This window comes from Capricornis sumatraensis, chromosome 7 (assembly GCF_032405125.1).
Source record: "Capricornis sumatraensis isolate serow.1 chromosome 7, serow.2, whole genome shotgun sequence".
Classification (NCBI taxonomy): Eukaryota; Metazoa; Chordata; class Mammalia; order Artiodactyla; family Bovidae; genus Capricornis; species Capricornis sumatraensis.
In genome coordinates, this window is record NC_091075.1 from 103,852,810 (window position 1) to 104,104,164 (window position 251,355).

At 38.7% G+C, this 251,355-nt stretch overlaps 2 protein-coding genes, 1 non-coding gene and 1 pseudogene across 7 annotated transcripts; all 4 read left to right on the plus strand.

Annotated features, from left to right (window-relative positions):
• The first annotated feature begins 11,167 nt into the window (after positions 1-11,167).
• Positions 11,168-234,695, plus strand: PTPN13 (protein tyrosine phosphatase non-receptor type 13). Of its 5 annotated transcripts, XM_068975016.1 has the most exons (48): positions 11,168-11,248; positions 63,061-63,205; positions 85,670-85,848; positions 95,616-95,681; positions 98,577-98,762; positions 103,894-103,981; positions 116,062-116,628; positions 131,698-131,793; positions 132,971-133,064; positions 140,577-140,796; positions 144,682-144,756; positions 144,877-145,051; positions 146,439-146,592; positions 146,856-146,994; positions 147,739-147,891; positions 151,444-151,626; positions 154,572-154,734; positions 159,318-159,735; positions 159,871-159,968; positions 161,593-161,649; positions 175,655-175,744; positions 176,270-176,377; positions 176,764-176,895; positions 177,918-178,381; positions 179,448-179,579; positions 180,823-180,916; positions 181,740-181,825; positions 183,231-183,384; positions 184,776-184,990; positions 185,096-185,194; positions 186,529-186,893; positions 187,680-187,863; positions 189,338-189,496; positions 190,472-190,643; positions 190,746-190,956; positions 193,289-193,359; positions 198,198-198,259; positions 211,239-211,332; positions 212,007-212,144; positions 212,241-212,329; positions 220,944-220,999; positions 224,602-224,705; positions 226,234-226,382; positions 227,018-227,108; positions 229,048-229,385; positions 231,271-231,486; positions 232,442-232,504; positions 234,600-234,695. In XM_068975016.1, exons 1-48 carry the CDS (start codon positions 11,168-11,170, stop codon positions 234,693-234,695), a joined length of 7,569 nt encoding a protein of 2,522 aa, XP_068831117.1. The 5 variants fall into 5 exon arrangements, with proteins under 5 accessions (XP_068831117.1, XP_068831118.1, XP_068831119.1 ...); XM_068975017.1 differs by lacking the exon at positions 11,168-11,248 and having other exon boundaries at positions 63,091-63,205; positions 179,448-179,594; positions 229,048-229,389; positions 231,275-231,486; XM_068975018.1 differs by lacking the exon at positions 11,168-11,248 and having other exon boundaries at positions 63,091-63,205; positions 229,048-229,389; positions 231,275-231,486.
• LOC138082223 (failed axon connections homolog pseudogene) lies at positions 55,748-56,350 on the plus strand (annotated as a pseudogene).
• On the plus strand, positions 196,809-197,600 carry LOC138081909 (small ribosomal subunit protein eS4, X isoform-like). The gene has a single exon (XM_068975022.1). The coding sequence runs from the start codon at positions 196,809-196,811 to the stop codon at positions 197,598-197,600; it is 792 nt and encodes a 263-aa protein (XP_068831123.1).
• LOC138082493 (U6 spliceosomal RNA) lies at positions 228,259-228,365 on the plus strand. Its single transcript, XR_011145120.1, has one exon. It is a non-coding gene; the product is annotated as a U6 spliceosomal RNA (small nuclear RNA).
• Positions 234,696-251,355: the final 16,660 nt, after the last annotated feature.

Below are 251,355 nucleotides of genomic sequence, written 5' to 3' on the forward strand. Positions count from 1 at the left end.
ATGGCATCACTGACTCAATGGACATGAGTTTGGGTGGGCTCCGGGAGTTGGTGTTGGACAGGAAGGCCTGGTGTGCTGCAGCTCATGGGGTCGCAAAGAGTCGGAACAACTGAGCAACTGAACAGAACTGAATTGTTTTGAGAGAGTAAAAAGTCTCTTTTCCCCCCACCCGCCAACACTATACATGGAATATTAATATCTCTGCTATTTGCCCTTTCCCCTTTCCCCCTCTCCCTCCCTCAATAGAGTGACAAGAATAAATGTATCAATCGACAATCAACAAAGATTAATATTTTCTGAATACTTCTGGTGTATAAGATACTGTGCTAAGCACTATACCAGGATTTTTCAAAATAAAATAGAAGCACTATTAAATGACCTTCACTTAGTCAAACCACGAGATTAACTAATGTTCTCCATTCCCTCTATAAGACACACAGGCTGATACCCACTGTCTTTGAATGTTTACTAATGAGCCAAATCATGGTATGTGAACATTTATCCTTCCTCCAGCTGAGTTAAAACAACCAAAGGCCATTCACTCATTCCCTTCACAGTATCTGAGTGCCTACTATGTGAAAGGCACTGTTGTAGGAGCTACGGACATAGCAATGAATAAAACAGACAAAAATCCTACTTTAATGAAGCTTACATAAAAATCAATTGTTTTAGTTTTCCAAACTCTTAATGTAAGTTATTCTTGCTAATGTAACTAGGTAATTTAATTTTTATATACTTAAGTGTAAAAGACATTTTCCTATTGAAAATAAAGTTGAAATTTTAAAGCAGTTAAAATGGTTCATTTTATGTTATGTATATATTTTGCCATAATTTTTAAAAAATGAAGTTGAGTGCTACAGAAAGACAAATTGTTGCCACAAATTACCAGAAGCAAAAAAACTGGAATATACTATACAAATATAGAAGTACTCTAAAGTCATATTACTGTGTTAGTATCCTTTAGGTTCCATATTTCCTTTAACATAAAACAAAACAGAAAATTGTAGCTTTTGATTCTGATTTGGAAAGAGTTTATGTAAAAAAGACAACCTGGAACTCATGGTCAGAATCAAAGCAGCAGACTCCTGGTCAGAATCAAAGATTGGCCCAGCATCAAAAGATTTGCTAATGAACGTATAATGACAGCTTTTTTTCGTAAAAGTAAAGCGCTTAAATTATATATGTATAATATTTTTTTTACATTTTCCTACTCTAAGTTTGTAGATGAATTAAAGGACTGCACAGCTTCAACTCTCTAAGATAAACTTCCTCTCTTCGTGTGGTTGTCAACTGTGGCGGGTTCAGTGTTTCTCCCACTACATGATATTCTAAGTCAGGAGAGGGCCCTAAACTGGTAACCAGTTTCCATAAATTAGATCATTTTCCTCTTACATTTTCTCTTAAACATTACAGAAGAGAATGCAAAAATCAAGGCAATCAACTTTTGAGGAATTTCTTACAAAGTGATGCTTTGTTTCATTAAACATTCTGATTCCACCTTACAAAGCCTTTAATGATCAACTTTCCTGCACAGCAGCACACTCTCATCAGACTTTAGTTTATGTTCTTTAAGACAGAGCATAAACTAGAAAGCTTAACTTCTGATTTGGTTTCCATTTCTGGGAACACTTTAAAACAAAAAAAAAAAAATCAAGATTAACAGTCATGAACCCTAAGGCAAGTCCTTTAGGTCAGATTTAGATGACAGCATATTCATATTAAATTACCTTGTGTGTGTTCAGACGTGGCCAAGTTTCAAAAAGCAGAAGGGCTATGCTTATTTGCCATACTCCCTTCAACCAAAGTGAAGAGGTGGTTCCAAAACTTGCCAGGACAAGTAGCAGAAATGAGTCAGAGAGGACTGGCCCTGGTGAAACCTGTGAATTAGGCAGTTTGACTTCAGCGCCACACCCCTTGAGTACTATATACTTCTCTGCCCCTCCCTTGGTATCGGCAGCCCTGAGGGTCACCCTCACACCGCATACCTCTTCCCCACCAAATTCCTCTCTCACCAGTTCCACTTCTACTCACGCTGAAACCAGCTTCCCCTCATTCCTCTTTCTCCTTCACTAATTAAAATTTACCTCCCCAGTATCTCTCACCCTCAGGGTTTAAAGTGACAGCTACCTAATCTGATAAATCAATCACACAGATGCCCGAAAAGAGAAAGTTGGAAGGGAAAGCAAATTTAACTTCACACTTCTAAAGTTAACACCTTGCAGTTTAACTCATTAGTGACTAAAAGTGAGAATTACCAGCTGAGGCATTCAGGGGAGAGAAATATTCTGAGTCAGGTGGAACACCTGGCAAGTCAAGTAGGAGGAAGTGAATGCTTTTAGCCTAACATGGTACCAGCCTTCATCCGAGTGGCTAATAAGTTGTGGTCAAGTTTGGGAGCCAAGGTTTCCCTGGTAGCTCAGTTGGTAAAGAATCTGCTGGTAAAGAGACCCTGGTTCGATTCCTGGGTCAGGAAGATCCCCTGGAGAAGGGATAGGCTACCTACTCCAGTATTCTTGGGCTTCCCTTGTGGCTCAGATGGTAAAGAATCCACCTGCAATGCCGGAGATCTGGGTTCAGTCCCTCAGTTGGGAAGATCCCCTGGAGGAGGGGCATGGCAACTCACTCCAATATTCTTGCCTGGAGAATCCCCACGGACAGAGAAGCCTGGCATGCTATGGTCCACAGGGTTGCAAACAGCTGGACACGACTGAGCTACTAACTACACAGTAGTGTGTAGTCAGTAGTCTAGTAGTGTGGTAGACTCTTTGTGACCCCATGGACTGCCGCTCGCCAGGCCTCCCTGTCCACTGCCAACTCCCAGAGCTTACTCAAACTCATGTCCGTCAAGTCGGTGATGTCATATAACCATCTCCTCCTCTGTTATTCCCTTCTCCTCCTGCCTTCAGTGTTTCCCAGCATCAGGGTCTTTTCCAATGAGTCAGTTCTTCACATCAGGTGCTCAAAATATTGGAGCTTCAGCTTCAGCATCAGTCCTTCCAATGAATATTCAGGACTGATTTCCTTTAGGATTGACTGGTTGGATCTCCTTGCAGTCCAAGGGACCCTCAAGAGTCTACTTCAACACCACACAGTTCAAAAGCATCAATTCTTTGGCACTCAGCTTTCTTTATGGTCCAACTCTCACATCCACACACGACTACTGGAAAAACCATAGCTTTGACTAGACAAACCTCTGTCAGCAAAGTGATGCCTCTGTTTTTAAATATGCTATCTAGGTTGGTTATAGTTTTTCTTCCAAGGAGCAAGCATCTTTTAATTTTATGGCTGCGGTCACCACCTGCAGTGATTTTGGAGCCCAAGAAAATAAAGTCTCTCACTGTTTTCATTGTTTATCTATTTCCCATGAAGTGATGGGACCGGATGCCATGATCTTCGTTTTTTGAATGTTGAGTTTTAAGCCAGCTTTTTCACTCTCCTCTTTCACTTTCATCAAGAGGCTCTCTAGATCCTCTTTGCTTTCTACCAAAAGGGTGGTGTCATCTGCATATCTGAGGCTACTGATATTTCTCCTAGCAATCTTGATTCCAGCTACAACTAAACAGTACAGGGGGAAATTAGAAAAGAGCCAAGAATCTGGTTGGCAAAAAAAGCAGAAGTTACAGGAGCACCACAGTTAAATTTTTCTGACAATCTTTCATAGAACTACCTGACCCTGGCACCTAATAAATACTTTCAAAAGTTTCTCTTCAGAATGAAAGAGATTATTAATAATTTCTGTCTCATTAAGCTCAACACTAATTGCAAATATCTGTACAGTTTTGGTTGTTGCTGTTATTTAGTTTTTTAAAACAGTGCTATAAAGTTTACAAACAGCTTTCATACATGTATTTCATTTACTTCATGTATTTCATTTACTTGCACACTGAAAGAACATTACAGGCTAGTACTCAATGGACACGGGTTTGAGCAAATTCTGGGAGATAGTGAAGGACAGGGAAGCCTGGCATGCTGCAGTTCATGGGGTTGTAAATAGTCAGACGTGAACCCAGCAACTGAACAACATGTGGAACATATCAGCTATTCTTATTTCCTTCACTTTCTAGAGGAGGAAAGTCATGCTCAAAGGAGTCTGGTAACTTGCCAACATTTGTACTCGAGTCTTCTGAGTGCAAATGTTGTGCTCTTCATTGTACTGAGCTACCAGGCTGCCTCCCAATGCTTGGAGTTACCTTTGCCATTGCTGTCACGTAACTCCTCATCCTAGGGGAATTCTCACATTTTACAGAGAGTTCAGCTACCACCAAAAGAAAACAACCTGCTTATTCAATGGAGCTGAGGGTAATTGTAGTCCTATCTGGTTTCCATCACTGCATTTTCTCGCTAGCTAATTCTTGGTTCACTTGGAAGTGTTAGTACTGCCTCACAAAGTCTTCCTTAAACACTGTCAGAGTCTGTGCTCCGATTACCTGCTCGTGTTTTGGTGGATTACTTATCTCCCTTCTGCTTCTCCCCTGAGCAAAGTTCCCATCGCAGTCCTTACTTTGTAAGCAAGAAAGGATAATATGTTCCTGGGCTTAAAGCGGGAAAAAACACTAACATAGTTGGTACAAGTCAGAATACAAATATTTCATATTGAGATGAACACAAGAAGTCAGCTGGGAAAACATTGCTATTTACAAATTTCGATTAACTTAGAATTCATTTCAACCTTTAAAAGGTGATATTTTAAAATCATTGGCATTTAAAGCACCCAATCGCAACATTTTGGAGGGATATATATACTTTTTTTCTGAATTTGTTGAAATGTTTATTAGACACTTTCCCTATAAAAATAAACAAAACACACATTCTTGGAATACAGTCTCAAGGAGACTGTTATGGGGTGATCCCTGGGTCCCACAGAAAATATTTCTTAGGATGGTCCTCAAGTAATTAACATTCTGAGGCTCACAGACCATGTTGTCCTTGTTCAGTTGTTAAGTTGTGTCTGACCCTTTGTGACCCCATGGACTACAGCATGCCAGGCAACCCTGTTCTTCACTATTTCCCTGAGTTTGCCCAGATTCATGTCCACTGAGTTGGTGATGCTATGTAAGAATCTCATCCTCTGTTGCCCCTTCTTCTCCTGCCCTCAATCCTCAACTGCAAGGCCTTTTCCAGTGAGTCAGTTCTTTGCATCAGGTGGCCAAAGTTTTAGAGCTTCCGCTTCAGCATCAGTCCTTCCAATGAACATTCAGGGTTGGACCATATGGGAACCCAGTTAAATTTGTGTTATGGCCAGCTATGTAATTTCTTTATTGTTAGTAGTGATAAACTATGTTGACCTTTTTGTTTATAAGTTTTAATAGAAACTAGCAAAAGAGAAAGAGATTTTCTTTGATCTTTTAGAGAAAAATCAGGTATGCTAGCCTCTGAATTAGTACTGTCCTATAGGACTTTGGGAATCGGTGATGGACAGGGAAGCCTGGTGTGCTGCAGTCCATGGGGTTGCAAAGAGTCGGACATGACTGTGCGACTCAACTGAACAGGACTTTTTGCCATGATCGAAATGTTCCGTGTCTCTACTGCTCTGTATCTGTGCTACACTTGAAACACCCCTAGTTTGACTGAGGAACTGAATTTTCAATTTAATTAAAATTTACAAAAAGTTTTTTTCATGATGAAAACTTTTAAGATCTACTCTTAGCAACTTTAGTGCCTTTGCCATACATTATATACCCATGAATTTATACATCCCCATGACTTATTTTATAGTGGGCAATTTGCCTTTTTTAACCCCTTTGGCCTTCTACACAAAAGTAAACAATCTTGTGAAGATTTTAAATTAAAACTTTTCAGAAATGCAATGTTTCCTGGATTTCTAATTCTTATAGAAACCATTGGTAACTATAAATATCGCCATATATCAATACATAGATATATGTACTTTTGAACAGAAATAAGATCATTCTGTATGGCCACTTGATTTTGTCACCAGGTAATATACCTGAGTAACCATAGTTAACTTAATCATTCCACCATTATGGACATTTATCTTGTTTTTAAATTTTCTGCCTATCAACAATACTGCAAAGAATATTCTTTTTTTTTTCTTTTTGTGACACAGCATGTGGGATCTTCACTCCCTCCCTGACCAAGGATCAAACACATGACTCCTGCATTGGAAGCCTGAAATCTGAACCACTGAGCCACCAGGTAGGTCCCACAAAGAGATCACATCTCTGGTCATGGGTATACATATTTTTATAGGATAAATTTCAAAAAAATAAGTAAAAGGATATAAACATCATAAATTATGAAAGACACCACAATTGCACTCCCAAATGGAATAACTCAATTTATAATCCTATCAACAATGATGAGACAATATCTATTTCACGTGTTTTCACCGACACCAGATATTACATCTTTAAAAATATTTTTCCAATTCAATAGCTACAAATATATCATTTTTAGTTTTACTTCTCTATACAGTTGTTTTATTTTTAAATATATATTGCTTTTTAAAATTTCTTTTGTAAATTTCCTATTTGTAGCATTTTTATTACTCTATAGAAGCTTTACATGGTTATATAGTAAAATTTACAAATTCTTTTAAGGTTTTGGGGGACAAATGGGTAGTTATTGCTACCACCAAAATAAATTCCATATGGATCAAAGAATAAACTGTGAAGGCTATAAAAGTTCTAGAAGAAAATATGGGATAATATTTTTGGTAACAGAAAATAGACTGGCTTGTAGACATACAAAAAGTGCTCATAAGAGAATTGAAAGTACAGATGTAATGTGATAGCATTTTGTATCTATTAGATTGGCAAAGTTCAAAAAAGTTTAATGATGAGGATGTAAAGAAACAGAATGCACTCTCAAAATTTCCATCTGTATTAGAATGACTGTAACTTGTATCACTTCTTGGCTTTGTCCATCAAAACGTAAAATGTTACTCTAACTCATCTTTTATTGCTTCTGAAAGTTTTTCTATTAGTCCTTAGAGTTTGCATATAATTTGCAAACAAATGACAATCCTAACATTTTCAGTGTTTAATTTCTTGTTTCTATTTCACAACAGTGGATAAAGAATCCACCTGCACTGTAGGAGACACAGAAGACTCAGATTAGATCCCCAGGCCAGGAAGATTACCTGGAGGGAGAAAATGGCAATTCACTCCAATATTCTTGCTTGAAAAACCCCGTGGACTGAAGAGCTTGGTGGATTATAGTCCAAAGGGTCGGAAAGAGTCATTCACAACTGAGTGACTAAGTACATGCCATATCTAATTTCATTGGCTATCATTTCCTTACATGGACTGATGGTGGGCATTCTTGGCCTTGCTCCTGACTCCAGCAGGAATTAACATAGTGGTTCATTATTCAGCAAGTTTCTGAGTTTGATGTAAAATATACATTCTTCAAAACTGTTTATTAAGGAACGATGCTGGATTTTACAAAATCCTTTTCAGTATCAATTAAAGCACACAGTTTCTCTCCTTTGACTTAATATATAAATAAGTTTTCTATTACAGAATCATTCTTATATACTTGGCATAATTCTTAACTTCGGCATACATTCGTAATATAGTTCTAGTTGTACTGTTAATATTGTACTTTAATTTTACATTATATCCAAAAAGGAGATTAAACTATAGATTTCTCTTTTGTGTACTCTATCAGGTTCTGGTATCACAGTCATTTATTTTAAAACCAGCCTTTCAGCTTATATAAAACGCAAGGATCACTGAGAAAAAGCCTGGAGGGCAACCACCTGAAAAGGCCTTAATGCACACACACACACACACACACACACACACACACACACACACACACACACACAAACTCACAACACTTTAGTTTTTCTAACTACTTTTGTGAAAATTTCCAAACCATCCTCTTTATACCTTCTTTCTGACATGAATGCATAAGTTACTCCAAGTATTATGGATATTGCTTTTCTTTCTAATAAATGCAGGAACTTTTCTTTCAGTGGCAAAACAGAGGCAGATGTTCCATGAAAGCTTTTATTCTCACAAAATGACCTCTCCCACTCTACCTTCCCAACCCATACTTAAACCAGAACATTTAAAACCTCCTATTTCGGAAAATGAGGGAAGGGCTAGGCAATTGCTGCAAGCCTTCATTTCTGTCTCTAGGCCAGCTGGCCTGATCTCATTGTTATTTACTTTCACCACTCTATTCCTGCTGTTGCATTTTGGTTTTACATTTTTCCTTCAGATAAATGTCTTTTCTCATCTTTGCTTCCTTCATCCCACTCCCTACCCTTCCAATTTAAATTCTTTTCCTCCTTAATCTGACTAATCCAGCCCATTCTACATACCACAGACTTGCTCTCATTGACTACTGTACTGCACTCAGTGTTTGGCTGCACATTCTGGCCCTAATCTCAAATTGTTTCAAGAATGCTAGTTTTCTTTCTTAGGCTTCGCATTTATCTCCTTGAGGGCAGGGTCCTTATCTTAAAATTCTGCTGCGCATTTTATTGTTTTAGTGCTGTAAGTAATCACACTCAGCTCACATTTGCAAGGCATAGTCGACTGAATACATCCATCACAGCTATTCATTTAGTAAATGAGATAATGAAAACGCAAGTACTCGCCAAAGGTAAATCATTATTATTAATTCCCTCATTCATCATACATGTACAGCAGCCTCAGGGGCTAAGGAGCCTAAAGCTTGCAGCTCTTATTTTGCTTCAGATCTCTCCATTTTGGAACCAGACAAGAAGTTCAGATTCATCTAGAGCTTAACACGGGGGGGTCCAAGAATAACTTAACCTTCAGGTCCCGCTGTACCAGGTTTACCTTATACTTCTGAGAGTAAACCCAAACGTTTGAAACTCAAATGATGAGATATCCTTTGCTCATGAATTCAGTAAGACTTCCTGGTTAAATTGTGGACACCCCAATTTTTTAGCTTTCAGGAGGGTCACAGCGGCTAGGACATACTTTTACCAAGCTGTAATATGTAGTTCTATAGAAAAATGGATGTCTTTATTTTATTGCATTATGCCAAACTTTTTACTTCATTTTTTTTAACTTTAGGATTATCCGAACTTCAGAAGGAAAATAACAAGATTTTACATACTTTATTTTTATTTTTCAAAAAGATGAGAATGGGAGTTTTCCTGAAGGCATCTGGCGTTGACCAAGTGTTCCACAGCATCTCTGAAGATCACTTTACAACTGTGGGAAAACTCACCGGGCTGTTTTCGTCGACCCCGCCATTTCCAAGTTGCAATATTGCTGCAGGGAACTGGCACAGCCCCGCTCTTTCTCGCATTCTTCTCCTCACCCTTTCAAAACCCCAATCCGCCCGGTGAGAATATGGAAACAAGGCTGGAGACAGGAGAAGTCAAAGTGGGGGGGGAGGGGTTTATTTAGATTCGCAGAGGAAGAGCAGGGCATTTTTCCGTTCTCACTCGCATTCCCCAGGGCCATAAAGTTCTGTTTCCGAAGTTGGAAGTGTGGGGGCGGTCGGCGGCATTTTCAACTTGGTCTGAAATTAGGAGTCCACCCCGGAGGAGCTAGTAACTTTTCCTGCGGGGCCATCAACTTGAGCTTCTGGCAAGCCAGAAGTTCGCGAAAAGCCAGGCCTAAGGCACCGGTTGTCATAGGAACCTGGGCGCCGGTCTCCCCGGCGACCTCGTCTCTAGGGAGGGGGCGGGGCTGAGGAGCCGTCGGGCCAATGAGGTCGAGGGGACGGCGGGGTCGGAGATCCGCGGGGCTCCAGAAGTCCGAAGAGGGTTGATTGACAGGGGCTGGGGCGGAGCCGGGCGAGCGCCAGAGGTGGAGCCCGAGAGGAGCCGGGAGCTCCGGCAGCCGCGGCGCGGCGAGGGTGACACACCGGGATTACCGCCCCGAGAGACCGTCGTGGCGGGCGAGCAGCGCTCCTCGGCTTCCCGGTCTGCCTCAGGCGTGTCTCGGCAGCGCTCGGAGCCGGCGGCCGGAGTTGAGCGGCCCCGCTCCGGAGGGTTTGGAGAAGCCCTTGGAGGCGCGCGGGGCAGCCGAGGGTGCGCTAGCGCTCCAGGGTCTGGCGGTCGGCCGGGGTCGCCGCCGGACAGCGTTTCGGAGGCGTGGAGGAGGAGGAGATGCTGCTTCTCTTCTCCCTCTCCCCAGGCTCCTTCTCCAGCTTCTTCGGCCCACGCCCGCAGCCTCTTGGGGGAGAGGAGGTGGTGGCTCTCGGCGCCCGCGGCGGCTGCCCGCGGCCCGCCTGGACGCCGCGTCCCCGCTGCCCTTGCTCCGCGCGCCAGTAGCCGGACCGGGTCTCGGGACGAGCGGGTAAGGACGTGCGCTGTCCTGGGCGCTGGGCTGGAGGGGCGCAAAGTGCCAAACAAAGTGTGCCGCGCTCTCTATTCCTTCCTCTCTCTGTTTTTTTTTTTTTTTTTTTTTTTTGGGTTCAGCCTCTCAAAATCAACCTCTCTATGGCCCAGGTGGAAGGAACTTTTCTTTGGTGGTGTGTTAGGGTGGGGGTGGGGTGGCGGGGTGGGTAGGAAGGATGAGATGCTGTCTGATTGTGAATTAGGTAGATCCGCCTTCTCGGCGGAGGAAAGTCGGATCCTTAGGAATTAAACCCCAGAGGGGATGAGTACAGAGATTGTGGGGCAATCGAGAGTGACCTTACCCGCATCGTGCTACGCCAGCTCTGTGCGTGCTGTGGAAGGGCTCCCGGAGTCTGTTTCTCATTTCTGTAAATGATTGTGGACATGGTGTGGTTAGAGGCCGCCCAGAAGAATGTGTATATGTGAGGGTTCGAAGAAGAGGGGGTGGGGTGGTGGGGAACAGAGTGCAGAGGGACGGACACTGCCTGATGCAAGCTCTTTTATTGCTCTTCTCCGCGTTCTGGAGTTAACCACCCCTCTCCCCGCCCCCGCCTTTGCTCATTGCAAGATGCTGTAGTACCGAAAGCGGGGAAGCTAAAGTTTGGTAGAGGCAAGGAAGTTTTCACGAAGTTTAATTTCCCTGTATGGTTAAGTATATTGGAGAAGGATGAACTGGGAGAAATATTACCACTAAAATAGATTTACAGCAATACAGTTTTCGTTGGCCTTGCCCAGAGATGATAGACTCCTCCACGCACTGGGGCAGCTCATCTGTTCGACAGCCTGTGTCATTTTCGTTTAATTGTATCTTTGAAACAACAAACGCGGTGACTTCATAGGGAGCTTCCTGGAGCTGAGTTTACCTGTCAGAAAATGGGGCAATCGGGTTTGTTTTCAAGGCGGGGACCTAAACAAAATGTAGGACACCTGATCTGTGGGTTGACTGGCGCGCAGGTAACTAATTAAAATGATTTTAGAATTTAGATCTACAGAGGTTACTAAAGGATTGGGGGGACAGGAGGAGGAAAGAAGTTGTTGTGTTTTGAAACAAGCCTTGGTATTTTCCCAAATTCTTGATGACTGGGTTGGCAGGATCAACGTGAAAACTTGCTTCATGCTCATTGCTCGCTTGTGTTGTGCTATGTTACAGATTATTTTTTGTGTTGTTATCATCAGCATCAGTAAGTTCTTGTATGTATTGATTCAGTAAATTCGTACAGAAGCCAATGGACTGCTTTACGGTCCAGTTTTAGGTTTAGTTTACCTTTTTCATAATAACTTTGTGTTCTAACTTTGATGTTCTAGCGGCTTTGTGGGAGTATGTGTCGGGGAGATGGCAGAATGGAAGCAGGAATTAAATAGAAAAAACATCTAGGTTAGTTATTAAGAAAAGGAACTAATTTGTAGTGTGTTTCACTTTTACAAGAACTTATTTTTTAGCTCTTATGTAGTTTGTCTTGGATTAACATTTGTTCCACCAAAACTTGTACTTGCATGAGAAGCTCACTTATTTTTAGGAAAGTGATTACCAGCATTTTAAAATATTTATAGATAGCTTTTCATGTCACAAGTAACACACATACACAAACCATAAAAACCAGTGTCAATTGCAAGGATGGACTTAGATACTATGATGGGATCAAAAGTTTTAAAACCTACATTATTTTTTCTGGAGGCATGCCTCAAATGAAAAGTGAATGTGAAAATTAGCTAATCAGTTGTTTTTAGTAAATGATAGATATCAGTCTTGAATGGAATTTTTGTTTTGTTTTGTTTTTTAATTAAGAAGAACAGGTCAAATCCTTGCTTTATTCTACTTTAGTAGGTCAAGGATGGGATGAGGAACATTGTAACTTCTTCCGTATCAGTTGAGTATGTATTTTTTCAGCTCATCTTATTGCCCAGGCCAGACTTCCTAGCGAAGGGATTACTGGGGATAAGCCCCTGCTGCTGCTTCCTTTTTTATTATTTTTGGACAAGAGTTTATAATTTTCAAATAAACTACAAAACACTTTTGTGGTGCAACTAAATTGTAATTAATACCAATTGAACTCGAAAGGAAACACTGTTATACCTCAAGCCTGTGCATCTAGGAGTTATCTCCTGTCAACATTTTCTTATTTTGGAATATGCTTTGGGAGAAGTCTGTGCCATGAATTAGAAGAGTGAGTTGAAGGTTTTCTTCTGTCAGGCCTCTGATGTAACCAAGTGTGACTCATTTGAGTTGATGTCTCTTTGCAAGGCTGGGGCCTGAAAAAGGAGAAAGGATATCTGGTCTCAGGACTGAAAAGTTAGTGCTGATGGGGAAGGGTGAGGGTCTCTTGCGCTCTTTCACATTTTTTCCACTGACAGCTTTTCTTAATTTGAAACTTAAGAACAACCCAGGAACTGCATTTAAAAAGCTTTTAATGAGCAAATTATTATAGAACATTAAATGGTCGAAGTTAAATTAAAAGTTACATAGTGTAAATTTGTTTGTTGTTGCCCAGGAAATCCCATGACAGACTCACTTGTAGGTACCTCACATCAAAACTGTGGTCTGTAATTAACAGACTTAAAGGAGGAACTTAAAGGTTGCAGGGGGAAGGATGGGGGAAGGGGTGATTAGGGAGTTTGGGATGGACATGTACACGTGCTATATTTAAAATGGATAACCAACATGGTTCTACTGTGTAACACAGGGAATTCTGCTCAATGTTGTGTGGCAGCCTGGATAGGTGGGGAGTTTGGGAGAGAATGGATACATGTATTTGTATGGCTGAGTCCCTTTGCTTTCCACCTGAAACTACCACAACATGGTTAATTGGCTGTACTCCAATACAAAATAAAAAGTTAAAAGAAAAAAAAAAAACTGGTCTGTAAACTGCTCTATGAGGAAGAGTTCCAGTAATCCTGTGAGTCTAGGGGGCAAAATGAAAACCCCTGTCTTATTCCTGTTTAGTGTCATGCCCTGTGACTACGCAGCCTGTATGGAGGCTGGATGACAGTAGCTAATAGCTTGTGAGGCAGTACGAGACCAGTTGTTTAACTTCTTAAGGCCGAAGGACAGCAACTCTTGTATGGTCTAGTGCAGAGGCTGGTGGAGAGTTGAACCACAGATGCACATGTTTTTTTCCCCAGGGTTTGCTTAAGAAATACAGGAACTGGTCTAAGCACCTGTTTAAGGATGTTTGCCTTAGCCTGTGCTCCACCACTGAATCCTGCTTTTTCTTTATTTTTCTTTCTTTGATTCCAGTATGAGACTTTATTGAAACAGACTTCCTCAGAGAGAATTCTGCTGTAGTGTAAAGAATGTGGACTTTACTGTTTGAGAAACATGTGTCCAAATCCTTAGGAACATCTTTATTTTCCACATCTGTAATTTAATAATACCTACCTCTCATAGTATTTTGAGAATGAAATTAATAATAATATATAAAGGTGGCAAGTACAAATTGACAGTAGTTTATTTCCTCCATTTTTAATCTCTTTTACATATTTGAAAACATTCAGTAATAGCAAAACTTATGATGTACACCCAAATTGTTCCTGAATGTTTAGAACATGTAACTCACCGTAGTCCTCAGGGTGAGCTTGAATCTGGGTTGCTGAAAGGTCCTCTTGGCTACCAGCAAATAAACGTCTTTGGTTGTATACTGCATCTGTGCTTAATAAACAGTTTCTTATTTTCTTTTTAGTTTAGTGATTCTCTGGCTGCCTGATAGAATCACCTGGGTGGCTTTTAAAAATCTTAATGCCCAGGACTCAATTCAGACCAATTAAACGAGAATCTTTGGGGTTAAGACCCAGACATACATATTTTTGGAAGCTCCCTAAGAAATTACAATGTGGAGCCAACTTGTGAACCAATATTCTAGTCCTCTCTAGAAGGTTAGCATAGAAAATTCGATTCTCACAAATGTAGCACCAATATTGTTATATTATGTACTTTCCTCTACATAAATCACAAGAATTTAAAGAAAATAAACTTGCATCTTCTGTGACTGTACCCATCTACAGGCTTTTTACTATTTGAATCAGAATGTAAGGTATAAATACTTCCCGCCTGTTCCTTGAAGCTGTGCATGTTGTTAAATTTAAATTAATTTAATTAGGTATCATTTAAAGTTCAGTTCCTTATTTCACTGAAGAATTTTTTTAAACCATTTTATTGAGGTATAGTTGACTTACAATGTTGTGTTTAGTTTCTGCTGTCTAGCAGAGTGACTCAGTTGTATATATATTTTCCATTTTTTTCCCATTATGGTTTATCACGAATACAAAGTATCATTCCTTGTTGTTTATCCATCCTATAATAGTTTGCATCTGCTAATCCTAAACTCCCTCCCCTCACTAACCAAATTTTAAGGACTCAGTAGCTACTTTTGGCTCAGTAGCCGCTGTATTGAACAGCTCGGCTATGGAACATTTCTGTCATCACAGAAAGTTCTGTATTACCTAGAGATTTTAAAATTTATATTCCAGTTTCTCCTTTGAAATGAGATGTATAGAGTCATTTCTGTCAGATTTATAATTGAAAGTATATATAGTATTATTTTTGATAGTTTTTTAAGGAGAAATACCACATTTTTGATGCTTATATTTCGTCTTTCTTAGGTTTCTTGTGCCTAGTTGTGAGGTTTTCTTTCTCCAAGTTAACTGAGAGGAGGAACTTGAGTGTCCTTATGTTTGTCATTTATATCAGTATGCTCCGAATCTAAACAGATTCAGGAAACAGAGAAATTCATCAATTCAGACTAAGTGCTGGAATTTGACTCAAGGTTTTTCTTTCTGGAGGAGGCTCTTTTTTTTTCTTTTGCAAATGAAGTCTGTTTGTTGTCATATGATATGATTGAATTTTCCAACAGAAAATCATCTTTAGTTTTAACATGAACATGCACCAGAGACTTTTTCTTCCCACAAGAAAGCATCCCCTTTAACAAAAACGAGGTTCCTAAGCAGTTTGAGATGTTTGAAAGCTAACACTACGTCATCAGTTTCAGTGGTATTTGTCACTTGTTAATTACTGAGGCGCAACTTAGAGGAAACTGCGCTCCTAGTTCATCTCAGCTGCACACCGCCCCGCCTCCCCCCCCCCCACCCCCCCGCACTGTAAAAAAAACCAAAAGTCAGTTTTCCTTATTGGCTTGGGGTTTTAGACACTTTTTCTAGAAAAATGTAATTTCTAAAATAAGCATTTAAACTATTAAGGGATTATTTATTTTAGGTCTTTGTGTAGTCAGATACCTCTCTGGAATATATAGTGTTGAAGTGAAGAAATAATCAGTATTTTGACCCAGGAGTTTCCCTTATCATAATATTTTGAATGATAAATTTATTCCCTCAGAGTCTTTCATATTCTTGACTTTGAGGTATAATTTCATAGGATTATTTGAATGCAGTATTGATTAAAGTCATTTTTCACAGAGTCTATTTTGATTTTACTCTCATGGCTAGTTTCTAGAAGTGAAGGAATGAACTTCAGACAATGATTCAGATGTAACGTATATCAATTTTCTAGCTACTGTATGAAAATTTACAGAAGCTAAAATGTATCCTTGTAGCTGTACTTCATGAAAGCTGAAATAGATGTTTTATTTAAAAAAAACTGATCAGCTATACTTGAGTTTAAAAAAATAAAAACATTTTAGATTAAAAAACTGATAAAAATTTTAAAATATATAATAAATATAATTTAGGAGTGCTTGATTATCAAATGTAAACTGTCTAAAACTGTTCTGTGGTTATATACCATTCAGTTGAGTTCAGTCAGAGCTTTGAAATTCTGGCAGTGCTTTGAGGTATATAAAAATAAATAATAAGTAGGATATGTTATTACTTAATACATGGCAGTATTGCTATTTCAGTTATAATTCAAGTCAACACATACTTCAGTGTTCATTGTTACATAATTCTTACAAAGAAATCTAGACTGTATTGTTTTCCATTATTAAAATTTAATGGAAATTTTCAGTTTTTAAATAAAAGAAAATATATTAATGTGATCACATATACTTATGTAACTAAAGACAAAGCAGAGCTATATTTTTTAAAAAAATAATTCATCTAAATCTTTCTGTTTGTGCTTAAAGACTTTGTCTAAATTCAAAGGTATTTTAAGGCTGTATTGAGGTCCTGAGGTTTAACTTAAAAATAGATGATATTGTTCCACCTAAAGGGATTTTAAAGAATCACTGTTGATGGACCAAGCCAGTTGAGTGTTTCCTAACAGCAACAGTGATGAATCTGGAGTAATAACCTTATTGTGATGACCTGCTCCCTTTTTAGTTCTATATTCAGCAAGTGTACATTGAGTACAGTAAGTGTACACGACATAAAGTTCAGTAAGTGCCTCTGCCAGGCACTCTGCTAGCCACTGGTGATACACAGAGATCACATTTCAAGGCAGCAGATAAGTGGAATAGTCTGTGCCCACATATATTTGATCATCTGCGATCACGGCAAGTAAACCAGCCTGTTGACAGGATATATTGACACAGAAGAGTTGTGAAGATAAAAATGATATGTGCAAACCATACAAACATCTGCAGTCTTAGCTGCAGTTGGGCGCGGTGTTGACCATCCCGCTTTGACTTAGAAAGAGTATAGCACAGAATTTCGAGCCACGGACGCTGGAGCCAAGCTGCCTGGAGTTTAGTTGCTGACTCTGATATACAGGCTCTATGGCCTTGTGCAAATTTTTGCTTTTTTTCCGTCTACAAAATAAGGATTATAGCTAAGCCTCTTTTATAGGTTTGTGGTAAGGATTAAATGATTAATTCATTGAAACATGTAAAGCAACAAAGCAGTACCTAATACATGTCGTTGTTCAGTCACTAAGTCATGTCCGGCTCGGCACCCTCATGGCCTGCAGCGCAGCAGGCTCCATGGGGTTCTCAGCTAATGCATATGGGTATTTAATAAATATTAGATTATTATTTTTGATATACATACATTTTACTTATAAGTGTTTTTTTAAAACACTGGGTAAAGGTAATACATGAACTTAAATGTGTTTTTTTGTTTCAGTGTTCATGGCCCTGCTTGTTCCTTGGGTTACGTGTTTCCGTTTCTTCCGCTCACTACTTGGACTTGATATATGTTATCTGTGCCTAAGTTTCACACGCTTCATGGAACTTGTGAAAATAAATGTCATTCTCTTCAAACTACTCTTTTTTTTGCCATGCCTTGTAGCTTGTGAGATCTTAGTTTCTTGACCAGGGATTGAACTTGGGCCGTGCAAGTGAAAGCACAGAGTCGTAATCATGGATCACCATGGAAGTCTGTAAACTACTCACTTTTAGAATCCTACATCTCCTGTTTTGGAGTTACTTTTTAGATCATGTGACATGTGGCATATGTCTTCTTTGAGAACGGATTTGATTCAGTTAAATAATACATTCATATTCTAGTAAGGTGAATGATTAAGGAGGATTTACTAATTTCAATTAAATTGGAAAATGATTGTAAAGTAAATGGAGCAATTTTTAAAATGAGACTGTAAACATGATTAGAAAGGAGAGTCCCAGAAATGTCTCTGATAATACTGTGTTTGAAGCCAAAGGTATCTATCCTCCCAAAGTGTCTATTTTGAAAGTTAACACTCTCAAGATATGTAAACTGTTCAGTCACGCAAACAGAGATATTGCTGCAGTCCGTGGAGTCACAAAGAGTTGGACACAACTTAGTGACTGAACAACATGTTGTTATGCTCTTAGGAGTAAGCATTTTGTAACATAATGTAAAATTCTTGAGTAAGTATTACTGGACATTTATCCTGTTACTGTGTGCACTTTTAGACCCTTTAATATTCTAATGTACCTTATGAATCTCCAAGATAATAACATATACAGTTATCCCTTACTGTTCTCCAGGGGATTGATTCCAGGACCCATAGGAATATAAAAGCTGTGACTAGTCAAGTCCCTTGTGTAAAATGGCATAGTATTTGCATATTACCTATGCAAATCCTCCCACATACTCTAAATCATCTCTAAATTACTTATCATATCTAATACAATGTAAGTACTGTGTAAATCATTGTAAATACTATATAAATCTTATGTGAATGGTTGCCAGCATGCAGCAAATTCAAATTTTGCTTTCTGGAACTTTCTGAAATGTTTTTCCCCCCAAATATTTTCCATCTGAGGTTGGTTGAATCTGTGGTTGTGGAACCTGTGGTTACAGATGGTCAACTGTTTATCATTTTCATTTCTTTGACAATTTAACTGCAGAATTTGTAATGCATCTCTTGTAACAGGGGAATTGATTTGGGAAATATTCTGTGTGCTTGCCCTATCCAAAACCACTGCAATGAATTGTTTTGCTTCTTCTAATTAGAAATTGCATTGGGTTGCTAGTACAGAACCCTGGCATAACAGGGCCTAAAGAAGATTGGGATTTTTTTTTTTCTGTAACATAAAATCTTGGCATAGTACTCCAGAGCTGCCGGATAACTGTTTCAAGAAATAGCAATGAACCCAGACATCTTTTTTTCCTTCTCTACCTCCTTATAACATGGCTTTCATCCTCACGATGCCCTCTTGGTGACAAAATGGCTGCTAGCATTCTATTAAAAATGTTGTCCTTCTAGTTAGACAAAATATGGAAGAAATGGAGAAAATGGCAAAAATAACAAAAGATGAGCGTGCCTGCCAGCTGAGTCAGATCTTTTCAAAAACTTTTCTTGAATTCCTTACCCAATGCTATACATCACGGGATGCTGGGAATTGTTTTTTGCTGGGCACTTGGCTGTCCCCAACCTGACAACTGAAGAGAGTAGATATTGGGGATTCAATTATTGTTTTCTTCAGATTTCCTGACACCTGATCTCCATTTGTTTCCAGCTTAATGGTATTTGGTTGTAGTAGGTATGGATAAATTATAGGTCCTATGCTAGGTTTTGGGGTGAATACTGGACTTGGTTTTACTGACTTATCACTTGATAGCTAACATATCTATTATGTTAATTAAAGTGCCTTGACCTAGAAAATAATTAAAAACTGGATTTACTGTCTGTGGAGGCTAGTTCACAGAGATTGTTTAGTATTTTATACTTTGTGTGGTTTGATACTTAATTCCTTGTAATAAATATGAATCATTCACACAATTTTCATTATTTAACCTACCATTGAAATATTAAACTGAGTTACTGATAACCTTTAACAGGACAAAATTAATATATTTATGTTCATTCTCAAATGTTTAGCTTTTGTGAAAACTAAATCTAGGCTGTGTCATAATTTGCTGTTCACATTCAAACAAGTTTGGAAGCATAGTATAGTGGAAAGAGCACAGATTTTAAATTTACGTAGTCCTTGGTATGTATTTTAGATCTTTTAGTAATTAGAGTCATTTTGGATAAGTGATTTATCCAATCTCTTTGATATATAAAATGGAAATAATATCTACCTCAGGAAGTTCCATGAGTTTTATTCCTGAGTCATTACATATATAAATTGGTTGGGCACAGCCCATTGATTCAGTTAATAAGAATTCTTTACCTTTCACCACACTTTTCATCTGTATATATTGGACAAAATAGCAAACTAGGAAATATGATTCATTATATGGAGAAAAAAGCATGGCTTATCTCTTTATCCATGCAGGTTTTAGCCTCAGAAGTATGTTTTGATTAGGTCACTGACTATGCTTTGGTTATCAGATGTATTCCGAGTAAGATCTTTTTAGACATAGTAACTACACATTGGTCACTTTAAAGCTAAAATGATTGACATCTTAAGGGAAATAAAATGGGCAAACCTGCCATGTCCCCTTGAATATGTGAAAACTATGAAAACTGGCAGAAAAAATACCCACAGAATTATTTGACGATAGTTAAAATAGCAGCAATTTAAAATGTTTTACAAGTAATGTAAATTTTTGTTGTAATGGTCTTTTGTTTCTTAACTAAACTAATTATACAGCTGTAAAGCATTTGACTGACTACTCTGTGTTTGGAATTATTTTTGGTGTATTGAGGAATGGGCTTCCCTAGTGGCTTAGTGGTAAATAATCTCCCTGCCAGTGCAGGAGACACAGGTTTGATTCCTGGATTTGGAAGAACCCCTGGAAAAGAAAGTGGCAACCCACTTCAGTATTCTTGCCTGGAAAATACCATGGACAGAGGAGCCTGGTGGGCTACAGTCTCAAAAGAGTCAGCCATGACTTAGCGACTTAAACAACAACAGCATTGAGAAATACTAAAAAAGGAAAGGAAAATGGCTCCTACCAAAAAAATTAAAATCCAGGTTAAAAAAAAAAAAACAAATAATAAAGATAGGAAACCATTATATTACAAAACGATCAATACAGTACAAGTTTTAAGAAAGTGTGGCTCAGTCAAAGGATTCACTTGGGTAGAGATTGATCTGTTTTGGAGACACTGTTATTATCTGGGAGCAAGCATGGTGTATCATTTGTTGTTGTTAAGTTGCTAAGTCATGTCCGACTCTTGTGACCGCATGGACTGTAGCCCACCAGGCTCCTCTGTCCATGAAATTCTCCAGGCAAGAATACTGGAGTGAATTGCCATTTCCTCTTCCAAGGGATCTTCCTGACCTACTCACTAGATAATTTTAATAGTGAAAATCATTTGTAACTTTCAGTTTAAGGTTAGAAGTAATGATCTTATTAAGGTACGATCATTAAGAATAGTTTATGACCCACTCTCCACTCCATTCTTAGTGCATTTAAAAATTGTCCTTTGGTTTGGTTGACAGCTGTGTTTACAGAGCCCCAAACTCTTGGTGACTGCTAACAAAGTTTCTTTTCTTCTCCTTTGAATTGACTCTTTCAGTAGGCTTGCATGCCTTGTATGTGGTGCTGTAGAAGGGAGATAAGAGAAGTCCAAAATTTCTAAATTTTAGTTTACCATACAGTTTTAAAATTCGTTTGCAATATAAATTGATTGACATTTGCTTTATTTGGAGAAGTGAAATTTATATTCTGGAGTTCTTTGAAACATAAAATCTCTATTCACCCTTTCCCTTAACTGTTTTCACAGCTTTTTTTTTCCCCCCACTTAAGAATTTCATAGCATTCTCATGCAAATAGTTAGATGATCATATAGTTTTTCACTCAGTGAAAAGTTTTGTTGCTCCACAAGCTTTAATTACAGTAGCAGGTAAAGTGTGTTTTATTAATTTTAGGTATCTTATTTTTCAGAGTAGGCAAAACATGCATATTGAACAAGATTGAAAAGTACAAACATTAAAAAGTCAGTCATCTTTCTAGTCCTGTCTCCAGGTCCCCTCTTGGGGTGCTTTGCTGTAACCTTCATTTTTAGTAATGTCATCAGAGCCAGGAGGAAACATTATATACCAAACTAATAGTTTAGTTTTCCTTAATGGGAAGCTTTATGTGTACCCTCTGAGTATGCTAAAAAGTTCTGTGCTTTTGAAAATAATTTATAGAAAGTCTTCCTTTTTTATATATTTAATGGTTCACTTTTATTTTTTTTATTTTCTCCCTGCCCCCAATTACCTCATTAGTCAAACATGTCTCACATTTTTGACCTGTTCATCTCCATTCTTTTGTTACCAGTTAGAAATCTATTAGTAGTAAAAGCGAAGTTGAATGTTTTACCATTAATATACTGTTTTGTTTGTTAAGTTGGACATTTTCTTCTAACTGAGGTTGATAAATATTTGGTACAGCTGAAGTTGGATTGTTTTGCCGTTGAAGGGCAACTTAAATGTATTTTGGTTCTTTTATGGAGTATTGAGTTACAAAGAAACCCTAGTATATAGAAATGTTTGGTATATAGAAATTCACTTACTCTTCTGGTTTTCTTGAGTAATGCATGAAAACCGAAGACTATATATGGACCGTATATGGACTTTTACTTTATACTAGAAGTTCAAATTTATTACCTGCTTAGACTGCATTGGTAGAAAAAGTAAGAGCATACTTTTCTGATAACATTGTTATCGCTCTTTGTAATTATGCTGTCTTTTATGTGTACCTTTTGAAACATAGGCAAAAGATAGGGTAGATTGTAGTTTCTAAACGCAAGCTGTATCTGAATTATCTTATGAGTTGGTTAAAATAAGCATTTTGGGATTTAAAACGTACTCACTCCACATACAGCTTTCCTAAAATTGGTAGAAAATAAATATGCTTTTTATTGTATCTTTTTAGGAATCCTAACTTCCCCCTTTGAAAAAAAACATTTTCACCATGCTTTTATACATTTGTTTTATAAGTTAAAAAATATAAGTTAATTTGTTGGGATAATGTTATACATACCCTTCAGTAGGTATCACTAGCCTCCATACCTGTAGGGACAAGAAAGGTCAGAGATAGTTGAGGGGGGGAGGAAGACAGTAATGAATGATAGATATTGTGATGAACGAAAGGGCTCAGACTGTAGCTAACGTGGACGTCTGCTCCCCACCTGGAGTCCTGCCCCATCTCCTTTTCTCCCAAGATTTTTATATGACAGTTCTCTAATTTGTGAAATTTTCCAATTTATAAATACTGGCACAATTTCACACTTTGGAAAATATGGTCTGGGCCATTGCTGTCCAGGAGAAACCTAAGTCTGCAGGCCAAATAAAGCCCATGGGCTACGGTATGCCCCCTGTGCCCTAGATTCTTTTAACAACCTTACACTTGTATGAACTTGCCATATTTTGTTTTGACATTTATTAAGGGATAATAATGATAATGCTTCCAGCTGTCTGCCTTGATTAATATTTCACTTTAGCATATTAGTTATATAAACATTGGATTTTTGCGTAAGAAGAAAGAATAAGACTGTTTTCTAAAATGCGTCAAGGACAATGTCTGTGTAAATGTATCAGAGACTTGGTTCTATGATGTTTCTTAGAAAAATTTAGTTCTCAATCTCTTTCTTTCTCAAAGTCTGTCCTTCTTCCTTTTGCCTGCCTGCACATCCAGTATCTTCGTGCTCTTCCCATGAATGTTCTTTTCATTTGCAAGAATTATGAAAGAAATCCTTCGTATAGAAACTCTGCAGAATGAAAATCATTCTCTGACTGACTTAAGCTGCACAAACTTCTAGACATTCTTCACTATAGCATTAAAATTCCATAGCCTTAGTACTATTTCTTTCAAATGTGCTTTTTAAACAGAAGAATGACTGCCTTTAAGGCAGGCAGTGAAAAGACTCACACAGAGGCAATCTAGGGGGGCAGGCTCGTAACCATGAAAGGTTTGACCCCAAGCCATCAGGAGGGATGGTTGAACTGAGATGCCGTTTACAGTGGCTCAGTACAGAGAAACGAGCATAATAAAGCAGCAAGACTTCCGCTTCTAGCCAAGATGCAGTAACAGGGACAAGATTCTGTCCACACCAGCTAAAAAACGAAGAAAATGTTGGAGACAACTGTTTTTAAGCCACTGGATGCCAGGCAGTGAAAGACAGTGATATCCACGAGAGAGAGAACTAAGGTGAACCTTCGGATTGCTCAGGTTACTAACTTGAGAGAGTTTCTAGGCTGTGGTGCAGGGTGGGAAACCAGGTGGAAAATGGTGTACACCCTGAATTCAGCACTTACTGCTGAAAGTCTGGGGAGACTAAGGCAACCAGAGTTAACAGGACAGCATAGTAAGGTGAGAACAGAGCAGAGAGAACCCCAGAAGGGTTCCTGCAGAGGGGCCTCTTTGAGTGCCCAGCTGAGTACTCTAAACACATGCATGTGAGGAAACTGACGGACTGTAGAGGAGCCACACAGAAGGAAGAAAAGGAGCAGTGCTTGTGGGTGCTGGCGGGGCTGGGAATAGTGCCTGTTCCCACAGACCAGACTGGAAGGCCTCAGGGTTCATAGGGTGTTAGATAGGGTACACAGAAGAACGCACCCCACCAAACGAGCCCTAGACCTGCATTCTCTGGGCCAGACTAACACATCTTAAAAGTTAGACCTGAAAGGATCAAATTTACAAGTTTTCAAGTAATTTAACTTCATCCCTAAGTAAGACTCAAGAATATGTCTAAATACATTCAGTATCCAGCAAGATGAAATTCACAATATTTGGCATTCAATCAAAAATTTCCAGGCTTGTAAAGAAGCAGGAAAATATGACCTGTAATGACAAAGTAAATAGATTAGACTGCACACAGAGGTTAGAATTGACCCAGAGGTTAGAATAGCAGAAAAGTACATTAAAGTAGTTTTTATAACTGTATTCCATATGTGCAAAAGTTAGTAGGAACACACTGAACTTCTCAATATGAAAACTAGAATGTCTGAGATGAAAAATACAGGGATGGGATTAATGGCAGATTAAACATTAACAACCTAGATAGCATATTGAAAAGCAGAGACATTACTTTGCCAACAAAGGTCCGTCTAGTTAAGGCTATGATTTTTCCAGTGGTCATGTATGGATGTGAGAGTTGGACTATGAAGAAAGCTGAGCGCCAAAGAATTGATGCTTTTGAACTGTGGTGTTGGAGAAGACTCTTGAGAGTCCCTTGGACTGCAAGGAGATCCAACCAGTCCATTCTAAAGGAGGCCAGCCCTGGGTGTTCTTTGGAAGGAATGATGCTAAAGCTGAAACTCCAGTACTTTGGCCACCTCATGTGAAGAGATAACTCATTGGAAAAGACTCTGATGCTGGGAGGGATTGGGGGCAGGAGGAGAAGGGGACGACAGAGGATGAGATGGCTGGATGGCATCACTGACTTGATGGACATGAGTTTGAGTGAACTCCGGGATTTGGTGATGGACAGGGAGGCCTGGTGTGCTGCGATTCATGGGGTCGCAAAGAGTCGGACACAATTGAGTGACTGAACTGAACTGAACTGAAACATTACAGAAGAAAAGATTAGTAAACTTGAAGACAAAACCAGTATAAAAATCATTCGAAGTGAAACACAAAAAGGAAAATAGTTTTTAAATTAACAGAGCATCAATTGTGAGAAAACTTGAGGTGGGCTAATATACATGAAATATGAGTCCCTAAAGGAGAGAAGGCCATGATGAAAAAGACACTTGAATAACTTATGGCTGAAACTTCCAAATTTGATGAAAGCTATACACATGCAGGTTCAGAATCTTAATGAACCCCAAGCATAAGGAACATGAAGAAAATTGCACCAAGGCACATCATATTCAAACTGTTCAAAACATGAGAAAGAGGCAGTGTTAAAAGCAGCCAGAGAAGCAAAGAGGAATAAGGATAAGTGTTGACAATATATTTCTTGTTAGAGACAATGCAGAGAGGAAGACAGGTGTAGCAGTGTCTTTAAAGTATCGAAAGAAACTGTCAACCTAGAATTCTCTCCTCAATGAAAATCTTTGAAAATTGAGGTTAAATAAAGACTTTTTTCGGAGATAAAATAGCTGAAAGAATTCATCACCAGCAGATCAAAGAATGAAGTTCCCCAGGCAGAGGGCAAGTGATACCAAATGGATAAAAAATAAAATACTAACGACACTGGTAAATATATATGATATTTTTCCTGTTATTTAAATATGTTTTAAAGGTAATCTATAAAAGGCTGAGAAAAGTAGATTCATAGGCCCATTCTGTATAAGAATCCCCAAATGCAAAAATGAAATAATAATGGCTAACATATTTTGGCCACTTACTATGGGCAAGAAGTTTTATATCATTTTTCATTTAATCCATCTGACAGTCCTTTAACTAAGTCCCATTGTTGTTACCTTGAGGAAAGTAGCTTGTTAGGAGGCTGAAATAACTTGTCCAGGATCACACAACTGTTAAATGAATGAGCAGGAACTTAAATTCATTCTGACTCTAAAGCCTAGATGCTTCACCGTTTTCCTACACTGCCTTCCCAGGGAAGGAGCAAAGAGTAGAGAACATGTGATCACAGGTCAAAGAGGATGAGGAAGGAGTTAAGGAGGAAGGAATAAAGAGGCGGGAGTTTGGCAGATTTCATCAATTCTTTATGTATGAATCACCGATTATTTCTAGTTAGATGGTCAAGGCTACTGAAGGTGGCATTTTTCTTAAATTTTATTTATTGATTCATGTGGCTGCATCAGGTCTTAGTTGCAGCAGGCAGGCTCTTCATTGTGACCCGCAGGCTTCTCTCTAGCTGGCAGGCAGGCTCAGTAGTTGTGTGCTGGACTAGTTGCTCCACAGCATGTAGGATCTTAGTTCCCTGAGCAGGGATTGAACCTGGGTCCCCTGCACTGACAGGTGAATTCTTAACCACTGGACCACCAGGGAAGCCCTAAGGTGGCACTTTTAACTCTAATATTTTTTTAATGTAAGATTTACACAGATGTAGGAGCCAGTGAGTTCAGATGTCTTGTTTTTAGCTTCACATAGTTCAGAATGTGCCCTCTGGAGTTACGGAAGGGAGGGGATGAACCTCCCTGTTCAGGCAGCCAGCTCTTGCATCACTTCAAGTAGCTCTCACCAGTTGGCTGGGGTACAGGCCCAAGTTATTTAAATAAATTTTCTCTTTCATTTTTAAATAACAGTTGTAGTATTTTAACACTTTACTTGCAAGGTCAGCTAGCCAGAAGAAAAACTAATTTGATTTGTGCTAGTAATAACAGTGATTAGGTCACAGGGGAATGGTTTAAAAATGCCTATGGATAAAGATTGGTACTTTTTAATGTGCTTTTACTATGTGTAGTAAACTTTTTTAAAAAGAGGTAATTTATTTTAAACAAAATAACAATGTAGTATGGAGTATGGCTGTAGTATGGAGGTTGCAGTATGAGATTTCCCTGGTGGCTCAGACAGTAAGGAATCTGCCTGCTATGTGGGAGACCTGGGTTCAATCCCTGGGTTGGGATGATCCCCTGGAGAAGGGAATGGCTATCCACTCCAGTATTCTTGCCTGGAGAATTTCATGAACAGAGGAGCCTAGCCAGCTGTAGTCCATGGGGTCTCAAAGAGTTGGACATGACTGAGCAACTAACATTTTCACTTTTTTCAACATGGAAGTTAAATACATGTAAAAGTAAAATGCATGGGTTTGGCCCACAGGTTGAGAGTGGGACAATGAAAGACAGTTGACCCTGGAAGAACACAAGTTTAAACAGCATAGGTCTACTTATATGCAGATTTTTTCCAGCAATGTTATAGCGCTGTGTGATCTGTGGTTGGTTGAGTCTGTGGGTATGGGGGAACCACATATATGAAAGGTTGACTGTAAGTTATACACTGATTTTCAACTGCATGGAAGATCAGTGCCCCTAACCCCTGTGTTGTTTGAGGGTCTGTATACATTGTGACTTCTTATGAAATGGTATAATATCATGTGAAGATAGACTGGGATAAGTCAAAGATGTGTACTATAAACTATATAGCAGAGATTAAAATGACAAAAAGTTATAGCTAAAAGCTAGCAAAAGAGATAAAATGGAATCATGAAAACTGTTGTTAATCCAAAAGCAAGAAAAGAAAAAAAAGGTGAGAGGGAAAACAGACGGGACACATTTTTTAAAAATAGCAAAATAATAAATCCAACTATATTAATCACATTGAATGTAAATAGTTAAAACACCCCAGTTAAAAGGCAGAGCTTGTCATATTGCTACAATCTGGTCTTGATTTTTAAATCCAATCTTAACTGATTAAAGGATGGGAATTCCCTGAGGGGTCAGTGGTTAGGGCTTGGCACATTCACTGCTGTGGCCTGGGTTCAGTCCCTAGTCAGGGAACTAAGATCCTGTAAGTTGTGCAGTGTAGCAAAAAATAAATAAATAAAAGGATGGAAAGATATACCATGTTAATACTGATTAAAAGAAAATTGGCTATATTAATATCAGACAGAGTACTTCTCAGGACAAAGAATGTTACCAGGTTGAAAAAAATACCATTTCATAATGACAACAGGATCCATTCATTAAGAAAATATAACAGTTCTAAACGTTTATGCACCTAATAACAGAACTTCCAAATACTCAAAGCAAAATCAGAACAAGTGAAAATTGACAAACCCACAACGGTAGCTACAGATCAATATGTCTCTTTCAGAAGCTGACAAAATTAGTACAGATATACCTTGGAGATATTGTGGGCCCAATTTCAGAGCACCACAATAAAGTGAACCACACAATTTTTTTTGGTTTTCCAAACGTTATGTTTACACTAACTGTAGTCTACTAAAAGCAATAGGATTATATCTTTAAAAACAATGCACTTATCTTAATTAAAAAATAATGAACTTACTTGATACAGGATTGCCCAAAAGTTTCAATTTGTAAAAATTCAAAATCTGAAGTATAATAAGTAAAACAAGGCTCAATAAAGTGAGGTGTGCCTGTAGAACATCAGTAAAATACAGAAGACTCTAACAACATAATCAACTAGCTTAACTTTTATAGAGCACACCACCCAAGAACAGGAGAACCAACACATTCTTTTCAAGTGCACATAGAATAATCACCAAGATGGTTCGTATTCTGGGTCACAAAACAAGTTTTAATGCATTTAAATTTATTCAGGTCATAAAATGTCTGGGAAATTCTCAAGAAGTTGAAAACTAACACACTTCTAGATAATCCATGGCTCAAAGAGGAAATGAGAAAGCATATTATTTGGGATAAAAACGATGACACAGTATATAACAATCCATGGCATGTAAGCTCCTAAAGCAAAACTTGGGGGAAATTTTATAGCATTCAATACCAACCACAGAAAAGAAAATATGTCTCACACCAGGTTTCTCAGAAAAAGAAGCAAAGTAATAAATAGGAGTACACTAAGTAGAAAAAAGGAAAGTATGAAGGTGAGAGGAAAAATCAAACAAAACAGAAAGGAAAAAAAGGATTGAAAATCAGTGAAACTTAAAGTTGGTTCTTCGAAAAAAACCAGTTAAATGTATAAACTTCTAGCCAGACTGATCAGGAAAAAGAGAAGACACTAACTACTGATGTAAGGAATGAGAGAGGTGACATTGCAACAGATTCTGCACTTAATGAAAGAATAATAAATGAATATTATTGATGATTTTATGCCAGAAAATTCAACAACTTGAAAGGGACAATGAAATCTACTGAAATATAGGCCCTCTCAAACCTTATTATTGGATAGGCCCAGAAGTTCTTTCAGGTAAAAAAAAAAAAAAATGACCACGATACATTTCTTTTGTGCTTTCCTGGAGAAATTAAAATTTAAAACCTCCCAAGAGTAATGTCTTCAGATAACTCTATTTTACTTTTACCTAAGCAGTTCTTTAGAAAGCTTGGAATAGTACTTACATGGATTTTTTCCCTTACAAATGATGATTTATTTAAAAATGCTAAACATAAGGTGGGGGTTTTCCAGGTGGCTCAGTGGGTAAAGAATCCACCTTCAGTGCAGCAGACGCTGGTTCAATCCCTGGCTTGGGAAGCTCCCCTGGAGGAGGAAATGACAACCCACTCCAGTATCCTTGCCTGGTGAATCCCGTGGACAGAGGAACCTGGCTGACTACAGTCCACAGGGTCACAAAGAGTCAGACACGACTGAAGTGGCTGAGCACACATGCAGACATAAGGTAGAAGGTTCAAAGTTTTGTTCAGTGGCTCAGTCATGCATTTTATAAGGTTCGTGGGGTGGTTTTGTTTTTTCAGCCTGCTGTTCATCTGAATATTATCTCGAATCCTGAAGGCTTATACTCCAGTATTTACCATAAATATAGCTGCCACAATTCCAGATATTGCCTGTAGATACATCACTGGCTGATGTGTTGGGCGTTCCCACGATCAACCCAAGTTCCATACTGTGTTCGGATAGCTCACAGGACTCCACAGAATAGATTGATCACAGCAAAAGGGTGCAAAGCAAAATCCACAAAGGGGAAAAAGGCAATGAGACAAAGCCTGAAGGAAACCAGGGGCAAACTTCTAAGAGTCCGCCCTCTCCCAAGGGAATCACACAGGATCCATTAGTTTTAAGAGTTGCTTATTGTTGCAATATTGCAAATTTCTTTTCACACACGAGTCTTTGTCTACACTATTATATGGTTGATTTTCCAAATTGATACTCTTTTTCGAAAAGGGTCACCTTATTTACCATAAGAACTTTCATCTTTTCTCAGTGAAGTTATTCTTTTTTGGTTTGACATTTATGAATTTCCTTCATGTTTGACAGAATGCTTCTGCCATGGTCAATTAAATAGTCAATTCAAGTGAAAAACCAGTTGGAATTATCGGATAAATGTAATCAGTTTGGGATTTTACAGTGGAACAAAAGTCATCATAACTCATTTCCTAATATGACGGTTGTAGTATGTTGTTAGGTGCTCAGGCGTGTCCAACTCTTTGTGAACCCGTGGACTGTAGGCCTCCAGGCTCCTCTGTCTATGGGATTTTCCAGGCAAGAATCCTGGAGTGGGTTGCCATTCCCTTCTCTGGGGTATCTTCCCTACCCAGGGATTGAACTCAAGTTTCCTGCATTGCAGGTACTGTCTGAGCCACCATTCCTGACCATGTGCTATGTTGGCCATGGATTGAAACAGAACAGTCCTTTAATGAAGAAGGAAATTCCAATAAGGGATTGTTGATTTTGGAAATGCCTCTGACAATAGACTGCTAAAATGTAGGTGTAGGTTTAAGAAAGTTGAAACGTTCTTCATAAACAGACTTTAAAATTATTCACTTTTAAATGAAGAAAGAAATCTGTTAGGAATATAATTGCACTGCTTACTTAAGACTTAATTACTTGTGGAAGTAAGAGATTGTCATCCAGTTTCTTATTCACTAACAAGTTCGAATATCCTACTGAACTACATGTTAATGCTAACATATATTTTAGTTGTTGTTCAGTCTCCAAGTTGTGTCTAGCTCTTTGCAACCCCATGGACTGCAGCCCGCCAGGCTTCCCTATCCTTCACTATCTCCCAGAGTTTGCTCAAACTAAAGTTCATTGAGTCAGTGATGCCATCCAACTCACTCATCCTCTGTCACCTGCTTTTCCTTCTGTCCTCAATCTTTCCCAGCATCAGGGTCTTTTCCAATGAGTTGGCTCTTTGCATCAGGTGGTCAAAGTATTGGAACTTCAGCTTCAGTATCAGTCCTTCCAATGAATATTCAGGGTTGATTTCCTTTAAGGTTGATTGGTTTGATCTCCTTGCTGTCCAAAGGACTGGTCCACATGAAAAAACATTTTTCAATATCAGTTAATGACATGATTAATAATAAAAGTTATTAAACTTACCTAAATAGGAGAAATTCTAAAACCAGAATGGCCAATATTTACTTTAAAAAAGTAAATAAAACTCAGTTCCTCTTGTGCACTGGCCACATTTCAAGGGCTCAGTGGTCACGTGTGGCAGTTGACTTTATCATACTGGAAAGCACAAATGTAAGATATAGCCATCACAGAAAGTTCTGCTGGACAGCACTGTGCTAAACAAAATAGAGGAACCAATAGAGGTCTTGAAACTTAACAGATATAGTCAAGATATATTTTGAAAGTAGGGCTAATAGGATTTTCTAACTGATTGGATATGGGATATGAGGGAAAGATGGAAGTCAGGTGACTCCAAAGATTGTGGCCTGAGTAATTGGCTCAGTTCCATTTCAAAATGGGAATGCGGGAGGAGAGGTTTAGTAGATGAAATTCAGTTTTTGATTTGATAAATAACATGGCTGTATAAGAGTCGGACATGACTGAGTGACTGAACTGAACTGATACCTATTAGAGAGAGTGTAAGATGAAGATCGTGGAATTTGGCAACATGGACATTAATGCCCTTAAAATTTCTTTTCAAAATACTTCTTTATTCTTTGCCCTGTGATAATTAAGTCTGTGTACTTTTCCTAAAATGAGAATACAATCGTTTGTGTGTAAATTACATCCAGTTTAAGACGGTTGAACATATTTATCAACTTAATATCTTAAGTCTCAGCTTAAATGATAGTAAAGAAATTAAAATGTTAAAGGGCTTCCTAGGCGGTGCTAGTGATAAAGAACCCGCCTACTAATGGAGGAGATGTAAGAGACATGGGTTCCATCCCTGGATCGGGAAGATTCCCTGGAGGAGGGCACAGCAACCTACTCCAGTGTTCTTGCCTGGAGAATCCCATGGACAGAGGAACCTGGCGGGCTGCAGTCCATATGGCCAGCTACAGTCCATAGGGTCCCAAAGAGCTGGACATGACTAAAGCAACTAAGCACATATGCACAATAAAGAGAACAGATGAAGGGGCATCTGTTTCTAGAAAAAGTTAAAATTTTAAAAAATGATCCTTGGAGCAAAGGCACCTGAGGAAGCAAAGTAGAAGAAATCAAGCTCAGAAAATGAGCAGGATAGAAAAGTGAAAGTGAAAGTCGCTCAGTCGTGTCCGACTCTTTGCGACCCCACGGACTGTACAGTCCGTGGAATTCTCCAGGCCAGAATACTGGAGTGGGTAGCCTTTCCCTTCTCCAGGAGATCTTCCCAACCCAGGGATCAAACCAATGTCTTCTACATTGTGGGCAGATTCTTCACCAGCTGAGCCACAAGGGAAGCCCAAGAATACTAGAGTGGGTAGCCCATCCCTTCTCCAGGGATCTTCCCGACCCAGGAATTGAACCAGGGTCTCCTGCATTGCAGGTGGATTCTTTACCAGCTGAGCTATGTAGATAGAAATATAGAAAAGGGTAGACCCATTTTTTTCCCAGTGAACCCTGGAGATACCTAGGCTCAGAAACATTAGGCATGAAGGGGGAAGCAGAAGTACAATGTGTGATAGAAACAACGATGGGAACTGAAAGATTTAATATGTATTATTAGTGCTTCAGGTTATGTAATTCTGTTATTATTTGAATCAATGAAGATTCAAAGTGTACATAGTATATCATTTTTTTCTGCCTAGAGTTTCCAAAGCATTAAATGAAAATTCAAGATGCCCCATTGCCTTGACCATGCACTCCTTCTATGCTGAACCCCTATTTTACTTTAATTTTGAGGAGGGAAACCCAGATACATGTCTTACATAATTAGGAGGGAGTGGCGGGAATTCCAGTGTGACATTAAATATGGAGGAGCCGCTTTCAGGTTCTTCCTCTCCCATTTCTTTACCTTTGCCTTGGACACAAGGGGTAATTAGGAAGAATTACCTCTTACCTACACGATAAGGCCAATTCAGTTCCAGTGAAGTTCACCATCTCTCTCTTTTGTGAGCCTCAATTCAGTTCTTTCTGTAATTCCCAGAAGGGGAACTGCTCTGCCTGGATTTGGACCCACTAAAGAGGGTAGAGCTATGCATTGATTTACGGGAAAGCATCTTGTAAAAACTCTGTTATATAGGGAAACATAAAATGTGTATAAATAGCTATTTTGTGATATAATTGTAATATTGAATTTAACTGAGGTATAGTTTATGTTTCATATGTCAGCAATGTTGACTGTTTAGACAGGAGGTTCTGAAGTTTAGTTATGAGTCATGAAATCTGGAGAAAGAGGTTCTAGAATGTTTTTGCTCTGTTCTCCTACACAGATAACCCATAAGTGTTAATGAGCCCATTAACTGTACCATCTAAGTCGTCAATTTTTCCTCAAGAACAGAATTTGTTTAAGCTTGTGTTTCCTGTGCTTTATTCATTTGAGTACTATCATCGTAATCTTTGTCATATCCTAATGCTCTTTACTTAATATTTTTAAATATCTCATTTTTATGTTTGAATTTGTTTAAAAAACAAAATCTTAAATCTGTATTATTTTCTTAAATGGGAAACCAGTAAAATGTCCTGCCAATAGAGACTAAGTGGAAAAGTCAATATCATTTTGAAACCTGAAAACATAATAATGTCATTAAATACAAGCTATAATAGAGTGGCCTGCCTGTGCAGCAATGCTCCATGCTTAGGACATGTCTGTATTTGTTGAAAGGGGAGATTAGCAAATAAAACAAACTACCTAGTGCTAAACTGGAACTTTCTCCATGACCTAATCAGGAACATTGAAAGAGAATTTAAAACAGAGCCTTGATGAGGGTGAAAGAGTAAAGTGAAAAAGCTGGCTTGAAACTCAACATTTAATAAAACTAAGATCATGGCAGCTGGTCCCATCATTTCATAGTAAATAAAAGAGGAGAAAGTGGAAACAATGACAGATTTTCTTTTCTTGGGCTCCAAAATCACTGCGGACAGTGACTGCAGCTAAAAGACACTTGCTGCTTAGAAGAAAAGCTATGACAAATGTAGACAGCATGTTAAAAAGCAGATACATCACTTTGCTGACAAAGGTCTGTGTAGTCAAAGCTCTGGTTCTTCCAGTAGTCACTTACGGATATGAGAGTCGGACCATAAAGAAGGTGGAGTGCTGAAGAATTGATGCTTTTGAATTGTGTTGGAGAAGACTCTTGAGAGGCCTTGGACTGCAAGGAAATCAAACCAGTCTATCCTAAAGGAAGTCAATCCTGAATACTCATTGGAAGGACTGATGCTGAAGCTGAAGCTGGTGGTGGTTTAGTCACTAAGTCGTGTCTGACTCTTGCGACCCCATGGGGTGTAGTCTGCCAGGCACCTCTGTCCATGGGGATTCTCCAGGCAGGAGTACTGGAGTGGGTTGCCATTTCCTTCTCTAGGGGATCCTTCCAACCCAGGAATCGAACCCAGGTCTCCTGCACTGCCAGCAGACTTTTACCAACTGAGCTATGAGGGAAGCCCTTTTAGGGAAAGTGGTGGTAGGTGAAGCTGAAGCTAGATGCTGGGAAAGATTGAAGGCCAAAGGAGAAAGAGGGTGGCAGAGGATGAGATGATTAGATAGCACTGCAGACTCAATTGATGTGAATTTGAGCAAACTCCAGAAAACTGTGGAGGACAGAAGAGCCTGGTGTGCTACAGTCCATGAAATCCCAGAGGTCTGAACGTGACTTAGCAGGTAATTCTAGTGGTAAGAATCTGCCTGCCAATGCAGGAGACAGAAGGGATGTGGATTCAATCCCTACGTCAGGAAGATGCCCTGGAGAACAGCATAGCTACCCACTCCAGTGTTCTTGCCTGGAGAATCCCATGGACAGAGGAGCCTGGTGGGCAGCGGTACATAGGGTCACAGAGTCAGACATGACTGAAGTGACTTAGCGTGTGTAGCGACTGGACAACAAGAACAACTTACTTGCTGTGAAATTCAGTTTTCTAAAATTTAGCTGCAGACATCCTCTCACCACTAGCATTACTCTTAGAAGAGCTCTGCTTCATCCAAATGTAATAATCAGATATTAGAAAAGATGTTTAGGGATATGTTGATAGAAATGTGATATCGTGACAGAAGTTGAATCTTGGGTTTCTTCCTATTGCCGTCTTTCCACTCCTCCTAAGAAATGAAAGCCCTTAGGATATGGAAGGCTTCCAGAATTGTCTCTTTTCCTTATCTGAATTTTAAGGGAGTTTCAGCATGTTTACTTACCCCAAACAGCAAGTATTGCCTTTTTTCCTCTTTTAAGTTAAAATTTTCCTTGTATTAGATATTTGAAAGATCAAAGAACTTGAATTTTCTTTCTTCATCTGTAGGGTAAGCCCATCTCAGGCTAGTGGCTAGTATACTTGTAAATGCAGCATACATTCTCCTTTATGAAATTTCCATCCTTGAACTGCCAGAAAGACTGAAAAATCCAGCTCATTTTCTGGTATTTCTTTCAATGGAATCTCTCTCTAATCTAACTTTTGATACTAATGAGTCATGACCCAGATAATCATGATGATGTGATCACTAATCTAAAGCCAGACATCTTGGAATGTGAAAGTGGGCTTTAGAAAGCATCACTACGAACAAAGCTAGTGGAGGTGATGGAATTCCAGTTGAGCTGTTTCAAATCCTGAAAGATGATGCTGTGAAAGTGCTGCACTCAATATGCCAGCAAATTTGGAAAACTCAGCAGTGGCCACAGGACTGGAAAAGGTCAGTTTTCATTCCAATCCCAAAGAAAAGCAATACCAAAGAATGCTCAAACTACCACACAGTTGCACTCATCTCATATGCTAGTAAAGTAACGCTCAAAATTCTCCAAGCCAGGCTTCAGCAGTATGTGAACCGTGAACTCCCTGATGTTCAAGCTGGTTTTAGAAAAGGCAGAGGAACCAGAGATCAAATTGCCAACATCCTCTGGATCATGGAAAAAGCAAGAGAGTTCCAGAAAAACATCTATTTCTGCATCATTGACTATGCCAAAGCCTTTGACTGTGTGGATCACAATAAACTGTGGAAAATTCTGAAAGAGATAGGAATACCAGACCACCTGACCTGCCTCTTGAGAAATCTGTATGCAGGTCAGGAAGCAACAGTTAGAACTGGACATGGAACAACAGACTGGTTCCAAATAGGAAAAGGAGTACGTCAAGGCTGTATATTGTCACCCTGCTTATTTAACTTATATGCAGAGTACATCATGAGAAACGCTGGACTGGAAGAAGCACAAGCTGGAATCAAGATTGCCAGGAGAAATATCAATAACCTCAGATATGCAGATGACACCACCCTTATGGCAGAAAGTGAAGAGGGGCTAAAAAGCCTCTTGATGAAAGTGAAAGAGGAGAGTGAAAAAGTTGGCTTAAAGCTCAACATTCAGAAAACGAAGATCATGGCATCTGGTCCCATCACTCCATGGGAAATAGATGGGGAAACAGTAGAAACAGTGTCAGACTTTATTTTTTGGAGCTCCAGAATCACTGCAGATGGTGACTGTAGCCATGAAATTAAAAGACGCTTCCTCCTTGGAAGAAAAGTTATGACCAACCTAGATAGTATATTCAAAAGCAGAGACATTACTTTGCCGACTAAGGTCCGTCTAGTCAAGGCTATGGTTTTTCCTGTGGTCATGTATGGATGTGAGAGTTGGACTGTGAAGGAGGCTGAACGCCAAAGAATTGATGCTTTTGAACTGTGGTGTTGGAGAAGAGTCTTGAGAGTCCCTTGGACTGCAAGGAGATCCAACCAGTCCATTCTGAAGCAGATCAGCCCTGGGATTTCTTTGGAAGGAATGATGCTAAAGCTGAAGCTCCAGTACTTTGTCCGCCTCATGTGAAGAGTTGACTCATTGGAAAAGACTGATGCTGGGAGGGATTGGGGGCAAGAGGAGAAGGGGACGACAGAGGATGAGATGTCTGGATGGTGTCACTGACTTGATGGCTGTGAGTCTGAGTGAACTCCGGGAGATGGTGATGAACAGGGAGGCCTGGCGTTCTGCGATTCATGGGGTTGCAAAGCATCAGACACGACTGAGCGACTGAACTGAACTGAACATTTATTAAGCAATTATTATGTGCCAGGCATATGTTCAAAGACTGTTACATATGTTAACTTGGCAACCCCCATTTTCAGATGAAATCATAGCACTTGAGTTCACATCCCAACTCCACAATTTACTGGCTGTATGATCTTCGGCAGTTTATTTAATCTCTGGTCCTCATATGTAATATGGAATAGTCATAGTATCTACCTCACAGAATTGTTGCAACAACAGTAATTTCCTATGCTACCGAACAGAATTGTTAAAGGGCTAAATGTCTCTTGCTTAATATACTCAGTCTGTCCATTCACTCATTTCAGAAGCCAAATCTTTACTGGTTTGATTTTTGTTTTGTTTTTCAGTTTTTGTGATATTTTGGTTTTTGGGGTGGGGTGTTGTGGGTTTTTTTGTTTTTGTTTTTGTTTTTGCATTAGAGAAAAAAACTTGTAAAGTTTGTACAACAGGACAAACAGGATTAAAGATTATTCTCTTTCCTGTTTTTGGAGATACTGAAAAAAGTTTCCTTATTGGCCATTTTGACAGTTTCCTTATTCTGTAGAGTTATAAGTAGAAAGAACCAAAATTTAGTGATTGTTATGAGTATACAATACTCATAATTCTTATCAGTATAATAAAAATTCTTATGAATATGTAATATTTGAGATTTGAGGTGGCATATGTATTTTTCTTTTAAACAGTGTCAGTAATTTAGTGTGTGGTCTTAGATAAACCATTTCATAAAACGTACTCTTTTACCTCTCTGGTATGCATTAGCCGTCCTTGTGTAGTTACTTTCCTCTATAACTTTTATAGCTATATGCTTTTCTGTTTACTTATTGCCTCCCTCTTCTAGTATTAATATTCTAACTCCATGGGACTTGATGTTTTTGTTTGCTGTTCACTGCTGTTTCTTCAGTGTCTAAAAGAATGTCTGGCTTACAGAGGGAACTCAATAAATATTTGTTGATTTAATGAATAAAAATAGAGCACCTACCAATGAAGAGCACATAATAGTTTTAACAATTATTTAAATGAATGAATGAATGAATGGTTAAATAATCTAGTTGGTGGATCATCTCATTCTCTCCTAATATATTTGACTCTCTTCTAGCTTTTTTTATTTTTTTTTATTGAGGTTTGTTGATATACAATATTTTACAAGGTTCAGGTATACAACCGTAGTGGTTCACAATTTCCAAAAGTTGTATTCCAAACTAGTGGCTCTAGTCCTCTGTGTTGTACAGTATACCCTTGTAGCATAGTTATTTTATACATAGTAGCTTGTACCTCTTAATCTCCTACCCTTGTCATGCCCCCTCCCGTTTCCTTTGCCCCACTGGTAGCCATGAGTTTATTCTCTGTATCTGTATGTCTGTTTCTTTTTTGTGGTATTCACTAGTGTATTGAGAAGCTGACTTCTGACTCCAGGGACAATCATGAAAGAGACACCTAGGGACCTTCTTCACATTATGATGGGATGTGTGATCCTGTACTCAGAGACTGCAACTCCAGCAGTCCCTTTGTTTTGGTTTGCTAGTTTTCTACACTGAAAGGGTAGACTTAAAATAGCCCTTTGTCATTAGTTAGTTAAAGAGCCTCTAATTGCTAGAAATCAAGGACTAACTTGGAAGGAAGTACTCAACTGGCTGATCTTTGCTTCATTCGGAAAGCCTGACACCGATTGCTCCTCTTTTAAAATTGTTTAATTTCAGGATGATCATAGGAGTTATTGGAACTGTGAGTTAAAGCTTTGTCTGAAGATGTTTAGTGCAATGATTCTTTAATATTACTGCATATGAGAATTAGCAGGGGAGTTACAGATTTCTGAAACACCCTGAAAGAAAGTCACTTTTTACAGTATGTAAGCAAATGCACATGTGTACCAGGCATTTTGAAACAAGTCACAGGGAGTGCATCACTCAGCCCAGGAGGCCCTTAGGCAAGAAGTCTTCCTCATGACTTTCCTCTGTCTGCTCACATGCTACTTTCCGTTTGACTTCAGTGGACCTGATGAAACATCTAAACGGTGATCAGTTCCTTTGTGACCTTGCCTACTACTCACGCACCTTCTCTTGTATCTTCAGCCTCTTGACTGGTTCTTTCCCTCAACATATACACAGGGTCCCTTATAATTTAAAGTCAGAGCAAACATCCATCCTGACCTTCAAATTTATCATCCTAACTTTACTCCTGTCACCAACCAAGTTTCTAGAAATGTGACTACATTTAAAATCCAGCATCAATTGCTTCCTATCCTACTGGACTAAAACTTCTTAGGATAAAATTACTGATGACATCCAGAGAGCCAAATACGTATGTTCTCACATTGCATGACTTTCCTATGTGGTTTGAGAAGGACAATGCTGAAGGGCAGTTATTAATGCTGCATACTAGGTACTGAGCCGTATGTTTCTCATTTAACTCTTGCCAATGTCCCTTAAGATAGGAATTGTTTATAAGTTGCTTTAAGAAGAAAGTTGATCTTATTTACAAAGCAGAACGAGAGACAGAGACCTTGAGAATCAATGTATGGATTCCAACGGGGAAAGGGAGGGGAGGAATTGGGAGATTGGGATTGACATATATGTACTGTTGATACTGTATATAAAGTAGATAACTAATGAGAACCTACTGTATAGCACAGGAAACTCTACTGAATGCTCTGTGGTGACCTAAATGGGAAGGAAATCCCCAAAAGAGGAGACATATGTATACACATAGCTGATTTACTTTGCTGTAAAAGCAGAGACATTACTTTGCCAACAAAGGTCCATCTAGTCAAGGCTATGGTTTTTCCAGTGGTCATGTATGGATGCGAGAGTTGGACTGTGAAGAAAGCTGAGTGCCAAAGAATTGATGCTTTTGAACTGTGGTGTTGGAGAAGACTCTTGAGAGTCCCTTGGACTGCAAGGAGATCCAACCAGTACATTCTGAAGGAGATAAGTTCTGGGTGTTCATTGGAAGGACTGGTGCTGAAGCTGAAACTCCAATACTTTGGCCACCTGATGCAAAGAGTTGAGTCATTGGAAAAGACTCTGATGCTGGGAGGGATTGAGGGCAGGAGAAGAAGGGGACGACAGAGGATGAGATGGCTGGATGGCATCACTGACTCGATGGACATGAGTTTGGCTGAACTCCAGGAGTTGGTGATGGACAGGGAGGCCTGGCGTGCTGCAGTTCATAGGGTCGCAAAGAGTTGGACACGACTGAGTGACTGAACTGAACTGACAGTAGAAAATAACACAACATTACAAAGCAACTATAGTTCAATAAAAATTAACTTAAAAAAAAAACTGAGCCTAAAAATAATTAATTTGTGGAAAGTTACAGAACCAGTGATCTGAATCCAGACAACATGGCATAAAACCTCACATTCTTAACCTTGCGTTCTGCCGATCTCCTGTTTGAAACTCCTCTTCCATCCTCCCTAACATAATCATCTTATGATTTTCTTATTTCTCTGGCTGTATCTTTTACAGGTACGTTTGCAAGCTCTTTGCCCTCCTATAATTTTTAAATGCTAGTGCCTTCCAGGTCTCTGTACTTGCCTCTTTTTCTTCTTAATAAGTCCCTTTTCCTGGGTGACTTTATCCAAACTCATGATTTTGTCTCATTTACATACTAACCATTTCCCAGTCTATAGTTCAAGACCTCTGTTGGTTCCCTTCTCTAATTAAAACGATCCTTTGAGAATTCAAATTTTGTCACTTTACACCTCACCCCTGATATTTGCTGTTGCCTCTTCATAGGTTGCAGTATAAAATTCAAGCTGCTTAGCCGAGCCACAAAACGCCTTCCGTGATCTGGCTCCTGCTCACTGCTGTTGCCTCCCCATTACAGAATTTGAACACCACCCCTGTTTCTTATCTGTTTTCAGGATTACAGGGTGTTCCTTTGCCTGGAAGACCTTAACACTAATTCTTCTATCTTCTTCATCTGCCTTCCTCAACTTTATGAGACTTGAAAGATTAATTTGAGAGAGACTGAGAATGAATAACCAGCAGTTCTTAGTGAGGAGACAAAGGTGAAAGAGAGAAAAAAAAACGTCAAAGAAGAGAGACTTGAAGCCTGCTAGCTAGAGGAATAGTGCTAGGCTTAATCTGCTTGGAATAATGAGATTGGCTGATTTGGAGGAAAAGATAATTTTATCTTAGGGTTTTTTTTGCCACTCCATTTGCAGGATCTCAGTTCCCTGACCAGGGATTGAACCTGGTCCATGGCAGTGGAAGAATAACTACCAGGTCACCAGGGGACTCCCTAAATATATTGAATTTGATACAAGAGTACCCAGGCCAAAAAAAAGTGTAGTACGTAGTTAAATTTAAAAATCTAGAACTTGGAACAGGGCTTTCTCAAGGCTGGAGATAGATTTAGGAATAATCTGCCCTGAGGTGATTAGGTAAAGTCTTGGCAGCAGATGCATTCTTCAATAAAAACTGGATCTAGAGAACGCTTCTAGCTTTATGAGAATAGATGGAGATTATATGAGTTAAAATTAATTTTGATGTTGGCATTGATTAGTGTTAAAAGAGATGGTGTGATCTGAAATTAAACTCAGAATTTTGACAAGTGACTTGTAGAGGGGAGTACATTATTCTAGGTTATTCTAACCTGTAGTACATTAGTATTCAATTTGAATAATTTACCCAAAATGATTTTACCATTATTTGTCTATAAACATGAATTCCTTTACCTTCTCCTGTGAAAAAGGCTCCATTGTATTTGCATATTAGTGATTCTTTTTTATGACAGTTGCACAAGAGCACTGTATGGTTAATTAAAATAAAAGTTAAATATGGAAACTATGTCTTGAGAAACACATCTTTATGGAGTTAGTTGGCTTGCCACAAAATAAAGGAATACCCTACCTTATGGGATTGGGTTGATAAGTTTTTTTAAGTCATGTTATTATTTCAGGTATAAGCAATAGTCTCATTTAGTTGTCACAATGATATTAGATAAAATAAAAATGGCATAATAAACAGCAATACTCAATATGAGTATCTCTTGTGTCACTGCTTAGTATTTTAGATTTGGTTTTTAGATTTATTGAATTTATTGTTTTAGGTACTTAGATGTTTTATACCACATTTCAATTTTTAAAATGTTTCAAAATGGAAATTGGTAATGTCAAAATCACTTTTAGGATGGAGCAGTTTGAATAGAATTTTGACTGTCTCCAAACATCAAGTTGAAATTACTTTTGTAATTACTGGAGCGTGCGTAGGTTTGTTGTGCTTCATCTGTGACTTGTGCAATTATTTGGGCTTACTCTTGATTTATTTTTATCTAGAGTCAAAATTGATTTGTCCACATTAATACAGAATGACATCTACTGCCTTATTTCATGCTGTAGTATAAATTTACCCCCCGATTTTTAGATTCAGTAGATTTGGATATATTTGTAAGAAACGTCAGGAGGAGAAGACAAACATCACTTTCTCCTTCAGTATTCAACTTTTAGTGTTGAGGTGGTTTGGGTTTTTCCATAAGATCGTAAGGGAAAACCCAAAAGAACTTTTTGGCCAACCCATTATTTGCCAGTTAGGTAGAGTTTGTTGTCTTCTGCCTTCTAACACCTCTAATAGCTGACTTCTTGCTCCTCATTTAGATTGTAACTGTGGAAGTATTGCCTGATCTTGAGAATGCTAACTAGTGGAAAATCAGGAAAATAGAGCAAAAGCCTCTTTAATAAACTGGCACTATTTGTTTTGCTTATATTAGTCATTCACTTGTGAGTCGGTGAGCTTTGGTCCACTTTTCTGGATCACCTAACATTATATCCCAAACAGTGTATGATAAAGGCACCTCAGTGCACATTGCTTTGTTAATTAAAGCATGAAGTAACAGGTTTGTATAAACCTTGATGTCTAGAAAGACAAGCTTAATTTACTCAGCATGTTCCCTCTCTTATGAGATCCACTTTAATGGTCTGAAAGCATTATCCTGAAAACTTTAGTAGAAGTATAATAACAGGACTTACTTTTTTATATTTTCTTCAAAATCTGTAACCTGGTTGTATTTGTTTTTTATTGTTTCTATTGTATAACAAATTACCATAGAGTTAGTAGCTTCAAACAACACATTTATTATAATCTGATTTTATTTATCTTTGGCTGTCTTAGGTCTTCATTGCTATGAGGACTTTTCTCTAGTTTCAGTGAGCAGGAGCTCCTGTCTTGTGGAACATGAGCTCTAGGCGCACAGGCTTCAGTATTTACAGCATGTAAGCTCAGTAGTTGTGGTGCAGGGGCCTAGTTGCTCTGAGTCATGTGGGATCTTCCAAGATCAAGGATCAAACCCATGTCTTCTGCATGGACAAGCATATTCTTTACCACTGAGCCACCAGGGAAGCCCCAGACGACACATTTTATTATCTTAAGTTCCTGTGGGTCAGGAACTCAGGTGCAGGCTAACTGGGTGCCCTGCTCAGGGTCACACCAGGCTGGAATATCAACTGAGGCTTGGAGGTCTTCTTCTGAGCTCTCTAGTTATTTGGTAGGACTCAATTCCCTGCAGCTAAATTCACCATTTTCTTGCTGGGTGTCAGCTGAGGTGTGCTTTCGGCTCAGCGGTCTAACCACCGACTCCTTGCCACGTGGTCCCCTCCTTAGGCAGTTGCAGTTGACAGCATGATGGCTTCATCAGGGTGAGCAAGGGAAAGCTCCCTGTCTTTCCTTTCCAGTTTGCTGCAACAGAGTCTTCTATATCAGGAGTCCCCAACCTCTGCAATCTAATGCCTGATGATCTGAGGTGGACCTGATGTTATAATAATAGAAATAAAGTGCACAATAAATGTAATATGCTCAAATCATCCCAGAACAACCCTGTCCGTGGAAAAATTGTCTTCCCGGAAACTGGTCCCCGATGCCACAAAGGTTGGGGACCACTGTTCTATATCACAGCCGATATTTATTGGTCCCATCCAAATGCAAGGGATGATTTTATACACTAAGATATATGCCAGGGTATACCAAGGGGACAGGAATTTAGGGAGCTATATCAGAATTCTACTTAACATAGTTTTGCCTCTGAACCCATATACTCACTCATAAGCAAAATACACCCCCTCCCCTGGTTCCCAGAGTTCTCATCCTATTAAAACATCAGCTCCAAGTCCAAAGGCTCATCTGAATCATCTACATTAGGTATAGATGAGGCTCTTGTGTGTCCCTTATCCCGTGAACCTGTAAAACTATAAAACTAAAGAGACTGTTCCAAACATTCCCAGCATAAAATGGTGGGACACACCTGGGATAACTATTGCAGACATTCTGGTCCAGAAGGGAGACGGCAGGATGGAAAGTCAAAAAGGAGTCTCTGTCCATCACTGTCCCACTGTCCATAACAGTTCTGAGATTCACGTGGGCAGATTGGCTTTTTATTGTTGTTGTTGGGCTTCAAAGCCTGGGAACAATCCTTCAAGGCAGTCAGCTCTGCCCTCTGAGTCGCAGTTCTGCCTTCTGGATCAGTCTTCCTTTTTCTAGGATGGTAGTGTATATTTGCTGAGTGATTTCTTGCAACCAGCCTTTGTCCTGGCAGGAGAACTGAGGTTGCATCCAACAGCCTCCTTTCGTTTTATATTCTTTCTTTTAGTCCAGCCCGGCAGTGTTTATGCTGAAACCATTTTCTCAGGAACTTTGGGTTTCCTGTGGATTTCACAGGGATTCACTACATTAGACAGAAGTTACACCTGTGAATTTTTATTTTTTTCTCTTCAAAATAATCCTTTTTCTGTCTTTGCCTCCTCCTGAGATGGCTAAGGGAAAACTCTAAAGCTTACCAGAGACCCTTAAAATCTTGACAGGGTCCTCTCTCTGACTGAATCTGCTGACCTTTTGACCTTTCTGAAATTTTAGCAGAAGGTCATTTTTTGTCTGTTGTAGTTTTGGCAACCATTTCTGGTTTTTGGCATCTTTTGCTATCGGGAAAGGCTAGGTACTTTCAGAGTTATGTAGTCCTGATTGCTTTCTCTTTAATAGGACTTTCCTCTATTTCTCTCTCTCTCTTTTTGCATTTTACTGTAAAGAGCAAGAGTAAACCGGACAGCATATTTAACACTTCTCTTGGAAATCTCCTTCGTATCGTATGTCCAGTTTTGCCACTTGGAAGTTCTGCTTTCCACAATGTCGTAAGATTTCTGCCACTATGTAATAAGGATTCCCCTTCTTCCAGTTTCCAATAACGTGTTCCTTGTTTCTTTCTGAGCCCTCACCAACAATATTCAGGTTGAAGTCCAGTCATCTATTAAAAATCTGTTTGAGGCAAATTAGGCTTTCTCAAAATTCTTCCAGCTTCTGCTCACTACAGTTCCAAAGCTTCTGCTCCGTTTTCAGTCACTGTTTTGTAGAGGAATCCCAGGGTCCCCTGGTAACTCAGATGGTAAAGAATCTGCCTGCCACACAGGAGACCTGGGTAGGGAAGATCCTCTGGAGAAGGGAATGGCTACCCACTCCAGTATTCTTGCCTGGAGAATCCCATGGACAGAAGAGCCTGGTGGGCTACAGTCCATAGGGCTGCAGAGTTGGACACAACTAAGCGACCAACACTTTCATTCATAGTGGAATCCCACTTTCAGTTGCTACGAATTTAGCTCACATTTATTACCTTGCACTTCTTGTTTGTCAGGATTCTGGGTACACATGATCCTGTTCCCTTTTCCAGGATTTCACCAGACTGAAATCAGAGTGTCAGCTTGGGAATATGGTATCATCTGAGACTCAGTCCCATGACACATTCACTGGTTGGTGGTAGAATTCAGTTTCTTGTGGTCATAGGACCATTCTCTTGCTGGTTGTTGGTTGGAGTATCCCATCAGCTCCGGGAGGCCACTCCCAGCTCCTGGTCCTGTACCTCCCCATAGGCGATTCTCAACATGAAAGGAACGTTGAGGACAATCTCTCAATTCTGCCTACAACATTAATTTGTTTAATAGAGTATGAAAAGCAAACAGGAATTTTTTTTTCATGGACTTTCGTGCCTTATCGTATTTGTTTCCTTTATTGGCTGTTTATCCTGAGGCATTTAAGTCTACGTTTCTTTTTTCTAAGAATTATTTACTTATGGTGGCTGTGCTGGGTCTTTGCCATTGCTCAGGCTTTTTGCTAGTGGCAGAGAGCAGGCCTCTCATCGCTGTGACTTCTCTTGTTGCAGACCACCGGCTCTAGGTGCTCGGGCTTCAGCAGCAGCTCCTGGGCTCAGTGCTTGCGGCTCCTGGGCTCTAGAGCACCCCTCAGTAGTTGTGATGCATGCGCTTAGTTGCTCTTGGCATGTGGGATCTTCCATCAGGGATGGAACCCTCGTCTCCTGCATTGGCAGGCAGATTCTTTACCTCCGAGCCACCAGGGAAGCCCCAAAGTCTACATTTCTTGAAGACCACCAACCAGGTATTCTAAAGCAGTGATCATAAGGAAAGTCAGTGGGTGGAGAGGAGAGGTAATGCAGAAAAGCTGAGCTTCGAAACTAAAGTTCTGCCGTTACATTGTTTTCTGTTGGTACGTTCCAGTTGGTGAGGGATAATATAACACATGTGAAACTACAGATTTTCCCCTCAATTTACTTTTCTCCTCAATTTAAATGATCCAGAGAGAGAAAAGAGTTCTGGAATTTTTCTTTTGGTGTTTTGAAGCTGTCCTTTAAAAAACAGGGAATAGGCATATATGATTTCTATCTAGATAAGTAGTTGACTTGAGCCAGAGGCCCAGAAAGGCAATTTAGACTTGGGTTTGTTTTAGTTTCTCTTCTCTCACTGGAAAAGTATAATGGAAAAGTTGATAAATATTAAGCTTTCCTCTAACGTCAATAAAAATGTTGACGCATGCTATTTTCTACCTTGAGGCAACGTCCAATTAAAACTTCACTGACTTTTATCTCTTTTTCTCCTTAAAATCTCAACTCTTTCTTAGTCTTTTTCTAATTACAGTGGGCAGTAACATTTTTCTCTACTACTCAATCTGTACATACGCCCTAATGGAAGATAAATATTCTATTGTTTTTTTTATTTTAATTAGGGAGATTAGTTGTAAGTCTTTAAGAGATCTAGCTGTGCCTTTATTGTTACTACTTTGTGTACATCTGGCTTGGTATTGACCTTTTTTTTTTTTGGATTGACAGAAGGTGGAAATAATTTCACATTATTTCAAATGGCCTATAATTTTCATAATTATACTTTCAGGTCTAAATGCTTTAGGAAATTAGAAGTTGAGAGAAAAACAAGAGCTTGCTATCTTGAATAAAGGTTTTTACAAAATTATTGTGTTATCAAGCCACATATTCTAGCTTGAATAATCTAAGCTACACAGCATCTTAGATATGCTTCGGCTGTTTAAGGAGAGAAAATCTTAGATTTAGCCTAGCCGTGGATTCTTATTTCTTTGTCTAATAGATTTTATTTTAATGGGAGAAATTAACTTTAAGATTCCTTCCCCAGGGGATCTTCCCAACCCAGGGATCGAACCCGGATCTTCTGCATTGCATGCGGATTCTTTACCATCTGAGCCACCAGGGCTTCCTAACTTTTAGAATAGCGGTCCCCAAACATTTTGGCACTAGGGACCTGTTTTATGGAAGACAGTTGTGAGGGAGAGGGTGGTAAGGCAAGTGATGGGAAGTGGCAGATGAAGCTTCACTTTCTGGCCTGCCAGTCACCTCCTGCTGTGTGACCCGATTCCTAATTTGCCCCGGACCTGTTTTAGAAAAAAAAAAATTTTTTTTTTCTTTTTAAAGCATATGTTGCTTGTTGTCGGGGCTTGGTTTCTTCTGGGGAAAAAAATGCAGTTAGCTTCCCAGGACAAAGAAAAGGAATGCTGTCCTGGCTTTGGTCGGGTTTAGCTAGCTTTCTCTTTTTAACAGCTTTATTGAGGCATAACTGACATATAATAGACTATACGTATTGTGTACAGTTTGCTGAGTTTTTGACTTATGTGTGCACCTACCTGTGAACCATCATGAGGGTAGGGAATGTATCTATTATCCCCAAATGTTTTCTCACGCTTGCTTTCTCCCACCTGCCTCTTCATGGCGCAATGCCATCCTTAGGCAACTGAGCTATTTGTCATAACTATAGTTGTCACTTTCTGTAGTTTTGTACAAATGTAATTATAAAGCACATACTCTCTCTGTTTTTTTTCCTTGATCTAGCTTCCTTTACTCAGTATAATTATTTTGAGATTTATGGTGTGGCATGTATCAATACTAGTTCATTCCTTTTGTTGCTGATTAATATTCCATTGTGAGAATATTCTATGATCAGTTTATCCGTTCACTTGTCGACAGTTGCTTGTTTCCAGTTTTGGGCTGTTACAAATAAAGCTCTTATGAACATTTGTATATAAGTCTTTTTATTTATTTAAGAAATTGAATGTTTTATTTAAGATGAATTTGAGGATTATAACCTGGGAAGAGCATCTCGGAAAGTTTTGAGAACTGTTCCCTTTGTGTAGATAAAAGCTTTCGTTTCTTTGGGGTAAATACTTAGGAGTGGAATGGCTACATCCTATAGTAAGTAGGCTTATATTAAACTTTTAATGAAACTGTTAGTTTCCCCAAAGGTACCATTTTACATTCGGACTAGTTGTGTGTGAGTCCCGGTTTCTCCACATCCTTGGCTACACTGAATATGGTCATTTGTTTTCATTTTAGTCATTCAGATAGCTATGTGGCAGTATCTCGTTGTTTTAATTTCATTTTCCTAATGACTATTGAAGTGGAGCATCTTTTTATGCTCATTTGCCATCCATGTATTTTCTTTCTTCAGTGAAACACCTGTTCAAGTCTTTCGTGAATTTGATGTAAAAAATTTGAATTGTTTGTTTTCCTATTGTATTGTGATAGTTTATATATTCTGGGTTATAAATCTTTTTATCAATTATGTGATCTGTAAATGTTTCCTTTAATTTGTGACTTTTCTTTTTATTCTTTGATCAATTATTTTCAAAGAGCAGAAGTTTTAATTTTGATGAAGTCTTAACATTTTTAACATTTTTTTTTAACTCAGCATGTACACGCTGCTGTTTTTATTTTTTATTTATGTATTTTTGGCTGAGTTGGGTCTTCGTTGCTACACAATGGCTTTCTCTGGCTGTGGAGAGCAAGAGCTACTCTACCTGTTGGCGCATGGGCTTCTCACTGGAGTTCTCTTTTCTTGTGCAGCACAGGCTCCAGGTGCATGGGCTTCAGGAGTTGCAGGGTGTCGATTAGGGATTGAACCCCTGTCTCCTGCACTGGCAGGCAGACTCTTCTTATCCACTGTGCTACCAGGGAAGTTCAAACACGTAACCATTTTTAAGGGTCATTTTGATGTTGTATCTAAGAAAAATTTGTCTGATCCAGAATCGCAATGATTTTTCTGCTAACTTAAAAAAAATACATACTGTATATAGCAAAGCTTATTGAAAATTATTTTTAAATGAATATTCTCATTAAGTTACAGATTCTAAAACCTAGTTGTTAAGTTTCTAAGGTCAGTTATTTTATTTTACTTGTAGAAAAGATTAGTAGTCACTTTTAGGGGACCTTTTGATTGAGTATATAATCCTATTTTCAAACTTAGTTAAAATGCCTCAATTGTTTTAAACTGTATTCATACAGGTAAAAATTGGCTTCTAGAGACTTCCCTGGTGGTTCAGCTTCCACTGCAGAGGGCATGGATTAAATCCCTGAAACATTTATTTAAAATTCTTTGACTTTTAAAAGTATTTCAGTTGTATGACTGACCACCACTACCCCCGCCCACCCGCTCCTCCCCCCGCCGCTGCAAAATTCTTCCTGAGTACTTAAAGAAGTCTCTAATGAATGGAAACTTGTAAATATGCTAAGATTTAAGTTCTTTTCTGTTCCAGTGGTATTTGTGATATTTTATATAAGCCTAAAGCTGAAACTCCAGTACTTTGGCCACCTCATGCGAAGAGTTGACTCATTGGAAAAGACTGATGCTGGGAGGGATTGGGGGCAGGAGGAGAAGGGGACAACCGAGGATGAGATGGCTGGATGGCATCACTGACTCGATGGACGTGAGTCTGAACTCCGGGAGTTGGTGATGAACAGGGAGGCCTGGCGTGCTGCGATTCATGGGGTCACAAAGAGCTGGACACGACTGAGCAACTGAACTGAACTGATAATAAGCCTGAAATCATTTTCTCAGTTACATTATTTAAATTGGAATCACAAGCAAATCTGTTATTCTGACCTATTTTTCTTAAACATTATAAACAGCTAAAATACCAAATATGTACAAATACTAATATATGGGCTTTCTGCTCTTAAAATTTTATGAAATTCATTGTAAATTTTCCTGAATTAAAGATGTTTGTAACTTTGGGGATTGCTTCCTCAACTCACTGTGATTTCTTAATGACCTTAGCTAGTCCTTAGACACAACGATGTGTGTCTCTGTGCTCCAAACTAGTGGCACGTCTTTGTTTCGTAGTTGGCTTTGTTCTTGAGACAGGTGCTCTTACAGTCGTGTTTCTTTTTTTCTTCCCCCAAACTTTATTTATTTATTTATTTTTTGGGATACCATCCTAACTTTAATAACACATAAAAGTACTACTACTTTTAATTTTGTATTGGAGTATAGCCAATTAACAATGTTGTGGTAGTTTCAGGTGGACAGCAAAGGGACTCAACCATACATATACATGTATCCATTCTCCCCCAAACCCTCCTCCCATCCAGGCTGCCACATAACTGTTGAGGAAAGTTCCATGTGCTATAAAATAGGTCTTTGTTGGTTATCTATTTTAAATATAGCAGTGTGTACATGACTTCCCAGAGTCCCTAACTATCCCTTCCCCCCAGCAACCATAACTTCGTTTCCTAAGTTTGTGAGTCTCTTTCTGTTTTTAAGTAAGTTCATTTGTATAATTTCTTTTTAGACTCTCCATATAAAGGATGTCATATGGTATTTCTCCTTCTCTGTCTGACTTACTTCACTCAGTATGACACTCTCTAGGTCCATCCATGTGGCTGCAAATGGCATTGTTCCCTTCTTTTTAATGGTTGAGTAATATTCCACTATATGTATATGTACCATATCTTCTTTATCCGTCCTCTGTTGATGGACATTTAGGTTGCTTCCATGTCCTGGCTATTGTAAACAGTGCTGCAGTGATCATTGGGGTGCAAGTATCCTTCCAGATTATGTTCTTCTCTGGATGTATGCCCAGGAGTGGAGTTGCAGGGTCATACGGTAGCTCTATTTTTAGCTTTTTAAAGAACCTCTATACTGTTCTCCAGCAGTCCACTCACAGTGTTCTTGCCTGGAGAATCCCAGGGATGGGGGAGCCTGGTGGGCTGCCGTCTATGGGGTCGCACAGAGTCAGACACGACTGAAGCTTCTTAGCAGCAGCATGCTGTTCTCCATAGTGGCTGTACTAATTTACATTCTCATCAACAGTGTGGGAGGGGCTCCCTTCTCTCCACACCACTCCAGCATTTATTACTTGTCAATTTCCCTCATGGCTCAGCTGGTAAAGAATCCGCCTCCGATTTGGGAGACCTAGGTTCAGTCCCTGGGTTGGGAAGATCCCCTGAAGAAGGGAATGGCTACCCACTCCGGTATTCTGGCCTGGAGAATTCCATGGAATGTATAGCCCATGGGGTCACAAAAAGCTGGACGTGACTGAGACTTTCACTTTCGTTTCATTCTGATTGTTGTGAGGTGATATCTCATTGTCGTTTTGATTTGCCTTTCTCTAATAACTTGTGATGTGGAACAGCTTTTCATGTGCTACTGGCCATCTGTATATCCTCTTTGGAGAAATGTTTATTCAGATCTTCTGCCCATTTTTTGAGTCATTGTTTGTTTTGGTATTATTGTTTGTGGGTACCCACCTGATGGGTATGGGATTTGATTTTATAATGATTGCACCCCTCCTACCGGTGGGTTCCTGTGTCCTCCTTTTGATGGTTGTTCGACAGCTAGTTGCAATTTTGGTGCTCTTGCAGGAGATGAGCACACATCCTTCTCCTCTGGCGTCTGAGTGGGTTGTTTGTTTGATGCTATTAAGTGTCATAAACTGCTTGTGAATTTCAGAAACAAATCCCTTAATCAGTCACATCATTTGAAAATATTTTCTCCCAATCTGTAGGTTGTCTTTTCATTTTGTTTATTGTTTCTTTTGCTGTACAAAACCTTTTGAGTTTAAATAGGTCCCGTTTGTTCATATTTGCTTTTATTTCCATTATTCTGGGATATGGATTGAAAAAGATGTTACTGTGATTTAATGTCATACAGTGTTATACCCATGTTTTCCTCTAGGAATTTTATAGTGTCTGGTCTCACAGTTAGGTCTTTAATCCATTTTGAGCTTATTTCTGTGTATGGAGTTAAGAAATGGTCTAATTTCATTTTATTTTACTTGTGGCTATCTACTTTGCCCAGCACAGTTTGTTGAAGAGACTGTCTTTCCAACATCGAGTAGTCTTGCCTCCTTTGTCATAGATTAATTGACTGTAGGTGCTTGGGCTTACGGAGAAGGTGATGGCACCCCACTCCAGTACTCTTGCCTGGAAAATCTCATGGACAGAGGAGCCTGGTAGGCTGCAGTCCATGGGGTCGTGAAGAGTCGGACACGACTGAGCGTCTTCACTTTCACTTTTCACTTTCATGCATTGGAGAAGGAAATGGCAACCCACTCCAGTGTTCTTGCCTGGAGAATCCCAGGAACGGGGGAGCCTGGTGGGCTGCCGTCTATGGGGTCGCACAGAGTTGGACACGACTGAAGCGACTTAGCAGCAGCAGCAGCTTGGGCTTATTTCTGGATTTTCTATCCAGTTTCATTGATCTATATTTTTATTTTGTTTTTGTGCTAGTACCGTACTGTTTTGATGACTGGCTTTGTAGTACAGTCTGAAGTTAGGGAGCCTGATTCCTCCAGCTCTGTTATTCTTTGTGGAGATTGCTTTGGCTATTCAGTGTCTTTTGTGTCTCTGTATAAGTGTTGAGATTTTTTTGTTCTAGTTCTGTGAAAAATGTCATTGGTAATTTGATAGGGATTGCATTGAATCTGTAGATTGCCTTGGGTAGTATAGTCATTTTGACCGTATTGATTCATTCAATCCACGAACATGGTATATCTTTCCATCTGTTTATGTCTTCTTCAATTTCTTTCATCATCATCTTATAGTTTTTAGAGTACAAGTCTTTTGTCTTCTTTGGTAAGTTTATTCTTAGGTATTTTACTCTTTTTTAAAAATTTTATTTATTTTTATTTTATTTTACTCTTTTTAATGCAGTGATAAATAGGATTGCTTCTTGAATTTCTCTTTCTGATCTTTCATTGTTAGTGTATAGAAATGCAACAGATTTCTGTGTATTAACTTTACAAAATTCACTGATGAGTTCTAGTAGTTTTCTGGTAGCATCTTTAGTATCTTCTGTGTATAGTATCATGTCATCTGCAGTGGCAATTTAACTTCTTTTCCAATTTGGGTTCTCATTACTTCTTTTTCTTCTCTGATTCCCTGTAGCTAGGACTTCCAAAACTATGTTGAATAAAACTGGTAAGAGTGGGCATTCTAGTCTTGTTCCTGATCTTAGAGGGAATGCTTTCAGCTTTCCACCATTGGTATGACCTAGTTGTAGGTTTGTCATATATGGCCTTTATTATGTTGAGGTATGTACCCTCTATGTACACTTTCTGTAGAGTTTTTTATCATAAATGGGTGTCAAATTTTGTCAAAAGATTTTCCTGCATCTATTGAGATGATCATATGGTTTTTATTCTTCAATTTGTTGATGTGGTGTATCATACTGATTGATTTGCAGATGTTGAAGAATCCTTGCATCCCTGGGATGAATCCTGCTTGATCATGGCATATGAGCTTTTTAGTGTATCATTGGATACAAATTGCTAATATTTTGTTGAGGATTTTTGCATCTATGTTCATCAGTGATATTGGCCTGTAATTTTCTTCTTTTGTGGTATCTTTCTCTGGTTTTGATATCAGGGTGATGGTGGCCTCATAAAATGAGTTTAGAAGTTTTCCTTCCTCTGCAACTTTCTGAAAGTTTCAGAATAAGTGTTAACTCTTCTCTAAATGTTTGATAAAATTCACCTGTGAAGCCATCAGGTCCTGGACTTTGTTTGTTGGAAGGTTTTTGATCATGATTTCAATTTCAGTGCTTGTGATTGGTCTGTTCATATTTTTTATTTCTTCCTGGTTCAATATGGAGACTGTCCCTTTCTAAGAATTTGTCCATTTCTTCCAGGTTGGCTGTTTTACTGGCATATAGTTGTTCATAGTAGTCTCTTATGATCCTTGGTGTTTCTGTGTAGTCAGTTGTAGCTTCTTCTTTTTCATTTCTAATTTTACTGATTTGGGTCCTCTCCCTTTTTTTCTTGCAGGTTTATCAATTTTATCTTTTCAAAGAACCATCTTTTAGTTTCATTGGTCTTTGTGCATGTTTTCTTGGTCTCTATTTCATTTATTTCTGTTCTCATCTTAATGATTTCCTTTCTTCTACTGACTGCCCAAGTTTTGTTTGTTCTTCTTTCTCTAGTTGTTTTAGGTGTGAGGTTAGGTTGTTTACTTGAGATTTTTCTTGTTTCTTGAGGTAAGATTGTATTGCTATAAACTTCCCTCTTAGAACTGCTTTTGCTGCATCCTGTAAGTTTTGGACTGTTGAGCTTTTGTTTTCATTTGTCTCTAGGTAATGTACTCATAGTTCTGTTTCTTTAGAATCTATTTAAATGGTCCAAGTTCATTAGTCAATCATCAGACAAGCTGTCATATCACTTGAGTGGATTCAAGTCAACCTGTTTACTGTTTAGTTCTTTTTGGAATCACTTTTATATGTTTCCTATTTGCTGAGTGCCACAAATCCTTCAGAATTAAAATGACATCATTAGAATCTTTGTGTGACTTTATCTGACTCTGTGGGCACAGTATTAAGGTCATGACAATAATACCTATGTTAACCAAAAACATAAAGCTCAACATTCAGAAAACAAAGATCATGGCATCCGGTCCCATCACTTCGTGGGAAGTAGATGCGGAAACAGTGGAAACAGTGTCAGACTTCATTTTTTTGGGCTCTAAAATCACTGCAGATGGTGATTGCAGCCATGAAATTAAAAGACACTTACTGGACATCACGCGGCCTTCTCCCGGCGCCGACACAAAGAGCGGCGCGGAGAGGCCGCTGCTGGGGGAGCCGGTGGCCGCCGCTGCCGCCCAGGGCCCCTGGGCCCCGCCGGCCAGGCCCGCCGCCCGCGGCCCACGCCCTTCCTCCTGTGCCGCCGCCGCCGCCTCGGTCACCGCTGCCCGCGCCGCCCGCGCCCCCAGCGTCCCGCTGAGCCCGCGCCCGGCCGCGCCAGCCCCTTTCCATGCGGGCGGCGCGGGCCCTGGGAGGGGCGCCCACAGCCAGCTGCGCAGCATGCACTGGGGGGTTGGCTTTGCCTCATCCAGGCCGTGCGTGGTGGATCTGAGCTGGAACCAGAGCGTCTCCTTCTTTGGCTGGTGGGCCGGGTCCGAGGAGCCCTTCTCCTTTTATGGGGACATCATCGCTTTCCCTTTGCAGGATTACGGTGGGATCATGGCAGGGCAGGGCTCCGATCCCTGGTGGAAGAAAACCCTTTACTTGACCGGGGGAGCTTTGCTGGCCGCAGCTGCGTATCTGCTCCACGAACTCCTGGTCATTAGGAAACAGCAAGAGATTGACTCCAAAGATGCTATTATTTTGCATCAGTTTGCAAGACCTAACAATGGTGTCCCCAGTTTATCTCCTTTCTGTTTGAAAATGGAAACTTATTTAAGGATGGCTGACTTACCCTATCAGAATTATTTCGGTGGAAAACTCTCTGCTCAAGGGAAAATGCCTTGGATTGAATATAATCATGAAAAAGTTTCCAGGACAGAATTCATAATTGACTTTCTGGAAGAGAAACTTGGAGTGAATTTAAACAAAAACCTTGGTCCTCATGAAAGAGCCATCTCCAGGGCAGTGACTAAGATGGTGGAGGAGCATTTCTACTGGTGACAAGAAGTACATCATGGGGCCCAAGCTCTCCACCCTCGATGCTACTGTCTTTGGACGCTTGGCCCAGGCGATGTGGACCTTACCTGGGACGAGACCTGAACGGCTGATTAAAGGTGAGCTGATCAATCTCGCTATGTACTGTGAGAGGATAAGGAGAAAATTCTGGCCTGAGTGGCACCATGATGATGACAACACCGTCTATGAGTCAGAGGAGAGCAGTGACGGCAGCAAAACACATACGCCCCTGCTGGACTTCAGCTTTTACTCAAGGACAGAGACCTTTGAAGACGAGGGAGCAGAGAACAGTTTTTCCAGAACCCCAGACACAGAGTTCACTGGACACTCGCTCTTTGACTCTGACGTGGACATGGATGACTACACAGACCATGAACAGTGCAAGTGACGGCCAGCCTCACTGACCCTCCTGTTGGAGCTGCCACTCCCTGGGGCCAGTCCAGTTTCCCAGGCAGAAATCCATCGAGCTGGGAGGAGATCTTCGTGCTTGGCACAGTTCTCACAAGCTAACTGGAGTAGAGTAGCCTTATTTCTCTTTTGTACAAACAAGACTCAGAACCATTCCTATGGCTCCATTTAAAGCAAAGAGGCAAAAAAATTAAAAAGTCAGCATGGTTCCTGAAATCCATTTTTGTTTTCATTAGAAAACTAACATTGTGTGGTAGAGCAGTGCAAGAGCGGGTTGTCCACAGACTGCTTATATGTTGATCCCCTGCAACCCGAGGGCTTAGGTGTGAGTTGGATCCTTGAACATCCTTCATCCAGTAGGATTCAAAGTCATGAGTGATGTCATCAGAAGGAATGCAGGAGATAAATGTTCTTTGGTGGCCACTTGTATTTTCTGTGTGTATATTGTATGTTGAAATATAAGTCAAATAAAATCCATAGATATTCAAAAAAAAATTAATAAAAGACACTTACTGCTTGGAAGAAAAGTTATGACCAACCTAGATAGCATATCGAAAAGCAGAGATATTACTTTGCCAACAAAGGTCCGTCTAGTCAAGGCTATGTTTTTTCCAGTGGTCACATCCAGTGTATGGATGTGAGATTTGGACTGTGAAGAAAGCTGAGAGCCAAGTTATTGATGCTTTTGAACTTTGGTGTTGGAGAAGACTCTTGAGAGTCCCTTGGACTGCAAGGAGATCCAACCAGTCCATCCTAAAGGAGATCAGTCCTGGGTGTTCATTGGAAGGACTGATGCTGAAGCTGAAACTCCAGTACTTTGGCTACCTCATGCGAAGAACTGACTCATTTGAAAAGAGCCTGATGCTGGGAGGGATTGGGGGCAGGAGGAGAAGGGGACAACAGAGGATGAGATGGCTGGATGGCATCACCTACTCGATGGACGTGAGTTTGAGTGAACTCTGGGAGTTGGTGATGGACAGGGAGGCCTGGCGTGCTGCAATTCATGGGGTTGCAAAGAGTCAGACACGACTGAGCGACTGAACTAACCAAAAAACATAATGATGATTCTGATTATTTATTTGATAGTCCTTCCAACAATGTGGTTCTCATGTAACCTACCACTTTCAAGGAAATAAAAGTGGATTTTATGCTTATGTATATTGTAAAGCGAGACCTTTTTGATAGTAAAATAATGCCAGTCATTTATGTGCACCCCAAGTTATCTCATAATGTGTCCAAAGGAAACAATTAAAGTAATAAACTCTTTAGAATGTTCATAACTTTTTCCCTCTTAAGATTTATTTATTTTTTCTCTACTTCCTTTTGTTGCATCCCTCTTCTACTTCTGCATCTCTTTCATTCCCTTTATTCTCTTTCCTTTCAGACTTACTGATCTGGAGAGCTATAGTAAAGGTGAATAAAAATAACAGAGAAATGATGATGATATTTAGTTGCCAGACTTGGTGCTGGTACACAATTTATAATCTATAGTTATGTGTTATTTGCTTGAATTTTAGAAAACCACTTTAACATTATGTTATCTTGAGACTGAATGATTAGAGGGTTGAGGCAGTTTTTTAAAACAGTAAACCTCTTTTCTAGCAAAGTTAATACATTTAAAGTGTCTAATCTCTTGTGTTAGCTAGATGATATTACGTGTAAAGACATATATTCCTTCTATGTTTCAGTGGACTAATAAATTCCAACCAGAGATATATACAGATCTTACACTAAAAAGGCAAAATTTTAAAAATTTAAAGAGGATTAATAACATATAAATCAGGCCTGACTGAATCAAGCAATAAAGGTGTAATTTTTGTAGACAGAAAAAATTCTGTTGTCTGGTAGTTACTTTTAATTTTTCTTATTCTTATTTATGGGAAGATTTTAACAACCAATTTCTTTATACCTAGAATAGTTAAATTCATACAGTCAGAAAGTACATTGGTTGATGCTGGGATTTGGGAGAGGGAGTTAGAAGGGAGAATGAGGAGTTACTGTTTAATGGGGACAGAGTTCAGTTTAGGAAGGTGAAAAATGAGGAGATGGGTGTTGTCAGAGTTGCACAACAATGTGAATGTACCTGGTGCCCCTGAACTGTATAGTTAAATATGATTAAAATAGTATGTTTTATATTAGAAGACTTTTTACCACAATAAAAAATATTTTTAAAAAACCTATCTCGAAGCTTCCCAGGTGGCTCCACGGTAAGAATCCACCTGCCAGTGCAGGGGGCACAGGTTCCATCCCTGGGTGGGGAAGATCCCCTGGAGAAGAGAATGGCACCCCACTCCAGTATTTGTGCCTGGGAAATCCCGTGGACAGAGGAGCCTGGCAGGCTACTATCCATGGGGCACAAAGAGTTGGACCCAACGTTGTGACTAACCAACAAAAACCATATCTTAATATTTAATATGGTGTGTGTCGGAGAAGGCAATGGCACCCCACTCCAGCACTCTTGCTTGGAAAATCCCATGGACAGAGGAGCCTGGTAGGCTGCAGTCCCTGGGGTCGCTAGGAGTCGGACACGACTGAGCAACTTCACTTTCACTTTTCACTTTCACACATTGGAGAAGGAAATGGCAACCCACTCCAGTGTTCTTGCCTGGAGAATCCCAGGGACGGGGGAGCCTAGTGGGCTGCTGTCTCTGGGGTTGCACAGAGTCGGACACGACAGAAGCGACTTAGCAGCAGTAAGCAGCAGCAGCAGCAGCATGGTGTGTGTGAGAATATAGCATTTGCTTTACAATAGGTAATCATAAGCATCTTATTTTGCCCCTCACTTTTCTTTCTTTCTGCCTTCCCTGCTTCTTTCCCTCCCTCCTTCCTGTCTTTCTCTCTTTCTCCTTTACCTTCGAGAGGGGAAGTTATTCTTTTGCCTTTATATGAAACTCAAGTTCATGCTTCTCTGTTCATCCTTTGAGAATAATAACTGCAATCACATATGTTGAAAATGTAATATTTCTTTAACTAAAAGCTCAAAGAAAGAAAGTGTTAGTTGCTCAGTCGTCTCCGACTCTTTGCGACCCCGTGGTCTGTAGCCTGCCAGGCTCCTCTGTCCATGGGATTCTCCAGGCAAGAGTACTGGAGTGGGGTGCCATGCCCTTCTTCAATAATTAGGGCTTGCCTGGTGGTTCCCAGACGGTAAAGCATCTGGCTGCAATGTGGAAGACTCAGGTTTGATCCCTGGGTCAGGAAGATCCCCTGGAGAAACGAAGACCTGGTGCAGCCAAAAGCAAATTTAATTAAGTAATTACTTACAAAGCTGTTAAAAAAAATTCTACCTGGAGTACCGCCTGAGGTTCCCAGAGTACTGACCAGAAGGAGGAGGAAATGAGGAAGCATTAGAAAAGGAAGTGAGGGGAGAGGGAGTAGAGGAAGAGGAAGAAGAATTGGGTATTGGCTAGAAGGAAAATCTTTCTCTCGTTTTCCGGTTTTCTCTAGCTTATGTCCAGCAGGGGCTACTCTCCAGTTCCTGCTCATAGCAGTGACTTCTCTTGTGGAGCACAGACTTTTAGGTGCGTGGACGTCAGTAGTTGCGGCACATGGGCTCCGTAGTTGCAGGTTGCGGGCTCCCAGGCTCAGTTGCTCCACAGCATGTGGAATCTTCCTGGACCAGGAATCAAACCTGTGTCCCCTGCATTGGCAGGCGGATTCTTTACCACTGAGCCACCAGGGAAAGTCCATTTTTTTTTAATAGCTTTATTGAGATATAATTGACACACCGTAGAATTCACCTTTTTAAAATATATCTTCAGAGTTCTGCAACCATTGCCACAGTCCAAAGTTGGGGACATTTTCATCATCTGGATTAGATCTCATTAACTCCGAGCTTTGTGTTCTGCTCCTCGCCCCTCTTCCCCTCTCCCACTCAGCTAATATCCGAGTTAATAGAGCTTGCCTCCTCCGCCAGCTGTCTCGTGTGCCCTGTCCTCCCTCTCACTGCTGTCTTAACCTAAGCCTTCAGATTCCTGAAGTATCAAGCTCAAGTCTATGGTGTCCTCCCTACCTCCAGAGAACACATACCAAACATCCAAAGGCTCCTTCCCACCGCCTCCCACTGGAAGAGGCATGAGAATCAGTACAGCTGTCTTCAAAGAAGTTCTCTTTATGCAATTTTCTCCCTACTGTTTATACCCTGTGTGTAGGTTTTAGAGCTATCTAACTGGTTCTCATTCACATTGCTTTGGAACTTTGCTACAGACTAGTCTTTCTCACAAGTCACGTTGGTATCTGATGGCTAATAGTATCTTCTGTTGACATTTCCAATTTAATATAGTGTTTTATGTAGAAGATTATTCAGATACCTTTTAGAAAGGAATGAAGCTTCTATTTTTTTTAATTCAATAACTGTGCCATTACTGTGCTATTATATAATAAAGTACATGAGAAACTTCAAGAGTTGGAGGGTAGGGGATCTGAATAAATGATCCTTTCTTGTTCAAACTGGATAAAAGCCCTGTGACTTTTTCAAAGCATTATCTTACATTTTCCCTCCAACCACCACATTGCTCATTTAAGTAGACGCCCCTCAAGGCAGACTCTAAGAATTAAATGCTATAATAAACAAGTGAAAAGGAAAGTAATGGGACAAAGCTGGCCTCCTGTATAGAACTGTAGTTGATGTTTTTCCATCTGGGTTAAAGTATCATAAATGTAAATTAAAAGAAAATATTAGGTTTTCTTGATAGCTGAGTAAGCAAAGTCAACTTTTATCAGAAAAAGATGTTTATTTTTAAAACATCTCTTAAAGTTTAATGAAGGATATAGCTACAGAAAATAAGTATTTAACATTTTCTACTCCTTCTAGTTTCTTTTCCAAACCCACTGCTTCTGCCTATCAATAGATATACATTATTCTTAATTTAGTTTGGTTAGTGTAGAAATCTCAGTGTTCATTACAAAGAGCAATTTTCTTTTCAAGGAAGGTTAATTTAGGAAAACGTATAAAGGAAGATTTTGACTAGCTGCATTTCCCTCTTCCAAAGTGAAAAAAGGATTATTGAGCCCCGTGGAAAATCTTGCTTCATCAATATATTGCCTACACATTGAATGCTTTAAAAAAAATTGAAAATGTCACAACAGAGGCACCTTTCTGATTTTCTGTTACTTCAGCTTCTATAGTGTTTTAGATTACAAAGCATGATTACGAGCATAGCTTCTTTCCTTGCTACAGTCACCTCAAAATGGCATTATTGTTACTGTTTTGTTATTATTCCCATGTCACATATGGAAAACTGAATTTAGATGTAAAATGACTTTGCCAGGGGCAAATGGTAAGTTGGCAGCAAAAGCTGAGTCTAGAAATATTTAAGTTTATTTAGTGCAAAATTATAGTATATTTTTAGAAATATAGAACTCAGTGAATGGAGAAAAATGTGTCTGTCTTATTTCTAACTTTTTCCACCATGATCATTGGGTCTCCTTTCTAGTCTTTTTACCTGGGATGAATAGAATGAAACCTGAACTCCATCTGGTTGCTTTGAAATAATCGTGTGTACTTTTGGTGTCTCTGGTACTTTGAGTCTCTCTTCTCCCATGGAGTAGTCACCACTGTCACCAAATCAGGCTTGGTCTGCTTGCCACATGACAGGCTCATAAATCAGGAGAGGAGAAATAGCAACTTTATTCAGGAAGCCAAGTGTCTGAAAAGATGGCAAACTGGTGTCCTCCAGTACCATCTTATCAGGGTCTGGTTGCCAGTTTCTTTTATAAGAGGGGGGAGGAGGTGAGAAAGTAAAATTAGAAAGCCATAATTCTTGCAAAATATCTCCTGGGTTGGCCAGCATCAGAGAGGAGATGTGTTCATTTCTTTTCTGCAGCCTTTCACAGGTGGGCAGGGTCAGAATGTCTTTCTGTGAACTGAACAAAGGCACTTTAGTTTAACATTCAGTCAGAGGGGCAGGGGTCCTCGAGGCAGGCCATTGTGTATGCTTTTAGCTATAGACAGCATCCTTCTAGTGATTATAGTAACAAACATAACAAAAAGCAAAGGTTAAAGTAAAGAAACAGATCCAACATGGAGTCAGATTTTGTTCTTCCCTGTTACACCACTATGGCCATTCTCCAGGTCTGTCTCTGAAGTTGACCATATTGGGCTAGGGCATATGGTGGTTTTGAGAGGTCTTTTCCTCTAAGTCCTTTCTGTCTACTACTTGAAGCTGTAGGACTATGTAGTATAGATATTGAAGGCCATATTGAGAACTTAGATGGACAGAGATTTCATAGACTCATTACCGATGGAGAACTTTCACTACTGCAAATGCAGTAAAGTGGCTGATGTGTAGACCATCTGTTACCTTTGTTTCGTAGGTAATATGCACGTGTCACTAGCTGAGGCCCTGGAAGTTCGGGGTGGGCCACTGCAGGAGGAAGAAATATGGGCTGTATTAAATCAAAGTGCCGAAAGCCTCCAAGAACTATTCAGAAAAGGTAAGTGTGTGTGTGTGTGTGTGTGTGTGTGTGTGTGTGTGTGTGGTGGGAGGGGTGGGTGGGGTGGTTGGGGAGGGTCGCAGAAAAGCAGCTACTGTGGCAGACTAGAAAGCAGTGCTTGCTTTTATCTCTCTTAGGATTGAAACAGCTCAGATCTTCTCTGCTTTCACTGGAACATCTTATGTATGCTAAGCACTGAAAATATCATAGTGTTTAAAACTGAAAATCTTGCCTATCTCTCTAGAACTTACAGTCCAGTGTGGAAAATACCTGTTAATAAAATACTTCTATAAGCAAACGTAAAAAATGCAATCATGACAAGGACTACCAGGGAGGGAAATCAGTTGACTCTGAGAGCCCATAGTAGGAGGTTTTGACCTGGTAAAGAGGAAGCAAAAGAAGACTTCCCTGTATAAGTCACCCCTGAGCTTAGACCTGAAAAAAGAAAAGTTAACCAGGTAAGAGGGAGGAAAAATATTCCTGGCAGAAAGAATTTTATGTGCATCCCCAGAATAATGAAAATTGAATAACTAGTGTGATGCTGCCTGATGAGGTGGTTACCTGGTGCAAGTGGTTATGTGACAGTTTGAAACTAGAAAGTTTACAGAGTGAGTCACCCTTTATTTGTTCAAAACCATTTGATATTGTGCTGAAAAGCTCCACACAAAGATGGTGTTTGCCATTCACACCTTATGTCCAACTCTACTTTAGAATAGTAAAGAAACCAAACTTCATCTAAAGAAAGAATTAAACTTTAAAATTGATTTTAATTAATTAATCTGAAGTCAAATGGTTCTATGAAGACCTACAAGACCTTTTAGAATTAACACCAAAAAATAGATGTTCTTTTCATTATGTGGGACTGGAATACAAAAGTAGGAAGTCAAGAGATACCTGGAGTAACAGGCAACTTTGGCCTTGGATATAAAATGAAGTGGGGCAAAGGCTAACAGAATTTTGCCAGGAGAACACACTGGTCATAGTAAACACCCTCTTCCAACAGCACAAGTGACGACTCTACACATGGACATCACCAGATGGTCAATACCCAAATCAGATTGATTATATTCTTTGCAGCTTAAGATGGAAAAACTCTATACAGTCAGCAGAAACAAGCCTGGGAGTTGACTGTGGCTCAGATCATGAACTCCTTATTGCAAAATTCAGACTTAAATTGAAGGAAACGGAAAATCACTAGGCCATTCACGTATGACCTAAATGAAATCCCTTACATTATACAGTGGAAGTGATAAATAAATTCAAGAGATTAGATCTGATAGAGTGCCTGAAGAACTATGGATGGAGGTTCATAACACTGTACAGGAGATGGTGATCAAAACCATACCCAAGAAAAGGAAATGCAGAAAGGCAAAATGGTTGTCTGAGTAAGCCTTACAAACAGCTGAGAAAAGAAGAAAAGCAAAAGATAAAGGAAAAAAGTAAAGATTTACCCATCTGAGTGCAGAGTTCCAAAGAATAGCAAGGAGAGATAAGAAAGCCTTCCTAAGTGATCAGTACAAATAAATAGAGGAAAACAATAGAATGGGAAAGACTAGAGATCTCTTCAAGAAAATTAGAGATACCAACCAGTACTCTTGCCTGGAAAATCCCATGGATGGAGGAGCCTGGTGGGCTGCAGTCCATGGGGTCGCTAAGTCGGACACGACTGAGCGACTTCACTTTCACCTTTCGTTTTCATGCATTGGAGAAAGAAATGGAAACCCACTCCAGTGTTCTTGCCTGGAGAATCCCAGGGACGGGGGAGCCTGGTGGGCTGCCATCTATGGGGTCACACAGAGTTGAACACGACTGAAGTGACTTAGCAATAGCAAAAAAGGGAACATTTCATGCAAAGATGGGAACAATAAAGGACAGAAATGGTATGGACCTAACAGAAACAGAAGATATTAAGAAGAGAATACACAGAACTATATGAAAAAGATCTCAATGAGCCAGATAACCAATATGGTGTGATTACTCACCTGGAACTAGACATCCTGGAATGCAAAGTCAAGCAGGCCTTAGGAAGCATCACTGCGAACAAAGCTAGTGGAGATGATGGAATTCCAGCTAAGCTCTTTCAAATCCTAAAAGATAATGCTGTGAAAGTGCTGCACTCAATATGCCAGCAAATTTGGTGAACTCAGCAGTGGCCACAGGACTGGAAAAAGTCAGCTTTCATTCCAATCCCAAAGAAAGGCAATGCCAAAGAATGTTCAGACTACTGCACTCATCTCACAGGCTAGCAAAGTAATGCTCAAAATTCTCCAAGCTAGGCTTCAGCAGTGCATGAACTGAGAACTTCCAGATGTTCAAGCTGGATTTAGAAAAGGCAAAGGAACCAGAGATCAAGTTGCCAACATCCATTGGATCATAGAAAAAGCAAGTGCATTCCAAAAAAAACATCTACTTCTGCTTCATTGACTATGCCATACCCTTTTTTGTGGACCACAACAAACTGTGGAAAATTTTTAAAGAGATGGGACTACCAGACCACTTTACCTGCCTCCTGAGAAATCTGTATGCAGGTCAAGAAGCAACAGTTAGAACTGGACACGGAACAACAAACTAGGTGCAAATTGAGAAAGAAGTATGTCAACGCTGTATGTTGTCACCTTGCTTATTTAACTTACATGCAGAGTACATCATGTGAAATGCCAGGCTGGATGAAGCATAAGCTGGAATCAAGATTGCCGGAATCTCAGATATGCAGATAGCACCACGCTTATGGCAGAAAGCGAAGAAGAACTAAAGAGCCTCTTGATGAAAGTGAAAGAGAAGAGTGAAAAAGCTGGCTTAAAGCTCCACATTCAGAAAATGAAGATCATGGCATCTGGTCCCATCACTTCATGGCAAATAGATGGGGAAACAATGAAAACAACAAAAGGACTTTTTTTCTTGGGCTCTAAAATCACTGCAGATAATGATTGCAGCCATGAAATTAAAAGACACTTGCTCCTTGAAAGAAAAGTTATGACTAACCTAGACAGCATATTAAAAAGCAGAGATATTACTTTGCCAACAAAGGTGTATATAGTAAAGCTATGGTTTTTCCAGTAGTCATGTATGGATGTGAGTATTGGGCCATAAGGAAGGTTGAGTGCCGAAGAATTGATGCTTTTGAACTGTGGTGTTGCAGAAGACTCTTGAGAGTCCCTTGGACTACAAGGAGATCTAACCAATCAGTCCTAAAGGAAATCAGTCCTGAATATTCATTGGAAGGACTGATACTGAAGCTGAAGCTCCAATACTTTGGCTACCTGATGCGAAGAGCTGACTCAATGGAAAAGACCCTGATCTGGGAAAAATTCAGGGCAGGAGGAGAAAAGGGTGATAGAGAATGAAATGGTTGGATGGCATACCAACTTGACAGACATGAGTATGAGCAAGCTCCAGGGGATAGTGTAGGACAGGGAAGCTTGGCGTCCTGCGGTCCGTGGGGTCGCAAAGAGTCAGACACGATTGAGGGACTGAACAACAACAGCAATTAATTAAGCACAATAATTGTAACAGAAATAGGGGAGGATTTGAGGATAGTCAAAGTTCTCGAAGTGGATTCCTGGATGGGTAACACCCGTGTCACCTGAAGCCTTGTTAGATATGCAGATACTTAGGCTCACCCTAGACCCACTGAGAAGGAAATGGCAACCCACTCCAGTATTCTTGCCTGGAAAACTCCATGGACTGAGAAGACTGGTAGGCTACAGTCCATGGGGTCGCAAAGAGTTGGAAACGGCTGTGCTATTTCACTTTCACTTTCAGACCCCCCACTGAACAGGAAATCCTCTGGATGGAGCCCAGCCTTTTGTGTTTTAGCAAATCTTTAGGGCTCTTCTGATGCATGTTAAAGTTTGAGAGCCATTATATAGTTGAATTGCTGAAGACCAGGAGCCATGAGAACCTTCTGAAAGGTCTAGAGGTTAGGTGGCTGCTGACTAAGTAAGGAAAGTCAGAAGCCCAGGGAAAGAGTGAGGGTAGATGGTGATGCTCTGGTTTTGCTGCTGTCGTTTTCCAATCCAGAGGCAGGAACTTAAAACAAGGTTAGGACCCATCCCATTTTTCTATCCCCTGGAGTAGGAAATGGCAACTCACTCCAGTATTCTTGCCTGGAAAATTCAATGGGTAGACAAAGGAGCTTGGCAGGTTACAGTCCATGGGGTTTCAAAGAGTCAGACACAGCTGAGCGACTAAGCACAGAAGCATGATTCTTTTATAACCTAGATATTTGACAATCTTTGATTAGAGTTAGGATTCATTTAAAGGAAATTTATTCCTTTTATCTAACACGACTTAGAACCTAGTTCAGTGGACCTTGTTTGCTTCATTTGAATTTTTCAGAGAATTTTCAGAAAAGTTTTGGCCCTCTGGAGTACAGAGCAGGTAGCCGTGCTGCAGAGGTGTTGTTGAAGGAAGGTATTACTCAGCTAATTACCAACAGTCCATTAATGTTGAAAAATCATCTCCTACTTGTGAGGTATTGTTTGGAAGATTCCAATAAGTAGAAGGTGTGGCTTGCCCTTAAGGGATACGCATCAAATAGCCAGGTGCCTGTGGAAAGTTTACTACTTCAAAACAGTGTGCCAGATGTGTGATAGAGACAGGAAGTACTAGGGATGTTCAGAGGAGGGAGAAATAATGCCTTTTTTCATTATGCTAATGGGGAGATCACTGCCCTGCCCATGACTCATTGAATATAAAGCATCTCGCACACTGTGAGTACCTAAGGGTTTCCTTCTTTCAAATTTTGTAACATTAATAGAGATTGAAACTTCCCCAGTGGCTCAGACAGTAAAGAATCTGCCTCCACTGCAGGAGATCTGGGTTCAACCCCTGGATTGGGAAGATCCCCTGGAGGAGGGAATGGCTACCCGCTCCAGTATTCTTGCCTCGAGAATCCCATGGACAGAGGAGCCTGGCGGGCTACTGTCCTTAGGTTGCAAAGAGTCAGACACGACTGAGTGACTAATACTTGCACTTACAGTAGAGATCAAACATCTGAATATTAAGTCCTTGTCACTGAGATGCAGTTATTGCATAACATGTTGACCCATTACAGTAAAGAGATTTATTGGATGTGTTCATAAAATTAATTGTGAGGCAGCTATATCTTAAACACTGCCCAGTGGGATCTGGTTATCATAAAGCCTTCCGTTCAACTCACAGAATAACATCAGTGATACAGAGAAATTGAATTTGTGTTCTTTGGCACTCTGGAGATTACCAACTCTTAAGATTGCTAGTTGGAATTTTCTATTTATTTGGAGGAAACTCATGCTTATTTGATTTAGTTTATCTGAAATCTAAGGGTTTCCTAAATGGCTCTGTAGTTAAGAATCCACTTGCAATATAGGAGACATGGGTTCGATCCCTGGGTTGGAAAGATCTGGAGTTGGAAATGGCAACCCACTCCAACATTCTTGCCTTGGAAATCCCGTGAACAGAGGAGCCTGACAGGCTACAGTCCATGGGGTCTCAAAGAGTTGGACAAGGCTGAGCGACTGAGCACAGCACATCTCTGGTTTTTCATTCCTTTTATTTGATAGCATGCTGTCTTTTTTCCCCTTTTTTCTTTTCAGCAGTATCTTTTTGCCACAAGTTCTTCTCCTTTTGTTTTAACAAACTGAAATAAAAATAACTATTTTGTTTGCTTATTTTATGGATGAATGGTGTTTATCTTGGTAGACACACTTATGAATAATACTGGGAACATTATGGTGAACAAAGCAGGTAAAATACAGTGGTCTCCAAGAAATTTGTTTTTTTATAATGTATTTTCCTCTCTAGATTTCCTTTGTCCTTTTGTGTCTGTTATATAATCTCTTAATTCTTATGGAATTTTTTTCCCCTTTATTTTCTTGAACTTGTGTGTTGCTACTGTGTCTTTTTCAGTGCAAATTGACATTCCTATTAGTATAAATAATGGCTGAAAATAAGCATTTCTAATGGGGGATTATTGAACAGAAGGTCAAGAAAATTATTTCTTCATGTTTTTGAGACTCCTAGTAATTTGAGTCCTTTTTAAAAACAAAATTGTTTGGCAAATATTTATAGAATAATGATATCTAAGCATGACCTTGTTGAGAGATATATTCAAATGTGATTCCACACATTTTGATGATGGTGATGATGATAAGTGGTTTTTTTGTTATAAGTTCCTTAGTGTTACTGTCTTATGAATCTTAAAACAAGATCAGTGTGATTACTTCTTAGAGTTTTTTGAGATTTTTGTCACAGCCTTGCCACGTGGTCTATTTTTGTAATATCCTGTAGGATATTTGTGAGAATTTGAAAAGAATGTGTTTTTTCTATTTCTAAGGTATAACTTAAGCTTATTAGATGTTTGTGCTTTAAATTTTTTTCCTATATCCTTATTGTTCTTAGGGAAAGTTTAAACTTTTAACTATAAGGAAGTTTTTGTCTGTCTTCTTCATGTTTCTGTGCTATTTTATGACACATATAATGGCTAATGACTAATTTAAATGGACTGGATCTTTTTTCACTGTAAAATAAGCTTCCCCCTCTCCCATTTTAACTACTCATCACCTAAAATCCTATTCCTCTGCTCTTAATATTGTCACCTGTGCTTCCTTGCCATTTACCTAGTATGTTTTTTAATCCTTCCTTAATTTTTAAATAATTTGTATTGTAACTTAGATATCATTTGTAAATAATAAGATAGCTGAATTTTACCTTTTTGCCTCACTAATTTCTTTAATTAGGAAATTAAATGTGGCCATTGAAATAAAAGTTCTGGAGGAATTTCATAATCAGAGGTCTACTTGTATCATGACTTCTCATTATATATATCTTTCTCAGTTCATCTTATTAACTGATTGGGAAAGCATATATCTGAAAATGTATACATACTTAAGATTTTAGCTTTTACATCATGAATGAACTCATGCAGGGGCTCATGATAATTAAGTTCTGGATAAATTTTTTTTTAATGCTGTTCTCACATGCATTCTGGATAATCTTTAGAAATGAAATTATTGCTGTGTTGAAAGTTTTAGCTTACAGTTACAAATTCTGGTAAAGGTGACTTTATCCTTTTTTCTTTTATGAATCATCCATTCAGTGTCATTATCTAAGAAATCTTTGTCCAACTCAGAGTCACAGTTACTGTCTCCTAGGCTTTCTTTGGGCTTCCCTGGTGGCTCAGTGGTAAATAACTCATTTGCCAATGCAGGAGGCACGGGTTTGATCCCTGGGTCAGGAAGATCCCTTGAGGAAGGAAATGGCAACCCCCCCCAGGTATAGCCTGGGAAATCCCATGGACAGAGGAGCCTGGAGGGCTGCAAGTCCATGGGGTCACAATAGAGTCAGACACAACTTAGCAATTAAACAACAACATGCTTTCTTCTAGAACATTTATACCTCTAAGAATCAAAATTTTTTTCTGCATGTACTGAAACATATGGCTTTGATTCTTTAGTGTGTAATATAGAAATAGAAGCAAAAATAAGCAAAAGGGACCTAATCAAATACTCATAAGCTTTTGCAAAACAAGGAAAGCAATAAATAAAAGTAAAAAGACAATCTTTGGACTGCGAGAAAATATTTGCAAATGATGTGACTGACAAGAGCTTAATTTCCAAAATATACAAACAGCTTATACAACCTAATTAAAAAATGGCCAACCTCAATAGACATGCCTCCAAAAAAGACATTCAGTTCAGTTCTATTTAGTCGCCTCCTGAACATACCATATGATATCACTTATATATGGAACCTAAAATATGGCACAGACTTGTCTATGAAACAGAAACAGATCCACAAACATAGAGAACAGACTTGTCGTTACCAGAGAGGAGGAGGGTGGTGGAGGGGTTGGATGGGGAGTTTGGGACTAGCAGATGCAAACTGTTGTATATAGAATGGATACAAAATAAGGTCTTACTGTGTAGCACAGGGAACTATATTCAATATCTTGTAATAAACCATAATGGAAAAGAATGTATACGTATATATATAATAGTGAATCACTTTGTTATACCCCAAAAACTAACATAACATTGTAAATCAACTATATTTCCGTAAAAAATAGATAAAAGTACTCTAAATTTGAAATTTAATCCCTCAGTTATGTTAGCCACATTTAAGTTCTTAAAAGCCATTTGTAGTTGTGTGTGCATGCTCAGTTGCTCACTCATGTCTGACTCTTTGCAACCCTATGGACTGTAGCCCACCAGGTTTCTCTGTCTATGGGATTTTTCCAGCAAGAATGATGAAATTGTTTCCTCCTCAACCCAGAGTTCAAATCCACCTCTCCTGCATTGCGAGTGAATTCTTTACCACTGAGCCCACAGGGCTTCCACTGAGCCACCTGGGAGACCCAGGTTTGATCCCTGTGTTAGAAAGATCCCCTGGAGAAGGCAGTGGCAACCCACTCTGGTATTCTTGTGTGGGAAATTCCATGGACAGAGGAACCTGATGGGCTATAGTCCATGGGGTTGCAAAAGAGTTGAAGATGACTTAGTGACTGAACAACAGCAGCAGTGATGTGTGGCTATCAGTTCAGTTCAGTTGCTCAGTCAGGTACTCCTCTTTGCGACCCTGTGGCTAGTGGCTACTAAAATATGCAGTTAGAATTTAATGTCCTTCTAAACTGAGGTTCAAGAAAAGGGACTTCTCTAGTGGTCCAGTGCTTGAGAGTCAAGTCGGGGAACTCACGTGGCGTGAGTCCATGTGCCACGACTACTGAGCCCTTGCACCATAGCTAAGACCCAATGCAGCCAAATAAATAAATATTTTTTTAAAACAGAAAAATGTTTCTCTTTTTTGTCCACATTTTCAGACAAAAACTCAAGTGTATTTACCATCAACAAACCCTCACTGAGCAAATTGCTAAAAGGTGTATTTCAGGATGTAAGAAATTTAATTCAGAAGGAAGAAGGAATGAAAGCAAATTAGTCAACTTGATAATAAATCTAAATAAACATTGGCCATATGAAACATTTATAATGATGTCAAATTTAACATTATAAATAAAATAGTAAGACTTAGACTTGGATAGATGGTAGGAGTAAAACAACTTACAGGTTTGATTCTATTTATGAGAATGATTGGTTTCTTGACCTTAAAGTTTGTAATGGTAATCACAAAACAAAAATAGAGAAAATGTGGAACTTCCAATCTGGTGGAATCAAAGGAGAGTAAGTAACTCAATTCATGAAAAGGGAGACAAAGTACTGAGCTTCAAATTGACTTACTGGTTGGTTTGTTTCTTTAAGCCTTTATAAGGAATATGGAAAATTTTGTGGATTAAAAGCTTTTGAGTAAATCTTTATATAGTCTCTGCAGCTTTTAAAAGACCAAAGCCTAACTTGTCTCTCTGTATTACATTCCTAGTTATTTACAATCATAATTTTCTTGATTAACAGGGTTTACTAGTTGTCTTTGACGTGCTATGTCTTGTCCTGCCTTCATAAAGCCAGAATGAACAGGTTCTTCAAGTTAAATGTGTTTGAACCAGATACAATTACCCCATATATGTTCCCTGGAAACAAACTATAAAACCTGAAATTAATTTAGTATCTAACATTCTTAAAATGAATAATGTGGGTTAACAAGTGTATAAGGCCCTTGTAGTAAACCATCCCTCCTCCACAACTATTGTCAATATACTATGTTTTGATTTTAAATTCTTTTGGCTCTAGATGTGAAAAACAGGCCATTTTATAAGCTTAAAGAATCATACATTTAGAGATGAAATCAGCTACAGGTCATGCTCTCTAGCCCCTTCTTTGCTGACAAATATATATTTACTATATATATTTTTAAATTTAATACAGGAATTTTTCCAGTCAGGTATAGTTGGCAGCATTATTCTTAATTGTACTGTCTAATGAATTTTATAAATGTTCATAGTTGTATAACCACAGCCTCGATTGTTTCTAGCACCCCAGAAGGTTTCTCCTGCTTCCTCTTAATCAATTCTTGGTTACCAAGAGTAATCATGATTATGACATAAATAAGTTTTTAAAAATCTAATTTTAAGCATCCTATAAATAGAATCATGCAATGTGAACTCTTGTGTGTCTGACTTCTTTCACTCAACATTTTGACAGAGATTTTTCCACATTATCTACTAAACTTTTCAAGGAAAACATTTTACAATTCTCACATTTCTTTTCTCAAATATAGAAATTAGGGGGTTTTATGCTTGTATCATTTAGTGACAAGTAAAGATTTTTCTGTGCTGGGGTGATGTGTACCAGTTATGATTAACATTTTTATAAGAGATTCTAATATTTCTTTTTGAAAAATAGATGTTTGCCATTTAAATAAGCCTCCTCCCTCCTTTTCCCTTTGAGAAGGAAAATTTCTTTCAAATAGGAGGGTGATCATCTAAAGAGCCACAGAGAATAGCATTAGTGAGCATAAAATATTTTTGATAAGTAGCTACAGATCATGTTTATATGGAATCATGTCACCGTAAATAAAGCCAGTTCCTCTCTGGAACACTATATATTTCCTTCCACTGCAGGCTGAAAATATACAGTAATCTTCATTGACCTTTTCATCTCGTTCTTCAAAAATAAATGACAGTCACCCTTGGAATTGTTGGTTTTCCAGTCCTTTTATAAATTCCAGGTCCTTCAAACCTAAAGAGAAGTTGCTGAGTTCATCTTTTAAATTTTGTGTTCTTTTTCTCTCCTGGCTTTATGCAAATAGCAAGGGTGGAGGATCTTTAACCTGAAACTTTGTATTGGCTGGAAACCCCAAAACATCTACTGGGTAAAAGGCCTTTACTATATAACTTACATCTATTTGCTAATTTCTTCAGTTCTAGTTTATTTTGTTGGGCAGAACACGCTGCAGCAGTTGTGTGATCGACAAAGGCTGTCGTGAAGTTTTTAGGTGGCCGCACAAACACCAGTGCTTTAAGCAGCTTAGCACTTAATTCCAAGGTTGCATAGACAAAATTGTTAAACTCACAATGAAAGTCAAGTTTTTAAATAGATTTTCCCATTCAGGATTAACATTTTTACAACTGTGGAATGGAATATTCAAATAAGATATGACTTGTGCATTTTAAGAAAAAAACCACCTTCAAGCAAATGTGTCTCTTGGAAGTCCACAGCCTAAAATAACATAAGAAACAGTTTTGCTCTCAAAGCTTAAACTCTCCTTGGGGAAATAAAAATTGGTATTAATCCCAGGATCTTTTCCATGTACTGGTTGTGTGCTTAATACCACATTGACATTTCAGACAGGGTAGAAGAGATCAAAGTGGCTCACCCCAAGGCTTGAACAGATACAACGTAGATATTCATTGGCTGTAAGCAAGTATCAGAAAAGAAGCAAAGTGCATCGGAAGTTCATTTGTAGTTTGCTTTCCTTTGGGAACAAGATAGAAAAAAGTCAAAGATAATTTTATTAGCTGCATAAGGCAATTTATTTCTAAGTTCTCAATCAATGACATCCTCAGTTCCGTGCCATTTATTCTGCTTCCTCCTTATAAATAGAGAAGAGCTATTTAAGTCTCACTTCTAGTCTAAAATTATTTCTGATAGTCATTCTGCCTTTCTAAATCAAAGTGACTTTATTATAATTTGATAAAAATAGTTACTTGTAAAACTTTCTGGCTTACCATATCTCTTATTAAATGCCTCATTTGTGGCTTTATAAGTTAAAAAGAAATTTGAGCATTAAGGAAGGATATAAAGTCATACATATTCTATCTCATGATATCCTTAGTAATAGTTAATTGACATAGAAATGGAGCCATGTGCAAGGTCAAGTTGCAACTTACTTGAGCTATGGTACCATTTTATTGACTCTAATAAGGGCATTGATTCTTATTTGTCTGTTTGGTAGATTGATGTGCCCATCTGAATCCCCAGGAAGCTTTTGGAAAGTACTGTGTAGAATCCTGTACCCAGTCTCCAGAATTCACACAAAAATCCTGTGTTTTAGGAGAGAGAAGGCCTCTGTGCTTTCTCAGTTACCCCAAAGCCATCAAAATCAGAGACTTTGTGAATATTTGTCAAAAAAGCTGACATTTCCTTTCCTCACACTTGAAAATGTAACTGCAAGTAATAAAGATTGGAGAATAAAAAGAAAATGCAGAGATAAAGTTCTTGATGTTCAAAAGTTGAAAGAAAACTTTTCTTTATAATAGTCAAAATAATATTTATTTTTGTGATCTGCAAAATGTAAATTGTTAAGTTGTTGTCCGAGAGCAGGGCAGAACTATGTTTTTAAGACGTGGACTTGTGGTCTAGAGTTAGCATTGTAAACAAATTCATATTAAGTATTGCAATTACCTTATCATAATGTCATTATACTTGATTTTTTTGGAAATTTATATTTCCTATTAGGCCTCTTATATTCTAGAAGAAGTGTGTGAAACAGTTACAAAAGCATAATGTTCAGTATTTTGGCATATAATATAATTTGAGGTGTGCAGTTTTTATTAATGAAGATAAAGAAGATTGGTGAGAAAGGTGAATGCTGAAGAAAAATGAGAGAGGGAAAAGTTAATATGTTAAAGGAACAATGTGGGCTGTTTCTTCAGAATATGATAAGAATGCAATGGAAAAATGTTTCTGCAGCTGTTTCCTTAATGCTGATCAGGTGGCCAAGGAGATTTGCTGAAAAGAAGGACAAATCCTTTGATACTTGCTGCCTTCTATTCATATTGTTCATTTAAGCCCTATTGCTTTTAATAGTCATAACCAATTTAGTTTTACTAATATAGATTATATGTATATCTTATATATATATGTGTATGTGGTGTTCTTCATTCACTGAGTTGTGTCCAACTCTTTGCGACCCCATGGACTGCAGCACACCAGGCTCCTCAGTCTTCCGCTATCTCCTCGAATTTGTTCAAATTCATGTCCATGGAGTCAGTAATGCCATCCAACCATCTCATCTTCTGCCCCTCCTTCTCCTTTTGCCCTCAGTCTTTCCCAGCATCAAGGTCTTTTCCAATGAGTCAACTCCACATCAGATGGTCAAAGTAATCACAAAAGTAATTTTATATATACATATATATATGTCTTTTTTTTAAATTTGGAATATAGTTAATTTAGTGTTATGTTGGTTTTTGGTGTACAGCAGAGTATTTTGGTTACACACATACATATGTTCATTATCTTTTTAAGATCCTTTCCTCATATAGGTATCTCAGAATATTTAATAGTGCTCAGTATTCTGGCCTGGAGAATTCCATGGACTGTATAGTCCATGGCGTTACAAAGAGTCAGACGCACTGAGCAGTTTTCACTTTCACTTTTCCTGTGCTATAGAGTAGATTCTTGTACTATCTGTCTTTCATATAGTAGTATGTTTGTGTGTTCATCCCAGGCTTCTGATTTATCTGCCCCCCCCCCCACCACCACCACCCATGTGTCCCCTTTGGTGACCATAAGTTTATTTTGGATATCTCTGTTTCTGTTTCTTCTTTAAACAAATTAGATTTCACATATGAATGATATCATATGAGATTTTGTCCTTCTCTGTCTGACTTACTTCACTTAGTGTGGCAGTCTCTGGGTTCATCCTTACTGCTGCAAATGGCATTATTTCATTCTTTTTTATGGCCAAGTAATATTCCACTGTGTGTGTGTACCACATCTTCTTTATCCACTTCTCTGTTGATGGGCATTTAGATTGCTTCCATGCCCTGGCTATTGTAAATAGTGCTGCGGTGAGCATCAGGGTATATACATCCTTTCAAATTACAGTTTTCTCTGGATATATGCCCAGAAGTGAAATTACTGGGTCATATGGTGAAACTCCAGTACTTTGGCGACCAGATGCAAAGAGCTGATTCATTTGAAAAGACCCTGATGGTGGGAAAGATCGAAGGCGGGAGGAGAAGGGGACGACAGAGGATGAGATGGTTGGAAGGCATCACTGACTCAATGGACATGAGTTTGAGCCAACTCTGGGAGTTGGTGATGGACAGGGAGGCCTGGAGTGCTGCAGTCCATGGGGATGCAAAGAGTCAGACATGACTGAGCAACTGAACTGAGCTGATAATAACTGTATTTCTAGTTTTTAAAGGAACTTCCATATTGTTCTCCACAGTGGCTCTACCAATTTACATTCCCTCCAACATTGTAGGAGGGATCCATTTTCTCTACATCCTCTCCAGCATTTATTGCTTTGTTATGATGTAGGTTTTGTTATGATGACCATTCTGACTGGTGTGAGGTGATAACCTCATTGCAGTTTTGATTTTCATTTCTGTAATAACTAGTGATGTTAAGCATCTTTTCATGTATTTGTTGGCCATCTGAATGTTGTCTTTGGAGAAATGTCTATTTAGGCCTTCCATGCATTTTTTGATTGGGTTGCTTGTTTTTTTTTTTTTGACCTAGAACTACACGGGCTGTTTGTATATTTTGGAAATTAATCCCTTGTCTGTTGCTTCATTTGCAAATATTTTCTCCCATTCTGAGGGTTGCCTGTTTTCTGTTTTGTTTATGGTTTCATTTGATGTGCAGAATCTTTTAAGTTTAATTAGATCCCATTTGCTTATTTTTGTTTTTTTTTCCCCATCACTTTAGGAAGTGGCTCAAAAAAGATACTGCTGCAATTTATGTCAGAGTGTTCTGCCTGTTTTCGTCTTACAGTTTTACAGTATCCAGCCTTACATTTATGTCTTTGATCCATTTTAAGTTTATTTTTGTGTGCATGGTGTTATAGAGTGTTCTGATTTCATTCTTTTTCATGTAATTACCCACTTATTGAATAGACTGTTTTTTTCTCTATTGTGTATTTTTGCCTCCTTTGTTATAGGTTAATTGACTATAGGTGCATGAGTTAATTTCTGGGCTTTCTATTCTGTTTCATTGATCTGCACTTTTGTTTATGTGCCAGTACCATAATGTTTGGATTGCTGTAGCTTTGTAGTATAGTCTTAAGTCAAGGAGTCTGATTCCTCCAGCTCTGTTTTTGTTTCTCAGGGTTGCTTTGGCTCTTTGGGGTCTTTTATGTTTCCATATAAATTTTAGAATTTTTTGTTCTCATTGTGTCATTGGTAATTTGATGGGAATTACATTGAATCTGTAGATTGCCTTGGATACTATAACCATTTTGACAATATTGATTCTTCCAATCCAAGAACAAGGTATATTCTTCCATCTGTGTTGTCTCCAATTTCTTTTATCAGCACCTTATAGTTTTTATGAGTCTTTTGTCTCTTTAGGGAGGTTTATTCCTAGGTATTTTATTCTTTTTGATGCAGTGGTAAATGGGATTATGTATTTAATTTCTTTTTCTTATCTTCTGATGTGAATATATAAGAATATGAGAGATTTGTGTATATTTTGTATCCTGAAACATTGTTGAATTTATTGATGAGCTCTGGTAGTTTTCTGGAACTATGTTTAGGTTTTTCTATGTATAATGTCATGTCATCTGCAAACAATAACAGTTTTACTTCTTTTCCAATTTGTATTCCTTTTATTTCTTTTTCTTGTTTGATTACTGTGGCTAGGACTTCCAAAGCTATGTTGAATAAAAGTGATGACAATGGGCATCTTTGCCTTGTTCCTAATCTTAAAGGAAAATTTCTCAACAGCTTTTCACTGTTGAAAATGATATAAGCTGTGGGTTTGTCATATGTGGCCTTTATTATATTGAGGTTCGTGCATGCAAAGTTACTTCTGCTGCTGCTGCTGCTAAGTCGCTTCAGTCGTGTCCGACTCTGTGCGACCCCATAGATGGCAGCCCACCAGGCTCCCCTGTCCCTGGGATTCTTCAAGCAAGAACACTGGAGTAGGGTGCCATTGGTCAGTTGTGTCCAACTCTTTGTGACTGGAGTGGGGTGCCGTTGGTCAGTTGTGTCCAACTCTTTGTGATCCTGTGGACCGTAGCCTCCCAGGCTCCTTTGTCCATGGGATTCTCCAGGCAAGAATACTCGAGTGGGTCCCATTTCCTTCTCCAACTTTGTTGAGGTGTGTTTCCTCTTCCCTGGTGGCTCAGATGGTAAAGCATCTGTCTAAAATGTGGGAGACCCGCGTTCAATACCTGGGTTGGGACGATCCCCTGGAGAAGGAAATGGCAACCCACTCCAGTACTATTGCCTGGAAAATCCCATGGACAGAGGAGCCTGGTAGGCTACAGTCCATGGGGTTGCAAAGAATCGGACACGACTGAGCGACTCCACTCCACTTAAGTTTCCTCTATTCCCACTTTCTGGATATATTTTATCTTAAGTGAGTATTGAATTTTGTTAAAAACTTTCTGTATCTGTTGAGATGATCATATGGTTTTTTATTCTTCAGTTTGTTAATGTATTACACTGATTGAGTCACAGATATTGAAGAATCTTTGCATACCTGGAGTTAATTGTATTTGATCATGGTGTACAGTTTTTTTAACATGTTGTTGGATTTGGTTTGCTAGTATTTTGTTGAATATTTTTGCATCTATGTTCATCAGTGATACTGGCCTGTAGTTTTCTTTTTGGTGGTATCTTTTTCTGATTTAGGTAACAGGGTGACAGTGGCCTCATAGAATCAGCTTGGGAAGTCTTCCTCTGCAATTTTTTTGGAAGAGTTTCAGAGGTGTAGATGTTAACTCTTCTTGAAATGTTAATAGAATTTGCCTGTGACATTCTCTTGTCCTGGACTTTGGCTTGTTGGAAGTATTCTAATTACTGTTTCAATTTCAGTACTTGTATTGGTCTGTTCATTTTCTATTTCTTGCTGGTTCAGTCTTAGAAAGTTGTCTCTCTCTAAGAATTTGTCCATTTCTTTTTGGTTGTCCACTTTATTGGACTAGTTGTTTATGATCCTTTGTATTTCTGTGGTATCAGTTGCAAGTTCTTTTTCATACCTAATTTTATTTATTTGAATCCTCTCCCCTGTCCTTCTTTTTTTTTTTTTTTTTGGTTCCAGTGAATCTTAAATGATTTAATCACAAAGCTTAACTATTAGTGAAAGTGAAATTGCTAAGTCGTGTCCGACTCTTTGCGACCCCATGGACTGTAGCCCACCAGGCTTCTCCATCCATGGGATTTTCCAGGCAAGAATACTGGAGTGGGTTACCATTTCCTTCTCCAGGAGATCTTCCTGACCCAGGGATTGAACCCGGCTCTCCCACATTGTAGGCAGACACTTTTTAACTGTCTAAGCCACCAGGAAAGTCCTAAAGTATAGAGGATTTATTCTAAACTATGTATTTTTCTGTTTGTGCATTGTTACACCAGATCATTAACTTAACACTGTGTGTCTTTTTTTAATGCACATGTGAGCTGAGTTTATGAGTGAATTCTGTATGATAGAATGACTTCCTCAGATCCTTCAGAGTTTGAAACAGTGGACTCTGCATAGATTTTTGCCAAGTACTGTAATAGAACATGTGTGTGTGCTCCGTTGCTCAGTCATGTCTGACTCTGTGACCCCACGGACTGTAGCCTGCCAAGTTCCTCTGTCCATGGAATTTTTCAGGCAAGAATACTGGGATGGGTTGCCATTGGATCTTCCAGAGTCAAGGATCATACCTGCATCTCTTGTGTCCCCTGCATTGGCAGAGGACTTCTTTACCACCGAGCAACCCAGGAAGCTCATAATATGTGCTTAAATAGACCAGAGGATTTTTCAGGTCAAAATGATTTCATTGTTATTCTGAGTTTTTAGATGATTTCCTGATACTTTCAGTTCTGTTGCCTTATCATATTTGTTACCCAGTTACGATCATTTCTCTAATTTTATACTGTAATTGGAGGGCCAAAAAATGAAATGAAGTGGACAATCTAAAGGAAATGAGAAGATCCCTCAGTGCAGGGAAAATGTGTAGATATGTCTTAGTTGAAAGGCACATCAGAAAGAAGTGCTAAGATGTTTCTTTGCATATCAGATTTCTGCTTATTTCTAAGTTTGCCTCTAACTGCATAATGTTTTGAGTAAGCAGCTTTTTCTGAGGAATGTTGGTGAAAGCCTTTAAATAGAATCGTTTGAGTACTGAAATCGGTTCACATCAAGGTTTACTCTTTCATAACAACAGCATTCTTGAGGACAGTCATCACACAACTAAAACATTAGGGAACACCAAATTACAAGCTTCTGGAATTCTGTTTTTAAATGTTCTTTTGTTAGCATTCTTTGAGGGATTTTGAATACATTTGCCTTAAATTCTTTCTCTCTTAGTTAGACAAGGAGGGTGAATTAGACAGATTTTAGCCAGGACTCTTAAGTTTCCTCACATGAAGGTTTGCATAACCCTTTAAATTATTAAAAAATATATTTTGTGGTTTGTTTTCTAAAGAACGTGGTGCTTAAATGTTGTGTGTGTGTTTTGGGAATTTGACAACAGTGTAGTTTGTTGTCATAGCTGCTTTAACTTTATTACCAGACATTTAAAAATTGAACTTGAGAACAGTGATAATATTTGTGTCATTTCTTTGTATGTATTTTTTGACAAGTAAAAATATGACCCACCTTGGTAATTGTGTTTCTCACTGCTCTCTACCATTCCTCTGCTCCAGGTTCTTGCTGTTCCTTGTACAAATTTAATAATTTCCTGACCACATACTTTTGCCTTGGCTGCCTCTTTTTGGAATCTCCCCCTTCAGTTCAGTTCAGTCGCTCAGTCGTGTCCGACTCTTTGCGACCCCATGAATCGCAGTACGCCAGGCCTCCCTGTCCATCACCATCTCCCGGAGTTCACTCAGACTCATGTCCATCGAGTCTGTGATGCCATCCAGCCATCCCATCTTCGGTTGTCCCCTTCTACTGCCCCCAATCCCTCCCATCGTACACATTTTAAAGGCACATACAAAAAAAAATTAATTCTCTCTTCATTGTTACTGAAGTAATTTCCTCTAAATCCTCTTTTATATTCTTTTTTCCCTTTTAGATACCTTATACTTACAGTCTTATTTTTATTTTTTTAATACCTTTTATTTTTCCAATAATACTATGGACTCTGTCAGCAATGGACGTGAATTCGAGCAAACTCCAGAAGATAGTGGAGGACAGAGGAACCTGGCATGCTGCAGTCTATGGGATTGCAGTGTCGGACACAACTTAGTGACTAAACAACAACAACTGTGAGCAAATGACTTGAAGTTTCGTGAATATTATGTTTAGATATAAAAAGTGAAAGTGAAGTTGCTCAGTCATGTCCGACTGTTTGCGATCCCGTGGACTGTAGCCTACCAGGCTCCTCCATCCATGGGATTCTCCAAGCAAGAATACTGGAGTGGGTTGGCATTTCCTTCTCCAGGGGATCTTCCCGACCCAGGGATCGAACCCGAGTCTCCTGCACTGCAGACAGACATTTTACCCTCTTAGCCATTTAGATATATGTACTACTTAAAATAATGGTATACTTTAGATGTTCAGTAAAAACTAAAAAAAATCTATTGTTTAAAGCAAAAATTGAAAGATACATTTCTTCTCAGTGTAGTTTTTTTGACCTTCATTGCACTGATAAGTGAATAAACAAACCTGTTAATTTCAAAGCTATAAGCAATTGTAGATAACTTTTACCTGCAGCAATTTCTGTTGTGTGCCACCCTGTAAAGAAGAGGGTAGAGGCAGTCTTGCCTGGGGCAGGGAGGAAGAGTGTGGTGGAGGTTTATGGACTGTGACCTGCTAGTCTTCTCTCCACATGGAATTTCCCAGGCAGGAACACTGGAGTGGGTTGCCACACCCTCCTCCAGGTGGTCCTCCTGACCCAGGGATCGAACCCACGTCTCTTGCAGTGCAGGCACTCTCCTACATTGTAGGTAGATTCTTTTACCACTGAGCCACCAGAGGTCTGAGTGGATACCAACACCAAGAATGGTGGGATAGGACAGAGCATTTAGACTTCAGGATGGCACTCCTCCTTCTGTATTAGCTGTGATCCCTAATAATTTATAAATTCAAATGGCAGTAAGTATACCGGAAATCATAATTCTGTCCCCAGATAAGGCTGACAGGAACTAGGCATGAGAGTTGGAATTTCAACTTCCTCTCTTAGGTTCAGGATTGGATGCTGGGCCGCTTGATAGAAAGACTATTAAATAAACAATTAAAATGGTGTAGTGGAGCTTGACAGTGATGCACAAAAGAATTGTAAGAGAGAGATTGCGATGCCATACTTGTGTGGATGCCCCAGAAAAGAACAGCAAGCTGGAAGGAAAGCCTGAGAAGGAGCAGTTGGTATTAATGTTGGAGTAGCCCAAGGCGCAATCCTTGGTCTTGATTTCTTTTCGATCTTAAAACTGACTTTTTGTTCATCTCATCCAGTTACAGGGTTTTCAATACCATCTCTTAGGGCAATGACTCCCAAAATATATCTCCAGTTCAGATCTTTCTCCTAGACTTGAGATCCAACTGCCTTCTTGACACCTCCATTTGAATATGTAACAGATATCTTCAACTTAATAGGTCCCAAAGCAAAGTTGAATTCCTACCACTGTCTGCCAGCCCTGCCTCAGCAACCTATGCTATTCCTATAGTCTCCTCACTCTCAGTTGATGACACACCATCCTTCCTGTTACTGAGACCAAAATCTTGGAGTCATTCTGATTCTCCTCTTTCTCACTCCACATCCAGTCTGTCAAGAAATTCTTATTGTAAGTGTCTCTGAAATACACTCACGTTCTAACAGGTTCTCACTACCACTGTGGCTCCAGGCCATCATCATCTTGTACCAGGTATCAGTGCATTGCCTTCAGAATTGTTCTGGTGTTTGTTCCATTTGGGCTTTCCTGGTGGCTTCCCTGGTAAGGAATCAGCTTGCAGTGTGGGAGACCCAGGTTCGATCCCTGGATCAGGAAGATCCCCTGGAGAAGGGAATGGCCTTTAGTTGCTAATTTGAAAGAATTGATCATAGGCTATTTTATTATGTCTGTGACACACATGAAATCTCAATATTATGAATAGCAAGGTTTGGCAAAGAAAATATTGTTCGACCTGATTTGAGTTCTTCTCTGACTGAATTTTGTGATATTTGTGCATGAGATACCCAAGAAGAAGCTTTAAAAAGAAAGTGTATAAAGTGGCTGAAAAGTAACAGTATACCTAGGCTTAACAGCTATGATGATTCATTGAAACTTATTTTGCCGTGAGGATTGTGAGTCTTGTTCTTAGCAACCTGAGGTGTGGTTGAGTTGGAATACGAGGACCACTGATCTGTAACTGGGCTTCAGGGCAGCACAAGGTACACTGACTGAATAAAGATGCATTCAAACACTTTTCTCTTCCTTGGCACAATTATTAAAGATGTTTCAAATTCATAAGAATGCAGGAGAGGGTATAGTTGCCTTTTTAACCTTCAAAGGAGGAATGAATTTTAATAGTTTAGTTTTTTATCAACATAAGTCAAATTCTGATGTTAGAATCTTGACCGCAGGTAGAGGTTTAAAAGTCAAAAAAGATCAATGATTCTCTTCTAATAGAAGTTGATTTTAGGAAAATATACTTACTGTATATTTGATAAGCTATTCCATAGACTTCTGTCAGTTTCTTATGATTTGAGTTAGATAGCAATATAACCCATTAAGATCAAATAATAATGTCACTGTTTGTCAGAGGCCTTTTGTGACTTTCCTGTAGAGATTTCTTGAGTCTGTAACTCAGTTTCATTTAGCAGTTACCTTAAAACCTATATTAATTTCCTTTTGAAATGTGAGGTCAAAATAAAATTCCCTCTAATAAGTCTGTTTTTTATTGAGCCTAATGTATATAGTTTTACTTTTAAAGGAAGCCTGCTAAAATTAAAATCTAAGGATTTTTTAAAAACCACTCTAAACTGAACTCTTAGGTGCCAATATAAACAAACATCTAAACAAAACAAAATTAATGACCTCATTGATCCCATGTGGTAGCATAGAAGCTATCTGAAATTCTACTGAAATGGTGAACAAATGGAAACTAGACAAATATACATATTGATGCAGAAAAAGAGATTTTCATTTTAGCTGGAAACTTTTACTATTTCTAAATCTGATGAACTCTCAAGGGAATTAGTTTCTGTCCGTTTCAGGAATCTGTGCTATAAATCAGGGACTCAACCTGGGATCCATAAATGGGCTCTAAGGAGATCCATGAACACCTTTTGCTTATAGGGTTTTATATTTATGGGCAGTTTCCTTGAAAGGGTTTCTTGATCATAGTTTTCACCAAATCCTCAGAGGAATCCGTGATCCCTTCCCCTACCACCAACATGTAAGGACTATTGATTCTTATTCATATCTCTGTATCACTGTGATGGAGTATTGAAACCAAGTTCAATCTTGTGACTAACAATGAACGTTCTCTAGTTTCTTAGATCTGCCATCTAGTCTAAGTTTGAAAGACTAAGCCAGATCCAGATCCATGGTGATTGATAATGCTAACAGTAGTAGATGCATGAAACCTTGTCTCTTTTTATGGCATGTTGATTTAGTTTATGTAACTGCATGTTATCTGTGACTATGCTCGGATATTCATTTAAGTGATCTATAATTGCTTAATTTTAAACACCTGTCTTTTTTTTTTCTTTTCATTCTGTGCGGTTACAAAGCAGTAAGCATAGCTGACCCTGCTGCTCTTGGCTTCATCATTTCTCCATGGTCTCTGCTGCTACTGCCGTCTGGCAGTGTGTCATTTACAGACGAAAATATTTCCAATCAGGATCTTCGTGCATTCACTGCACCAGAGGTTCTTCAGAGTCAGTCACTCACTTCTCTCTCCGATGTTGAAAAGGTAACATTAAGTCTTTTTTTTCTTTTTGGCTTGATTTTGTTTTGGTGAGTGTAAGAAAAGTAGACACTGGGCTACCCTACTTCAACCCTCTGAAAAACACTCATTGAATTCTAAATAATCATGAAATCACTTATATATGGAATCTAAAAAATACAACAAACTAGTGAATAAAACAAAAAGGAAACAGACTCACAGATACAGAGAATAAACTAGTGATTACCAGTGGGGAAGGATAAGAAAAGGGGAGAGGAATAAGAGGTACAAACTATTAGGTATAGAACAAGCTATAAAGGTATACCGTACAACATGGGGAATATAGCCAAATATTTTATAGTAACTATAGATGGAGCATAACCTTGAAAAACTGTGAATCACTGTATTGTACATCTATAACTTATATCATATGGTGTAGTATTATACTATAAGTGAAAGTCGCTCAGTCGTGTCTGACTCTTTGTGACCCCATGGACTATACAATCCATGGAATTCTCTAGACCAGGATACTGGAATGGGTAGCCTTCTCCAGGGGATCTTCCCACCCGAGGGATCAAACTTAGATCTCCCGTGTTGCAGGCAGATTCTTTACCAGATGAGCCACCAGGGAAGCCCAAGAATACTGGAGTGGGCAGTCTCTCCCTTCTGCAGGGGATCTTCCTGACCCAGGAATTGAACCGGGGTCTCCTGCATTGCAGGCGAGTTCTTTACCAGTTGAGCTACCAGGAAACCCCCCTGCTATTACAGTATGCTTCAACTAAAAAACAAAAGACTGTGTATTCCAAGAAGTTCATATTTATTTTAAGAATTCAAAGTAGTTTTATCAAAATGTATAGGTCTAAGGAAAAAAAACATGAAAAAAATGTGAGCCTTTATTAATTCAAGGTTTAAAATACTTATTAAAAGCCTGCTATGTATAAAACACTGTGCTTGTGAGGAAGATACAAAAATAACTAGAAGATAGATCCTGATCAATGTATATAGAACAATAAGGTAAATACAAGTAAATGCTGTATAGAGGGATAGAGTTTAGAAGAGGAACAATTTTCTGTTTAAAATGGTATGGCAGAGAAGGTTTTGTGTTGGTGTATGAAGAGTGACTAGAATTTAGAAGTCCATCCTAAAGAAAATCAGTCCTGAATATTCTTTGGAAGGACTGATGCTGAAGCCAAAACTCCAGTGCTTTGGCCACCTGATGTGAAGAACTGACTCATTTGAAAAGACCCTGATTCTGGGAAAGATTGAAGGTGGGAGGAGAAGGGGACGACAGAGGATGAGATGGCCGGATGGCATCACCAACTCAATGGACATGAGTTTGCATAAACTCCAGGAGTTGGTGATGGACAGGGAGGCCTGGAGTGCTGCAGTCCATGGGGTCGCAAAGAGTTGGACATGACTGAGCGACTGAACTGAGAATTTAGAAAATTGAAAATAGGTAGGAATGGGGATTCCACTCAGGGTTGCTGTGCTGTGCTATGCTGAGAGTCAGGGATTGTGCCCTCTGATGGGGAGAGTTTGGTCAGACGGGTTAGGCTGGAGCATCCCCTACGTGGAGGGCTGTGGTTAAAGGGAGACAAGAGGTCAGAATGAAGAAGACAGTGAATACTAGAAACTTAAACTTTCTTCTGGGATATATCTTTAGGAGAGTGATGTGATTTGTTACCTCCAAGTTTGATGCAAGTGGACAAATGAGATGAAAAACTATGTAGGAATCTAACTAGGGCATTTTAATAATCGAGGGAAAGAACTAAAAATTGTATAAGGCCTTGGGCATATAAAGGTGGGGATGATGGGGTTACAGTGGAAACAAAGCTGAAAGAGTTTCACAGTTGATTTGATGAAACAATGAAGAAGGAAAAGTTTATGATAGGAATATCCAGTCTGAGGATAGCAGTGCCATTGATATTTGAAGATCTAATTTCGTTGTCAAGGCTCTGAAAAGAAATTTTGGAATAAATATGTATATTTTGTGTAGCAAGCTGTGATAATTTTTATTCATTTTTGGCCATACCACGTGGCTTGTGAGATCTTAGTTCCCTGACTAGGGATTGAACCAAGGCCCTTGGCAATGAAGGCACAGTGTCCAAACCACTGGAGCACCAGGGAATTCCCAAGCTGTGATAACATAGATAGGGAACTTTGGAGAATTCAGGATTGGCTATAGATATCATTTCTCATATATCAGTGCATGTAAATGCAAAAACTAACCTAATAATTTCCCAGTAGTAAAATTGTTAAATCAGAGTATGTGCATTTAAAACTTTGACATGTAGTTGACCCTTGAACAACTCTGATTTGAACTGCACGGACCCCCTCATGTGAATATTCTTCCCAATAGTAAATACTCCAGTACTACACGATCCTCAGTTGGTTGAATCTGCAGATGCAGAACCACTGATACAGAAACCAAGCCTGCCTCTTCCACAGACTTTCTAATGTGAGAAAGATATCTTGAATTGATCCACTGATTATATATCTGAAATAAGACTGACCAGAATTGGTAGAAAATCTAGTTTTATCTACCTTTTATATTCCAAGAGCTGCTTAAGAATTTGGATGGTACATGCAAAGCAACCAGTGAATAGAAACCATAGCTATGAAGTGAAGGTAATGCTTAAGGCATTAACCGTAAGAAATTTCCCATTATGTGCAAGGAGGTATTTGCAAAGGACTTTGTTTAATACACAGGATGTACAGTGTTGGTAGTTTTATATCATGAAGGTGTTTATACTGGTAGTGTTTTATTAAACTGGATAGCATATGTGTAGCTAAGTATATTTAAATAGTGTGCATTCATTCTGTATACTCTGTGATTCCTTTAATAATAAGATTTTTAAAGATAGAAGTTAACTGGAATATTGGAGATAGGCATGATGTGTGTGTAAATTATTTAACCCTTGAGATTTCTGAATCTTAACTGAGCTTCAGAATATCTAAAAAGCAATGAAATGTACTAAGTTTTACGTGTCTGAGCACGTTAGGGGCAGCGTGTCCTTCAAACTGGGTTATCAGTCTCTCAGACGGGTCTGGTGACCTAAGGAAAACTAAGAATCTCTGCAGTAGAGTCACAAGTGTCTTAAGTTTTAAAAACTGCTGCTGAATTATAAGTAAGTTTTCTCTAGTTAAGAAAAAATTTTGCACAAGTGTTTATGAATTCTTCCTGCAAGGTATTTAAAATCCACAATTGAAAAACTGCTTAATAGGTGATGAGTGCTTTTCTGACTTGCTAAGGGCTTTCCCAGTTTGCCCTGTGATGTCAGAATACCCAGACAGTAAACTTCCCATGTATTTAGGTACAACTGTTAGATCCTGAGTTTGGGAAAGTGATTGAAGCCTCCCTATTATTTGGCTAGGTGTTCAGAATCAAGTGTTGGGGATGTGATAGGCATTGTCCCATTCCTACAAAGTTGCCAACTATATTCTGACATCTTGAGAAAGAGGATGGTAAAGGCATTTCATAGTTTGCTGAGTTAAGGATATACCATTTTTAACTTGTTCTCAACAAATGCTTGCTATTGATAGTATATGATTTTTAAAAAATATATGATACTTAAAGCCTAGCTTATGAATAATAATGAATACTTAGTAAGATCTTGACCCATGAAAATGTTTCCTTCATTCAATGAAACTTGTTTTGTAAACTGCTTATTCAGTTATATGAAAAAAAGTTTACCTTACCACGAGCTGTATAAATAGACACTTTGCATTTATTTGCCCTAAAATTTTACTTTTCCAGATAGCATGCCCCTTTATTTAAATAACTAGACAAGTTTATGTAGGTCACACGAAGCTTTTTGATTCTCTGGTTTTCCCTTCAGTGAGTAATTGTTTACTTCCTGCTTGCTTGGCACATGGTTAATTTGGCAATTCTTTTGAAATCATTTTCTTAGGACTAGTCCATGGGATTTTCCAAGCGATAGTACTGGAGTGGATTGCCATTTCCTTCTCCAGTGGATCTTCCTGACCCAGGGATCAAACCCAGGTCTCCCACGTTGTAGACAGATGCTTTACCATCTGAGCCACCAGGGAACGTTAGGACTAGAACCTGAATCAAATTCTCGTTTTGTTTTCTCTTCAAGATTATTGGACATGCACCGGGAATTCGAACTATATCCCTGGTGAAATAAAGGGATCTTAGGTTAAGTGTTTATTTTCACTAACTTACAATGTAAGTATCAGTAATTGTGGTTCCTACCAGACAGTAAAGAATCCACCTGCAATGCAGGGACGCAGGAGACCTAGGTTGGATCCTGGGGTTGGGAAAATCCCCTGGAGAAGGGAATAGCTGCCCACTTCAGTATTTTTGCCTGGAGAATTACATGGACAGAGGAGCCTGGCGGGCTACAGTCCATGGGGTTGCAAAGAGTCAGACACAACTGAGCTACTCACACTTTCACCATATCTATACTTCTTAAAATCAAGAGTCATCTTTAGAAGGATAATATGAGGAAACAGCAGAAACCTCAAATGAACTTGTTTTAAAGACCAAATGCCTTTAACCACACTACATTATTCTACATTTATTCTACATTAATTCTTACTAATCCACCCTTTCTCCCCTCCATTTGTTCCCATTTATCTGTAAATTTGAATGTATAGTTATTACAGGCATTTGAAGAAACTCCAGGGCTGTCTAGTTCTAGAGTCCAACATTTAATGACAAAATTAAATTACAAATTTAAATGCTAGGGTTGTAGATATGTCATCTCGCACCCACTAGACTGACTGACCACTATTAAGAGAACAAAAAATAGCACGTGTTGGTGAGGATACAGAGAAGCTGGGACTTTCATTTACGTTTCTGGGACTGTATATGGTATAGTCATTATGAAAAACAGCATGGCAGCTCCTCGGAAAAGTTAAAGCTAGAACTACTGTGTGATCCAGCATCTCCCTTTGGGTGTGTGTCCAAAAGAACTCGAAGCAAGGTGTAACTGGCAGGTATGGCATAGAACAGTGGTTCTCACATTTTATCCTGCATCAGAATTACCAGAAGGACTTGATAAAACACAGACTGCAGGGCTTACCTCCAGGATCTCTAATTCAGTAGGTCTGGGGCAGGGTCTGAGAACTTGCTTTTCTCCCAGGTTCCCAGGGGATGCTGATGCTGCTGGTTGGGGAATAACTCTTTGAGAATCACTGGTATAGAGCGGAAAGCTAAATACGATTGTTAAATGCTTAGAACAGTCCCCAGCAGAGAGTAAGCACCCACCGAGTATTATCAGTTACTATTATGTGGTGTCCTAGGTTCTGGGATAAAATGACGGATAGGACAAAGTCGTTTCATTCACAGAGTTCATATTCCAGCCCATTATAACTGTAAAGACAAAAAGCATATTTCTCTTTCCCATGGATTATATTGGCTCTTTCAACTCTGCATGTGTGTGTGTGTGTGTGTTTTAATGTCACATTTTCTTGTATCTTTATCTGACTCCTGCCTTTCCACAAGTCCACTTAATTGCCTAGATCTCTCAAGTCATCTTCCCAAGTCCAGCCATTCTACCCTCTCCTCTTCCGCCCTATTGCCAGGGCTATGGTAGGGTCCCCATTTCTTTTCTCTTGAACTTTTATCATAATCTTCTAACTTATTTCTGCTTCTTGACTATTTGCCCAACTGCTGTCAGAGTAACCCCTCTGATCATGTCTTTTTTTTTTTTCCTTCAAAAACCTTCTGCTTTTTTAACCCAGTTAAGTACAGATTCCTTTGCAAAACCTAGGAAACCTCTCCAGAGTTTGATTCCAACCATATTTCAACTCCTCTCTTTCATATGCAAAAGTTGTAGTCAGTGATTATTAAAGAGATTCTATGCTTTGTGGCTTCCCTCTTTTGTATAACAGTGCCCTTCCCCATTTCTGCAAACGCACATCCTAAGTACCAACCATTCTTTCAATGACCGTCTCTTGAGGACTTAGATATTCAATCCTATATTAGGCCATAGGTTTACAGAGATACTGAATAAAAAATAGCCTTTGCCCTCAAAGGGCAAGTAGTAATGTAAGTATCAGTAATGGAGAGACAGACAAAAAGCAATTAATAATAACAATAATGAAAATACAAGGCTAGTAGGTCTGTACGAAACATTAAGAGAACATGGAAAGGGGACACATACCCTGTATTCAAGGCTCAGCTTAAACTGGCCCTGCTTCAAATTTCTTCCCTAATCAGAAGTAATCTTGTCTTTTTTTGGATTTCGCTAAGAGTCGGATATGACTGAGCGACTTCACTTTCACTTTTCACTTTCATGCCTTGGAGAAGGCAATGGCAACCCACTCCAGTGTTCTTGCCTGGGGAATCCTAAGGACCGGGGAGCCTGGTGGGCTGCCATCTATGGAGTCACACAGAGTCGGACACAACCGAAGTGACTTAGCAGCAGCGGTACAAATTTACCACTTCTTTGTTTGATTCATGCATATATATTCTCTCTCTCTCTCTCTCTCTCTCTATGTATATATATATGTATATATCATATTTGGATACTTATTAAGCAGGAGTCTCCAGAGAAACCAGATCAGTAGGGTGTGTGTGTGTAAAGAGAGAGTTATTAGCTCATGTGATCATGGATACTGACAAGTCCCAAGATCTGTAAGATGAGCTGGCAAGCTGGGGACCAGGAGAGCAACACTGCAGTTCTGGTCTGAGAACCAGGAGAACCAAGGGTGTAGTTCCACTCTGCAGGCCAGAAGGCTCGGGGCCCAGGAAGAGTTGATATTTTGGATCGTGTCCAAAGGCAATAAAAAGTTGATGTCCTAGTTTGAAGGCAGTCAGGCAGAAAGAATTCTTTCTTACCTGGGGGTGAGTAAACCATTTTGTTCTATACAGGCCTTCCAGTGATTGGATGAGGACAACCCGTATTGGGGAGAGCAATCTGTCTTGCCCACTTTACCTATTTAAATGGCACTTTCATCCAAAATGCTCTCCCAGAAATACCCAGAATAGGGTTTAATCAAATATCTAGGCATCCAGTCAAATTGACACATAAAATTAACCATTATAGTGTGTGTGTGTGTGTATATATATATATATACATATATATGATCAGCAAATGTATTGTTTATAATCTATTTTTTAAATGTTATTAATCTTATATAGTCTTATATGTTATTAACGTAATTCAGTTCACATACTGACAAGTAAATATAATAAAGGACCTTAAAGTACTACCAGTATCTCAAAGAACCACAAATCAGAGTTAATATATTAAGAGACATATATTTGAGTATGCAGTTCATCATTTTTGCTAAAAGTATGAAAAATGTTTTTCACGTATGAGGCTCTTTGAAAAGGTGTTCCCATATGAGGTTCCTTGAATTCTAAACAGAAATGTGATACAAATAGTCTGCAACATGGTGCCTTGAACTTCATGCACATTTAATTGAATTCACCAGGCATGTATTGAATATCTACTATGTACAAGTTGTGTCAGTTGCTAAGAGGGATATTTAGATGTATAAAAAATGAGGCTCCCTCCAGGAGGACAAACAAGCAAGCATCCTAACTATGTTGCAGGTAGTATTAGTTAACTGTTTCATTAGAGATATAAATGAAATGAAAACTGTATTATATAAGAGAGAATGCTTTATACTGTTGGAGAAGATTTATATAACGTTTGTAATAGATAATAGCATCTTTGGGCTATCAATAATGGGTAGAACTTTTATTGACAGATAAAGAAAGAAATTCCTGGTAGGAGGAACTGTTCAAAACAAGCTGGGAAAGAGAAAGATTGGTTTGCCAGCAGAGAATTATCTTTTAGTTTTGAAGTGTCTAGGTGTGATAGAGAAAGGAGGGAGAAGAGAAGGAAGACTGAAAAATCTGTTTGGGAAATGGAGATGGAGGCAAGTCAGAGTGAGCCTTGTGTATCATAAAGAATTTGGAATTTTGAACATTAGGAGCCATGAAAATATTTAAAAAGAGGAACAAACTTTTTCTAATCTGTAATTTAAATGCTGTGAGATTCTAAGGATATCCAGTTTTATATGGATTTATCTCATGTATATCTAAAGAGGTTTGAGACAGTTTGTATAATTAAAAATAGAGAGGATAAAATGACAGCAAAATGGAAAAAAAGAAGACACTGAAAATGATATTGCAGTAAGATGGCTGCAAACAAAATGTTTGTGGTAAGATTATTCAGTACTGAGAGAGCCAGCTGAAAGTTTAGCTTTGAATCTCTTAACAGGAGAGCTGGAAAATGATTACTTAGAAGGATTAACTGTCAATTCTTTAGGTTGATAATCTTGCTTCCTGTTTCACCAGGGGAAAAAAAGTAGAAGTAATCAGGAGACTTCTCCCAAGATCCCATGACCAGATTACCCACATAAATTTTCATATTCTTTGCTTCCCTGCTTCCTAAGAACTGTCTGTGCTCCTCTGGAAGCCAACTCCTTCATCTGTGCATTAGCCTCCACTTCCTCCTGCTTACTCATCAGTGCTCTCCCAGCTGTCTCCTCTCTCCTGCAATTCCAGTTTTCCCTGTTCTATCCATATATCAGCATAAAAATATGTTGTCATTTTTCCAATCTTTAAGAAGCAACAGACAATGAAAAAGGAACCTTTTCTGATCCAGCTTTTTTTTCCATGTGCTACTACCCCATCCATTCTTGGTAAGAAAAGTGCTAATCAAACTGTAATGAGATTTTTTTTCTCTTTTCAGTTCAGCAAACAGCTTCATAACACATTCTATGGATAAGGCTAGTGGAAAGGAAGTCTCATATGTTGCTGTAGAAATGCAAAAGGATAAAACGTTGTGGGGGGAAATCAGACAAAAATGTATCAAAACTACAGATGATTTGCTCTTTTATTCATGATGTAAGAGTCAATTTAAGAGGAATATTTGCATGTACAAAATGACATATCCAAAATTGTTTGCTAAAACTTTATTTATGATAGCAAATTTTAGGAAATTTCTAATTGCTGATTAGTAACAGATCAGTTAAGTAAACAATACAGTAACCACAAAATATAGTTCTATGCAGCAGTGAAAAGAGTTAAGAGATTCAAAGCTAAAGAGACTCAGTGCCATCTCTAAACATGCATAACCTGTCTTGTTAAATTAAAACTGCAAGGTGTCGAGTAATGTTTTTAAAATTTCTGACCTTTTGTAAAAGAAATGGAAAGTCAGACTGTTTATTCATATTCTCTTGAGTTTGCATAAAGAAACTTTAAATAAGAAATGGAGGAGAATGGATACATGTAAGGTATGGCTGAGTTCCTTAGCTGTTCACATGAAACCATCACAGCATGTTAATTGGTTAACCTCAATACAAAATAAAAAGTTTAGAGTTAAAAAAAAAAAGGACTACTCATAGCAGACAGACTGAGGAGTTGGAAAATGAAATCTGTTCTGATCATTTCCAGTCTTATTTTCTGTTTTAAGCTCTCACATACATTTTTAATTTAAATTTATTTATTTTTAATTGGAGGATAATTGCTTTACAATACTGTGTTGGTTTCTGCCATACATTAGCATGAATCAGCCATAGGTCCCCTCTCTCTTGAACCTCCCTCCCACCTCCTACCCCATCCCACCCCTAGAGGTTGTCACAGAGCACCAGATTTGAGCTCCCTGCGTCATACAGCAAATTCCCACTAACTCTCTGTTTTACATATGGTAATGTAAGCTCTCACATTCTTTTATGCAAAATATGAAATGATGGTTTTCTCAAATCATGTGTTATGTATTCTTGGGAGCAAAAAGTGATAAATATATAGTACTTGCTAGATCAACTTTTTACCATAAAATGATTTTTTTTTTTTTTAATTCTATTCCTAGATCCATATTTATTCTCTCGGAATGACATTGTATTGGGGAGCTGATCATGAAGTACCTCAGAGCCAAGTGAGTCAAGCCATCACATTTGTACAACATTATACTTTTTAAGAAGTTCTTCTGTATATTTCTACAGTGTGTTGTCAGGCACACCAGCATTTCTATACTGGTTGTTCACGTTAATAATGTCTTCTCTCAGAATGAAATGATAAAGTACTAAAGAAATTATTTTTCTGAGAATGTTCTTAGAAATACAGACGTCATTAGAGGACGGTATGGCAACCCACTTCAGTTTTCTTGCCTGGAGAATCCACATGGACAGTGGAGCCTGGCGGGCTACAGTCCATGGCGTTGGACACAACTGAGTGACTAAGCACAAATACACAGCTGTGTTTCAACAACTCAGTGAAATATAGTAGCCTCTTCAAAATTAGAGCAAGAGAAATAGAAGTCCCCTTCATTTCTTCTAATTTAATGACTGATAAAGGGGAGTTGTCAATGTCTTTGATGATTCATTCTTGAATAGAGAGTGATAGCCTTTTCTGATACAAAAACCATAGGAATAGTAGTAGCTCTAACTACATATCAGAACTTCAAAATCATACCTCACGACCCCTGCAGCAGCAGACACAGATAGTAAAGTAATACTTTCTGGGGTCTTAGGCCCTGATGACCATGGGGCTGCTTCTGGTCTTTATTTTCTAAGATAACTGATTGCCTGAAGATACAATACATAATAGTAAATGTAACTGAAATTTTTTAAATAGCTATATTTCATCAAAGATATGGGCATATAGAATTGTTTTATTTTAGGCATTTAGAACTCAAAACAAAAATAACTAGGTGTGTCTTTTTATAATCAAATTAAGAAGCAGTAAGTATTTTAGGCTTTTATTCTAAAATTCAGACCTCTTAAGGTCCATGAAAGATGAATGCTAGTCTTCACCTTCTTTTGGTTTTCATTTTACATCATGAAAAATACTGTGTATTTACTTTCTCTCATTTCAATTCTATAAATATAAATAAGAAAGTTAAATTATTACTGGAAATAATAGTGTCATATTTTATGCAACCTAACTTACATGTAAAATGTGATCATATCCTATAATTTAACACTTTCTGTCTCTGGTAACTGAAAATAAAGTCAATATTTATCATGTGTAAATTGGAAGGGAAGTATATATAAACTTTTACCTCTATTTTACTATCAGATATCATTAATTGTTTTGGAGAAATATTTAATGTTAATTCAAAAGTATTTATTAAGCACATACTTTATGACAGACACTGTCCCAGACACCAGGAAAATAATGTCCCATGCCTGTGGAGTCCTGTCATGGGTATGGACAACCAAATAACCAGTTACAATGCAATGTGATAAATGCTGTGTTAAGAGGAATGAAATTGCCTGTAGTGCAGGAGACCCAAGTTCCATCCCTGATTTGGGACGATCCCCTGGAGAAGAGAATGGCTACCCACTCCAGTATTCTTGCCTGGAGAATCCCATGGACAGAGGAGCCTGGCGGGCTACAGTTCATGGGGTCACAAAAAGTTGGACACGACTGAGCAACTGACACGCACACGTGGGAAACCAGATGTGGAGCCTCTAACTAGACTTGGAGGGCTAGGATAGGTTTATTAAAGGAAGCTGTTGCTAAGCTGAGCTCTAAATGGTGATGTATAATATCCATAACGGATGAGAAGTAGAAAGAAAGGGTTACAGGGAAAGCATATGTTAAAACCAAAGCAGATGTACTATTTCAGACTCCAGTCAGCAATGCTCTTCTTACCACTACTTCGTATTATCAGTGTTTTTATTTTTAACCATGCTACTGAGTGTGCAGTGACTTATCTTTGTGGTTTTATGTTGCATTTCTTGGTATGGTCTTTGGACATTTAGATATAATAGTCTATAAATTATGTCAAGTAATTTTAAAAAATTTTCACATTCCGGCTTCTGTTTCACCAGCAAAATGAGAACTTATATTAAAATGACCTTGAGTCATTGCAATATTTGAAATCTCTTCTAGGTTATCATGAGAGTATAAAATTATATTTATTATTACTTTTTATGAAATATTAGGAAATTGTTTATTCCTCCCCAGATAGTGTGTGCATATGTGTTTGTGGGTTTTCCCATGGGGCTCAGTGATAAAGAATCTGCCTGCTGAGTTAGGAGAGGCTAGTTCGGTCCCTGGGTCGGAAAGATCCCCTGGAGGAGGAAACGGCAACCACTCAAATATTCTTGCCTGGAAAATCCCGTGGACAGAGGAGCCTGGTAGGCCACAGTCCAAAGGATCACAGAGTCAGACATGACTGAGCCACTGAGCACACACGTGTTTGTATGTGGGTGTGGGTGTGTGTGAAATGAAACATGTATGAAGTGAAATGTTTATATATATGTATAAGCGAAGTGAAAGTGAAGTTGCCCAGTTGTGTCTGACTCTTCACGACCCCATGGACTGTAGTCTATCAGGCTCCTCCATCCGTGGAATTTTCCAGGAAAGAGTACTGGAGTGGGTTGCCATTTCCTTCTCCAGAGGATCTTCCCAATCCAGGGATCAAACTTGGGTCTCCCGCATTGTAGACAGACACTTTACCATCTGAGTCACCAGGGAAGCCCATATATATGTACATAAGCAGTACTGCTTACCAAAACTCTTGGTTAATCAAAACATTCCATTTCTTAAGCATACAAAAAACCCCAGGTTTTTTTTTTTTTTTTAATAATAACTCCTATTCTTAGGAGATATATGTTAACCATCCTCCACTAATACAATTTTTATGTTATAAAAAGATAAAATGCAGTCAAACATTTATGCTACTACATAAGGAATTCACTTCCTCCAAGTATTTGAAGCGTATTTATTTGGTACGGTTCCTGTGACTCTAGAAATGGTTTGTCTCCCATTCGTTCGATTTACCCTCACTGATCAACATGACCTTTTCTTTCTTTGTCTTCAGCCTATCAAGCTTGGAGACCATCTCAACAGTATACTGCTTGGAATGTGCGAGGATGTGATTTATGCGCGGGTTTCTGTTCGGACTGTCCTGGACGCTTGCAGTGCCCACATTAGGAATAGCAATTGTGCGCCTTCATTTTCCTACGTGAAGCAGTTGGTAAAACTGGTTCTGGGAAATCTTTCTGGGGTAAGCCACAGCTCCAGCTGGTACATATAGTCATACTTTAGTAGCATTTCACAAGATTTTCTTTAAATATGGATAGTGTTTCTCCATGAAGACTAGAACAGGAGACTGAATTTCTTTCAAACGTTAGTTGTTTATTTGAAACAGTACTTAAAATAGAAGCCCACGGCAATAATTTAGTCTTCTAGATTTTATGAGAATTCGTCTTTTTAAATTTTTTTAATAAAAAATTTTTTTTAATTGGAGGATAATTGCTTTACAATGTTGTATGGATTTCTGTAGTACAACAGCGCAAATCAGTCATAACTATATATGTATTTATATAGTTACAGGGAGGGAACATATATGTATTCCCTCTCTCTTGAGCCTCCCTCGCACACACACCACTAACCTAGCCCACCCCTCTAGTTCATCACAGAGCACTAGGCTGGGTTCCCTGTGTTATGTAACTATAATACTAGCTATCTGTTTTACACATGGTGGTGTATATAGTGCCAGTGCTCTTTCTCAATTGCTCCCACCCTGTCCTTCCCCCGTGGTGTCCGTAAGTCCGTTCTCTACGTCTGTGCCTTTATTCCTGCCCCGCAAATAGTTTCATCAGTACCATTTTTCTAGATTCTGTATATGTATGTTAATATACAGTATTTGTTTTTCTCTTTCTGTCTTTCTCCACTCTCTGTTACACGCTATAGGTTCATCCACCCTAGTTCAACTGATTCACGTTTGTTCCTTTTTATGGCTGAGTAATATCCCATTGGATAATGTACCGTAACTTCTTTAAGCATTCATCTGTTGATGGACATCTAATTTGCTTCCATGTTCTGGTTATTGTGAATAGTGCTGCAGTGAACACTAGGGTTCATGTGTCTTTTTGAACAGTCTTTTTTGAGAACTTTATTCTAGCAAGTAGTATAGAATCACAGCATGTTATGTCTTCTTGCCTCTTTTCTTTCTTTTTTTCCTATGGAGCTTTCAGTAAGTGAGTCTGTCTACTGTGAAAGCCATATGGACATGCAGCATGGGTCTGAGAGCCATTGACATGCATTTTCAATTGCTTTAGACCTCTTTCTTGCCCGCTTAGTCTGGACCTCTTAAGTATTTCTACACCCTCCCCACCGTATTTGGACACTGGCTTCTGGTGTGTGAGGGGGAAACATGCTTGCATTCCGACCAGATTAGTCCAAAACTGGGACTACCTTTATTTTCTCGCTTCTCTTAGATATGAAGAACCCCAAGACTAACAGTCTGTATATCTAATAATCCCTCCACTGTATTTTCTCAAGCTGTATTCTATCCTATTTGCCATAGATTGGCCATCCTTTGTTGTTGTTGTTTAAGGAAATTCTTTTCTGTCTCTTTTTAAAATAATTTTTGTTTATTTATATATTTATTTTTGGCTGTGATGGCTCTTTGTTGCTGTGCAGGCTTTTCCCTAGTTGTGGCAAGCAGCAGCTACTCTCTAATTGTGGTGCACTGGCTGCTCATCGCGACGGCTTCCCTTGCTGCTGAGCGCGGGCTCTAGGACATGTCGGTTTCAGTAGCTGTGGCTCAGGGGCTCAGTAGTTGCAGCTCCCGGGCTCTCGAGTTCTGGCTCAGTAGCTGTGGCTCAGGGATTTAGTTGTTCCACGGCATGTGGATCAGGGATCAAACCCATGTCCCCTGCATTGTCAGGTGGCTTCTTGACCACTGGGCCATCAGGGAAGCCTTCTTTTGGTTTTTGGTGTTTGGTCTAGATTTGGTCTTCGTCTGCTCTTGCCCCTTACGTTATGGTTCCCTGAGTTCCTCTCTTTTATGTGACTTTGGATAGACTCGTCACTGTCATGCAATGTTCTTGCTGGCTTCCTCTTAATTTCTCATCCCTAGGGGTTTAGTTCTGCTAACCTTAACTAAGATGTTGTATGGCTGGCGAGGATATATCCAAATTCCACATGCTTTGCCAGTTGATAGGTTCATAAAGTCTTCTAGGCAAATGGTTTATAAAGTAGACTCCAAGGAGCCTTTGAGATTCTGTAGTGAGAGGAATTGAGGTAGTAGAGGCTAAGTGAAGAGGGTTCTTGGCTGTGTATTTCCCCTTCTTGACTAGGGCTGATTTATTTGTTTGTATTTCTTGTGTGACTTTTTTTTTTTTTTTTTTTGGAAACAAAGATAACGATACTAAAAACTTAGGAAAGCCCAGAGGTCCCCAGCCTTTTTGGCACCAGATTTTGTGGAAGACAGGTTTTTCCAGACTCAGGCAGGTGGGGAGAGTGACGGTTTGGGGATGATTCAAGTGCACTGCATTTATTGTGCACTTTATTTCTATTATTATTGGATCAGCTCCACCTCAGATCATCAGGCATTAGATCCTAGAGGTTGGGGACCACCACTCCATTCAGACCAAACTATCCTTCATATTTTGAAATACATTTTTGTTCAGAAAAATTTCTCTATGTTCAAATAGAGTTGAGGGAAAACTCTTTAAGGAACATTAAATGTATATTCACTGTAGAACTTCTCAGAGCCTTTAATATACTAGGTTGTATTACTAACCCTCAGGAGGGAAAGGCACATAGGTGAAACATTTCCCAAACTTATTTGAGCCTTCTTTCACAGATCTTCTCATAATACTGATGTTCTTGTGAAAACTCCCTCTGAGGAATGATCTGTACTATCTCCTTCACTTTATAATTTACCCATTTCTTTTTTGCCTTTTTTTTTTTTTTTTAAGCATTTTGAAGATTTTTTCTTTTTTGGCTGTGCTGGGTCTTCGTTGCTATGCAGGCTTTTTTTCTAGTTGGGGCCAGTAGGGGGCCACTCTTTGTTGTGCTGCGTGGGCTTCTCATTGGGGTGACTTCCTTTGTTCAGGAGCATGGGCTCTAGGCACGAAGGCTCAGTGGTTGTGGCACGTGGACTTAGTTGCCCTGCAGCATGTGGGATCTGCCCGGACCAGGAATGGAACCCATGTCTCCTGTATTGATAGGCAGATTCCTATCCATTGGACCCCCAGGGGCATCCTATGTATTTCTTAAAGAAATTGAGACTCAGAAAGCTTATGTGACTTCCGTTTCCTGTTAATCAGTCAGGAACTTAAGAGCTATCAGAGTTTGAGGGGAAAGGATACAAGTAATGACTGAGTTGAAAAAGAGCACTTTAAACTAGATCCCAGAGACTGGATACAAAGAAAGGGTAATCTAGGCAGCGGGAAGTAAACTTGGGTCAGTGCCCTGAGATGGGAAAGAGCAGAACATTCAAGGAACAGCGATAAGTCTGACACAGGATGTGCTGTGGGACTTCTTAGTGGGAGAGAAGCATAGAAAGGTCAGTTGGAATCAGCAGGGAGAGAGTTCACCTTTCCAGAGGCAGATTTCAAAGTAGAAATAATAACACTCCCCCATCCATTGCTCTTCAGAGTCTCCTGGATATCACTGGATAGATAACTCTCATAGCTACCATTTTTAAATGTTGAGTTTGTTTTGTACTGAATGACTTATGTGTTGTTTTTTTTTTCACATTTATTCACCAAAACAGCCCCGGGTTACAAGAGAGAATTTCATCTTCCTTTTAGAGAGAATGAAACTGAGGCTCAAATAGATGAGATAACTTGCCGTGCCACATACATGGTAAATGACAGAGACACAATCGGAATCTGGATCTCTCTGACCCTGAAGCCCATGTTGTTAGCCAGCACGCCCCTCTGAGAGTATCATTCTCCCCAGTAGCTGATAGAAAGACTTAGTCCTTCATCCAGTGTGAAATTCACTACAAGTGTCCATAATCCTAATTCACTTAAAATTAATTTGCCTAGAGTAAAAGTCAGTAGGCCAGCTTACTTGTCAGCGTTCTTCCACTGATTTAATCTTATAACATGTTTGAATGCAGTTTCACTTACCTGTAAAATAGTAGTAATAGTGCATACCATCTACCCATATTAGTGAATAGTTGTAAAGATAATTATTTCAATATTGATGAGCTGCTTCAAGGTCCTTAGAAATTTGCTATTTCTCCCTTTATTGTAATGTGAAGTTAATATATACCACCTGAGGTTTTTTTGATAGTTAAATAACATTAAGTATGTAAAGCACTTAAGGTGATACCTGCCTTATAGTAATTGCTCAGTAAATGTCAACTGTTATTAATAGTAGTGTTCATGCAGGAATACCCAAAGATGATACAGGATATTGTCTCTTATGTTACTGATAATACAGTACAATATGAACTGATTATATAATTGAAACAATACCATCATTTCAGAAATATTTCCACTTAAGTCTTCTTGTAGGTAGGAAGCATAATGCCTTCAATATACTACCTTAAATGGATTTTTAATTCATATTTAAACAAGTTCCACTCATGGAGAAATATGAAAATGTATTGTATGTGTGTAAACAGATAAGTTTGTATGCTCTTGGTGCCAGAGTTAAGTAATTTTTCTTTACCACTCTCTCTTCTTACATTTATTTCTTGAAGTTTCTATTCTAATTGATCATCTGAATAAATTCATTAGTAGTCTTAACATTTCACCCTTTATAATGTGGAATTTGATCTAATTTGACATGTTTTATTTTAAACAGGTACCCTCGGTTGAAGTTATTAAAGTTTAAGACTACTTAAACATTTAGTTCTAAAAGAGTCTCAAAAGAGCATTGATTTAAATTGTTATCCCTCAATATATCCATTTAGTTTAAAGCATATTTCAAATGTAACTTCTGGCAGGGAAAATCTAGAAAATTATTTTCAAAAATAATTTAAATCAGCACCCTCAATGCATAGCTATAATCAGGAGAAAGGTTTCTTATACCAGAATTAATGTGGTTTTAAAATTTTAATCACACTTGAGAGATGAAAGTAGTTTGGGGAAAAAAGAATACTTCAAGCTTATTGCTTTGAAATGGAACTCCTTTTAACTTACTTTTGTTCACTAGTTAGCAGCTTAGGCTTTGATAGATGTTTCTTGGCTTGTATTCCCTGAAGATGAATTGGCCAGAACTAAGCTACATAAATCTTATCCAAGGAATATATATTAACAATATCATATGTGGAGTGTTTTTACTCAAATATTACAGCTTCCAAAAACTATCTAGTTGGTGTCATTCTGTAGACATGAACAAAAGGGAGATTCTTTAGTCAAACTTGACTTTTGATTACCTGTGTACAGACGGATCAGCTTTCCCATAGCAGTGAGCAAAAGCCTGATCGAAGCCAGGCTATCCGAGACCGATTGAGAGGAAAAGGATTACCAACAGGTAAGAGTGTGTTAACAGAAAATTTTTAGACCTTAAATTTGTTACTATTTCCTTTACAAAATCTTAGTTAACCTAGCTTGGAAATCTGGTAATTATGATCATAATCCTGAGTGTGCAAAGTGGAGGCACTGAACAGGTAGGAACACTGGATGTATTAATATATAAATCCTTGATCATTTTGCAGACAATGTTAATATAGTCAGGACACCCACAGTATATCATTTCTTTCCCGATATTGTTATTATAGCAATAATATCTTTATTTACTTTATCATGATATTTTATATTAAAATACATTTTAAAGGATGATAAAACACACAAATTTATGAACATAAATGTTACTAAAGCACAAGTTTCAGAAAACAACATTATTCTTGTTACATACTATTTTCTATTTCTTTTTTTAAATGCTAATCTCAACCCACTAAATTGATTTCATGACCAATGAATTTCATGACTTGCAGTTACCAAATACTGTCTTAGGTTATACAATGCTTAGTAAGTAAAAACTGATGAAGAGTGGTTTTGCTATTTGCCAATAGCATTAGATAATTATAGGGTCTACATAGTTATTAAATTTATTTTTTTAAGGAAATGAATATAAAATCAGATTCAAAACACATGAAGTAAAAGTAGAAAAAATAAATTTTTTACATGAAAGTTTATTTTTCAGTGTTAAGTTTCAAGCGTGGTTTGTTAATAAAATGAAATTTTGTTTTTGCTGATTATCTTTGTTCTCTTTACTTCTCATCAAGCAATATTGATAATCATGGTCATTTAAACATTAGCAAAAATGTTTTGTGAGTGAAATATTTTGTCTTAAGTCTAGGAGCTGGGGTAAAGTAAATATAAATATTTCTTAAATATATTCTAATATAACATACTAATTGATATAGTCATATTAAAAATTAAGATGTTTATTTAATTAGACTATCAAAACTCAGCTATCTTAATTAAAACCTATGAGAAACTCTCATTGTGAAAACCAAAAACAAACATTTGATTATCTGGACTAAGCATTTTGCAGAATTCAGAGCTCTCATGTCCAAGAGGGACAGATGTGCCCTAAGCAAGTGTACTGGTTACTTTAAGTCAAGAAAAGCAATAAAATTGTTTCTAATGGGAGTTGGTGATGGACAGGGAGGCCTGGCATGCTGCAGTCCACGGGGTCTCAAACAGTCAAACACGACTGAGCAACTGAACTGAATGGAGGGATTCTGTCATAGTGCTGTCAGTTACGTGTCTGTTTTGGTGCTTTCATTTTACTTATTGTGAATAGGGATTTTTTTTTCTGAAAAGGCACCAAGATTTCATATCATCAATATAATTAATTTACTTCGAGTTGCATAAAGTTCTGTTTCTAATACATACATTGTTAGTTTATGCACGGGTCAGAAAAGAAGGCAGACTTTAAATTTAAAAAAATATTTTTAACCTTTTTTCTGTTTTCTTACTATACTTACATCCTCAAATATATGTATATAATATATATATACAATATATTTATATAAATTAATAAAAATAAATATTCCTCAAATATATATGTATGTGTGGGTGTCTATAGATATATAGACACACCTTCCTCTCATAGGTAACAGTCTGTTTTCTTTTGTCTTAAAGGACACTAGGATTTGAGATATAGTGTGAACCTTGGTGCTAAAAATAGGAGCACTTTGTTAGTCCATCAAATTTTCAATCAGTCCCCTGTTTTGGAAAAAAATGAATCCTTTTTGAAGGGACATGATGAATACTTTGATAAATGAACATTAGATTTAAAAGAAATGATTTTTTTATTTATTATCTTTCTATTTCTTACTCCTTCCTTCTCTCTTCTCTTACCTCCCTTTCTCCCCTGCTCCTTGCTTCCTTATTTCTCTCTTATGTACTTTCTCTTTTTGTAGTTCCCTATCATCTCCTGCTTCAAAGTGGCCATGTTATAAAATTGAAGTTTGTATGCTTGGTTGTTACTTGTTGATTTTGTAACTTTAATGCTATATTATTGATGATTAATTTTTAAAGATAGTTTCTTTTTAAAAACTAAAACAAGCTTAGTTTCTTTAAGAATAAACAATCTTCCTATAAATATGAAACCCCTCATTCTAATTCTATGCATCATAAATTTATTGAGTCTAAAGAAAATGATCACTGTCGTATTTAGTTTATCAAATTTAGAAAACTAACAAATGCTAACATAATTTAGTTTATATTACTTTCAATGATTCAGTTTTATTTTTTCAGACATGAAGTATTACAAATATTTTAGAAGTAGCAATAGACTGAATCTATACCAACTCTACAATATACTTTTTTTTCTGGTTAGCTATTTTTTAAATTTTTATTTCATATTGGAGTATAGTTAATTTGCAATATGTTTCAGATGTACAGCAAAGTGATTCAAAGGTATACATATACATGTATCCATTCTTTTTCAAATTATTTGCCCATTTAGGTTATTCCCGTTAGGGTAGATTAGAGAGTGTTGAGTAGAATCCCCTGTGCTGTACAGTAGGTCTTTGCTGGCTATTTGTTTTATTTATAACATATTTGGTTAGCCAAAATGTTCATTCAGGTTTTCCCACATTACAGAAAAAAACCTAAACAAACTTTTTGGCCAACCCAATACTTTAAATAGACAGTTATTTAACTTATCTTAGATAACTCACTCAGTTGTGTCTGACTCTTTGTGACCCCATGGACTGTATAGTTCATGGATTTCTCCAGGCCAGAATACTGGAGTGGGTAGTCTTTCCCTTCTCCAGAGGATCTTCCCAACCCAGGGATCGAACCCAGCTCTCCCACATTGCAGGCGGATTCTTTACCAGCTGAGCCACACTGTTTATGAAAGCCATATACAAAATTAAGTTTTCTAGACATGTATATAGTAGAGATGAGGAAAATCTACCAAATTAAGCACATTACTTTTTGTAGATGTTAAATAAATATTTGTTGATTAAATGAGTATGAGAAAGATATAATAACATGTCTATAATATAATTTTAATGGTTCCAAAAATAAATATATGAGACTCTTGATTATTTTTTTAGATAACTTATTTTAAACATTAAGTTGCATTCAAAATAAAAAGTAAACTATAGTTCATTATTTTGGCTATAACAACAAATAGAAGTTTTAAACCAAATTATTAATGCCTTTTATTTATGACTTTGTTTTTATAATATTGAAACAATATTATTGTCTAATAGTGCTTTAGAATCATTATGACTAATAGACTGTTGAATGCAGATAATCTAGAATTGACTGTAATAACTTAAGAAAATTTACAGAGAAATCTTTAAATAGCCTATCCATTGATTTTAATTCTCTAATAATCCTGTCTCCTTATTGGAGAATAAAATGTCCCCAATATCGAAACTCAAGAGAATTTTTGTAAGGAATTACAGTTTGTCACACAGAATAAACCTGAATGAGTTCCTTTAATTTAGGGTAGAATTAGAGGTTCTTGTATTTAAAGAAACAGTAGCCTCTTTTTGGACTGTGTGTGTGCATGCTCAGTCGGGTCCGACTTTTTATGACCCCATGGGCTGTAGCCTGCCAGGCTCCCCTGTCTGTGGAATTTTCCAGGCAAGAGTACTAGAGGGAGTTGCCATCTCCTACTCCAGGGGATCTTCCCAACCCAGAGATCGAACCCTCTGGAGTCTCCTGCATTGGCAGGTGGATTCTTTTACCACTGAGCCACCTGCGATAGCCTTTGTTGAATCAGCTATAATGGGAGAGGATTCCTCAGTTCATCTTAGCCATTGCTTACCACAATAGTAATAATGCTCAAAGGCTCTTTTAATTTATCCTTAAAAATTTATAAAACCACATCTCAAGGACAGAGTTAATATAGTATACTAATTTATAGGCATTATCAGACAGAAGTTAGGAGCTAATAGTGACATAAACATATAAATCTTTTAAAAAATTAACTCATAAAGAAGAAATACTCTTCTATGACAGTGGTATTACTTTGGGGCAGTACCAGTTCTTAACTGTCAGTGGTTGCTTGGGCAAAGCAACATTGTCATATTACATTCGTAGTAAGGCATTCACTTTGATGTAGATGAACCTAAAACCTTTATGTAGTGATAATTTGTAGTTTATTCGGTTCCTGACCACTGTTCTCGATAAATAAAATGTCAAGATTTGACATTTTCCAGTGAGATATAGAATTAGATTAAAAGAAGTAGACAATTTTAGAGATAATGCCTCATACCTAAGTGATTTGATTGTTCAATTAAAACATAGCAATAAAATTTTTCATCTATGAGTAAATGAACTTGAAAAGTCTCTCCTTATATCTTGCCTCTGAGATCTGTTACAGAAGCTAAGGCCTGAACTAGCGGGCTGTGTGCCCCGACTTTGTTATTTAATACTGTCAGTGCACTGAGTGTAATGGCTGCGCTAAGCAGAAAGAAATCAAGCATTTCCTGCCAAGTGAGCTTCAGGTAGAAACCCACACCTTGATCAGATCAGCGTGATAGTGCTCCAGAACTCAGGCATATTGATAATACCATGTTTCTTTTTTCTTCATACCTGATCACGTTTTTGAGGACAGATGGGGAACCAGGGAGCCTCTTTTAATACTGAAATGTCGTTTTGAAGTTAGCTTCTAAGAGGTGCTGTGAATTTGAGTCTGTGTGTGAGGGGAAAGATGAATGATGTTGTCCCCTTAAGGATAATGTTAATCATAAATAACAAAAAGAGTTAAAACAGTGTACTTTATAAGGAAGGTTTCTTTTAATTTAATAAGTGGAATATGTTATATTATGAATATGTTTTATGATCTTAAAATCTTTTATTTATTCCTCTTCAAAGTTTATTGTTTGCTCTTTACTTTTTAGCAAACTACATACTCTCTGAAAGGAAAATGCTTGTGGTTTCATTTTAAATTTGAATACTTATAATTGTGTGTAATCTAATGTTGTCTGTAAATTCTCTGAAGTCAAAACATCCTTAAGAAATGGAAAAATTTACCTACAGTGACTACTTGTTCTGAATAACTTGATTTTTTATTATAGAATCTAAGAATTTTCTAGGAGATCTTTTGATTTCTGTTTTTATGATTTTTCTTTCAAAAGGAACTTAAATTCTCCCTCAGTAGATAATTATATGCTGAGAAAAATGAAGCAGAAACAACAAAAAAAAAAGAGGCAAAATTTAGAATTTTATGCTGGTGCTTGTTCAGAAGAGCTTATGATCGTTCAAATGGGTTAGTTTATTTATCCTATCATCTCTAAGAAGAGGCATAGCAAATTATATCCACATTTTCATAGATGAAGGAAGTGAGAAACAGAAATTAAGTGGCTTGCCCAAGCTCATGGATTGAATGATAAAGCCAGAATTAAAACCCCGTCTTTTGACAGTAATTTTTCTGGTAGATTGTGCTACTTAAGTTGGCTTATAAAGGTTTTGTAAGTTATATATTCATTCTATTCTACAAACGTTCTTTTGAAATTTCTTTTATTGGGAACTGGAAATACAAAAACAAGTAAGACGTGGTCCCTTATGTTATTGTTCCAGTTAGGGGTGGAGGTGAGAAAATGAGTAGGAATTATGGCAGATGCAGAATATAATGGATAATTTTAATATAGCAAGAAAAATGTCTTCATAGAGGTCCAGCATGCTCTGTGAGTTTAGGTGGAGGAACTTCTAACTCTACCAGAATGGGAAAATACCACAGAAGGCTCCTCTTGAAATCTTTTAAGAGTAGCTACAGTGGGTATTCCTTTCAGAAATACCATTAGTTAAGTTTCCTGTGATCAAAATGAGTAGTAAGGATAGCTATTGAAAGTGAAAGTCACTCAACTGTGTTGGACTCTTTGCAACCCAATGGACTATATAGTCCATGGAATTCTCCAGGGCAGAATACTGGGGTCGGTAGCCTTTCCCTTCTCCAGGGGATTGTCCCAACCCAGGGATCAAATCCGGGTCTCCCCCATTGCAGACAGATTCTTTACCAGCTGAGCCACAAGGGAAGCCCAAGGATAGCTATTCAGTCAGTTCAGTTTAGTTCAGTTCAGTCAGTCAGTTGTGTCCAACTCTTTGCGACCCCATGAATTGGCAGCACCCCAGGCCTCCCTGTCCATCACCAACACTTGGAGTTCACTCAGACTCACATCCATTGAGTCGGTGATGCCATCCAGCCATTTCATCCTCTGTCGTCCCCTTCTCCTCCTGCCCCCAATCCCTCCCAGCAGCAGAGTCTTTTCCATTGAGTCAACTCTTCGCATGAGGTGGCCAAAGTACTGGAGTTTCAGCTTTAGCATCATTCCTTCCAAAGAACACTCAGGACTGATCTCCTTTAGAATGGACTGGTTGGATCTTCTTGCAGTCCAGGGGACTCTCAAGAGTCTTCTCCAACACCACAGTTCAAAAGCATCAATTCTTTGGCGCTCAGCTTTCTTCACAGTCCAACTCTCGCATCCATACATGACCACTGGAAAAACCATAGCCTTGACTAGACGGACCTTTGTTGGCAAAGGAATGTCTCTGCTTTTGAATATGCTATCTAGGTTGGCCATAACTTTCCTTTCAAGGAGTGAGCGTCTTAATTTCATGGCTACAATCACCATCTGCAGTGATTTTGGAGCCCCAAAAAATAAAAGTCTGACACTTTTTCTGCTGTTTCCCCATCTAGTTGCCATGAAATGATGGGACCAGATGCCATGATCTTCATTTTCTGAATGTTGAACTTTAAGCCAACTTTTTCACTCTCCTCTTTCACTTTCATCAAGAGGCTTTTTAGTTCTTCTTCACTTTCTGCCATAAGGGTGGTATCATCTGCATATCTGAGGTTATTGATATTTCTTCTGGCAATCTTGATTCCAGCTTGTGCTTCTTCCAGCCCAGCATTGACAGCTATTCAGTTCAGTTCAGTTCAGTCACTCAGTCATGTCCGACCCTTTGAGACCCCATAAATTGCAGCATGCCAGGCCTCCCGGTCCATCACCAACTCCTGGAGTTCACTCAGATTCACGTCCATTGAGTCAGTGATGCCATCCAGCCATCTCTATTAGGTACACTTAATTAATGATTTCAGTGCTGTTTATTGCTTGTTTGATAACGTAATTATAATAGCCTGGGCACATATTTAGAAGCTCAGGAAAGCAGCTGAAGAAACTGCATTTTATATAGTGTCAAATATAGGAGGTGGCACTGGTATTAACAGTTGATGGTTTTCACTGTTGTGGTAGACTTAAGCATCTAATACATGGGCCTAGAATGCCATGATTCTCCTCATTTGTATGGCCAGATTCTATCTATATTTAAGCTCTAATTTTAAATTCTCAGATTAGTGAAATTTTTTCCCTAAGTACTTTAGCATCACAACAGCCATGATACTATTCTGCTGTATATGATGCCATATGTATTTTATCTACCTGTGAAGTGTTAATGAGGCAATTACATGTCTCATGTGGTTGAAGAAAGCAAGCATCATTGACATAACAAAACACATCAAGACTCCTACCAGTTAGGAATATGTGATTTAAGAATAGTATGTTTGTAACCAGCTGAAACCCACTTCTCTGTGTCCTTACCTAAAGATGTATCTCCTTTTTCTTCCAAAAAGCAAACAGAAGCAGTCCTAGGCTAGAAGGTGCACTGGAGAAACCATTAGCTCAAAACATCTCTTTCCTACCACTTCCTTTCTCCTCCTTCAAAAGGTCATCCACACTGTTTCTCCCTTTAATAATTTTGTAGCTCATAGCTCTTACAATTTTACTTTAGATCATCTGTAACAGGTATATACAGATCACTTTGGACCTTATTTCACACCTCTACAACTTTTTGCTGTTTTCCTGAAGAGTGTCAATGCCTCTGGCCCTCCACTTCCCACCATCTTTCTCATTCCACTTCCTGTATCATCATGCCTTTCTTTGTCCTCTTGACTACTAGAAGAGACCTCAACTGTGCTTCAGAATCATCCTTTATAAGTAACAGTCATGAGATCTTAGGTTAGTTATAATATGATTTTCAAACATATAGAGCAAAATGAGTCATATTTTATAGAAATAAAGTAGGAAGTTAGTATGAACTTTTTAAAAAAACAAATCAAAGATTGATATTTGTGTAAACTTTTAAATGACATTTTCATTGTAATTTTGTACTACCCTACAGAATTTAAAATGATAACTTTCTGAATTTTTTAATAAACATGAACTGAAATATTTTTATATCTACTAATTTTCATAAGGACTTCCCTTGTGGCTCAGCTGGTAAAAACTCCACCTGCAATGTGGAAGACCTGGGTTCCATCCCTGGGTTAGAAAGATCCCCTAGAGAAGAGAAACCCTACCCACTCCAGTATTCTGGCCTGGAGAATTTTATGGACTGTATAATCCATGGGGTCGCAAAGAGTTGGATACAACTGAGCAACTTTCACTTTCATTTTCAATTTTCATGAAGACAATAAAAGCTAGCATTTATAAAGTAATAGTAATCTTAAGAGCCACCTTATTAGCTTTTAGTTTTAAACTTCATATGGCTAGTGAGAAGACATGGTTCTTTCAGAATACCATGGCCCATTTATATATTGCTAATAAATACTAACGGGTGTTGGAGAAGACTCTTGAGAGTCCCTTGGACTGCAAGGAGATCCAACCAGTCCATTCTGAAGGAGATCAACCCTGGGATTTCTTTGGAAGGAATGTTGCTAAAGCTGAAACTCCAATACTTTGGCCACCTTATGCGAAGAGTTGACTCATTGGAAAAGACTGTGATGCGGGGAGGGATTGGAGGCAGGAGGAGAAGGGGACCACAGAGGATGAGATGGCTGGATGGCATCACTGACTTGATGGACGTGAGTCTGAGTGAACTCCAGGAGTTGGTGATGGACAGGGAGGCCTGGCATGCTGCAGTTCATGGGGTCGCAAAGAGTCGGACACGTTGAGCGACTGAACTGAACTGAAAAGGGGATGATAATTTACTTTTTCCAAATAGTCTCATGATATGTCAGTAATGGTCAGGGTATGTTCACTGAAGAAGTCATAAGTAAAACTATAGAATGGGAAACAACTAACCACAAAAAAGGTCTAGAAGAGACCACTCAGGGAAGATAAGATGGTATATACAAAGGCCCTAACATATAAGAGACCTTAACAGAGAAAAACCCGTAGCCTGGATGGAATAAAGAAAGTGGAGATGAATCCCTAAAAAGGATCCAAGTTGCACACCCAGAAGGAGTCTAAATTGTATTTGGAGTGCAATAATTATGCCTTTGAGACTTATTAAGAATAGTGACATCATGGAATGCACTTTTAAAAGATGGTTCTGGCTGTTGAGTGGAGTATAGTGGATGCAAAAAGAAGCAGGGTGACATTGCAGTGTTAATTGGAAATAAGGGGATTTCAGTAGAATTGGAAATAATCACATGGAGTAACATATCTCTGAGAATTGAGGTAGCCAGCACTTTCTGATGAATTTAATATGGGAAATAAGGAAGATGAAGAGTTTCAGGAGGGTGCCCATATTTCTGTATTGAGCAATCAGCTGAATAATGGTGCCACTGATCCAAGTTGCAAAGAGTGAGGTAAAGGACATCTCTGGGTGTGGGAAGCATAAGGTTAGTTTTAAGCATGTTTGCTTTGAGGTGCTTCTGAGATACACGAGTAGAAGTTCCAGTTTCTGTTTCAGATTGGAGCTCCCAGAAGTCAGTGCCACGAATATAAATTTGGGAGTTGTCAATATGTGGATAATATTTAAAGCCTTGTTAATAGAGTGAAAACATAAGATTCTAAAAGCAACACCTGAGGAATACCAACAATTGGATATCCAGTAGAGGAAGGAAGAAAAAGACTTAGAAGGAGCTGTCTGAGTAGGAAACCAGGCTTGTAAAGAGAGGAAAGTGATTACTTAAGGGATTGTTCTCACTGTTAGTTGTCACTGAGAAGAAAAATAAGGACACAAAAGTGTCTACTGAATTTGGTAATATGGGTGCCATTAGTGATAACATGATGGGAGCTACCAAGTTGGAGAGGAGCTGGGAGTTGACTAAAGTGGGTAGAATAATGAATGGGAAGTGAGAAATTGGAGACAGCAATAACTAGAGGGAAATGTGGTCAGAGGGGAGAGGTTTTGTTTAGTGTGTTTTGTGATAGAGATATAAGGGAACATTTGTATACTAATGAGAAGGACTCAGTAGAAATGGGAGACTAGAGGATGGAAGCAGAGCAGGCAGAAATTAACCAAAGAAGCAAAATCATTGATAAAAGTAAGAGGAGGGGGGAATAGAACTCATACTGGGAATTGGCCTTCAACTGGTAGGAAGTTTTACCTCTTGAGACAGTAGGGAAAAGATTGCCGAGGCAAATAGATGTATAGAATTAGTCATGGAACACTGAAAAAGCTCTCTTCTGACAACTTCTTTTTTCTTGGTGGAATATGAGACAAGAGCATCAGATAGAGAGTTAAGGTGGGAAAGAATGAGGAAACGTGAATCCGTCATTGTGAAAAGTGAGTGATATTGAGTGTCCATCATGGTTGACCAGGAATTTATGTTGCTGCCGGAATATTTGTTTGATTTTCTCCAAGGTTTGACTCAGCTTGGTAGCCAAGATAATAGAAGGAGGCAGATTGTTGAGCTCATGTATGCTTCTATGATTCTTAAATCCTTTCGATTCTTATTTTTTATCAATTGTATCCTATCAACTTTTAAAAATATCTTTGTTCTCTACTTTTTAATACGATTTTAAATAACTGAGTTTCAATATCTGATTTAAGAATGTAATTCACCACTGAAGTACTGTAACATAAACATATGTTTATCAGTTTTAAATTATTTTATATTAGGATCCAAAGTGTATGGCAGTCTATACATCCAGATGTAAGATGGTCTATTTCCCAGTATTCTGAGCCCCAGATACATGATGTATCCTTACTTGCACTTGAGTGGATTCATGTTCAGGGGAAGATGGATTCCAAGAAAAGCGAAACATTTGAATCTAATTTTCAAGCAATTATGTGGTGCCATTCTGAAATTAATTGAAGCTAATAGTTGTTACCCTGAAGAGGCAATTGACTTATTCAAATGTGTTAATAAATAATTTATTGTTACTGGGAAGGTTTTAGTTATCATTTTATATTGTATCCGTAGCAAATAGCTTATCAAAGAGGGATCATAGATGGTCATTGAGGAAATCTTCAGTGTTTATGGGTTATTGATGTTAGTAACTATAAAGTATTTTTCTACATTTCTCTTTTAAATAATGGAGCCATATATATGTGTGATTTTTTTGTTGTTGAGTCTGTGAATTCAAAAAATTTCTGGCTGGGCATTTTTGCTCCTCTTCAATGCATTTATAGACTGCTACCTTAAAAAAAAAAACATTAGAATGGTTTACTGGTTTTAACTACATCAAGGACCAATACATGAATAAGAATGGGTAATTTATTCCAGTTAACAAATATTGATACATAATGTTTGAGAAGAAAAACTATTTCAGGATATGATGGTCTACTATAGAAAAATTAAGTTTCTTACATAATTTAAACACAATCAAATTGTCTGGATTTTAAACATAATCAATTTTTTTGGAAACATATATGACCTTAATAAAACTTTGATACTCAATAATTCCAAATACTACAGCAGGAATTGTTTTTTCCTTTGAGCACGTTTATTTGAATGACCAGAAAATGGCAGGGCTTTATATTGAAATAATACATATTTGAATTGTATCTTTAGCCATTAAAAGAGTATAGTATGTATTCTATTATTAACTCCAAATCATTTTATGAATAATTAATGTCTACCAAACTGGATAGTATCAGAAACTCTTATCTACTTTTTAAAACCAAATAATTCACCTTTGAATATAAAACAATGTTACTTTAGAAACCAAGTTCTATATGTTGCTGATACCATTTGGTAAGAAACACTGGACTCTGAAACATAGCATTCAACTAACAAACATAGCAATTTTTTTCCAGTTCCCTTATCATCATCACCATCCCATTTCATCTCTGATTCTCCATTTGGAGAACTGGAAAATGCCACCACTTTCATTGTCAATAGTAAGGTTACATTCCAATTATTTTCTAAAAAGTCTGTGCATACATGATAGATTCTTATCATTCCAGGAAGAAGCTCTACTTCTGATGTTCTAAACACATACAAGTCTCCATTCTGTCATCAGGCCTTTCTTAACAAAGGGCTTAGTAAATCCATGGGATTTCTATCTATCAAAGACACTCAAGATGAGGAAGATTATTTCAAGGACCTTCCATCAGATAATAACTCTGGACAAGAAGATTCGGAAAATTCCTGTTCCCCTTACCCGTTCAAATCTAGTGGCCCAGAAAAAAAAGCTGTCCCTGGCATTGACGTGCTTCCCAAGAAGAAGATCTGGGCTTCGTCCATGGACTTGCTTTGCACAGGTGACAGAGACTTCTCTTCTGGGGAGACTGACAGATACCAACGCCGTCTCCCTGAGGCGGTTACAGTGCGGACTTCAACCACTCCTAGAAAAAAGGAGGCAAGATACTCAGATGGAAGCCTAGCGTTGGATATCTTCGGTCCTCAGAAAGTGGATCCAGCATTTCACACACGAGAATCGCCCACCTCCTCGGCAATATCAAGCGCTTTGGACCGAATCCGAGAAAGACAAAAGAAACTTCAGGTTCTGAGGGAAGCCATGAGTGTAGAAGGTTAGTAATTCTGTGTGTGTTTGAGAGAGAATTGAATCAAATGTTTACGATTGTGTTTTGAAATAAAGAAGGGTTACAAAACCATTCCATAAGTCTTATTTCCACTGCCAAACCTTTGTACCCAAGTCAGGCTCTTTCTTCTTTGTCAGCTTCTGTTCCTCCCCCCACAAAAACCCTAACTAAAGTACACTGTTTCCAAAAGTCATCTTTGCTAAACATACCCGGTCCAGCCACCTTATATAGTCTCTCAGTATTTTAGGTAGGCAGGGGCCGTGTTTTCAACTGCTTTTTAATCCTCCATAGCATCGTCTTTCATGCACCATCTTGTGGGAGGCTTCCGTAAAGGACTGGTTCATGGAAATGAGATACAGTTAATCAAAATCAGTTATCCAAGGGAGTCAACATAGCCTGGTGATAGTGCAGTGGTCTGGAATGACGCTTAGATCCGTGTTTTTATTTTTGTTTAGATCTCTGTTTTTTGAAATCACAGTATTTAGGTTTATCAGCTTAGAGTCAGGCAGCCGAGGCTTGAATTATGTACTCCATTCAGTAGTGACGTGATCCTTACTTTAGCAATGGGGCTTAATCATGCCAGGTCTTAGGTTAGCCTATGTATGTGTGTGTGTGTGCTTAATCACTCACTCGTGTCCGACTCTTTGCAGCCACAACAGGCTCCTCTGTCCATAGCATTCTCCAGACAAGAATACTGGAGTGGGTTGTCATTCCCTTCTCCTGGGGATCTTCCCAACCTAGGGACTGAAGCCAGGTCTCCTACATTGTAGGCAGATTCTTTACTGTCTGAGCCACCAGGGAAGCCCATGAGGAAAATGGGCTTAATAAAAATAAATTAATTTGGTAATGAATGTAAAATGATTAATAAATTATTGTGAAACTACTATGGGGGCATAAAATGACTTTATAAATTACCAATTCTTATTATTTATAGGGGAATGCTCTTTCAAAAATACTTGATTGATACACAAAGCACAGTATATTGAATAGAATAAAATTGTGTTCTAGTCATATGGATAGAGGCTACTTTTAGTACAGATAGCTGGAACAAAAAGCAAAGTAAGTGTTTTCAATCTCATCCTCTACATTTTTGAAGATTAAAGTTTTATATATGCCCCTTGATCACTAGACCCCTGGGACATAACTGATTAAGGGGCTTTAAGGTGCTTCTAGTTCAGTGAGAGTAGTAATGTAATGAAGGGTCATATGTATTCAGTATTTTTAAAATCAATGTCCTAGTTGAATGTTTTTAATTCATAGGTTGCCCTTAAAATACTCTGCTAAAGGTTTGTTCTGTTACTTACGTTTCAAGCATAGTTCGAGAACTGAAAATACATTCCACATTGTGCTTTAATTCTCACAAATGAAACGTTGCATTTTTTTTCAACATAGGAATTTCATATTAGTGAGGAAATTGGAATTATGGAGGAAATTATTGAACATTTAATTACTTCTATGGGTTTGTATATAATTGCACTTTTATAAGCATTAGCCTGCATTATGAGATAGTTGAGTATAACCTGGATCTAAAAACTTTCAAAGTCACGGACTTGCCTGGTCATCCAGTGGCTAAGACTCTTGAGATCCCAATGCAGGGCCCTAGGGTTCGATACCTGGTCAGGGAACTAGATCCTGCATGCCTCAACTACGGTGAAGTTAAATAAATATTTAAAAGCTTTCAAAGACAGAAAATGAAAAATTAGAAATTTATTTTATGCATGATTTCACTGTTTAAGTCTTAGAGTTGTGACAGCAAAAAGTAGTCACTTTGTAGCTTAAAATAAAGTCTCTCTTTTCAGAAGTTGTATTTTATGACTATTTACTGTTACACCACAGCTAACACATCAATATAATTTAGCTTCACATTCTTATGAGCATTCCTTCATGGAGACATTTATATAAATAAATTCTGCCCATTGTTGTGGCGGGGGGGGGAACAGTCCTTCAGTGATTCAAACAGATAAGACCATGATCGTCTCAGAATATAAGGAGTGAATATACACACCAATTTAGATGGCTTTCTAACATTTAAGAGGTTCACTGGTGTCTTTTCTTAACATGTGAATATTAAAATTGTTGTTGTTATTGTTCAGTAGCTAAGTCATGTCCCATTCTTTGTGACCCCATGGACTGCAGCACACCAGATTCCCCTGTCCTTCAGTATCTCGTGGAGTTTGCTCAGATTCATGTCCATTGAGTTGCTGATGCTAGCTAACCATTTGCTGCCCCCTTCTGCAGGTAGTAGTTTGGATATGTGATGTCTGAGAGAAGTGTTTTTACATTTGAACCTTGGTTGAGAGTTAAATAGTAAAAACATCAAAACTTTGGTGAAAATATTTTTTAAAATTATATTACAGTAAATAGTTTAACATGTTTTGTTTGAATATATAATTTATAGGAATTTCCTATAAGCAAAACTCCATCATGGTTTGCATGTGCATGCATGTATGTGTAAGTGTAAAGAAACTCAAATAGATCAACTTGTTTTCAGATATGCATATATACATATATATCTGTAAAGATAATATATTGAGTTGGCCATAAGGTTACAACCCAAATGAAATTTTTGGCCAACCCAGTATAATCTGTATAGACCCTTATTTGTTCAAAATACTAACTTGTTACGCCCCGCACAAAAAAAATTTCTGAATTGAAAAATTTTAGGTTTATTGTAAGAGATACAAAAGAGGAAAAGATTTCCTTTTAAAAGTAAGATAAAATACGCTTTCAATTATTTGATGTAGGACAGTTTTTATCCTGAAATCTGTCTTTGGCATTAAAAGAGTTTTCAGAAGCATTTGCTCCCACAAAATATCTACCAATTTTTTCCCTAGAGTATATTTCATAACCGAATTAAAGTAAACAAAATAGAACACCGTGAAAATGTTGATTTATTATGGAAATACTTGTACCACCTTAAATAAGCTGTATTATTATGTAGTAGTAATAAATTATGTTTGTTTTTGACTAAAAGCATTGTTTGAAAGGAACATTTGAGGTTTGGAATTCAAAAGCAATCATTCTTACTAGTTATTTAGTTGAGTAACTTGCTGGTTTTATGCTATGCTGTCTTTTTGTAAAGGTAAAATAATTTATGTTGGCTGTGTAAAGTACAGATTGTTAATATGAAGAGTTTAGCTAGTATACTAAGAAGAAAAAAGAATGGAAAATAACAAACCACTTATTATTTAATTCTTATGAAAAATAGGCTTCATAGATCCCTTTCATGTGCAACAAATCAAGCAGAACAGTGGACATTATTCATGTGCCCATTTTCTTGTACACCTTTCTCTTGAAACATTCCTATTTTAAAGCATTTAAAAGTTATAATGCTCTGTACAGTTTTTGTGATCTTTACAATTGAAAGTTGTCACTGAGGATCAGTAATTTTAGAATTAGAAGAGGTTTTAGAGCGCATGTGCTTGAGCATGTGAAGATTTAATAGCATACCCAGAATCACATAACTGGTTAATGATAAAATTTCCATCATTATGGGAGATTGTAAATTTCCATCACAGATTTGGCATTCCAGTCTAAGGATTTCTCACTACATGTTACCTCCTACTTTTTAAAAGAGATGTATTACAGTGTCCAGTGGGATAATATACAACCAGAAGAAAAGAAATTGCTAAATTTCATTCTCAGGGGCACATGAACATTCATGAACTGATGGAAAAGACTGTTGTCTCCTTCCACCTCAAATGGATAGCTGTTTCCTTTAGCCCAGGCCCCATCCTCTTGAAAGGAACCTGTACCTAAATCACTTCCACAGCATCTTCTCAGCTGACAAAACCAACCAGCCAACTAGCACAAGGGAGACCAGGCTTTAAAATCATGGGGTAGTGCTGGAAGGAACTTGGGTACCATTTTAAACATCTCATTTTCAGGCATCATCAGACCCCTTAGGTCTCTTCTTAATAACATTATATAATTTTTAATATAATAAAAGTATTTTATTATGAAATAAAGGCTCATTTGGGTCTCCCTTCAATAAACCATTCTGGGTGAGGGGTTGAGATGGAGCTCCATTTCACCATGTAGCAGACAGAGGGATTTTATTTTCCTTTTTGGGGTAGTGTTTCGATGGGGCTCTATTATTGCAGGATCTGTAAAATGGTTATCCAGTTCCTGATGACATAAGAGAGTAAGCTATCAAAAAGCAATGGTTATTATTAAGTGCTCTGATTTCTTTGGGAACAAAATAAAGTTAAGAACAAGAAAGATTCCAAGGAAGAAATTGTAGTTGAAATTTAAAAATTATAAATAAAAGATTATTACTAAGATTATTAATTATTTTCTACATTCATAAAGCCTTTGCATACTGTTCATGGGGTTCTCAAGGCAAGAATATTGAAGTGTTTGCCACTCTCTTCTCCAGTGGACCATGTTTTGCCAGAACTCTCCACCATGACCCATCTGTCTTGGGTAGCCCTGCAGGAGATAGTGAAGGACAGGGAAGCCTGGCATACTGCATTACATGGGGTCGCAAAGAGTTGGACACAACTTAGCAACTGAACAACAACATTCATAAAGCAGTAGAGGAGAGGCAAGAAAGAACATAGTTTTAAAATTTGATGTCATCCACCCCCTGCCTTTTTTTGTTTTTTTTTACTTTATTCTTTTCATTTCACTCTTTCCACCTTAGCATAGGACTGTCCTATTCTGCTCTTTTCCTTCTTCATTTCCAGGCTTTTCTTTTCCATCTCTCTCTGCTCCATCTCAAGAGCTGAGAAATCGTCTGCTTTCTAATGAGAGTTTCTGTCCCTGTGTTGTTTGTGGGGTAATTACCATACACTCCCTGTCCATCGCTCTGTGGGTTGGCAGCACATTCCTGATTGTGAGAGACTGACTTGGAACCGGTACTGTGAGTATAGTATGAGCAGCACTCCACACCCTGGGTGGGGACCGTGAATAGCATTTTGCTTACAACAGTCAAGACTCCCCTGCATTCTGTGTAATACTAGAAGGGAGAGCGTAAACAACAGATATAATTGAATTCTATAAAAGTGACTGTGGTTAAATAGGACTTATTTAAGGAGTTTAAAGTCAGCCCATTGTACGTCATGTCTAAGTTAAGTGCCGTCTCCCTTCTTTCAATGCTGTGTCTTCTGGTCTAGCCTAGTTTTGCTCTTCTGTGACTGCTCTGTGAATGCAGCTTAAACTCTCTTGTGCAACTAAAGTATGTAAACACTCAAGTATGTGAGGCTGTTCTCATTATTGCCGCATCGAATACTTCCTTTCCATTCATGTTCATTCCATTGAACTTGAAAGCGCATGTATTTTTATAGTTACATTTCAGAAAGGCAAGAGGGTGGATTCATAAATGTTACAGTTCATCATATTGGATGCTACTAGTGACACTTTATAGGCTTCCCTGGTGGCTCAGATGGTAAAGAATCCACCTGCAATGCAGGAGACCTGGGTTTGATCCCTGGCTTGGGAAGATCTCCTAGAGGAAGGCAAATGTCTTTCTTTTCCAAGAGCCTGAACTAGTAAAAATGAGCTACTCTGTTTTTTATTTCCTTCACTATATTTCCCTCTGGATAGCACCCCTCCCCTCCAAAAAAATAAAGATTGTTATTTGGATTACTCCCCGAACTTAAATAATTTAAATAATCAGTTTACATAGAAGTAAATATGAATAAACAGGGATTTTGTATGTTAGTCAAATATCACATGTATTTAAGTATTAATGACTGAATAATTACACTGAGATACAAATACATTTAGTATCTCTGAAGAACACACTAGTATAAATGGATTCAGCGACTTAGCCAGAAAGAATCAAGTGCCCACTGTGTTTCCACAGCTGATGAAATTTTTATTTTATTTATTTATGGCTTCACCCCACAGCATGTGGGATATTACCCAACCAAGGATCAAATTTGCCATTCCTTCATTGGAAGCACAAAGTCTTAAACCCTGGGCTGCAGAGAAGTCCCGAGGTTTATATTTTAGATCAGCATTGTCCAGTAGAACTTCTTCGGTGGAGGAGAAGTACTGCATCTACAAATTCCAGCTAAGTAGACTGGACGTAAGGTTACAGATCACAGGTGACTGTTGAGCATATGCTTTCTAGCTAATGCAACTATGGAACTGAATATTTTATTTAAATTACATAGCAACACAGGGCAGCTTCAAACCATTCTCATATAGAACTAGTCCAGTAAAAAAAATACCAGTGTTCAATGGAGAAAAAATTGGCTTGAGAAGCATTTGAGAAGAGAGACACAGTAAGTTATTCTTTAGCTCAAAAACAACAGAGAATAGACATTTGCTTTTTTGATTTATCCAAGTGGAAAAATGAAACTGCATTTTTGAACACTAAGGAAAGTTAAAAATGAAACCAAAACAAATGTTCCAGTGTCTATATTCATAGTAATATAATACTGATTTTGGAGTCCACAGAAATCCATGGCTACTTTATCAGAAATTAGAGACCTAATTTAAATCTAACTCATACATAGTTAACATAGACCCAGTTTGGCTTTGATATAGAAACCTTCTGAAAAGCATGGACTAATATGTATTAAGGGAAATTTAAAATAGAGCTTACTGGTAATGAATATCAGCACAAGTTTTAAGACCCAACAGTTTGGGGGTTTTTTTGGCCACACCATGTGTCATGCGAGGTCTTAGTTCCCCAACCAGGGATCTGTGGGCTCAGAATCTTAACCACTGGACCACTAGGAAGGTCCCAAATTCAGGGTTTTTATTTTTATTTTTTTTTCTTTGTTGTTGTTATTTTTGGTCACATAACATGTGGTAAATCTTAGTACCCTGACCAAGAATTAGACCTGCACTCCTTGCATTGGAAGCGTGAAGTCTTAACCACTACACCACCAAGAAAGTCCTCCCAACAGTTATAACCTCCAAAATATTTCTTCATTTCTTCCCAGTCTCTCAGTTCCTTTTATTGTCCATGGACTGTAGAACTAGCTTTCTAAATTCATCTCTTAGCTATAATTTGTCCTCCATTTCCCTGCCTTGCAGATTTGAATGCATTTCTTCTCTGCCTGCAGTCAGTAAATAACTTTTCATCAGTTGAGCAGGATAAAATTCAAGCTCCTTAGGTTATGGCATTTAAGGCTTTCCATTATCCCCATTATCGTTTCTCTCCAGCCTTACCCTTTTGCATTTCCCACCTCACAAGTCGCTCCAGCAATATATGTGTTCTCTCTCCCTCCTTCCCCCACTGCCTCCCCTAATACGTGCCATTCTGTATTATCATGATTTTATTAATGCAGCTTTCTGCCTTAAGACTTTAAACTTTCTCTCATCTTCACACTTCAGGATGATGGCCTGTATTTTTCACTGAAATTATTTGTTTTGAGGAGCTTGTTTCTCCTCTTGGAGACACCGGAATTTTGCCCTGGTCTAATTCATGGCTATATCCTTCATGTCCACCACTCTGCCTGACATATAATAGATACTCAATTAATCTAAGCTGAATATTGCAACATGGCTGTTACCACTAAATATTTAGTGTATTCAGTGGTGCTATTTCGGATACAGAATACAATAATATTCTCTGAATTATACTATATAGTGAGGAGAAATCTCACCTTCATCTCCTGTTTTGTCCAGCTCTAAGAGAAAATCACATACTTGTCAGTCACAGCCTGACCAATCAACAGCAAATGCAGTCACTTTTCTTTAGAGCTCTGTACTGTTTGAAAGCTTTAGAGGGGGCAGTTGAAGTCATGACAACAAAGGATGCTAGAGGATGCTAGGAGAGTGGTATAGCTGGCCTAGATTTGTGGCTACGATGTTATACAAAACCCTTGTAGAGGAACTGCTCACTCTTGTAGTAATCCTACTCTGCACAGATGTTCTATCTATAAAGTCATTTATATTTCACAGAATATTCCTCTCTTACCTTCCTTATTTATATATATATATTCATACTTACATGAGCTCCATTTTCCTCCTTGTTAAAAATTTTATTGATCATTGCTGGCTCTCAAAGAATTTTAGGATATGTTATCTTCTTATATCATGCAGTGTGATGTAATATAGAGTACACTGGACTCTATTGATCATAAGGAAGGTACAATCTCTAACCTCCAGAAGTTAACCCTCTAAAAAGAAAGCATAGAGAAAAACACTTGGCACATGAATACACTTACACAAAAGTAAGTGTTCTTACTTTTGTTTGTCTGCTTATTTGAATACTGAAATATTTTATTTGTTAGGAACCATACCTATAAAAATGCAGGGGTTTAATTTTCTTTTTTCCCCCAACAATTCTAGTGACAAAACCAGCCATCTTAGTGCATTTCTGTTTGAAACTTTTTTCTGTAATTTGGGTCATGTATTAAAGGAGATAAAGAAATGTCAGGTTAAAAGTGCTTATTTAATTCCTGATGTTGCAATTGCCCGAGTCTCAATTTCTTCATGTTGCTTGTCTGAGCTTGAATACGTGTCACTTGTAAATGGTGCTTTTCGATTACACTTTGTTCTGGCTTAGGTTCATTTTAACGTGAAGATTGTAGATTCTAGTGTTTCATCTAAAACAGCTTTACGTAAGCACTGTATATCATGCAAGTCTTCATAACTCTGTGCCACAACTTTGTGTGTTTAAAGTGTTAAGTGTGTTAAGTGTTGTTGGAAATTGTGGCTCTTAATTGTCAAGGATTTATGATAGAATACTAACCTGTTGAAAAACTGCCTTTTAACGTTGCTATGTAAAAGTGGAGTCAGTGCTCTATTAGAGTTGGCATTTAGAGGATCCAGATTAAAGGACAGTAAAATATTTGTCGGATTTTTATACATTGTCATCTGGCCTAAAGATGGTATACTCTTAATTATGGTAAATTAATACTAGAAATTAAAAGATATTGTCAGAGAATGTATGATTACAGAATCTCTATAACTAGACTTTATCCAGATTTTTTATTATTAAAATATAATTGCTTTACAATATTGAGTTAGTTTCTGCTGGACAATGAAGTAAATCAGCCATATGTATACATATGTCCCCTCCCTCTTGGATGTTCCTCCCACCTCCATCCCACCCCTCTAGTTAATCACAGAGCACCCAGTTGACCGTCCTGTGCTTTATAGCAGGCTCCCACTAGCTATCTACTTTACACGTAGTATCGTATGTATGTCAGTCCTAACCTCCCAATAGATCCCACCCTCCCTTTCCTACCCCCACATCCACGTCTGTTCTCCTCATTAATTCTTTAAGCCGTTCTTCTGCAGTCCCTATTTTTCTCATCCTCTCACCACTATTAAACAGATTGCTTTCAGGAGACACTGTGTTCCTCTGTCTTTATGTATCTACATTACACACACACGTACACACACACACTGAATTTGGTGCTGCTTTTTTGGTCACATGTATCCAGGCTATTTTATTCTCCCATTTTTTTCTTTTGCACTCATTATTATTTCTACATTAAGATTCTTAATTCCAACTTCAAATTCCATGTCTAAAAACTATCCTTGTAGGAAGTCAGAGACGGAAATCATGTAGTGAAATGAGGAATAATCATAATCCTAAAGGAATTCTAGTATATGGATTTCTACAATGTAGATTTCATTTAAATATTTACTAGCTGAGAAGTTTGCAAACCAAAAATTAGATACTGAATCTAATTTTACTCTACAAGTCAAATGAATTCAGTTCTCCAATTGTAATGGTGACAGCTTAAAATTTTGCTTACAGTTTTAGCACTGCTGTGAAAGTAACTACATGTATATTTTATAAAATGGGTATTTGAATATTCTTAACAGGTTCATTGCACATGACTTAAGAACTTTGGCATTCAGAAAGCTTTGTAATGGTCTAGGTGGCTCAGAGGTTAAAGCGTCTGCCTCCAATGTGGGAGACCTGGGTTTGATCCCTGGGTCGGGAAGATCCCCTGGAGAAGGAAATGGTAACCCACTCCAGTATTCTTGCCTGGAGAATCCCATGGACGGAGAAGCCTGGTAGGCTACAGTCCACGGGGTCGCAAAGAGTTGGACGCGACTGAGCAACTTCGCTATTCACTATGAATACTTAGGAGCACTTAGGAGCATCTCTTTTTTTTTTTTTTTTTTTTTAAGTCTAAAACTTTCTAATTAAAATAACAGTTATTAGATTTTGTTGATGCCGGGAGATGAGTACAGATGAGGACTTATTGTATACTCTTTGTCTTCATGTCTGTTAAGTTTTCATAATAAAAAGTTGTGTTTTTTTTTTTTTAATCACTTGGTTAATACCACATTCCTAGGATCTGGACCAAACCTAAATGTTAATATTATACATTTAAGTGTAGACAGAAAACATCTGTGTTGTTGGGTTCCTCCGAAAAGAAGTTATTAATAATGTTAGGATCTTGTGGAAAATTAGAGATTACCCTTCTTTTGTTGACTAGATCGGAGGAATAAAGCCTGTATCTATATAGTTGGTATCTTTTAGTGTTAGTCACTCAGTCATGTCCGACTCTTTGTGACCCCATCAACTATAGCCCACCAGGTTCCTCTGTCCATAGAATTCTCCAGGCAAGATTACTGGAGCAGGTAGCTATTCCCTGCTCCAGAGGATCTTCCTGACCTGGAACTGAAGCCACACTCTGCTGCACTGCAGCAGAGTCTTTACCGTCTGAGCCACCAGGGAAGCCCAGAGTTAGTGTCTGCCGGGTGCCTTTTGTGTAGGTCATCAGAAAGTCAAGAAGTGTTTCTTTCCAGATGATCTGGAAAATATGCCACTCCACATGCACCAATGCAGATGATCTTGGTAAAGGAAATGTAATTTATTAATAATTCATGAAACTGTTACATTTACTATTCAGAAATGGAAAGCTTAGAAGGCTAACCTTTCTCATAAGCACAACTGAGTAGTAAATTTTGACTGAAAACTGAAATCTGATTAAAGCCGCCTTATAAGCATGACTGAGTAATAAATGTTGCCTGGGAACTTTAATATCGTTAGATCTGCCGTGCCGTTGCATGAAAGGAACATGGCTAACAACATTTTTTTTTAAAGATACATTCCAGAATACAAGAAGCTCACAAAAGATCCCTACCACTTAATTAACATAGATACACCACTCCTGTTTTGTTTTGTTTTTTAATCTGAGTTTAATGTTTGTTTTAATTGGAGGAAATTTGCTTTACAATGTTGTTGATTTCTGCCATACAACAATGCAAATCAGTCATAATTATTTATGTATGCCCTCCCTCTTGAGCCTCTTTCCTTTCCCACCATCCCACCCCTTTAGGTCATCACATCCCTCCTGATTTAGAAGAGGGATAAAAAGGTCTTCCTACCCTCAATTGTCCTGCCACGCTAGTCATCCAGTTCATGTTTCTGGGGTGCTTGTGCCCAGTTACTCTGAAGTGGTAAACCATTGTGAGCCAATGTCCTTCCTCCCCCCGGTGTGGTACTGAGAACATTTAAAGATAACAGTTCATCTAGGGAAGATGATTTACTGTTATATTTTTAAGAGGGTTTGTCAAAGTAACATTAATTTGTCTTACAGAGGAATCCAAGGGTTGAAAAAAGTTTACTAGTGTTGTCAATAAAGGAAACAAGGAGGAAAAAGGAACCAAAGTATAGGCAAGCTGAGAACAAAGAATATGGACCTGTGAAATAATGCAACAACAATTATAAAGCACCACCAAAGAATAGAAATTGAAACTAAAATTTACTCTCGTATAGCCACTTTGCAGAAATAGTTATGAAACAGTAAATTCATGAAATTGTTGCAGGGCATATATGACTGAGGTTCTCTACTCTGTCTACTGAATAGGTTATTGCAACTTTCAACTTTTCTTTGTGAGGTAAAACTATATTGCCTCCATCCATGTGGGTCTTCTCTTTGGCCTTGTTGGTTTTACCGTCCTATAGGTTACAATGCCAGGTTTGGCATTTGGTCAAGTTATCTTGGGAAAATCCCTCAAAACTTTTCCATGGAAGTTCTGTACAACAAAAGAAAAAGTTCTTTGGTGCTCCTTGAAAATAGCGTTCTTCTTACATAATCATTTAACTATGTTCATTAAATTTAAGTAGTATTAGATAAAGCTACTATTTGATATCTTCTATAATCCTTTCAAATCATGTTCCTCTTATACCAGAGGAATTTGTTTTGTTTTGTTTTTTATTTTACCATGTCACTTTCTGTGGTAGCATGGAATCCTTTTTTTTTTTAAGTGCTGGTCAGTATTTGTATTTTCAATTCCAAAGCTCTTTTAATTATAGTTTTATTTGACACTTACATCCACTGTATACAAAGCTGGACAAAGTAGGAGTCACGTATATTATGCCTGCTTCTCCAGGTAAACATTGTTACAAGAACAATACACAATATCCTCTCCGTCAAATCCATGGCCATTTATCCTCCTACTCCTCCTGGCATGACGTCTACCCTTTGTCTCAGCATGACCTCCCATTTTTTCCAGCCATCATTTTCATCCTGATCCTACAAGCCTGGTTTCTGTGGTGCTATTTGATGATTTAATTCATTCTTCTCTCTCTCTCTTTTTTTTTTCTTTTTAATAAGCTCTCTTAAAATACCTTCTAGCACAAGGGAATAATTCATTTTGTGAAATACCTGCCCTCAAGTTTACAAACTAGTAAAAAAGAAGCCCTCACTTCTGTTGATCATCTGTTACCTTGCATCCCACACCACTCCTCGGGTATTTCCCATTTTTCTGCTTTCTCTAGTGCCTAGAAAAAGCCACACAACCATTCTGATTGGCTTCAGTAAAATTCATGCATTCTAGTCCCATCTAAACTCTCATTGCTACATAAAAGCTTTCACGTGTATTTGCTGACTCTTATCACACTCTTCACAGCAGAATTTCTTTAGTCTTCTAGGGAAATGGTTTACTTTCCTTGCCAGGAGTGAGGCATATTTCTAGTACAGATTTCTTAGGATTCCCTCTGTTTTTTCACTCCTTTCTTTGTTTCCTTTCTCTTGAGAAGGAAAGGTTCTTCCTCCTACATTAGCCATCTTATGTATGTTGGGTCTTTTCCCATCTCCTGTTTTTCCTTCACATTTTTCCATCTGTATTCCCCACCATCATTTGCAATCTCCTCCAATCTACAGTCTTATTATCCACTGCTTAAAAACATTCTCAAACATTTCTCTCTGCCAAGAAGACCCTAATAACTCATTTAGTCTCATTTAGTTTGTTTTTGTTTAAATCTTTTTCCTTTCTCAAACCTTCAAACTCCTTTAAAGAATAGTGTTACTCATTTTCTCAATTTCCTGTCTTCCAGCCTGATTTGGCCTCTCACCTGTCTGTGCAATGGAAATAGTCCTCTTTAAAGATCATCAGTGACCTTTGTATATCCCTTATATTCCTCTGTTCATTCATTTATTCATATCCACTCAGAAAATATTTATTTTATGTTTGCTATGCATCAGACACTTGCTTGATAATAAAGGTACATCTGAAAAAGATGCAGTCCTTTTTGCCTAAGTTTGTGATTTAGGTAGAAGAAAACAAACAGGTGGGGAAAGAACTATAAAGCAGTGAAGAGTCACAGGTACGTAAGCATAAGGCAATGTAAAAGTATCAGAAACGGTGTATGACCCAGTCTTTAGGTGGTCATGAAAGCTTTTGTGAACAGGAAAGGTTTTTTTTATTTAAGTCTGCTCTTAAAGGAAAAAGAAAAAGGATTCAAAAGAAAAAGAGGAGGAACAGCATTCTAGCAGGAAGAGTATCTGAGGAAGGAATTTCAAAGTTTATATGCTTTTGGTTATTTGTAAATTCAGTAGCAAGAGTGGAAAATTTGGAGAACTGGGTGGTGATGATGCCGTGAAACAAGGGTTCTGCCTAGACTAAGTTTTTCAAGTTCCCTGTGAATGTGTGTGTGCCCGTGGGTCTTAGGGCTGCGGGAGGAGAGAGGTCTATGTTTTTCACGATTCTAACAAGTCAGAAGCTATGTCTTCACCGCATGTAGAGCTACTGCTGTGAATGAAGTCGTGGATCAACTTACGAAAGGCTTTGAATACTAAGGAGACGTTAAACCCTATCTTTAAAACTCTAGTTTGAAGAAGTTTAAGAAATACAGCAACGTGCTCAGATTTTCGTTCCTGGAAAGTTCACTCTCTGTAATGTGCGTTATAATGTGAGACAAGCAAGATTGCAGAAAGGGGAATCTACGGCAGTTAAAAGTAGTCCAGGCATGAGACTTATCATAGAATTATCACCTATGGTAGGGATCACAGAAGTGTGAAGATGAGGGGCTGAGGCAGAAACATTCAGAAGGTAGAATTTAGATTTCAGTGGAGTTCTTCCTCCCTCATACAGAGCGCACACTGCACACCCCTGCACAGACCCCCACCCACTCCCAGTGCTTACTCATCTCATTCTGGTGGAACTAAATGTCCCATCTTGAGTATTTTGTATTTCTACATTAAAAAAAAAAAAAAACTTTATATTGTATTGGTGTATAGCCAATTAACAATGGTGATTAACAATGTTGTGATAGTTTCAGGTGGACAGCAAAGGGCCTCAGCCATACATTTATATGTACCCATTCTCCCCCAGTCTCCTCCCATCCAGGCTACCACATAGCATTGAGCAGAGTTCCTTGTGCTGCACAGTACATCCTTGTTGGTTATCCATTTTAAATATAGCAGTGTTGTACTTCTGCATTTTAAATTATTTGAGCCTGGGGCTGGGTCTCTGGATTTTTCTGTCCCTGATAGCACCTGAAACAGAGAATGATGTTTATATAGCATCTGCTGTGTTCTAAGAGCTTTGCATATGAGTTCAGTTAATGCTACAGTAACCTTAGGAGATGTGTATTTCCCTTATACCCTCTTTTCAATTGAAGAAGAGTCACAGGAAAGTTAAATACCATCCCCAAATCATGCACTTGGTGAGTAGTAGACCTGAGATTCAAACCCAGGCAATATGGCTTCAGAGTCCAGGCCCCTAACCAGGATGCCAAACCACCTCAAAATTGTCGTCACATTTTTAAAGGACCATCCAGTGATTAGTAAATTTAAAGCAATAGATGTTCTGGTCTCACAAGAATAAATGTAGTGCTTTATATGATTGTGGAACAGCTAATGAGATTGCTTTCTAATGTTTTTGTTTTAATCCTTTCAGAACCAGTTCAAAGATACAAAACTTACCACAGTGATCTCTTTAGTACGTCCAGTGAAAGTCCATCTATTATTTCCTCTGAATCGGATTTCAGGCAAGGTAAGAAGCATCTGAACAAGCAAAAGATTCATAAGAAACCATGATTGTGCTGTTTGATTCCACTTATACCAGATACCAATGGCACCCCACTCCAATACTCTTGCCTGGGAAATCCCATGGACGGCGGAGCCTGGTGGGCTACAGTCCATGGGGTCTCAAAGAGTCGGAGCTACTGAGTGACTTCACTTTCACTTTTCACTGTCATGCACTGGAGAAGGAAATAGCAACCCACTCCAGTGTTCTTGCCTAGAGAATCCCAGGGACAGGAGCCTGGTGGGCTGCCGTCTATGGGGTCTCACACAGTCAGACATGACTGAAGCGACTTAGTAGTAGTATACCAGATACCTAGAATAGTCAAATTAATACTGTCAGAAAGTTCTTTCGTAGATGCCAGGGTGGGGAATGGGGAGTCAGTGTTTGATGGGGACAGAGTTTCAGTTTAGGAAGGTGAAAAATTTGGGAGATGTATGATAGTGAGTGTTGCAAAACAATGTGGATGTACTTAGTGCCACTGAACTGTACAGTTAAATATGGTTTAAAATAGTACATTTTATATTATGTGACTTTCACCACAATTAAAAAAAAAACATTTAAGAAAGAAGCTGTGATTTTTGTTCTCTTTCGGTAGTGTTGAGATATAAGGTGTGAAAATAATAATTCTATATAAAAATTTTAAATTATAAAAAGCTTCCAATTACTCATTTTAACACTGTTATAGCTACTTAAGGGCTTCCTTCATAGCTCAGTTAGTAAAGAACTGGCCTGCAGTGCAGGAGACCTGGATTCAATTCCTGGATCAGGAAGATACCCCGGGGAAGGAAATGGCAACCCACTCCAGTATTCTTGCCTGGAGAATCCCTTGGACAGGAGAGCCTGGCAGGCTATAGTCCATGGGGTCGCAAGAGTCAGACGTGATTTAGTAACTAAAACCACCATAGGAACTTAATAGCAGTTTCATCAAACAGCAGTGTAGTCATTTTCATATGAGAGGACATAATTCATTGTTTTCAAAAATAAAATAACTGACACTAAAGAGTTTAATGATATTATATCATTAATTTGATTATATGAATATGATTTGTGAAAATTACCTTATGTGTCTTCTGAGTGCTTATGTTTTACATAAGATTATTTCATATTTTTATGACTTGTGCTGTTCCTTTTCATTCACAATTAGTGAGAAAAAGTGAAACTTCAAAGAGATTTGAATCCAACAGTGGTCTCCCAGGCGTAGATGAAACCCCAAGTCAAGGCCAGCCACAGAGAGCAAGGTATGCAATATGAAAAAATGGTGATATATTTCCAGTTGCTTGTGGTTTTTTTCTTCATTAGAATCAAGGAGAATTATTTTTAAATTATTCTCTTCCCTTTGTTTTCTCCATTTTCCTTTTCTTCCCTCCTCTTTAAGTTCTTGCAAATTCAATTATGTGAAAGATATTACAGCTGTTTGAGTTATTGGAATCTTTTAAAATTAGAATTGGCCCTGATTATTTTCATTTATGCTTGATTTTTTCTAATTGTCAATATGAATATAAAATAACTAACAGTAATGAAGTTCTAAAGGTATAGCATTAAACATCTATGAGAAGATATAAACTTTGATTTCTAAAAGAATAATGCTTTTTTCAGAAGATTACATGGGCTCAACAAGTAGGCTTTCAGTACTATTTGTTGAATGAATAATTAGTAGATTACTACTAAGTAACCTATTATGTGAAATCTATTATATAAAAAGTTAAGTTTTCACTACTTCACTGGATTAAAAGAAGCTATCTTATACTTAAACTTTTTTTTTAAGCCCAGTTTGGGCTGTTTAGAGTTCATTTTCATACTAAAACACTCAGCATACTTATAAGATGGCAGTTATTCTTGTGCTAGGGTTAAGATGGTGGTATTATAACTATGGGTTGATTTACTTTGTTTGAAGTGAAATGTGTCAACTCAGTACTGAATATATTAATGTGTGTCTTCTTCATGTGTGCACAGATCCCTTACATGAACAGAAGCATATTGTTAAAGTTAAGCATTAATTTGAAATTCATAGTGTAATATTAGAGAATCAGAAGTTGCTTCAGAATTTACTACCAAACTATAGTAATACTTTTAAATTTGATACCTCAGATTTAGGTACCATTAGATACAAAAGGATCATTTGGAAATTAACAAAAACCTGCCCCTTAGCTGATTAATTCTGGCAGGCAAATGTTTCATACCCATAAACTATTAATAGTCCAGGTAACCCTACCCATGTGATTAAAGCAGACAGTTTATCCAGGGTTAACACTCCAAGTAATTACATACATTGCACTAAAATTATTCTGTAATATTCCAGTTTTTATAAAATTTATGTCTTTTTCTCATGTTCCTTTTTAAAATGTCTGTGATACTTTCTATGAGGAAAGTTCTAATCAGTATTCATTTGCCTAAAATGATATAATCTTCACATAATAGCGTTGTGTATTACTATAACTCCATTGTGGGAATAATAATTGCAATGACCCTATTTTGGTAATTTTGACCAAAGAGATTAGAGACAAAGATAGATCTATGCTTGATAGTAGATAGTTTCATTAAAGAAGCAAAACTGTTTGGAGATGACCAGCAATAAGAAGCAAATGTTGAACTGCACTAAGGTCTGTGTTGAATTGAGGAAGTCACTCCTGTCTATATATGTAATTTAGAGAAAGCTTATAGTTAATATGATGCCTTTTTAGCTTAATCAAAAGGAGGAATAGAGAACAATGGAAGAATTGTTGGAATTATATGTTAAAATTGATTGATTTTATAGTCAGTTTGCTAGTTATTTAGAAAACATATTCTTCCAAACAAAGTTAAATCATTTTGTGAGACTTACTTCAGTTTTCTTGATAAGGTAACTCAAAAGCATGGGGATTATAAGAGAATCTTAGTTTTGACTGTTTCCAGTTTTTGGGGGGGAAACAATAACATTAAAGTGTTAGCTCATCAGAAGATAATTTAGTGATAAGCTGCTTTTATTTCACACTTTAAGATGGTAAAAAACACAACTTGATGTTCATAGCATCTGCATTAGATATAGGTGAAACAAAAATATTTCTTTCAAGGAGAAGTTGACTGTTATTGCTGTTTAGTCCCAACTTGTGTCCAACTCTTTGAAACCCCATGGACTTCTGCACACCAGGCTTCCTTGTCCATCACTGTCTCCCAGAGTTCACTCGAACTCGCGTCCATACAGTCGGTGATGCCATCCAGCCATCTCATCCTCAGCTTCCCCCTTCTCCTCCTGCCCTCAGTCTTTCTCAGCATCGGGGTCTTTTCCACTGAGTTGGCTCTTCACATCAGGTGGCCAAAGTATTGGAGCATGCAGCTTCCAGTGAATATTCAGGGTTGATTTCCTTTAGGATTGAATGGTTTGATCTCCTTGAAGTCCAAGGGACTCTCCAGAGTCTCCTCTAGTACCACAGTTCAAAAGCATTAATTTTTTTGGCACTCAGCCTTCATTATGATCCAACTCTCACATGACTACTGGAAAAACCATAGCTTTGACTTTGTTGGCAAAGTGATGTCTCTGCTTTTTAATACGCTGTCTAGGTTTGTCATAGCTTTTCTTCCAAGGAGCAAGTGTCTTTTAATTTCATGGCTAGAGTCACCATCCACAGTGATATTGGAGCCCAAGAAAATAAAATCTGTCACTGTTCCACTTTTCCCCTATCTATTTGCCATGAAGTAATGGGATAGGATGCCATGATCTTAGTTTTTGAATGTTGAATTTTAAGTCAACTTTTTCACTCTCCTCTTTCACCCTCATCAAGAGGCTCTTTAGTTCCTCTTTGCTTTCTGCCATTGGAGTGATATCATCTGCACGTCTGAGGTTGTTGATATTGCTCCCAACCATCTTGATTCCAGATTTGTGTATTTGTTACAGTTAATGTAAGATGCTAAAGTCTACTTCTTTTAGACTACCCCATTTCTTCCTGTCCAAGGAAAAACACGTTAACTGAGGTATTGTCTAAATTCCTTATTCAAGTGCAGAGTTTTCTGTATATGTACAAAGTCTGATAATATCTTTAACATGCCAGTACCCAATCAGGAGGTTCTGTTTGTTCTTTAGGTCACGTATTTGTGAGATCTATAAATAGTTCTGTATTTAGATATGTTGCATGATTCTTTATAAAAATTTCCATTCCTTTATCTAGAATGAAATGGAAAAACAGATCCACACAGTGCTATTGATTTGTATCACAGTGGGTGGGAGGAGATTAACAGGAAGTTATGAGTCAGATCCATCAGACTGAGTAATTTTGGATTTTGAACTATCAAAAGTGTCTTTCAGTGACCAAAAAAAAGACATTCAAAGCTATTTTCCGAAGAGCATCTCTAAATTTTTTTTCTGTGTTAACTTTTGAAGTACGGTTTTACATATTGCCATTCCTACTGCTTCAATGCTTATCTGTTTAATGATGTAACCTTTTTTTTGTCTTGAAAGAACTTGTTTATTCATTCCTAAATCATCTAGGTTTTGTGAGTTTCTTGTTTGTTTGCATGTGTTTTGTCTATATTTTGTTCGTTTTTGTTTTGCTTCTCAAATGTTGCAATCACATATTGTGATGGGACACAAAATGATGATCAGTGACTTTTGTTATCTGTTTGTTGCTCTGGTGGAAAAGAATTTGAACAAGAAGGCTAATATGTTTGATGAAAATCACAGGTGTGGGTTAAAATATATAGATTCAAAGTTTTATCATTTTCCTTGACCCCCCATTAAGTGAGAGCAAGCCATAAAATTATATTCAATCATTGGCTCAATAAGTGATTTTTGAATACCTACCTTGTAGAGGGTACTTCTGTGAACGGGAAATGAGATCATGAGCAAGACCAAAAACTTCCCTCCAGAGATGTTATAGGGCTGAGAGATATCTGGTAAACCGCTAAAAAAAAATAAGTAATGCACCATCAGAATGTGATGGTATTTGGAAGAAAAATAAACCACGCTAAAGAGATAGAGACTGCAGGGATATGATGTCCAAGTTCTAGTTCACTTAGGTAGGCTGGTCAGAGGAGGCATCTCCTAAGGGTTAGGGTTAGGATTAGGATTAACTATTTTGAGTATAATGGGAGTCCATTGGATGGTTGAGACAGAGAGAGCTATGATCATATTCACATTTTAATGAGATTACTCTGATCTATTCTGTGAAAAACAGATTACAGAAGTACAAGACCGGTTTGGAGGCGATTACAGTGCTCCAATTGAGATGCATACAGCACAGACTAGTTTGTTAGTAATAGAGAAGAGTTGGAAATAGATTTCTTCAAGGTTATACCCTTAAGGATTTGCTGCTCATTCAGATGTTGGATTTGTAAGGAATCAAGAATGACTCCAGATTGTGTCCTAAGCAACCAGTGGATGGTTGAGAGAGGGTTGCACATAAGGAACAAGTATCCAGAGTTTGGTTTTAGACATCGTAGGCTAAAGATGCATGTTCACATCCAAGTAGAATGCTCACCTAAGCAGGTGAGTAGAATCAGAATTCAAGGGAGAGCCTGGAGTTATGGAAATATAAGGTAATTGAGGCCATGTGGCTACATGAGATCAGGTAAGTGTGAACTGTATATGCAGACTAGAAAAATCTGGAGGTCTGAGCACTGTTGTAGTCTAACGTTGTTGTTGTTCAGTCACTAAGTTATGTCTAATTCTTTGTAACCCCATGGACTGTAGCACACCAGGCTTCCCTTCTTTACCGTCTCCCAGAGTTTGCTCAAACTCATGTCCATGAGTCAGTGATGCCATCCAACCATCTCATCCTCTGTTGCCCCCTTCTCCTCGTGCCCTCAGTCTTTCCCAGCATCAGGGTCTTTTCCAATGAGTCAGCTGTTCAGATGAGGTGGCCAATGTTTGGAAGCTTCAGCTTCAACACCAGTCCTTCCAATGAATACTCAGGGTTGATTTCCTTTAGGTTTGACTGGTTTGATCTCCTTGCTGTCCAAGGAACTCAGTCTTCAGCAACGCAATTCGAAAGCATCAATTCTTCGGTGCTCAGTTTAACATTAAGAGATTAGAAATGAAGGAAGATCCAGAAAAAAAGAGTAAGGAGGAGCCAGTGAATATTTATTTTTGGCTGTGCTGGGTCTTCATGGCTGTGCACACTTCTCTAGTTGCAGCAGTGGTTGGAGGGGAGGCGGCTACTCTCTAGTTGTGGTACACAGGCTTCTCATTGCAGTGGCTTCTCTTGCACAGCACAGGCTCTTGGGTGCTTGGGTTTCAGTACTTGTGGCTCATGGGCTCAGTAGTTGTGGCTCACGAGATCAGGGGCCCCATAGTATGTGAGATCTTCCTGCGTCAGAAATCGAACCCATGTCTCCTGCATTGCCAGGAGGATACTTAACCACTGAGCCACCAGGGAAGCCCCAGTATTCAGATGTTTAATGACTGAATAACTATGTTATATGGTGCTTGGAGGTCAAGTAAGATGCAAACTAAGAATTACCCTTTGGCTTTGATTACACTGAAGGCAGTCTTTTCTGTGACTGGTTTTGGTGAACTGGTAAGGACTCAAACTATGGGTCTGAGTCCAAGAGAAAGTGGAAGATGAAGTGGAGATAAAATTTACAAGACCCACAGTTTTGAAGAAACTTACTCTAAAAGACAGCAGAAAAATGAAATAGAATCTAAAAGGGGATATGGCACCAAAGAAGAGTGTTTTTGTTCTAAGTAGAAAACAGTACAGCATGTTTGTATAACATGAATGACCTAGTGGACAAGACGGATGACGCATGTGAGAGGGCAACTGCCGGAGCGAAGCCTCTGGGTAGGGAAGAGGGTTGGAACCCCATGCACAATAGGGGTTTGAGGCCTATGTAAGTGTGCAGGAGATCTATCCATTGTAACAGAAAAGATCAGAACATAGATCTGGAAAGTCTGGTGGTAGAAGGATAAGGAAGTTGTTTCTTGTTTGCTTCTTATTTCACCAAAAAAATTGAAGAGAAGTCATCAGTTGAAAGAAAATGAGGGAGGAAGTTTTGAAAGAACTTTGATTAAAAAAAAAGAAAAGGAAAAAAAATGAAATAGTTCTCTAAGAAAATGAATCATCATGAAGCACTGAGAACCTAGTGAGATCAGTCAGCATGGTTCTGCATGTTTCTTGAGAGTTCAGGTCGTATGCCAAGAAATGATTTTCATGATGGGCTGTACAACTCAAGCAATGTGAGGGTTAGAGGGGGTTAATAGAATTACTGTATAACAGGTATAGAAACGGAGAAGGCAGTGGCACCCCACTCCAGTACTCTTGCCTGGAAAATCCAATGGACGGAGGAGCCTGGTGGGCTGCAGTCCATGGGGTCGCTAAGGGTCGGACACGACTGAGCAACTTCACTTTCACTTTTCACATTCATACACTGGAGAAGGAAATGGCAACCCACTCCAGTGTTCTTGCCTGGAGAATCCCAGGGATGGGGTGTCTGGTGGGCTGCCGTCTCTGGGGTCACATAGAGTCGGACACGACTGAAGTGACTTAGCAGTAGCAGCAGGTATAGAAAATTTAACATCTTATGGAAAAACTCAAACTAACTCTTCAGCCTACCCAATACTAACTGATTTTATGACAGAAGTGGAATGACATCTATCAGATGAATTACTGAAGACTGTGTTGTACCCTGAACCATAATACTTGTAATACCAATACATGATAAAGCAGTGTGGTCTAGAAGATAAACATTTCTAATTTCAGATCATAAACTAATCCATTAGTTAACATGACATTAAAAGTGTTTACTCTAATTCAAGATTTCTAAAGCATTAATATATCACATTTATGGGAAGTAAAAAATGTTTTAAAGTGAAAGTTTTAACATAGAGGAAGTGGTCGAGTCGGTGAACTAAAATTCCTGATAGAGTCAATGAATGGTTTGATGGAGAGTGTTAGAAGAAGTGAGCTAGAAGAAAACAAGGAGATTAGATGGAGAGGGTTTTGGAAGGTAGAGATAGGACATTCTAGGAGCTGCACAGTTATTGTTATAGCCAACATGACTTGTCATGGGAGCAGAATTCTGGCTGAGATGGAGGAAGCCAGGGTGTTGGAAGACTCCCCAGTCTCTGTAACACCACCATGAGTGAAGACAGCAGTGGTGTTAGGGAAGACCACTGCATCAGGCACTTAAATCTATAATGCGTAAGGAAGAGTTGGCCAACAGAACCAAGTCTAGAGCAAAGCAGATCAGTGAATGGTTTGATTTCATAGCTCATATTTCAAGGAAAGGGAAGAGACCCGGGTTTGATGCCTGGGTTGGGAAGATCCACTGGAGAAGGAAATGGCAGCCCACTCCAGTTATTCTTGCCTGGGAAATCCCATGGACAGAAGAGCCTGGCAGGCTACAGTCAGAGTCGGACGTGAGTGAGCAACTAACACTTCCAGTTCAAGGAAGCTGGAGGCTCTTGGAGGAGGAGTCAGTAATGATCTGGAAGCTGAAATAAAAATCCAAGGAAATCTCTGTCTCATGTCCAGGCCCACTGGTGCAGGATTATGAGGATAAAACAGCCCCAATCTGAGAGAACTATAGTGGGAACAGTTTCAGATGTTGAGCTGTTCAGAGAAGAGGTAGAGGATATAGATCTGCCCACTGAAAATGGGACACCGCAGTATATTAATACATTAAAAATAGGACTGAGGAGTTACTTCAAAGGTTCTTTTGAAATGAAAAAGTAAAATTTGTCTAAGTTCTTGATACCTTGCTACGTGATATTTTTTCTTGATTAGACTTAATATGTTTTTTTTTCCCCTCAATCCACTTTTCTCTTTTCTATATGGCAGACAATATGAAACACCCCTTGAAGGCAACTTAATTAATCAAGAGATCATGCTAAAACGGCAAGAAGAAGAAATGATGCAGCTGCAAGCCAGGATGGCCCTTAGACAGTCTCGGTTGAGCCTGTATCCAGGGGACACCATCAAAGCTTCCATGCTTGACATCACCAGGGATCCCTTAAGAGAAATAGCTCTAGAAACAGCCATGACCCAAAGAAAACTGAGGGTAAGTTGATTCTCAGGTTACTGCATCTAAACTTGGTCTCAGAGGGAAATGTTATGCAAAGTACTTTAAAAAATTGTATAATTCTGAAATCTCATATTTAAGTTTCCATTGATGTTAAATATCTTGTTTGTTGACATTAAAATATTTAGCTCTTTTCATGGTTTCATTTTTACAGTAGCATGAGATGGATTTATAATATCTTAACTGTATATTTTTAAAAGTATATTTGTGATCCTTAAGTCAACTGGCCTTATTCAGTATTGTGGTGGATTACTTTTTAATATTTATTATGCCACAAACTAAGAAGATCAGAGCTAGAGAGGTCAAGATTGGTTCAGAAGCTCAAGAATTCTATCAAGTACATTCCATCTTTCTGCTCTGCCATTCTCAGAATTTTGGCAGTGATTCTCTTTATAGTAAAAGATGGCTACATTAGCTCCAAGTATCATATCCTTGTATTACAGTATTCAAAGGTAAGAATGAACAAATCTTGTTATCTGTGGGGGAGTTTTCTTCTATGTGTTTAGTTGCTTTATTTTTCTTTCATCATATATCCTCTGTATTTTTAAAAACATAAGCTCAAAATGAACGTAGTCTTTTCTCATGTAAAATATCATGAACATTTTACAACTTTTATAGTATTATTGCTAAAGGCTGTGAGGTACTCTATTATGTGAACTTACCATGTACCATAATTTATTTAATCATTTTCCAGATATTGGACATTTAAAATCCTTCTAATTTGTAGTTACTATGAACATCCTGATAGCTAAATCTTTGCAGATAGCTTCCTCCAAGTAGAATAGCCAAGTCAAAGGCAAATACCTTTTTAGACATTTTTATACCTTGTCAAATTGCCCTTTAAAAATTTCTTCCAATTTATGTTTCCTCTGATCATTCCTGTTTCACCATTTTCTTACTGACTCTCAGTGTCATCCTTTTTTTTATCATCACCAATTTGATAAATGAGGCAATATCTCATTGTACTGTTGCTTTACAAATAATTCTTCAAAAGCAAAGTAAATAATAGTAAAAGTGATAAAATCTAAAGTGATTTATTTTTGTTTCTGGTCCTATGCTAAGAAAGTATATTATCCTATTCCATTTTGGGGTTTGTTGCTTATTTTAAACAATCTTCTAAAAAGCAAATTTGTATACCCTGAAATTGACAGACTTCAAATTTTTCCTCCTAATTTTCTAAGAAGAAAAGTGTTGCATGGTGAAAATTACACTGAACTATAAATTAAGAGACTTGGATTCAATTTCTAATAATTTCATTTCTAATATGATGTCTTTATGCATATTTTTAAACCATTTTGTGTCTCACTGTGCCAATTTTTAAAATGTGGAATTAAGTTGTAATGTATAAGACAGATTCCAGTTTTAAAGTTGTTAGAGTTCAATAAAATATAACTCAATTTATTTTAAGCCAAAAGGAAGAAATTCCATAAGACTTCATCAATTTATCATTATAAATAATACATTTGTCAAAATTAAGCAGTAGTCAGGATAGCATGGGTTTCCAATAATTAAAGGCACACATAAAGCAAAAGAGGCACACATATATCCACATCTTTTCCTAAATCATAGTTTCAGAGAACTAATACAGAATTTTGCTACATTAAAGAGTCATAAATGATACTCTGTACCTTTATAGTATACCACTGTTAAGTGTCATCTCACTAAAAACTTGTGTTTCCTTTTAGGCTATTTAAAAAAAAAATACTTTTTTCAACAGGCTACATCAGTGACTAGAGAATTTGAACTGCTGATCTTTGAAGAACCACAAAGTATTTTTTCTTTAAAAAAAAAAAATGAACAGGAAGGGAAAATTCCCCAGCGGTCCAGTGATTGGGATTCCACACTTCAACTGCAGGGTGTGGCCAAATACATAACGGAGGAAGGATACATTTTTGAGGCTGAATAAAGAGTTTTAGTGTTCAGAGGACTGATTTCACAGTTGAATTAATATTCTTTTCTAAAACATAACTTTTTATTTTTTCTAGATTATTTTTGGTGTAGGCACATTTTAGTGTTTATACTCAGCTGCTTTAATTGATTTGTATCAGATTCTGTCTTTAGCATGGCAAACCATTGTCATTTCTTCTACTCTGTTTCTGTTCCCATTTAAAATGTATCCTGCTGGTTCACTGAAAATTAACAAATGCTTAATGTTAAACTTTTACCTAAGTGGTATGGGTCACATGTTCGACACTCCATTGATTGGATAGAATTCCCACGTCAAGTAACCAAATGAACTGTACAGAGAAGATGCAAAGAAGAAACCAACAAAAATAAATCTCCATGTATTTATGGAGTGCACAAGAGTGTGCACACACACAAACACACAGAGCACCTGCCTTTGGCCTCAAGATTAGCCCTGTGCTCATTCTGCTCTTTTTCCCCTTTGGATGTCATGTTTCAGTCTATTCTGAATCCTACTCCCCTGCTGAAGTCTAACTTGTTTTAAGTTATCTTTTCAACCAGTTCTTCCTCTAGGCAGAAACCCCTGGATGTACAAGACATAAAGGGAAAGAGTAGATTGAAGAGCAGTAAATTCAGAGTGTGGACTCTGCTTCTAGCTCCAAGATGTTATTTTCGTAGTAGAGGCAGAAGTGCGGAGCAGAGACCGTGACACCTATAGTAACCCTGCATGCATGTGAAGTCACTCAGTCATGTCTGACTCTTTTGCAACCCATGGACTGTAGCCCACCCGTATCCTCTGCCCGTGGGGTTTCCCAGGCAAGAATACTGGAGTGGGTTGCCGTTTCCTTCTCCAGGGATAATATCCCTGCTGCTGCTGCTAAGTCACCTCAGTCATGTGCGACTCTGCATGACCCCATAGACGGCAGCCCACCAGGCTCCCCCGTCTCTGGGATTCTCCAGGCAAGAACACTGGAGTGGGTTGCCATTTCTGTCTCCAATGCATGAAAGTGAAAAGTGAAAGTGAAGTCGCTCAGTCATGTCTGACTCTTTGCGATCCCACAGACTGCAGCCTACCAGGCTCCTCCATCCATGGGATTTTCCAGGCAAGAGTGCTGGAGTGGGGTGCCACTGCCTTCTCCAGATAATATCCCTAATTGCCACTAATCAGAACAAAAGAGTACAGGGTTGTGAGAACTTGGTTACAGGTGAATGTGTCTTTTGTAGTCACAAAGCAGATCTGGTCCACTAGAAGACTTGTTTTAGGACAAATTGAGTATCACTCTCTGAAATAATAAGATTCTATTCAATTACTTTTCACATTAGCAATAGAAAACCAAATCCTTATATGAACTTGAGAGCCCTATATTCAATAAATGAGACTGGTTTTTTTGTTGTTTTTTTGTTTGTTTGTTTTTTGAGAGAGTTTGGGTCTACCTGGAGTCCAAAACATGAAAACCTTTATTTATGAAAAACGGTGTAAAGCCGGGCTTTATATTTTAATCGCTGGTAGGATTCGAAGCTGATAAAACTAATATTTACAGTGTAAGGCACATTTCAGCCTTATTCTTTTTTTTTTTTTAAACTGAGATATTTTTACCTTATAAACATGGCAGAGTATTCAAAATTGAAACAGAACAACAATGAAACTGGTTTTTAATTGCACTTCCAGTTTATACATTAAGTATTGTATCTTTGAGCCTAACAAATTTCTGATTGTCTATTTCTGAAAAATGATTAGAATTCTGCTGTACTTCTTTATCAAAAGTTATACATTTGTTTCAGATCTCTAGTTCTAATATGATGACCTTACATGTAGTTTGCTACTATTATTATTATTTATTATATTTTATTTTATTTATATTTTAATTTATTATATTATTATTATTATATTATTTTCCTTTCAAGGAAAGAGCTAGAATAAGTGATAATAACTATTGATTCCTCTTCTATGATTCACAGAATTTCTTTGGTCCTGAGTTTGTGAAAATGACAATTGAACCATTTGTATCTTTGGATTTGCCACGGTCTATCCTTGTAAGTAATAAAACCACTTTGTCACTCTCAGAAAATAATTTTGGTAATGATTTTTTTAAGCAGTTACAATTCTTATCATGGTTACATTGGTAACTGCCATTCATTTTTTTCCAATTGTAGACCAAGAAAGGGAAGAATGAAGATAACCGGAGAAAAGTAAACGTAATGCTCCTAAGTGGACAGAGACTGGAGCTGACCTGTGACACCAAAACAATATGCAAAGATGTGCTCGATATGGTCGTGGCCCATATTGGCTTAGTGGAACATCATTTGTTTGCCTTAGCTACTCTCAAAGGTACCAAGACATTTTAAATGCAGGGTAGAGTGTGGAACGGAGAAGGCAGTGGCACCCCACTCCAGTACTCTTGCCTGGAAAATCCCATGGACGGGGGAGCCTGGTGTGCTGCAGTCCATAGGGTCGCAAACAGCTGGACGTGACTGAGCGACTTCACTTTCACTTTTCACTTTCATGCACTGGAGAAGGAAATGGCAACCCACTCCAGTACTCTTGCCTGGAGAATCCCAGGGACGAGGGCGCCTGGTGGGCTGCCGTCTATGGGGTTGCACAGAGTCGGACACAACTGAAGTGACTTAGCAGCAGCAGCAGCAGAGTGTGGAAACCTGGCATCAGTGACCTCCTATACCTGTTCTACCTAACCTTCTTCTGGGAAATACTGGTGGTGGTTTAGTCACTAAGTCATGTCCAGCTGTTTATGATCCCATGGGCCAGTAGCTCGCCAGACTCCTCTGTCCATCGGATTTCCTAGACAGGAATACAGAAGTGAGTTGCCATTTCCTTCTCCAGAGGATCTTCCTAACCCAGGGATTGAACGCAGGTCTCCTGCATTGCACAAAGATTCTTTACCAACTGAGCCACCAGGGAAGCCCTTGGGAAATATTAACTACATGGATATGTCAGCATTGACAAGTAGGAGTTAAGAGCTGTCTTTCTTTTCCTAACTAGGTGCATTGTCTTAATAGCTGTGTCTTTTTAGCATCTTCTGTACCCAGCCATGAAGATTTGTCTCTGGCATTGGCTATGTAATAGATTTTAATTGTTATATTTTGGGGATCATTATTTTACCCATATATGTACTTTAGAAATCAGTATCCTGCTAATATGAGTTTGAATATATAGCAAGACCCTATTTCCAAATCTCCATGTCAACTCCTTCAGCTTCAGTTCAGTTCAGTCACTCAGTCGTGTCCAACTCTTTGCAACCCCATGAACCACAGCACATCAGGCCTCCCTGTCCATCACCAACTCCTGGAGTCCACCCAAACTCATGTCCATCGAGTCGGCGATACCATCCAACCATCTCATCCTCTGTCGTCCCCTTCTCCTCCTGCCCTCAATCTTTCCCAGCATCAGGGTCCTTTCAAATGAGTCAGCTCTTCACACCAGGTGGCCAAAGCATTGGAGTTTCAGCTTTAGCATCAGTCCTTCAAAGGAACACCCAGGACTGATTTCCTATAGGATGGACTGGTTGGATCTCCTTGCAGTCCAAGGGACTCTCAAGAGTCTTCTGATATGAAATGTATCAGAATTCCCTGCCACACTTCTTAACAATCTTGTTAATAGTGTGAAACTGTTTTGTGCAAGTCTGACCACAAAATGAAGAAATTAAAAGACAACATGAAAGTATTTTTATTCTATCGGAGTATTTCTCATTCTGTTCTAGATAATGAGTATTTCTTTGTTGATTCTGATCTAAAATTAACCAAAGTGGCCCCAGAGGGATGGAAAGAAGAACCAAAGAAAAAGAGCAAAGCCTCCGTTAACTTTACTTTGTTTTTCCGAATTAAATTTTTCATGGATGATGTTAGTCTGATACAGTGAGTACACAAGAGTTTTCTCTGTTTCTCTTTTGGCCCCTGGTCTTTTGACCCTTGAGTTTACTGATACTGAATTATTTTCTTCTGACCAATGATGAAGTCTTCTTTATCATAAAAGAAATATTTCTTTCTGCATTGTTTATTCATTTCTCATGCTTAATCATAAGCCGTCTTGGCAACTAAACTTATATGCCAATTAAAAAAGTCACCCAGGCTTCAAGATCAATAGCCTGGATGTTTTGTGTGTGTATTTATTTTCCCAGACACACTCTGACCTGTCATCAGTATTATCTTCAGCTGCGAAAAGACATCTTGGAGGAGAGGATACACTGTGATGATGAGACTTCTTTATTGCTAGCATCCTTGGCTCTCCAAGCTGAGTATGGGGATTATCAACCAGAGGTATGATTTGTTTTTTTCTGCGGGACAAGTATTTTGCATTGGTGTTCTTATCCTCAGTATGGTTAAAGACTGAACCTGGTTGAGTGTTTACTGTTTAGATCCGGAGATTTTTGAGGCTAGTTCAGTGCCTCAGAATGACAAAGTTCCCCATGTATATTGGTTATTTAAAATCACATAGTGTGGGATTTCTTTCCTTCTTTCCTTCTTTCTTTTTAAAATTATCCCATTTCAAAGTTTTGGGACATCTAGCACTTACCTTCCTAGCTCCCTATTTCTAACTCACAGATACTAGACATAAGGGTTTCCAGCCAAATCTGAATCAAAGGGGTCTTCTGCCTCACCCATGGATGGATCCTTGTGGCCAAGAACCTAGCAGAGCTCTCTCTATGGGAATACATGTTCAAGGTCAAGTGCACCTGAATATACATAGACCTGAGAGGAAGCAGGAAATTGGAAGAGACTATGCCACTCAAGTAGCACCCCTCACAACAGTAGCCCTTAACTTTAGTGACATTTGGTGTACATTTGGTCTGAGATTGTAGTCTTTCCTCAAGCTTACCAATCAGTTCAGTCTTTCTATTCTGCCTCACTGAATAAAAGAGAAAGAGTACTGTACTTTTTCTAAAACTCACTCTTCAGAGAGAAGAGTGAATAGGAGTACCTGATCTCTTGGTTGAGGCAAGAACTTTAAGACTGGAGGAAGAGAGCAAACAGACTTCCTTACCAAACCACTCTCCTTTCTAGGTTCATGGTGTGTCGTATTTTAGACTGGAACATTACTTGCCTCCAAGAGTGATGGAGAAACTTGATCTGTCCTATATTAAAGAAGAACTACCCAAATTGCACAATACCTACATGGGAGCTTCTGAAAAAGAGACAGAGATAGAATTTTTAAAGGTAAGCCTGCCAGATTACAAACGGTAAACTGTATTTTTTCAAAGTAAACAAGAAATGTTGGAGGCCATATATCTAAAAATCCAGGTGCCAATAACTGAGGCTGTGTGCTTCATCTCCTCTTATTTATTCCTGGCTAACACCATAGTATTTTAATTCTCATTTTGTAAAAGAGGGAACTGGGGGTCAGAGAAGAGACATAGTGTTCCCAAAGTCAGTGGCTGGAATATGGATCACAACTGTGATTTGAACCCATGTCTATCTGAGTAGGGATTATATTCTTTTATCCTTTTTTATACTCTCAAAATCAAGGTATATATTTTAATATATAGTGAAACTATGTGTAACTTTGTTAGGTATTTTCCAAGTCTCCTGTAAATGTGTTATTATACTTTCATAATTAAAAAAAAAATCAAGATATGTTGTAAAGAATAAACAATTTTGTGACTGTCTGAATAAGAGGGGCAAGTTCAAACTAATTCTAGAGTTGTTTTACTTTTTTGAAAAAAAAAAAAAAGCTTAAGATTCAGTTAAATCTTCTAAAAAATAGTCTTTCCATTAATGCCAACTAATTCATGCAGGGGACTGGGGGTTAGAAAAAGTGCTTTGTATCTCTAATTCTGCCACCAGCTACCTGTAAGACTTCAGATGCATGTGTGTGTGTGTTTGCTCAGTCGCTTCAGTTGTGTCCAATTCTTTGCAACCCTATGGACTATAGCCTGCCAAGTTTCTCTGTCCTTGGGATTCTCCAGGCAAGAAGACTGGAGTGGGCTGCCAAGCCCTCCTCCAAGGGATCTTCCTGACCCAGGGATGGAACCATCTCCTGCACTGCAGGTAGATTCTTTTACCGCTGAGCCATGGGGGGAATCAGATGTATAATAGTGCATTTATGATTAGAAAAGATAGTGCTTCCATTATGAATAACAAATACATGATAACATTCTATTGAGAAGAGAAACTTCAGAACATTCTTGTCTTACTGCTCCCCAGGATGTAACAGTATTCCTTAACCTTGCTGCTCTGTAATAAGGGAGCCAGGTTTCCCAGCCCTACAAATACCTGTGAAAGGGTTTCATTCACAGACTCACACCACATTTAATCTAGGATTCATGGTTTGCTTTATTTAAGGTGAATCTACTTTTAAAGACGTTACCTTCTGTGCTTGTTTTTTTCCCTCAGTTATTACATTTTTTACACTTGCAGGAAATAAATATCAAGTTATATTTTTGTCAACAAAGGTAGAAGACGTTAGCACACTGGAATGATTTTGCATGGGGATTTTCAGACAGTCTTTCATTTGAATTCTTGTTTCAGCCAGCTGGGTAAATGTGGACAATGTATTTAAAATCTCTCTGAGTTTCCGTTGTCCCTCTCTAAGTATTGTGCTCAGTGCATAGTAGGTTGCCCTTCTCCTTCTAATAATGTGTCCTCTTCCTTCTTTTCTCTTTAGCTTGAGCATGCTTCTTCTAACATAAGAATTTTTTAAATCTCATTAATATACCGTTCTAAGGTTACCCTTCTGTTACATATCATATTGCCTTTGAAAAATTTTTCCTTTTCTAAATCTGCTTTCTTGAGGTATAATTTACATATAATAAAACTGACCACTTTTGAATGTTTGATTCAGTGAGTTTTCAAGATACATGTACAATTGGGCATTTCCTGGCTGAGCGGTAAAGAACCCACCTGCCAGTGCAGGAAACACAGGTTCAGTCCCTGGGTCGGGAAGGTCCCCTGGAGAAGGAAATGGCAACCCGCTCCAGTATTCTTGCCTGGAGAAGCCCATGGACAGAGGAGCCTGGCGGGCTACAGCCCATGAGGTTGCAGAAGAGTTGGACGTGACTTAGCGACTAAACAGCAACAACATACCGTTGAGCAACCACTCCACAGTCGTGATAAAGAGCATGGGTTAGCAAACTGTGGCCTGCCTATTTTGTAAGTAAAGCTTTATTGGAACTTGGCCAAACTTAATTTGTTTCCATATGATCTGTATCTGCTCTCACACTGCAACAGCAGTTAAGGATCTACAGCAAGTATCATATGACCCACAAAGCCTAAAATATCTGGCCCGTTAAATAAGTCTGCCAGCCCCAAACATAAGACATTTCCAACACCAGCATGTACCTTCATGTTGCTTTCTGGTCAGTCCCTTCCCCCACTCCTAAACTCTGGCAACTACTGATTTGTGTTCTATCACTATCATTTATTCTTTTCTAGGATTTCATTGAAAAAATCATATATCACCTAGTCTTCTGTGTGCCTCTTTTTACTTATAATAATGCTTTTGAGATTCATCTGTGGTGTGGTGTGTACGGCGCTCAGTCACTTGGTCGTGTCTGTCTCTTTTGTGACCCCATGGACTGTAGCCCGCCAGGCTCCTCTGTCCATGGGATTCTCCAGACAAGAATACTGGAGTGGACTGCCTTGCCCTCCTCCAGGGGTTCTTCCTGACCCAGAGATCAAACCCAGGTCTCCTGCGTCTCCTGCACTGGCAGAGGGATTCTTTACCACTCGCGCCACCCCCCGTGATGTGTCTAGTAGTTTGCTTATTGGTGCCTGAGCAGTTTTCTGTTGTACAGAGAAGCAGCAATTTTTGTTTACCATTTCTTTAGTTAATGGATATGAAGCTGGTGTCAATACCCATAGACTGATTTTTGCATGAACATATGGTTTTGTGTTTTTTTTTTCTCTTGAATGAATACTTAACATTAGCTTTGCTGGGATCTATGGTAAGTATGTGTGTAACTTCTACAAAATTAACAAATTGTTCTCAAGTGATTGTACAGTTTTGCACTACTGCCAGTAACATGAAATTTCCAGTTCCTCTGTACCCTGAATAGCACTTGGTATGTTCAGTTTTTTTTTTTCTTTTTAGCTATTAAAGTAGGTAAGTAGAGGTATATGACTGTGGTTTTAATTTGTGTTTCCCTAATTACTGTTATTTTCAGCATCGTTTTATGTATTTATTTGTTGTTCGTATATATTCTTTGTTGAAGTGTCTAATAAAATCTGTTGCCCATTTTTTATCTGAATATATGTTTTTTGTTGAGAAGGGCATGTTCTTTGCATGTTGTACATGCAGTTCCTTTATCAGATGTATATTCTACATAAATATATTCCTGGTCTGTGACTTACCTTTGTTTTCTTTTCAGTGACCTTTGAAAAGCAAAAGCTTCTAATGTTAATGAAGTTTCAGTTTACCAATTTTTTCTTCTATGGTTCCTACTTTTTATGCCCCATCTAAAAAATCTTTGTCTAATTCACAGCCATGAAGATTTTCTAAATTTTATGGTTTTTAGCTATAAATTATAATTATAAATTATAACTAAAATATAAATTTTATCATATATTTAAGTCTCATCCTTTTGGGGGTAATTTTTGTATATTGTTAAAGTAAGGGTCAAGATTCATTTTTTCAGCATGTGAATTTCCAATTCCAGCAACATTTGTTTAGGAGACCATCCTTTCCATATTAAACAACACTAATATAACTACTGATTCTTTCCGTCACCTTTTGCCAGGGTGCACTGCTATGTTATGCTATTGTTCCAACAGGTCTGCCAAAGACTGACAGAATACGGAGTTCATTTTCACCGGGTGCACCCTGAGAAAAAGTCACAAACAGGAATACTGCTTGGAGTCTGTTCTAAAGGGGTCCTCGTGTTTGAAGTTCACAATGGAGTTCGCACACTGGTCCTTCGCTTTCCGTGGCGGGAAACCAAGAAGATTTCTTTTTCTGTATGTCCATTTTAACCTCTTTTGATTCTATGTTTAAATAGGTGTTGCTGATTTCCAATGTAACATATTAATTGACTTTCCTTAAATGAACTTTAGACCCTAGCATTCAGTAGGGCTTATCTTTATGTCTTAATACTATTTAACTCTTCTTTCTTGGTTGTAGAAAGTATTATTGAGGTTTTGTTTTTGGTTTCCTCAGGAGGTGATTTTTAAAAGAATTTTTAGCTGGTTATATGCTCAGTTAACTTTAGTTAAATTACAACCAAGTTGACTTCTCTGTTAATTCAGAACTTCTCACGTGGAGAAAACCCACTAATGTATTTAAGATTGATGATTACCTCAACCACAGTGAACTTGGTCTAGCTCAGTAATAGGCCCCTCACAACAACTGTATTTGAGTCTCAGTGGTCCAGAGGTTTACTGGCTTTTAAAATTAGCCTCATATTTTCTACAGTTCTCGGTTTTAGGGTATAGTCTCTGGAGATAAAGTTAGGAAAGTGGTTTTTAGAAAATCATGTTTATGAAAGATAGTGAGGCATATTTGATTTTGGGTGTAGACGGAAAATCTGAACATTGATGTGCCATTAGTAAACCCCAGAGGCAAACCAAAAATCTGTTCAGGTATCTGTTTCCCTAAGAGTGTTCAGGGACTACTGACATCTTTAGTATATATTTTGGATGAAATATGGTCTCAGGCTCAGAGGAGTCTGGTGTGCTGCAGTCCGTGGGGTCACAAAGAGTCAGACGCAACTTAGTGACAACAACAATGGTCTCAGCAGAACAGCGTCTATGAGGATGCAATATGAAGGTCCCAGCTGACTGTGGATAATCTTCAAACCAGAGAACTTTGAAATCAGTTCTAGATTTCAGTCTGGTTGGTTGGTTGGTTTCCTGTGAAACACAGAGTTACCACTAAGATAACCAGATAATAAGGTACTCTCTCAGGAAAGCCCAGACCGTCCTTATCTTCCCAAGACTGTCAAGACCAGGAAATCACCTCGGTTTAAGTTACCTTCCTCAATGGAAACGCTGGCAGAGCAAGTGCCTAGAAGAAACCGTAGATTAATTAAAAATAAACCTAATTTGGACCAGTTTTGAAAAGGCAACAAATCAAATAATCGTCCAGCGTTCAGCACTCTGCCATTTGCCAGCTGTCACATCAGCCCTGCAATAAAAATAGAACAAGCTCTGATGAGCTCATTTTTAAAGATCTCTAGTAATAAAGAATAAACCGTATTTCCCCACAAACTATTCCCATCTTCAACAGCACTTGTTTATCATGAAGTTCTTGCTAGCACAGAGCTCTCTTTTTAAACTCTCCTTTTTTTCTTCCACTGGCCTCTGGAGAGATGGAAAAGTCACCCTTTTCCCTTCTCATCTCTTACCACTGAATTCCCCTAGGTACATTTCTTGTCCATCCATCAGTTAACATTTAGAACCAATATTCTTGTGATTTGTTTCAAACCCGTACAACAGTGGAGTTCAACATCCTTGGGAATTACTTGGTAGTGGTAAAGGGCAATGTTGGATAGGAAGAAAATTCCCCAACTATTTGAAGAGTTATTACATAGACTCCTGGTAGTCAGGATGCTAGTTTGGTGCTAATGTGTCTTGAACTCCTCTCTAAGACTTGCTGACCTCCTTTTTTCTCTTTTTCACAGAGTGAATAGGGTCCCCCAGATCTCATTGGTAACAAGATCTAGCAAGAATTTAACAGTCTTATTTTGTTTTTAAGACTAGGAATCACGGAGATGGCACTTGCCATCTCTTCATAACAGAGTTTGAGTAATATTCTGTTACATCTTTTGTGAGCCTGTGAAATTTGACTTGTCTGAGCATATTTCTGCATTTGACATAAAGACAAAGGACATGAAATAGAGGGAATAATTATAGAGTAGAAGAAGCCGGGAGCTACAGCAGATCTAACTGGGCTTGAGCCATTCTCCAGAGACATTAGTCTTAGATCCCTGATGTGATGAATGCTCATCTTTACGGCATCTTTTAAGGCATATGGATCGCTGCAAGCTAGCAGACAGGTCACAGTTTTAAGATGTTCTCTTACATGAGAGAAATTCATTTTTTTAAGAAACAGGGAGGTACAAGTGATTTGTGGTTCTCTTCCCTTCCCTGAATTTAGCAAGAATCACTGTCTGTAAATATTCATGTGTTTCATCTCTGAGCCCAGCAGTTACATGATCCGATGCTTTTATATTCCAACGTTTTCCATAATTTGCCACATCTTCCAGCCTTTATGCCACCAAGATTTTTCTTGACTAAATCACAGTTCTTATTGTTGGATATTATACCAGTTTTTGATGAACTTTGTTTTCTTTGTCCAAAGGATTAGAACATATATTTCTTGTCATTTCTTTTTCAAGCAGTTCTGGTATTTGTAAACATTGTGGTAAACTCAAAATATCAATAATCTTTAAAGGAAACTGTTTCCCTTGCTCATGGCTCCGTGCATGTGTGCTAAGTCACTCAGTCATGTCCAGCTCTTTGCAACCCCATGGAGTAGCCTGCCAGGCTCCTCTGTCCGTGAAACTTTCCAGGCAAGAATATTGGAGTGGGTTGCCACTTCCTCCTCCAGAGGATCTTCCCAAGCCAAGGATCGACCCGCATATCTGTCCCCTGCAGTGGCAGGCAGATCCTTTACCATTGCACCACCTGGGAACCCCTTTGTTGATGGCTGGTATACAGTTTATATAGTCTGACTTAAGCTACAGTTTCTAAAAGTGGCAAACAATATTAATTTCATTTATTTTCTGAATTTCTAACAATGCAGGATTATATTTTTCTATATTTATATTAGATAGAGGTCAATGAATATGCGTGCCTAATGATGTGAAATAAAAATAATGTCTCAACTTATTCATTATTGTTTCTAGAATTGTTTTTAAATAGGGAAATACCCTAATTTTTAATATCCCTGATTAATACTGCAGAAAAAGAAAATCACATTGCAAAATACTTCAGATGGAATAAAGCATGCCTTCCAGACAGACAACAGTAAGATATGCCAGTACCTGCTGCACCTCTGCTCTTCCCAGCATAAGTTCCAGCTGCAAATGAGAGCAAGACAGAGCAACCAAGATGCCCAGGATATTGGTAAGGAGGCACAAACTGTGTCAGATGACTCCAGGGTAAATGCATGATTTTTGCCACAAACTTTAAAAGGACTTCCATGTTTAGGATGAAAATGACAAGGTACGTAGATGTCAAATGACTGAGTCAATTTCATAAAGTTGTCATAAAGGAAGCCGAGGCATCGATTTCATAGATGCTTTGAAAACAAACAGACCCGATGAGTCAGGGAGTACCTTTTAAACTATTTTGTGCTTATCGTTAGGCTAGCCCATGTATCGATAAATACTGTAAAAGTTTCAGTCATATTCTCTACCCATAGTAAGCTTACACACTGTTTGGGAAGATAGGGTCAATATACATGAAACAGTAATACCCACGAGAGGGTCAGAGTTTTAAGAACAGGTTATATTGCACAGCCTCTGTGATCTACATTACAGGAGGAAGGGGAGATCAAAGGAGAGAGTATGAGAGTAGTCGCACTTGAATTGAAATTTGAAGGACAAAGATAGTTAAGTAGATTGAAGATAAATGGAAGGACTCTCCAGATGAGGGAAGAACATGGGAAACAAGGCAGGGAGCAAGGAGGGTTACGTACCATGCAGTTTTAGGGGTGATCCATTTCCGCTGAACTTGGTCACGTCCCTGTTCTGAGACTGACGTGAATAACTTATAGTGCCCAACATGAATGCTCAGGAGAGTGATTTCGCTTACTTTTGCAAAGGAGCCAACAGAAGAAACTAGTTTAGCTCTGAAAATAATCAGAGCTGAAATATTTAAAGCTTACTCTGCAAGGCCACGTGTAGAGATTAAGATTGTAGAAAGTCTAGTTCTGCAGTCAGTTCTTAGAGATTTTAGTGAAGCATTCTGAAGAATTTGATTAAAAAATTAAATATGATGGCACTGATGACTTTGTGCAGTAGAGCCCTATGAATTCTTTATCCAAACTTTCTCCTGTCCTAAAATCTTACAGAAAGATATATTCCCTGTAGGGTCAGACTTGGATGATGGCAACCTATGAATAGATGTTTGTCACCTTTTCAGAATCAAGATGGCAGGGACTGTATACTTATTAAAAATGAAGATTCCAGAAATCTACCTGAAACTTAGTGAATCACAGTCGTTGGGCATTTGGTCCCTGGAATCTGCATTTTAACAGGCTTTCCTCTGTAATGATTTTTATGCATGCTAAAATATGATAACTACTACTACTGTGATCTTATTGTTTCTTTTCTTTCCCTACTTTGCTCTGCTAAAAAGTGTGTATGCGCTTATGTACTTTCAAAAGATAGTAAAATATCAGACTTATCAGAGCTATCCGTATTCCTACTTGGACTAATATTCTATTCAATACAATCAAAATTGCGACAGTTGAGGGTTACATCATAATAGATGGTGGTACAGTGTGCTGTAGTGAAGAGTCAAAACCATGAAGCCAGCCTTCCACCCTCAAAACATTTCAGTGATAGAGTGTAGTAGTTAAGAGCTTGGACTATGGAACAACACTGCCAGTGTTCAAACCAGTGTTCAGAGCTTGCAAGCTCTGAAACCATGGTCAGGCCACTCAAACTCTCCGCCTTAGTTCCCCATCTGTAAAATGATTATCATAGTAGTAATACTGGCATCATAAGGTTATTGTGAAGATGAAATGAATTTATGCATGTAAAAGTGCCTGGCACAGAGTAAGGTTTGAATAAATATTATCATTACATCACCATCTTCAACATTGTTTTACCACAGCTACCACTAGTAAAGGGGCTTCCCTGGTAGCTCAGATGGTAAAGAATCTGCCTGCAATGGGGGAGACCTAGGTTCAGTCCCTGGGTTGAGAAGATCCCCTGGAGAAGGGAACAGCTACCCACTCCAGTATTCTGGCCTGGAGAATTCCATGGACAGAAGGGTCTGGCAGGCTACAGGCCATGGGGTTGCAGAGAGTTGGACACGGCTGAGTGACTTTCACTTTCACCACTAGTAATAATAGTGGTAGTAGTAGCAGCAACAGTAGTAGTAGAATGACCTTGGGAAAGTAATTGACTTTTCAAAATCTTGTTTTCTTCAACCATGAAGTGAGTATGTTCAGCGACTCTGTTTTGCCCCTTGGAACACAACTGTGTATCCCTAACTCAAATGTTAAAGGACTTTAAGGTGGTATTAGCTACATCTATTCCCTGATTTTGATAAGCTTTCAAAGGAATTATTTTCTGCTTGGAATCGGCTTAGAAGTAACCATCTGCCTACTTAACTGTCTGTACTAGTGAAAATAACTGGTGTAGTCTATAGGAGGTTGATAGGGGCTCACGAGTGTATGTTGCTTTTTTAGCATCATAGAATATGGGTTCTTTCTAGAACCTCACAAGCCATTAAGCCCAAAATTTTGCTGCTGAGGAAGCAGCTTCAGAGAAAACAGTGTCTCCTTTCACCTCATTGTTAGAGGTCAGAGAAGACTGGACCCTGATCTCCTAATTCCTAATCCGGTTTCTTTCTTTTTGATAACTTTCCAAAGAACTAGTAAGATTAATAATCATTTACTGAGGACTTACTGCTTATAAAGTACTATGCTAGGTGCTATGGGTTAGCAAAAATAAGTGAATCCAAAGAGCATACAATTAAGTTGATGATATAAAGAGATACAAAACAAGTACAAAAGACAATAGAATCATGTAGATTGCGGACTGAGTGTGGCCTTTGAGTTCAAATTTGAAACCTTAGTAATAGGATGTAGGTTCATTCTAATGTCCTTCCCATCCTGGCGGTCCTTGTTGGAGTCCATTCCAGGTGAAAAGCAGTAGGACAGTAGATAAGTGGTTGGTTTATTATTCTAGTCCATGAATATGTGCCGTATTTTAAGTTCTGCCCAGGAGTGAGCTATGAATGGATTTGAACAGCATTATCCTTGGTATGTTTACAAAACAGACATAACCTAAGCTGAACTGTCTAATCCTATTCCTGCTAAAATTTGTCTGCATTTCCTTCAGGGTAAGGAAATGTATTGGGTAGAGAGGCATTTTCCAGCAGCTGAATCTGTATCAGACTCAGTTTTGCATTTTTGAATAAACTCTGCTTTCAGAGAAGATAGAATTAATTAATCTTTTCTAAGGAAAAGAAAATCTATTTTAAGCTTAAGATTATTCTGGGAATTTTAAAACCAAAGTCTTTTTTTTTATTATCATGTTTTAACTTGCTGTCCACTTCTACTTTAGAGAAAAAATGATGAATTTTCCTGGTGACAGTGAGACATGTTTATTTAAACTTCATTCTGATGCATAAACATGAAAGAATTTTAGTGTTTTTCCTGTCTGAGATGAAATACTGATTATTAATTTTCCTAGGAATTAGAAGATAAATGAAACAGAATCTAAAGATCCAAATCAACAGCATTTGACATTTTCTTTTTAAAAACAAGTTTTTGTGACTGTTTACATAGTGGTCAAGCTGTAATTCCCTGTAGAGTGAAAAACAGGGCTGGTACTTTCCATGGGGGGACCAATGCGTGTGCCTTGTGATATGGATTACTAATGCATGAACAACCAAATCATTTGAAATTCTGTGCTCCTGATCCTTTATATACATGAAAGGATTTTGATGCCAGAATTCTGTGATTCATTGCTTTCATTTACAGCCTCAAATGTTCAACTACTAACAGGACTTTGGCTCTCACAAAATAGAATGGTCAGTTACTTGTTAGGAAGTATCCCTAAATTTAGCCCCAAAAAGAAGACTTGCATATGTGTTTAAGACTGAAATGAATTTAAGCATAAAGAGAATCCCAGCTCATTGATGTGTTAATTAACAGAAACATATCCTGTGAAGAAAAAAGTCAACAAGAGGGGAGGGTGGTATTGACATTGAAATGAAATGAGAGAAAATTTGCCGTAAAAGGTTTTTGTTTTGTTTGGGGTGGTTTTTTGTCTCAGGTTTTTTTGTTTGGGGTTTTTTTTTCTTTTTTTTTTTTTTGGTAGTAGTTCTATTAAGATCTAATTCACATACCATACAATTTAGCCACTTAAAATGCACAATTTAGCGATTTTTCATATATCCTCATTGTTAACCGAGTTGTACAAACACCACCACAATCTGCCATAAGCTTTTAAAATTATAGTAAGAATATTTTCTCTAGGCGAAACTCTCCTCTGCACAACTTTTTTCAGGCATGAAATCACCATATCGGCCTGTCCAGGTTTGATCTCCCTCTCCCCATCCTTGGTTCCCTGGTGGTTTAGCGGAGGTACCCCTAGGGTTAAATGTCATTCTCTGTCAAATGTCATTCTCCTTTGTAAATGAGCATTAAAATTGGGAACTTAGGGTCAACAAGCCTGAATGAAGCCCAGACATTAGTAAATCCAAGATCACTAGCTGAAGTTAGAAAGGCTGACCAGGCCCCTCCCTGGCTGTGAGAAAGCTACAAGGATGGAGAGATGGTCTGGAAACCAGGATCTTCCCACCTACTTTTTAAAACCCTTGATTACCACTCTCTGAAAGCTGCCTACTTCTGCGGGCAATCAAAATGAGTAAAAACTGCATGCTGTCTTTTCTATTTCTTAAAATAGCTCTTCTCCTAAAGGTTCTATGATGTTTCCATCATGTAAAGCAATCCTGTTTCCTTGTAGAGAGAGCTTCGTTTAGGAGCCTGAACCTCCAAGCAGAGTCCGTTAGAGGATTTAATATGGGACGAGCAGTCAGCACTGGTAGTCTGGCCAGCAGCACCCTGAACAAACTTGCCGTTCGACCTCTGTCGGTTCAAGCTGAGATTCTGAAGAGGCTCTCCTGCTCAGAGCTGTCGCTTTACCAGCCATTGCAAAACAGTGCAAAAGAGAAGAATGGCAAAACGGCATGGGAGGAAAAGCCTAGAGGGATGAGTAAATCATACCACGATCTCAGTCAGGCCTCTCTCTACCCTCACCGGAAAAATGTCAATGTTAACACGGAACCCCCACCACAAACCATTGCGGAGTTGGTAGGAAAACCGCTTCACCAGATGGCGAGATCTGATACAGAATCTCTGGCAGGAGTCACAAAACTCAATAAGTAAGGACATAATTAAGCCAAACTACCTACTTGTAAATTCTACATTTCATACTTTTGTTTTTGATGATTTATTTTCACCATTTTTTTTTTACATTGACACTTCCCCCCTTCCTACCTTTGCTTTTCCCTCTTTAGTTCAAAGTCTGTTGCAAGTTTAAATAGAAGTCCTGAAAGGAGGAAACATGAATCAGACTCCTCATCCTTTGAAGACCTTGGGCAAGCATATGTTCTAGGTCAGCATAAACCGGCTTACCTTCTTTCTCCCATACCCCTTGCTCATCATGAAGAGAATGAGATAATGTTAATTACCAGGAAGTTAGAATTTGGGGTCCTGTTTCCTAATTGTCTCAACTTTTTGTGAATATAAAATTTCAGACTACTTAAAAAGTACCAAAACAAAAATTAAAAGCACCAAGTCACATTAAAAAATTGATTTAACAGGTGATTGCCTCACGGCATGGGCTGTTTGCTTTCTCTTGGTCACAGTTCAAAGTCATGACAGTCTTAGCGAGAGAACCCAGACAGTCTGGTGCCACGGCTCTGGCTAGCGTTTGGGTTTTCCTTACAGCCTGTGAGAGTAGACTCCACTAATGCTACATGTTTTAAAGAGCAGTTTATTTAGAGTACTTTCTGAATGGAGACAATGGACAAAAGTTTATTTAGAAAACTTTCTGAATGGAATTGTCTCTAAAAAGGAGATAAGTTTTATGAACTGTCCTATAGTTGTTAGGTAGAAATTCCTAGTTGATTTAAGTTTTCTCAGATTCTCCCAGCTAGCTATGAACTCTTTTAGACAAAAGTCATTTGTGTTGCTGATACACACACACACTACCTTATAAATAAAGATTCCCGTTATTTTGTGCATCTTAAAAGGGAAAAAACGTGGGAATCCATCTTTTAAAAGACTGAATATTTAAGCATAAAGGTCTGAATGATTACTCAAAATAGGAAATAACTAGGGAGACAAGATCAACAAGGATGCCCTCTGCAGTTGTTTTATTAAATAATACTAATTAACTCCCCCTTAGAACTGAATTTGATTATTTAGCCCTAAGCACACAGAGTTAAAGTATTTTCTCACCCTGTAATTGGATTGGGGATAAGTGGAATAAATGAATTCAAAGAGAACTGTACACTATAGTTGTTAGATATTTATAGAAAATGTCACATTACTTCATTAATATAGATTTCTGCAACTTTCAGAGATTATACTATCATCAATTTAAGTTGAATTGGTTAAAAAAAAAACTTTAAATAGCTGAAAGACAAGACTCCATCTTATAGGTTACCCTATGCATTGAAAATAGCCTAAAAAGCCACCAATTCAATCTTTTAGAAAGTAATTTTCAAAGTGTACTCATGTATAATGAGATGTCTTATAGACTCTTATTTTCATTAGGAAGGCTTTGTTCATTATAAAAATTCATCACATATCAGGTGCTGAGTAGTAAATATTTTCATAGAAAAGCACAAGTAAAATTCAACCATGAAAATTTCTGAATTTGTTTTTGATTGATTATTCATTCTTTTTGAATATTGAACTTCCTTTTAACATTTGAACAGATACCTTTAAAAATCATTTTAGTTTCATCATTTCAAATATGACATATCAAAATGTCATTGTCAGAAACAGTACATTTGTGTTTCAGTTTATTCTGCAGAACAAGTTGATATGCTTGGACATTAAAAGTTTTTAAAAAACGTTCATTGTGGGAAGACATTTTTTTGAGTGTAAATAACAGAAATTATTGCTGCCTTGATGTTTTATTGCTTTTTATTGTTTTATCAGAAGAAATTTCTTCTATATATAATATCTGACCATTTTTAAACTGTCTAATAATCTAATTTATACTACAGGAATGACTTTGCATAGTTCTGGAAATTCTTCATCCCAAGTACCCTTAAAAGAAAATGGTAGGTTTACAAAATGTTTTTCCCCTCATTTCCATCATATTTTTTCTCTTGTACCTTTTAAGAGCATCGTGAAAACTACTTATAAATAGTTTTCAATTCCATGCCAAGGATTTTAAGCCTTGCCTTACATTGGAGTCAAAGGAGAGTTGTGGTTTTCACAAACTGATGTGAAGGGACTGAAGGGAACTGATGATGTGAAGGGACCTATAATGTAGACTACTGTGAAGTCACAAATTTGAGATAAGGACACTAATTGGGGAGCTAAGATAGCTTAGGTGGGAGATAATTTTGATTGAAAAGAGCTTTAACTGAGATAGTTATTTGAAAGGGATACTTCTGCTGAATCTTGAAATAAAAGGAGTATTTATTCAGGCAGAATGGTATAGATAAGTATTTCAGACCAAGGACATAGTATGATCAAAGACATGCAGACGTGGGAGAAGATAACCAGATTCAAGGAAATGTACGAATCTCAGACTTGGGGGTATTGCTGGGGTCAAGGTGAAGGTCAAGAACTAAATGTGGACTATTGTTGAATCTTACCGTAAATCTTTTGGGAAGAATCTGAAGACTTTAAATGTTGAGGTAAAGAGTTTAGAAAGAATCTGAGAAGAAACAGAATTGTAGGAAAAAAACTTTGTGCAATGATTTGAAAGTCAGTGGGTTCAGAATGTTTAGAATTTAGCTTACTTTCAAGAGGCAGGGCACCCCACTCCAGTACTCTTGCCTGGAAAATCCCATGGACGGAGGAGCCTGGTGTGCTGCAGTCCATGGGGTCACTAAGAGTCGGGCATGATTGAGCGACTTCCCTTTCACTTTTCACTTTCATGCATTGGAGAAGGAAATGGCAACCATGGCAACCCACTCCAGTGTTCTTGCCTGGAGAATCCCAGGGACAGGGGAGCCTGGTGGGCTGCTGTCTCTGGGGTCGCACAGAGTCGGACACGACTGGGCGACTTAGCAGCAGCAGCATGTACATTATTTTATTTTTCTAACAACTTTCATGGGTCTAAAGAATATTATTATCACTATGTACACACTATTTTTTCTCCAAAAATGTTTACGTTTTACCCTTAAATTCTTAAAGTTGAAATAATCAGAAGCCTGATGAGAAGGAAGCAAATATGCTAATCAAAAGTGTTAATATAGTTAAACTTGATGAAACTTTAAGTTTTGTTCTCATTTTCCTGAGAGCCAAGGCAAAAATAAAAGCCTGAATATTGGTTGAACCATATTAAACTTGTTTTTGTAGGCCAAAACTCTCAGACCCCAGTAAGTTATTTTGTATAATTCTCCTTCTCTAATAGAAACACAAATACACATGCAAGAGAAGAACATTTTTCTTGGGAAGCAAAATTGTGTCCCAAAGTAAATCTTTTTACTTTTATAATATCTTAAATACTCAGAACAAATAAAGATTTTTTTTTTCATTTCATAGTTTTTAATGTATCAATCCTCAAAAAATCTGAGGGTATACGATGAAAGAAAAAGTTAGTCAACTTATACTTGGGCCTAAGTTACTAAGACCTCGTTGTATAGCTTTTTGATAACCAAATGTTTTTCATGGACTGAAGTTAGAATACCTCTGTACCTAAAAGAACTCAGTTATTAACATATCCGTAATGGTTGTACTTATTGTCTGACAGTTCCTTAGTGCTTACTGCGTGCCAAACACTTTTCTAAGTGTGTTATGTTTAGCTGTCAGTCCCTACAACGGTCCTGTGAGGTGGATCTAATGGTATTTCCTTTTCACATGTGAGATGCCAAAGAACAAAAAGGTTGAGGTGCACAGTATATCATGGAGCGGGCAAAAGCTGATGCCATGATTCAAATGCAGTGTGTCTGTTTCCAGAGCCCACACTCTAAACCACCCTTTAAACTGTCTCCTAGAATAATAAGGCCTAATTATTTGTAGGTATTATTTTTCCCAGCTAAACTTTTGAAAGAAGCTGGATAATAACCTTTTCAAGAATGAGAACCTGAAATGTGTTCTTTACCTAGATTCTAACGGGAAAGGATATGAGCTTACATTCTGAATATGAAATGAACAGCCTGTGCAGAGTAGGATCTATGTTTAAAGCTCTGGGCACCTTTATTTTCCCACCTACCCCCTACAGCAGGACCAATCCACCTCTCCATGGAGGCGTTTCCCTGTTGGCTTACAGACAACTTTATATTTTCTTCAAGATTCTCCTTGAATCTGTCCAAGTAGCCCTGATTAATGTCGAGAATTGAGTTTTGACATAATAGAGCGTGGCAAACATGTTTTTCCAAATAAGGTAACTGAAGATTAAAAAGTTAAGTTATTTGCCCATTGGTAAAATATAGGACTTTTTTAAATTCTAATTTCAGTGTTCTTTGCTCATTAAGACTGTTAGGAGAAAATTAGAAATGAGCATTAGGTAATACTGAATTATTTATCACTTAATATAAGGACCAATGAATAAAATTTAATCTTAGCCTTTTACAACTTTAAGAGACCCATAAAGAGTGTGAAACTTAGAGGATAAAAGAAAAAAGGCAAGAGACTTCTAATCTCATGAAACAAATATGGAAAGGATTCTAATCCTTTGATTAATTGTAATTTCTCCCCCCTCCCCAAAAGAAGGTTGCTTAACCTTTCAAAAAAAGATACATTGTATAAGAGCCCTTTTTTTCTTTTTTAAAAATAATGGTTGATTTATAATGTATTAGTTTCTAGAGTACAACATAGTGAAGAGTATTTTATGCTTCATTAAAAGTTATTATGAAGCAATATCTATTGTTATTTCAAAGCAATAATTCCATGTACTGTACAATATATCTTGTTGCTTATCTGCTTTATGCATGATAGTTTGTGTCTCTTAATCCCATATCCCTATCAACCCTCCCTGATTCCATCTGCCCAGTGGTGACCACTGGTTTGTTTCCTATACCTGTGAATCTGTTTTGCTATATATATATCCATTTGTTTTATATTTTAGATTCCACATGTAACCAATATCATACAGTATATGTATTTTCTGTCAGACTTATTTCCCTAAGCACAGTATTCTTACTGTGCTTATAGGTTCATCCACATTGCCACAAATGACAGAATTTCATTCCTTTTTATAACTCAGTGATATTCCATTGTGTGTGTGTGTGTGTGTGTGTGTGTGTGTGTGTGTGTGTGTGTGTATCTCACATCTTCTTTATCCATTCATTCTATTGATGGACACTTGGATTGCTTCTATATCTTAGATATTTGTAAATTGTGCTGCTATGAACTTTGGGGTATGTGTGTATTTTTGAATTAGTGATTTTGTTTTTCCCGGATATATACCCAGGAGTAGAATTGCTGGATCATGTGGTATTTCTGTTTTTAGGTTTTTGAGAAACATCCATACTGTTTTCCATAGTGGCTGTACCATTTTACATTCCCACCAACAATATACAAGGATTCTCTTTTCTCCACACCCCAACAGCATTTGTTTTTTGTAGACTTTTATTGCATGTAGCCATTCTGACAGGTGTGAGGTAATAGCTCATTGTGGTTTTAATCTGCATTTCTGACGATTACTGATTTCAAGTATCTTTTTCTGGACCTGTTGACCATTTGTATGTCTTCTTTGGAAAAATATCTTTTCAGGCCTTTGGGTCATTTTGTGTGTGTGTGTGTGTGTGTTTTATATTGAGTTGTATGAGTTATATATTTTGGATATTATCCCTTGATGGTCATATTTGCAAAATACTTTCTCTCGTTCAGTAGATTGTCTTTTCATTTTGTCAGTGGTTTCCTGTGCTTTGCAGAAGTTTTTAAATTTAATTAGGTCTTATTTGTTCATTTTTGCTTTTATGTCGTTTGCCTGAGGAGACATATCCAGAAATATATTACTGCAATTTATGTCAAAGTGTGGTTCTGCCTATGTTCTCATCTGGGACTTTATGGTTTGGGGTCTTTGATCCATTTGGGGTTAATTTTTGTACATGGTATGAGGAAATGTTCTAATCTCATTATTTGACATGTACTATTCCAGTTTTTTCAAGCAACACTTATTGAAGAGACTGTCTTTTCTCAATCGTATATTTTACTTCCTTTGCTGTTCAATAATTGACCATATTCTTGTTCAGTCGCTCAGTCGTGTCCAACTCTTTGCGACCCCAGAGACTGCAGCATGCCAGGGTGCCCTGTCCTTCACCATCTCCTAGGACTTGCTCAAACTCATCTTCATTGAGTCAATGATGCCATCCAAGCATCTCGTCCTCTGTTGTCCCCTTCCCCTCCTGCCTTCGATCTTTCCCAGCATCAGGGTCTTTTCTAGTGAGTTGGCTCTTTGCATCAGGTGGCCAGAGTATTGCAGCTGCAGCTTCAGCATCAGTCCTTCCAATGAATATTCAGGACTGATTTCCTTTAGGATTGACTGGTTGGATCTCCTTGCAGTCCAAGGGATTCTCAAGAGTATTCTGCAACACCACAGTTCAAAAGCATCACTTCCTCGGCATTCAGTCTTCTTAATGGTCCAACTTTCACATCCATATGTGACTAATGGAAAAACCACAGCTCTGACTAGACAGATCTTTGTCAGCAAAGTAATGTCTCTGCTTTTTAATATGCTGTCTAGGTTTGTCATAGCTTTTCTTCAAAGGAGCAAGCATCTTTTAGTTTCATGGCTGCAGTCATCATCTGCAGTGATTTTGGAGCCCAAGAAAATAAAGTCTCTCACGGTTTCTGTTGTTTCCCCATCTATTTGCCATGAAGTAATGGGACCACATGCCATGATCTTCGTTTTCTGAATGTTGAGTTTTAAGCCAGCTTTTTACTCTCCTCTTTCACCATCATCAAGAGGTTCTTTAGTTTCTCTTCGCTTTCAGCCATAAGGGTGGTGTCATCTGCATGTCTGAGGTTGTTATTTCTCCCGGCCATCTTGATTCTAGTTTGTGCTTCATCCAACCCAGCATTTCGCATGATGTATTAGGTATATAAGTTAAATAAGCAGGGTGACAGTATACAGCCTTGACATACTCATTTCCTGATTTGGAACCAGTCCATTGTTTCATGTCCAGTTCTAACTGCTGCTTTTTTACCTGCATACAGGCTTCTCAGGAGGCAGGTAAGGTGGTCTGATATTCCCATCTGTTTAAGAATTTTCCTCAGTTTGTTGTGGTCCACACAGTCAAAGGCTTTAGCATAGTCAATGCAGCAGAAGTAGATGTTTTTCTGAAATTCTCTAACTTTTTCTATGATCCAATGGGTGTTGGCAAATTGATCTCTTGTTCCTTTGCCTTTTCTAAATCCAGCTTGTACATCTGGAAGTTCTCAGTTCACAAACTGTTGAAGCCTAGCTTGGAGAGTTTAGAGAATTACTTTGCTAGTGTGTAGCAAGGGCTTTCCTGATAGCTCAGTTGGTAAAGAATCCATCTGAAATGCAGGAGACCCCGGTTCATTTCCTGGGTCTGGAAGATCTGCTGGAGGAGGGATATTCTGTATTCTGAGGCTTCCTTTGTGGCTCAGTTGGTAAAGAATCCGCCTGCAATGTGGGAGACCTAGGTTCGATCCCTGGGTTGGGAAGATCCCCTGGAGAAGGGAAAGGCATCCCACTCCAGTATTCTGGCCTGGAGAATTCCATGGACTCTATAGTCCATGGGGTTGCAAAGAGTTGGACACTACTGAGCAACTTTCACTTGCTATTGTGTGAAATGAGTGCAACTGTGTGGTAGTTTGAACATTCTTTGGCATTGCCTTTCTTTCGCATTGGAATGAAAACTGACCTTTTCCAGTCCTGTGGCCACTGCTGAGTTCTCCAAATTTGCTGGCATATTAAGTGCAGCACTTCAACAGCGTCATCTTTTAGGATTTGAAATAGCTCAACTGGAATTCCATCACCTCCACTAGCTTTGTTTTTAGTGATGCTTCCTAAGGCCCACTGGAGAAAGCAATGGCAACCCACTCCAGTGTTCTTGCCTGGAGAATCCCAGGGATAAGGAAACCTGGTGGGCTGCCGTCTATGGGGTCAGCTATCTGAGTCATGAAGATCTTTTTTGTATGGTTCTTCTGTGTATTTTTGCCACCTCTTCTTTGTATCTTCTGCTTCTGTTAGGTCCATACCATTTCTGTCCTTTATTGTGCCCATCTTTGCATGAAATGTTCCCTTGGTGTCTCTAATTTTCTTGAAGAGATCTCTAGTCTTTCCCATTCTGTCGTTTTCCTCTCTTTATTTACATTGATCACTTGGGAAGGCTTTCTTATCTCTCCTTGCTATTCTTTGGAACTCTGCATTCAGATGGGTGTATCTTTCCCTTTCTCCTTTGCCTTTATCGTCTCTTCTTTTCCCAGCTATTTGTAAGGCCTCCTCAGACAACCCTTTGCCTTTTTGCATTTCGTTATAAACCTCCATCCATAGTTCTTCAGGCACTCTGTCAGATCTAATCCCTTGAATCTATTTGTCATTTCCACTGTGTAATTATAAGGGATTTGATTTAGGTCATACCTGAATGGCCTAGTGGTTTTCTCTACTTTCTTCAATTTAAGTCTGAATTTTGTAATAAGGAGTTCATGATCTGAGCCACAGTCAGCTCCTGGTCTTGTTTTTCTGACAGTGTAGAGCTTCTTTGTCTTTGGCTGCAAAGAATATAATCAGTCAGATTTTTGGTATTGACCATCTGGTGATGTCCATGTGTAGAGTCATCTCTTGTGTTGTTGAAAAAGTGTGTTTGCTATGACCAGTGTGTTCTCTTGTCAAAACTCTATTAGCCTTTACCCTAAGTAACCATAGGTGCATAAATTTATTTCTAGGTTCTCTGTCCCATTGATCTATGTGTCTGCTTTTGTGCCAGTACCATGGTGTTTTTATTATTATAGCTTTGTAGTATAATCTGAAATCTGAGATGATGATAGCTTTATTCTTTTTTTTCCAAAATTGCTTTTGTAATTCAGGGTCTTTTGCCATTCCATATAAATTTTAGGATTATTTCTTCTAGTTCTGTGAAAAATGTCATATGTATTTTTACATGAAATCTGTAAAGTGCTTTGAGCAGTATGGCCACTGTAGTTTTCAGAGTGAAGGTCTTTTACATCCTTGGTTAAGTTTGTTCCTAGGTATTTTATTATTTTTGATATGATTTTAAGGAGAATTTTGTTGTCGTTTGTATGCTTTCTTTTTAACTTTCTCTTTCTGATAGTTCCTTACTAGTATATAGAAAAGCAAAATTTTTTTGCTGCTGCACTAGGTCTTCATTGCTGTGTGCAGGCTTTCTCTGGTTGGCAGCAGTCAGGAGATACTCTTGAATTCAGTGCCCAGTCTTCTCATTGCGGGGGCTTTTCTTGTTGCAGAACACAGGTTCCAGGGCACCCGAGCTTCAGTAGTTGTGACACACAGGCCTAGTAGTTGCGGCCCACAGGCTCCAGAGCGTGGGCACTCTCTGTTTGTGGTGCACTGGCTTAGTTGCTCCACAGCATGTGGAATCTTCTCGGACCAGGGATGAAACCTGTGTCTCTTGCATTGGCAGGCAGATTCTTATCCACTGTGCCACCAGGGAAGTCCACAACAGATTTCTATATGTTAATCTCATATCCTGCAACTTTACTGACTTCAGTACTATGTTGAATAGAAGTGGAAAGATTTGGGCATCCTTGTCTTATTCCTGAATTTAGAGGAAAGGTTTTCAGCTTTTCACTGTTCGGTATGGTGTTAGCTGTGACCAGCGTGTTGGTCGCACACTTTATTATGTTGAGATATGTTCCTTCTATACCCACTTTCTGGAGAGTTTTTATCATGAATAGATGTTGAACTTTGTCAAATGCTTGTCTTTGTCTATTGAGATGATCATGTGCTTTTTATCCTTCCTTTTGTTTATGTGATATATCACAGACCGTTTTGTGAAACAAACAATCTCTGTGTCCCTGGAATAAATCATGGTGTATGATCCTTTTTATATAGCTTTGCATTTGGCTTCCTAATGTTTTGTTGAGGATTCTTGCATCTATATTTATCAAAGATATTGGCTTGTAATTTTCTTTATTTTGTAGTGTCTTTGTCTGGTTCATACCATAATAATGGATGGTGGCCTCCTAGAATAAATTTGGGAGTATTTTGTCACCTTCAGTTTGAGGGAATACTTTGAAAAGCATAGGTATAATTTCTTCTTTATATGTTTGATAGAATTTTCCTGTGAACTGTCCAGTACTGGACTTTTTTTACTGGGAATTTTTTAATGACAAATTCAATTTTCCTGCTAGTGGTAGGTCTGCTCAAAGTATCCATTTCTTCTTGATTCACTCTTGGCAGGCTGTATGTTTCTAGAAATTGGTCCATTTATTCTAGGTTGTCTAGCTTGTTGGCATGTTATGATTTTTTGTATCTCTCTGCTGGGCTTCCCAGGTGGCACGTGGTAAAGAATCCATCTGCCAAAGCAGGAGACACATTAAGGGATGTGGGTTCAGTCCCTGGATCAGGAAGATCCCCTGAAGGAGGGCATGGCAACCCACTCCAGTATTCTTGCCTGGAGAATCCCATGGACAGAGGAACCTGATGGGCTACAGTCCATAGGACTGTAGATTCAGACACTACCGAAGAGTCAGACGCAACTGAAGCAACGGAGCACACATGGTGTTCGTTGTTATTTCTCCTCTTTTAACTTCCTCTATGATCGTTATTATTTTCTCCCTCAGGCTGGCTTTGGGCTTTGTTATTCTTCTGTTTCCTTTAGCTAGTAGGTTAGGGGAATTTTTTTTTTTAATCTGGTAGATTACATTGTTTATTTGAGATTAAAAGATTACTTTTTAGTCAGATATCAAGGACCAGTATAATTTAAATGCTAGCGGTTTTTTTTCCACCTAAAGTTTAATTAGGATACATACATAGTTGAAGATTATGAAAAGTCCAAAGTGCTCACAGAGGATTCAGCAGATAGGAGAATTAACCAGAAACAAAATATAGAGTCAGATAAATTGAGAACTGAAAGGAATTTAAAAGTTTATCTAAAAAAATATAAAAAGTTTATCTAAACCAAGCCTTTCAGTCTATGAATGGGTTAAATATGTCTCTGAAATGTTATATGGCTCCATTTCACTTAGCTAATTTGTGCTGTCACAGGAACAAAACACCAAAGTTTCCATCATGATTTTCTGCTTCTACCACCAGAGCAGTTAGTGTATTAGGTGATATAACAATGAGAAATACCTCTCTTTGTTTTTATACCAATGTAGTGTTGCTGGTCCATCACCTCCGGGTTTGAAATGGGTCTTTTTTTTCCCTAGAGTGACTGATGAATTTATCAGGAGCCTCCTCTACCCTTTGTCCGTTTCCTCTTAGAACCAGTTTTGTGGAGCTGCTTGATAATTGACAAGGGTCTGTATCTGTAACCAAAAAAAACAATTTTCCTTAGAAAAAGAATTATTGATTCACTTAAATCAATTATATGGCCCTGGCCTTATCTGAAAAGTGCTTTTACTAGGAAATTCAGATAGTTTACTCATATATGTATCTGTCATTAATATCCACAATTATTCTACTTGGAGACTGATACATCCTCATGAACCTTATGAGAGATGAGAAAGGCAACACTGAAACAGTCTCTAATGCAGACAGTGTACATTTAATTTCTAAATTATACATTTATCAGTTCTTAAGATATTTCACAGGTAAACATTGGGAATAACACCAGCATGTATTACTTAAAGAAGCAGAAATTTCTATTTGAGCCTCTTTTTCACTTTAAAATATTTGCAGAATTTGCTGTGGCCATAGGAAAAGAAAATAATTTTAAAGATGTAAAAAATACATACCTTGAATATTAATGCTTGTTTCCATACAGTAATTAACTCAGAAATGTCTTGGTACTTGAAATGTCCTAAAATGTCTGGTTCCTTACTTTCAGTGATTCATAAATTCTATTTAATCTTCATTGAATTTTGTATCTTTAAATTTAGTTGGGTTCTTATGCACTATATACCTCCAGATACTTGTCTTTTCTTTTAAGCCAACAAAAGTATTTTGAACATCTATGTGAATAGAATACAAGATAAATATAAATTCAGTATGTACACAGTACTGTCTACTCAGCTCTACACCGACATCCTTCCTCTGTCCCCACCTTAATAAGTCAGGATGACGGGGGTGGTTCCCTGTTATAAAGAGTATGTTAGCAAAGCTTCGCTTTCCAAAATAATATTCAACTCCATCTGACTCATACTGTATTTTAGCCAAGCTGACCTGGGCCATCTTCCCACAAGCTTTTCCACCTTTTATCTGTCTCAGCTTTTGTTAATGCCTTACATGATTGTCCAGGGTGGCTCAGACGGTAAAGCATCTGCCTACAATTCGAGAGACCCAGGTTCAATCCCTGGGTCGGGAAGATCCCCTGGAGAAGGAAATGGCAACCCACTCCAGTATTCTTACCTGGAAAATCCCATGGATGGAGTAGCCTGGTAGGTTACAGTGCATGGGGTCACAAAGAGTCGGACATGACTGAGCGACTTCACTTTCTTTTTTTTCTACATGTTGTACATGTATACCATCTGCATAATCCATTTATTAAACTGTACCTCATGTCCTTGAGGAGCTTCCCAGATGGCACAGGGGTAAAGGAACTGCCTGCCAATGCAGAAGATGCAAGAGACGTGGGTTTGATCCCCAGGTCGGGAAGATCCCCTGGAGAAGGAAATGGCAACCCACTCCAGTATATTTCCTAGAAAATTCCATGGACAGAGGAGCCTGGCTGGCTACAGTCCATGGGGTCATGAAGAGTCGGACGCAACTGTCCACGTGCCTGCATGCACACACGTGTCCCTGAAGTCTCTTTTATTTCTGGCAAGGAGAAAGCTCTCTGCTCTTACAGGTCCGACTCATACTTTTGTGATACAAATATTTCTTTGAGTGGTTAACATTCTGTTCATCAATCAGACAAATCTTTGTTCTTCTAGCCTGACCTGATTGAGCTCTGATCTGAGCCAACTTTATTACGCTAGCAGTTTTCATATATATTGTCACTTTTTTATATTATCTCTTTTTACTTTCACCAGTTGCCTAATGAGTGACTTTCATAGGAATATTATTCAGCAAATGTTGGGTTAGCCAAAAAGTTCACTCAGGTTTTTCTGTTAAGATGTTATGGAAAACCCCAAACGAACTTTTTGGCCAACACAGTATTTGAAAGGTGAAAGTGTAACTGAATGAATGAATATTCAAGTCTCATTGATGAATCCTTGAATATAGAGAGCCTAATCTGTTGCTTCTAGTTAGAGAAATAAATACCAAAAAAATTGCATAATTAATGTGTGTATGCACATATATCCCAATATTGTTTACCTAGGAAATGTTTGGTATACATGCACATACATATTTTTTAAATAAGTAGCATAAATAACCAATCTTGTAAGTACATATTTTTGGAAATGAAAATAAAGAAATGGCATTTTTATTCTTTGAATCAATACCTTTGACTTTTAGCACTTAAAAACATTCAGAATATTGATCACTTTTATAATCAAAGGCAGAAACAGTCTGCATAAAGGAAATGGACTCTGTTTTCACAATGGTGATAAAAGTTTACATTTAATACCTAACATGACTTCATCCCTTATTTGTTTCATTTTATCAGTTTCATTCTGTTGTATTTTTTATTTAACTCTAGCTGAAAATTAGAGTTAATCATCTATTTTAGGATGAAAGTAGAGTCGGACACAACTGAAGCGACTTAGCAGCAGCAGCATATCAGCCACTTAGATATTAATTTAGACAGTAATAATTCATGAACTTTACTTGTATAAACTAAATATATAAGGCTCTTCATACCATTGTCCAGTGATCTTTTTCCTTTTTTTTTTTGATATCTCATTAGTTAGAAATATTGAACTACTACTACTTCTGTTGATTATAGCTGAGTTTATAACTAAGTTTTGGTCAAAAAGAAACAACACAATAGAGACATGTATACTATAGGGAGCTATCAAGCTTGCACTAGTACTTGGTGTTTAAGGGACAAGGTTAATTCACTTCAGAGAGCATCTGATGGTTGTTGTTTTCTGAAATTAAAGGAGTTTATTGCTAGAATATGAACTATCACATCTGTATCGTTTAAGCATTAGTACATGTTGGGTAACATCTTATTATTAATAACATAATAATGCAATTTGAAATCCATGGGTAATCATATGTTGGTGGATAACCTCTAATTTTCAAAAAGTTTCAATATGCCTAAAAACTATTTAGAGATAAATTTGTAGATTTAAACAGATATCTTTCTGAGTGTGTTGAACTCATTTGCTGCCACTGCCACCTCCTCACACACAGACAAGTGTCAACTATTAAATTACAGTTGATGTTAAGAAATGTACTAATTTACTTGAGCTGCCATAACACGGTCCCACAGATTGGGAGGCTCAAACAACATAGGTTTGTTCTCACAGTTCTGAAGGTTAGAAGTCTGAGATCAAAGTGTCAGCAACATTGATTTCTTGAGACCACTCCTTGGCTTTATAGATAGAGGCCTTCATCTTTCTTCATATGAGTTTCCCTCCATGCACACATAGCTATATCCACATTCCCTCTTTATAAAGAGAAATCACTCAGTCGTGTCCAACTCTTTGCGACCCTATGGACTGTAGCCCACCAGATTCCTCCATCCATGGAGTTTTCCAGGCATGAATATTGGAAGTGGGTTGCCATTTCCTTCTCCAGGGGATCTTCCCGACCCAGGGATCGAACCCAGGTCTCCCTCATTGCAGGCAGGTGCTTTACTGTTTGAGCCACCAGGGAAGCCTCCCTCTTTATAAGGAAGAAGTCATATTGAATTAGGCCACCCTAAACACCTCATTTTAACTTAATTATCTTTTTAAAAACCTGTCTCTAAATATGATTATGAATTCTGCGGTACTAGGAGTTATTGGTTCAGCTCATTTATTTGTGGAAAGGGTGGAGGAACACATTTTAACTCATAACAAAAAGTGTGTGTGTATATTTCTGTGTTTTCACATGCTCTGATTGCTAACTAAATGAAGTAATTTTAATAATATGACAATTAAGTGGCATATTTATTGGTTTAACTTAGGAGATACTTTTCAGTGATCCAATTGCTTAAAAAAAAACCAAGTGGAAATAAGAAAAAGTAAATTTTAGTTTTGATGCCAACATTCACTCAGTGTGTTTAGCATTCATCAAGTGCCTAAGGTGTTTTGCTGGGCAGTGATACCTGCTATAATCTTGAGCAAGTCATGAACTGTTATTCCTTATCTGCTAAAAAGTGACTAAAAATCTCTTTGCCTACCTCATGAGATTGTTCCATAAATAAAATAAGAAATAAAGGGCTTTGAGAATATAAATGTGCCAGCTAAGTCATTAGTCAGATTTAAAAGAATTAATCCTGTCTCTTCGCAAACCTTAGAATTTACCATGAATGTTCTACTCATACAAATAGAAATGCCAGCCACTTATTAGTAGAAGATTTACATATTGAGCGTTGTTGAATTCAGGAGGTCAGCTATGATGTGACGGAAAGACAGAGTGTAACAACCTAAGTTTAAGGTTCATTTCTACCTGTAACTAACTGAATGAAAGTGAAAATGAAGTCGCTCAGTCTTGTCTGACTCTTTGCAGCCCCATGGACTGTAGCCTACCAGGCTCCTCGGTCCATGGAATTTTCCAGGCAAGAGCACTGGAGTGGGTTTCCTTCTCCAGGGGATTTTCCCAACCCAGAGATTGAACCCGGGTCTCCCACATTGCAGGCAGACGCTTTAACATCTGAGCCACCAGGGAAGACTAACTGAGTAAACCTGCTCAAATCATTCAATGTCTTGAGATCTATTTATGCGTTTGTAACTGAAATAGACTGATTTCACAGGGAACCATTTATAAGGAATAAATGAATAACATAATCATTTGATAAACTAAACTCATTATCAGCAGATAGATAATAGCATATTATTTAAAATATGATTTTAAAGTGACTGACAAATCTAATAGTGAGCTTTATTATTTAAATTGGAACAAGCAGACAGTCTCAATGCCTAACCATGTTATGTTAATTGTATCTTAAAATTTCTCCATAGATGTGCTACACAAAAGATGGAGCATAGCATCTTCACCAGAAAGGGAGATTACTCTGGTTAACCTGAAAAAAGATGCACAGTATGGCTTAGGTAAGTCACTGAGATTCTTCAAGGTCTGTGAGAATTTAACATTGGCATTGAGGAACCAAGCCCACTTGTCCCCACCTGAGTCCCCTTTTCCCACTTGCCCAGTCAGGAAATGCCAAAGGTGAAATGCTTACAAGCAGTGTTTCCACCAAATTTAAATCCCGTCTCACATGTGTTACCCATTAAGTCATATTCAGTATGAGTCTGTACACTTCTGTGTGTCAGGCAGACTTATCATTAGTCCTTGAAAGCACCACTGCCATGAGATATTTTCATTTTTACTTTTTTTTTATTGAGACAGTTGATTTATAATGCCATGTAAGTTTCAGGTATACAACATAGTGATTCACAATTTTTAAAGGTTGTATTCCATTTATAGTTATTATACAATATTGGCTATATTCCTGTGCTATGTAATATATTCTTATAGCTTATTTATTTTATACATAGTAGTTTATACCTTTTAGTCTCCTAATCTGTATCTTGCCCCTCCCCATGAAGATTTTATTTTAATGTGCTGATTCACAGGATTTCAAATTATTGGTGGAGAAAAGATGGGAAGACTGGATCTAGGTGTATTTATTAGTTCAGTTACTCCTGGAGGACCAGCTGACTTGGATGGATGCTTAAAGCCAGGTATTTATTTTTAGGTAATTTAGGGAATTTCCTAAGTATTTACTGGGCTTCCCTGGTGGCTCAGATGGTAAAGCTGCCTGCGATGTGGGAGATCCAGATTCAATCCCTGGGTCAGGAAGATCCCCTGGAGACAGGAATGGCTACCCACTCCAGTATTCTTCCCTGGAGAATTCCATGGACAGTGGAGCCTGGCAGGCTACAGTCCATGGAGTCGCAAAGAGTCAGACACACAACTGGGCGACTAACACTTTCACTTTGAAGTATTTACTGACAGTGAATTTGCGCAGATAGCAAAAGTAGAAAATAATGAGGGGGAGGTAACATTTCTAAGATTTAGCCTGAATTTCTCTTAGCTGTAGAAGACACTGGGTTGTCTGTTTTTACAGGAGACCGTTTGATATCTGTGAATAGTGTCAGTCTGGAGGGGGTCAGCCACCATGCCGCAGTTGAAATTTTGCAAAATGCACCTGAAGATGTGACCCTTGTTATCTCTCAGCCAAAAGAAAAGCTATCCAAAGGTAACACTGTGGATGTCTCTGAGCTGTGGATTCTGTTCCAGTTCCCACAAAAATTTCAGTACCTTGACGCATAAATTAGATTTAAACTTTTATTTCCTTTCTGGAAATTTAATACGTATAGTTCTGATTGCTTTAATTTTATGCATCAGTACAAGTCTTCCATTCATCACTTCTAAGATTTTCTGTCTCATTCCTCTTTACATGCATAAAAATGATTTGTTGTGCAAAATCAGTGTCACTTGAGTAAATTCCAAGTACTTGGTGTGTTCTATCACATCTTAGGCCAAATTAGAAATAAAATTCTTAATCATTGCCCAATTAATACAGTTACATAACAGTTATCTATGAAGTCCTGTCTTGAACCTGTTTATAAAAGGGAAAGGATGCCAACATACCAGAAATATGAAAGACATATGTGTGTAAAAGACATATATATGTAAAAGGCCATATAATTTTGTACCATTTTTCTAGATTCCACATAAATGTATTATCTATAATTCTTTTACACATGTCACCTGTGATTTTTGTCTTAGGAAAGCTTTCCTAAGTGGCTTTTTAAAAGAACTATGTATGTAAGGAGTATGGAATTACCTTCTTTGATAATTACTTGAAGTCTAAAACAGGCAGTTTGTTAAGACAGTATAAAACAAGTATGTAAATAACCATTCAACAGAGATCTTTGGAGATTCAAGTTATCTCTGGATAGGGAATTAAGAGAGTCTTCACAGGGGAGACTTACTTGAAACGGGTCTTGGGGAATGGAAATGAGGAGTTCAGGTGAGGCAGATACACATTCCCATAGAAGTTGCCCAAAGAATGACCAAAGAGGAGGCAAAGGAAACAGAAAGCATCTTCAGTGTTTGTTGGGACCTTGTCACGGTCCCAAGCCCCGGTCAGGTGTTGTGCACATGTTATCCTGCGTAAAATCCTCGCAGCAGCTACCAGGGAATAGTGTGCATGTGTGTGAGCCCAGGCGTGTGTCACTAACCTGTTATTCTCACGGGCTGATTTTGACTTTGCAGTACCTTCTACTCCTGTGCACGTGGCCAACGGCATGAAAAACTACATGAAAAAGCCTTCCCACCTGCAAGACAGCACTGTAAATTCTTCTGAGGATCACTGCTGGCCACGGGGCACCCCGAGGCACATCTCAGAGAGCTCGTTTGGGCTGTCTGGGGGCCTGCGGGAGGGAAGCCTGAGCTCTCAAGACTCCAGGACTGAGAGTGCCAGCTTGTCACAGAGCCAGGTCAATGGGTTCTTTGCCAGCCATGCAGCTGACCGCAGCTGGCAGGACTCACAGCGTGGCAGCCCTTCCCCATCTGTGATATCCAAAGCCACCGAGAAAAAGTGGACTTCTACTGACAGTAACCGAAGCAAAGCTAAAAATACAGGCATTTCTGATGCACCAGATTACTCTGACCGTGGAGATTCAGACATGGATGAAGCCACTTATTCCAGCAGTCAGGATCATCACATACCAAAAAAGGCACCGTTTAATTTGAATCTTGGTTTTTATTTTTTTTTCCCCCACTTAACAAAACAAACAACAACAAATGTATTATAGAGCAGAATAATCTACTATGAACAGAGTACATTATTCTGGAAAGGAGAAATTGTTTATGTATAATGCTACTAACTGCTACTGCATTTGATGCTAACTTTCAGAGAAATTAGCAGCTTTGAATACTAATTCCAAAATGGCTATTATTCTGGGAACTTGCTACGTGATTACACAAAGGAATGAATAACCAGATTATGATTGTTTTGTATAAATTGTTTCTCTCTTGCATACTTAATGTTTATATTAATAAGAGAACTTAATATCTGAAAAAATTGTTCCTAAATAATTCCTATAATGGGCAGTTGGCTTTACTGTTAACAACCTAAATTGCTCTGAAGTTCTGAATGTATGATAATAAGAACAGTAAGATAGAAAATTGACCATTTCCTAGAAATATTAGACATGATATAATTTAGACCCATTTTCACAAGTGGATTCAGAAAAGAACCTTAAGCCCTTTGTTCACTGAAAAACATTCCTCATTAATGTCTCCAGCATTCCTCCTGAGAGAGTTATGTCCTTATAGATTGGGCTTGGCTGTTGTGCCTATGTTTATATTGGATTTAAACATTAGCAAAATAAACTTGAGGCCTACTCATCTTAAAGGCCCAAGTTAAAAGCTACTACATGATATATGTGGATTTTTTTGTTATAGGAAATAGAAATGTTTTCTAAGTTTGAGTGTATAAAAAACACTGGATAAGGATTATGTAAAAGCCAAGGTTTGAATTGGATTCTGGGCTTCCCTCAGTCGTGTCTTTTTACCTGAAGCAAGGCCTTTAGGCTCTAGATCTCAATTTCCTCAGTTTTAAACTCTGAAGGCCTTGGATTAGATGATCCTTAAGATCTTTTCCAGCCTTCATCATTTTTTAGTCTACTCTATCCTTTAATATCTTGCTTTTTCTTAATTTTTCAAAAAGAGAAAGATCTTCCATTAATAACTCTGTTTGACTCTAACAAGAAATGCTTTTGTTTGTTTTTCTTTGTTAAGGAATCTTCCTCCTCCATGAATACCTCCAACAAAATGAATTTTAAAACTTTTCCTTCATCACCTCCTAAACCTGGAGATATCTTTGAGGTTGAACTGGCTAAAAATGATAACAGCTTGGGAATAAGTGTCACGGTACTGTTTGACAAGGTTTTCAAATGTTTTCTCTTCTCCATTTCCAGCAGCCTATCATATGCCAATTTATTACTTGAATTATTTTGCTTCAAAAAAGGAAACTTGTCAAATATTTGCAAAATTTTAAATTGAATTATATCTTAAGACTTTTTTAAAAAAACTTATGTTTTCTAGTCACTTTTTCCTGTGGTTTAAAAGAAATTAGACAAATGCTATTTTCCCCTAGAGATTTCATACTTGTTTAATCTGAATACAAGACTTGAGAAATATAAAATTGAGAAGTATGTCTTATATATACTTGGCAGCTTCTACATCAGCACGGAATAATTTTAACCTACATCATAAATAATTAAAGTCGAATATATATTTATATGCCCTTCACTTCATAATACATCTTGGCATGGAAATATGATTAGTAGTTTATTATTAGAAGTTCCCAAAAATATATGTAATACTTCTAAAGAAGTTAAAATATGAGCATAGGCTATTTGATGAGACTGCTTTAGAATTCTATTAACATACTATACCCTAAAGTGTAATATTATCATTTATATTTGAAGGGTGTTGTTTGTTAGGAAAAGGCATTTAGAAATAAGGTAGAAATAATACTCTTAACAAATAGAGATCGAAAAGAAAACCTGATTTTCTATCAGTCCTCAATACTGTAACCCTTTTTATCTTGTCCGTAACTTCTTTAGAATTTTATTATCTTCCTACTGTGAAGGGAAATAAAAGCTGTATATCCACAAGAGATGGAGCATCCACTCATGAGATCTCATCTACTCTGTAGCACAACTTCTATACCAAAACCTTTTAAAATGAAAAGAAAATTTTCCATTGACTCATGAGATTCGTTTTCAAATTAGCAAATATGATCTGGCATATTACTCCATATGCTGTTTATTTCTGACAGTTGTGTTCTCACACTAATATTTCATGGCTGGATTTTGCTTGCCGTTTGTGCCTAATGCACGGTATAGACTTCTGAAAGGAAGAGCACCCTCTCATCCAGGCAAAGATCTGGCATGTCGTTATTTTCTGAATAAAGAATGTTTCTAAAATGTAGCTGCTTTCGCATTTGGAAAACTTGCTAGAAATATTCTTGGGTATTGAAGTAATTGCATGTGCTAATGTGATGCTGCTGCTTTGGCTGATGAATGGAATGCTTTCTAGGTCTCAGACCTGAAAGACGAAGTGCAACATTTTTCATGTGACAAAACGTTATTTGTCTTTTTCCACTTAGGGAGGTGTGAATACCAGTGTCAGACATGGTGGCATTTATGTGAAAGCCGTTATTCCCAAGGGAGCAGCAGAGTCTGATGGCAGAATTCACAAAGGTAGAGTGTGGATATGGGAATTACAAAAGGATTATCGTGTCAACAACTAAAGAAATTGGAAAGTTGAAGAAGACCTTCAAAGTATTCATAATATAAATTAAGAACATATTATTTTAAGATTACAACATGAAAAAGCTCCTTGATATGATTCCAAACACTTATTTCCAGCTTTTCCTCTGTGCTGTGCTTAGTCGCTCAGTCATTTCTGACTCTTGGCAACCCCATGGACTGTAAACCACCAGGCTTCTCTGTCCATGGGGATTCTTCAGGCCAGAATACTGAAGTGGGGTGCCTTGGCCTCCCTAAGGGATCTTCCTAACCCCGGGATCAAACCCAGGTCTCAGGCACTGCAGGCAGATTCTTTACCATCTGAGCTACCAGGAAAGCCCATCCTCTATATAGTATCAGAAAATATCTTGTTTTAGCTCATGCTTTGTACTTTTTAAGAAGCAAATTTCCAGAGAATTGGAAAGGGGTAGTGCCCTTGTAAAAACAATGACATCTGCATTTCTAATAAGAACTAACTAGGTTAGTTGTCTCCCATCTCTCTGCGTTTGCAGCTCAGTGTGTCATTTTTTTCATAATTAAAATTGATTTTATAGTATATATAATATCCAGTTTGAAAATATACCTAAGATTAGCTGTAGAATAGAGAAAGGAATTAAGTACATGTTAAAGAAACTCTGTGACAGACTTTTGTCCAGAATTTGTCTGAGTCTCTCCTCGAGCAAATTACTATAAAACAAGACCTTAAGGTATTAAAGAACATGTAGAATCCTTATTTTATGACTTGCTTCTTTCATCATTACTGCCTAATTTATAGGTGATCGTGTCCTCGCTGTCAATGGAGTTAGTCTAGAAGGGGCTACCCACAAACAAGCTGTGGAAACACTGAGAAATACAGGACAGGTAAGAGATCATTATACCAGCCTTTTCTAGATATCTCAGAAGAACATAATAATGTGTGAATAATATCAATTTGACTGAGATCTCCAAATTCATTGGTCAAGAAACAAAGCCTGATTAATGCAAATAAACATCCTCATATTTTTTTCCTTCCAAATTGGGAAGCAAATATTATGACGAGGATTTTTATTGTGGAAGCAGGCTTTCTATATCACATTTAGCCCTAATATCACCCGAAATCTGCCAAGAGGAAGGGGAGAGATTGCCTTAACATTTTTTTTCCATCAGTTCAGTTCAGTTCAGTTCTGTTCAGTCGCTCAGTCATGTCCGACTCTTTGCGACCCCATGAATTGCAGCACACCAGGCCTCCCTGTCCATCACCAACTCCCAGAGTTCACTCAGACTCACGTCCATCAAGTCCGTGATGCCATCCAGCCATCTCATCCTCAGTCGTCCCCTTCTCCTCCTGCCCCCAATCCCTCCCAGTATCAGAGTCTTTTCCAGTGAGTCAACCCTTCGCATGAGGTGGCCAAAGTAGTGGAGCTTCAGCTTTAGCATCATTCCTTCCAAAGAAATCCCAGGGTTGATCTCCTTCAGAATGGACTGGTTGGATACCCTAGCAGTCCAAGGGACTCTCAAGAGTCTTCTCCAACACCACAGTTCAAAAGCATCAATTCTTCGGCACTCAGCCTTCTTCACAGTCCAACTCTCACATCCATACATGACCACAGGAAAAACCATAGCCTTGACTAGATGGATAAACATCTGCAAATACCTAGTGGTTTTCACTTCCAGGTATCCTTCAGCCCAAGGGATAAATTCACGTTCTTCTAATACATTTTTAAGTCAGGGAGTTTACCAAATTACTTATAATGGTCTTTATATTATTAGGATAATAATGATTTTTTTCCATCTTTAATTGGAGGATAATTGCTTTACAATATTGTGTTGGCTTCTGCCATACAACATCATGAATCAGCCACAAGTATGCATGTGTCCCCTCCCTGCTGAACCTCCCTTCCACCTCCAACCCCGTACCACCCCTCTAGGTTGTCACAGAGCTCTGGGTTAAGCTCCCTGTGCCCATACAGCAGCTTCCCAATGGCTATCTGATTTTATTTTAGGATCTGAATTTTCTACAATGTGTTTATATTATTTTTATAATAGAATGTTTTTCTTTCTAATCATGTATCTTCTTTATACAGAAAATAATTTTTAAAAAAACTTGATTTTGACATTTTTAGTCCCTTGCTTTTGTCTGTTTTTCCCTCCCTCTACTTGTGTATTGGTAGACCAGAGAGTTACTTTAAATGATTTTATACCACCAACTGTACAAAGTCCTGAAAATTTATTTGCTTTCTTATGTAACTTTCTTCTTAATTAATAAGGCACTCTTCTATTTATACAGGTGGTTCATCTGTTGTTAGAAAAAGGACAGTCTCCAGCATCCAAAGAACATGTCCCCCAGTGTACCCTCTCCGATGCAGACACCCAAGGTCAAGCCCCAGAAAAAATGATGAAGAAAATGACTCATGTCAAAGACTACAGCTTTGTTACTGAAGGTCAGACCCTGGGAGGCTGTCATCTCACCTTAAACTTATTCCTGGATTATTCAAAGTTTGATTTCTACATGTCAGATCATAATTCATACTGAGTCTCTTGATTCTTGTCAAGTATAAATAATAACCTGATGCAGCACTATACTGAATTTGGGGGGGAGGGGGAACCACACGTAGTTGTAGTTCTTGAAGTCTGAAAGGCTTTGACTAATGAAATCAGGCACAAAACAAATTATGGTCATTTAATGGTGCCTAAAATAGTTGTAAAATTCAAAATAAAATTTGTAAGAGAAAAAAATAAATATAAATAATTGCTGAGAATGACTTCAAACCCATATGAAACCTTGACTCTTACATTTTCTATATATCTGTTTGATTTTGTGAACTTGTGAAGCTAACTCTGAATAGAAATTCACTAACAGTTCCCAGATACTTGTTTTCCTTACAAACTTTTCCAGCTAACTGGTAGTAAAATTGGACATGCCACTAACTCATAATGAAAAAAGGAAATCGAGACTAATGTAGTGAGTTTTTCATAAGGTTAAATGTATTCATAATACAGAAGTACTCTTCATTCTGAGTTTATCTGTCTTCCTTTTGCTGGGTATAAATGTCCTTTACTTTATATGTGGTGGTGGTGGTACGTAAGCATTGTTTTGTCTTTATTTTAGATTTTTCTTTGCTTATACAACTTTCATCAATTCTGAATTAGTCCCCAAAATAAGGAGAAAATATTAGCCCAACCTATATCATCTTTCCTGATTATGAAAATAAGATTAGCATGTCCACTTAATCTTACTGCCTTCTCTTCTTCCCTTATTTCTTCCGTTACTATGTCTTTAAATATATTTCTTCATGCTTTCCTGCTTATTATTCTTTTCATTTCTTCTGTTGATGAGAATTTTATCATCATGCCTTACAGTTTTACTGAATTAAATTATATCTCACCTAAATATTAGGTCACCTATCCACTTCCCCATAACCCTTCTCTGTTACTTGTTTTGTTTTTCTTAGCAAATCTGTCCATTTATGCCTGAATTTCTTTCACTGTCTCCTTTCTTGGATTTTTCCCTCTTTTTCTCTGTCATTCTGCAGTTTTATAAAACATGGAATTAAGACATAGTTTCCTTTTTAGAACATTTTTCTCAGAACCCACTTTTCTAATCAGGCAGCCTATTAGTTCATGCAGCTCAGCTCAGTAAGTGAAATTTTCTTAATAACAGTGTAAAATAGGATTTGAATATAGAATAAGAGTGCAATAAGTGCATATAAAGCTGTGAGTATGGTGGAAATGGGCTTTTAAAAAATGTATTCAAAAGTATATATGTTTATATATGCATATATAGAGAGAGCCTGTTAAGAATATTTACATTTTTTGATACCTTTTTTTCCAGAGAATACATTTGAGGTGAAATTGCTGAAAAATAGCTCAGGCCTAGGATTCAGTTTTTCTCGAGAGGATAATATTATACCCGAGCAAATGAACACCAGCATAGTAAGGGTTAAAAAGCTCTTTCCTGGACAGCCAGCTGCAGAAAGTGGACAAATTGATGTAGGAGATGTTATCTTAAAAGTGAATGGAGCCTCTTTGAAAGGACTGTCTCAACAGGTGAGCCCCCAGCCTGTGGAGTGCAGCATTTTTAATGAGACAGATTGGTCTTTCAGAATGAAATGGTTTAACCGTGTCTTCATTTCTCATTCATGGTTCCCTCAGGAGGTCATATCCGCTCTCAGGGGGACATCTCCAGAAGTATCCTTGCTCCTCTGTAGACCTCCACCTGGGGTGCTGCCAGAAATTGACCCTGCTCTTTCGGTGAGACTGAGGAAAAGTACTTTACACTATTATAGAATGTCATCGGAGTGATTAACTCAGTTGTAGTGGTTTCATCATTGATTGATCTCCTGGGTTTCATCCTAGTTAATTCTTTAGCTCGGAGTATTATCTTATATGGGTCACATAACCTGTGAGTGTATTCGATGTTTATAATATAAAATAATTCACTTTCTCTTCTCTCCCTTCTGATTCTAGGATTTTGGGAATTTATTTGCCAAACATAAGTAGAAAAAGACATAAAATATTGGTTACAAAAACCTTTTGTCTGTTTCTTCATTGAATCAAATTTTAAAATACTCGTTCTGAGCTAGTTTAGATGAAAATGAGAATTATTTAAGATTTTTTTGGCCTTAATTTTTAATACTGGGAATCAGAGAGTAGGCAATATGTTTGTCCATTTCACTCTCTTGTATGAAGGAATAGCCAAAAGACCCAAAATCTATTTTGATGGTTATTTATAAATTGCATACTGGTAGTTAGGAACCCACACATAAGTGAATAATAATCTAATTGAAAGCCTTTGTCCTATCTACTTAAAATAGTGTTCCATTACCAATGAACGTGATCACTGGGTATCAAAGACAGGAGTGTCTGGCCCCAGAAACTTTAACCCTTATACTGGGGAGAAGGAGGGAGTATTATAAAGACATTAACAGGGAACTAACATTTCTGTAAGGTGCATTGTCAGTAGCATTTAAGAGATGACATTGGTTTTGGTCATCAGATAGGAAGAACTGAGAAATTCTCTCAGTTCCTGAGTATATAAGTTGATACAATCTTTCTGGAAAGCAATCTGGAAATATTTAACAAGGCCTTTAAAAACATCTTATGTTCTGAATATAGAAAATTATATTTTTATTACAGAAAATTGCAAGGAAATAAGGAGAAACTCAGATGAAAACCTACATACAAAGAAGTTCTAGATTTCTATTAATAGTGAAAAGCTAGAAAGAAATCTGTATCCAATAAAAAGCTGTAGCCAGTTGTAAGATTATTATACAGTTTATGCAGTGTTTGCAAAGCATGTTTAAGGATCTCAGAAAATACTCATGGTAGAAACCTAAATTTTGAAAGCAAGATACAAAGTACAATATATACTATGACTCTAATTCTGAATGAAAGTACAAGTTGTACAATATAAACAATTGTTACTCTTACATACGGTTTTTTTCTCTAATGAGCATAAATTACTTTTATCAAAAAATTGAGTATTTTAACAGGAAGTACTGATGTTTAATTTGTTCATTTACACCTAAATAAAAATATGTTAATATAAGTTGTCACCCTGATCTTTTTACATGTGTCCGTTACAGACCCCCTTGCACTCTCCAGCACAAGTACCTCTGAACAACAGCAAAGACCCTCCTCAGACAGCGTGTGCAGAGCAAGGCACCAGCTCAGATGAAAATGAGATGTCTGACAAAAACGGGAGACCAGGCGCGTCCCCATCCAGGAGAGACAGTTACAGTGACAGCAGCGAGAGTGGAGAAGATGACTTAGCGAAAGCTCCAGCAAAGATACCAAACATGAGCTGGAGTTCAGCTCTGCATCAGACTCTAAGCAACATGATGTCACAGGCACAAAGTCATCACGACACACTCAGGAGTCAAGAAGATCCCATTTGTACCATGTTTTACTATCCTCAGAAAATACCTAATAAGCCAGAACATGAGGGCAGGTATTGTCAATATTGGGCTTCCCTGGTAGCTCAGCTGGTAAAGAATCTGCCTGCAATGCAGGAGACACCGGTGCAATTCCTGGGTCGGGAAGATCCTGTAGAAAAGGGTTAGGCTACCCACTCCAGTATTCTTGGGCTTCCCTGGTGGCTCCATTGGTAAAGAATCCACCTGCAATGCGGGAGACCTGGGTTTGATCCCTGGGTTGGGAAGATCCCCTGGGGAAGGGCATGGCAACCCACTCCAGTATTCTTGCCTGGAGAATCTCCATGGACAGAGGAGCCTGGCAGGCTACAGTCATGGGGTCGCAGAGAGTCGGACACAGCTGAGTGACTTTCACTTTCTTTCACTTTGTGTATATTCAGGGCCAACTGTATTTGTTCAAGTTTTTTATTGTTTGTTTTTTTTTTTTTCTATCATGTCTTCCAAAATAACTACAAGAGTAAGGCTCTTTATTTCTTCTTTTTCTTATTATGTTGAAATACACATTAGCCTTCTGATAACATTAGCTTCAGCCTTAGCTCCAAAATTAACAACTGGGAATCAAAAATATATTTATTTAACTTTTCTCAACTGATTTGTGCAGCTTAAAGAGATCGACAGAGAATAAAAATCAGTAATATTAGCACATAACAGATGTGAAATAAATTCATAGTCCAGAATCAGACTAAAAATGATCTCACTAAAAAGCAGATGTAACTGTTTGTTAAGCATTTCCTGTCTGTGGTACAAACTTACTATACTGGCATTGCAATGTGTTTGACAATAGTCTTGCTTTGTCTCTGTAGTAACCCTCTTTCCCCTCGACCACTGGATGTAACTCCTGGGCAGAGCTGTCAATCTCAATCAGAATCTGTTCCCATAAATACAATGGATAAATATCATACGCATCACACTTCTGAACCAACTAGACAAGAAAGCTTGACATCTTTGAAAAATGACTTGGAAAACCACCTTGAAGACTTTGAACTGGTGAGTTATTTCCTTTGCATGAAGACCATTCTATATTTTCTTAAGTCAAATGTAGTTATACACAGCTTCCCTTTAGGGAAATTGCTGTCCTTTAGATCAGCCTCATATCTATGCTCAGTAAATAGACAACATATCGGCCGTGTTTCTCCGCTAAGAACTCAGGGAAAGGACAAGACTCGGATACACGTCCTGACTCTCCCAGTGACTTGCTGTAATTTGGCAGATGCTATGGATGAATTACTTAATTCTTCTGAGTTTTAGCAATTTTAGCTGTAAAATGGGACTAGTAACCTCATGGTATTGTGGTAAGTATTAAATGAAATAACATATATAGAGCACCTAGCCCAGTACCTATTATTTCCCAGACTCAACGAATTACCTGTTTACTCTTTAATCAGGTTTGAATGTAATTTCATTCTCTTCCACACTGTTTTATGGGTGCCTAAATGGAATCCTTTATACTAATAACCCTAGAACTTCTAAACTTACAAATTCACTTTGGAAGTCACATTTCTAATAGAAATAATATCCCTTGGACATAAACAGTGATAGCTCAATCATCTGAAGAAAATGAAAGAGAATCTGAGTTTTGTCATTTCTGTCATTCTGTCTGACCACTTGGAGTTTTTAATTTCAAATGTAAAAGGTGAAAACATGTGTTTGAAAAAAAATTTACAAAGTCTAAATTTGTTGATAGTTCCAATTTTTGATAAATATGGTATTTTTTGAATTTGAAAAAAAAGAATAATATCCTTAACACTGATTCAAAGTCACCCTTTTAATACTTTTTTTGTGTTATCTAAGTAATAAGTACTTATTATAGAAAAGTTAGAAAAGATTAAAACCATCTCTAGTTAGAACCCATAAACACTTTAATCTTTCCAGGCACTTTGTTTCCCTATAATTGTGTGTGTGTGTGTGTGTGTGTGTGTGTGTGTGTGTGTGTAGCATCTACATCTTCAATTTCATTCTCAGCAGTAGAGTGAAAATAATCTTTGGATGATTTCCTTAGAAATCTGTCATCATGCCTATAAGCCCTAAGCAACCCTTGTGCCTCAGTTAAAATCTGAAAGAAAAATTTTTCATACAACTAAATATATCAAGTTGTGATATTTGATCACCGAGACTTCATGTTTTTACCCAAGAAAAGCTTTCTTCTGTTGCTCTTGGCATGGGTGGTTTTTTTTTTGTTGTTTATTCTGAAAATATAAGAATTAAAGCTTGAGTAAGTTCTGGGTCAGCTATCTCCAGACAAGCACATAATGTTGAATTTAAACCCAACTTTTATTTTACATTGGCAGGCAAGAGGTTGGAGGAGTACCTTCTGTCTAGAACTAGACATACATACCTGCCTTCTTCACTTGGGCAAGTTAAGCAGCCTTTTAAAGTTTAGTTTTCTCCTGTGTTAATCAATGGAAAGAATAGTTGTTTTTCCCTTTGTACTGCAAACTAGAATCACTGTTTCTTTCCTTAGGAGGTAGAACTCCTGATTACCCTAAATAAGTCGGAAAAAGGAAGCCTGGGCTTCACAGTAACCAAAGGCAATCAGAGCGTTGGTTGTTACGTTCATGACGTCATTCAGGATCCAGCCAAAAGTGATGGGAGGCTGAGACCTGGGGACCGGCTCATCAAGGTAAGACATTTAAGCAGACTGTGTTTGTGCCAATGTGGCTAGACAGGTGGTGCTAGTGATAAGGAACCCACCCGCCAATGCAGGAGACGCACATTCATGATCCCTGGGTGGGGAAGACCCCCTGGAGGAGGGCATGGCAACCCACTCCAGTATTCTTGCCTGGAGAATCCCATGGACACAAGAGCCTGGCGGGCTGCAGTCCATAGGGTTGCAAGAGTCGGACACGACCAAAGTGACTGAGCATTGCAGCAGGGCCAGAGATCAAGCCAGTGCTGCAGAAGGAAAGCCGAGAAGGCTGAGTTGATACAATGCTCTATTTCTCCGTTTGGTTTATGTTTTCCTTCTCCACCTCTGAAAAATAAAGGCCTTTATATAGTCATAGTTTGAAAAGACTTTAAACAAGCAATTTTGAGTCTCAGAAAGAGAAAGTTTCTTAAATTGCTCTAAGAATAAATTTTCTGTATTAGCAAAGTAATAACATCTGTATTAGCGATAGTAATAGCATTATTATTTCATTTATAATTACTTGGTCTTTGTGCTCATGATTTCCACAGTAAAGAAGATTATTAGTAAACTAGAGACCAGACTCTTTTTTTGTTGTTGCTGCACTGGGGTCTTAGTTGCAGCACATGGGGGGCTTTGCTCAGTGCTGCATGCAGTCTTCTCATGTTGTGGCACGTGGGCTTCTCATTGCAGTGTGCAAGTTCTGTAGTAGCACTGCATGGATTTCGTTGCCCCGTGGCATGTGGGATCTTAGTTCCCCCACCAGGGATCAAACCCATGTCTCCTACATTGCAAGGCAGATTCTTAACCACTGGACCACCAGGAAGGTGTCCCTAGAGACCACTCTTCATTGTGAATCTCCTGTTAGCCAAAATAGATTATATGGAAAGTTAGGGAAATTACTGTATTTTGTCAGTAACTCCTGTGTTCCAAAAACTGTAATCCCACTTTGGCCCTTTCTTATCTCTGTAGGTTAATGATACAGATGTTACAAACATGACTCACACAGATGCAGTGAACCTACTCCGAGCTGCGCCCAGGACAGTCAGATTAGTTCTTGGCCGAGTTCTGGAATTACCCAGGATGCCTGTGCTGCCTCATTTGCTACCTGATATCACATTTACGTGCAACAAAGAGGAGCTGGGTAATGGCAAAATCAAGCTTTGGGCAGTGTGACTTTTCTTGGATAGATTAAAAGTACATACTGTTAAGCCTAAGGAAACAAATATTTTTCTATCTCCTGAAGGTTTTTCCTTATCTGGAGGTCGTGACAGCCTTCATCAAGTGGTGTATGTTAGTGATATCAATCCAAGGTCAATCGCAGCCACAGAGGGTAATCTCCAGCTCTTAGACATCATCCACTATGTGAACGGAGTCAGCACTCAAGGAATGACTCTGGAGGAAGCTAAGAGAACATTAGACATGTCACTTCCTTCAGTGGTGCTGAAAGCTACAAGGTACTCCACAGTTATTCATGGATTTGTGTGTGTGTGCACATGCATTTCAGGCCGTTAGATTCTCTTAAAGATATTCCTGAATTAGTATTTCGCAGACCAAATGGATGGGGAATTAGTAAAGATTATGTGTTTCCTTCATGATAGTCAAATGGCTGTGTCAGTTTCATGACTCATGTGCCTCTCACACTGTCCAGACCAATCTTCAGACAAGTCTCACTGATCATAGTAATGAAGCAAGGACTGGATGCCAATTGCCTTAGACCTAAATTCAGGCAAGTCCTGATGAGGCAAAGGAACGAGAATATATTGGTTGGCCCTGGCAAGTCCTGGCTGATTCCCAGAGCTGGAACACGGTCTGTCCTCCCAGAACCTCATGTCTACAACCAATGAGGCATAGACTGTCGCGTCCACTATACCTCCTGACCATTTCCCATTATAAGAAATGCTAATAGCAACTTTTCTTTCACTTAATAATGGAAATAAATTTTTTTAATGTATGTGTTAGTTTCCTGCTATCAAATGACTACAAATTTAGTGGCTTAAACCAATAAAAATTAAATATATTATCAGTTCTGGAAGCCAGAAATATAAAACGGTCTCATTGGGTTAAAAATCAAAGTGTTAGCAGAGCTGCATCCCTTCCAAAGGAGAAAATCATCTCCTTGCCTTTCCCTCCTTTTAGACATTGGCCATCTTTCTTGGCTCATAGCCCACAGCACCCTTGGTCATCATATCTGTCTGACTCTGACATTCCTACCCTCGTGTTTAACTTATAAGGACCCTTGTGATTACATGAGATAATCCAGGATAATCTCTTAGTCTCTAGATCTTTAGTTTATTCACTCCTGCAAAATTCCTTTTGCCATGTAACATAACATTCTGCGGATTATAATCCAGACATCTTTTGAGCCACTACTCTGCCTTCCACAAGGACATGAACCCAGGCTTTTTAGATTACAGTCTTATATTACATAAAAGAAAACTTCACATTTGTGTCTGTGACACAGGATGGACTTTACATAGTATGTATTCCACCATATAAGAACAGTTAATAAATCATTTGATTATAAGCCTGTTTCTCCTTCTGAACCTTTAAGTTCGATTGTATACTTTTCCCATTGAACCAGTTTCCCTCAATGTCTCTAAAAATTTGATTGCCTACAGTTATTTTCATAAATGTAGCTGAATGTTAATTAGTGGAGGAGAGAAGTGTTCAGACAACCTGGAAAAATGATTTTCTGATTCTACTAACCATAGATCTAGAATTTTTTGCCTCCAAATTACTAGAGCATCTCTTGTAAAAGAAAGTGGAAGTGTTGGTCAGTCTGTGATGTCCAACTCTTGTGACCCCATGGACTGACTGTAGCCTGCCAGGCTCCTCTGTCCACAGAATTCTCCAGGCAAGAATGCTGGAGTGGGTTGCCATTTCCTGCTCCAAAGTATCTTCCCAACCCAGGGATCAAACCCAGGTCTCCCACATTGCAGATAGATTCTTTACCGTCTGTACCACCAGAACATCCCTTTCCTGAGGTCTAAAATCAGTTTTTTTCATCTTTCTACTTTCATCTTGGCTGAAGTCCCTAAAGATTCAGTTCAGTTCAGTCGCTCAGTCATGTCCGACTCTTTGCGACCCCATGAATTGCAGCACGCCAGGCCTCCCTGTCCATCACCAACTCCCAGAGTTCACTCAAACTCATGTCCATCGAGTCGGTGATGCTATCCAGCCATCTCATCCTCTGTCATCCCCTTCTCCTCCTGCCCCCAATCCCTCCCAGCATCAGAGTCTTTTCCAGTGAGTCAACTCTTCGCATGAGGTGGCCAAAGTACTGGAGTAGTCCCAAATACCTTCCCCTTCATCCTGCTTCTAGCTACAAACTAGCCAGTTATTATTTTATTATTTAAAGAAGTGAATCTTAATCTTTTTTCAGTCACAAATATCTCCTTCCAGCATATATAGATGAAGACTGATAAAATCTTTTTTTTTTTTTTTTATTTTTACTTTATTTTACTTTACAATACTGTATTGGTTTTGCCATACATTGACATGAATCCACCACGGGTGTACATGCGTTCCCAAACATGAACCCCCCTCCCACCTCCCTCCCCATAACATCTCTCTGGGTCATCACCGTGCACCAGCCCCAAGCATGCTGTATCCTGCAAGACTGCTAAAATCTTGTCTACAGCTTCAGAAAGTACCTAGACCCTTGAAGCCCATCCAAAATAAAACTCAAGGCCAAATGGTTAACAGATAGTTTGAGAGAAACTTAAGCAAATATCTTACATAATTTACAATTTTGTTTTCTTTCTTTTTCTGTTTTAAACAACACAGAGATGGTCATCCAGTGGTTCCCAGTTCCAAGAGGTCTGCTCCTTCAGCTTCAAAGTCAGCCAAAGCCAATGGTAAGGATGCAATGATTTTTTTTTTTTTTTTAATGATACAAGTACTTATGGAGAGGTAACTATCTTTTCCCAAAAGCAAGTTTGGGTACTGTCAATATAGTGTTCTATTGCCCTTCCAGACTATTTTGCAGAATCTAAGTGAAAAAGTGACATTTAAATAAAAGCTTATCTAAAATTCAGTGCATGATAGGAAAGAGTGGAGCAGCATGGACCCTAGGATTTAAAGCTAGACAGACCTGAGTTCATTAGGTCCCGTGTAACCTTAGCAAATTACTTGATCCGCATCTAAGCCTCTGTTTTCTACCTGAGAGATGAAAAGATTATTATAAAAGTATCTACCTTATAAGGTTATAATGAGGCATAAATACAATAATATGTCAACTTATTACAATGATTGTCACATAATAATTTATTCAAGCACTTACTGAATTTCTTTTCTGTGCCAGGCAGAGTTCTGGGCATTGTGAGTATAGCAATGAATAAACAAAGTATCTATCTTATAGTCTAGCATAGTAGTAGAAATTATAGTATTAATAGTGGTGGCAGAAGTTAAGATTAATTTAATGCTTTTCCTGGACTAAGCATTCTTCCAGGTGCTCAGATACTCGCAACGACCCTGTGAGACTTATATCCTCCTTTTATAGAAGCAAAAACCGAGGCCCTGAAAAGTCTGATAACTTGCCCAAGCTCAAAGGGTAAATAAATAGTCAAAGCAGAATTTAAACCAGGATGTCTGACTCCATGCTCTCATTTACATAATCAGGCTTGGTAAATGTAGCTTTTATTGGCAGTATTCATACCATATAAAAATGTTAGGCACAGGGGAATATGGTCAAACTTAGAGTGTTTGAGATGTAAATCCAGTACTTCTTTATAGAGCTAAACTTTTAGGGTATTTGGCCGCCACCATGCTCAGAAGCTCAGTCATGTCCAACTCTTTCCAACCCCATGGACTGTAGCCCACCCGGCTTCTCTGTCCATGGGATTGTCCAGACAAGAATACTGGAGTGAGTTGCCCTTTTGTTCTCCAGGGGATCTTCGCTACCCAAGGATCGAATCTGGGTCTCTTGCTTTGCAGGCAGATTCGTTATCCTCTGAGCCACCAGGGAAGCCCAGTAGTATCTAAGTACCAAAACAGCTCAGAGAAATCTGACAACTGCAGCCGTGGTTTGATTACCTTCTGAAAGCTAAAGCACCTCTGGTTCTCTCCTCTTCTGTTCTTATCTTGAATGCCTTAGGGGCCCTTCCTGCTGCTCCCTGATAATTCTGGTTCACAGTAGAGTCAGACTACCTCACACAACAGTCAGGAGAGCATTTGTCTAGTGACCTCTGAGATGACTCAGAAGTTTGTAACTTTCAAGCCTGAGGAAAGTAGCTGTGCCCTGTCTGACTTGTAGAAACTGCCTAGTAATCTGTCTTTATGGGATTCTCTGACCTAATTTATGAATTCTTAAAAATCATATAGTATCTTTCATAGGAATTCTCTTGCAGTGATGAATGTGTAAAATGGTACAACCATTTTGGAAAGCAGTTTGCCAATGTCTTAAAAATTTAAACATGCCTGCTGTGTGATCCCAATAAACTGTGGAAAATTCTGAAAGAGATGGGAATACCAGACCACCTCACCTGCCTCTTGAGAAATCTGTATGCAGGTCAGGAAGCAACAGTTAGAACTGGACATGGAACAACAGACTGGTTCCAAATTGGAAAAGGAGTATGTCAAGGCTGTGTATTGTCACCCTGCTTATTTAACTTATATGCAGAGTACATCATGAGAAACACTGGACTGGAAGAAACACAAGCTGGAATCAAGATTGCTGGGAGAAATATCAATAACCTCAGATATGCAGATGACACTACCCTTACGGCAGAAAGTGAAGAGGAGCTAAAAAGCCTCTTGATGGAAGTGAAAGAGGAGAGTGAAAAAGTTGGCTTAAAGCTCAACATTCAGAAAACGAAGATCATGGCATCCAGTCCCATCACTTCATGGCAAATAGATGGGGAAACAGCGGAAACAGTGTCAGACTTCATTTTTGGGGGCTCCAAAATCACTGCAGATGGTGATTGCAGCCATGAAATTAAAAGATGCTTTCTCCTTGGAAGAAAAGTTATGACCACCCTAGATGGGATATTCAAAAACAGAGACATTACTTTGCCGACTAAGGTCCGTCTAGTCAAAGCTATGGTTTTTCCTGTGGTCATGTGTGGATGTGAGAGTTGGACTGTGAAGAAGGCTGAGCACCGAAGAATTGATGCTTTTGAACTGTGGTGTTGGAGAAGAGTCTTGAGAGTCCCTTGGACTGCAAGGAGATCCAACCAGTCCATTCTGAAGGAGATCAGCCCTGGGATTTCTTTGGAAGGAATGATGCTAAAGCTGAAACTCCAGTACTCTGGCCACCTCATGTGAAGAGTTGACTCATTGGAAAAGACTCTGATGCTGGGAGGGATTGGGGGCAGGAGGAGAAGGGGACGACAGAGGATGAGATGGCTGGATGGCATCACTGACTCGATGGACGTGAGTCTGAGTGAACTCCGGGAGTTGGTGATAGACAGGGAGGCCTGGCGTGCTGCGATTCATGGGGTCGCAAAGAGTTGGACACGACTGAGCGACTGAACTGAACTGAACTGTGTGATCCAGTCATTCCACTTCTTTATTTACTCAGGAGAAAAGAAACCATATATCCAGAGACAAAAACTTGTCCAGGAACTTTTTTTAGCAGCTTTCTTTATAACTACCAAAATCAGAAACCACTCAAATGACCAAGAACTGTTAAATGAATAACCCTTTGTATAAGCAGTCTATGGAAAAACCCTAATGAACTTTTTGGCCAACCCAATAATGTATTCGAACAGTAGAATATTACTCAGCAATGAAAATGAATAGACTGTTGATACATGCAACAACATAATTAAAATAAACTCAAAATAGGTATCCTGAATGAAAGAAGCCAAATATAATAATAATACTAAATAATACAAAAATGAATTCATATTGTATTATTCAGTTTATACAAAGTTGTACAAAAGTGCAAGTTAATCTGTAGTGACAAAGCAGATCAGTGGTTGCCTGAGAACAGAGGGCAAGAGAGCGGGGACAGAGTAGAGGTTGCAAATAATAAACTAAGTATGATTCCTTTGAACGAGTAGTTCAATTTTGGTACCCTGTTTAATTATTTTTCCTGGCAATTTAATAAAGTATCTCCTAGAAATAATGAATCTAATTAAATACATACATTTTAACTGTAGAGGAAACAATCTCATATTTAATATATGTATTGAATTTTTGTGCTGAGGGCTAAGAGTCATTTGGTTTAGAAAACCAAAAAATCAGCATTTGGTTTAGAAAACATAGTTTCCAGTTATATCCATACTTGTTTTCCTGTGTTAAATCAATAGTCTTTGTGAAATGAAATAAAGGATCTGCTGCTCTTTTCGTGCCTAGCGCAGCCATGGCTCAGGGTCCCAAGAAGCACCTGAAACACGTAGCAGCTCCAAAACATTGGATGCTGGATAAACTGACTGGTGTGTTTGCCCCTCGTCCATCTACTGGCCCCCACAAGCTAAGGAAATGTCTCCCCCTAATCATTTTCCTAAGGAATAGACTTAAGTTTGCCTTAACTGGAGATGAAGTAAAGAAGATTTGCATGCAGCGTTTCATTAAGATCGATGGCAAAGTCCGCACAGATATAACCTACCCTGCTGGTTTTATGGATGTCATCAGCATTGATAAGACTGGAGAGAATTTTCGTTTGATCTATGACACCAAGGGTCGCTTTGCTGTTCATCGTATTACACCTGAGGAGGCCAAGTATAAATTGTGCAAAGTAAGAAAGATATTTGTGGGGACAAAAGGAATCCCTCATCTGGTAACCCATGATGCTCGTACCATCCGTTACCCTGATCCCCTCATCAAGGTGAATGATACCATTCAGATTGACTTGGAGACTGGCAAGATTCCTGATTTCATCAAATTTGACACTGGTAACCTGTGCATGGTGACTGGAGGTGCTAACCTGGGAAGAATTGGTGTGATTACAAACCGGGAGAGACATCCAGGTTCTTTTGATGTAGTTCATGTGAAAGATGCAAACGGCAACAGCTTTGCCACTCAGCTCTCGAACATTTTCATTATTGGCAAAGGCAACAAACCATGGATCTCTCTTCCCCATGGAAAGGGTATTCGCCTTACCATTGCTGAGGAGAGAGATAAGAGATTGGCAGCCAAATGGAGCAGTGGATAAAACGATCGCTATGTGATGTGATTGGAAAAGTCTTTGTAATTAAAGATAAGACCAAGTGATTAATAGCATCTCTGGTGTTTGCTCTGGTTTGTGTTTTTGGTTTGTTTGCTTGCTTTGAATTTTCAGGCAGGCTTGGCATTCTGGGATATGATGTCTCCTATAGGCTAGACTTCAGTGATGGTAGGAGAACATATCAAACCTTGGCAAGGAGAAGCAAGTAAATTATTTTATACACAGTAAAAAAAAAAAAAAAAAGGATCTGCTATCTTTCCAGTGACTGTAGTTCAGCACCTACGATTTCTCTCCCATTTAGTTGGGAAAAATCTATATTCAGTTTCAAATACTAGAAACATTTAGACCAAACTGAGCTTTTATACCAACTTTTTTTTTTTTTTAAGAAAAATAGTTGACTTTGTCCTTGGAATAAACCCTCCTCTAACATTTAATTCCATCTAGTTGATTTAAAATCACATGGTGTTATGACCTCTCAGTATATTAATAAAAATTAGAACATGCTTAGAAATTGTGGGTCTCCTTTCACTATTGTCCCTAATGTGTTCTGAGTGGCTCATCTTTTTCTTTCTGTTCTTCCTTCAGGTCCTCTCATTGTGGAGCCTTGTGGCAAACCTTCTCTCACACCTAATGACTCGTTCTCCAAGGTAAGTGAAAGACCACATTCTTTAGATACCTTCTTTAGTATTGATTTTAGATACATGTGCTTAGTAAGCAGATTTTATTTTCTTGGGCTCCAAAATCACTGCAGATGGTGACTACAGCCATGACGTTAAAAGACACTTGCTCCTTGAAAAGAAAGCTATACAAACCTAGACAGTGTGTTAAAAAGCAGAGACATCACTTAGCTGACAAAGGTCCATGTTGTCCAAGCTGTGATTATTCCAGTAATTGTGTATGGATGTGAGAAAGTGAAAGTCACTCAGTCGTGTCAAACTCTTTGCAACCCCATGGACTATACAGTCCTTGGAATTTTCCAGGCCAGAATACTGGAGTGGATAGCCTTTCCCCTCTCCAGGGGATCTTTCCAACCGAGGGATTGAACCCAGGTCTCCCACGTTACAGGCAGATTCTTTACCAGCTGAGCTACAAGGGAAACCCATGGATGTGACAGTTGGACCATATAGAAGGCTGAACACCAAAGAATTGATTATTTCAAATTGTGATGTTAGAGAAGACTATTGAGACTCTCTTGGACTGCAAGGAGATCAAACCAGTAAATCCTAAAGAAAACAACCCTGAATATTCTCTGGGAGTGAAAGCTTGTTGCTGAATCACGCAAAGACGCCAGGATTCTTGGCCTCTAGAGGAGAAGAGTTCAATCCAGGGCCAGAGATGAGGCTTGATCACTCAGAGCTTTTGTGTAAGAAAGTTTTATTAAAGTATAAAGGAGATAGAGAAAGCTTCTGACATAGACATCAGAAAGGAGTAGAAAGAGTACCCGCTTGCTAGTGTTAGCAATGGAGTTATATACTCTCCATTTAATCAAAAGAATGTCTGGAGGTTGTAAAGACCTCACCAGACATACTCCCATAATTTACATTTTAAGATAACAGAATTAGCCAGAAGGTTTAATCCAGAGACTGTCCTCAGGCAGGATATATTATTGTTATATAGACCTACTCCCATAATTTACATTTTAAGATAACAGGATAAACCACAAGGTTTAATCCAGAGACCATCCTCAGGCAAGATACATAATCCTAAGGAATGTCAGTTCAGTCCAGTCCCTCAGTTCAGTCTTTGCCATGAATCACAGCACGCCAGGCCTCCCTGTTCATCACCATCTCCCGGAGTTCACTCAGACTCACGTCCATCGAGTCCGTGATGCCATCCAGCCATCTCATCCTCGGTCGTCCCCTTCTCCTGCCCCCAATCCCTCCCAGCATCAGAGTCTTTTCCAATGAGTCAGCTCTTCGCATGAGGGGACCAAAGTACTGGAGTTTCAGCTTCAGCATCATTCCTTCCAAAGAAATCCCAGGGCTGATCTCCTTCAGAATGGACTGGTTGGATCTCCTTGCAGTCCAAGGGACTCTCAAGAGTCTTCTCCAACACCACAGTTCAAAAGCATCAATTCTTCGGCACTCAGCCTTCTTCACAGTCCAACTCTCACATCCATACATGACCACAGGAAAAACCATAGCCTTGACTAGATGGATCTTAGTCGGCAAAGTAATGTCTCTGCTTTTGAATATACTGTCTAGGTTGGTCATAACTTTTCTTCCAAGGAGTAAGCGTCTTTTAATTTCATGGCTGCAATCACCATCTGCAGTGATTTTGGAGCCCAAAAAAATGAAGTCTGACACTGTTTCCACTGTTTCCCTATCTATTTCCCATGAAGTGATGGGACCAGATGTCATGATCTTCGTTTTCTGAATGCTGAGCTTTAAGCCAACTTTTTCACTCTCCTCTTTCACTTTCATCAAGAGGCTTTTTAGCTCCTCTTCACTTTCTGCCATAAGGGTGGTGTCATCTGCATATCTGAGGTTATTGATATTTCTCCCAGCAATCTTGATTCCAGCTTGTGTTTCTTCCAATCCAGCATTTCTCATGATGTACTCTGCATGTAAGTTAAATAAGCAGGGTGACAATATACAGCCTTGACGTACTCCTTTTCCTATTTGGAACCAGTCTGTTGTTCCATGTCCAGTTCTAACTGTTGCTTCCTGACCTGCATACAGATTTCTCAAGAGGCAGGTGAGGTGGTCTGGTATTCCCATCTCTTTCAGAATTTTCCACAGTTTATTGTGACCCACACAGTCAAAGGCTTTGGCATAGTCAATAAAGCAGAAATAGATGTGTTTCTGGAACTCTCTTGCTTTTTCCATGATCCAGCGGATGTTGGCAATTTGATCTCTGGTTCCTCTGCCTTTTCTAAAACCAGCTTGAACATCAGGGAGTTCACGGTTCACGTATCGTTGAAGCCTGGCTTGCAGAATTTTGAGCATTACTTTACTAGCATGTGAGATGAGTGCAATTGTGCAATAGTTTGAGCATTCTTTGGCATTGCCTTTCTTTGGGATTGGAATGAAAACTGAGCTTTTCCAGAAATGTAGAGGGGGGAAAGCAATAGTTTGTCCTTTCTTCCTTCTTGAGAATTCCAGATCCCTCTCTCCTTGGGGACCCCTAGACTTCTTATCAACCTGCCTAGGAAATGACTCTCTCATTCCCCCTTTTCTTTTAGGAGAGTTATGTTGCCCAGGGAAAAGGCATCGTTTTCATTCCATAACTACTTCCTGCTGTTTAGGGACGTGGTCCCTATACTGTTGAGGCAACATATTCTCCTAACCCTCATATTGAGGGTCTCTGATCCAGGGGCCCCAAGTAATAGTTGGAGGAGGCTGTGGCACTCGGAGGAGCTTGGACAACCATTTGTAACTTAAAAACTAGAAACAAATCCAATGACACAGTTACAAATGCAGGGAACAAACAGCAAAAATAGAACAATCAGAATTATTGTAATTAAGATAGTTTAAAAGTCACATTATGTCCATAGTTACATCAGTCCATCTTAGGATTGTTAGATGTCATCAGTTTAAGAAGCATCACGTATGATTGTTGTCGAAGGTATTCGCAGACATGGAGAAAGTCTCTTCCTTGAAGTGAAGATGTCCACCACGGGAAGCCTTCCACTGATGAAGAGGGGAGTGCTCCACAGACCCAGCAGTTAGACTGATTGTGAAATGCTGAGTAGGAGTGAGCCCAGGACAGGAAGGCTTTGTCTTAAGATCAAACAGCAGACTCAGGATTTTTAGAGTCAGCAGAAGTAGGCTCACATAGATTATCAGGCCCATCTTTTGGCTCGTCTAGACAGTCCCATTATGGAAGCGGATCAGGAAGAAAGTGGGCCAGGGGCTTCAATAAACACAGAGTAAGTTGCCCCAGTATCTAAAAGAAAATCGACGGATTGGCCCCCCCAGTTATTGATATTGAGGGTTTCTCAGGTGCAGTTAGGGTGGGAGCTAGTGTGGGGACCCCTGGGCACCTTCAGTCCTGATTGTCTTGAGAGTCCGACCTCTGAAACCTACACCTCTGGGGGCAGTCTCTCTTCCAGTGTGGTCCTTTGCAGACAGGACATGGAGCTGGAGGTGGCTTAGGTGCCTGAGGGCAATTCCGCTTCAGATGCCCCTCCTTTCCACAGTAATAGCAAGCCCATCCCTTTTCACCTGGGTCCCTCTGGGCATTTTTCTCAGGCTGTTTAAGAACAGCCATTGCGAGGGTTTCTGCCTTTCCTTTGTCTTTTTCTGCCTTTCTTTCTTTTCCTCATATTCCCTACCATAATAGACTGTCTGAGCTAGTTGTAACAGATTATCTAAAGACTGATTTGGTCCATATGCCAGTTTCAGTAGCTTACAGCGGATATCTGGAGCCGACTGAGTGAGAAATCTATCTTTTAAGATCACTTTTCCCTCTTCACTTTCGGGATCAATCTCAGTGAATCTTCGAAGGGCTTCTCTCAGTCTATATAGGAACTTACCAGGAGCTTCCTTCTCCTGTTCTGTGTTTGCCAATTTGCCATAGTTTAAAGGCTTAGCACGTACCTGCCTGAGTCCTTCAAGAATACATCTGACAGAATGACTCTGATCCCATCTTCCTTTAGCTGAGTTGTAGTCCCAGTCTGGTTCTATAGTTGGAACCACCTGATTCCCAGTGGGGAGGGTGGTTATCTCATCCTCCCTCTTCCCTACTGATTCATTACCAAACCATTCATCTCCATGCTACTGCTGCTAAGTGGCTTCAGTCCTGTCCGATTCTGTGCAACCCCATAGACGGCAGCCCACCAGGCTGCCCCGTCCCTGGGTTTCTCCAGGCAAGAACACTGAAGTGGGCTGCCATTTGCTTCTCCAATGCATGAAAGTGAAAAGTGAAAGTGAAGTTGCTCAGTCATGTCTGACTCTTATCAACCCCATGGACTGCAGCCTTCTAGGCTTCTCCGTCCATGGGATTTTCCAGGCAAGAATACTGGAGTGGGGTGCCATTGCCTTCTCCGATTCATCTCCATAAGCAACTGCTTTTCCCAAAACTCAAGTTTTTGAGTAGGGAGTCAGCGTTTGTCCCAAGATATACATCACATCCTTCCAAGTAAGGTCATAAAGCAGAATAACACCTTTTAAAGCTCTAATTTATTTTTCTGGGTCCTCTAAATAGTCTCCCATATCTTCCTTGATTCTTTGTATTTCTTGATAAGAAAAAGGCTTATTAACTCTTATAGACTGATTATTTCTCCCAGTGGGTGCTTCATGAAGAGGCAACAGCTTGTGTGGCTGTTCTTCAGTCTCTCTGGCTGCTCTGCGCATATGATCCCAGGGATAGCTTGGAGAAATCTGCCTTTCTTTATCTCTTTGTCTCCTGTCCTCCATCTTATCTAGCAAACTAGGAGGACTGGAGGGAGCTGAAGGAGTCACACCCAAATCTATACCCTTAGGACTTAAGTCTGGCATATTTCACAGAGAGAAAAAGGGTAACACATAGGCTACTTCTACCCATTTCCTTGTTTTCTACAGAACCGGTCTAATTGTGAAACAGTATTATACTTAAGAGACCCTCCAACCGGCTGCTGTTCGCCGTCCTCCAATGGATACCGTGGCCACGCAGTATCACATAGAAAGACCAGGTGTATCTTCTTTAAGCCCTGCGGATCAAATCTATTCCAGTTTTTCAGGATACAGTTCAAAGGAGTGAGGCTGGAATTGTTAGCTCCCATCTGTAAGAGAGAGAAAAAGCGACCAGCACCATCTTTCTACCAGAGGTGTCCCTCCCTGCTTTAGATGAGGGTGTAGACAGACTTTACAACAAAGCTTTGCTTCCCTGGTCGGACTTATCAATGGTCCGTCCCTTACCAAGGTAGGCGACCTACTTCCCTGGTCTGTCCTTTACCAATGTAGGCGACCGACTCGTCCCTCCCAGTCCTACCACCGAGACAGGGTGGAGATGCAGCAGGGGTAGACCTGAAGGCATTGCTAGCTGACATCCAGCTCCTCACCATTAAAACCTTGCTTGCCTCTGAGGCCACCCGGGGTGCAATCAGAGTAACCTTCCAGAATGCCTCCTAGGCTAAACCACTGGGGGAAACATTCATCACCTAAGTGCCTGTGCACGACCCTGAGTATATTTCTGACTACAATAAGACTGATACAAACATAAAACTGAGATGTTTCTTCCAAGCATCACCACACCAGTATAAGAGCCTCCTCTGGCCCACTAAGAGCCAGTGTTACCAAAGGAAAAAAACTCATTGTAGTTCCAATCTGAGTACCTTTAACCTCAGAGATGCTCTTGTAGCTAGAGCTCCATCTAACTTCAAACTTTCGATTTCTAGCGAGTCTAGGTGCTCCGGACTACCAGTCAAAATTTGGGACCTAAGTCATAGTACACAGTACCAGCATAGGTCACAAGTCTCTTGGAAGTATATTATCCGACAGATTAGATTCGTACTTCTAATTTCCAAGGATTTATGAAATAGTCAAAGAGACCGAAAAGTTTGACCGAGACAGGAGAATTTGGTCCACATGCTTTGCCCATTTTTGGTCAGTCACCGAAGGAGATGTTGGGTGCCTCTTGGCATTGGCAGGTTGGTATAAACCCCTGACGGGTTCCTGCCGTAAGCCGTATGAGGTCACCACGGAACCGCAGAGCAGGGCTCCTCACATGCCTCATGCAGGGTGTTTCATTCATTCGTGCAAACACACCGTAGAGTTAGTAAAATATAGCAGAAAATGTGTTCACTAGGAGAACAAAAAATTAGAGCTCCAAGCATGCTTACATTGTCCTGAAGAATCCCAGATGAGCCCCCAGAATGAAAGGTTGCTAAATCATGAAAGACGCTGGGATTTTTGGCCTCCGGAGGAGAAGAATTCAATCCAGGGCCAGAGATGAGGCTTGATCGCTTAGAGCTTTTGTGTAATAAAATTTTATAAAAGTATAAAGGAGATAGAGAAAGCTTCTGAGATAGACATCAGAAGTGGGTAGAAAGAGTACCCAGTTGCTAGTGTTAGCAATGGAGTTATATACTTTCCAATGAATCAAAAGAATGTCTGGAGGTTGTAAAGACCTCAGCAGACCTACTCCCATAATTTAGCCTTGGAATACAGAATGAAGCAGGGCAAAGGCTAATAGAGTTTTGCCAAGAGAACGCACTGGTCATAGCAAACACCCTCTTCCAACAACACAAGAGAAGACTCTACACATGGACATCATCAGATGGTTGACACCAAAATCAGATTGATTATATTCTTTGCAACCAAAGATGGAGAAGCTCTATACAGTCAGCAAAAATAAGACCGGGAGCTGACTGTGGCTCAGATCATGAACTCCTTATTGCCAAATTCAGACTTAAATTGAAAAAAGTAGGGAAAACCACTAGACCATTCAGGTAAAACCTAAATCAAATTCCTTATGATTATACAGTGGAAGTGGGAAATAGATTTAAGAGTCTAGATCTGATAGATAGAGTGCCTGATGAACTATGAATGAGGTTCGTGACATTGTCCAGGAGACAGGGATCAAGACCATCCCCATGGAAAAGAAATGCAAAAAAGCAAAATGGCTGTCTGAGGAGGCCTTACAAATAGCTGTGAAAAGAAGAGAAGCAAAAAGCAAAGGAGAAAAGGAAAGATATAAGCATCTGAATGCAGAGTCCCAAATAATAACAAGGAGAGATAAGAAAGCCTTCCTCAGCGATCAATGCAAAGAAATAGAGGAAAACAACAGAATGGGAAAGACTAGAGATCTCTTCAAGAAAATTAGAGATACCAAGGGAACATTTCATGCAAAGATGGGCTCGATAAAGGACAGAAATGGTATGGACATAACAGAAGCAGAAGATATTAAGAAGAGGTGGCAAGAATACACAGAAGAACTGTACAAAAAAGATCTTCATGAACCAGATAATCACGATGGTGTGATCACTCACCTAGAGCCAGACATCCTGGAATATGAAGTCAAGTGGTCCTTAGAAACCATCACTACGAAGAAAGCTAGTGGAGGTGATAGAATTCCAGTTGAGCTATTTCAAATCCTGAAAGATGATGCTGTGAAAGTGCTGCACTCAGTATGCCAGCAAATTTGGAAAACTCAGTAGTGCCCACAGGACTGGAAGAGGTCAGTTTTCATTCCAATTCCAAAGAAAGGCAGTGCCAAAGAATGCTCAAACTACTGCACAATTGCACTCATCTCACATGCTAGTAAAGTAATGCTCAAAATTCTGCAAGCCAGGCTTCAGCAATACATAAACCATGAACTTCCAGATGTTCAAGCTGGTTTTAGAAAAGGCAGAGGAACCAGAGATCAAACTGCCAACATCCACTGGATCATGGAAAAACCAAGAGACTTCCAGAAAAACATCTATTCCTGGTTTCTTGACTATGCCAAAGCCTTTGACTGTGTGGATCCCAATAAACTGTGGAAAATTCTGAAAGAGATGGGAATACCAGACCACCTCACCTGCCTCTTGAGAAATCTGTATGCAGGTCAGGAAGCAACAGTTAGAACTGGACATGGAACAACAGACTGGTTCCAAATAGGAAAAGGAGTACGTCAAGGCTGTATATTGTCACCCTGCTTATTTAACTTCTATGCAGAGTACATCATGAGAAACGCTGGGCTGGAAGAAGCACAAGGTGGAATCAAGATTGCCAGGAGAAATATCAATAACCTCAGATATGCAGATGACACCACCCTCATGGCAGAAAGTGAAGAGGAACTAAAGAGTGAAAAAGTTGGCTTAAAGCTCACTTCAGTTCAGTTCAGTCACTCAGTCATATCCAACTCTTTGCGACCCCATGAATCACAGCATGCCAGGCCTCCCTGTCCATCACCAACGCCCAGAGTTCACTCAAACTCATGTCCATCAAGTCGGTGATGCCATCCAACCATCTCATCCTCTGTCGTCCCCTTCTCCTCCTGCCCTCAATTCCTCCCAGCATCAGAGTCTTTTCCAGTGAGTCAACTCTTCACATGAGGTGGCCAAAGTACTGGAGTTTCAGCTTTGGCATCATTCCTTCTAAAGAACACCCAGGACTGATCTCCTTTAGAATGAACTGGTTGGATACCCTAGCAGTCCAAGGGATTCTCAAGAGTCTTCTCCAACACCACAGTTCAAAAGCATCAATTCTTCAGCGCTCAGCTTTCTTCACAGTCCAATTCTCACATCCATACATGACTACTGGAAAAACCATAGCCTTGACTAGACGGACCGTAGTCAACAAAGTAATGTCTCTGCTTTTGAATATGCTATCTAGGTTGGTCATAACTTTCCTTCCAAGGAGTAAGTGTCTTTTAATTTCATGGCTGCAGTCACCATCTGCAGTGATTTTTGGAGCCCAAAAAAGTAAAGTCTGACACTGTTTCCACTGTTTCCCCATCTATTTGCCATGAAGTGATGGGACCAGATGCCATGATCTTCGTTTTCTGAATGTTGAGCTTTAAGCCAACTTTTTCACTCTCCTCTTTCACTTTCATCAAGAGGCTTTTTAGCTCCTCTTCACTTTCTGCCATAAGCGTGGTGTCATCTGCATATCTGAGGTTATTGATATTTCTCCTGGCAATCTTGATTCCAGCTTGTGTTTCTTCCAGTCCAGCATTTCTCATGATGTTCTCTGCATAGAAGTTAAATAAGCAGGGTGACAGTATACAGCCTTGACGTACTCCTTTTCCTATTTGGAACCAGTCTGTTGTTCCATGTCCAGTTCTAACTGTTGCTTCCTGACCTGCATACAGATTTCTCAAGAGGCAGGTCAGGTGGTCTGGTATTCCCATCTCTTTCAGAATTTTCCACAGTTTATTGTGATCCACACAGTCAAAGGCTTTGGCATAGTCAATAAAGCAGAAATACATGTTTTTCTGGAAATCTCTTGCAACATTCAGAAAACTAAGATCATGGCAAATAGATGTGGAAACAGTGGCTGACTTTATTTTTCTGGGCTCCAAAATCATGGTCTATGGTGATTTCAGCCATGAAATTAAAAGACGCTTACTCCTTGGAAGGAAAGTTATGACCAACCTAGACAGCATATTCAAAAGCAGAGACATTACTTTGCCAACAAAGGTCCATCTAGTCAATGCTATGGTTTTTCCACTGGTTATGTATGGATGTGAGAGTTGGACTGTGAAGAAAGCTGAGCGCCATAGAATTGATGCTTTTGAACTGTGGTGTTGGAGAAGACTCTTGAGAGTCCCTTAGACTGCAAGGAGATCCAACCAGTCCATTCTAAAGGAGAAAGGTCCTGAGTGTTCATTGGAAGGACTGATGCTAAAGCTGAAACGCCAATACTTTGGCCACCTCATGCGAAGAGTTGACACATTAGAAAAGACTCTGATGCTGGGAGGGATTGGGGACAGGAGGAGAAGGGGACGACAGAGGTTGGATGGCATCACCGACTCAATGGACATGAGGTTGAGTGAACTCCGGGAGTTGGTGATGGACAGGGAGGCCTGGCGTGCTGTGATTCACTGGGTCGAAAAGAGTGGTACAGGACTGAGGGACTGAACTGAAGATGATAGGATTAGCCAGAACATTTAATCCTGAGACTGTCCTCAGGCAGGATACTTAATCCTAAGGAATGTAGAGGGGAAAAAAAATGTTTGTCCTTTCTTCCTCCTTGAGAATTCCAGACCCCTCTCTCCTTGGGACCCCTAGACTTCTTATCAACTGCCTAGGAATTCAGTCTCTCAGAAGGACTGATGCTGAAGCTCCAATACTTTGGCCACCTGATGTGAAGAACCAACTTATTGGAAAAGACCCTGATGCTGGGAAAGATTGAGGGCAGGAGGGAAAGGGGGCAGCAGAAGATGAGATGGTTAGATAACATTACTAACTCAGTGGACATGAACTTGAGCAAACTCCAGAAGATAGTGAAGGACAGGGAAGCCTGTCATGCTGCAGTCCATGGGGTCACAAAGAGTCAGACATGACTTAGCGACTGAACAACAATAGGACTTAGTAAGTAACTCACACAGTGGAAAGCCCAACACAAGTAACCCTTCATCATTGTGCACACTTTCAGCTCTTGGTGGTGATGGTGGTGTGACTAAGTCGTGTCCGACTCTTGTGAGCATATGGACTGTAGCCTGCCAGGTACCTCTGTCCATCGGATTCTCCAGGCAAAAACACTGGAGTGGCTTGCCATTTCCTTCTCCAGGGGATATTCCCAACCCAGGAATCAAACCCGGGCCTCCTGCATGGCAGACAGATTCATTACTTAGTGAGCTATGAGGGAGGCCCATATTCAGCTCTTAAATAGGCTAATTACTTACATAGATAGCTTTAGTGCTGGGATTTTTTGATTAACATGCACAGTTCTTTTGGTTGTCTCTTAGATATCCAGAAGAGAAGAATGTAGTTAAGAGTGGGTTAACGTTGACCAGCCGTGACTCTCAAATGACAAGTCTCTGCTACTAATGAGGCAAAACTTTAGTGGCAAAAGAAACAGGCTTACTTTCTTTTGAAAGACATAGAAAATGCTTCACTACATAATAAAATGAAAGAATCTAAATCATTTAAGATTAGGATAGAGAAATCTGGAGGTGATTTAATATAACTGTTTTAATATGTAAATAAATTCCACTTCCCAGCGCTTTGTTTAAGGCTACATGTGTGCTCATTTGTCTGGTTAACATTTTTTGACTTTCTGCCGTGTAATGTATGGGACTTCCTAGGTGGTGTCGTGGTAAAGAATCTGCCTGATCATGCAGAAGATGCAAGAGATGTGGATTCAATCCCTGGGTAGGGAGGATCCCTTGGAGTAGGAAATGGCAACCTGCTCCACTGTTCTTGTCTGGGAACTTCCATGGACAGAAGAACCTGGCAGGCTGTAGTCCATGGGGTTGCAAAGAGTCAAGACACAACTGAGCAAGCACACACACATGTAATGTACACATCTCACAGCTGCATCTTTGTTTCGTGGAATTGTTTTATCTTAGACACATCTCCTACAGTCTCTTCGGAACCTCAGTACTTGAATGTTTTTCCTTGTAAAATGCAGACCTGAGGCATTTCCCTCCTAGTAATCTGAAATCTTACCAGCTCAACAAGATTTCTGGGAGTGAGCTGGGTTTAGTGCAGGAAGAGAAAATGAATTTACTGACCAGAAGCCCCAAATTCCATGCCTTTCATCTCACTGCATTGTGTCAAACTTTCGACATGGTTTAGCATGCATGTCAAATGATTAGGACACAAAAATAAAACTTTCTTAGTGTCTGTATGTTGGTAGATTAGGACATGGCTTCCCATTATGTTCTGTTTATTCAGAAGGTCTCCAGTTTCACATAGCTGAAGCAACTGAATTTCCATGTATTTCTAGTGTTAGTCATGCCATGTAGTGCTTATTTTCTTTGTAAATATCACCATGTTGTTGAAAGGGAGAAAGGGTAGAGTTTCTGTTTAAATTAACATAAAACTCTAGAAACTAGAACTTTTGTTATTTGTGATTGCAAACATTTTTGTTGGAATTAAAATCTTCCAGGAAGGCTCCCAAACAATATTCTGTCCTTGAATACTGATGTCTGTACTATGAATTTCTCATGTAGAACAGAGTTTTATAATCCAATGAGATTTTTGACTTTATGTAACCACTGTTTGAGGCTTCTCATATGGCTCAGTGGTAAAGAATCTGCCTGCCAAGCAGGAGATGAGGTTTCAGTCCCTGGATTGGAAAGATCGCCTGGAGGAAGAAATAGCAACCCACTCCAGTGTTCTTGCCTGGAGAATCCAACTGACAAAAGAACCTGCCAAGCTACTGTCCATAGGGTCGCAAAGAGTCGGACACAACTGGGAGGCTAAAGAACAGCAGCAACCACTATTTATAGAAATAACTTTATCCTTGTATCTACTATCCTTTTCATTTTAATTTAAAAAGTAAAATCTTTAGAGCAAACCACCTTTTATTTGTATAAATTATTTTCATTTATTCAAATCACTTAATTTTGCATTTTTTCCCTAATCGTTCTTTTTATAGGTTGCATGCCATGAAGTGCTTCACAATTAACCATTAAATTTAAAAAGTTACATTCCATTTAATAATTACTTTATAGTTACAAATCCATTGCTATTTTCTTGGAGCCAAGATGAGATTTAGATTAGATTTGAAAATCTTTGCAGCCAGTAGTTGATCAGGTCACTAAATCAAAGACTATCCATGAAACAACTTCACAGATACTTAAAAGATTGATTTTTTTCCATTTCCCTCAACTTCTAAGTTTAGTAGTACTATTTAACTTTTCTGAAAAAATTCAATGGAAGATAAGTCCCATAAAATATGCTTTAAAAAGAGATTTCTGTAGTCAACTAAGTTTAGGAAATAGTACACAATGCATTTATCTTTTGACAACTCACAGTTTATATTAGTAAGTATTATGAGCATTCTTGAAATAAAAATCTTGGTTTAAGATTGTTTAATCTAGTGTTTCTAGACATATTTTGATGATGGAAAGGCCCATCCCCTTTGCATATATCATTGCACTGGTATTTCCTGGAAGCGCTGATACAATGTGGGGAGATAGAAGAAGGATTTTCTACTGAGAAAGATGGGGAGAAGGACATGGAGGGCCAATGTGCAGTCTCTACCTAATCCTGGAAGTTGGTAAAATAGTAAACTAATGATTTACTTCGTTTTTTTTTATATATTTTAGGTTAATGGAGAAGAAATCATTGAAATTTTGTACCCTGAAGGAAAATGTTCTACTTATCAGATGAAGGAATCAGCAAATGTGATTCTGTACAAAGGTAGTTTTCCAAATCAGCCATCCAGTTACTCTAATAATTACTCTAATTATTACTCTAATAATTCAAGTTTTAAAGAAATATTGGTAGCCTTTCTTATTTGCCTTGCATGCTCCTATATTTTATAAGGAAAGATTGTTGTTCAAAGAAATAAAAGAATAGCATAAACTTAATATTATTAGCTGTACTACTGTACAAATTTCCAATATTCAATCTCACCTCTTAAGATTAAAACAATTTTTAATTGCTTGAAGAGAGAGCAGTTTTATTTGATAATGTTTCTTGTATTCTCTGAAGCAGCAATTCACAAGCTACCTAATAACTGAGAAATTTTTTCTTAAAGATGTTTGGGCTGCCCTGTTGTTTTATATTATATATCCATAATCTTTGTAACATCTTTAGTTGACCTTCTTTAGTTTTTTTAGGACTAGTTTAGGGAAATAAAACATTAAATTATTAATATTTTATGAAAAGGTGTATCACACACATTGATTTTATTCAGTTGCATTTGTGTCAGAATAGTTCTAGAAGTAAAAACTGCTTTCCCTGTCATTGCTGCTTTTTCAGAGTAAATGCTTAAAATTTGAAGTACCTGGCATGTTATATGTGCCACGTGGTCTCTTTCTCCTATCAATATTTTTTAAAGTAAAACCCCATGTTGATTACTGTTTTTCAAGAATCTGATGGACAAGAAGATGAGAACTACGATGATCCTCAGGAAGCTGAAGTCATCCAGTCTTTGCTGGATGTTGTGGATGAGGAAGCTCAGAATCTTTTAAACCAAAATAATGCAGTAGGAGATGCCTGTGTTCCAGGTAGATGAACCAGAATGAGTAAGTTAGTACCCTAAAGGATACCGGAAGACCTCTACAGAGCATTTTAATTCCTCTTGGCCCATTTCTCTTGCCCAGGTACATTGAAAGCCAGTGGGAAGTTATCTGAAGAGAGAGCAGAAGATACATATTGTGATGGTTCACCTTTACCTGAAGATTTTACAGAGGTAAGGATAATACCTAGGCAGGCACTGTGATGCTGTCTCTTGTTAGAATTCCCTGATAAGGTCTTACCTCTCCCAGCCTACCAGTTTCCCTTCTAAATATTAGAGATAATATCCTGATGGCTGGTTAGGAACCTCAGTTACTCAGAGTTAGAACTGGTATCTTTTACTCATTTTTCAGAAAGAACTTACCCTTAAATCATTCAACTTCTTTTGGTGAAGTTTTCCATTCAGGAAAAAAGGGCCTGAAAATCTTGATTTTTTTTTTTTTTTTTTGGTATCTTTATTATTTTTGCACCAAATAAAAGTTGGTAATTCTAAGATCCCATTCCAGGTAGGAAATTTGATTTTTATCCTAGAATGCTTGTTTTCTTCTGTCTTTCTTGAATTCTTGGTCTTAATTATCATGAAAACATATTTTTTCAGTTATTCCATGGCTTTTGCTGTGATTGGCCTGCAATTTCAACTGAGACATGTTTTAATAGATTTGGGCAGCTGGCTCATTCATAATACATTAGATTAGTTGGATCCAAACTAATAAAACTAAGCTAAGAATTAGTGTTCAACATATATAAATTTGTTAAAATTTATATATGTTTTAAGATATTTGTTTTAAGAAAATAAAACTCAGAAGTTGGAATCATCATAGATTCATTTTCTTGTTGCATTTGAGAGTCATCCTATGCCAAACAACTACATTTAGAATGAATAAACAACAGGGTTCTAATGTGTAGCACAGGGAATTATTTTCAATATCCTGTAACCATACTGGAAAAGAATACTAAAAAAAAAAAGAATGTTTCCAACAAAAAGTCATCCCATTCCAGAGAAAGTATTACTATTCAAATTTCCTTAAGCCAAAAGAAGAAAAAGACAGAGAAAGAAACAGTTTTCAAAATGTAATGATAAACTTATTTAAGAGGCTTCATATTTTCTGGGATATTGAGCTGACTAAGAAAAAAGCATGAAATAGTGGATAAATAATATGTTGTTGTTCAGACTCTCAGTTGTGTCTGACTCTATGCAACCCCATGGACTGCAGCATGCCAGGCTTTCCTGTCCTTCACCATCTCCCAGAGCTTGCTCAAATTCATGTCCATTGAGTGGATGATGCCATCCAACCATCTCATCCTATATTACCCGCTTCTCCTGCCCTCAATCTTTCCCAGCATCAAGGTCTTTTCCAATGAGTCAGCTTTTCGCATCGGGTGGCCAGAGTATTGAAGCTTCATCATTAGTCCTTCCAATGAATATTCAGGGTTGATTTCCTTTAGGATTGGCTGGTTTGATCTCCTTGCGGTCCAAGGGACTATCAATAGTCTTCTCCAGCACCACAATTTGAAAGCATCAATTCTTCAGTGCTCAGCCTTCTTTATGGTTCAGCTCTCACATCCACACATGACTACTGGAAAAACCATAGCTTTGACCATAGGGACCTTTGTCAGCACAGTGATGTCTCTGCTTTTTAATATGCTGTCTAGCTTTGTGATAGCTTTTCTTCCAGGGTGCAAGCGTCTTTTAATTTCATGGCTGCAGTCACCATCTGCAGTGATTGTGGAGCTCAAGAAAATAAAGTCTTTCACGGTTGCAGTTGTTTCCCCATTTGTTTGCCATGAAGTAATGGAACTGGATGCCATGATCTTCGTTTTTTGAATGTTAAGTTTTAAGCCAGCTTTTTCATTCTCTTCTTTCACCTTCATCAAGAGGTTCTTTAGTTCCTCTTCTCTTTCTGCCATAAGGGTGGTGTCGTCTGCATATCTGAGGTTATTGATATTTCTCCCAGCAATCTTGATTACAGCTTGTGCTTCACCCATCCTGGCATTTCACATGATGTACTCTGCATATAAGTTAAATAAGCAAGGTGATGATATACTGCCTTGACGTATTCCTTTCCCAATTTGGAACCAGTCCATAGTTCCATGTCCAGTTCTAACTTGCTTCTTGACCTGCATACAGATTTCTCAGAAGGCAGGTCAGGTGGTCTGGTATTCCCATCTCTTGAAGAATTTTCCAGTTTGTTGTGATCCACACAGTCAAAGGCTTTGGCATAGTCAAAATAATACATAAACCTACTCAAACTAGGCATCACTGTATCTGTATGAATCTGATCTTGCTCATTGTTTGAGGATAATTTCTCCTCACAGGTCTTCTTAAACTTCCTAATGAGCATCTTCAAAACTGTCAAAACCAAGCTGCTTTGGATTCTTACTATGCATGTATCCACACACAGTCTCATATACACTTGATTATTTTCATTTAAAACTTACAAATAATTAATGTGTGTAAATAAAAGGAAGCATTTATCTGTTTGGTATGTATTTCCTAATCTTAAAAAAATGACTACACAAATATTGGATAGCTCACAATATATCATGCTGTAGTGTTTTTTATGTAAGATGCTGTTCTTTTGTACTATTAATAATTATAGCAATAAGCTCTTTGTAAAATGTTTTCTGAATATTTTAAACCAGACTGACTTTAATCATATTTTATTAATAATACTATTTAGAATATGCCTTGCAATGTATGTTCTGAAATCTCTTAACTAACGCCATAATGACACATCTTTCTAGACAGCATATTAAAAAGCAGAGACATTACTTTACTAACAAAGCTCCATATAGTCAAAGTTATGGTTTTTCCAGTAGTCATGTATGGATGTGAGAGCTGGACCATAAAAGAAGGCTGAAGACTGAAGATGTTTTCAAATTGTGGCACTAGAGAATATTCTTGAGAGTCCCTTCGACTACAAGGAGATCAAACCAGTCAGTTCCAAAAGAAATCAACCCTGAATATTCATTGGAAGGACTGATGCTAAAGCTGAAGCTCCAATACTTTGGCCACCTGTTGCAAAGAGATGACTCATTGGAAAAGACTCTGATGCTGGGAAACATTGAGGGCAAGAGGAAAAGGGGGAAACAGAGGATGAGATGGTTGGATGGCATTACTGAATCAATGGCCTTGAGTTTGAGCAAACTCTGGGAAGTAGTGAAGGACAAGGGAGCCTGACATATTGCAGTCTATGGGGTCACAAAGAGTCGAACACCAGTTAGTGACTGAACAAAAACAACCCTTGACTACAATAGTCTCTCCCTGTCCCCCATCCACAGTTCCACTGTAAGAGGTTTCAGTTACCCACAGGCAACCTCAGTTAGAAAATGTTAAATGGAAAATTCAAGAAATAAACAATTCACAAACTTTAAACTGCATGCCATTTTAAGTAGTGAGATGAAATTTTGCACAGTCATGCTCCATCCCACCCATAACCCAGATCATCACTTTGCCCATAAGTCAGTCAGTAGCCGTCTTGGGTATCGGAGGAACCGTTGCAGCATCGAAGTGTGTGATGTAACTTCCTTGTGTTTCTGTAACTTATTGCACTTAAGAATGGCCCTGAAGTGCCAGAGTAGTGATGCTGGCGGTTTGAATTCACCAAAGAGAAGCCATAAGTGCTTCCTTTAAGTGAAAAGATGAACGTTCTCTACTTCATGAAGGAAGAAAAAAGTCATATGCTGAGGTTAGTTCTATAGTGCGAACAAATCTGTGAAATTGTGAAGAAGAAAAAAAGAAATCTGTGCTACAGGTTCTGTTGTTGCACCTCAGACTGCAAATGTTATGGCCACAGTCGTGACAGTGCTTAGTGAAGATGGAAAAGGCATTCAGTTTGTGAGCCGAAGACATGAACAGAAGACAGTGTTGAGTACTGTCCGTGGTTTCCGTCATTCACTGGGGGCTTTGAAACAAATCACGCTCAGATAAGGGAAGGGAGTACTGTGACTCTTAGTAAAGTGCTTCAGGCCAGTGTCTATGTCTTATTTATGAATGAAGGAATGAATGCCAGTCATAGGCGTTATTGTAAATTATCATCTAATGTTTCAAAACTCTTCACTTCAGCTGTTGCTGAACTTGTTGGATTATTTGGGGGATAACAGGGTTAGAAGGGACGTCAGGGCTTCTGTCCATTTTCGCTTGTGCAGTCTAGTGGTCAGTTTGGGAGATGTATACGTGCAAGTGGCTCAAGAGTAAAGAATCTGCCTGCCAATGCAGGAGACACAGGAGATGCAGGCTCAGTCCCTGGGTCAGGAAGATTCCCTGGAGGAGGAAATGCCAACCTACTCTAGTATTCTTGCCAAGATAATCCCATGGACAGTGGAGCCTGGAGGGCTACAGTCCACGGGGTCACTCAGACACAACTGAGCAGGCACACACAAACCATACATAGATGAACTTAGCAAAATTAATGAGAAATCGGTTAGTACAAGTATCAACATAGTGTATGTCAAACTGGGCTGTATCTAGTTATTTTAATATTGATAATAACACTTTACTCTTATAAAAGGCTTTATACTTTGCAAAATGATTACACACATTGTAGATTCCTAGATCAGGATTATGGTGGGGAATAAGAAATCCAAATGACTTTACTTGGAAATACAAGTTTTAGACCAGACTAAAATTTTCAACTCTTAAAAACAGATAAGATCTAAGAAGCTTTGTTTTTTTTAGTTGTCAGTGGATTAAAAACAACCTACTCTTTTTTTTCCTCCATAGAAGTTCTGTGTTTCCCTCAGATCAATTGAAAAGGATATCAGAGTAACTTAATTATAGATACTTTTTAACTCTACAATGTCGATAACTAACAGGGCAAATAAACATGCAATTACAAGTTGTGATAAAGTCTATGAAGTTTAAAAGAGAAAGTGCTTGAAAAGAGAATAACCAAGGAGAACTGTGTTTAGCCTGGGTGGTAGGAAACATCCTCAGAAGATAAAGACACTTAACATTAGTAAGGAAAAAGTGAAAAAAGATGAGTGATTTTGAAGAGCTCAAGAAAGGCCCATCAGTTTAAAGTCTAGTTAGGGAAGGCGAGAGTAAAACCATATGGAATGTAGAGCTGGACAGAAGCCAGATAATGCAGAGTCTTGAAGTGAAAGGAATTTCCGGTTAAGATAATTTGTTCTGATGAAGATTAAGATGTAAGATTAACCATGTAAAAATTCCACTTGACATCTTTTTCTGAGTGTAGCAAAATGCTTCTTCAAGACTTGGGTCTCTGGGACTCAGCTAAATTATGAACTAAGTAATTGGTGTTCCCTAGAGAGACACCCTTTACTTTAAAATTAAAGGGGCGAATGTGGTATTACTTATGTGTGCAATCTGAAGTATGATACAAGCAAACTTACTTACAAAATAGAAACAGACTCACAGATAAAACAAACTTATGGTTACCAGAGGAGAAAGGGTTGGGAGTTGGGATTACTTAGTTTAAGATGGACAGATACTGACTTTTATATATAGAATATATAACAACAAAGACCTACTGTGTAGCACAGGGAACTATATTCAGTATCATGGAATAAACTATAATGGAAAATAATACATAAAAGTGGTTTGATATGTGTTTATAGATACATATACATTTATATGTATATAACTGAATCACTTTGTTGTACGCCCAAAACTAACACAACATTGTAAATCAACTGTACTTCAATTTTAAAAGTATTTTTTAATAAATAAATGGGCAAGATAATTTAACACGTTGGAAATTTTAGCTTTTAAACTGTTGTTCAGTTGCTAAGTCATGTCTGACTCTGCAACGGCATGGACTGCAGCATGCCGGATTCCTCCGTCCTCCACTGTCTCCCAGAGTTTGCTCAAACTCATGTCCATTTAGTTGGTGATGCTGTCCAACAATCTCATCCTCTGTCATCCCCTTCCCCTCCTGCCTTCAGTCTTTGCCAGCATCAAGATGTTTTCCAGTGAGTCGGCTCTTCACGTCAGGTGAATATTCAGGGTTGATTTCCTTTAAGATTGACTAGTTTGATGTCCAAAGGATCTCAAGAATCTTCTCCAGCACCGCAATTTGAAAGCATCAGTTCTTCGGCACTTAGCTTTCTTTATGGTCCAACTCTTACATCCATACATGACTGCTGGAAAAAACATAGCTTTGACTATATAGACCTTTGTTGGCGAAGTGATGTTTATGCTTTTTAATATGCTGCCTAGGTTTGTCATAGCTTTCCTCCCATGGAGCAAGCATCTTTTAATTTCATGGCTGCAGTCACCATCGACAGTGATTTTGGAGCCCAAGAAAATAAAGTCTGTTACAGTTTCCACTCTTTCCCGTTCTATTTGCCATGAAGTGAACTCTTATTTTTTGAACGTAGAGTTTCAAGTCAGCTTTCACTCCTCTTTCACCCTCATCAAGAGGCTCTCTGGTTTCTTTTTTTTACTTTCTGCCATTAGAGTGGTTCAGTTTCAGTTCAGTTCAGTCGCTCAGTCCTGTCCGACTCTCTGCGACCCCATGAATCGCAGCACGCCAGGCCTCCCTATCCATCACCAATTCCCGGAGTTTACTCAAACTCATGTCCATCGAGTCGGTGATGCCATCTAGCCATCTCATCCTCTGTCATCCCCTTCTCCTCCTGCCCCCAATCCCTCCCAGCATCAGGGTCTTTTCCAGTGAGTCAACTCTTCACATGAGGTGGCCAAAGTATTGGAGTTTCAGGTATCATCTGCATATCTGAAGTTGCTGATATTTCTCCAGGCAGTCTTGATTCTAATTGTAATCCATCCATCCTGGCATTTCTCATAATGTGCTCTGCATATAAGTTAAATAGGCAGGGTGGCAGTGTACAGCCTTGACATACTGCTTTCCCAATTTGGAACCAGTCTGTTGTTCCATGTCCAGTTCTAACTGTTGCTTCTTGACCCAAATACAGGTTTCTCAGGAGACAGATAAAGTGATCTGGTATTCCCATCTCTTCAAGGATATTCCACAGTTTGTTTTGATCCACACAGTTAAAGGCTTTCACATAGTCACTGAAGCAGAAGTAGGTGTTTTTCTTGAATTCTCTTGTTTTCTCTGTGATCCAAAATGTTGGCAATTTGATCTCTGGCTCTCTGCCTTTTCTAAATCCAGCTTGTACATCTGGAAGAGCTCAGTTCACATACTGCTGAAGCCTCGCTTGAAGGATTTTAAGCATAACCTTACCAGCGTGTGAAATGAGTACAATAGTACAGTAGTTCGAATGTTCTTTGGCTTTGCCCTTCTTTGGGATTAGAATGAAAACTGATCTTTTCTAGTCCTGTGGCCACTGCTGAGTTTTCCAGATTTGCTGAGTATTGAGTACAGCACGTAAACAGCATCATCTTTTAGAATTTTAAATAGCTCAGCTGAAATTCCATCACCTCCACTAGCTTTATTCATAATGATGCTTCCTAAAGCCCACTTGACTTCACACTCCAGAATGTCTGGCTGTAGGTGAGTCACCACACCATTGTGGTTATCTGGGTCATTATGATCTTTTTTGGATAGTTCTTCTGTGTATTCTTACCATCTCTTCTTAATCTCTTCTGCTTCTATTAGGTCCTTACTGTTTCTGTTCTTTATCATGCCCATCCTTGCATGAAATGTTCCCTTGATGTCTCCAGTTTTCTTGAGAGATCTCTAGTCTTTCCCATTTGATTGTTTTCCTCTATTTCTTTGTATTTTTCATTTAAGAACACCTTGTTATCTCTCCTTGCTATCCTCTAGAACTCTGCATTCAGTTGGTTATAGCTTTCCTTTTCTCCCTTGCCTTTCACTTCTCTTCTTTCCTAAGCTGTTTGTAAAGCCGCCTTAGACAACCACTTTGCCTTCTTGCATTTCTCTTTCTTTAGGATAGTTTTGGTCACTGTTTAAAAACATGTCACAATTTTTTAAGGAATCTCCACACTGTTCTCCATAGTGGCTGGACTAGTTTGCATTCCCACCAACAGTGTAAGAGGGTTCCCTTTTCTCCACACCCTCTCCAGCATTTATTGCTTGTAGACTTTTGGATCGCTGCTATTCTGACTGGTGTGAAATGGTACCTCATTGTGGTTTTGAGAAAGAAAAACATCAATACAGTATACTAACACATATATATGGAATTTAGAAAGATGGTAATGATAACCCTGTATGCGAGACAGCAAAAGAGACACAGATGTTTAGAACGGACTTTTGGACTCTGTGGGAGAGGGAGAGGGAGAGGGTGGGATGATTTGGGAGAATGGCATTGAAACATGTATACTATCATGTAAGAAACGAATCACCAGTCTATGTTTGATACAGGATGCTTGGGGCTGGTGCACAGGGATGATCCAGAGAGATGATATGGGGTGGGAGACGGGAGGGGGGCGCAGGATGGGGAACTTGTACATCCGTGGCTGATTCATGTCAATGTATGGCAAAACCAATACAGTATTGTAAAGCAAAATAAAGTAAAAATATAAATTTAAAAGTAAATAGGTAAATTAAAAAAACATGTCACAAGTGCACATGTAAACAATCGTTACTTTAGGTTTTTCTTTTCTTTTTCCTTACCTCTGTACATTCGTATCCCCTATGTAAGAAATGGAAAAACAAAATGAAAGTGAAGATGGGTAAATGGAGCCAGCAATAATTCTTGAGCCACTGTGGATGCCTCAGCCAGAGTCTGGCATGTATTAACTGAATAGCATGTTGTCTTTGTAACATGAGGATGAACGATAACAGTAAACATTGGCAATAATTAGTAGGAAAAAACTGAACATTATATAAGATAGGTTTTTTATAGTAGGCTATTTTGATATTGATTTCTCTTTATCGTAGTCTACCAAAATGAATGGCTGTGAAGAACATTGTGAAGAAAAAGGCAAAAGTGAAAGGTAAGAAAATAATTTTTCAAGTATCTATAACAATTTCATTGTTTTTTTAGAAGCACTCTGAAGATTTCCATTTAGATGTTGATTTTTAAGTTAATTTATCTTCTCCTATAAAATGAGACTTGTTGAGTAAATTATGAAACTACAGTTGAAATTTTTAAATGTTTTAAAAATGTTTCAAGGCAGTTCTAGTGACATGTGACAATGTGTTTATTATAACATTGCTCAAAAAAAAAAAGCAATATATTCTCTTCACCATCAGAAAGAATTCAAGAAGGGTCTGCAAGAAGATATAGTGATAATAGTATCTTCCCCTGGTGTATTTATAGGCAACTTTTTTTTTTCTACTTCTCTATTTTTCTATACCTCACAAATTTCATTCTTTAATAAAACCATAGCAGGTAAGAAAATAAGTAAAATAAAACCATAGCAGGTAAGAAACATTTTAAACCCCCACAAATGTTTTTCCTGTTGAAAACAGTTTCTAATGTAAGATTTTTTTATTTTGTAACACTAAATGATGTATCAGGAAAAGTTATATATATTGTTGCCCAGCAAAGCGATTGTATGTGAATTTTGCTTTGTATTAAATGATAACCAAGCAGTCGAAGGGAGTTATTTGCAAACTGACAGTGAATTTTTCACTAAGTAAAGTTAGTGCATGCTAAGTCACTTCAGTGGTGTCTGACTCTTTGTGCCCTTATTAATGTAGAAGTGCTACACAATAGGGTAGACCCTATTAATGTAGAAAGGTTTTATACTTAAAAGATTAGCAGATATCTGGGCCAACTACCAATATTTGTAAGACATAGGCTTTTCCCTGTTTGGCAGGCGAGGGGAAAGAAGAGTAAATTAGTATATAATTTCTTCAACACATAGTTTTTTTTAACATGTTCCCAATTCTTGGAAGCACTTTTGAAATTGTAACATCTCTGAAATCATGAAGGGTTATAAAATTATAGTCATTGATATTATTTCTTTCTTAATGTAAACTAAGTAACAGTGTGTCTTATAATGTTAGATGTCATGTGTTCAAAGAACTGTAGTACTGATACATTCCCTTCAGCCTAGCAATTTTATTTCTAAGAATTGGTCCCAAGAAAAGTTATGAGCAACCTAGATAGCATATTCAAAAGCAGAGACATTACTTTGCCGACTAAGGTCCATCTAGTCAAGGCTATGGTTTTTCCAGTGGTCATGTATGGACGTGAGAGTTGGACTGTGAAGAAGGCTGAGCACCGAAGAATTGATGCTTTTGAACTGTGGTGTTGGAGAAGACTCTTGAGAGTCCCTTGGACTGCAAGGAGATCCAATCAGTCCATTCTAAAGGAGATCAGCTCTGGGATTTCTTTGGAAGGAATGATGCTAAAGCTGAAACTCTAGTACTTTGGCCACCTCATGCGAAGAGTTGACTCATTGGAAAAGACTTTGATGTTGGGAGGGATTGGGGGCAGGAGGAGAAGGGGATGACAGAGGATGAGATGGCTGGATAGCATCACTGACTCAATGGATGTGAATCTGAGTGAACTCCAGAAATTGGTGATGGACAGGGAGGCCTAGCGTGCTGCAATTCATGGGGTCGCAAAGAGTCAGACACGACTGAGCGACTGAACTGAACTGAACTGAACCATATGTATGCAGAAACATTTCTGTAAGAATATTCATTGCAACATTGTTTATAGTAGTAAAAATCCATAGTAAACACAAAATAAGTTAGGATGTACTCATGCTAAGAGTCAGACACAACTGAGCGACTTCACTTTCACTTTTCCCTTTCACGCACTGGAGAAGGAAATGGCAACCCACTCCAGTGTTCTTGCCTGGAGAATCCCAGGGACGGGGGAGCCTGGTGGGCTGCCGTCTATTGGGTCACACAGGGTCAGACACGACTGAAGCGACTTAGCAGCAGCAGCAGCATACAATGAAATACTAAGCAACTGTTCAAAAGAATGAGAAAGAAGGGACGATCCTGGTGGGAGGAGCTGCAAAACATGTCCTTCCAGACAACATGAACTTACTGGAAGACCAGAGAGACCTCATGGATGCAGAGCTTGCAAATTATATGTTAATTGTGATGTACAATTAGTCGGAGCAGAGGAGAGCGTCCACTATAAAAGCAGCATAGTTGCTGTCCTGTTATGATGTTTCAGGAGCATTAGTACATGTCCTGCTTTAATGGTGTATACAGTGCCATCAGACAAATGTACTCTGCTTTGTTCCCCTGAGCATCAGAAAGTAAAAAATGTACTCTGGCCTTTGTGTTATCCTTTGTCATCTCATCTTATCACTAAACACTGTTCTCTTCTGTGTAGCTTCTTTTTTCTAGCACCTGTTTTACCAAGGAGATGGCTTCTGCTGTGTATCCCTAGAATACTGAGAACTTGTGCTGAATTTTATTACATTAAGTGAATACCCAAATACAGGGCTGTAGCCCTAGTGGGCTATAGTCCATGGGGTCACAGAGAGTCAGACGTGACTGAGCACATGCGTGCATACACACACACACACAGTATCTTTATACTGAGGACTTCCCTGGTGGCTCAGTAGTAAAGAATCCGCCTTCCAAGAAGGAGATGGAAGTTTGATCCTTCAGTTGGAAAGATTCCCTGGAGGAGGAAATGGCAACCCACTCCAGTATTCTTGCCGGGGAAATCCCACGGGCAGAGGAGCCTGGCGGGCTACAGTCCATGGGGGTTGCAAAAGAGCTGGACAGGACTTAGCAACTAAACAGCAGCAAATACAGGAGTGTCCTCTTAGCCACCTTTTGTAGCAAAAGATTGTCCATCAATTGGGACTTCTGTAATTAAAGAATCATTTTATTTACATAATTGTAATCACTGGTCCACAACGAAGAGTGAAAACAAACCATCACCTTTCCATCCCCAAGAGGACTCCTTCAACCAAAGACTTGGGGTTTATTTAAGCACACAGTGTAAACTATATTAAGCAATCTGGCTCTCAGTCTTAGTACCATCTTTTGAGAAACCTCTGTGCCATGAGAGTGAAGTGAAGGAAGAAGCAAATGGGCAGGCTGAACCACAAAAGAAGAAAGATGAGGCAGAGGTCCAAGTAAACTTGTACACTCACGGAAGCCACAGAAGCAGAAACAAGGGAAGCAGAGGCCAGGGATGCCGGTACAAATTGCTGGACTGCCTGCCTACTATCTAGAACTTGTCTCAATGGATCTGGAACACCTATGGCCATTCTGATTGCCTTGACCACTTTTGAAAGACCCACCTTGTTCCTATCAAAATGGTCCCTTTTGGTCCTTTACCCTGGACCTCTGATTTTATGGACTAATTCTCTTCTCAGTTGTGGCTGAATGTAATGTGTGTACAATAAATCATCTCTTTTGCCATCTTAGCTGAAGAAAAAAAAAATCTGTACCTCAGTGTAATTATATCTACCTATAAATTTTAGCAATTATGGATTTGAGGATTTTTTTAAATGATATAATGTATTTTTAAATAGATTAAAAATAATTATTATTAAAATTACTAAATATAATAATAATTGTGGAGATGTGTGGTTCAAGGACATAGTATTTAAATTTATTTTGGTGAGAGAACAGAAGAAAATATTATAAATGTGTTTTGTTATCATAGCTTAATCCAAAAGTCAGAAGAAAAGAAGAATGAGGATGATGAAATAACATGGGGAAGTGATGAATTGCCAATAGAAACAACAGACCACGAAGATTCCAATAAAGGCAAGAAATTTATTAGCAACTTTTAATCAAAAACAATAGATAAAAAAATAAGTGTTTGAGAATTACAGTTTTCAGGATATTTTAGATATGTTATTTCACCGTAGGTCTACATTATTAGGTTCTATACATAAAGTTTAATCACATACACAGACATCAACATTCATTTATATGACCAGGTTTTTTGCACAGTTGTTAGAATAAAATAGTCAGTGGCTTGGAATAAAAGGTGTAAATAGATGTATAGGCACACAGAGACACAAAATCAAAATTTTGCCATCTTGGAATAAGAAGTCAAGGAGCACGTTTTATTTATAGCAAAGTAGGAAGAACAGCTCAAAGACAGGAAAACGTTTAAGAGCAAAAATCAATTGGTCTGCCCTCACGATTACTGCCTCTTTGTTTTAATCTGAGCTAACAGAGCAATAAAGTTCCATCTAGTGTTAAACTTCTCTTTTCTCATGTAAGGAAATGTTATACTAATATAATGAAACAGCATGGTTTTGTAATTTGAAGTCATTGTTGAAAGAAACTAAAGAAGTTGAATTAATACTTGTTTTGATTTAGGTAGATTGTTGGTATCAAAGGAGATGCTCAAATCCTGTAGCCCAGGTTCATCCCTCCAGCCTCTGAGCTCCTGTTGCATTCACACTCAGTCCTGTAAAAGTTTGCAGTTATTTCGTATGATTGAATTTTGTATTCACAACTAGCCTTCACTCCAGACAGACCGTTAAGCTTCTTGAGTATCCCCCTGCAGTGCCTGGAATTACTGTTGCTTGCATAGTAGCTGCATCATCAAAATCCTCCTATCAACTGATTGATGTAATTAAAGCTGCACTTGTGCAGACTATAGCAAGAAGTCTCTCCTACATGTTTTCCCGGATAACAGTTGTCTTCTGTTATCAGCAGTTTCCATAGACAGTGCAGATACTAAATTAGACACATACCACTTCCTTAGACACTGATATCACTTGTTTGATAAACTTCTAAAGACCCGAAGGATTTCATTTGCATGGAGAAAACTATAAAATGCCAGAGATAGTGGCACTGAGTACCAGTGGGTAGAGAGAGGAGAAATCAGTGTTTCCAGGGCAGTGTTCCCTGATAAGGAGTTTCTGGAGCATCCCTTCTTCATTTTTCCTCCATGTGCTTGGAAGCCAATTTAAATGCAAAAAACAGGACTAAATACATTTTTATCAAGTAAACAGTCCCATTTGAATCCAGAGAAACAGAAACAACTTAAACTCCTTTAGAAACTTTTAAGTAATTGAGAGTTAAGAGCCCTTAAGAACGCTGAACATTCAGCAAGGAGTTCCCTTAAAAGTTGGATACAAGGATCTTGCTATGGCCAGGATTTCCCTTTGTTAACTGTAGATATCTGCCTACTTGTTAATTCTATTGCCTTATTAATTTCAATACTCTCAAATTTTGTAAAAACCAGATGAGGTGAGGATAAGCTCAAATTGGTTCTCTTATTGGCTAAATCAGTTCTGGGGGAATTTTTTTTAATTAACTGGTGTCTTCTTTTTAGAGCATCCCTTTCTGACAAATGAGGAACTTACCACACTCCCCATCGTCAAAGTGCTTCCATCTGGGAAATACACTGGTAACAAGCTGAAGTCAGTCATTCGAATGTTGCGGGGTTTACTCGATCAAGGAATCCCATCTAAGGAACTGGAGGTAAGGAGCTTCTGACAGTGGTTCTTTCTCAGATGAAGTGTTATGCAAGGTTAAGATAAATTTTGAAAAATTTGAAAATGTCTACTTTACAACCTCCAACTATAAAAGCACCATCTTGTCATTTCTAGCATGCTCAGTCACTCAGTCATGTCTGACTCTTTGCAACCCCATGAACTGTAACCCTGCCAGGCTCCTCTGTCCATGGGATTTTCCAGGCAAGAATACTAGAGTGGGTTGCCATTAACTTCTAGCAGTAAATTAATTTTTCTGATTAGAGTCCTAATAGAATAAAGGAATCTCTTTAGACATTTTGGAGCTTGATAAATCTCCTTGAAGAATATCCTCTTATGTTAAGATGAAGAGATTTTTTTAAAAAGCCAAATATCAATTCTAACCATCCACTAAACTTCATAGTTAATACACTATAGATGTGATGCATCATTTCCAACAGTTTCTTGATTTAGTATTGGGATTTTAGGCTGATTTGTATTAACAGGACATAACTATTTCTAAACAAAGTTTGCCCTAATCAATAGTCAGTTTTGCTGCCTGTACATTTAAAGCATTTGAAATCATTACAGTGAATTACTGCTTATCTCAACAAATTTAATTTTATTTCTATTTTTGCTTAACAGAATCTTCAAGAATTAAAACCTTTGGATCAATGTCTAATTGGACAGACGAAGGAAAACAGAAGGAAGAACCGATATAAAAATATACTGCCCTGTAAGTTCCAATTTGGTTTCAAATCAAATGTATGTTTAATATAATTTAAACCAGTTTAAAACTTACATGCTAGTTTATCACTCACGTAAGTGTGCACACAGAGACATACATCCAGAGATTTACATCAGTAACAAATAAATTTATATATATAGTGTAAACTCTTTTAAAAGTTTCTTTGTATTCTGAAAATTGATTAGGGGAATCTTAAATGTATCTTCAGACATTCGTGAATTTTTAAGGCCTTTCTAAAAATATTAAATGGCTTCTGGATAAGCAATTTCTTAGTTCGTGTGTCATAGTCAGATCTATATATTCTGCATTTTAAGCACAGAGAAATGTCTGTGGTCCATAACAGTTGTGGATGTGCACGTGGCCACTCTGGGATTACCAAGTTGCATTGTCCTTTGAATTGTTTCAGATGCCACGTGGAAAAACTGGTGATCCTATTTTTACCCATCCCATTTCACCAATCAACATGTGACTTTTTAAAAATATATATGAATATGTGTATATAACTAAAATACTAACATCTAGCAACTTCTTATAATAATCATGAGTCATATATACATATATTGGCATATTGAATTGTATCACATGACACATTGACCTTATCTTTGCCAGGAAGTCATAACTTCAAAGATAAATAATAGAACCAATAATGACAAGCATGCAATAAAAATGACACAATTGAATTTTTTCAATCAGGGTGGAAGATACAAAATTCATTTAGAAAAACCTCCTTTAAGAGTTGAATTTCATATAAATCAAATGCATTTCAAGAAAAATTTTTTAAAAAGAATTGAGTCTTAGACAAGATTTTTTCAATGGAATAAATAAAAATGGAATAGAGCCTGGTTTGCCATAAAGTACATGATGATTATTTCAGGCAAATAAAAAAATGGCCGGACCAGTATCTCAAAGCAGAATGGGATAAATCAAGGATTACTGAGTGGATTTGCTTCTGTGGAACAACAAACAGAAGTCAAGTAATAGCAGGGCAATTGACAGAGGATTTTGAAATCTATTACTAAATGTTATAATTTGGCAATCACAGAAATAACCCGTTAAATTCGTGAATATTTAAAATAGAAATTACTTGCAATGTATAAGTACATACAAATTAATTCTCTTGGCTAAGATGGCTTATATAGTGCTCACTTCGGCAGCACATATACTAAAATTGGAACAATACAGAGAAGATTAGCATGGCCCCTGCGCAAGGATGACATGCAAGTTCGTGAAGCGTTCCATGGGTTTTTAATGGAATATTACTCAGCCATAAAAAGGAATGCATTTGAGTCAGTTCTAATGAGGTGGATGAACCTAGAACCTATTATACTGTATCAGCCTAGAAGGGTGGGATGGGGCAGGAGATGGGAGGGAGGTTCAGAGGGGAGGGGATATATGTATACCTATGGCTGATTCAGGTTGAGGTTTGACAGAAAACAGCAAAATTCTGTAAAGCAATTATCCTTCAATAAAAAATAAATTTGAAAAAGAAAAATGGCTTATATACACTTTTCACTGGGGAGCCTGCTTTGAAAATTTATATTTTGACTATATGAAATTACAATGCTTGGAGAATGAAGCAACCTACCTTTTTATTTATTGCATTAGTTTATTATTTTGGCTGCTTACTTAAAAGAATATAATTAGATAAGCATTAATTGTGCCAATCATATTTGTAATAAGGACTTTAGTAGTTTTCCAACTTGGGGGGAAACTCACTGAGTTACATCTTAAATATACTTGCAACATGAGGGAAATGTATAAAATGATTTCATTGTACTACACCTTGAAAACATGCCTTTATTAAAATGTTTGTGATTTCATCTGTGGTTATGAGGAAAGTCTCAATCTTTGACTTACCTGGTCTATGAGGCTCTTGTTTAAAAATGCATGATATGGATGACTGTGTATTGTGATGGGAAATTCACAGATGATGCTACCAGAGTGCCTCTTGGAGATGAAGGTGGATATATCAACGCCAGCTTCATCAAGATACCAGTGGGGAGAGAAGAGTTTGTCTACATCGCCTGCCAAGGACCTCTCCCCACAACTGTTGGAGATTTCTGGCAGATGATTTGGGAACAAAACTCCACAGTGATAGCCATGATGACCCAAGAAGTAGAAGGGGAAAAAATCAAATGCCAGCGCTATTGGCCTAACGTCCTAGGCAAATCGACCATGGTCAGCAACAGACTTCGACTGGCCCTTGTGAGAGTGCAGCAGCTGAAGGGCTTTGTAGTAAGGGCAATGACCCTGGAAGACATTCAGGTGCGTGGATTCAATCTTTCCATGATTACATCAGTGTCTTTCTCTGATTTGAGTCCCATTTCAGTGGAACTAATTCCACCCATTATTTTTAATCTAATAGAAACTTTACTGTGACCCTCGTCATGAATTCTGTCAGTTTCCTCTAGTATGTTGTTTAGTGACTAAATCATGTCCAACTGTTTTGCAACCCCCTGGACTGTAGCCTACCAGACTCCTCTGTCCATGGGATTTCCCAGGCAGGAATACTGCAGAGGGTTGCCATTTCGTTCTCCAGGGGATCTTCCTAACCCAGGGATCAAACTCGCATGTCCTGCGTTGGCAGGTGGATTCTTTACCACTAAACCACCAGGGAAGCCCTTCCTCTAGTATATACTGTATTAAAATGAAAATGGAAACACGAGACTTTTACAGAATCAACCATCATCCTTTGCCTGGTGTGATACCACAGAATAGCTCAAAAACTATGTGCTAGAAACTTTTTGTTTTAAAGGTCAAACCTCTAAGTAGGCTCAATAAAACTTTTTAAAAAAAATCTCCACATAGAAAATAATCCCCTACACAGACAACATATTTTAATATAAGGACAATTGTAGCATAAATGTTTGTTAATCAGGTAAGTCCGATTGCTCCACCTAAGCACTGAACAAATTATCTTAAATTAGATAAGTGGTTATACCTGAGGTTAAGCTTCTACTGTTTCTCTACCACCATACACGCTCACATTTTTCCTTCGTCCACCCAGTAGTGCTAACTTGGTTTGAGTGTTTCCTATTGGAGTTTTAACTCTGTTAAAGAATAATTGTATTTTCATAGAAACAAACTTATTAACTCAGTGTTGTTGGTGGCATGTATACAGAGCCTGAGAATTTCCTTCATGATTTCTAATTTGTGATTTTACAAAGATTATACCTCTGTATTCATTTACACCAGCCTACACATTACTTGGGGGCTTCCCTGGTGCCTCATATGGTAAAGAACCTGCCTGCAGTGTGGGAGACCCAGGTTCGATCCCTGGGTCAGGCAGATCCCCTGGAGAAGGGAATCGCTCATTGTCCACTCCAGTTCAGTTCAGTCTCTCAGTCGTGTCCAGCTCTTGGCAACTTCATGGATTGCAGCACGCCAGGCTTCCACTCCAGTATGCTAGCACAATTGTTCGATATTTCTTAAATGACTTATTAAACAACACATGTTTATAGAGCTTAGACTTTGTTATAGAATCTAGGGATTCAGAAGTTAACCATACAACCAAAGGAAATTGCTGACTTCATGGAAAGTAATTTCTAATGAGAAGATACTGATGTTGATGCTGTGAGAAAGACATCACAGGAACATTGTGGGGAGGGAAGCATTTCAGTCAGAAAGAGCAAGTGCAAAGGTCTTGAGACTAGACTGTGCCTAGTGTTTTTCAAGAACCAGAGAGGGCCCTGTGCTGGAGCAAAGTAGCCAGGAGGAAGAGGTTAGGTGTGAGAGGAAGCCGGACCACTTCTGTAGGGCTTTTAAGCCCCTGCAATGACTATGGCTTTTACCTGAGTGAATCTGAAAAGGGGTCATTTTAAAACAAAAAAGGTTGTTATTCATAACAAAACATAATTTGCTTTTAGGGTTTCCAAAAAGTAGTTTTTACCAATATTTAAAGCATGGATCTAGTAACCTTTTTTATTTTTCATTGGAGGATAATTGCTTTACAATGTGTGGGTTTCTGCCATTACAGCAATTTAGTAACCCCCTTTATAAAGGTCTTCCATGTGTTGTCTGATGGAGTCTCTTTGTCTCTTCCATTTTTATTTGGATCTAATCCAACGGACCAGGCAAAATTTTAAAGGACAAAATAAGAATTAATTATACATAAATGATATTATCTACTTATTCTGTTGTACAATTTCAGACAGGAGAGGTACGACATGTTTCTCATCTGAATTTCACTGCTTGGCCAGACCACGATACACCTTCCCAGCCAGATGACTTGTTGACGTTTATCTCCTACATGAGACATGTTCACAGATCGGGCCCAATCATCACACACTGCAGCGCGGGCATTGGACGTTCAGGGACCCTGATATGCATAGATGTGGTTCTAGGATTAATCAATCAAGATCTTGAAGTGAGTACAGGATGTGTTGTGATCTCAGAATTTTTTATTTATTAGTTTGTATGTACTACATAGAATTGCATTTTAGTAAACTTTCAAAAATGCATAGGGCATAATCAAGAAGAAAATAATATTCCAAACTTATATTTGTTTTACTGGGGTTTTTTAACCATCCATTTAAAGCCCCTTATGTGGCATTGCATTTTTACTCTGTGTAGTCTTTAGACTTGTGTAAGATATTCATTGTTATCACACTTTTAGAGACAGAAATATTGAAGCGCCAAAGAAAGTGTATCTTTGAAATGAAAAAATAATTATTTTGTTTCTGTTCTTGTTACCTATAGGTGGGAAACACATACTTTATTATACAAATTGATACTGAATTGTCTATCTATAAACAATTACTCCTGATTTTTCAAATTACTACTAAATAAGCAAAGTTAATGAGTATAATCTTACTTAAAATCTAAATTAGTATAAATCATACTTAAAATGTTATCTTACTATACATAATATGTAACTAATCATCATCTCTTAAAGAATTTGCCAAGAACCATACTATCTTGCTCTTCACACTCTCACGATAATTTAAGTAGGACAAAACAAAATAGTTTGTTTCTTCATTGGGAATATAAAAAGATTAGGAATTTTATTCTGAGCAGCAAAATATAGGAAAAATAGTTAATGGAGACAGTAGAATTAGTCGTTCCAAAGAAAACAGAATTCCCATTGGGGATTTTCTAATAGAATAAACTTCCTAATTCTTAGAAAGATCATAAACAAAATTATCAAATGATAGCAAAGTCAGTTCACCAACTTATTTTGTCTAGAAGAGTTTCTCAAGACTGATAGAAGGGAAAGGAGATTGGGGTGAAGAAATCTATATAAGCCACTCCTTGGTGAACCTTTGGGGTTCACAGTCAGTTATCATTTTTATGTAACATACAGGCTCTGTTTCCTTTGACAGTTCGACATCTCCGATTTAGTGCGCTGCATGAGACTGCAGAGACACGGAATGGTTCAGACAGAGGTGAGTGTCGGCTCGTACCTTCTGATGAAGATTTTTGTAAAAGCATTTCTAGGGCTGTCTTTTCTCAATGTTGCCTTTTAGTTTAAAAAATAAGAAAATCCAATACCAACAATGAATAGATTACAGAGAATAGGATGGCACATTGGGGGCAAAAATTTGAGGTGGGACAAAATAGCATGTAGTTAGTAGCATTTCAGTTCCTACCTAAAAAAGAGAGAGAAGGTAATATTCTTGCTACAGAATTTTCCTGAGAGGGAATGGATTCAGCAGCATTGACTTGAAGGCAGAAAGGGAGTCTGGAATTCTTAGCTTGGGAAAGAGTTTATTTATCCTCTGCTTTGGTCATTTTCATTTCTCTTACCTCAAGTCAAAAGATAGGTTATGTCACCCAACTGACCTGCAGACATGGGTCCTTCCCAGGGACTACATGACTTAGAGTATCTGTCTACTCTGCATAGTTCAACTGTCCTTTTTGTTTATATTGGGAGGGGAATACTTTGCATAGTTCTGTATCCCGCATCTTACATTCAACCCTATAACACGATTTTCCCATATTTTCAAAGTTGCTCAAACATCACTTCCAATAGTGGTGAATATATCAGTATATATTCACACTATACATCTGGTCTTCTCTTCCTCTCGCTCTTTTTCCTCTTTTTTTTTTTTTGTTTGATGTGGAAGCTGTGTTCATATATCTGTTAACTTATATTTCTCTACCTCCCAAAAAATACCCCCGTCCCCCATGTGTGATTTTTTTTTTTTTTTTTTTGGACTTCCTTGGTGGCTCAGACGGTAAAGCGTCTGTCTACAATGCGGGAGACCCAGGTTCGATCCCTGGGTTGGGAAGATCCCCTGGAGAAGGAAATGGCAAGCCACTCTAGGACTATTGCCAGGAAAATCCCATGAATGGAGAAGCCTGGTAGGCTACAGTCCATGGGGTTGCAAAAAGTCGGATACGACTGAGCAACTTCACTTTCACTTTCTACTATTTTTAAAATTAAAACTTGCCACCTTTCCTTTCATATACCTTTTAAATTCAAATTAAGTCTCCTAAATATTAAGCTGATTCAGTCTTTTTTTTTTTAGATAAAGAAAACATATTAAAAAAATAGTTTTTAAGACCCAGGAAGTTCACTTGTTCAGCAGATATTTATTAAGTGCCTACTATATGCCAGGCACTCTTCTAGGCGCTTGGAGCATGTCAGTGAATAACATGAATAACAAAGATCTTCTGCCAGAATAAAAGATCTTCTAGTGGATGGTGATGAGCAAGGCAGATAATAAATCCATTAACTGTACCCAGTTATGATATACGTTATAAGATCTTTGAAAGTGGTAAGTGCTTTAGAAGGAAAAAGAGTGGAGTGGAGTCATGGCAGGTTGGGTGATGTTTTACATAGAGTGGTACCACTGAGGATGTAACCCCTTGAGCAAAGATGTGAAGGACGTGAAGCAGGTGGTCATGCGGATGTCTGGGAGAAAGAATCTTTCAGGCGGACGGAACCACCTTCGAAGAGGTCCATGATGGGAGTTTGTCTTCTGTGTTCTAGAGTAGTCACAACCAGTGTGGCTGAGGCAGAGGGAGCAGGAGGGGAGGTGTGAGAGGAGGTGATGGGGCCAGAGCTTGGAGCTTCCCCCTGAGTGAGATGGGGCCATCACAGGCTTGTCAGTATGCAATGACATGAGCTAACTCCCCTCTTAAAGGACCACTCCAGCTGCTGTGCTAGAACAAGATGTGGTTTGGGGAGGAGGGTGCGGGGTTAGAAACTGGAGGACCGTGAGTATCACTAAAGCACAAAGAAGAGAGGTGGCCCACCCATCAGAGACAACTTGAGTTAGCACTCACCCCGCCCCCGCCATCCCCAAGGCTTCTTCCTTCCACATTTTGTCAGTCGGGTTTCTCTTTCTTGTCATTTTCATGACACTGCACAATTCTGTATCCTGCTTTTACTTTCAACCTTATAACCCAGCTTTTCCATATTTTCAAAATTACTCAAACATTGCTTCCAACAGTGGTGAAGCTATTTATCATATATTCACACTATACAGCTAAAGTCTGCTCTCCCTGTCTCCTTTTTTTTTTTTTTTGCTCTAGGATCAATATATTTTCTGCTATCAAGTCATCCTTTATGTCCTGACACGTCTTCAAGCTGAAGAACAGCAAAAAGAGCAGCTCCAGCCTCTGGAATGACATGAGAAGAACAGCCTTCTGGATGTCTGTCCATTTCTTTGCTCTCTACTTAAAGGTCACAGGACAGCAAGTCCATGCTTATTCTCCTCTACCTTAGAGGGGCATTCTTAATAACAGTAAATAACAGTGACATGCTGTATTTTTACAGCTGCTTCAGTCTGTGATAAGTATCAGAGGTCTTTTAACACTAACTGAATAATGCAGATCTTAGGGATGAATAAGGCAGCATTTGATTATAGACATATCGAGTCTGTTTTTCACGCACCAATCTTGTTTATAGCAAAATTATTTTCCAGTATTTTTTTTAAAACTAGAGCTATTTTATAGGGGATACTTGAAGCCAGTATTTAAGCTTTAAATGATAGTAATATTGGCACAGAAAAAAAAAAAGGTAGCAAACATTCATTATATCAATTTCTAATGTTTACTATCTAGAACTTCCTGTAATATATTTATATACTTTTCCATGAAAATAGAGATACCAAATATGTTTGTAACTGCATCACGTTATACACCCGCTCACTTTGTAAATAAAAATACACCTTAAAATGAACAAGCCAAAAGTGTGTGCAGACAAGTTTAACATTTTCAGTGTGCTGTTTTTTAACAACATCTAGGACCATGTGAAGGCAGGAACTTCTAGACTCCAACTTCCCATCTTCCCATTTGATCCCAGTCATGCCAACCTCAGAGACTGGGAGTATTGTTGGAACCCCTGGAGAGCTGCAGACTCTGACGTGAGGGTCAGGTACTGACTAACTGTGGCTAAGAAATTCATTCTCCCTTCCTGCCTCCACCCCATAAGCCTAACTGATACCTGAATCAGAATTTTCAAGTCCTAGTTGTTGCAAAACTCAGAATATCTTGTTGACAAGGCGTAATGAAAGAAAACAGTATTACGCTTCCTGGGAGGTTGATATTGATTCTGCCTGAAGGAAACAGCTTCCCAGGCGGTGCTAGTGGAAAAGAACCTGCCTGCCAGTGTAGAAGACGTGAGAGACTCGGGTTTGATACCTGAATTGGCAAGATCCCCCTGGAGGGAAAGCATAGCAACCCACTCCAGTATTCTTGCCTGAAGAATCTCATGGACAGAGAAGCCTGGCAGGCTACAGTCCATAGGGTCGCCAAAAGTCAGACACGACTGAAGCAACTTAGCATGCCCCACAAAGGAAAGAGATGGGCTTTGAAGAACCCACTTCGATTCTCAGTACCAAACGTGTTTCACTAACTCCCAGTTCTGACAGCATTCCTCCACTCTGCCATGAGTGATGCCATCCCAAGACCCTGGAAACTGCTTGGTTCCTCCTCATAGGATTGACCGATTCTGAGCTAATTAACTGGAATGTCTGATCTTACCCAAGATCTCCTGAGAGTACTCCTGAAGAGCTGAGGCTATTTAAAGGCAGAAGACAACATCAGGAAATGCACAAAAGTCCACAGGTAAGTGGCTGACTCCTCACCAGGCAGCAGGTTTGAGTCCTACCTCAGAAGTGGCAGGACTACCCTGGTGACTCAGACGGTAAAGAATCTGCCTGCAATGCAGGAAATCCAGGTTCGAGCCCTGAGTCAGGAAGATCCCTTGGAGAAGGGAGTGCAACCCATTCCAGTATTCTTCCCTGGAGAATCCCATGGACAGTGGAGCCTGGGAGCTACAGTCCATGGGGTCACAAAGAGTCCTGAAAGTGAACACTTTCAGTTCACCTTCGCTTTTCAGAAGTAGCTCTGAAGCTAGCAAGAGAAGCATACTTCATCACCATCATTCCCACTTCCATCAGAGCAGTTTCTACAGATTGGGTTATAGCAAAGGATTTGGAGTTGAGGGGCGGGGTGGGGGTGGGGGGGTTCTGTTGCTTTAAAAGCTATTTGGAAACTCCTGAGTGGGCTGGAATCCTGAGACCTTGTTTTCCTAAGCACAGGAAATGAGGCCAGCAGGGCTCCAGGAGCCAGAACAGCTGGAGGTGATTAGCTCCCATCCGAAGTCCACAGAGATGGGTGGGGGAAAGCTGGAGAAGGATGCTTTTTCTGGAAAGAACGTAGCTAGGAAATGCAAACTGGAGGAAGAAAATGTGAGTTTCGCTTTACGAACCCTGAATGGAAACTTCATCATAGTAAACACGTTACTGCCCTCATCTGGAACGTGGCTCCACTACCAGAGTGCGGGGAACCTTTGGCTAGGGCCGCACTGGTTAGAAAGCACGCTGAGGCCACAGAGCTAGGGTGGCACACGGAGGCTCTCAGCAAACGAATGAATAAATACAACTCGGCTCCTAAAGCGCGTTAGACAGCTAAGTACTAGAACACGCACAGCCATACAGAATGGCTCAAACACAACAGAAGTTTCTCTAAGAGTTCTGGATAGGTGAAGAGCTCGGCAGGCTACCTCTCCTCCCTCCAGTTGGTAGGAGCCCAGGCCGATGGAGTTTCTATAATCAACACAGAGTTTCCAAGGTCATCGTGAGAATCATCTCCATACCCCCAGCGAGAAAAGGGGGAAAGACTATGGAGGGACGCCTATGGGGGATCTTTCAAGCTCAGCAGCCTGGAAGCAAAGCACATTACTGCCACTCATTCTATCAGCAAGAACTGGTCAGTGTCCCTGAGCACAAAGAAGCTGGGAAGTGAGTTGGCTGAGCAGCTGATCCCAGCGACAAGACAACTCTACACAAAAGAAGAAGCATAAGTAGTGATGGAATCTATCTATAAAACTGAACTGAAGTTGCATATTCTAAAAAATATATCTTAGTATGGTCCTGACCACTGTAAGATTGGATGTATCACTTCTGTCCCTAATTTGGTATATGCATTAGAAATATTTCTGTATCATGATAAAAAGGAGAGAAATGGTTATTGAGAAAAGGTCAGATGTTCATATCTGTGGTTCCAGATCGCCTGTTAGATCTCTTGGTTTTAAAATGTCTAGTTATCTAAATGCAATGTGATACATCCAAGAAATTAACAACTCACAAAAGCTGCCCTTCAGCCAGATATCTTGATAGTGAAAGAATGTGTTCCCATTTTAAATAATTCAAGGTACTTTGTTATGGTTGAGATAAATGTAACAAATTATGCATTGACCTGCATAATATTTTAAAGTCAATTTAAATTTTAATATATCACTTTGGAGTTGCACTTGACTGCAACCAGCCAAAAACTAAATCAACAGGCTTACACAATTTAGAGATTTCTTTCTTTAAGAAAACAAGTTCGGAAGTAGACAGTTGCCAGGCTTGATTCTACAGTGTGATAATGTCAGATAGAGTCCCATTTGTGGATTTTTGGTTTTGTTTCACCTTGCCTGAGGACACATATCCCAAACATTGCTAAAACCAGTGTCAAAAAACATACCACCTATGTTTTCTTCTAGAAGCTTTATGATTTCAGGTCCTCTTTGTTGTTATTGTTGTTCAGTCACTGAGCTGTGTCTGACTCTTTGTGATCCCATGAAGTGCAGCATGCCTATCCAGCTTCCCTATCCTTCACTATCTCCCGGAGTTGGCTCAGGTTCATGTCTATTGAGTTGGTGATGCTATCTAACCATTTCATCCTCTGCCTCCCTTTCCCCTTTTGCTTTCAGTCTTCGCCAGCATCAGGGTCTTTTCCAGAGAGTCAACTGTTCACATCAGGTGGCCAAAGTATTGAAGCTTCAGCTTCAGCGTCAGTCCTTCCAATGAATATTCAGGGTTGACCTACTTTAGGATTGTCTGGTTTGATTTCCTTGCAGTCCAAGGGACTCTGAAGCGTCATCTCCAGCACCACAATTTGAAAGCATCAATTCTCTGGCACTCACCCTTCTTTATGGTCCAACTCACATCCATACATGACCACTGGAAAAACCATAGCTTTGACTAGACGGACCTTTGTCAGCAAAGTTATGTCTCTGCTTTTTAATATGCTGTCTAGGTTTGTCATAGCTTTTCTTCCAAGGAGCAAGCGTCTTTTAATTTCATGGCTGCAGTCCTGTCTGCAGTAATTTTGGAGCCCAAGAAAAATGGCACCCCACTCCAGTACTCTTGCCTGGAAAATTCCATGGACAGAGGACCCTGGTAGGCTGCAGCCCATGGGGTCGCTAAGAGTCAGACACGACTGAGCGACTTCACTTTCACTTTTCACTTTGATGCACTAGAGAAGGAAATGGCAACCCACTTCCACTTTTTCAGTGTTCTTGCCTGGAGAATCCCAGAGACGGGGGAGCCTGGTGGGCTGCCGTCTATGGGGTCACACAGAGCTGGACATGACTGAAGCGACTTAGCAGCAGCAGCAGCAAGAAAATAAGATCTGTTACCATTTTTTCTCCCCTCCTCTTTGCCATGAAGTGATGGGACCGGCTGCCATGATCTTAGTTTTTATTTTTATTTTTTTAATTTAATTTTATTTTTTTACTTTACCATACTGTATTGGTTTTGCCATACATTGACATGAATCCACCACAGGTGTACATGAGTTCCCAACCCTGAACCCCCCTCCCACCTCCCTCCCCATATCATCTCTCTGGGTCATCCCAGTGCACCAGCCCCAAGCATCCTGTATCCTGTATCAAACCTAGACTAGCGATTCGTTTCTTACATGATAATATACATGTTTCAATGCCATTCTCCTAAATCATCCCACCCTCTCCCTCTCCCACAGAGTCCAAAAGTCTGTTCTTTACATCTGTGTCTCTTTTGCTGTCTCTCATACAGGGTTATCGTTACCATCTTTCTAAATTCCATATATATGTGTTAGTATACTGTATTGGTGTTTTTCTTTCTGGCTTACTTCACTCTGTATAATCGGCTCCAGTTTCATCCACCTTATTAGAACTGATTCAAATGTATTCTTTCTGATGGCTGAGTAATACTCCATCCTGTATATGTGCCACAGCTTTCTTATCCATTCATCTGCTGATGGACATCTAGGTTGCTTCCATGTCCTGGCTATTATAAACAGTGCTGCGATGAACATTGGGGTACACATGTCTCTTTCAATTCTGGTTTCCTCAGTGTGTATGCCCAGCAGTGGGATTGCTGGGTCATAAGGCAGTTCTATTTCCAGTTTTTTAAGGAATCTCCACACTGTTCTCCATAGTGGCTGTACTAGTTTGCATTCCCACCAACAGTGTAAGAGGGTTCCCTTTTCTCCACACCCTCTCCAGCATTTATTGCTTGTAGACTTTCAGACTGCAGCCATTCTGACTGGCGTGAAATGGTACCTCATTGTGGTCTTGATTTGCATTTATCTGATAATGAGTGATGTTGAGCATCTTTTCATGTATTTATTAGCCATCCGTATGTCTTCTTTGGAGAAATGTCTATTTAATTCTTTGGCCCATTTTTTGATTGGGTCATTTATTTTTCTGGAATTGAGCTGCATAAGTTGCTTGTATATTTTTGAGATTAGTTGTCAGTTGCTTCATTTGCTATTATTTTCTCCCATTCCAAAGGCTGTCTTTTCACCTTGCTTATATTTTCCTTTGTTGTGCAGAAGCTTTTAATTTTAATTAGATCCCATTTTTTTATTTTTGCTTTTATTTCCAGTATTCTGGGAGGTGGATTATAGAGGATCCTGCTGTGATTTATGTCAGAGAGTCTTTTGCCTATGTTCTCCTCTAGGAGTTTTATAGTTTCTGGTCTTACATTTAGATCTTTAATCCATTTTGAATTTATTTTAATGAATGGTGTTAGAAAGTGTTCTAGTTTCATTCTTTCACAAGTGGTTGACCAGTTTTCCCAGAACCACTTGTTAAAGAGATTGTCTTTAATCCATTGTATATTCTTGCCTCCTTTGTCGAAGATATGGTGTCCAAGGTGTGTGGATTTATCTCTGGGCTCTTTTGTTCCATTGATCTATATATCTGCTCTGATTGCTGTGGCCAAAACTTCCAGAACTATGTTGAATAGTACCGGTGAAAGTGGGCACCCTTGTCTTGTTCCTGAATTTAGGGGAAATGCTTTCAATTTTTCACCATTGAGGATAATGTTTGCTGTGGGTTTGTCATATATAGCTTTTAATATGTTGAGGAATGTTAAAGCTTAACATTCAGAAAATGAATATCATGGCATCCGGTCCCATCACTTCATGGGAAATAGATGGGGAAACAGTGTCAGACTTTATTTTTGGGGGCTCCAAAATCACTGCAGATGGTAACTGCAGCCATGAAATTAAAAGACGCTTACTCCTTGGAAGAAAAGTTATGACCAACCTAGATAGCATATTGAAAAGGAGAGACATTACTTTGCTGACTAAGGTCCGTCTAGTCAAGGCTATGGTTTTTCCAATAGTCATGTATGGATGTGAGAGTTGGACTGTGAAGAAGGCTGAGCACCGAAGAATTGATGCTTTTGAACTGTGGTGTTGGAGAAGACTCTTGAGAGTCCCTTGGACTGCAAGGAGATCCAACCAGTCCATTCTGAAGGAGATCAGCCCTGGGATTTCTTTGGAAGGAATGATGGTAAAGCTGAAACTCCAGTACTCTGGCCACCTCATGCAAAGAGTTGACTCATTGGAAAAGCCTTTGATGCTGGGAGGGACTGGGGGCAGGAGAAGAAGGGGACGACCAAGGATGAGATGGCTGGATGGCATCACTGACTCGATGGACACGAGTCTGAGTGAACTCCGGGAGATGGTGATGGACAGGGAGGCCTGGCGTGCTGCAATTCATGGGGTCGCAAAGAGTCAGACACGACTGAGCGACTGAACTGAACTGAACTGAATGTTCCTTCTATTCCTGCTTTCTGGAGAGTTTTTATCATAAATGGATGTTGAATTTTGTCAAAGGCTTTCTCTGCATCTATTGAGATAATCTTATGGCTTTTATTTTTCAATTTGTTAATGTGGTGAATTACATTGATTTGCAGATATTGAAGAATCCTTGCATCCCTGGGATAAAGCCCACTTGGTCATGGTGTATGATCTTTTTAATGTGTTGTTGGATTCTGATTGCTAGAATTTTGTTGAGGATTTTTGCATCTATGTTCATCAGTGATATTGGCCTGTAGTTTTCTTTTTTTGTGACATCTTTGTCAGGTTTTGGTATTAGGGTGATGGTGGCCTCATAGAATGAGTTTGGAAGTTTACCTTCCTCTGCAATTTTCTGGAAGAGTTTGAGTAGGATAGGTGTTAGCTCTTCTCTAAATTTTTGGTAGAATTCAGCTGTGAAGCCGTCTGGGCCTGAGCTTTTGTTTGCTGCAAGATTTCTGATTACAGTTTCAATTTCCGTGCTTGTGATGGGTCTGTTAAGATTTTCTATTTCTTCCTGGTTCAGTTTTGGAAAGTTGTACTTTTCTAAGAATTTGTCCATTTCTTCCACGTTGTCCATTTTATTGGCATATAATTGCTGATAGTAGTCTCTTATGATCCTTTGTATTTCTGTGTTGTCTGTTGTGATCTCTGCGTTTTCATTTCTAATTTTATTGATTTGATTTTTCTCCCTTTGTTTCTTGATGAGTCTGGCTAATGGTTTGTCAATTTTATTTATCCTTTCAAAGAACCAGCTTTTGGCTTTGTTGATTTTTGCTATGGTCTCTTTTGTTTCTTTTGCACTTATTTCTGCCCTAATTTTTAAGGTTTCTTTCCTTCTACTAACCCTGGGGTTCTCCATTTCTTCCTTTTCTAGTTGCTTTATGTGTAGAGTTAGGTTATTTATTTGACTTTTTCTTCTTTCTTGAGGTATGCCTGTATTGCTATGAACTTTCCCCTTAGCACTGCTTTTATAGTGTCCCACAGGTTTTGGGTCGTTGTGTTTTCATTTTCATTTGTTTCTATGCATTTTTTGATTTCTTTTTTGATTTCTTCTGTGATTTGTTGGTTATTCAGCAGCATGCTGTTCAGCCTCCATATGTTGGAATTTTTAATAGTTGTTATCCTGTAATTGGGAGAGGGCAATGGCACCCCACTCCAGTACTCTTGCCTGGAGAATCCCACGGATGAAGGAGCCTGGTAGGCTGCAGTCCATGGGGTCACTAAGAGTCGGACATGACTGAGCGACTTCACTTTCACTTTTCACTTTCATGCATTGGAGAGGGAAATGGCAGCCCACTCCAGTGTTCTTGCCTGGAGAATCCCAGAGATGGGGGAGCCTGGTGGGCTGCCGTCTATGGGGTCGCACAGAGTCAGACACGACTGAAGCGACTTAGCAGCAGCAGCAGCTCCTATAATTGAGATCTAATCTTAATGTATTATGGTCAGAAAAGATGCTTGGAATGATTTCAATTTTTTTGAATTTATCAAGGCTAGATTTATGGCCCAGGATGTGATCTATCCTGGAGAAGGTTCCATGAGCACTTGAGAAAAAGGTGAAATTCATTGTTGTAGGGTGAAATGTCATATAGTTATCAATTAGGTCCAACTGGTCTATTGTATCATTTAAAGTTTGTGTTTCTTTGTTAATTTTCTGTTTAGTTGATCGATCCGTAGGTGTGAGTGGGGTATTAAAGTCTCCCACTATTATTGTGTTATTGTTAATTTCCCCTTTCATACTTCTTAGCATTTGCCTTACATATTGCGGTGCTCCTATGTTGGGTGCATATATATTTATAATTGTTATATCTTCTTCTTGGATTGATCCTTTGATCATTATGTAGTGGCCTTCTTTGTCTCTTTTCGCAGCCTTTGTTTTAAAGTCTATTTTATCTGATATGAGTATAGCTACTCCTGCTTTCTTTTGATCTCTATTTGCATGGAATATCTTTTTCCAGCCCTTCACTTTCAGTCCGTATGTGTCCCTTGTTTTGAGGTGGGTCTCTTGTAGACAACATATATAAGGGTCTTGTTTTTGTATCCATTCAGCCAGTCTTTGTCTTTTGGTTGGGGCATTCAACCCATTTACATTTAAGGTAATTATTGATAAGTATGATCCCATTGCCATTTACTTTATTGTTTTGGGTTCGGGTTTTTACACCCTTTTTGTGTTTCCTGTCTAGAGAAGATCCTTTAGCATTTGTTGGAGAGCTGGTTTGGTGGTGCTGAATTCTCTCAGCTTTTGCTTGTCTGTAAAGCTTTTGATTTCTCCTTCATATTTGAATGTGATCCTTGCTGGGTACAGCAATCTGGGCTGTAGGTTATTTTCTTTCATCACTTTAAGTATGTCTTGCCATTCCCTCCTAGCCTGAAGAGTTTCTACTGAAAGATCAGCTGTTATCCTTATGGGAATCCCCTTGTGTGTTATTTGTTGTTTTTCCCTTGCTGCTTTTAATATTTGTTCTTTATGTTTGATCTTTGTTAATTTGATTAATATGTGTTTTGGGGTGTTTCACCTTGGGTTTATCCTGTTTGGGACTCTCTGGGTTTGTTGGACTTGGGTGATTATTTGCTTCCCCATATTAGGAAAGTTTTCAACTATTATCTCAAGTATTTTCTCATGGTCTTTCTTTTTGTCTTCTTCTTCTGGGACTCCTATATTTCGAATGTTGGAGTGTTTCATATTGTCCTGGAGGTCTCTGAGATTGTCCTCATTTCTTTTTTCCTCTCTGATTCATTTATTTCTACCATTCTATCTTCTATTTCACTAATCCTATCTTCTGCCTCCGTTATTCTACTATTTGTTGCCTCCAGAGTGTTTCTGATTTCATTTATTGCATTATTCATTATCTATTGACTCTTTTTTATTTCTTCTAGGTCCTTGTTAAACCTTTCTTGCACCTTCTCAATCCTTGTCTCCAGACTATTTATCTGTGATTCCATTTTGATTTCAAGATTTTGGATCATTTTCACTATCATTATTCGGAATTCTTTATCAGGTAGATTCCCTATCTCTTCCTCTTTTGTTTGGTTTGGTGGGCATTTATCCTGTTCCTTTACCTGCTGGGTATTCCTCTGTCTCTTCATCTTGGTTATATTACTGCGTTTGGGGTGGCCTTTCTGTATTCTGGCAGTTTATGGAGTTCTCTTTATTATGGAGTTTCCTCACTGTGGATGGGGTTGTATCAGTGGCTTGTCAGTTAGGGAAGCTTGTGTCAGAGTTCTGGTGGCTGGAGCTGGATTTCTTCTCTCTGGAGTGCAATGAAGTGTCCAGTAATGAGTTATGAGATGTCAATGGTTTTGGAGTAACTTGAGCTGCCTGTATATTGAAGCTCAGGGGTGTGTTCCTGTGTTGCTGGAGAATTTGCATAGTATGTCTTGCTCTGGAACTTGTTGGCCCTTGGGTGGTGCTTGGTTTCAGTGTAGGTATGGAGGTGTTTGATGAGCTCCTGTCGATTAATGGTCCCTGGAGTCAGGAGTTTTCTGATGTTCTCAGGATTTGGACTTAAGCCTCCTGCTTCTGGTTTTCAGTCTTATTTTTACAGTAGCCTCATGACTTCTCCATCTATATAGCACCGATGATAAAACATCTAGGTTAGAGATGAAAAGTTTCTCCACATTGAGGGACACCCAGAGAGGTTCACTGAGTTACATGGAGAAGAGAAGAGAAAGGGGGAAGTTAGAGGTGACTGGAATGAGATGAGGTGGGATCAGAAGAGGAGAGAGCAAGCTAGCCAGTAATCACTTCCTTATGTGCACTCCACTGTCTGGACCGCTCAGAGATTTTCACGGAATTATGCAGAGAAGAGAAGAGGGAGGAAGGAGACAGAGGTGGCCAGGGGGGTAAAAGAGGGAAATGAAAAGGAGAGAGACAGATCCAGCCAGTAGACAGTTCCCTAAGTGTTCTCCACCGTCTGGAACACACAGAGATTCACAGAGTTGGGTAGAGAAGAGAAGGGGGAGGGAGGAGACAGAGGCCACCTGGTGGAGAAAAAGGAGAGTCCAAAGGAGGAGAGAGCAGTCAAGCCAGTAATCTCGTTCTCAAGTAAAAATGGGTACTGAAGATTGGGTTTTTAAAGGTACAAAATTGATAACAAATACCAAAAAGCAAAGATTAAAAATCTAGAGTAGAGGTTGGATTTTCAAAAATACAATATTAAATAAAAGAATGAATGAAAAAATTTTAAAAAGTCATAAGAATTATTAAAAAAACAACCACAAAAATATACATATATGGCATTTGCTTTAAGAACTTAAAAATTTTAAAATGTTAAAATTTTAAAAAAAAGAAAAAACAAGAAAAAAGAATGATCATGAAAATCGTAAAGGTATATCTGGGATTTTCTCTGGTGGTGGTGTGGGCAGTGTGGGGTCAGTTCATTTTCGGATAGTTCCTTGGTCTGGCTTATATTCTTAAGATCTATACTTCCAAGGTGCTTCCCTCTGTTTTAGCTTCTGTTTGCTGGTCTCTTCAGGGTCTGTTTTCCGCCCTGACACAAGGGGGATGGTGGTGAACACTTTTTTTTTTTTTAGGCTCACTTGTTCAGTCGCGCTGTGGGGAGGGAGGGACACTGCAAACAAATAACACTGGCGTGTGCTCGTAGTGTCTCAGCCCTCCTGGGCCTGTCCCCGCTTACGGCGCACACAGCTCAGGTCTAGGTTGCTCCGCTGGGAACCATCTGAGGCCCGCCCTGGGCTGCATGCACCTCCCTGGTCTAAGCCGCTCAGGCTCAGGCACTCAGGTAGTCCTCAGAGGCGCAGACTCAGTTGGGCCTGCGCTTTGTGCCCTTCCCAGGACCGAGCAGTGTTTGGCGAGTGCAGTCACTGCAACTTACCGCCTTTCCCGTCCCTGCTGCTCAGTTTTCTGAGTGTACAACTGGCGCCCCTTCTTAGGCAGATGATGACTGTCCAGAACCCCAAGAAGTCTTAGTTAGCAAAGAAGCTTCTTGCAGTTTGGAAGTTAATGTCCCTCTGAGGCTGCGATTGCCCCCTTCTGGCCCTTCCAGCTCTGGCTGCCTGTCACCAGAGGGGGATGGTCTGCAGCGGGCTAATTCTGTTCCATCCTTTGTTCTGTGTGTGGTCCTGGTGGTGTCTTATGTTAGAGCTTTTTGCGTGGTAGCTATCCCACAGTCTGGTTTGCTAGCCCAAGTTAGTTCACTCTGGTTACGCTCGGGGCATTTCGGCCTGATTCTTAAAAAGCACTGCAGCCCGCGCCTCCCTGCCCAGCCCCCGCTTGCTAGTGGCGGATGCAGGCGTCTGCACTGCTTCTCCGCTGGGGGAGTTACCGCTAGGCTCATAATCTGTTGCTTTTAATTATTTATTTATTTTTCCACCCTGTTATGTTGGCCTCTGTGCTTCCAAGGCTTGCCACAGACTCGGCAGCGAGAGTGTTTCCTGGTGTTTGGAAACTTCTCTCTTTTTAAGACTCCCTTCCCGTGACAGAGCTCCCTCCCTACCTCTTTTGTCCCTTTTTTCTGTCTTTTATATTTTTTCCTACCTGTTTTTGAAGACAATGATCTGCTTTTCTGGGTGCCTGAGGTCCTCTGCCAGCATTCAGAAGTTGTTTTGTGAAGTTTACTCAGCGTTGAAATGTTCTTTTGATGAATTTGTGAGGGAGAAAGTGGTCTCCCCGTCCTATTCCTCTGCCATCTTAGGACCGCTCTCCATGATCTTAGTTTTTAGAATGTTGAGATTTAAGCCAGCTTTTTCACTCTTCTATTTCACCCTCAAGAGGCTCTTAGTTCCTGTTCACTTTCTGCCACTATGTTGGGTGCATATATATTTACAATTGTTACATCTTTCTGTTGGATTGATATCTTATGTAACATTATGTAATGCGCTTCTCTGTTACAATCTTTGTTTTAAAGTCTGTCCTGTTTGATATAAGCACTGGTGTCCCAGCTTTCTGCTGTTTTCCACCCCTCACTTTCAATCTGTGTGTGTCTCTAGATCTGAAGTGAGTCTCTTCTAGGCAGTGTATATGTGTGTCTTTTTTTTTTTAGTCCATTTAGTCACTTCGTGGTAGTTAGTAATAGGTATATACTTATTGGCATTTTGTTCATTGTTTCTGATTGTTTTGAAGCTCTATTTTGTTTTGTTTGTTTGTTTTTACTGCACTGTGCAAATGTGGAATCCTAGTTCCCCAGTCAGGTATTGAACCATGTCCCCCTGCAGTGAAAGTGTGGAGTCTTAATCACTGGCATATTCCCACCAGGGAAGTCCTGTTCCTTCATCTTTTACTCTCCTCCCTTATGATTTGATGATTATCTTTAGTGTTATGTTTGGGCTCCTTTCTCTTTTGTGTGTGTATATTTAAGTTGATTTCTTAAGTTCAAGTGCATTGGTAACAACCCTGCATTTTTGTTCCCTCTCCCCACATTTCATGTGTTTGACATATTTTACATCTTTTTATGTATCCACAATAACCAGTTATTTTAGAGATAGATGATTTTACTACTTTTGTCTTTTACCTTTCCTACTAGCTTTATAAGTGATCTACCTTTATGTATATTTGTCTTTACCAATGAGACTTCTTCTTTCACAATTTTCATACTTCTACTGATGGCCTTTTCTTTTCCACTTAGAGACATCTCTTTAATGTTTCTTATACAGTTGATTTAGTTGTGCTGAACTCTCTTAGCTTTTGCTTCTCTGTAAAATTCTTTCTCCTTCAAACCCGAATGATAGCCTTGTTGGGTAGGGTATTCTTGGTGTACATTTTTTTCTGTCACTTTGAATATATCATGTTACTCCCATCTGGCCTGCAGTCTACTAAAAAGTCAGCTGATAATCTTATAGGAATTTCCTTGTACATAACTAGTTGCTTTTCCCTCGCCTCTTTTAAATTCTCACTTCATCTTTAGTTTTTGCCATTTTAGTTACAATGTGTCTTAATGTGGTTCTCTTTAGTAGGTTTATCTTGTTTGGGACTCTGTGATTCCTGGACCTGAATGTCTGTTTCTTCTCCCAGATTAGGGAAATATTCAGCTATTATGTCTTCAAGTATGTTCTCTGCCCCTTTCTCTCTCTCATTCTGTGACCCTTATACTGTAAATGTTAGTATGCTTGATGTTGTCCTGGAGGCCTCTTAAACTGATTTTTGTTTTTTTCAGCTTGAGTGATTTCCTCCTCTGTCTTCTAGTTCACGGATCCATTCCTCCATATCATCTAATCACTGTTGATTCCTTCGATGGTTTATGTTTATTTCTTTTATTGTAGTCTTCAGCTCTGTTTGGCTCTTTATATTTTCTAGCTCTCTGTTAAACTTCTCACTGTGTTCATCCATTTTTCTTTTTTTTCAATGTTTATTTATTTGGCTGTGCCAGGTCTTAGTTTCAGTATGTGGGGTCTTTGATATTCACTGAGGCATGTAAAGTCTTTGGTTACAGCATGTGGAATCCAGTTCTCTGACCAGGGATTGAACCTAGGCCCCCTGCATTGGGAGCACGGAGTACAGTGTCTTAGCCACTGAACCACCAGGGAAGTCCCCATCCATTTTTCTCTTGGATTTGTTTTGCATCTTTATGATCATTACCTTAAACTCTGTTGGGTAAATTGCTTATCTCCACTTAGTTTTTCTGAGATTTTGGTCTTGTTCCTCATTTGGAACATATTCTTCTGTCTTTTCATTGACTTAATTCTCTCATTTGCATTAGGTAGGTAGGTTATGTTTCCCAATCTTAGAAAAGTGCCTTATGTAGAAGACACATTATGGGCCTCAGCAGTACACTCCCTCTGGTCACCAGAGCTATATGCTCTAGGCATTCACCTTATGTTGGCTGCATGGGCCCGTTTTTTGTGTTTTTTTTTTAATGGCAGGGCTGACTGCACTGGGCACATTGTTGGGCAAGGCTAGTCCTGGCCCTGTTCCTGCCAGGCCCTGCCTAGTCCAGTGGCTTTAGGCCCACTGGTTGGTACCATTGGGTCCCAGTGTAGTTGACTGTACAGCCAAAGGAGGTCAGCCAGGGCCAACCCACTGGTAGACTGGTCAGGGTCTCAGGGCAGCCCACTGCAGACCCCAGGCAGTCCCAGGGGTGATTCCAACCCACTGGTGGGTAGGATAACATCCTCTTTAAGAAAGGAGACTGAACCTTGCTCAAGATTGTCCAAAGAACAGCTGGGATTCAATTCTAGGACTGCCTGACAACAACCCGTTCTAGCTCTTTAAGTGTGTTACAATAAATAGCCCTGGTTAAGCCCAGGTTCTTCCCACTACACTCTGCTGTCTCAGCTGCCCACCTGGGTCTTTTCCAGACACAGAGCTGACTCATTCTGCTTAACATTTCTCTGCACTCCCCACTTCTGAACTTCATAGGGGCCCTGCTTTTATGAACACGTGATTATTTAGATCAGTTAGAATACAATTTATTCAGTTAGAGCTTTTGTTTAGTTACATTCTTTTTAAAGATAATGCCTGACCTCTTGGACAACTTTTTTTTCCATATTTATTTTATTTATTTGGCTGTGTTGGGTCTTAGTTGCAGCATGCAGGATCTTTCAGTCGCCACGTACAAGCTCTTAGCTGCAGCATGTGGAATCTAGTTCCCCGACCAGGGATCAAACCCCCAGCCTCCTGCTCTGGGAGCACAGTCTTAGCTGCTAGACCACCAGGGAAGTCTCAACTTGACTATTTCTGTTTCCTCTCAATAACGTGTTTACATACCATCTCTGGAGATGGCAATCATCCAGTGTGACTACTTTCAAACCCTTACATTGATTTCTGTTGTTTCTGTCTTAAAGGATGGCTTTTGATGTACTTGTCTCCAGACGTGTCCTGATGGTGGTAAACACTGATCGTGCAGTTACTACTTGGAGAATGGAACGTGGGAATTTACCATTTTCTGTTAGGTGCCTATGTAGACAAATGATTTAATCCCTTTATTTGGATCCTTTCAAACTCATGGTAATGCTCATTTTGGAACTGGGGATCTCTGAACATCCAATTCTGCTATGTTAACTGCAGCAGTTGAGAATTAACAATCATGTCACACCTGTGTGTACTTCCTTTCCATATAAATATACTTGTGATACCTAATATGTCTCTTTCTGTACTACCATGAAGATGTCCTTAATTGGGAAAATACCATAATAACCATTGACATTATATATATAACCTATAAGTTCTTGGGTATAGTTACAAAATAAAATTGTAAAGCACTAATCTCAGACAATATGTTTTTACACATTTCACAATTTACAAATAATTTTAAAATGGAGCCAAACAGATCCCAATAAAACACAGTAATAGAAAGTTATACAAGTGGCATTTCATATCAGTAGAGAAAAGACTGATTCAGTATATTAAGACAATTAATTAGATTTTTAACAGAGCATAGAAAAAAGAATAAATATGTACATATTTAGTCAATAAAAGTAACAGAAAATATAGGAAATATTTTTAATAATGTTAGAGGAGAAGGATGGGTTTTATCTACTGCCAGACAGTATACACGGCAGCTAGTAAATATGTTGACCCCAAAAAAAAACTCCCTGGAAAGGGGCCACATACATTCATGAAAAAGGGATCCTTTTGCAATTCATGATCCACACAAAGATATAAATATTCTAACATTTGATAGATATTAAGGTCAAAAAACAATTTTGAAAGACTAGTAAAGCTGAACATATGAAACTTCCATACAGCAAAAGACATTATGCAAAACTAAGAGAAAAAAGAGGGGTACAATATTGACAAAACATAGGGCAAAGAGTCATTGTCCACCATGTGTTAAAATTTATCAATCAAAAAGGAAGAAATACAACAGAAAAGCAGGCAAAGGACATGAACACGCACTCATGAAAAATACTCTGCTTCACTCAATTTTAACAATGCAATTTTAAAAAAGATATTTTCACAAAGCAGAGCAATCATTCTTAAGATGAATGTGGCTGTGGGAAACCAGACACACTCAGGCACTTCTGGTACAATGTTGCCAGAGAGCTCTCT

What these genes read in the sequence shown, in the direction of transcription:
- PTPN13 (XM_068975016.1), top strand. Translation starts at nt 11,168, where the DNA reads ATGGGGCAATCGGGTTTGTTTTCAAGGCGGGGACCTAAACAAAATGTA. An exon ending in TTCTGGGAAATCTTTCTGGG is followed by an intron (nt 98,763 to 103,893) that starts GTAAGCCACAGC and finishes ACCTGTGTACAG; the next exon opens with ACGGATCAGCTTTCCCATAG. An exon ending in CTAATGACTCGTTCTCCAAG is followed by an intron (nt 198,260 to 211,238) that starts GTAAGTGAAAGA and finishes TATATATTTTAG; the next exon opens with GTTAATGGAGAAGAAATCAT.
- LOC138081909 (XM_068975022.1), top strand. Translation starts at nt 196,809, where the DNA reads ATGGCTCAGGGTCCCAAGAAGCACCTGAAACACGTAGCAGCTCCAAAA.